The sequence below is a fragment of the Astyanax mexicanus genome, chromosome 10 (assembly GCF_023375975.1).
Source record: "Astyanax mexicanus isolate ESR-SI-001 chromosome 10, AstMex3_surface, whole genome shotgun sequence".
Taxonomy (NCBI): Eukaryota; Metazoa; Chordata; class Actinopteri; order Characiformes; family Acestrorhamphidae; genus Astyanax; species Astyanax mexicanus.
Genome location: NC_064417.1, coordinates 23,109,413 through 23,397,770, shown reverse-complemented (window position 1 = coordinate 23,397,770; position 288,358 = coordinate 23,109,413). Strand labels below are relative to the sequence as shown.

Sequence of the window (288,358 nt, the reverse complement as noted above, 5' to 3'; positions counted from 1 at the left end):
GCGGTATGTGATTCTGGTGAAAATTTTGACCGTTCATGAAACCTTGTTTTTTCCATGACAAATTACTCAAACGAGTGGGAAAATGCATGGGCATGGTAAATTGGGCCAAATTTTGCTCAGAAATGTGAGAAAAAGCACTTTTCAATTTTTGAACGAAATCAGAAAGAAACGTAGACCCGCGGTATGTGATTCTGGTGAAAATTTTGACCATTCATGAAACCTTGTTTTTTCCATGACAAATTACTCAAACAAGTGGGAAAATGCATGGGCATTGTAAATTGGACCAAATTTTGCTCAGAAATGTGACAAAAAGCACTTTTAAATTTTTGACCCAAATCAGAAAAAAACGTAGACCCGCGGTATGTGATTCTGGTGAAAATTTTGACCATTCATGAAACCTTGTTTTTTCCATGACAAATTACTCAAACAAGTGGGAAAATGCATGGGCATGGTAAATTGGGCCAAATTTTGCTCAGAAAAGTGACAAAAAGCACTTTTCAATTTTTGACCCAAATCAGAAAAAAACGTAGACCCGCGGTATGTGATTCTGGTGAAAATTTTGACCATTCATGAAACCTTGTTTTTTCCATGAAAAATTACTCAAACCAATGGGAAAATGCATGGGCATTGTAAATTGGACCAAATTTTGCTCAGAAATGTGACAAAAAGCACTTTTCAATTTTTGACCCAAATCAGAAAAAAACGTAGACCCGCGCGGTATGTGATTCTGGTGAAAATTTTGACCATTCATGAAACCTTGTTTTTTCCATGACAAATTACTCAAACAAGTGGGAAAATGCATGGGCATGGTAAATTGGGCCAAATTTTGCTCAGAAATGTGACAAAAAGCACTTTTCAATTTTTGACCCAAATCAGAAAAAAACGTAGACCCGCGGTATGTGATTCTGGTGAAAATTTTGACCATTCATGAAACCTTGTTTTTTTCCATGAAAAATTACTCAAACAAGTGGGGAAATGCATGAGCATGGTAAATTGGGCCAAATTTTGCTCAGAAATGTGACAAAAAGCACTTTTCAATTTTTGACCCAAATCAGAAAAAAACGTAGACCCGCGGTATGTGATTCTGGTGAAAATTTTGACCATTCATGAAACCTTGTTTTTTCCATGACAAATTACTCAAACAAGTGGGAAAATGCATGGGCATGGTAAATTGGGCCAAATTTTGCTCAGAAATGTGACAAAAAGCACTTTTCAATTTTTGAACGAAATCAGAAAGAAACGTAGACCCGCGGTATGTGATTCTGGTGAAAATTTTGACCATTCATGAAACCTTGTTTTTTCCATGAAAAATTACTCAAACAAGTGGGAAAATGCATGGGCATTGTAAATTGGACCAAATTTTGCTCAGAAATGTGACAAAAAGCACTTTTCAATTTTTGACCCAAATCAGAAAAAAACGTAGACCCGCGGTATGTGATTCTGGTGAAAATTTTGACCATTCATGAAACCTTGTTTTTTCCATGAAAAATTACTCAAACAAGTGGGAAAATGCATGGGCATTGTAAATTGGACCAAATTTTGCTCAGAAATGTGACAAAAAGCACTTTTCAATTTTTGACCCAAATCAGAAAAAAACGTAGACCCGCGGTATGTGATTCTGATGAAAATTTTGAACATTCATGAAACCTTATTTTTTCCATGACAAATTACTCAAACAAGTGGGAAAATGCATGGGCATGGTAAATTGGGCCAAATTTTGCTCAGAAATGTGACAAAAAGCACTTTTCAATTTTTGAACGAAATCAGAAAGAAACGTAGACCCGCGGTATGTGATTCTGGTGAAAATTTTGACCATTCATGAAACCTTGTTTTTTCCATGAAAAATTACTCAAACAAGTGGGAAAATGCATGGGCATTGTAAATTGGACCAAATTTTGCTCAGAAATGTGACAAAAAGCACTTTTCAATTTTTGACCCAAATCAGAAAAAAACGTAGACCTGCGGTATGTGATTCTGGTGAAAATTTTGACCATTCATGAAACCTTGTTTTTTCCATGAAAAATTACTCAAACAAGTGGGAAAATGCATGGGCATTGTAAATTGGACCAAATTTTGCTCAGAAATGTGACAAAAAGCACTTTTCAATTTTTGACCCAAATCAGAAAAAAACGTAGACCCGCGGTATGTGATTCTGATGAAAATTTTGACCATTCATGAAACCTTGTTTTTTCCATGACAAATTACTCAAACAAGTGGGAAAATGCATGGGCATGGTAAATTGGGCCAAATTTTGCTCAGAAATGTGACAAAAAGCACTTTTCAATTTTTGACCCAAATCAGAAAAAAAACGTAGACCCGCGGTATGTGATTCTGGTGAAAATTTTGACCATTCATGAAACCTTGTTTTTTCCATGAAAAATTACTCAAACGAGTGGGAAAATAAATGGGCATGGTAAATTGGGCCAAATTTTGCTCAGAAACGTGACAAAAAGCACTTTTCAATTTTTGACCCAAATCAGAAAAAAACGTAGACCCGCGGTATGTGATTCTGGTGAAAATTTTGACCATTCATGAAACCTTGTTTTTTCCATGAAAAATTACTCAAACAAATGGGAAAATGCATGGGCATGGTAAATTGGGCCAAATTTTGCTCAGAAATGTGACAAAAAGCACTTTTCAATTTTTGACCCAAATCAGAAAAAAACGTAGACCCGCGGTATGTGATTCTGGTGAAAATTTTGACCATTCATGAAACCTTGTTTTTTCCATGAAAAATTACTCAAACAAATGGGAAAATGCATGGGCATGGTAAATTGGGCCAAATTTTGCTCAGAAACGTGACAAAAAGCACTTTTCAATTTTTGACCCAAATCAGAAAAAAACGTAGACCTGCGGTATGTGATTCTGGTGAAAATTTTGACCGTTCATGAAACCTTGTTTTTTCCATGACAAATTACTCAAACGAGTGGGAAAATGCATGGGCATGGTAAATTGGGCCAAATTTTGCTCAGAAATGTGACAAAAAGCACTTTTCAATTTTTGAACGAAATCAGAAAGAAACGTAGACCCGCGGTATGTGATTCTGGTGAAAATTTTGACCATTCATGAAACCTTGTTTTTTCCATGAAAAATTACTCAAACCAATGGGAAAATGCATGGGCATTGTAAATTGGACCAAATTTTGCTCAGAAATGTGACAAAAAGCACTTTTCAATTTTTGACCCAAATCAGAAAAAAACGTAGACCCGCGCGGTATGTGATTCTGGTGAAAATTTTGACCATTCATGAAACCTTGTTTTTTCCATGACAAATTACTCAAACAAGTGGGAAAATGCATGGGCATGGTAAATTGGGCCAAATTTTGCTCAGAAATGTGACAAAAAGCACTTTTCAATTTTTGACCCAAATCAGAAAAAAACGTAGACCCGCGGTATGTGATTCTGGTGAAAATTTTGACCATTCATGAAACCTTGTTTTTTCCATGAAAAATTACTCAAACAAGTGGGGAAATGCATGAGCATGGTAAATTGGGCCAAATTTTGCTCAGAAATGTGACAAAAAGCACTTTTCAATTTTTGACCCAAATCAGAAAAAAACGTAGACCCGCGGTATGTGATTCTGGTGAAAATTTTGACCATTCATGAAACCTTGTTTTTTCCATGACAAATTACTCAAACAAGTGGGAAAATGCATGGGCATGGTAAATTGGGCCAAATTTTGCTCAGAAATGTGACAAAAAGCACTTTTCAATTTTTGAACGAAATCAGAAAGAAACGTAGACCCGCGGTATGTGATTCTGGTGAAAATTTTGACCATTCATGAAACCTTGTTTTTTCCATGAAAAATTACTCAAACAAGTGGGAAAATGCATGGGCATTGTAAATTGGACCAAATTTTGCTCAGAAATGTGACAAAAATCACTTTTCAATTTTTGACCCAAATCAGAAAAAAACGTAGACCCGCGGTATGTGATTCTGATGAAAATTTTGAACATTCATGAAACCTTATTTTTTCCATGACAAATTACTCAAACAAGTGGGAAAATGCATGGGCATGGTAAATTGGGCCAAATTTTGCTCAGAAAAGTGACAAAAAGCACTTTTCAATTTTTGACCCAAATCAGAAAAAAACGTAAACCCGCGGTATGTGATTCTGGTGAAAATTTTGACCATTCATGAAACCTTGTTTTTTCCATGACAAATTACTCAAATGAGTGGGAAAATCCATAGGCATGGTAAATTGGGCCAAATTTTGCTCAGAAACGTGACAAAAAGCACTTTTCAATTTTTGACCCAAATCAGAAAAAAACGTAGACCCGCGGTATGTGATTCTGGTGAAAATTTTGACCATTCATGAAACCTTGTTTTTTCCATGACAAATTACTCAAACTAGTGGGAAAATGCATGGGCATGGTAAATTGGGCCAAATTTTGCTCAGAAACGTGACAAAAAGCACCTTTAAATTTTTGACCCAAATCAGAAAAAAACGTAGACCCGCGGTATGTGATTCTGGTGAAAATTTTGACCATTCATGAAACCTTGTTTTTCCATGAAAAATTACTCAAACAAGTGGGAAAATGCATGGGCATTGTAAATTGGACCAAATTTTGCTCAGAAATGTGACAAAAAGCACTTTTCAATTTTTGACCCAAATCAGAAAAAAACGTAGACCCGCGGTATGTGATTCTGGTGAAAATTTTGACCATTCATGAAACCTTGTTTTTTCCATGAAAAATTACTCAAACAAGTGGGAAAATGCATGGGCATGGTAAATTGGGCCAAATTTTGCTCAGAAATGTGACAAAAAGCAATTTCCAATTTTTGACCCAAATCAGAAAAAAACGTAGACCCGCGGTATGTGATTCTGGTGAAAATTTTGACCATTCATGAAACCTTGTTTTTTCCATGAAAAATTACTCAAACAATTGGGAAAATGCATGGGCATTGTAAATTGGACCAAATTTTGCTCAGAAATGTGACAAAAAGCACTTTTCAATTTTTGACCCAAATCAGAAAAAAACGTAGACCCGCGGTATGTGATTCTGATGAAAATTTTGACCATTCATGAAACCTTGTTTTTTCCATGACAAATTACTCAAACAAGTGGGAAAATGCATGGGCATGGTAAATTGGGCCAAATTTTGCTCAGAAACGTGACAAAAAGCACTTTTCAATATTTGAGCCAAATCAGAAAAAAACGTAGACCCGCGCGGTATGTGATTCTGGTGAAAATTTTGACCATTCATGAAACCTTGTTTTTTCCATGACAAATTACTCAAACAAGTGGGGAAATGCATGAGCATGGTAAATTGGGCCAAATTTTGCTCAGAAATGTGACAAAAAGCACTTTTCAATTTTTGACCCAAATCAGAAAAAAACGTAGACCCGCGGTATGTGATTCTGGTGAAAATTTTGACCATTCATGAAACCTTGTTTTTTCCATGACAAATTACTCAAACAAGTGGGAAAATGCATGGGCATGGTAAATTGGGCCAAATTTTGCTCAGAAATGTGACAAAAAGCACTTTTCAATTTTTGAACGAAATCAGAAAGAAACGTAGACCCGCGGTATGTGATTCTGGTGAAAATTTTGACCATTCATGAAACCTTGTTTTTTCCATGAAAAATTACTCAAACAAGTGGGAAAATGCATGGGCATTGTAAATTGGACCAAATTTTGCTCAGAAATGTGACAAAAAGCACTTTTCAATTTTTGACCCAAATCAGAAAAAAACGTAGACCCGCGGTATGTGATTCTGGTGAAAATTTTGACCATTCATGAAACCTTGTTTTTTCCATGAAAAATTACTCAAACAAGTGGGAAAATGCATGGGCATTGTAAATTGGACCAAATTTTGCTCAGAAATGTGACAAAAAGCACTTTTCAATTTTTGACCCAAATCAGAAAAAAACGTAGACCCGCGGTATGTGATTCTGATGAAAATTTTGAACATTCATGAAACCTTATTTTTTCCATGACAAATTACTCAAACAAGTGGGAAAATGCATGGGCATGGTAAATTGGGCCAAATTTTGCTCAGAAAAGTGACAAAAAGCACTTTTCAATTTTTGACCCAAATCAGAAAAAAACGTAGACCCGCGGTATGTGATTCTGGTGAAAATTTTGACCATTCATGAAACCTTGTTTTTTCCATGAAAAATTACTCAAACAAATGGGAAAATGCATGGGCATTGTAAATTGGACCAAATTTTGCTCAGAAATGTGACAAAAAGCACTTTTCAATTTTTGACCCAAATCAGAAAAAAACGTAGACCCGCGGTATGTGATTCTGGTGAAAATTTTGACCATTCATGAAACCTTGTTTTTTCCATGACAAATTACTCAAACGAGTGGGAAAATCCATAGGCATGTTAAATTGGGCCAAATTTTGCTCAGAAACGTGACAAAAAGCACTTTTCAATTTTTGACCCAAATCAGAAAAAAACGTAGACCCGCGGTATGTGATTCTGGTGAAAATTTTGACCGTTCATGAAACCTTGTTTTTTCCATGACAAATTACTCAAACGAGTGGGAAAATGCATGGGCATGGTAAATTGGGCCAAATTTTGCTCAGAAACGTGACAAAAAGCACTTTTCAATTTTTGACCCAAATCAGAAAAAAACGTAAACCCGCGGTATGTGATTCTGGTGAAAATTTTGACCATTCATGAAACCTTGTTTTTTCCATGACAAATTACTCAAATGAGTGGGAAAATCCATAGGCATGGTAAATTGGGCCAAATTTTGCTCAGAAACGTGACAAAAAGCACTTTTCAATTTTTGACCCAAATCAGAAAAAAACGTAGACCCGCGGTATGTGATTCTGGTGAAAATTTTGACCATTCAAGAAACCTTGTTTTTTCCATGACAAATTACTCAAACTAGTGGGAAAATGCATGGGCATGGTAAATTGGGCCAAATTTTGCTCAGAAACGTGACAAAAAGCACCTTTAAATTTTTAACCCAAATCAGAAAAAAACGTAGACCCGCGGTATGTGATTCTGGTGAAAATTTTGACCATTCATGAAACCTTGTTTTTTCCATGAAAAATTACTCAAACAAGTGGGAAAATGCATGGGCATTGTAAATTGGACCAAATTTTGCTCAGAAATGTGACAAAAAGCACTTTTCAATTTTTGACCCAAATCAGAAAAAAACGTAGACCCGCGGTATGTGATTCTGGTGAAAATTTTGACCATTCATGAAACCTTGTTTTTTCCATGAAAAATTACTCAAACAAGTGGGAAAATGCATGGGCATGGTAAATTGGGCCAAATTTTGCTCAGAAATGTGACAAAAAGCAATTTCCAATTTTTGACCCAAATCAGAAAAAAACGTAGACCCGCGGTATGTGATTCTGGTGAAAATTTTGACCATTCATGAAACCTTGTTTTTTCCATGAAAAATTACTCAAACAATTGGGAAAATGCATGGGCATTGTAAATTGGACCAAATTTTGCTCAGAAATGTGACAAAAAGCACTTTTCAATTTTTGACCCAAATCAGAAAAAAACGTAGACCCGCGGTATGTGATTCTGATGAAAATTTTGACCATTCATGAAACCTTGTTTTTTCCATGACAAATTACTCAAACAAGTGGGAAAATGCATGGGCATGGTAAATTGGGCCAAATTTTGCTCAGAAACGTGACAAAAAGCACTTTTCAATATTTGAGCCAAATCAGAAAAAAACGTAGACCCGCGGTATGTGATTCTGGTGAAAATTTTGACCATTCATGAAACCTTGTTTTTTCCATGAAAAATTACTCAAACCAATGGGAAAATGCATGGGCATTGTAAATTGGACCAAATTTTGCTCAGAAATGTGACAAAAAGCACTTTTCAATTTTTGACCCAAATCAGAAAAAAACGTAGACCCGCGCGGTATGTGATTCTGGTGAAAATTTTGACCATTCATGAAACCTTGTTTTTTCCATGACAAATTACTCAAACAAGTGGGGAAATGCATGAGCATGGTAAATTGGGCCAAATTTTGCTCAGAAATGTGACAAAAAGCACTTTTCAATTTTTGACCCAAATCAGAAAAAAACGTAGACCCGCGGTATGTGATTCTGGTGAAAATTTTGACCATTCATGAAACCTTGTTTTTTCCATGACAAATTACTCAAACAAGTGGGAAAATGCATGGGCATGGTAAATTGGGCCAAATTTTGCTCAGAAATGTGACAAAAAGCACTTTTCAATTTTTGAACGAAATCAGAAAGAAACGTAGACCCGCGGTATGTGATTCTGATGAAAATTTTGAACATTCATGAAACCTTATTTTTTCCATGACAAATTACTCAAACAAGTGGGAAAATGCATGGGCATGGTAAATTGGGCCAAATTTTGCTCAGAAAAGTGACAAAAAGCACTTTTCAATTTTTGACCCAAATCAGAAAAAAACGTAGACCCGCGGTATGTGATTCTGGTGAAAATTTTGACCATTCATGAAACCTTGTTTTTTCCATGAAAAATTACTCAAACAAATGGGAAAATGCATGGGCATTGTAAATTGGACCAAATTTTGCTCAGAAATGTGACAAAAAGCACTTTTCAATTTTTGACCCAAATCAGAAAAAAACGTAGACCCGCGGTATGTGATTCTGGTGAAAATTTTGACCATTCATGAAACCTTGTTTTTTCCATGACAAATTACTCAAACGAGTGGGAAAATCCATAGGCATGTTAAATTGGGCCAAATTTTGCTCAGAAACGTGACAAAAAGCACTTTTCAATTTTTGACCCAAATCAGAAAAAAACGTAGACCCGCGGTATGTGATTCTGGTGAAAATTTTGACCGTTCATGAAACCTTGTTTTTTCCATGAAAAATTACTCAAACTAGTGGGAAAATGCATGGGCATGGTAAATTGGGCCAAATTTTGCTCAGAAACGTGATAAAAAGCACCTTTAAATTTTTAACCCAAATCAGAAAAAAACGTAGACCCGCGGTATGTGATTCTGGTGAAAATTTTGACCATTCATGAAACCTTGTTTTTTCCATGAAAAATTACTCAAACAAGTGGGAAAATGCATGGGCATTGTAAATTGGACCAAATTTTGCTCAGAAATGTGACAAAAAGCACTTTTCAATTTTTGACCCAAATCAGAAAAAAACGTAGACCCGCGGTATGTGATTCTGGTGAAAATTTTGACCATTCATGAAACCTTGTTTTTTCCATGAAAAATTACTCAAACAAGTGGGAAAATGCATGGGCATGGTAAATTGGGCCAAATTTTGCTCAGAAAAGTGACAAAAAGCAATTTCCAATTTTTGACCCAAATCAGAAAAAAACATAGACCCGCGGTATGTGATTCTGGTGAAAATTTTGACCATTCATGAAACCTTGTTTTTTCCATGAAAAATTACTCAAACAATTGGGAAAATGCATGGGCATTGTAAATTGGACCAAATTTTGCTCAGAAATGTGACAAAAAGCACTTTTCAATTTTTGACCCAAATCAGAAAAAAACGTAGACCCGCGGTATGTGATTCTGATGAAAATTTTGACCATTCATGAAACCTTGTTTTTTCCATGACAAATTACTCAAACAAGTGGGAAAATGCATGGGCATGGTAAATTGGGCCAAATTTTGCTCAGAAACGTGACAAAAAGCACTTTTCAATATTTGAGCCAAATCAGAAAAAAACGTAGACCCGCGGTATGTGATTCTGGTGAAAATTTCGACCATTCATGAAACCTTGTTTTTTCCATGACAAATTACTCAAACGAGTGGGAAAATGCATGGGCATGGTAAATTGGGCCAAATTTTGCTCAGAAATGTGACAAAAAGCACTTTTCAATTTTTGACCCAAATCAGAAAAAAAACGTAGACCCGCGGTATGTGCTTCTGGTGAAAATTTTGACCATTCATGAAACCTTGTTTTTTCCATGAAAAATTACTCAAACGAGTGGGAAAATAAATGGGCATGGTAAATTGGGCCAAATTTTGCTCAGAAACGTGACAAAAAGCACTTTTCAATTTTTGACCCAAATCAGAAAAAAACGTAGACCCGTGGTATGTGATTCTGGTGAAAATTTTGACCATTCATGAAACCTTGTTTTTTCCATGAAAAATTACTCAAACAAGTGGGAAAATGCATGAGCATGGTAAATTGGGCCAAATTTTGCTCAGAAACGTGACAAAAAGCACTTTTCAATTTTTGACCCAAATCAGAAAAAAACGTAGACCCGCGGTATGTGATTCTGGTGAAAATTTTGACCATTCATGAAACCTTGTTTTTTCCATGAAAAATTACTCAAACAAGTGGGGAAATGCATGAGCATGGTAAATTGGGCCAAATTTTGTTCAGAAATGTGACAAAAAGCACTTTTCAATTTTTGACCCAAATCAGAAAAAAACGTAGACCCGCGGTATGTGATTCTGGTGAAAATTTTGACCATTCATGAAACCTTGTTTTTTCCATGACAAATTACTCAAACAAATGGGAAAATGCATGGGCATTGTAAATTGGACCAAATTTTGCTCAGAAATGTGACAAAAAGCACTTTTCAATTTTTGAACGAAATCAGAAAGAAACGTAGACCCGCGGTATGTGATTCTGGTGAAAATTTTGACCATTCATGAAACCTTGTTTTTTCCATGACAAATTACTCAAACAAGTGGGAAAATGCATGGGCATGGTAAATTGGGCCAAATTTTGCTCAGAAATGTGACAAAAAGCACTTTTCAATTTTTGACCCAAATCAGAAAAAAACGTAGACCCGTGGTATGTGATTCTGGTGAAAATTTTGACCATTCATGAAACCTTGTTTTTTCCATGAAAAATTACTCAAACAAGTGGGGAAATGCATGAGCATGGTAAATTGGGCCAAATTTTGCTCAGAAATGTGACAAAAAGCACTTTTCAATTTTTGACCCAAATCAGAAAAAAACGTAGACCCGCGGTATGTGATTCTGGTGAAAATTTTGACCATTCATGAAACCTTGTTTTTTCCATGACAAATTACTCAAACAAGTGGGAAAATGCATGGGCATTGTAAATTGGACCAAATTTTGCTCAGAAATGTGACAAAAAGCACTTTTCAATTTTTGAACGAAATCAGAAAGAAACGTAGACCCGCGGTATGTGATTCTGGTGAAAATTTTGACCATTCATGAAACCTTGTTTTTTCCATGAAAAATTACTCAAACAAGTGGGAAAATGCATGGGCATTGTAAATTGGACCAAATTTTGCTCAGAAATGTGACAAAAAGCACTTTTCAATTTTTGACCCAAATCAGAAAAAAACGTAGACCCGCGGTATGTGATTCTGGTGAAAATTTTGACCATTCATGAAACCTTGTTTTTTCCATGAAAAATTACTCAAACGAGTGGGAAAATAAATGGGCATGATAAATTGGGCCAAATTTTGCTCAGAAACGTGACAAAAAGCACTTTTCAATTTTTGACCCAAATCAGAAAAAAACGTAGACCCGCGCGGTATGTGATTCTGGTGAAAATTTTGACCATTCATGAAACCTTGTTTTTTCCATGACAAATTACTCAAACAAATGGGAAAATGCATGGGCATTGTAAATTGGACCAAATTTTGCTCAGAAATGTGACAAAAAGCACTTTTCAATTTTTGAACGAAATCAGAAAGAAACGTAGACCCGCGGTATGTGATTCCGGTGAAAATTTTGACCATTCATGAAACCTTGTTTTTTCCATGAAAAATTACTCAAACAAGTGGGAAAATGCATGGGCATTGTAAATTGGACCAAATTTTGCTCAGAAATGTGACAAAAAGCACTTTTCAATTTTTGAACGAAATCAGAAAGAAACGTAGACCCGCGGTATGTGATTCTGGTGAAAATTTTGACCATTCATGAAACCTTGTTTTTTCCATGAAAAATTACTCAAACAAGTGGGAAAATGCATGGGCATTGTAAATTGGACCAAATTTTGCTCAGAAATGTGACAAAAAGCACTTTTCAATTTTTGACCCAAATCAGAAAAAAACGTAGACCCGCGGTATGTGATTCTGGTGAAAATTTTGACCATTCATGAAACCTTGTTTTTTCCATGAAAAATTACTCAAACGAGTGGGAAAATAAATGGGCATGGTAAATTGGGCCAAATTTTGCTCAGAAACGTGACAAAAAGCACTTTTCAATTTTTGACCCAAATCAGAAAAAAACGTAGACCCGCGCGGTATGTGATTCTGGTGAAAATTTTGACCATTCATGAAACCTTGTTTTTTCCATGAAAAATTACTCAAACAAGTGGGAAAATGCATGGGCATTGTAAATTGGACCAAATTTTGCTCAGAAATGTGACAAAAAGCACTTTTCAATTTTTGACCCAAATCAGAAAAAAACGTAGACCCGCGGTATGTGATTCTGATGAAAATTTTGAACATTCATGAAACCTTATTTTTTCCATGAAAAATTACTCAAACAAGTGGGAAAATGCATGGGCATTGTAAATTGGAACAAATTTTGCTCAGAAATGTGACAAAAAGCACTTTTCAATTTTTGACCCAAATCAGAAAAAAACGTAGACCCGCGGTATGTGATTCTGGTGAAAATTTTGACCATTCATGAAACCTTGTTTTTTCCATGAAAAATTACTCAAACAAGTGGGGAAATGCATGAGCATGGTAAATTGGGCCAAATTTTGCTCAGAAATGTGACAAAAAGCACTTTTCAATTTTTGACCCAAATCAGAAAAAAACGTAGACCCGCGGTATGTGATTCTGGTGAAAATTTTGACCATTCATGAAACCTTGTTTTTTCCATGACAAATTACTCAAACAAGTGGGAAAATGCATGGGCATGGTAAATTGGGCCAAATTTTGCTCAGAAACGTGACAAAAAGCACTTTTCAATTTTTGACCCAAATCAGAAAAAAACGTAGACCCGCGGTATGTGATTCTGGTGAAAATTTTGACCATTCATGAAACCTTGTTTTTTCCATGAAAAATTACTCAAACGAGTGGGAAAATAAATGGGCATGGTAAATTGGGCCAAATTTTGCTCAGAAACGTGACAAAAAGCACTTTTCAATTTTTGACCCAAATCAGAAAAAAATGTAGACCCCTCGGTATGTGATTCTGGTGAAAATTTTGACCATTCATGAAACCTTGTTTTTTCCATGAAAAATTACTCAAACAAGTGGGAAAATTTCATGGGCATTGTAAATTGCACCAAATTTTGCTCAGAAATGTGACAAAAAGCACTTTTCAATTTTTGACCCAAATCAGAAAAAAACGTAGACCCGCGGTATGTGATTCTGATGAAAATTTTGAACATTCATGAAACCTTATTTTTTCCATGACAAATTACTCAAACAAGTGGGAAAATGCATGGGCATGGTAAATTGGGCCAAATTTTGCTCAGAAAAGTGACAAAAAGCACTTTTCAATTTTTGACCCAAATCAGAAAAAAACGTAGACCCGCGGTATGTGATTCTGGTGAAAATTTTGACCATTCATGAAACCTTGTTTTTTCCATGAAAAATTACTCAAACAAATGGGAAAATGCATGGGCATTGTAAATTGGACCAAATTTTGCTCAGAAATGTGACAAAAAGCACTTTTCAATTTTTGACCCAAATCAGAAAAAAACGTAGACCCGCGGTATGTGATTCTGGTGAAAATTTTGACCATTCATGAAACCTTGTTTTTTCCATGACAAATTACTCAAACGAGTGGGAAAATCCATAGGCATGTTAAATTGGGCCAAATTTTGCTCAGAAACGTGACAAAAAGCACTTTTCAATTTTTGACCCAAATCAGAAAAAAACGTAGACCCGCGGTATGTGATTCTGGTGAAAATTTTGACCGTTCATGAAACCTTGTTTTTTCCATGACAAATTACTCAAACGAGTGGGAAAATGCATGGGCATGGTAAATTGGGCCAAATTTTGCTCAGAAACGTGACAAAAAGCACTTTTCAATTTTTGACCCAAATCAGAAAAAAACGTAAACCCGCGGTATGTGATTCTGGTGAAAATTTTGACCATTCATGAAACCTTGTTTTTTCCATGACAAATTACTCAAACGAGTGGGAAAATGCATGGGCATGGTAAATTGGGCCAAATTTTGCTCAGAAACGTGACAAAAAGCACCTTTCAATTTTTGACCCAAATCAGAAAAAAAACGTAGACCCGCGGTATGTGATTCTGGTGAAAATTTTGACCATTCATGAAACCTTGTTTTTTCCATGAAAAATTACTCAAACAAGTGGGAAAATGCATGGGCATTGTAAATTGGAACAAATTTTGCTCAGAAATGTGACAAAAAGCACTTTTCAATTTTTGACCCAAATCAGAAAAAAAACGTAGACCCGCGGTATGTGATTCTGATGAAAATTTTGACCATTCATGAAACCTTGTTTTTTCCATGACAAATTACACAAACAAGTGGGAAAATGCATGGGCATGGTAAATTGGGCCAAATTTTGCTCAGAAACGTGACAAAAAGCACTTTTCAATTTTTGACCCAAATCAGAAAAAAACGTAGACCCGCGGTATGTGATTGTGGTGAAAATTTTGACCATTCATGAAACCTTGTTTTTTCCATGAAAAATTACTCAAACAAATGGGAAAATGCATGGGCATTATAAATTGGGCCAAATTTTGCTCAGAAATGTGACAAAAAGCACTTTTCAATTTTTGACCCAAATCAGAAAAAAACGTAGACCCGCGGTATGTGATTGTGGTGAAAATTTTGACCATTCATGAAACCTTGTTTTTTCCATGAAAAATTACTCAAACAAGTGGGAAAATGCATGGGCATGGTAAATTGGGCCAAATTTTGCTCAGAAATGTGACAAAAAGCACTTTTCAATTTTTGACCCAAATCAGAAAAAAACGTAGACCCGCGGTATGTGATTCTGGTGAAAATTTTGACCATTCATGAAACCTTGTTTTTTCCATGACAAATTACTCAAACGAGTGGGAAAATCCATAGGCATGGTAAATTGGGCCAAATTTTGCTCAGAAACGTGACAAAAAGCACTTTTCAATTTTTGACCCAAATCAGAAAAAAACGTAGACCCGCGGTATGTGATTCTGGTGAAAATTTTGACCATTCATGAAACCTTGTTTTTTCCATGAAAAATTACTCAAACAAGTGGGAAAATGCATGGGCATTGTAAATTGGACCAAATTTTGCTCAGAAATGTGACAAAAAGCACTTTTCAATTTTTGACCCAAATCAGAAAAAAACGTAGACCCGCGGTATGTGATTCTGATGAAAATTTTGACCATTCAAGAAACCTTATTTTTTCCATGACAAATTACACAAACAAGTGGGAAAATGCATGGGCATGGTAAATTGGGCCAAATTTTGCTCAGAAACGTGACAAAAAGCACTTTTCAATTTTTGACCCAAATCAGAAAAAAACGTAGACCCGCGGTATGTGATTGTGGTGAAAATTTTGACCATTCATGAAACCTTGTTTTTTCCATGAAAAATTACTCAAACAAATGGGAAAATGCATGGGCATTATAAATTGGGCCAAATTTTGCTCAGAAATGTGACAAAAAGCACTTTTCAATTTTTGACCCAAATCAGAAAAAAACGTAGACCCGCGGTATGTGATTCTGGTGAAAATTTTGACCATTCATGAAACCTTGTTTTTTCCATGACAAATTACTCAAACGAGTGGGAAAATGCATGGGCATGGTAAATTGGGCCAAATTTTGCTCAGAAATGTGACAAAAAGCAATTTCCAATTTTTGACCCAAATCAGAAAAAAACGTAGACCCGCGGTATGTGATTCTGGTGAAAATTTTGACCATTCATGAAACCTTGTTTTTTCCATGACAAATTACTCAAACAAGTGGGAAAATGCATGGGCATGGTAAATTGGGCCAAATTTTGCTCAGAAATGTGACAAAAAGCACTTTTCAATTTTTGACCCAAATCAGAAAAAAACGTAGACCCGCGGTATGTGATTCTGGTGAAAATTTTGACCGTTCATGAAACCTTGTTTTTTCCATGACAAATTACTCAAACGAGTGGGAAAATCCATGGGCATGGTAAATTGGGCCAAATTTTGCTCAGAAACGTGACAAAAAGCACTTTTCAATTTTTGACCCAAATCAGAAAAAAACGTAGACCCGGTATGTGATTCTGGTGAAAATTTTGACCATTCATGAAACCTTGTTTTTTCCATGAAAAATTACTCAAACAAGTGGGAAAATGCATGGGCATTGTAAATTGGACCAAATTTTGCTCAGAAATGTGACAAAAAGCACTTTTCAATTTTTGACCCAAATCAGAAAAAAACGTAGACCCGCGGTATGTGATTTTGGTGAAAATTTTGACGATTCATGAAACCTTGTTTTTTCCATGACAAATTACTCAAACAAGTGGGAAAATGCATGGGCATGGTAAATTGGGCCAAATTTTGCTCAGAAACGTGACAAAAAGCAATTTTCAATTTTTGACCCAAATCAGAAAAAAACGTAGACCCGCGGTATGTGATTCTGGTGAAAATTTTGACCATTCATGAAACCTTGTTTTTTCCATGACAAATTACTCAAACAAGTGGGAAAATGCATGGGCATGGTAAATTGGGCCAAATTTTGCTCAGAAACGTGACAAAAAGCACTTTTCAATTTTTGACCCAAATCAGAAAAAAACGTTGACCCGCGGTATGTGATTCTGGTGAAAATTTTGACCATTCATGAAACCTTGTTTTTTCCATGAAAAATTACTCAAACAAGTGGGAAAATGCATGGGCATTGTAAATTGGACCAAATTTTGCTCAGAAATGTGACAAAAAGCACTTTTCAATTTTTGACCCAAATCAGAAAAAAACGTAGACCCGCGGTATGTGATTCTGATGAAAATTTTGACCATTCATGAAACCTTATTTTTTCCATGACAAATTACTCAAACAAGTGGGAAAATGCATGGGCATGGTAAATTGGGCCAAATTTTGCTCAGAAACGTGACAAAAAGCACTTTTCAATTTTTGACCCAAATCAGAAAAAAACGTAGACCCGCGGTATGTGATTCTGGTGAAAATTTTGACCATTCATGAAACCTTATTTTTTCCATGACAAATTACACAAACAAGTGGGAAAATGCATGGGCATGGTAAATTGGGCCAAATTTTGCTCAGAAACGTGACAAAAAGCACTTTTCAATTTTTGACCCAAATCAGAAAAAAACGTAGACCCGGTATGTGATTCTGGTGAAAATTTTGACCATTCATGAAACCTTGTTTTTTCCATGAAAAATTACTCAAACAAGTGGGAAAATGCATGGGCATTGTAAATTGGACCAAATTTTGCTCAGAAATGTGACAAAAAGCACTTTTCAATTTTTGACCCAAATCAGAAAAAAACGTAGACCCGCGGTATGTGATTCTGGTGAAAATTTTGACCATTCATGAAACCTTGTTTTTTCCATGACAAATTACTCAAACAAGTGGGAAAATGCATGGGCATGGTAAATTGGGCCAAATTTTGCTCAGAAACGTGACAAAAAGCACTTTTCAATTTTTGACCCAAATCAGAAAAAAACGTTGACCCGCGGTATGTGATTCTGGTGAAAATTTTGACCATTCATGAAACCTTGTTTTTTCCATGAAAAATTACTCAAACAAGTGGGAAAATGCATGGGCATGGTAAATTGGACCAAATTTTGCTCAGAAATGTGACAAAAAGCACTTTTCAATTTTTGACCCAAATCAGAAAAAAACGTAGACCCGCGGTATGTGATTCTGATGAAAATTTTGACCATTCATGAAACCTTATTTTTTCCATGACAAATTACTCAAACAAGTGGGAAAATGCATGGGCATGGTAAATTGGGCCAAATTTTGCTCAGAAATGTGACAAAAAGCACTTTTCAATTTTTGACCCAAATCAGAAAAAAACGTAGACCCGCGGTATGTGATTCTGGTGAAAATTTTGACCATTCATGAAACCTTATTTTTTCCATGACAAATTACACAAACAAGTGGGAAAATGCATGGGCATTGTAAATTGGACCAAATTTTGCTCAGAAATGTGACAAAAAGCACTTTTCAATTTTTGACCCAAATCAGAAAAAAACGTAGACCCGCGGTATGTGATTCTGATGAAAATTTTGACCATTCATGAAACCTTATTTTTTCCATGACAAATTACTCAAACAAGTGGGAAAATGCATGGGCATGGTAAATTGGGCCAAATTTTGCTCAGAAACGTGACAAAAAGCACTTTTCAATTTTTGACCCAAATCAGAAAAAAACGTAGACCCGCGGTATGTGATTGTGGTGAAAATTTTGACCATTCATGAAACCTTGTTTTTTCCATGAAAAATTACTCAAACAAATGGGAAAATGCATGGGCATTATAAATTGGGCCAAATTTTGCTCAGAAATGTGACAAAAAGCACTTTTCAATTTTTGACCCAAATCAGAAAAAAACGTAGACCCGCGGTGTGTGATTCTGGTGAAAATTTTGACCATTCATGAAACCTTGTTTTTTCCATGACAAATTACTCAAACGAGTGGGAAAATGCATGGGCATGGTAAATTGGGCCAAATTTTGCTCAGAAATGTGACAAAAAGCAATTTCCAATTTTTGACCCAAATCAGAAAAAAACGTAGACCCGCGGTATGTGATTCTGGTGAAAATTTTGACCATTCATGAAACCTTGTTTTTTCCATGACAAATTACTCAAACAAGTGGGAAAATGCATGGGCATGGTAAATTGGGCCAAATTTTGCTCAGAAATGTGACAAAAAGCAATTTCCAATTTTTGACCCAAATCAGAAAAAAACGTAGACCCGCGGTATGTGATTCTGGTGAAAATTTTGACCATTCATGAAACCTTGTTTTTTCCATGACAAATTACTCAAACGAGTGGGAAAATCCATAGGCATGGTAAATTGGGCCAAATTTTGCTCAGAAACGTGACAAAAAGCACTTTTCAATTTTTGACCCAAATCAGAAAAAAACGTAGACCCGCGGTATGTGATTCTGGTGAAAATTTTGACCGTTCATGAAACCTTGTTTTTTCCATGACAAATTACTCAAACGAGTGGGAAAATCCATGGGCATGGTAAATTGGGCCAAATTTTGCTCAGAAACGTGACAAAAAGCACTTTTCAATTTTTGACCCAAATCAGAAAAAAACGTAGACCCGGTATGTGATTCTGGTGAAAATTTTGACCATTCATGAAACCTTGTTTTTTCCATGAAAAATTACTCAAACAAGTGGGAAAATGCATGGGCATTGTAAATTGGACCAAATTTTGCTCAGAAATGTGACAAAAAGCACTTTTCAATTTTTGACCCAAATCAGAAAAAAACGTAGACCCGCGGTATGTGATTCTGGTGAAAATTTTGACCATTCATGAAACCTTGTTTTTTCCATGACAAATTACTCAAACAAGTGGGAAAATGCATGGGCATGGTAAATTGGGCCAAATTTTGCTCAGAAACGTGACAAAAAGCACTTTTCAATTTTTGACCCAATTCAGAAAAAAACGTAGACCCGCGGTATGTGATTCTGGTGAAAATTTTGACCATTCATGAAACCTTGTTTTTTCCATGAAAAATTACTCAAACAAGTGGGAAAATGCATGGGCATTGTAAATTGGACCAAATTTTGCTCAGAAATGTGACAAAAAGCACTTTTCAATTTTTGACCCAAATCAGAAAAAAACGTAGACCCGCGGTATGTGATTCTGGTGAAAATTTTGACCATTCATGAAACCTTGTTTTTTCCATGAAAAATTACTCAAACAAATGGGAAAATGCATGGGCATTGTAAATTGGACCAAATTTTGCTCAGAAATGTGACAAAAAGCACTTTTCAATTTTTGACCCAAATAAAAAAAAAACGTAGACCCGCGCGGTATGTGATTCTGGTGAAAATTTTGACCATTCATGAAACCTTGTTTTTTCCATGACAAATTACTCAAACGAGTGGGAAAATGCATGGGCATAGTAAATTGGGCCAAATTTTGCTCAGAAACGTGACAAAAAGCACTTTTCAATTTTTGACCCAAATCAGAAAAAAACGTAGACCCCCGATATGTGATTCTGGTGAAAATTTTGACCATTCATGAAACCTTGTTTTTTCCATGAAAAATTACTCAAACAAGTGGGAAAATGCATGGGCATGGTAAATTGGGCCAAATTTTGCTCAGAAATGTGACAAAAAGCACTTTTCAATTTTTGACCCAAATCAGAAAAAAACGTAGACCCGCGGTATGTGATTCTGGTGAAAATTTTGACCATTCATGAAACCTTGTTTTTTCCATGAAAAATTACTCAAACCAATGGGAAAATGCATGGGCATGGTAAATTGGGCCAAATTTTGCTCAGAAATGTGACAAAAAGCACTTTTCAATTTTTGACCCAAATCAGAAAAAAATGTAGACCCGCGGTATGTGATTCTGGTGAAAATTTTGACCATTCATGAAACCTTGTTTTTTCCATGAAAAATTACTCAAACAAGTGGGAAAATGCATGAGCATTGTAAATTGGGCCAAATTTTGCTCAGAAATGTGACAAAAAGCACTTTTCAATTTTTGACCCAAATCAGAAAAAAACGTAGACCCGCGGTATGTGATTCTGGTGAAAATTTTGACCATTCATGAAACCTTGTTTTTTCCATGACAAATTACTCAAACAAGTGGGAAAATGCATGGGCATGGTAAATTGGGCCAAATTTTGCTCAGAAACGTGACAAAAAGCACTTTTCAATTTTTGACCCAAATCAGAAAAAAACGTAGACCCGCGGTATGTGATTCTGGTGAAAATTTTGACCATTCATGAAACCTTGTTTTTTCCATGAAAAATTACTCAAACGAGTGGGAAAATAAATGGGCATGGTAAATTGGGCCAAATTTTGCTCAGAAACGTGACAAAAAGCACTTTTCAATTTTTTACCCAAATCAGAAAAAAACGTAGACCCGCGGTATGTGATTCTGGTGAAAATTTTGACCATTCATGAAACCTTGTTTTTTCCATGAAAAATACCTCAAACAAGTGGGAAAATGCATGGGCATTGTAAATTGGACCAAATTTTGCTCAGAAAAGTGACAAAAAGCACTTTTCAATTTTTGACCCAAATCAGAAAAAAACGTAGACCCGCGGTATGTGATTCTGGTGAAAATTTTGACCATTCATGAAACCTTGTTTTTTCCATGAAAAATTACTCAAACAAATGGGAAAATGCATGGGCATTGTAAATTGGACCAAATTTTGCTCAGAAATGTGACAAAAAGCACTTTTCAATTTTTGACCCAAATAAAAAAAAAACGTAGACCCGCGCGGTATGTGATTCTGGTGAAAATTATGACCATTCATGAAACCTTGTTTTTTCCATGACAAATTACTCAAACGAGTGGGAAAATGCATGGGCATGGTAAATTGGGCCAAATTTTGCTCAGAAACGTGACAAAAAGCACTTTTCAATTTTTGACCCAAATCAGAAAAAAACGTAAACCCGCGGTATGTGATTCTGGTGAAAATTTTGACCATTCATGAAACCTTGTTTTTTCCATGAAAAATTACTCAAACAAGTGGGAAAATGCATGAGCATGGTAAATTGGGCCAAATTTTGCTCAGAAATGTGACAAAAAGCACTTTTCAATTTTTGACCCAAATCAGATAAAAACGTAGACCTGCGGTATGTGATTCTGATGAAAATTTTGACCATTCATGAAACCTTGTTTTTTCCATGACAAATTACTCAAACGAGTGGGAAAATGCAAGGGCATAGTAAATTGGGCCAAATTTTGCTCAGAAACGTGACAAAAAGCACCTTTCAATTTTTGACCCAAATCAGAAAAAAACGTAGACCCGCGGTATGTGATTCTGGTGAAAATTTTGACCATTCATGAAACCTTGTTTTTTCCATGAAAAATTACTCAAACAAGTGGGAAAATGCATGGGCATGGTAAATTGGGCCAAATTTTGCTCAGAAATGTGACAAAAAGCACTTTTCAATTTTTGACCCAAATCAGAAAAAAACGTAGACCCGCGGTATGTGATTCTGGTGAAAATTTTGACCATTCATGAAACCTTGTTTTTTCCATGAAAAATTACTCAAACGAGTGGGAAAATGCATGGGCATGGTAAATTGGGCCAAATTTTGCTCAGAAACGTGACAAAAAGCACCTTTCAATTTTTGACCCAAATCAGAAAAAAAACGTAGACCCGCGGTATGTGATTCTGGTGAAAATTTTGACCATTCATGAAACCTTGTTTTTTCCATGAAAAATTACTCAAACAAGTGGGAAAATGCATGGGCATTGTAAATTGGAACAAATTTTGCTCAGAAATGTGACAAAAAGCACTTTTCAATTTTTGACCCAAATCAGAAAAAAACGTAGACCCGCGGTATGTGATTGTGGTGAAAATTTTGACCATTCATGAAACCTTATTTTTTCCATGAAAAATTACTCAAACAAGTGGGAAAATGCATGGGCATTGTAAATTGGGCCAAATTTTGCTCAGAAACGTGACAAAAAGCACTTTTCAATTTTTGACCCAAATCAGAAAAAAACGTAGACCCGCGGTATGTGATTCTGGTGAAAATTTTGACCATTCATGAAACCTTGTTTTGTTCCATGACAAATTACTCAAACGAGTGGGAAAATGCATGGGCATGGTAAATTGGGCCAAATTTTGCTCAGAAACGTGACAAAAAGCACCTTTCAATTTTTGACCCAAATCAGAAAAAAAACGTAGACCCGCGGTATGTGATTCTGGTGAAAATTTTGACCATTCATGAAACCTTGTTTTTTCCATGAAAAATTACTCAAACAAGTGGGAAAATGCATGGGCATTGTAAATTGGAACAAATTTTGCTCAGAAATGTGACAAAAAGCACTTTTCAATTTTTGACCCAAATCAGAAAAAAACGTAGACCCGCGGTATGTGATTGTGGTGAAAATTTTGACCATTCATGAAACCTTATTTTTTCCATGAAAAATTACTCAAACAAATGGGAAAATGCATGGGCATTGTAAATTGGGCCAAATTTTGCTCAGAAACGTGACAAAAAGCACTTTTCAATTTTTGACCCAAATCAGAAAAAAACGTAGACCCGCGGTATGTGATTGTGGTGAAAATTTTGACCATTCATGAAACCTTATTTTTTCCATGAAAAATTACTCAAACAAATGGGAAAATGCATGGGCATTGTAAATTGGGCCAAATTTTGCTCAGAAATGTGACAAAAAGCACTTTTCAATTTTTGACCCAAATCAGAAAAAAACGTAGACCCGCGGTATGTGATTCTGGTGAAAATTTTGACCATTCATGAAACCTTGTTTTTTCCATGACAAATTACTCAAACAAATGGGAAAATGCATGGGCATGGTAAATTGGGCCAAATTTTGCTCAGAAATGTGACAAAAAGCAATTTCCAATTTTTGACCCAAATCAGAAAAAAACGTAGACCCGCGGTATGTGATTCTGGTGAAAATTTTGACCATTCATGAAACCTTGTTTTTTCCATGAAAAATTACTCAAACAAGTGGGAAAATGCATGGGCATGGTAAATTGGGCCAAATTTTGCTCAGAAATGTGACAAAAAGCACTTTTCAATTTTTGACCCAAATCAGAAAAAAACGTAGACCCGCGGTATGTGATTCTGGTGAAAATTTTGACCATTCATGAAACCTTGTTTTTTCCATGACAAATTACTCAAACGAGTGGGAAAATCCATAGGCATGGTAAATTGGGCCAAATTTTGCTCAGAAACGTGACAAAAAGCACTTTTCAATTTTTGACCCAAATCAGAAAAAAACGTAGACCCGCGGTATGTGATTCTGGTGAAAATTTTGACCATTCATGAAACCTTGTTTTTTCCATGAAAAATTACTCAAACAAGTGGGAAAATGCATGAGCATGGTAAATTGGGCCAAATTTTGCTCAGAAATGTGACAAAAAGCACTTTTCAATTTTTGACCCAAATCAGAAAAAAACGTAGACCTGCGGTATGTGATTCTGATGAAAATTTTGACCATTCATGAAACCTTGTTTTTTCCATGACAAATTACTCAAACGAGTGGGAAAATGCATGGGCATTGTAAATTGGGCCAAATTTTGCTCAGAAACGTGACAAAAAGCACCTTTAAATTTTTGACCCAAATCAGAAAAAAACGTAGACCCGCGGTATGTGATTCTGGTGAAAATTTTGACCATTCATGAAACCTTGTTTTTTCCATGAAAAATTACTCAAACAAGTGGGAAAATGCATGGGCATGGTAAATTGGACCAAATTTTGCTCAGAAATGTGACAAAAAGCACTTTTCAATTTTTGACCCAAATCAGAAAAAAACGTAGACCCGTGGTATGTGATTCTGATGAAAATTTTGACCATTCATGAAACCTTATTTTTTCCATGACAAATTACTCAAACAAGTGGGAAAATGCATGGGCATGGTAAATTGGGCCAAATTTTGCTCAGAAACGTGACAAAAAGCACTTTTCAATTTTTGACCCAAATCAGAAAAAAACGTAGACCCGCGGTATGTGATTCTGGTGAAAATTTTGACCATTCATGAAACCTTGTTTTTTCCATGACAAATTACTCAAACGAGTGGGAAAATGCATGGGCATGGTAAATTGGGCCAAATTTTGCTCAGAAATGTGACAAAAAGCAATTTCCAATTTTTGACCCAAATCAGAAAAAAACGTAGGCCCGTGGTATGTGATTCTGGTGAAAATTTTGACCATTCATGAAACCTTGTTTTTTCCATGAAAAATTACTCAAACAAGTGGGAAAATGCATGGGCATGGTAAATTGGGCCAAATTTTGCTCAGAAACGTGACAAAAAGCACTTTTCAATTTTTGACCCAAATCAGAAAAAAACGTAGACCCGCGGTATGTGATTCTGGTGAAAATTTTGACCATTCATGAAACCTTGTTTTTTCCATGACAAATTACTCAAACGAGTGGGAAAATGCATGGGCATGGTAAATTGGGCCAAATTTTGCTCAGAAATGTGACAAAAAGCAATTTCCAATTTTTGACCCAAATCAGAAAAAAACGTAGGCCCGTGGTATGTGATTCTGGTGAAAATTTTGACCATTCATGAAACCTTGTTTTTTCCATGAAAAATTACTCAAACAAGTGGGAAAATGCATGGGCATGGTAAATTGGGCCAAATTTTGCTCAGAAATGTGACAAAAAGCACTTTTCAATTTTTGACCCAAATCAGAAAAAAACGTAGACCCGCGGTATGTGATTCTGGTGAAAATTTTGACCGTTCATGAAACCTTGTTTTTTCCATGACAAATTACTCAAACAAGTGGGAAAATGCATGGGCATGGTAAATTGGGCCAAATTTTGCTCAGAAACGTGACAAAAATCACTTTTCAATTTTTGACCCAAATCAGAAAAAAACGTAGACCCGGTATGTGATTCTGGTGAAAATTTTGACCATTCATGAAACCTTGTTTTTTCCATGAAAAATTACTCAAACAAGTGGGAAAATGCATGAGCATGGTAAATTGGGCCAAATTTTGCTCAGAAATGTGACAAAAAGCACTTTTCAATTTTTGACCCAAATCAGAAAAAAACGTAGACCTGCGGTATGTGATTCTGATGAAAATTTTGACCATTCATGAAACCTTGTTTTTTCCATGACAAATTACTCAAACGAGTGGGAAAATGCATGGGCATGGTAAATTGGGCCAAATTTTGCTCAGAAACGTGACAAAAAGCACCTTTAAATTTTTGACCCAAATCAGAAAAAAACGTAGACCCGCGGTATGTGATTCTGGTGAAAATTTTGACCATTCATGAAACCTTGTTTTTTCCATGAAAAATTACTCAAACAAATGGGAAAATGCATGGGCATTGTAAATTGGACCAAATTTTGCTCAGAAATGTGACAAAAAGCACTTTTCAATTTTTGACCCAAATCAGAAAAAAACGTAGACCCGCGCGGTATGTGATTCTGGTGAAAATTTTGACCATTCATGAAACCTTGTTTTTTCCATGACAAATTACTCAAACGAGTGGGAAAATCCATAGGCATGGTAAATTGGGCCAAATTTTGCTCAGAAACGTGACAAAAAGCACTTTTCAATTTTTGACCCAAATCAGAAAAAAACGTAGACCTGCGGTATGTGATTCTGATGAAAATTTTGACCATTCATGAAACCTTGTTTTTTCCATGACAAATTACTCAAACGAGTGGGAAAATGCATGGGCATGGTAAATTGGGCCAAATTTTGCTCAGAAACGTGACAAAAAGCACCTTTAAATTTTTGACCCAAATCAGAAAAAAACGTAGACCCGCGGTATGTGATTCTGGTGAAAATTTTGACCATTCATGAAACCTTGTTTTTTCCATGAAAAATTACTCAAACAAATGGGAAAATGCATGGGCATTGTAAATTGGACCAAATTTTGCTCAGAAATGTGACAAAAAGCACTTTTCAATTTTTGACCCAAATCAGAAAAAAACGTAGACCCGCGGTATGTGATTCTGGTGAAAATTTTGACCATTCATGAAACCTTGTTTTTTCCATTACAAATTACTCAAACAAGTGGGAAAATGCATGGGCATGGTAAATTGGGCCAAATTTTGCTCAGAAACGTGACAAAAAGCACTTTTCAATTTTTGACCCAAATCAGAAAAAAACGTAGACCCGCGGTATGTGATTCTGGTGAAAATTTTGACCATTCATGAAACCTTGTTTTTTCCATGAAAAATTACTCAAACAAATGGGAAAATGCATGGGCATTGTAAATTGGACCAAATTTTGCTCAGAAATGTGACAAAAAGCACTTTTCAATTTTTGACCAAAATAAAAAAAAAACGTAGACCCCGCGGTATGTGATTCTGGTGAAAATTTTGACCATTCATGAAACCTTGTTTTTTCCATGACAAATTACTCAAACGAGTGGGAAAATCCATAGGCATGGTAAATTGGGCCAAATTTTGCTCAGAAACGTGACAAAAAGCACTTTTCAATTTTTGACCCAAATCAGAAAAAAACGTAGACCCGCGGTATGTGATTCTGGTGAAAATTTTGACCATTCATGAAACCTTGTTTTTTCCATGAAAAATTACTCAAACAAGTGGGAAAATGCATGAGCATGGTAAATTGGGCCAAATTTTGCTCAGAAATGTGACAAAAAGCACTTTTCAATTTTTGACCCAAATCAGAAAAAAACGTAGACCTGCGGTATGTGATTCTGATGAAAATTTTGACCATTCATGAAACCTTGTTTTTTCCATGACAAATTACTCAAACGAGTGGGAAAATGCATGGGCATAGTAAATTGGGCCAAATTTTGCTCAGAAACGTGACAAAAAGCACCTTTCAATTTTTGACCCAAATCAGAAAAAAACGTAGACCCGCGGTATGTGATTCTGGTGAAAATTTTGACCTTCATGAAACCTTGTTTTTTCCATGAAAAATTACTCAAACAAGTGGGAAAATGCATGGGCATGGTAAATTGGGCCAAATTTTGCTCAGAAATGTGACAAAAAGCACTTTTCAATTTTTGACCCAAATCAGAAAAAAACGTAGACCCGCGGTATGTGATTCTGGTGAAAATTTTGACCATTCATGAAACCTTGTTTTGTTCCATGACAAATTACTCAAACGAGTGGGAAAATGCATGGGCATGGTAAATTGGGCCAAATTTTGCTCAGAAACGTGACAAAAAGCACCTTTCAATTTTTGACCCAAATCAGAAAAAAAACGTAGACCCGCGGTATGTGATTCTGGTGAAAATTTTGACCATTCATGAAACCTTGTTTTTTCCATGAAAAATTACTCAAACAAGTGGGAAAATGCATGGGCATTGTAAATTGGAACAAATTTTGCTCAGAAATGTGACAAAAAGCACTTTTCAATTTTTGACCCAAATCAGAAAAAAACGTAGACCCGCGGTATGTGATTCTGGTGAAAATTTTGACCATTCATGAAACCTTGTTTTTTCCATGACAAATTACTCAAACGAGTGGGAAAATCCGTAGGCATGGTAAATTGGGCCAAATTTTGCTCAGAAACGTGACAAAAAGCACTTTTCAATTTTTGACCCAAATCAGAAAAAAACGTAGACCCGCGGTATGTGATTCTGATGAAAATTTTGACCATTCATGAAACCTTATTTTTTCCATGACAAATTACTCAAACAAGTGGGAAAATGCATGAGCATGGTAAATTGGGCCAAATTTTGCTCAGAAATGTGACAAAAAGCACTTTTCAATTTTTGACCCAAATCAGAAAAAAACTTAGACCTGCGGTATGTGATTCTGATGAAAATTTTGACCATTCATGAAACCTTGTTTTTTCCATGACAAATTACTCAAACGAGTGGGAAAATGCATGGGCATGGTAAATTGGGCCAAATTTTGCTCAGAAACGTGACAAAAAGCACCTTTAAATTTTTGACCCAAATCAGAAAAAAACGTAGACCCGCGGTATGTGATTCTGGTGAAAATTTTGACCATTCATGAAACCTTGTTTTTTCCAAGAAAAATTACTCAAACAAGTGGGAAAATGCATGGGCATTGTAAATTGGACCAAATTTTGCTCAGAAATGTGACAAAAAGCACTTTTCAATTTTTGACCCAAATCAGAAAAAAACGTAGACCCGCGGTATGTGATTCTGATGAAAATTTTGACCATTCATGAAACCTTATTTTTTCCATGACAAATTACTCAAACAAGTGGGAAAATGCATGGGCATGGTAAATTGGGCCAAATTTTGCTCAGAAACGTGACAAAAAGCACTTTTCAATTTTTGACCCAAATCAGAAAAAAACGTAGACCCGCGGTATGTGATTCTGGTGAAAATTTTGACCATTCATGAAACCTTGTTTTTTCCATGACAAATTACTCAAACGAGTGGGAAAATGCATGGGCATGGTAAATTGGGCCAAATTTTGCTCAGAAATGTGACAAAAAGCAATTTCCAATTTTTGACCCAAATCAGAAAAAAACATAGACCCGCGGTATGTGATTCTGGTGAAAATTTTGACCATTCATGAAACCTTGTTTTTTCCATGAAAAAATACTCAAACAAGTGGGAAAATTCATGGGCATTGTAAATTGGACCAAATTTTGCTCAGAAATGTGACAAAAAGCACTTTTCAATTTTTGACCCAAATCAGAAAAAAACGTAGACCCGCGGTATGTGATTCTGGTGAAAATTTTGACCATTCATGAAACCTTGTTTTTTCCATGACAAATTACTCAAACGAGTGGGAAAATCCATAGGCATGGTAAATTGGGCCAAATTTTGCTCAGAAACGTGACAAAAAGCACTTTTCAATTTTTGACCCAAATCAGAAAAAAACGTAGACCCGCGGTATGTGATTCTGGTGAAAATTTTGACCGTTCATGAAACCTTGTTTTTTCCATGACAAATTACTCAAACGAGTGGGAAAATGCATGGGCATGGTAAATTGGGCCAAATTTTGCTCAGAAACGTGACAAAAAGCACTTTTCAATTTTTGACCCAAATCAGAAAAAAACGTTGACCCGCGGTATGTGATTCTGGTGAAAATTTTGACCATTCATGAAACCTTGTTTTTTCCATGAAAATTTACTCAAACAAGTGGGAAAATGCATGGGCATTGTAAATTGGGCCAAATTTTGCTCAGAAACGTGACAAAAAGCACTTTTCAATTTTTGACCCAAATCAGAAAAAAACGTAGACCCGCGGTATGTGATTCTGATGAAAATTTTGACCATTCATGAAACCTTGTTTTTTCCATGACAAATTACTCAAACCAGTGGGAAAATGCATGGGCATGGTAAATTGGGCCAAATTTTGCTCAGAAACGTGACAAAAAGCACCTTTAAATTTTTGACCCAAATCAGAAAAAAACGTAGACCCGCGGTATGTGATTCTGGTGAAAATTTTGACCATTCATGAAACCTTGTTTTTTCCAAGAAAAATTACTCAAACAAGTGGGAAAATGCATGGGCATTGTAAATTGGACCAAATTTTGCTCAGAAATGTGACAAAAAGCACTTTTCAATTTTTGACCCAAATCAGAAAAAAACGTAGACCCGAGGTATGTGATTCTGGTGAAAATTTTGACCATTCATGAAACCTTGTTTTTTCCATGACAAATTACTCAAACGAGTGGGAAAATGCATGGGCATGGTAAATTGGGCCAAATTTTGCTCAGAAATGTGACAAAAAGCAATTTCCAATTTTTGACCCAAATCAGAAAAAAACATAGACCCGCGGTATGTGATTCTGGTGAAAATTTTGACCATTCATGAAACCTTGTTTTTTCCATGAAAAAATACTCAAACGAGTGGGAAAATTCATGGGCATTGTAAATTGGGCCAAATTTTGCTCAGAAATGTGACAAAAAGCACTTTTCAATTTTTGACCCAAATCAGAAAAAAACGTAGACCCGCGGTATGTGATTCTGGTGAAAATTTTGACCATTCATGAAACCTTGTTTTTTCCATGACAAATTACTCAAACGAGTGGGAAAATCCATAGGCATGGTAAATTGGGCCAAATTTTGCTCAGAAACGTGACAAAAAGCACTTTTCAATTTTTGACCCAAATCAGAAAAAAACGTAGACCCGCGGTATGTGATTCTGGTGAAAATTTTGACCGTTCATGAAACCTTGTTTTTTCCATGACAAATTACTCAAACGAGTGGGAAAATGCATGGGCATGGTAAATTGGGCCAAATTTTGCTCAGAAACGTGACAAAAAGCACTTTTCAATTTTTGACCCAAATCAGAAAAAAACGTTGACCCGCGGTATGTGATTCTGGTGAAAATTTTGACCATTCATGAAACCTTGTTTTTTCCATGAAAATTTACTCAAACAAGTGGGAAAATGCATGGGCATTGTAAATTGGACCAAATTTTGCTCAGAAACGTGACAAAAAGCACTTTTCAATTTTTGACCCAAATCAGAAAAAAACGTAGACCCGAGGTATGTGATTCTGATGAAAATTTTGACCATTCATGAAACCTTGTTTTTTCCATGACAAATTACTCAAACGAGTGGGAAAATGCATGGGCATGGTAAATTGGGCCAAATTTTGCTCAGAAACGTGACAAAAAGCACCTTTAAATTTTTGACCCAAATCAGAAAAAAACGTAGACCCGCGGTATGTGATTCTGGTGAAAATTTTGACCATTCATGAAACCTTGTTTTTTCCAAGAAAAATTACTCAAACAAGTGGGAAAATGCATGGGCATTGTAAATTGGACCAAATTTTGCTCAGAAATGTGACAAAAAGCACTTTTCAATTTTTGACCCAAATCAGAAAAAAACGTAGACCCGCGGTATGTGATTCTGATGAAAATTTTGACCATTCATGAAACCTTATTTTTTCCATGACAAATTACTCAAACAAGTGGGAAAATGCATGGGCATGGTAAATTGGGCCAAATTTTGCTCAGAAACGTGACAAAAAGCACTTTTCAATTTTTGACCCAAATCAGAAAAAAACGTAGACCCGCGGTATGTGATTCTGGTGAAAATTTTGACCATTCATGAAACCTTGTTTTTTCCATGACAAATTACTCAAACGAGTGGGAAAATGCATGGGCATGGTAAATTGGGCCAAATTTTGCTCAGAAATGTGACAAAAAGCAATTTCCAATTTTTGACCCAAATCAGAAAAAAACATAGACCCGCGGTATGTGATTCTGGTGAAAATTTTGACCATTCATGAAACCTTGTTTTTTCCATGAAAAAATACTCAAACAAGTGGGAAAATGCATGGGCATTGTAAATTGGACCAAATTTTGCTCAGAAATGTGACAAAAAGCACTTTTCAATTTTTGACCCAAATCAGAAAAAAACGTAGACCCGCGGTATGTGATTCTGGTGAAAATTTTGACCATTCATGAAACCTTGTTTTTTCCATGAAAAATTACTCAAACAAGTGGGAAAATGCATGGGCATTGTAAATTGGACCAAATTTTGCTCAGAAATGTGACAAAAAGCACTTTTCAATTTTTGACCCAAATCAGAAAAAAACGTAGACCCGTGGTATGTGATTCTGGTGAAAATTTTGACCATTCATGAAACCTTGTTTTTTCCATGACAAATTACTCAAACAAGTGGGAAAATGCATGGGCATTGTAAATTGGGCCAAATTTTGCTCAGAAACGTGACAAAAAGCACTTTTCAATTTTTGACCCAAATCAGAAAAAAACGTAGACCCGCGGTATGTGATTCTGGTGAAAATTTTGACCATTCATGAAACCTTGTTTTTTCCAAGAAAAATTACTCAAACAAGTGGGAAAATGCATGGGCATTGTAAATTGGACCAAATTTTGCTCAGAAATGTGACAAAAAGCACTTTTCAATTTTTGACCCAAATCAGAAAAAAACGTAGACCCGCGGTATGTGATTCTGATGAAAATTTTGACCATTCATGAAACCTTATTTTTTCCATGACAAATTACTCAAACAAGTGGGAAAATGCATGGGCATGGTAAATTGGGCCAAATTTTGCTCAGAAACGTGACAAAAAGCACTTTTCAATTTTTGACCCAAATCAGAAAAAAACGTAATCCCGCGGTATGTGATTCTGGTGAAAATTTTGACCATTCATGAAACCTTGTTTTTTCCATGACAAATTACTCAAACGAGTGGGAAAATGCATGGGCATGGTAAATTGGGCCAAATTTTGCTCAGAAATGTGACAAAAAGCAATTTCCAATTTTTGACCCAAATCAGAAAAAAACATAGACCCGCGGTATGTGATTCTGGTGAAAATTTTGACCATTCATGAAACCTTGTTTTTTCCATGACAAATTACTCAAACAAGTGGGAAAATGCATGGGCATGGTAGATTGGGCCAAATTTTGCTCAGAAATGTGACAAAAAGCAATTTTCAATTTTTGACCCAAATCAGAAAAAAACGTTGACCCGCGGTATGTGATTCTGGTGAAAATTTTGACCATTCATGAAACCTTGTTTTTTCCATGAAAATTTACTCAAACAAGTGGGAAAATGCATGGGCATTGTAAATTGGACCACATTTTGCTCAGAAACGTGACAAAAAGCACTTTTCAATTTTTGACCCAAATCAGAAAAAAACGTAGACCCGCGGTATGTGATTCTGATGAAAATTTTGACCATTCATGAAACCTTGTTTTTTCCATGACAAATTACTCAAACGAGTGGGAAAATGCATGGGCATGGTAAATTGGGCCAAATTTTGCTCAGAAACGTGACAAAAAGCACCTTTAAATTTTTGACCCAAATCAGAAAAAAACGTAGACCCGCGGTATGTGATTCTGGTGAAAATTTTGACCATTCATGAAACCTTGTTTTTTCCAAGAAAAATTACTCAAACAAGTGGGAAAATGCATGGGCATTGTAAATTGGACCAAATTTTGCTCAGAAATGTGACAAAAAGCACTTTTCAATTTTTGACCCAAATCAGAAAAAAACGTAGACCCGCGGTATGTGATTCTGATGAAAATTTTGACCATTCATGAAACCTTATTTTTTCCATGACAAATTACTCAAACAAGTGGGAAAATGCATGGGCATGGTAAATTGGGCCAAATTTTGCTCAGAAACGTGACAAAAAGCACTTTTCAATTTTTGACCCAAATCAGAAAAAAACGTAGACCCGCGGTATGTGATTCTGGTGAAAATTTTGACCATTCATGAAACCTTGTTTTTTCCATGACAAATTACTCAAACGAGTGGGAAAATGCATGGGCATGGTAAATTGGGCCAAATTTTGCTCAGAAATGTGACAAAAAGCAATTTCCAATTTTTGACCCAAATCAGAAAAAAACATAGACCCGCGGTATGTGATTCTGGTGAAAATTTTGACCATTCATGAAACCTTCTTTTTTCCTTGAAAAATTACTCAAACAAGTGGGAAAATGCATGGGCATGGTAAATTGGGCCAAATTTAGCTCAGAAATGTGACAAAAAGCACTTTTCAATTTTTGACCCAAATCAGAAAAAAACGTAGACCCGCGGTATGTGATTCTGGTGAAAATATTGACCATTCATGAAACCTTCTTTTTTCCATTACAAATTACTGAAACGAGTAGGAAAATGCATGGGCATGGTAAATTGGGCCAAATTTTGCTAAGAAATGTGACAAAATGCACTTTTCAATTTTTGACCCAAATCAGAAAAAAACGTAGACCCGCGGTATGTGATTCTGGTGAAAATTTTGACCATTCATGAAACCTTCTTTTTTCCATGAAAAATTACTCAAACAAGTGGGAAAATGCATGGGCATGGTAAATTGGGCCAAATTTTTCTCAGAAACGTGACAAAAAGCACTTTTCAATTTTTGACCCAAATCAGAAAAAAACGTAATCCCGCGGTATGTGATTCTGGTGAAAATTTTGACCATTCATGAAACCTTGTTTTTTCCATGACAAATTACTCAAACAAGTGGGAAAATGCATGGGCATGGTAAATTGGGCCAAATTTTGCTCAGAAATGTGACAAAAAGCAATTTCCAATTTTTGACCCAAATCAGAAAAAAACATAGACCCGCGGTATGTGATTCTGGTGAAAATTTTGACCATTCATGAAACCTTGTTTTTTCCATGACAAATTACTCAAACAAGTGGGAAAATGCATGGGCATGGTAGATTGGGCCAAATTTTGCTCAGAAATGTGACAAAAAGCAATTTTCAATTTTTGACCCAAATCAGAAAAAAACGTTGACCCGCGGTATGTGATTCTGGTGAAAATTTTGACCATTCATGAAACCTTGTTTTTTCCATGAAAATTTACTCAAACAAGTGGGAAAATGCATGGGCATTGTAAATTGGACCACATTTTGCTCAGAAACGTGACAAAAAGCACTTTTCAATTTTTGACCCAAATCAGAAAAAAACGTAGACCCGCGGTATGTGATTCTGATGAAAATTTTGACCATTCATGAAACCTTGTTTTTTCCATGACAAATTACTCAAACGAGTGGGAAAATGCATGGGCATGGTAAATTGGGCCAAATTTTGCTCAGAAACGTGACAAAAAGCACCTTTAAATTTTTGACCCAAATCAGAAAAAAACGTAGACCCGCGGTATGTGATTCTGGTGAAAATTTTGACCATTCATGAAACCTTGTTTTTTCCAAGAAAAATTACTCAAACAAGTGGGAAAATGCATGGGCATTGTAAATTGGACCAAATTTTGCTCAGAAATGTGACAAAAAGCACTTTTCAATTTTTGACCCAAATCAGAAAAAAACGTAGACCCGCGGTATGTGATTCTGATGAAAATTTTGACCATTCATGAAACCTTATTTTTTCCATGACAAATTACTCAAACAAGTGGGAAAATGCATGGGCATGGTAAATTGGGCCAAATTTTGCTCAGAAACGTGACAAAAAGCACTTTTCAATTTTTGACCCAAATCAGAAAAAAACGTAGACCCGCGGTATGTGATTCTGGTGAAAATTTTGACCATTCATGAAACCTTGTTTTTTCCATGACAAATTACTCAAACGAGTGGGAAAATGCATGGGCATGGTAAATTGGGCCAAATTTTGCTCAGAAATGTGACAAAAAGCAATTTCCAATTTTTGACCCAAATCAGAAAAAAACATAGACCCGCGGTATGTGATTCTGGTGAAAATTTTGACCATTCATGAAACCTTCTTTTTTCCTTGAAAAATTACTCAAACAAGTGGGAAAATGCATGGGCATGGTAAATTGGGCCAAATTTAGCTCAGAAATGTGACAAAAAGCACTTTTCAATTTTTGACCCAAATCAGAAAAAAACGTAGACCCGCGGTATGTGATTCTGGTGAAAATATTGACCATTCATGAAACCTTCTTTTTTCCATTACAAATTACTGAAACGAGTAGGAAAATGCATGGGCATGGTAAATTGGGCCAAATTTTGCTAAGAAATGTGACAAAATGCACTTTTCAATTTTTGACCCAAATCAGAAAAAAACGTAGACCCGCGGTATGTGATTCTGGTGAAAATTTTGACCATTCATGAAACCTTCTTTTTTCCATGAAAAATTACTCAAACAAGTGGGAAAATGCATGGGCATGGTAAATTGGGCCAAATTTTTCTCAGAAACGTGACAAAAAGCACTTTTCAATTTTTGACCCAAATCAGAAAAAAACGTAGACCCGCGGTAAGCGATTCTGGTGAAAATTTTGACCATTCATGAAACCTTGTTTTTTCCATGAAAAATTACTCAAACGAGTGGGAAAATGCATGGGCATGGTAAATTGGGCCAAATTTTGCTCAGAAATGTGACAAAAAGCACTTTTCAATTTTTGACCCAAATCAGAAAAAAACGTAGACCCGCGGTATGTGATTCTGGTGAAAATTTTGACCATTCATGAAACCTTGTTTTTTCCATGAAAAATTACTCAAACGAGTGGGAAAATGCATGGGCATGGTAACTTGGGCCAAATTTTGCTCAGAAACGTGACAAAAAGCACTTTTCAATTTTTGACCCAAATCAGAAAAAAACGTAGACCCGAGGTATGTGATTCTGGTGAAAATTTTGACAATTCATGAAACCTTGTTTTTTCCATGAAAAATTACTCAAACGAGTGGGAAAATGCATGGGCATGGTAAATTGGGCCAAATTTAGCTCAGAAATGTGACAAAAAGCACTTTTCAATTTTTGACCCAAATCAGAAAAAAACATAGACCCGCGGTATGTGATTCTGGTGAAAATTTTGACCATTCATGAAACCTTGTTTTTTCCATGACAAATTACTCAAACAAGTGGGAAAATGCATGGGCATGGTAAATTGGGCCAAATTTTGCTCAGAAACGTGACAAAAAGCACTTTTCAATTTTTGACCCTAATCAGAAAAAAACGTAGACCCGCGGTATGTGATTCTGGTGAAGATTTTGACCATTCATGAAACCTTGTTTTTTCCATGAAAAATTACTCAAACAAGTGGGAAAATGCATGGGCATGGTAAATTGGGCCAAATTTTGCTCAGAAACGTGACAAAAAGCACTTTTCAATTTTTGACCCAAATCAGAAAAAAACGTAGAACCGCGGTATGTGATTCTGGTGAAAATTTTGACCATTCATGAAACCTTGTTTTTTCCAAGAAAAATTACTCAAACAAGTGGGAAAATGCATGGGCATTGTAAATTGGACCAAATTTTGCTCAGAAATGTGACAAAAAGCACTTTTCAATTTTTGACCCAAATCAGAAAAAAACGTAGACCCGCGGTATGTGATTCTGATGAAAATTTTGACCATTCATGAAACCTTATTTTTTCCATGACAAATTACTCAAACAAGTGGGAAAATGCATGGGCATGGTAAATTGGGCCAAATTTTGCTCAGAAACGTGACAAAAAGCACTTTTCAATTTTTGACCCAAATCAGAAAAAAACGTAGACCCGCGGTATGTGATTCTGGTGAAAATTTTGACCATTCATGAAACCTTGTTTTTTCCATGACAAATTACTCAAACGAGTGGGAAAATGCATGGGCATGGTAAATTGGGCCAAATTTTGCTCAGAAATGTGACAAAAAGCAATTTCCAATTTTTGACCCAAATCAGAAAAAAACATAGACCCGCGGTATGTGATTCTGGTGAAAATTTTGACCATTCATGAAACCTTCTTTTTTCCTTGAAAAATTACTCAAACAAGTGGGAAAATGCATGGGCATGGTAAATTGGGCCAAATTTAGCTCAGAAATGTGACAAAAAGCACTTTTCAATTTTTGACCCAAATCAGAAAAAAACGTAGACCCGCGGTATGTGATTCTGGTGAAAATATTGACCATTCATGAAACCTTCTTTTTTCCATTACAAATTACTGAAACGAGTAGGAAAATGCATGGGCATGGTAAATTGGGCCAAATTTTGCTAAGAAATGTGACAAAATGCACTTTTCAATTTTTGACCCAAATCAGAAAAAAACGTAGACCCGCGGTATGTGATTCTGGTGAAAATTTTGACCATTCATGAAACCTTCTTTTTTCCATGAAAAATTACTCAAACAAGTGGGAAAATGCATGGGCATGGTAAATTGGGCCAAATTTTTCTCAGAAACGTGACAAAAAGCACTTTTCAATTTTTGACCCAAATCAGAAAAAAACGTAGACCCGCGGTAAGCGATTCTGGTGAAAATTTTGACCATTCATGAAACCTTGTTTTTTCCATGAAAAATTACTCAAACGAGTGGGAAAATGCATGGGCATGGTAAATTGGGCCAAATTTTGCTCAGAAATGTGACAAAAAGCACTTTTCAATTTTTGACCCAAATCAGAAAAAAACGTAGACCCGCGGTATGTGATTCTGGTGAAAATTTTGACCATTCATGAAACCTTGTTTTTTCCATGAAAAATTACTCAAACGAGTGGGAAAATGCATGGGCATGGTAACTTGGGCCAAATTTTGCTCAGAAACGTGACAAAAAGCACTTTTCAATTTTTGACCCAAATCAGAAAAAAACGTAGACCCGAGGTATGTGATTCTGGTGAAAATTTTGACAATTCATGAAACCTTGTTTTTTCCATGAAAAATTACTCAAACGAGTGGGAAAATGCATGGGCATGGTAAATTGGGCCAAATTTAGCTCAGAAATGTGACAAAAAGCACTTTTCAATTTTTGACCCAAATCAGAAAAAAACATAGACCCGCGGTATGTGATTCTGGTGAAAATTTTGACCATTCATGAAACCTTGTTTTTTCCATGACAAATTACTCAAACAAGTGGGAAAATGCATGGGCATGGTAAATTGGGCCAAATTTTGCTCAGAAACGTGACAAAAAGCACTTTTCAATTTTTGACCCTAATCAGAAAAAAACGTAGACCCGCGGTATGTGATTCTGGTGAAGATTTTGACCATTCATGAAACCTTGTTTTTTCCATGAAAAATTACTCAAACAAGTGGGAAAATGCATGGGCATGGTAAATTGGGCCAAATTTTGCTCAGAAACGTGACAAAAAGCACTTTTCAATTTTTGACCCAAATCAGAAAAAAACGTAGAACCGCGGTATGTGATTCTGGTGAAAATTTTGACCATTCATGAAACCTTGTTTTTTCCATGACAAATTACTCAAACGAGTGGGAAAATGCATGGGCATGGTAAATTGGGCCAAATTTTGCTCAGAAATGTGACAAAAAGCACTTTTCAATTTTTGACCCAAATCAGAAAAAAACGTAGACCCGCGGTATGTGATTCTGGTGAAAATTTTGACCATTCATGAAACCTTGTTTTTTCCATGAAAAATTACTCAAACAAGTGGGAAAATGCATGGGCATGGTAAATTGGGCCAAATTTTGCTCAGAAACGTGACAAAAAGCACTTTTCAATTTTTGACCCAAATCAGAAAAAAACGTAGACCCGCGGTATGTGATTCTGGTGAAAATTTTGACCATTCATGAAACCTTCTTTTTTCCATGAAAAATTACTCAAACAAGTGGGAAAATGCATGGGCATGGTAAATTGGGCCAAATTTAGCTCATAAATGTGACAAAAAGCACTTTTCAATTTTTGACCCAAATCAGAAAAAAACGTAGACCCGCGGTATGTGATTCTGGTGAAAATTTTGACCATTCATGAAACCTTGTTTTTTCCATGAAAAATTACTCAAACGAGTGGGAAAATGCATGGGCATGGTAAATTGGGCCAAATTTAGCTCAGAAATGTGACAAAAAGCACTTTTCAATTTTTGACCCAAATCAGAAAAAAACATAGACCCGCGGTATGTGATTCTGGTGAAAATTTTGACCATTCATGAAACCTTGTTTTTTCCATGAAAATTTACTCAAACAAGTGGGAAAATGCATGGGCATGGTAAATTGGGCCAAATTTTGCTCAGAAACGTGACAAAAAGCACCTTTAAATTTTTGACCCAAATCAGAAAAAAACGTAGACCCGCGGTATGTGATTCTGGTGAAAATTTTGACCATTCATGAAACCTTGTTTTTTCCAAGAAAAATTACTCAAACAAGTGGGAAAATGCATGGGCATTGTAAATTGGACCAAATTTTGCTCAGAAATGTGACAAAAAGCACTTTTCAATTTTTGACCCAAATCAGAAAAAAACGTAGACCCGCGGTATGTGATTCTGATGAAAATTTTGACCATTCATGAAACCTTATTTTTTCCATGACAAATTACTCAAACAAGTGGAAAAATGCATGGGCATGGTAAATTGGGCCAAATTTTGCTCAGAAACGTGACAAAAAGCACTTTTCAATTTTTGACCCAAATCAGAAAAAAACGTAGACCCACGGTATGTGATTCTGGTGAAAATTTTGACCATTCATGAAACCTTGTTTTTTCCATGACAAATTACTCAAACGAGTGGGAAAATGCATGGGCATGGTAAATTGGGCCAAATTTTGCTCAGAAATGTGACAAAAAGCAATTTCCAATTTTTGACCCAAATCAGAAAAAAACATAGACCCGCGGTATGTGATTCTGGTGAAAATTTTGACCATTCATGAAACCTTGTTTTTTCCATGAAAAATTACTCAAACAAGTGGGAAAATGCATGGGCATTGTAAATTGGACCAAATTTTGCTCAGAAATGTGACAAAAAGCACTTTTCAATTTTTGACCCAAATCAGAAAAAAACGTAGACCCGCGGTATGTGATTCTGATGAAAATTTTGACCATTCATGAAACCTTATTTTTTCCATGACAAATTACTCAAACAAGTGGGAAAATGCATGGGCATGGTAAATTGGGCCAAATTTTGCTCATAAACGTGACAAAAAGAAATTTTCAATTTTTGACCCAAATCAGAAAAAAACGTAGACCTGCGGTATGTGATTCTGATGAAAATTTTGACCATTCATGAAACCTTGTTTTTTCCATGACAAATTACTCAAACGAGTGGGAAAATGCATGGGCATGGTAAATTGGGCCAAATTTTGCTCAGAAACGTGACAAAAAGCACCTTTAAATTTTTGACCCAAATCAGAAAAAAACGTAGACCCGCGGTATGTGATTCTGGTGAAAATTTTGACCATTCATGAAACCTTGTTTTTTCCATGAAAAATTACTCAAACAAGTGGGAAAATGCATGGGCATTGTAAATTGGACCAAATTTTGCTCAGAAATGTGACAAAAAGCACTTTTCAATTTTTGACCCAAATCAGAAAAAAACGTAGACCCGCGGTATGTGATTCTGGTGAAAATTTTGACCATTCATGAAACCTTGTTTTTTCCATGACAAATTACTCAAACAAGTGGGAAAATGCATGGGCATGGTAAATTGGGCCAAATTTTGCTCAGAAACGTGACAAAAAGCACTTTTCAATTTTTGACCCAAATCAGAAAAAAACGTAGACCCGCGGTATGTGATTCTGATGAAAATTTTGACCATTCATGAAACCTTATTTTTTCCATGACAAATTACTCAAACAAGTGGGAAAATGCATGGGCATGGTAAATTGGGCCAAATTTTGCTCAGAAACGTGACAAAAAGCACTTTTCAATTTTTGACCCAAATCAGAAAAAAACGTAGACCCGCGGTATGTGATTCTGGTGAAAATTTTGACCATTCATGAAACCTTGTTTTTTCCATGACAAATTACTCAAACGAGTGGGAAAATGCATGGGCATGGTAAATTGGGCCAAATTTTGCTCAGAAATGTGACAAAAAGCAATTTCCAATTTTTGACCCAAATCAGAAAAAAACATAGACCCGCGGTATGTGATTCTGGTGAAAATTTTGACCATTCATGAAACCTTGTTTTTTCCATGAAAAATTACTCAAACAAGTGGGAAAATGCATGGGCATTGTAAATTGGACCAAATTTTGCTCAGAAATGTGACAAAAAGCACTTTTCAATTTTTGACCCAAATCAGAAAAAAACGTAGACCCGCGGTATGTGATTCTGGTGAAAATTTTGACCAATCATGAAACCTTGTTTTTTCCATGAAAAATTACTCAAACAAGTGGGAAAATGCATGGGCATGGTAAATTGGGCCAAATTTTGCTCAGAAACGTGACAAAAAGCACTTTTCAATTTTTGACCCAAATCAGAAAAAAACGTAGACCCCGCGGTATGTGATTCTGGTGAAAATTTTGACCATTCATGAAACCTTGTTTTTTCCATGACAAATTACTAAAAACGAGTGGGAAAATGCATGGGCATGGTAAATTGGGCCAAATTTTGCTCAGAAACGTGACAAAAAGCACTTTTCAATTTTTGACCCAAATCAGAAAAAAACGTAGAACCGCGGTATGTGATTCTGGTGAAAATTTTGACCATTCATGAAACCTTGTTTTTTCCATGACAAATTACTCAAACGAGTGGGAAAATGCATGGGCATGGTAAATTGGGCCAAATTTTGCTCAGAAATGTGACAAAAAGCACTTTTCAATTTTTGACCCAAATCAGAAAAAAACGTAGACCCGCGGTATGTGATTCTGGTGAAAATTTTGACCATTCATGAAACCTTGTCTTTTCCATGAAAAATTACTCAAACGAGTGGGAAAATGCATGGGCATGGTAAATTGGGCCAAATTTAGCTCAGAAATGTGACAAAAAGCACTTTTCAATTTTTGACCCAAATCAGAAAAAAACGTAGACCCGCGGTATGTGATTCTGGTGAAAATTTTGACCATTCATGAAACCTTGTTTTTTCCATGAAAAATTACTCAAACAAGTGGGAAAATGCATGGGCATGGTAAATTCGGCCAAATTTTGCTCAGAAACGTGACAAAAAGCAATTTTCAATTTTTGACCCAAATCAGAAAAAAACGTAGACCCGCGGTATGTGATTCTGGTGAAAATTTTGACCATTCATGAAACCTTCTTTTTTCCATGAAAAATTACTCAAACGAGTGGGAAAATGCATGGGCATGGTAAATTGGGCCAAATTTAGCTCATAAATGTGACAAAAAGCACTTTTCAATTTTTGACCCAAATCAGAAAAAAACGTAGACCCGCGGTATGTGATTCTGGTGAAAATATTGACCATTCATGAAACCTTCTTTTTTCCATTACAAATTACTGAAACGAGTAGGAAAATGCATGGGCATGGTAAATTGGGCCAAATTTTGCTAAGAAATGTGACAAAATGCACTTTTCAATTTTTGACCCAAATCAGAAAAAAACGTAGACCCGCGGTATGTGATTCTGGTGAAAATTTTGACCATTCATGAAACCTTCTTTTTTCCATGAAAAATTACTCAAACAAGTGGGAAAATGCATGGGCATGGTAAATTGGGCCAAATTTTTCTCAGAAACGTGACAAAAAGCACTTTTCAATTTTTGACCCAAATCAGAAAAAAACGTAGACCCGCGGTAAGCGATTCTGGTGAAAATTTTGACCATTCATGAAACCTTGTTTTTTCCATGAAAAATTACTCAAACGAGTGGGAAAATGCATGGGCATGGTAAATTGGGCCAAATTTTGCTCAGAAATGTGACAAAAAGCACTTTTCAATTTTTGACCCAAATCAGAAAAAAACGTAGACCCGCGGTATGTGATTCTGGTGAAAATTTTGACCATTCATGAAACCTTGTTTTTTCCATGAAAAATTACTCAAACGAGTGGGAAAATGCATGGGCATGGTAAATTGGGCCAAATTTTGCTCAGAAACGTGACAAAAAGCACTTTTCAATTTTTGACCCTAATCAGAAAAAAACGTAGACCCGCGGTATGTGATTCTGGTGAAAATTTTGACCATTCATGAAACCTTGTTTTTTCCATGAAAAATTACTCAAACAAGTGGGAAAATGCATGGGCATGGTAAATTGGGCCAAATTTTACTCAAAAATGTGACAAAAAGCACTTTTCAATTTTTGACCCAAATCAGAAAAAAACGTAGACCCGCGGTATGTGATTCTGGTGAAAATATTGACCATTCATGAAACCTTCTTTTTTCCATTACAAATTACTGAAACGAGTAGGAAAATGCATGGGCATGGTAAATTGGGCCAAATTTTGCTAAGAAATGTGACAAAATGCACTTTTCAATTTTTGACCCAAATCAGAAAAAAACGTAGACCCGCGGTATGTGATTCTGGTGAAAATTTTGACCATTCATGAAACCTTCTTTTTTCCATGAAAAATTACTCAAACGAGTGGGAAAATGCATGGGCATGGTAAATTGGGCCAAATTTTGCTCAGAAATGTGACAAAAAGCACTTTTCAATTTTTGACCCAAATCAGAAAAAAACGTAGACCCGCGGTATGTGATTCTGGTGAAAATTTTGACCATTCATGAAACCTTGTTTTTTCCATGACAAATTACTCAAACAAGTGGGAAAATGCATGGGCATGGTAAATTGGGCCAAATTTTGCTCAGAAATGTGACAAAAAGCAATTTTCAATTTTTGACCCAAATCAGAAAAAAACGTTGACCCGCGGTATGTGATTCTGGTGAAAATTTTGACCATTCATGAAACCTTGTTTTTTCCATGAAAATTTACTCAAACAAGTGGGAAAATGCATGGGCATTGTAAATTGGACCAAATTTTGCTCAGAAACGTGACAAAAAGCACTTTTCAATTTTTGACCCAAATCAGAAAAAAACGTAGACCCGCGGTATGTGATTCTGGTGAAAATTTTGACCATTCATGAAACCTTGTTTTTTCCATGACAAATTACTCAAACGAGTGGGAAAATCCATAGGCATGTTAAATTGGGCCAAATTTTGCTCAGAAACGTGACAAAAAGCACTTTTCAATTTTTGACCCAAATCAGAAAAAAACGTAGACCCGCGGTATGTGATTCTGGTGAAAATTTTGACCGTTCATGAAACCTTGTTTTTTCCATGACAAATTACTCAAACGAGTGGGAAAATGCATGGGCATGGTAAATTGGGCCAAATTTTGCTCAGAAACGTGACAAAAAGCACTTTTCAATTTTTGACCCAAATCAGAAAAAAACGTAAACCCGCGGTATGTGATTCTGGTGAAAATTTTGACCAATCATGAAACCTTGTTTTTTCCATGAAAAATTACTCAAACAAGTGGGAAAATGCATGGGCATGGTAAATTGGGCCAAATTTTGCTCAGAAACGTGACAAAAAGCACTTTTCAATTTTTGACCCAAATCAGAAAAAAACGTAGACCCGCGGTATGTGATTCTGGTGAAAATTTTGACCATTCATGAAACCTTGTTTTTTCCATGACAAATTACTAAAAACGAGTGGGAAAATGCATGGGCATGGTAAATTGGGCCAAATTTTGCTCAGAAACGTGACAAAAAGCACTTTTCAATTTTTGACCCAAATCAGAAAAAAACGTAGAACCGCGGTATGTGATTCTGGTGAAAATTTTGACCATTCATGAAACCTTGTTTTTTCCATGACAAATTACTCAAACGAGTGGGAAAATGCATGGGCATGGTAAATTGGGCCAAATTTTGCTCAGAAACGTGACAAAAAGCACTTTTCAATTTTTGACCCAAATCAGAAAAAAACGTAAACCCGCGGTATGTGATTCTGGTGAAAATTTTGACCAATCATGAAACCTTGTTTTTTCCATGAAAAATTACTCAAACAAGTGGGAAAATGCATGGGCATGGTAAATTGGGCCAAATTTTGCTCAGAAACGTGACAAAAAGCACTTTTCAATTTTTGACCCAAATCAGAAAAAAACGTAGACCCGCGGTATGTGATTCTGGTGAAAATTTTGACCATTCATGAAACCTTGTTTTTTCCATGACAAATTACTCAAACAAGTGGGAAAATGCATGGGCATGGTAAATTGGGCCAAATTTTGCTCAGAAACGTGACAAAAAGCACTTTTCAATTTTTGACCCTAATCAGAAAAAAACGTAGACCCGCGGTATGTGATTCTGGTGAAAATTTTGACCATTCATGAAACCTTGTTTTTTCCATGAAAAATTACTCAAACAAGTGGGAAAATGCATGGGCATGGTAAATTGGGCCAAATTTTGCTCAGAAACGTGACAAAAAGCACTTTTCAATTTTTGACCCAAATCAGAAAAAAACGTAGACCCGCGGTATGTGATTCTGGTGAAAATTTTGACCATTCATGAAACCTTCTTTTTTCCATGAAAAATTACTCAAACGAGTGGGAAAATGCATGGGCATGGTAAATTGGGCCAAATTTTGCTCAGAAATGTGACAAAAAGCACTTTTCAATTTTTGACCCAAATCAGAAAAAAACGTAGACCCGCGGTATGTGATTCTGGTGAAAATTTTGACCATTCATGAAACCTTGTTTTTTCCATGACAAATTACTCAAACAAGTGGGAAAATGCATGGGCATGGTAAATTGGGCCAAATTTTGCTCAGAAATGTGACAAAAAGCAATTTTCAATTTTTGACCCAAATCAGAAAAAAACGTTGACCCGCGGTATGTGATTCTGGTGAAAATTTTGACCATTCATGAAACCTTGTTTTTTCCATGAAAATTTACTCAAACAAGTGGGAAAATGCATGGGCATTGTAAATTGGACCAAATTTTGCTCAGAAACGTGACAAAAAGCACTTTTCAATTTTTGACCCAAATCAGAAAAAAACGTAGACCCGCGGTATGTGATTCTGGTGAAAATTTTGACCATTCATGAAACCTTGTTTTTTCCATGACAAATTACTCAAACGAGTGGGAAAATCCATAGGCATGTTAAATTGGGCCAAATTTTGCTCAGAAACGTGACAAAAAGCACTTTTCAATTTTTGACCCAAATCAGAAAAAAACGTAGACCCGCGGTATGTGATTCTGGTGAAAATTTTGACCGTTCATGAAACCTTGTTTTTTCCATGACAAATTACTCAAACGAGTGGGAAAATGCATGGGCATGGTAAATTGGGCCAAATTTTGCTCAGAAACGTGACAAAAAGCACTTTTCAATTTTTGACCCAAATCAGAAAAAAACGTAAACCCGCGGTATGTGATTCTGGTGAAAATTTTGACCAATCATGAAACCTTGTTTTTTCCATGAAAAATTACTCAAACAAGTGGGAAAATGCATGGGCATGGTAAATTGGGCCAAATTTTGCTCAGAAACGTGACAAAAAGCACTTTTCAATTTTTGACCCAAATCAGAAAAAAACGTAGACCCGCGGTATGTGATTCTGGTGAAAATTTTGACCATTCATGAAACCTTGTTTTTTCCATGACAAATTACTAAAAACGAGTGGGAAAATGCATGGGCATGGTAAATTGGGCCAAATTTTGCTCAGAAACGTGACAAAAAGCACTTTTCAATTTTTGACCCAAATCAGAAAAAAACGTAGAACCGCGGTATGTGATTCTGGTGAAAATTTTGACCATTCATGAAACCTTGTTTTTTCCATGACAAATTACTCAAACGAGTGGGAAAATGCATGGGCATGGTAAATTGGGCCAAATTTTGCTCAGAAACGTGACAAAAAGCACTTTTCAATTTTTGACCCAAATCAGAAAAAAACGTAAACCCGCGGTATGTGATTCTGGTGAAAATTTTGACCAATCATGAAACCTTGTTTTTTCCATGAAAAATTACTCAAACAAGTGGGAAAATGCATGGGCATGGTAAATTGGGCCAAATTTTGCTCAGAAACGTGACAAAAAGCACTTTTCAATTTTTGACCCAAATCAGAAAAAAACGTAGACCCGCGGTATGTGATTCTGGTGAAAATTTTGACCATTCATGAAACCTTGTTTTTTCCATGACAAATTACTAAAAACGAGTGGGAAAATGCATGGGCATGGTAAATTGGGCCAAATTTTGCTCAGAAACGTGACAAAAAGCACTTTTCAATTTTTGACCCAAATCAGAAAAAAACGTAGAACCGCGGTATGTGATTCTGGTGAAAATTTTGACCATTCATGAAACCTTGTTTTTTCCATGAAAAATTACTCAAACGAGTGGGAAAATGCATGGGCATGGTAAATTGGGCCAAATTTAGCTCATAAATGTGACAAAAAGCACTTTTCAATTTTTGACCCAAATCAGAAAAAAACGTAGACCCGCGGTATGTGATTCTGGTGAAAATATTGACCATTCATGAAACCTTCTTTTTTCCATTACAAATTACTGAAACGAGTAGGAAAATGCATGGGCATGGTAAATTGGGCCAAATTTTGCTAAGAAATGTGACAAAATGCACTTTTCAATTTTTGACCCAAATCAGAAAAAAACGTAGACCCGCGGTATGTGATTCTGGTGAAAATTTTGACCATTCATGAAACCTTCTTTTTTCCATGAAAAATTACTCAAACAAGTGGGAAAATGCATGGGCATGGTAAATTGGGCCAAATTTTGCTCAGAAATGTGACAAAAAGCACTTTTCAATTTTTGACCCAAATCAGAAAAAAACGTAGACCCGCGGTATGTGATTCTGGTGAAAATTTTGACCATTCATGAAACCTTGTTTTTTCCATGAAAAATTACTCAAACGAGTGGGAAAATGCATGGGCATGGTAACTTGGGCCAAATTTTGCTCAGAAACGTGACAAAAAGCACTTTTCAATTTTTGACCCAAATCAGAAAAAAACGTAGACCCGAGGTATGTGATTCTGGTGAAAATTTTGACCATTCATGAAACCTTGTTTTTTCCATGACAAATTACTAAAAACGAGTGGGAAAATGCATGGGCATGGTAAATTGGGCCAAATTTTGCTCAGAAACGTGACAAAAAGCACTTTTCAATTTTTGACCCAAATCAGAAAAAAACGTAGAACCGCGGTATGTGATTCTGGTGAAAATTTTGACCATTCATGAAACCTTGTTTTTTCCATGACAAATTACTCAAACGAGTGGGAAAATGCATGGGCATGGTAAATTGGGCCAAATTTTGCTCAGAAATGTGACAAAAAGCACTTTTCAATTTTTGACCCAAATCAGAAAAAAACGTAGACCCGCGGTATGTGATTCTGGTGAAAATTTTGACCATTCATGAAACCTTGTCTTTTCCATGAAAAATTACTCAAACGAGTGGGAAAATGCATGGGCATGGTAAATTGGGCCAAATTTTGCTCAGAAACGTGACAAAAAGCAATTTTCAATTTTTGACCCAAATCAGAAAAAAACGTAGACCCGCGGTATGTGATTCTGGTGAAAATTTTGACCATTCATGAAACCTTCTTTTTTCCATGAAAAATTACTCAAACGAGTGGGAAAATGCATGGGCATGGTAAATTGGGCCAAATTTAGCTCATAAATGTGACAAAAAGCACTTTTCAATTTTTGACCCAAATCAGAAAAAAACGTAGACCCGCGGTATGTGATTCTGGTGAAAATATTGACCATTCATGAAACCTTCTTTTTTCCATGAAAAATTACTCAAACAAGTGGGAAAATGCATGGGCATGGTAAATTGGGCCAAATTTTTCTCAGAAACGTGACAAAAAGCACTTTTCAATTTTTGACCCAAATCAGAAAAAAACGTAGACCCGCGGTAAGCGATTCTGGTGAAAATTTTGACCATTCATGAAACCTTGTTTTTTCCATGAAAAATTACTCAAACGAGTGGGAAAATGCATGGGCATGGTAAATTGGGCCAAATTTTGCTCAGAAATGTGACAAAAAGCACTTTTCAATTTTTGACCCAAATCAGAAAAAAACGTAGACCCGCGGTATGTGATTCTGGTGAAAATTTTGACCATTCATGAAACCTTGTTTTTTCCATGAAAAATTACTCAAACGAGTGGGAAAATGCATGGGCATGGTAACTTGGGCCAAATTTTGCTCAGAAACGTGACAAAAAGCACTTTTCAATTTTTGACCCAAATCAGAAAAAAACGTAGACCCGAGGTATGTGATTCTGGTGAAAATTTTGACCATTCATGAAACCTTCTTTTTTCCATGAAAAATTACTCAAACAAGTGGGAAAATGCATGGGCATGGTAAATTGGGCCAAATTTTGCTCAGAAATGTGACAAAAAGCACTTTTCAATTTTTGACCCAAATCAGAAAAAAACATAGACCCGCGGTATGTGATTCTGGTGAAAATTTTGACCATTCATGAAACCTTCTTTTTTCCATGAAAAATTACTCAAACAAGTGGGAAAATGCATGGGCATGGTAAATTGGGCCAAATTTTGCTCAGAAATGTGACAAAAAGCACTTTTCAATTTTTGACCCAAATCAGAAAAAAACGTAGACCCGCGGTATGTGATTCTGGTGAAAATTTTGACCATTCATGAAACCTTGTTTTTTCCATGAAAAATTACTCAAACGAGTGGGAAAATGCATGGGCATGGTAACTTGGGCCAAATTTTGCTCAGAAACGTGACAAAAAGCACTTTTCAATTTTTGACCCAAATCAGAAAAAAACGTAGACCCGAGGTATGTGATTCTGGTGAAAATTTTGACCATTCATGAAACCTTGTTTTTTCCATGACAAATTACTAAAAACGAGTGGGAAAATGCATGGGCATGGTAAATTGGGCCAAATTTTGCTCAGAAACGTGACAAAAAGCACTTTTCAATTTTTGACCCAAATCAGAAAAAAACGTAGAACCGCGGTATGTGATTCTGGTGAAAATTTTGACCATTCATGAAACCTTGTTTTTTCCATGACAAATTACTCAAACGAGTGGGAAAATGCATGGGCATGGTAAATTGGGCCAAATTTTGCTCAGAAATGTGACAAAAAGCACTTTTCAATTTTTGACCCAAATCAGAAAAAAACGTAGACCCGCGGTATGTGATTCTGGTGAAAATTTTGACCATTCATGAAACCTTGTCTTTTCCATGAAAAATTACTCAAACGAGTGGGAAAATGCATGGGCATGGTAAATTGGGCCAAATTTTGCTCAGAAACGTGACAAAAAGCAATTTTCAATTTTTGACCCAAATCAGAAAAAAACGTAGACCCGCGGTATGTGATTCTGGTGAAAATTTTGACCATTCATGAAACCTTCTTTTTTCCATGAAAAATTACTCAAACGAGTGGGAAAATGCATGGGCATGGTAAATTGGGCCAAATTTAGCTCATAAATGTGACAAAAAGCACTTTTCAATTTTTGACCCAAATCAGAAAAAAACGTAGACCCGCGGTATGTGATTCTGGTGAAAATATTGACCATTCATGAAACCTTCTTTTTTCCATGAAAAATTACTCAAACAAGTGGGAAAATGCATGGGCATGGTAAATTGGGCCAAATTTTTCTCAGAAACGTGACAAAAAGCACTTTTCAATTTTTGACCCAAATCAGAAAAAAACGTAGACCCGCGGTAAGCGATTCTGGTGAAAATTTTGACCATTCATGAAACCTTGTTTTTTCCATGAAAAATTACTCAAACGAGTGGGAAAATGCATGGGCATGGTAAATTGGGCCAAATTTTGCTCAGAAATGTGACAAAAAGCACTTTTCAATTTTTGACCCAAATCAGAAAAAAACGTAGACCCGCGGTATGTGATTCTGGTGAAAATTTTGACCATTCATGAAACCTTGTTTTTTCCATGAAAAATTACTCAAACGAGTGGGAAAATGCATGGGCATGGTAACTTGGGCCAAATTTTGCTCAGAAACGTGACAAAAAGCACTTTTCAATTTTTGACCCAAATCAGAAAAAAACGTAGACCCGAGGTATGTGATTCTGGTGAAAATTTTGACAATTCATGAAACCTTGTTTTTTCCATGAAAAATTACTCAAACGAGTGGGAAAATGCATGGGCATGGTAAATTGGGCCAAATTTAGCTCAGAAATGTGACAAAAAGCACTTTTCAATTTTTGACCCAAATCAGAAAAAAACATAGACCCGCGGTATGTGATTCTGGTGAAAATTTTGACCATTCATGAAACCTTGTTTTTTCCATGACAAATTACTCAAACAAGTGGGAAAATGCATGGGCATGGTAAATTGGGCCAAATTTTGCTCAGAAACGTGACAAAAAGCACTTTTCAATTTTTGACCCTAATCAGAAAAAAACGTAGACCCGCGGTATGTGATTCTGGTGAAAATTTTGACCATTCATGAAACCTTGTTTTTTCCATGAAAAATTACTCAAACAAGTGGGAAAATGCATGGGCATGGTAAATTGGGCCAAATTTTGCTCAGAAACGTGACAAAAAGCACTTTTCAATTTTTGACCCAAATCAGAAAAAAACGTAGACCCGCGGTATGTGATTCTGGTGAAAATATTGACCATTCATGAAACCTTCTTTTTTCCATTACAAATTACTGAAACGAGTAGGAAAATGCATGGGCATGGTAAATTGGGCCAAATTTTGCTAAGAAATGTGACAAAATGCACTTTTCAATTTTTGACCCAAATCAGAAAAAAACGTAGACCCGCGGTATGTGATTCTGGTGAAAATTTTGACCATTCATGAAACCTTCTTTTTTCCATGAAAAATTACTCAAACGAGTGGGAAAATGCATGGGCATGGTAAATTGGGCCAAATTTTGCTCAGAAATGTGACAAAAAGCACTTTTCAATTTTTGTCCCAAATCACAAAAAAACGTAGACCCGCGGTATGTGATTCTGGTGAAAATTTTGACCATTCATGAAACCTTGTTTTTTCCATGACAAATTACTAAAAACGAGTGGGAAAATGCATGGGCATGGTAAATTGGGCCAAATTTTGCTCAGAAACGTGACAAAAAGCACTTTTCAATTTTTGACCCAAATCAGAAAAAAACGTAGAACCGCGGTATGTGATTCTGGTGAAAATTTTGACCATTCATGAAACCTTGTTTTTTCCATGACAAATTACTCAAACGAGTGGGAAAATGCATGGGCATGGTAAATTGGGCCAAATTTTGCTCAGAAATGTGACAAAAAGCACTTTTCAATTTTTGACCCAAATCAGAAAAAAACGTAGACCCGCGGTATGTGATTCTGGTGAAAATTTTGACCATTCATGAAACCTTGTTTTTTCCATGAAAAATTACTCAAACAAGTGGGAAAATGCATGGGCATGGTAAATTGGGCCAAATTTTGCTCAGAAACGTGACAAAAAGCACTTTTCAATTTTTGACCCAAATCAGAAAAAAACGTAGACCCGAGGTATGTGATTCTGGTGAAAATTTTGACCATTCATGAAACCTTCTTTTTTCCATGAAAAATTACTCAAACAAGTGGGAAAATGCATGGGCATGGTAAATTGGGCCAAATTTTGCTCAGAAATGTGACAAAAAGCACTTTTCAATTTTTGACCCAAATCAGAAAAAAACATAGACCCGCGGTATGTGATTCTGGTGAAAATTTTGACCATTCATGAAACCTTCTTTTTTCCATGAAAAATTACTCAAACAAGTGGGAAAATGCATGGGCATGGTAAATTGGGCCAAATTTTGCTCAGAAATGTGACAAAAAGCACTTTTCAATTTTTGACCCAAATCAGAAAAAAACGTAGACCCGCGGTATGTGATTCTGGTGAAAATTTTGACCATTCATGAAACCTTGTTTTTTCCATGAAAAATTACTCAAACGAGTGGGAAAATGCATGGGCATGGTAACTTGGGCCAAATTTTGCTCAGAAACGTGACAAAAAGCACTTTTCAATTTTTGACCCAAATCAGAAAAAAACGTAGACCCGAGGTATGTGATTCTGGTGAAAATTTTGACCATTCATGAAACCTTGTTTTTTCCATGACAAATTACTAAAAACGAGTGGGAAAATGCATGGGCATGGTAAATTGGGCCAAATTTTGCTCAGAAACGTGACAAAAAGCACTTTTCAATTTTTGACCCAAATCAGAAAAAAACGTAGAACCGCGGTATGTGATTCTGGTGAAAATTTTGACCATTCATGAAACCTTGTTTTTTCCATGACAAATTACTCAAACGAGTGGGAAAATGCATGGGCATGGTAAATTGGGCCAAATTTTGCTCAGAAATGTGACAAAAAGCACTTTTCAATTTTTGACCCAAATCAGAAAAAAACGTAGACCCGCGGTATGTGATTCTGGTGAAAATTTTGACCATTCATGAAACCTTGTCTTTTCCATGAAAAATTACTCAAACGAGTGGGAAAATGCATGGGCATGGTAAATTGGGCCAAATTTTGCTCAGAAACGTGACAAAAAGCAATTTTCAATTTTTGACCCAAATCAGAAAAAAACGTAGACCCGCGGTATGTGATTCTGGTGAAAATTTTGACCATTCATGAAACCTTCTTTTTTCCATGAAAAATTACTCAAACGAGTGGGAAAATGCATGGGCATGGTAAATTGGGCCAAATTTAGCTCATAAATGTGACAAAAAGCACTTTTCAATTTTTGACCCAAATCAGAAAAAAACGTAGACCCGCGGTATGTGATTCTGGTGAAAATTTTGACCATTCATGAAACCTTGTTTTTTCCATGAAAAATTACTCAAACGAGTGGGAAAATGCATGGGCATGGTAAATTGGGCCAAATTTTGCTCAGAAATGTGACAAAAAGCACTTTTCAATTTTTGACCCAAATCAGAAAAAAACGTAGACCCGCGGTATGTGATTCTGGTGAAAATTTTGACCATTCATGAAACCTTGTTTTTTCCATGAAAAATTACTCAAACGAGTGGGAAAATGCATGGGCATGGTAACTTGGGCCAAATTTTGCTCAGAAACGTGACAAAAAGCACTTTTCAATTTTTGACCCAAATCAGAAAAAAACGTAGACCCGAGGTATGTGATTCTGGTGAAAATTTTGACAATTCATGAAACCTTGTTTTTTCCATGAAAAATTACTCAAACGAGTGGGAAAATGCATGGGCATGGTAAATTGGGCCAAATTTAGCTCAGAAATGTGACAAAAAGCACTTTTCAATTTTTGACCCAAATCAGAAAAAAACATAGACCCGCGGTATGTGATTCTGGTGAAAATTTTGACCATTCATGAAACCTTGTTTTTTCCATGACAAATTACTCAAACAAGTGGGAAAATGCATGGGCATGGTAAATTGGGCCAAATTTTGCTCAGAAACGTGACAAAAAGCACTTTTCAATTTTTGACCCTAATCAGAAAAAAACGTAGACCCGCGGTATGTGATTCTGGTGAAAATTTTGACCATTCATGAAACCTTGTTTTTTCCATGAAAAATTACTCAAACAAGTGGGAAAATGCATGGGCATGGTAAATTGGGCCAAATTTTGCTCAGAAACGTGACAAAAAGCACTTTTCAATTTTTGACCCAAATCAGAAAAAAACGTAGACCCGCGGTATGTGATTCTGGTGAAAATATTGACCATTCATGAAACCTTCTTTTTTCCATTACAAATTACTGAAACGAGTAGGAAAATGCATGGGCATGGTAAATTGGGCCAAATTTTGCTAAGAAATGTGACAAAATGCACTTTTCAATTTTTGACCCAAATCAGAAAAAAACGTAGACCCGCGGTATGTGATTCTGGTGAAAATTTTGACCATTCATGAAACCTTCTTTTTTCCATGAAAAATTACTCAAACGAGTGGGAAAATGCATGGGCATGGTAAATTGGGCCAAATTTTGCTCAGAAATGTGACAAAAAGCACTTTTCAATTTTTGTCCCAAATCACAAAAAAACGTAGACCCGCGGTATGTGATTCTGGTGAAAATTTTGACCATTCATGAAACCTTGTTTTTTCCATGACAAATTACTAAAAACGAGTGGGAAAATGCATGGGCATGGTAAATTGGGCCAAATTTTGCTCAGAAACGTGACAAAAAGCACTTTTCAATTTTTGACCCAAATCAGAAAAAAACGTAGAACCGCGGTATGTGATTCTGGTGAAAATTTTGACCATTCATGAAACCTTGTTTTTTCCATGACAAATTACTCAAACGAGTGGGAAAATGCATGGGCATGGTAAATTGGGCCAAATTTTGCTCAGAAATGTGACAAAAAGCACTTTTCAATTTTTGACCCAAATCAGAAAAAAACGTAGACCCGCGGTATGTGATTCTGGTGAAAATTTTGACCATTCATGAAACCTTGTTTTTTCCATGAAAAATTACTCAAACAAGTGGGAAAATGCATGGGCATGGTAAATTGGGCCAAATTTTGCTCAGAAACGTGACAAAAAGCACTTTTCAATTTTTGACCCAAATCAGAAAAAAACGTAGACCCGCGGTATGTGATTCTGGTGAAAATTTTGACCATTCATGAAACCTTCTTTTTTCCATGAAAAATTACTCAAACAAGTGGGAAAATGCATGGGCATGGTAAATTGGGCCAAATTTAGCTCATAAATGTGACAAAAAGCACTTTTCAATTTTTGACCCAAATCAGAAAAAAACGTAGACCCGCGGTATGTGATTCTGGTGAAAATTTTGACCATTCATGAAACCTTGTTTTTTCCATGAAAAATTACTCAAACGAGTGGGAAAATGCATGGGCATGGTAACTTGGGCCAAATTTTGCTCAGAAACGTGACAAAAAGCACTTTTCAATTTTTGACTCAAATCAGAAAAAAACGTAGACCCGCGGTATGTGATTCTGGTGGAAATTTTGACAATTCATGAAACCTTGTTTTTTCCATGAAAAATTACTCAAACGAGTGGGAAAATGCATGGGCATGGTAAATTGGGCCAAATTTAGCTCAGAAATGTGACAAAAAGCACTTTTCAATTTTTGACCCAAATCAGAAAAAAACGTAGACCCGCGGTATGTGATTCTGGTGAAAATTTTGACCAATCATGAAACCTTGTTTTTTCCATGAAAAATTACTCAAACAAGTGGGAAAATGCATGGGCATGGTAAATTGGGCCAAATTTTGCTCAGAAACGTGACAAAAAGCACTTTTCAATTTTTGACCCAAATCAGAAAAAAACGTAGACCCCGCGGTATGTGATTCTGGTGAAAATTTTTACCATTCATGAAACCTTGTTTTTTCCATGACAAATTACTCAAACGAGTGGGAAAATGCATGGGCATGGTAAATTGGGCCAAATTTTGCTCAGAAACGTGACAAAAAGCACTTTTCAATTTTTGACCCAAATCAGAAAAAAACGTAGAACCGCGGTATGTGATTCTGGTGAAAATTTTGACCATTCATGAAACCTTGTTTTTTCCATGACAAATTACTAAAAACGAGTGGGAAAATGCATGGGCATGGTAAATTGGGCCAAATTTAGCTCAGAAATGTGACAAAAAGCACTTTTCAATTTTTGACCCAAATCAGAAAAAAACGTAGACCCGCGGTATGTGATTCTGGTGAAAATATTGACCATTCATGAAACCTTCTTTTTTCCATTACAAATTACTGAAACGAGTAGGAAAATGCATGGGCATGGTAAATTGGGCCAAACTTTGCTAAGAAATGTGACAAAATGCACTTTTCAATTTTTGACCCAAATCAGAAAAAAACGTAGACCCGCGGTATGTGATTCTGGTGAAAATATTGACCATTCATGAAACCTTCTTTTTTCCATCACAAATTACTGAAAAGAGTAGGAAAATGCATGGGCATGGTAAATTGGGCCAAATTTTGCTAAGAAATGTGACAAAATGCACTTTTAAATTTTTGACCCAAATCAGAAAAAAACGTAGACCCGCGGTATGTGATTCTGGTGAAAATTTTGACCATTCATGAAACCTTGTTTTTTCCATGAAAAATTACTCAAACAAGTGGGAAAATGCATGGGCATGGTAAATTGGGCCAAATTTTTCTCAGAAACGTGACAAAAAGCACTTTTCAATTTTTGACCCAAATCAGAAAAAAACGTAGACCCGCGGTATGCGATTCTGGTGAAAATTTTGACCATTCATGAAACCTTGTTTTTTCCATGAAAAATTACTCAAACGAGTGGGAAAATGCATGGGCATGGTAAATTGGGCCAAATTTAGCTCAGAAATGTGACAAAAAGCACTTTTCAATTTTTGACCCAAATCAGAAAAAAACATAGACCCGCGGTATGTGATTCTGGTGAAAATTTTGACCATTCATGAAACCTTGTTTTTTCCATGACAAATTACTCAAACAAGTGGGAAAATGCATGGGCATGGTAAATTGGGCCAAATTTTGCTCAGAAACGTGACAAAAAGCACTTTTCAATTTTTGACCCTAATCAGAAAAAAACATAGACCCGCGGTACGTGATTCTGGTGAAAATTTTGACCAATCATGAAACCTTGTTTTTTCCATGAAAAATTACTCAAACAAGTGGGAAAATGCATGGGCATGGTAAATTGGGCCAAATTTTGCTCAGAAACGTGACAAAAAGCACTTTTCAATTTTTGACCCAAATCAGAAAAAAACGTAGACCCGCGGTATGTGATTCTGGTGAAAATTTTGACCATTCATGAAACCTTGTTTTTTCCATGACAAATTACTAAAAACGAGTGGGAAAATGCATGGGCATGGTAAATTGGGCCAAATTTAGCTCAGAAATGTGACAAAAAGCACTTTTCAATTTTTGACCCAAATCAGAAAAAAACGTAGACCCGCGGTATGTGATTCTGGTGAAAATATTGACCATTCATGAAACCTTCTTTTTTCCATTTCAAATTACTGAAACGAGTAGGAAAATGCATGGGCATGGTAAATTGGGCCAAATTTTGCTAAGAAATGTGACAAAATGCACTTTTCAATTTTTGACCCAAATCAGAAAAAAACGTAGACCCGCGGTATGTGATTCTGGTGAAAATTTTGACCATTCATGAAACCTTCTTTTTTCCATGAAAAATTACTCAAACGAGTGGGAAAATGCATGGGCATGGTAAATTGGGCCAAATTTTGCTCAGAAATGTGACAAAAAGCACTTTTCAATTTTTGTCCCAAATAAAAAAAAACGTAGACCCGAGGTATGTGATTCTGGTGAAAATTTTGACCATTCATGAAACCTTGTTTTTTCCATGACAAATTACTAAAAACGAGTGGGAAAATGCATGGGCATGGTAAATTGGGCCAAATTTAGCTCAGAAATGTGACAAAAAGCACTTTTCAATTTTTGACCCAAATCAGAAAAAAACGTAGACCCGCGGTATGTGATTCTGGTGAAAATATTGACCATTCATGAAACCTTCTTTTTTCCATGAAAAATTACTAAAAACGAGTGGGAAAATGCATGGGCATGGTAAATTGGGCCAAATTTTGCTCATAAATGTGACAAAAAGCGCTTTTCAATTTTTGTCCCAAATAAAAAAAAACGTAGACCCGCGGTATGTGATTCTGGTGAAAATTTTGACCATTCATGAAACCTTGTTTTTTCCATGAAAAATTACTCAAACAAATGGGAAAATGCATGGGCATGGTAAATTGGGCCAAATTTTGCTCAGAAACGTGACAAAAAGCACTTTTCAATTTTTGACCCAAATCAGAAAAAAACGTAGAACCGCGGTGTGTGATTCTGGTGAAATTTTTGACCATTCATGAAACCTTGTTTTTTCCATGACAAATTACTCAAACGAGTGGGAAAATGCTTGGGCATGGTAAATTGGGCCAAATTTTGCTCAGAAATGTGACAAAAAGCACTTTTCAATTTTTGTCCCAAATCAGAAAAAAAACGTAGACCTGCGGTATGTGATTCTGGTGAAAATTTTGACCATTCATGAAACCTTGTCTTTTCCATGAAAAATTACTCAAACGAGTGGGAAAATGCATGGGCATGGTAAATTGGGCCAAATTTTGCTCAGAAATGTGACAAAAAGCACTTTTCAATTTTTGACCCAAATCAGAAAAAAACGTAGACCCGCGGTATGTGATTCTGGTGAAAATTTTGACCATTCATGAAACCTTGTTTTTTCCATGAAAAATTACTCAAACAAGTGGGAAAATGCATGGGCATGGTAAATTGGGCCAAATTTTGCTCAGAAACGTGACAAAAAACACTTTTCAATTTTTGACCCAAATCAGAAAAAAACGTAGACCCGCGGTATGTGATTCTGGTGAAAATTTTGACCATTCATGAAACCTTGTTTTTTCCATGAAAAATTACTCAAACAAGTGGGAAAATGCATGGGCATGGTAAATTGGGCCAAATTTAGCTCATAAATGTGACAAAAAGCACTTTTCAATTTTTGACCCAAATCAGAAAAAAACGTAGACCCGCGGTATGTGATTCTGGTGAAAATATTGACCATTCATGAAACCTTCTTTTTTCCATTACAAATTACTGAAACGAGTAGGAAAATGCATGGGCATGGTAAATTGGGCCAAATTTTGCTAAGAAATGTGACAAAATGCACTTTTCAATTTTTGACCCAAATCAGAAAAAAACGTAGACCCGCGGTATGTGATTCTGGTGAAAATTTTGACCATTCATGAAACCTTCTTTTTTCCATGAAAAATTACTCAAACAAGTGGGAAAATGCATGGGCATGGTAAATTGGGCCAAATTTTTCTCAGAAACGTGACAAAAAGCACTTTTCAATTTTTGTCCCAAATCAGAAAAAAACGTAGACCCGCGGTATGTGATTCTGGTGAAAATTTTGACCATTCATGAAACCTTGTTTTTTCCATGAAAAATTACTCAAATGAGTGGGAAAATGCATGGGCATGGTAAATTGGGCCAAAATTAGCTCAGAAATGTGACAAAAAGCACTTTTCAATTTCTGACCCAAATCAGAAAAAAACGTAGACCCGCGGTATGTGATTCTGGTGAAAATTTTGACCATTCATGAAACCTTGTTTTTTCCATGAAAAATTACTCAAATGAGTGGGAAAATGCATGGGCATGGTAAATTGGGCCAAATTTTGCTCAGAAATGTGACAAAAAGCACTTTCGAACTTATTTTTTTTTATTTTTGGGTCAATTTTTTTTTGGTCCCAAAATTTTTCGAAGTTTTTTTTTGGGTCAAGATTTTTTTGGTCCCAAATTTTTTCGAACTTTTTTTTGGCTCAAAATTTTTTTGATCCCAAAATTTTTCGAACTTTTTTTTGGCTCATAATTTTTTCGAAGTTTTTTTTGGGTTCAATATTTTTCGAACTTTTTTTTGGGTCAAAATTTTTTTGGTCCCAAAATTTTTCGAACTTTATTTTGGGTCAAAATTTTTTTGGCCCCAAAATTTTTCGAAGTTTTTTTTGGTCCAAAATTTTTTTGGTCCCAAAATTTTCAAACTTTTTTTTGGCTCAAAATTTTTTCGAAGTTTTTTTTGGGTTAAATATTTTTCTAACTTTTTTTGGGTCAAAATTTTTTTGGTTCGAAAATTTTTCGAACTTTTTTTTGGGTCAAAATGTTTTTGGTCCCAAAGTTTTTCAAACTTTTTTTGAGGTCAAAATTTTTTCGAAGTTTTATTTGGGTCAAATTTTTTCAAACCTTTTTTTGGGTCAAAATTTTTTTGGTCCCAAAATTTTTCGAACTTTTTTTTTGGGTCAAAATTTTTTGAACTTTTTTTTGGGACAAATTTTTTTTGGTCCCAAAATTTTTCGAATTTTTTTTTGGGTCAACATTTTTTTGGTCCCAAAATTTTTCGAACTTTTTTTTGGCTCATAATTTTTTGGAAGTTTTTTTTGGCTTTAATATTTTTCGAACTTTTTTTTGGGTCAAAATTTTTTTGGTCACAAAATTTTTCGAACTTTTTTTTTGGTCAAAATTTTTTCGAAGTTTATTTTGGGTCAAAATTTTTCAAACTTTTTTTTGGGTAAAAACTTTTTTAGTCCCAAAATTTTTCTAACTTTATTTTGGGTCAAATTTTTTTTGGTCCCAAAATTTTTCGAACTTTTTTTTGGCTCAAAATTTTTTTGGTCCCAAAATTTTTCGAACTTTTTTTTGGCTCAAAATTTTTTTGGGGTCAATATTTTTCAAACTTTTTTTTGGGTCAAAATTTTTTTGGTCCCAAAATTTTTCAAACTTTTTTTTGGTGAAATTTTTTTCGAAGTTTTTTTTGGGTCAAAATTTTTCGAACTTTTTTTTTGGTCAAAATTTTTTTAGTCCCAAAATTTTTCGAACTTTTTTTTGGCTCAAATTTTTTTTGGTACCAAAAATTTTCGAACTTTTTTTTGGGTCAAATTTTTTTTGGGTCAATATTTTTTCGAAGTTTTTTTTGGCTAAAATCAGTGTTGGGAAGGTTACTTTTAAAATGTAATCCCTTACAGATTACTGATTACATCACTCAAAATGTAATTTGTAACGTAATCAGTTACATTACTTCAAGTGAGTAACGTAATCTGATCACTTTGGATTACTTACAATATTGTCGTTTTTTTAAGCCTGAATGAATGTAGCAACCACATATTGCATATTATTCTTTTATTTTTCTTTCCAGTTAACAAATAGATAAACAAATAAAAAAGCCTTTTCAATCACTCTATAAAAATACTTATGAAACCATTTCATCAAACAATTTTATGAAACACTTCTATAAATTGATAATAAAACAATTTAAAACCAAACAATGTAACAACAACTGTAAGCTATCTACTTGCAGGTTTGCCACCAGTGTTAATTTTGACAACAAATTTTGATTTAGTCTTAGTTATAGTCTTGTGACGAAAATAGCATTTAGTTTTAGTCACAATTCAGTAATTTAGTCAACTTAGTTTTAGTCGACTTAATGTCATAAGAATATAGTCTACTAAAATTACAGTAAATTTAGTCGACTAAAATGTAAAGGGTGTAAATGTAAATGCTTTTTCATCAGTTCCCTTGAATTATTAACTATACACTTATATGAAATGAAACGTTTAATAACCACTTGAGTAATATTGTTAATGTTTGAATGTGAAATATATTTATATATGATTTAATGTATATTATTATTATTATAGGTGTGTGACTATATATATTTTACATTTAAAATTTTGCTCTAGAAATCAGGTCATAAAACAACTGAATAGTTAAATTATAGTTTAAACAGAGCTGTAGATGCAAAAACAGCTTTTAAAGGATCTAGTTTTATCTCCAGCAGTAACCCAGCACACCTACTGGAGCTACAGTCTATAAATGAGATCAAAAACACACCTTCACACACTGTCCTGTAGAGATGCTCTCAGGATGTACTGAGAGACTTCATGAGTTAAAGTGAGAAACTTATGAGAAAGTGCTGTAAGGAACTTTACACAGACTTTTGGGTTCACAGATTGACTTATTTTATTGTTTTATTTTGGATATATTATTGAGTTCCTTTCTGACCTGTTCCTGCTTTAACACTAGCTATATCTTTCCCACTGTGAGACTAAACAGATGATCTTAATGAGTTAGGGTTCTGTATCAGTTCTGTGTTTTAGTGCCGAGTTAAACCTAACCTAGCTCATGAAATAACATCAGCATTAAAACGCGGATCTCTGCATGGAGATCTGTGTGACTCTGGTCTGCAGAAGCTGAAAGATTAGTGGTGTTTTTACCGGAGATGGAGTCGCTCCACGCGGTTTACACGTTATCTTGTTTTTCGCGACGTCAAAGGAGAAATATATCGCCTCTCCTCTCTCTCTCTCCCTGCTGAACACTGTCGAGTTAACTTCCAGTCGAGCTCCGTAACGACAGTTTAATTCCCGGGTTTGTAACTGAGCGCGCAGCGCTACTGCAGGAAAAACAGGTACTGATTGGATGAGTACCCCGCTTATCCCGCCTCTCCACCTTCGCTAAAGTAGCAGTGATTGGATCTCTTCCTAACTGGTCCCTACCTTTCACAGAACTAAATCAGTTCTGATTGGATTTCGTCCCTGCCAAACATTTTCGTCTTGTTTTTATTCGTTGACCAAAATGTCAGTTAATTTCGTCTCGTTGTGTGTGCGGAGCCGCTGTCTGCGAGATGGGACGAGGGGCAGACAGTTCCCTTTCATATCAGAGCGATTTCACCGCAAAATGTTATTTGCGTTTTGTCAGTGTTGGAAGAGCAAAAATAGGAAAGTACCGCAATGTAACCCTTTAATTTTAGCAGAGTAACTGTAATCTGATTACCATTTATTGAAGCAGTAACTGTAACGGATTACAGTTATTTATAATTTGTAATCTGATTACGTAACGCCGTTACATGTAATCCGTTACTTCCCAACACTGGCTAAAATATTTTTTGGGTCAATATTTTTTCGAACTTTTTTTTGGGTCAAAATTTTTTTGGTCCCAAAATTTTTCGAAGTTTTTTTTGGGTCAAAATATTTTTGGTCCGAAAATTTTCGAATTTTTTTTTGGCTCAAAATTTTTTTGGGTCAAAATTTTTTTGGTCCCAAAATATTTCAAACTTTTTTTTGGGTCAAAATTTTTTTGGTCCCAAAATTTTTCGAAGTTTTTTTTGGGTCAAAATTTTATTGGTCCCAAAATTTTTCAAACTTTTATTTGACTCAAAATTTTTTTGGTCCCAAAATTTTTCAAACTTTTTTTTGGCTCAAAATTTTTTTGGGTTAAAATTTTTTCGAAGTTTTTTTTGGGTCAAAATTTTTTTGGTCCCAAAATATTTCAAACTTTTTTTGGCTCAAAATTTTTTTGGTCCCAAAATTTTTCGAACTTTTTTTGGCTCAAAAATTTTCAAACTTTTTTTTGGCTCAAAATTTTTTTGGTCCCAAAATTTTTCAAACTTTTTTTTGGCTCAAAATTTTTTCGAAGATATTTTTGGGTTCAATATTTTTCGAAGTTTTTTTGGTTCAAAATTTTTTCGAACTTTTTTTTGGGTCAAAATTTTTTCGAACTTTTTTTTGGTTCAATATTTTTCGAACTTTTTTTTGGGTCAAATTTTTTTTGGTCCCAAAATTTTTCGAATTATTTTTTGGGTCAGAATTCTTTTGGTCCCAAAATTTTTCGAACTTTTTTTTTGGTCAAAATTTTTTTGGTCCCAAAATTTTTCGAACTTTTTTTTGGTTCAAAATTTTTTTCGTCCCAAACTTTTTTGAACTTTTTTTTGGGTCAAAATTTTTTTGGTCCCAAAATTTTTTCGAACTTTTTTTTGGGGTAAAAATTTTTTTCGTCCCAAACTTTTTTGAAGTTTTTTTTGGCTCAAAATTTTTTTGGGTTGAAATTTTTTTGAACTTTTTTTTGGTTCAAAATTTTTTTGGTCCCAAATTTTTTCAAACTTTTTTTTGGCTCAAAATGTTTTTGGCTCAAAATTTTTTTGGGTCAAAATTTTTTCAAACTTTTTTTCGGGTCAAAATTTTTTTGGTCCCAAAATGTTTCGAACTTTTTTTTTGGTTAAAAATGTTTTGGTCCAAAAATTTTTCAAACTTTATTTTGGTTCAACATTTTTTCCAAATATTTTTTGGGTCAAAATTTTTTTGATCCCAAAATTTTTCAAACTTTTTTTTGCCTCAAAATTTTTTTGGTTCAAAAATTTTTCGAACTTTTTTTTGGGATCAAAATTTTTTTCGTCCCAAACTTTTTTGAACTTTTTTTTGGGTCAAAATTTTTTTGGTCCCAAAATTTTTTCGAACTTTTTTTTGGGGTAAAAATTTTTTTCGTCCCAAACTTTTTTGAACTTTTTTTTGGCTCAAAATTTTTTTGGTCCCAAAATTTTTCGAAGTTTTTTTTGGGTCAAAATATTTTTGGTCCGAAAATTTTCGAATTTTTTTTGGCTCAAAATTTTTTTGGGTCAAAATTTTTTTGGTCCCAAAATATTTCAAACTTTTTTTTGGGTCAAAATTTTTTTGGTCCCAAAATTTTTCGAAGTTTTTTTTGGGTCAAAATTTTATTGGTCCCAAAATTTTTCAAACTTTTATTTGACTCAAAATTTTTTTGGTCCCAAAATTTTTCAAACTTTTTTTTGGCTCAAAATTTTTTTGGGTTAAAATTTTTTCGAAGTTTTTTTTTGGGTCAAAATTTTTTTGGTCCCAAAATATTTCAAACTTTTTTTGGCTCAAAATTTTTCAAACTTTTTTTTGGCTCAAAATTTTTTTGGTCCCAAAATTTTTCAAACTTTTTTTTGGCTCAAAATTTTTTCGAAGATATTTTTGGGTTCAATATTTTTCGAACTTTTTTTGGGTCAAAATATTTTGGTCCCAAAATTTTTCGAAGTTTTTTTGGTTCAAAATTTTTTCGAACTTTTTTTTGGGTCAAAATTTTTTCGAACTTTTTTTTGACTCAAAATTTTTTCAAAGTTTTTTTCGGTTCAATATTTTTCGAACTTTTTTTTGGGTCAAATTTTTTTTGGCCCAAAATTTTTCGAATTATTTTTTGGGTCAGAATTCTTTTGGTCCCAAAATTTTTCGAACTTTTTTTTTGGTCAAAATTTTTTTGGTCCCAAAATTTTTCGAACTTTTTTTTGGTTCAAAATTTTTTTCGTCCCAAACTTTTTCGAACTTTTTTTTGGTCCCAAAATTTTCGAACTTTTTTTTGGCTCAAAATTTTTTCTAAGTTTTTTTTTGGTTAAACATTTTTTGGTCCAAAAATTTTTCAAACTTTTTTTTGGTTCAACATTTCTTCGAAATATTTTTTGGGTCAAAATTTTTTTGATCCCAAAATTTTTCAAACTTTTTTTTGCCTCAAAATTTTTTTGGTTCAAAATTTTTTCGAACTTTTTTTTGGTCAAAATTTTTTTGGTCCCAAAATTTTTTCGAACTTTTTTTTCGGCCAAATTTTTTTTGGTCCCAAAATTTTTCGAACTATTTTTTGGGTCAAAATTTTTTTGGTCCCAAAATTTTTCGAACTTTTTTTTTGGTCAAAATTTTTTAGGTCCCAAAATTTTTCGAACTTTTTTTTGGCTTAAAATTTTTTTGGCTCAAAATTTTTTCGAACATTTTTTTTGGGGTCAAAATTTTTTTCGTCCCAAACTTTTTTGAACTTTTTTTTGGGTCAAAATTTTTTTGGTCCCAAAATTTTTTCGAACTTTTTTTTGGGGTAAAAAATTTTTTCGTCCCAAACTTTTTTGAACTTTTTTTTGGCTCAAAATTTTTTTGGGTTGAAATTTTTTTGAACTATTTTTTGGTTCAAAATTTTTTTGGTCCCAAATTTTTTCAAACTTTTTTTTGGCTCAAAATGTTTTTGGCTCAAAATTTTTTTGGGTCAAAATTTTTTCAAACTTTTTTTCGGGTCAAAATTTTTTTGGTCCCAAAATGTTTCGAACTTTTTTTTTGGTCAAAAATGTTTTGGTCCAAAAATTTTTCAAACTTTATTTTGGTTCAACATTTTTTCCAAATATTTTTTGGGTCAAAATTTTTTTGATCCCAAAATTTTTCAAACTTTTTTTTGCCTCAAAATTTTTTTGGTTCAAAAATTTTTCGAACTTTTTTTTTGGTCAAAATTTTTTTCGTCCCAAACTTTTTTGAACTTTTTTTTGGGTCAAAATTTTTTTGGTCCCTAAATTTTCTCGAAGTTTTTTTTTGGCTCAAAATTTATTTGGTCCCAAAATTTTTCTAAATTTTTTTTGGCTCAAAATTTTTTTGGTCCTAAAATTTTTCAAAATTTTTTTTGGCTCAAAATTTTTTTGGGTTGAAATTTTTTCGAACTTTTTTTTGGCTCAAAATGTTTTTGGCTCAAAATTTTTTTGGGTCAAAATTTTTTCAAACTATCTACTATCTAACTATCTAACTATCTAGATTTTATCTAAGCTATTGTGTGTGCGACTTTCGGCAACGTACACGCTATCGTTGATTTTTTATGAATTTTTATTTATATTAAATAATGCTTAAAATTCAATAACTCAAGATAGGCACATACTACCACAACGGTTCTGCCATCGTTTGAAAGAGACTGTCTTAAACTATTATGTGTGCGACTTTCGGCAACGTACACGCTATCGTTGATTTTTTATGAATTTTTATTTATATTAAATAATGCTTAAAATTCAATAACTCAAGATAGGCTCATACTACTACAACGGTTCTGCCATCGTTTGAAAGAGACTGTCTTAAGCTATTATTTGTGCGACTTTCGGCAACGTACACGCTATCGTTGATTTTGTATGAATTTTTATTTATATTAAATAATGCTTAAAATTCAATAACTCAAGATTGAAACATACTACCACAACGGTTCTGACATTGTATGAAAGAGACTGTCTTAAGCTATTATGTGTGCGACTTTCGGCTACGTACACGTTATCGTTGATTTTCTACGAATTTTTATTTATATTAAATAATGCTTAAATTTCAATAACTGAAGATAAGCACATACTACCACAACGGTTCTGCCATCGTTTGAAAGAGACTGTCTTAAGCTATTATGTGTGCGACTTTCGGCAATGTACACGCTATCGTTGATTTTTTTATGAATTTTTATTTATATTAAATAATGCTTAAAATTCAATAACTCAAGATAGGCACATACTACCACAACGGTTCTGCCATCGTTTGAAAGAGACTGTCTTATCCTATGATGTGTGCGACTTTCGGCAACGTACACGTTATCGTTGATTTTCTACGAATTTTTATTTATATTAAATAATGCTTAAAATTCAATAACTCAAGATTGGCACATACTACCACAATGGTTCTGCCATCGTTTGAAAGAGACTGTCTTATCCTATCATGTGTGCGACTTTCGGCTACGTACACGTTATCGTTGATTTTTTACGAATTTTTATTTATATTAAATAATGCTTAAAATTCAATAACTCAAGATTGAAACATACTACACACAACGGTTCTGCCATTGTATGAAAGAGACTGTCTTAACCTATCATGTGTGCGACTTTTGGCAACGTACACATTATCGTTGATATTTTATGAATTTTTATTTATATTAAATAATGCTTAAAAATCAATAACTGAAGATAGGCTCATACTACCACAAGGGTTCTGCCATCGTTTGAAAGAGACTGTCTTAAGCTATTAAGTGTGCGACTTTCGGCAACGTACACGCTATCGTTGATTTTTTATGAATTTTTATTTATATTAAATAATGCTTAAAATTCAATAACTCAAGATAGGCACAAACTACCACAACGATTCTGCAATCGTTTGAAAGAGACTGTCTTAAGCTATTATGTGTGCGACTTTCGGCAATGTACATGCTATCGTTGATTTTTTATGAATTTTTATTTATATTAAATAATGCTTAAAATTCAATAACTCAAGATTGGCACATACTACCACAACGGTTCTGCCATCGTTTGAAAGAGACTGTCTTAAGCTATTATGTGTGCGACTTTTGGCTACATACACGTTATCGTTGATTTTCTACGAATTTTTATTTATATTAAATAATGCTTAAAATTCAATAACTGAAGATAGGCTCATACTACTACAACGGTTCTGCCATCGTTTGAAAGAGACTGTCTTAAGCTATTATGTGTGCGACTTTTGGCTACGTACACGTTATCGTTGATTTTCTACGAATTTTTATTTATATTAAATAATGCTTAAAATTCAATAACTGAAGATAGGCACATACTACCACAACGGTTCTGCCATCTTTTGAACGAAACTGTCTTATCCTATCATGTGTGCGACTTTCGGCTACGTACGCACTATCGTTGATTTTTTATGAATTTTTATTTATATTAAATAATGCTTAAAATTCAATAACTCAAGATAGGCACATACTACCACAACGGTTCTGCCATGGTTTGAAAGAGACTGTCTTAAGCTATTATGTGTGCGACTTTCGGCTACGTACACGTTATCGTTGATTTTCTACGAATTTTTATTTATATTAAATAATGCTTAAAATTCAATAACTGAAGATAGGCACATACTACCACAACGGTTCTGCCATCGTTTGAAAGAGACTGTCTTAAGCTATTATGTGTGCGACGTTCGGCAATGTACACGCTATCGTTGATTTTTTATGAATTTTTATTTATATTAAATAATGCTTAAAATTCAATAACTCAAGATTGGCACATACTACCACAACGGTTCTGCCATCGATTGAAAGAGACTGTCTTTTCCTATCATGTGTACAACTATCGCCTACGTACACGTTATCGTTGATTTTTTATGAATTTTTATTTATATTAAATAATGCTTAAAATTCAATAACTGAAGATAGGCACATACTACCACAACGGTTCTGCCATCGTTTGAAAGAGACTGTCTTAAGCTATTATGTGTGCGACTTTTGGCTACGTACACGTTATCGTTGATTTTTTATGAAATTTTATTTATATTAAATAATGCTTAAAATTCAATAACTCAAGATTGGCACATACTACCACAACGGTTCTGCCATCGTTTGAAAGAGACTGTCTTATCCTATCATGTGTGCGACTTTCGGCAACATACACGTTATCGTTGATTTTTTATGAAATTTTATTTATATTAAATAATGCTTAAAATTCAATAACTCAAGATTGGCACATACTACCACAACGGTTCTGCCATCGTTTGAAAGAGACTGTGTTTTCCTATCATGTGTACGACTTTCGGCAACGTACACTTTATCGTTGATTTTTTACGAATTTTTATTTATATTAAATAATGCTTAAAATTCAATAACTCAAGATAGGCACATACTACCACAACGGTTCTGCCATTGTTTGAAAGAGACTGTCTTAAGCTATTATGTGTGCGACTTTTGGCTACGTACACATTATCATTGATTTTCTACGAATTTTTATTTATATTAAATAATGCTTAAAATTCAATAACTGAAGATAGGCACATACTACCACAACGGTTCTGCCATCGTTTGAAAGAGACTGTCTTATCCTATCATTTGTGCGACTTTCGGCAACATACACGTTATCATTGATTTTTTATGAAATTTTATTTATATTAAATAATGCTTAAAATTCAATAACTCAAGATTGGCACATACTACCACAACGGTTCTGCCATCGTTTGAAAGAGACTGTCTTAAGCTATTATGTGTGCGACTTTCGGCAATGTACACGCTATCGTTGATTTTTTATGAATTTTTATTTATATTAAATAATGCTTAAAATTCAATAACTCAAGATAGGCATATACTACCACAACGGTTCTGCCATCGTTTGAAAGAGACTGTCTTAAGCTATTATGTGTGCGACTTTTGGCTACGTACACGTTATCGTTGATTTTCTACGAATTTTTATTTATATTAAATAATGCTTAAAATTCAATAACTGAAGATAGGCTCATACTACTACAACGGTTCTGCCATCGTTTGAAAGAGACTGTCTTAAGCTATTATGTGTGCGACTTTTGGCTACGTACACGTTATCGTTGATTTTCTACGAATTTTTATTTATATTAAATAATGCTTAAAATTCAATAACTCAAGATAGGCATATACTACCACAACGGTTCTGCCATCGTTTGAAAGAGACTGTCTTAAGCTATTATGTGTGCGACTTTTGGCTACGTACACGTTATCGTTGATTTTCTACGAATTTTTATTTATATTAAATAATGCTTAAAATTCAATAACTGAAGATAGGCACATACTACCACAACGGTTCTGCCATCGTTTGAAAGAGACTGTCTTATCCTATCATGTGTGCGACTTTCGGCAACATACACGTTATCGTTGATTTTTTATGAAATTTTATTTATATTAAATAATGCTTAAAATTCAATAACTCAAGATTGGCACATACTACCACAACGGTTCTGCCATCGTTTGAAAGAGACTGTGTTTTCCTATCATGTGTACGACTTTCGGCAACGTACACTTTATCGTTGATTTTTTACGAATTTTTATTTATATTAAATAATGCTTAAAATTCAATAACTCAAGATAGGCACATACTACCACAACGGTTCTGCCATTGTTTGAAAGAGACTGTCTTAAGCTATTATGTGTGCGACTTTTGGCTACGTACACATTATCGTTGATTTTCTACGAATTTTTATTTATATTAAATAATGCTTAAAATTCAATAACTGAAGATAGGCACATACTACCACAACGGTTCTGCCATCGTTTGAAAGAGACTGTCTTATCCTATCATGTGTGCGACTTTCGGCAACATACACGTTATCATTGATTTTTTATGAAATTTTATTTATATTAAATAATGCTTAAAATTCAATGACTGAAGATAGGCACATACTACCACAACGGTTCTGCCATTGTTTGAAAGAGACTGTCTTAATCTATCATGTGTGCGACTTTCGGCAATGTACACGCTATCGTTGATTTTTTATGAATTTTTATTTATATTAAATAATGCTTAAAATTCAATAACTCAAGATAGGCACATACTACCACAACGGTTCTGCCATCGTTTGAAAGAGACTGTCTTACGCTATTATGTGTGCGACTTTTGGCTACGTACACTTTATCGTTGATTTTTTATGAATTTTTATTTATATTAAATAATGCTTAAAATTCAATAACTGAAGATAGGCACATACTACCACAACGGTTCTGCCATCGTTTGAAAGAGACTGTCTTAATCTATTATGTGTGCGACTTTTGGCTACGTACACTTTATCGTTGATTTTTTACGAATTTTTATTTATATTAAATAATGCTTAAAATTCAATAACTGAAGATAGGCTCATACTACTACAACGTTCTGCCATCGTTTGAAAGAGACTGTCTTAAGCTATTATGTGTGCGACTTTTGGCTACGTACACATTATCGTTGATTTTCTACGAATTTTTATTTATATTAAATAATGCTTAAAATTCAATAACTGAAGATAGGCACATACTACCACAATGGTTCTGCCATCGTTTGAAAGAAACTGTCTTATCCTATCATGTGTGCGACTTTCGGCAACATACACGTTATCGTTGATTTTTTATGAAATTTTATTTATATTAAATAATGCTTAAAATTCAATAACTCAGGATTGGCACATACTACCACAACGGTTCTGCCATCGTTTGAAAGAGACTGTCTTTTCCTATCATGGGTACGACTTTCGGCAACGTACACGTTATCGTAGATTTTTTACGAATTTTTATTTATATTAAATAATGCTTAAAATTCAATAACTCAAGATAGGCACATACTACCACAACGGTTCTGCCATCGTTTGAAAGAGACTGTCTTAAGCTATTATGTGTGCGACTTTTGGCTACGTACACATTATCGTTGATTTTCTACGAATTTTTATTTATATTAAATAATGCTTAAAATTCAATAACTGAAGATAGGCACATACTACCACAATGGTTCTGCCATCGTTTGAAAGAAACTGTCTTATCCTATCATGTGTGCGACTTTCGGCTACGTACACGTTATCGTTGATTTTTTACGAATTTTTATTTATATTAAATAATGCTTAAAATTCAATAACTCAAGATAGGCACATACTACTACAACGTTTCTGCCATCGTTTGAAAGAGACTGTCTTATCCTATCATGTGTGCGACTTTCGGCAACATACACGTTATCGTTGATTTTTTATGAAATTTTATTTATATTAAATAATGCTTAAAATTCAATAACTCAGGATTGGCACATACTACCACAACGGTTCTGCCATCGTTTGAAAGAGACTGTCTTTTCCTATCATGTGTACGACTTTCGGCAACGTACACGTTATCGTAGATTTTTTACGAATTTTTATTTATATTAAATAATGCTTAAAATTCAATAACTCAAGATAGGCACATACTACCACAACGGTTCTGCCATCGTTTGAAAGAGACTGTCTTAAGCTATTATGTGTGCGACTTTCGGCATCGTACACGCTATCGTTGATTTTTTATGAATTTTTATTTATATTAAATAATGCTTAAAATTCAATAACTCAAGATAGGCATATACTACCACAACGGTTCTGCCATCGTTTGAAAGAGACTGTCTTAAGCTATTATGTGTGCGACTTTTGGCTACGTACACGTTATCGTTGATTTTCTACGAATTTTTATTTATATTAAATAATGCTTAAAATTCAATAACTGAAGATAGGCTCATACTACTACAACGGTTCTGCCATCGTTTGAAAGAGACTGTCTTATCCTATCATGTGTGCGACTTTCGGCAACATACACGTTATCGTTGATTTTTTATGAAATTTTATTTATATTAAATAATGCTTAAAATTCAATAACTCAAGATTGGCACATACTACCACAACGGTTCTGCCATCGTTTGAAAGAGACTGTATTATCCTATCATGTGTGCGACTTTCGGCAACATACACGTTATCGTTGATTTTTTATGAAATTTTATTTATATTAAATAATGCTTAAAATTCAATAACTCAAGATTGGCACATACTACCACAACGGTTCTGCCATCGTTTGAAAGAGACTGTGTTTTCCTATCATGTGTACGACTTTCGGCAACGTACACTTTATCGTTGATTTTTTACGAATTTTTATTTATATTAAATAATGGTTAAAATTCAATAACTCAAGATAGGCACATACTACCACAACGGTTCTGCCATTGTTTGAAAGAGACTGTCTTAAGCTATTATGTGTGCGACTTTTGGCTACGTACACATTATCGTTGATTTTCTACGAATTTTTATTTATATTAAATAATGCTTAAAATTCAATAACTGAAGATAGGCACATACTACCACAATGGTTCTGCCATCGTTTGAAAGAGACTGTCTTATCCTATCATGTGTGCGACTTTCGGCAACATACACGTTATCATTGATTTTTTATGAAATTTTATTTATATTAAATAATGCTTAAAATTCAATAACTGAAGATAGGCACATACTACCACAACGGTTCTGCCATCGTTTGAAAGAGACTGTCTTAAGCTATTATGTGTGCGACTTTCGGCAATGTACACGCTATCGTTGATTTTTTATGAATTTTTATTTATATTAAATAATGCTTAAAATTCAATAACTCAAGATAGGCATATACTACCACAACGGTTCTGCCATCGTTTGAAAGAGACTGTCTTAAGCTATCATGTGTGCGACTTTCGGCAACATACACGTTATCGTTGATTTTTTATGAAATTTTATTTATATTAAATAATGCTTAAAATTCAATAACTCAAGATTGGCACATACTACCACAACGGTTCTGCCATCGTTTGAAAGAGACTGTCTTATCCTATCATGTGTGCGACTTTCGGCAACATACACGTTATCATTGATTTTTTATGAAATTTTATTTATATTAAATAATGCTTAAAATTCAATAACTGAAGATAGGCACATACTACCACAACGGTTCTGCCATTGTTTGAAAGAGACTGTCTTAATCTATCATGTGTGCGACTTTCGGCAATGTACACGCTATCGTTGATTTTTTATGAATTTTTATTTATATTAAATAATGCTTAAAATTCAATAACTCAAGATAGGCACATACTACCACAACGGTTCTGCCATCGTTTGAAAGAGACTGTCTTACGCTATTATGTGTGCGACTTTTGGCTACGTACACTTTATCGTTGATTTTTTATGAATTTTTATTTATATTAAATAATGCTTAAAATTCAATAACTGAAGATAGGCACATACTACCACAACGGTTCTGCCATCGTTTGAAAGAGACTGTCTTAATCTATTATGTGTGCGACTTTTGGCTACGTACACTTTATCGTTGATTTTTTACGAATTTTTATTTATATTAAATAATGCTTAAAATTCAATAACTGAAGATAGGCTCATACTACTACAACGTTCTGCCATCGTTTGAAAGAGACTGTCTTAAGCTATTATGTGTGCGACTTTTGGCTACGTACACATTATCGTTGATTTTCTACGAATTTTTATTTATATTAAATAATGCTTAAAATTCAATAACTGAAGATAGGCACATACTACCACAATGGTTCTGCCATCGTTTGAAAGAAACTGTCTTATCCTATCATGTGTGCGACTTTCGGCTACGTACACGTTATCGTTGATTTTTTACGAATTTTTATTTATATTAAATAATGCTTAAAATTCAATAACTCAAGATAGGCACATACTACCACAACGTTTCTGCCATCGTTTGAAAGAGACTGTCTTATCCTATCATGTGTGCGACTTTCGGCAACATACACGTTATCGTTGATTTTTTATGAAATTTTATTTATATTAAATAATGCTTAAAATTCAATAACTCAGGATTGGCACATACTACCACAACGGTTCTGCCATCGTTTGAAAGAGACTGTCTTTTCCTATCATGGGTACGACTTTCGGCAACGTACACGTTATCGTAGATTTTTTACGAATTTTTATTTATATTAAATAATGCTTAAAATTCAATAACTCAAGATAGGCACATACTACCACAACGGTTCTGCCATCGTTTGAAAGAGACTGTCTTAAGCTATTATGTGTGCGACTTTTGGCTACGTACACATTATCGTTGATTTTCTACGAATTTTTATTTATATTAAATAATGCTTAAAATTCAATAACTGAAGATAGGCACATACTACCACAATGGTTCTGCCATCGTTTGAAAGAAACTGTCTTATCCTATCATGTGTGCGACTTTCGGCTACGTACACGTTATCGTTGATTTTTTACGAATTTTTATTTATATTAAATAATGCTTAAAATTCAATAACTCAAGATAGGCACATACTACTACAACGTTTCTGCCATCGTTTGAAAGAGACTGTCTTATCCTATCATGTGTGCGACTTTCGGCAACATACACGTTATCGTTGATTTTTTATGAAATTTTATTTATATTAAATAATGCTTAAAATTCAATAACTCAGGATTGGCACATACTACCACAACGGTTCTGCCATCGTTTGAAAGAGACTGTCTTTTCCTATCATGTGTACGACTTTCGGCAACGTACACGTTATCGTAGATTTTTTACGAATTTTTATTTATATTAAATAATGCTTAAAATTCAATAACTCAAGATAGGCACATACTACCACAACGGTTCTGCCATCGTTTGAAAGAGACTGTCTTAAGCTATTATGTGTGCGACTTTCGGCATCGTACACGCTATCGTTGATTTTTTATGAATTGTTATTTATATTAAATAATGCTTAAAATTCAATAACTCAAGATAGGCATATACTACCACAACGGTTCTGCCATCGTTTGAAAGAGACTGTCTTAAGCTATTATGTGTGCGACTTTTGGCTACGTACACGTTATCGTTGATTTTCTACGAATTTTTATTTATATTAAATAATGCTTAAAATTCAATAACTGAAGATAGGCTCATACTACTACAACGGTTCTGCCATCGTTTGAAAGAGACTGTCTTATCCTATCATGTGTGCGACTTTCGGCAACATACACGTTATCGTTGATTTTTTATGAAATTTTATTTATATTAAATAATGCTTAAAATTCAATAACTCAAGATTGGCACATACTACCACAACGGTTCTGCCATCGTTTGAAAGAGACTGTATTATCCTATCATGTGTGCGACTTTCGGCAACATACACGTTATCGTTGATTTTTTATGAAATTTTATTTATATTAAATAATGCTTAAAATTCAATAACTCAAGATTGGCACATACTACCATAACGGTTCTGCCATCGTTTGAAAGAAACTGTCTTATCCTATTATGTGTGCGACTTTTGGCTACGTACACATTATCGTTGATTTTCTACGAATTTTTATTTATATTAAATAATGCTTAAAATTCAATAACTGAAGATAGGCACATACTACCACAACGGTTCTGCCATCGTTTGAAAGAGACTGTCTTATCCTATCATGTGTGCGACTTTCGGCAACATACACGTTATCATTGATTTTTTATGAAATTTTATTTATATTAAATAATGCTTAAAATTCAATAACTGAAGATAGGCACATACTACCACAATGGTTCTGCCATCGTTTGAAAGAAACTGTCTTATCCTATCATGTGTGCGACTTTCGGCTACGTACACGTTATCGTTGATTTTTTACGAATTTTTATTTATATTAAATAATGCTTAAAATTCAATAACTCAAGATAGGCACATACTACCACAACGTTTCTGCCATCGTTTGAAAGAGACTGTCTTATCCTATCATGTGTGCGACTTTCGGCAACATACACGTTATCGTTGATTTTTTATGAAATTTTATTTATATTAAATAATGCTTAAAATTCAATAACTGAAGATAGGCACATACTACCACAACGGTTCTGCCATCGTTTGAAAGAGACTGTCTTATCCTATCATGTGTGCGACTTTCGGCAACATACACGTTATCGTTGATTTTTTATGAAATTTTATTTATATTAAATAATGCTTAAAATTCAATAACTCAAGATTGGCACATACTACCACAACGGTTCTGCCATCGTTTGAAAGAGACTGTCATTTACTATCATGTGTACGACTTTCGGCTACGTACACGTTATCGTTGATTTTTTACGAATTTTTATTTATATTAAATAATGCTTAAAATTCAATAACTCAAGATAGGCACATACTACCAAAACGGTTCTGCCATCGTTTGAAAGAGACTGTCTTAAGCTATTATGTGTGCGACTTTCGGCAACGTACACGCTATCGTTGATTTTTTATGAATTTTTATTTATATTAAATAATGCTTAAAATTCAATAACTCAAGATAGGCACATACTACCACAACGGTTCTGCCATCGTTTGACAGAGACTGTCTTAAGCTATTAAGTGTGCGACATTCGGCAACGTACACGCTATCGTTGATTTTTTATGAATTTTTATTTATATTAAATAATGCTTAAAATTCAATAACTCAAGATAGGCACATACTACCACAACGGTTCTGCCATCGTTTGAAAGAGACTGTCTTAAGCTATTATGTGTGCGACTTTCGGCAACGTACACGCTATCGTTGATTTTTTATGAATTTTTATTTATATTAAATAATGCTTAAAATTCAATAACTGAAGATAGGCACATACTACCACAACGGTTCTGCCATCGTTTGAAAGAGACTGTCTTAAGCTATTATGTGTGCGACATTCGGCAACGTACACGCTATCGTTGATTTTTTATGAATTTTTATTTATATTAAATAATGCTTAAAATTCAATAACTCAAGATAGGCACATACTACCACAACGGTTCTGCCATCGTTTGACAGAGACTGTCTTAAGCTATTAAGTGTGCGACATTCGGCAACGTACACGCTATCGTTGATTTTTTATGAATTTTTATTTATATTAAATAATGCTTAAAATTCAATAACTCAAGATAGGCACATACTACCACAACGGTTCTGCCATCGTTTGAAAGAGACTGTCTTAAGCTATTATGTGTGCGACTTTTGGCTACGTACACGTTATCGTTGATTTTCTACGAATTTTTATTTATATTAAATAATGCTTAAAATTCAATAACTGAAGATAGGCTCATACTACTACAACGGTTCTGCCATCGTTTGAAAGAGACTGTCTTATCCTATCATGTGTGCGACTTTCGGCAACATACACGTTATCGTTGATTTTTTATGAAATTTTATTTATATTAAATAATGCTTAAAATTCAATAACTCAAGATTGGCACATACTACCACAACGGTTCTGCCATCGTTTGAAAGAGACTGTGTTTTCCTATCATGTGTACGACTTTCGGCAACGTACACTTTATCGTTGATTTTTTACGAATTTTTATTTATATTAAATAATGCTTAAAATTCAATAACTCAAGATAGGCACATACTACCACAACGATTCTGCCATCGTTTGAAAGAGACTGTCTTAAGCTATTATGTGTGCGACTTTCGGCAATGTACACGCTATCGTTGATTTTTTATGAATTTTTATTTATATTAAATAATGCTTAAAATTCAATAACTCAAGATTGGCACATACTACCACAACGGTTCTGCCATCGATTGAAAGAGACTGTCTTTTCCTATCATGTTTACAACTATCGCCTACGTACACGTTATCGTTGATTTTTTATGAATTTTTATTTATATTAAATAATCCTTAAAATTCAATAACTGAAGATAGGCACATACTACCACAACGGTTCTGCCATCGTTTGAAAGAGACTGTCTTAAGCTATTATGTGTGCGACTTTTGGCTACGTACACGTTATCGTTGATTTTCTACGAATTTTTATTTATATTAAATAATGCTTAAAATTCAATAACTGAAGATAGGCTCATACTACTACAACGGTTCTGCCATCGTTTGAAAGAGACTGTCTTATCCTATCATGTGTGCGACTTTCGGCAACATACACGTTATCGTTGATTTTTTATGAAATTTTATTTATATTAAATAATGCTTAAAATTCAATAACTCAAGATTGGCACATACTACCACAACGGTTCTGCCATCGTTTGAAAGAGACTGTCTTATCCTATCATGTGTGCGACTTTCGGCAACATACACGTTATCGTTGATTTTTTATGAAATTTTATTTATATTAAATAATGCTTAAAATTCAATAACTCAAGATTGGCACATACTACCACAACGGTTCTGCCATCGTTTGAAAGAGACTGTGTTTTCCTATCATGTGTACGACTTTCGGCAACGTACACTTTATCGTTGATTTTTTACGAATTTTTATTTATATTAAATAATGCTTAAAATTCAATAACTCAAGATAGGCACATACTACCACAACGGTTCTGCCATTGTTTGAAAGAGACTGTCTTAAGCTATTATGTGTGCGACTTTTGGCTACGTACACATTATCGTTGATTTTCTACGAATTTTTATTTATATTAAATAATGCTTAAAATTCAATAACTGAAGATAGGCACATACTACCACAACGGTTCTGCCATCGTTTGAAAGAGACTGTCTTAAGCTATTATGTGTGCGACTTTCGGCAATGTACACGCTATCGTTGATTTTTTATGAATTTTTATTTATATTAAATAATGCTTAAAATTCAATAACTCAAGATAGGCATATACTACCACAACGGTTCTGCCATCGTTTGAAAGAGACTGTCTTAAGCTATTATGTGTGCGACTTTTGGCTACGTACACGTTATCGTTGATTTTCTACGAATTTTTATTTATATTAAATAATGCTTAAAATTCAATAACTGAAGATAGGCACATACTACCACAACGGTTCTGCCATCGTTTGAAAGAGACTGTCTTATCCTATCATGTGTGCGACTTTCGGCAACATACACGTTATCGTTGATTTTTTATGAAATTTTATTTATATTAAATAATGCTTAAAATTCAATAACTCAAGATTGGCACATACTACCACAACGGTTCTGCCATCGTTTGAAAGAGACTGTGTTTTCCTATCATGTGTACGACTTTCGGCAACGTACACTTTATCCTTGATTTTTTACGAATTTTTATTTATATTAAATAATGCTTAAAATTCAATAACTCAAGATAGGCACATACTACCACAACGGTTCTGCCATCGTTTGAAAGAGACTGTCTTTTACTATCATGTGTACGACTTTCGGCTACGTACACGTTATCGTTGATTTTTTACGAATTTTTATTTATATTAAATAATGCTTAAAATTCAATAACTCAAGATAGGCACATACTACCAAAACGGTTCTGCCATCGTTTGAAAGAGACTGTCTTAAGCTATTATGTGTGCGACTTTCGGCAACGTACACGCTATCGTTGATTTTCTACGAATTTTTATTTATATTAAATCATGCTTAAAATTCAATAACTCAAGATAGGCACATACTACCACAACGGTTCTGCCATCGTTTGAAAGAGACTGTCTTAAGCTATTATGTGTGCGACTTTCGGCAACGTACACGCTATCGTTGATTTTTTATGAATTTTTATTTATATTAAATAATGCTTAAAATTCAATAACTCAAGATAGGCACATACTACCACAACGGTTCTGCCATCGTTTGACAGAGACTGTCTTAAGCTATTAAGTGTGCGACATTCGGCAACGTACACGCTATCGTTGATTTTTTATGAATTTTTATTTATATTAAATAATGCTTAAAATTCAATAACTGAAGATAGGCACATACTACCACAACGGTTCTGCCATCGTTTGAAAGAGACTGTCTTAAACTATTATGTGTGCGACATTCGGCAACGTACACGCTATCGTTGATTTTTTATGAATTTTTATTTATATTAAATAATGCTTAAAATTCAATAACTCAAGATAGGCACATACTACCACAACGGTTCTGCCATCGTTTGACAGAGACTGTCTTAAGCTATTAAGTGTGCGACATTCGGCAACGTACACGCTATCGTTGATTTTTTATGAATTTTTATTTATATTAAATAATGCTTAAAATTCAATAACTCAAGATAGGCACATACTACCACAACGGTTCTGCCATCGTTTGAAAGAGACTGTCTTAAGCTATTATGTGTGCGACTTTTGGCTACGTACACGTTATCGTTGATTTTCTACGAATTTTTATTTATATTAAATAATGCTTAAAATTCAATAACTGAAGATAGGCTCATACTGCTACAACGGTTCTGCCATCGTTTGAAAGAGACTGTCTTATCCTATCATGTGTGCGACTTTCGGCAACATACACGTTATCGTTGATTTTTTATGAAATTTTATTTATATTAAATAATGCTTAAAATTCAATAACTCAAGATTGGCACATACTACCACAACGGTTCTGCCATCGTTTGAAAGAGACTGTCTTAAGCTATTATGTGTGCGACATTCGGCAATGTACACGCTATCGTTGATTTTTTATGAATTTTTATTTATATTAAATAATGCTTAAAATTCAATAACTCAAGATATGCACATACTACCACAACGGTTCTGCCATCGTTTGACAGAGACTGTCTTAAGCTATTAAGTGTGCGACATTCGGCAACGTACACGCTATCGTTGATTTTTTATGAATTTTTATTTATATTAAATAATGCTTAAAATTCAATAACTCAAGATTGGCACATACTACCACAACGGTTCTGCCATCGCTTGAAAGAGACTGTCTTAACCTATCATGTGTGCGACTTTCGGCAACGCACACGCTATCGTTGATTTTTTATGAATTTTTATTTATATTAAATACTGCTTAAAATTCAATAACTCAAGATAAGCACATACTACCACAAGGGTTCTGCCATCGTTTGAAAGAGACTGTCTTAAGCTATTATGTGTGCGACTTTCGGCAACGTACACACTATCGTTGATTTTTTATGAATTTTTATTTATATTAAATAATGCTTAAAATTCAATAACTCAAGATTGGGACATACTACCACAACGGTTCTGCCATCGTTTGAAAGAGACTGTCTTATCCTATCATGTGTGCGACTTTCGGCAACGTACATGTTATCGTTGATTTTTTATGAATTGTTATTTATATTAAATAATGCTTAAAATTCAATAACTCAAGATTGAAACATACTACACACAACGGTTCTGCCATTGTATGAAAGAGACTGTCTTAACCTATTATGTGTGCGACTTTCGGCTACGTACACGTTATCGTTGATTTTTTATGATTTTTTTTATACTAAATAATGCTTAAAATTCAATAACTCAAGATAGGCACATACTACCACAACGGTTCTGCCATCGTTTGAAAGAGACTGTCTTATCCTATCATGTGTGCGACTTTCGGCAACGCACACGCTATCGTTGATTTTTTATGAATTTTTATTTATATGAAATAATGCTTAAAATTCAATAACTCAAGATTGGGACATACTACCACAACGGTTCTGCCATCGTTTGAAAGAGACTGTCTTATCCTATCATGTGTGCGACTTTCGGCTACGTACATGTTATCGTTGATTTTTTATGATTTTTTTTTATACTAAATAATGCTTAAAATTCAATAACTCAAGATAGGCACATACTACCACAACGGTTCTGCCATCGTTTGAAAGAGACTGTCTTATCCTATCATGTGTGCGACTTTCGGCAACGTACACGTTATCGTTGATTTTTTATGAATTTTTATTTATATTAAATAATGCTTAAAATTCAATAACTCAAGATAGGCACATACTACCACAACGGTTCTGCCATCGTTTGAAAGAGACTGTCTTAAGCTATTGTGTGTGCGACTTACGGCAACGTACACGCTATCGTTGATTTTTTATGAATTTTTATTTATATTAAATAATGCTTAAAATTCAATAACTCAAGATATGCACATACTACCACAACGGTTCTGCCATCGTTTGACAGAGACTGTCTTAAGCTATTAAGTGTGCGACATTCGGCAACGTACACGCTATCGTTGATTTTTTATGAATTTTTATTTATATTAAATAATGCTTAAAATTCAATAACTCAAGATTGGCACATACTACCACAACGGTTCTGCCATCGTTTGAAAGAGACTGTCTTAACCTATCATGTGTGCGACTTTCGGCAACGCACACGCTATCGTTGATTTTTTATGAATTTTTATTTATATTAAATACTGCTTAAAATTCAATAACTCAAGATAAGCACATACTACCACAAGGGTTCTGCCATCGTTTGAAAGAGACTGTCTTAAGCTATTATGTGTGCGACTTTCGGCAACGTACACACTATCGTTGATTTTTTATGAATTTTTATTTATATTAAATAATGCTTAAAATTCAATAACTCAAGATTGGCACATACTACCACAACGGTTCTGCCATCGTTTGAAAGAGACTTTCTTAAGCTATTGTGTGTGCGACTTACGGCAACGTACACGCTATCGTTGATTTTTTATGAATTTTTATTTATATTAAATAGTGCTTAAAATTCAATAACTCAAGATAGGCACATACTACCACAACGGTTCTGCCATCGTTTGAAAGAGACTGTCTTAACCTATCATGTGTGCGACTTTCGGCAACGCACACGCTATCGTTGATTTTTTATGAATTTTTATTTATATTAAATACTGCTTAAAATTCAATAACTCAAGATAAGCACATACTACCACAAGGGTTCTGCCATCGTTTGAAAGAGACTGTATTAAGCTATTATGTGTGCGACTTTCGGCAACGTACACACTATCGTTGATTTTTTATGAATTTTTATTTATATTAAATAATGCTTAAAATTCAATAACTCAAGATTGGGACATACTACCACAACGGTTCTGCCATCGTTTGAAAGAGACTGTCTTATCCTATCATGTGTGCGACTTTCGGCAACGTACATGTTATCGTTGATTTTTTATGAATTGTTATTTATATTAAATAATGCTTAAAATTCAATAACTCAAGATAGGCACATACTACCACAACGGTTCTGCCATCGTTTGAAAGAGACTGTCTCATGCTATCATGTGTGCGACTTTCGGCAACGTACACGTTATCGTTGATTTTTTATGAATTTTTATTTATATTAAATAATGCTTGAAATTCAATAACTCAAGATTGGGACATACTACCACAACGGTTCTGCCATCGTTTGAAAGAAACTTTCTTAAGCTATTGTGTGTGCGACTTACGGCAACGTACACGTTATCGTTGATTTTTTATGAATTGTTATTTATATTAAATAATGCTTAAAATTCAATAACTCAAGATTGGCACATACTACCACAACGGTTCCGCCTTCCTTTGAAAGAGACTGTCTTAAGCTATTATGTGTGCGACTTTCGGCTACGTACACGTTATCGTTGATTTTTTATGAATTTTTATTTATATTAAATAATGCTTACAATTCAATAACTCAAGATTGGCACATACTACTACAACGGTTCTGCCATTGTTTGAAAGAGACTGTCTTATCCTATCAAGTGTGCGACTTTCGGCTACGTACACGTTATCGTTGATTTTTTATGAATTTTTATTTATATTAAATAATGCTTAAAATTCAATAACTCAAGATAGGCACATACTACCACAACGGTTCTGCCATCGTTTGAAAGAGACTGTCTTATCCTATCATGTGTGCGACTTTCGGCAACGCACACGCTATCGTTGATTTTTTATGAATTTTTATTTATATTAAATAATGCTTAAAATTCAATAACTCAAGATAGGCACATACTACCACAACGGTTCTGCAATCGTTTGAAAGAGACTGTCTTATCCTATCATGTGTGCGACTTTCGGCTACGTACATGTTATCGTTGATTTTTTATGATTTTTTTTTTATATTAAATAATGCTTACAATTCAATAACTCAAGATTGGCACATACTACCACAACGGTTCTGCCATTGTTTGAAAGAGACTGTCTTATCCTATCATGTGTGCGACTTTCGGCTACGTACACGTTATCGTTGATTTTTTACGAATTTTTATTTATATTAAATAATGCTTAAAATTCAATAACTCAAGATAGGCACATACTACCACAACGGTTCTGCCAGCCTTTGAAAGAGACTGTCTCATGCTATCATGTGTGCGACTTTCGGCAACGTACACGTTATCGTTGATTTTTTATGAATTTTTATTTATATTAAATAATGCTTGAAATTCAATAACTCAAGATTGGGACATACTACCACAACGGTTCTGCCATCGTTTGAAAGAAACTTTCTTAAGCTATTGTGTGTGCGACTTACGGCAACGTACACGTTATCGTTGATTTTTTACGAATTTTTATTTATATTAAATAATGCTTAAAATTCAATAACTCAAGATAGGCACATACTACCACAACGGTTCTGCCATCGTTTGAAAGAGACTGTCTTATACTATCATGTGTGCGACTTTCGGCAACGCACACGCTATCGTTGATTTTTTATGAATTTTTATTTATTTAAATAATGCTTAAAATTCAATAACTCAAGATAGGCACATACTACCACAACGTTTCTGCCATCGTTTGAAAGAGACTGTCTTATCCTATCATGTGTGCGACTTTCGGCAACGCACACGCTATCGTTGATTTTTTATGAATTTTTATTTATATGAAATAATGCTTAAAATTCAATAACTCAAGATTGGGACATACTACCACAACGGTTCTGCCATCGTTTGAAAGAGACTGTCTTATCCTATCATGTGTGCGACTTTCGGCGACGTACACGTTATCGTTGATTTTTTATGAATTTTTATTTATATTAAATAATGCTTAAAATTCAATAACTCAAGATAGGCACATACTACCACAACGGTTCTGCCATCGTTTGAAAGAGACTGTCTTAAGCTATTGTGTGTGCGACTTACGGCAACGTACACGCTATCGTTGATTTTTTATGAATTTTTATTTATATTAAATAATGCTAAAAATTCAATAACTCAAGATAGGCACATACTACCACAACGGTTCTGCCATCGTTTGAAAGAAACTTTCTTATCCTATCATGTGTGCGACTTTCGGCAACGTACACGTTATTGTTGATTTTTTATGAATTTTTATTTATATTAAATAATGCTTAAAATTCAATAACTCAAGATTGGCACATACTACCACAACGGTTCTGCCATCGTTTGAAAGAGACTGTCTTATCCTATCATGTGTGCGACTTTCGGCTACGTACACGTTATCGTTGATTTTTTACGAATTTTTATTTATATTAAATAATGCTTAAAATTCAATAACTCAAGATAGGCACATACTACCACAACGGTTCTGCCATCGTTTGAAAGAGACTGTCTTAACCTATCATGTGTGCGACTTTCGGCAACGTACACGCTATCGTTGATTTTTTATGAATTTTTATTTATATTAAATAATGCTAAAAATTCAATAACTCAAGATAGGCACATACTACCACAACGGTTCTGCCATCGTTTGAAAGAGACTGTCTTAAGCTATTATGTGTGCGACTTTCGGCAACGTACACGCTATCGTTGATTTTTTATGAATTTTTATTTATATTAAATAATGCTAAAAATTCAATAACTCAAGATAGGCACATACTACCACAACGGTTCTGCCATCGTTTGAAAGAGACTGTCTTAACCTATCATGTGTGCGACTTTCGGCAACGCACACGCTATCGTTGATTTTTTATGAATTTTTATTTATATTAAATAATGCTTAAAATTCAATAACTCAAGATAGGCACATACTACCACAACGGTTCTGCCATCGTTTGAAAGAGACTGTCTTAAGCTATTATGTGTGCGACTTTCGGCAACGCACACGCTATCGTTGATTTTTTATGAATTTTTATTTATATTAAATAATGCTTAAAATTCAATAACTCAAGATTGGCACATACTACCACAACGGTTCTGCCATCGTTTGAAAGAGACTTTCTTAAGCTATTGTGTGTGCGACTTACGGCAACGTACACGCTATCGTTGATTTTTTATGAATTTTTATTTATATTAAATAGTGCTTAAAATTCAATAACTCAAGATAGGCACATACTACCACAACGGTTCTGCCATCGTTTGAAAGAGACTGTCTTAACCTATCATGTGTGCGACTTTCGGCAACGCACACGCTATCGTTGATTTTTTATGAATTTTTATTTATATTAAATACTGCTTAAAATTCAATAACTCAAGATAAGCACATACTACCACAAGGGTTCTGCCATCGTTTGAAAGAGACTGTCTTAAGCTATTATGTGTGCGACTTTCGGCAACGTACACACTATCGTTGATTTTTTATGAATTTTTATTTATATTAAATAATGCTTAAAATTCAATAACTCAAGATTGGGACATACTACCACAACGGTTCTGCCATCGTTTGAAAGAGACTGTCTTATCCTATCATGTGTGCGACTTTCGGCAACGTACATGTTATCGTTGATTTTTTATGAATTGTTATTTATATTAAATAATGCTTAAAATTCAATAACTCAAGATTGGCACATACTACCACAACGGTTCTGCCTTCCTTTGAAAGAGACTGTCTTAAGCTATTATGTGTGCGACTTTCGGCAACGTGCACGTTATCGTTGATTTTTTACGAATTTTTATTTATATTAAATAATGCTTAAAATTCAATAACTCAAGATAGGCACATACTACCACAACGGTTCTGCCATCCTTTGAAAGAGACTGTCTCATGCTATCATGTGTGCGACTTTCGGCAACGTACACGTTATCGTTGATTTTTTATGAATTTTTATTTATATTAAATAATGCTTAAAATTCAATAACTCAAGATAGGCACATACTACCACAACGGTTCTGCCATCGTTTGAAAGAGACTGTCTCATGCTATCATGTGTGCGACTTTCGGCAACATACACGTTATCGTTGATTTTTTATGAATTTTTATTTATATTAAATAATGCTTGAAATTCAATAACTCAAGATTGGGACATACTACCACAACGGTTCCGCCTTCCTTTGAAAGAGACTGTCTTAAGCTATTATGTGTGCGACTTTCGGCTACGTACACGTTATCGTTGATTTTTTATGAATTTTTATTTATATTAAATAATGCTTACAATTCAATAACTCAAGATTGGCACATACTACTACAACGGTTCTGCCATTGTTTGAAAGAGACTGTCTTATCCTATCAAGTGTGCGACTTTCGGCTACGTACATGTTATCGTTGATTTTTTATGATTTTTTTTATACTAAATAATGCTTAAAATTTAATAACTCAAGATTGGCACATACTACCACAACGGTTCTGCCATTGTTTGAAAGAGACTGTCTTATCCTATCATGTGTGCGACTTTCGGCTACGTACACGTTATCGTTGATTTTTTACGAATTTTTATTTATATTAAATAATGCTTAAAATTCAATAACTCAAGATAGGCACATACTACCACAACGGTTCTGCCATCCTTTGAAAGAGACTGTCTCATGCTATCATGTGTGCGACTTTCGGCAACGTACACGTTATCGTTGATTTTTTATGAATTTTTATTTATATTAAATAATGCTTGAAATTCAATAACTCAAGATTGGGACATACTACCACAACGGTTCTGCCATCGTTTGAAAGAAACTTTCTTACTCTATTGTGTGTGCGACTTACGGCAACGTACACGTTATCGTTGATTTTTTACGAATTTTTATTTATATTAAATAATGCTTAAAATTCAATAACTCAAGATAGGCACATACTACCACAACGGTTCTGCCATCGTTTGAAAGAGACTGTCTTATACTATCATGTGTGCGACTTTCGGCAACGCACACGCTATCGTTGATTTTTTATGAATTTTTATTTATTTAAATAATGCTTAAAATTCAATAACTCAAGATAGGCACATACTACCACAACGGTTCTGCCATCGTTTGAAAGAGACTGTCTTATCCTATCATGTGTGCGACTTTCGGCAACGCACACGCTATCGTTGATTTTTTATGAATTTTTATTTATATGAAATAATGCTTAAAATTCAATAACTCAAGATTGGGACATACTACCACAACGGTTCTGCCATCGTTTGAAAGAGACTGTCTTATCCTATCATGTGTGCGACTTTCGGCAACGTACACGTTATCATTGATTTTTTATGAATTTTTATTTATATTAAATAATGCTTAAAATTCAATAACTCAAGATAGGCACATACTACCACAACGGTTCTGCCATCGTTTGAAAGAGACTGTCTTAAGCTATTGTGTGTGCGACTTACGGCAACGTACACGCTATCGTTGATTTTTTATGAATTTTTATTTATATTAAATAATGCTAAAAATTCAATAACTCAAGATAGGCACATACTACCACAACGGTTCTGCCATCGTTTGAAAGAAACTTTCTTATCCTATCATGTGTGCGACTTTCGGCAACGTACACGTTATTGTTGATTTTTTATGAATTTTTATTTATATTAAATAATGCTTAAAATTCAATAACTCAAGATTGGCACATACTACCACAACGGTTCTGCCATCGTTTGAAAGAGACTGTCTTATCCTATCATGTGTGCGACTTTCGGCTACGTACACGTTATCGTTGATTTTTTACGAATTTTTATTTATATTAAATAATGCTTAAAATTCAATAACTCAAGATAGGCACATACTACCACAACGGTTCTGCCATCGTTTGAAAGAGACTGTCTTAACCTATCATGTTTGCGACTTTCGGCAACGTACACGCTATCGTTGATTTTTTATGAATTTTTATTTATATTAAATAATGCTAAAAATTCAATAACTCAAGATAGGCACATACTACCACAACGGTTCTGCCATCGTTTGAAAGAGACTGTCTTAAGCTATTATGTGTGCGACTTTCGGCAACGTACACGCTATCGTTGATTTTTTATGAATTTTTATTTATATTAAATAATGCTAAAAATTCAATAACTCAAGATAGGCACATACTACCACAACGGTTCTGCCATCGTTTGAAAGAGACTGTCTTAACCTATCATGTGTGCGACTTTCGGCAACGCACACGCTATCGTTGATTTTTTATGAATTTTTATTTATATTAAATAATGCTTAAAATTCAATAACTCAAGATTGGGACATACTACCACAACGGTTCTGCCATCGTTTGAAAGAGACTGTCTTATCCTATCATGTGTGCGACTTTCGGCAACGTACATGTTATCGTTGATTTTTTATGAATTGTTATTTATATTAAATAATGCTTAAAATTCAATAACTCAAGATTGGCACATACTACCACAACGGTTCTGCCTTCCTTTGAAAGAGACTGTCTTAAGCTATTATGTGTGCGACTTTCGGCAACGTACACGTTATCGTTGATTTTTTATGAATTTTTATTTATATTAAATAATGCTTACAATTCAATAACTCAAGATTGGCACATACTACCACAACGGTTCTGCCATTGTTTGAAAGAGACTGTCTTATCCTATCATGTGTGCGACTTTTGGCTACGTAAACGTTATCGTTGATTTTTTACGAATTTTTATTTATATTAAATAATGCTTAAAATTCAATAACTCAAGATAGGCACATACTACCACAACGGTTCTGCCATCGTTTGAAAGAGACTGTCTCATGCTATCATGTGTGCGACTTTCGGCAACATACACGTTATCGTTGATTTTTTATGAATTTTTATTTATATTAAATAATGCTTGAAATTCAATAACTCAAGATTGGGACATACTACCACAACGGTTCTGCCATCGTTTGAAAGAAACTTTCTTAAGCTATTGTGTGTGCGACTTACGGCAACGTACACGTTATCGTTGATTTTTTACGAATTTTTATTTATATTAAATAATGCTTAAAATTCAATAACTCAAGATAGGCACATACTACCACAACGGTTCTGCCATCGTTTGAAAGAGACTGTCTTATACTATCATGTGTGCGACTTTCGGCAACGCACACGCTATCGTTGATTTTTTATGAATTTTTATTTATTTAAATAATGCTTAAAATTCAATAACTCAAGATAGGCACATACTACCACAACGGTTCTGCCATCGTTTGAAAGAGACTGTCTTATCCTATCATGTGTGCGACTTTCGGCAACGCACACGCTATCGTTGATTTTTTATGAATTTTTATTTATATTAAATAATGCTTAAAATTCAATAACTCAAGATTGGGACATACTACCACAACGGTTCTGCCATCGTTTGAAAGAGACTGTCTTATCCTATCATGTGTGCGACTTACGGCAACGTACACGCTATCGTTGATTTTTTATGAATTTTTATTTATATTAAATAATGCTTAAAATTCAATAACTCAAGATAGGCACATACTACCACAACGGTTCTGCCATCGTTTGAAAGAGACTGTCTCATGCTATCATGTGTGCGACTTTCGGCAACGTACACGTTATCGTTGATTTTTTATGAATTTTTATTTATATTAAATAATGCTTGAAATTCAATAACTCAAGATTGGGACATACTACCACAACGGTTCTGCCATCGTTTGAAAGAGACTGTCTTATACTATCATGTGTGCGACTTTCGGCAACGCACACGCTATCGTTGATTTTTTATGAATTTTTATTTATTTAAATAATGCTTAAAATTCAATAACTCAAGATAGGCACATACTACCACAACGGTTCTGCCATCGTTTGAAAGAGACTGTCTTATCCTATCATGTGTGCGACTTTCGGCAACGCACACGCTATCGTTGATTTTTTATGAATTTTTATTTATATTAAATAATGCTTAAAATTCAATAACTCAAGATTGGGACATACTACCACAACGGTTCTGCCATCGTTTGAAAGAGACTGTCTTATCCTATCATGTGTGCGACTTACGGCAACGTACACGCTATCGTTGATTTTTTATGAATTTTTATTTATATTAAATAATGCTTGAAATTCAATAACTCAAGATTGGGACATACTACCACAACGGTTCTGCCATCGTTTGAAAGAAACTTTCTTAAGCTATTGTGTGTGCGACTTACGGCAACGTACACGTTATCGTTGATTTTTTACGAATTTTTATTTATATTAAATAATGCTTAAAATTCAATAACTCAAGATAGGCACATACTACCACAACGGTTCTGCCATCGTTTGAAAGAGACTGTCTTATACTATCATGTGTGCGACTTTCGGCAACGCACACGCTATCGTTGATTTTTTATGAATTTTTATTTATTTAAATAATGCTTAAAATTCAATAACTCAAGATAGGCACATACTACCACAACGGTTCTGCCATCGTTTGAAAGAGACTGTCTTATCCTATCATGTGTGCGACTTTCGGCAACGCACACGCTATCGTTGATTTTTTATGAATTTATATTTATATTAAATAATGCTTAAAATTCAATAACTCAAGATAGGCACATACTACCACAACGGTTCTGCCATCGTTTGAAAGAGACTGTCTTATCCTATCATGTGTGCGACTTTCGGCAACGTACACGTTATCGTTGATTTTTTATGAATTTTTATTTATATTAAATAATGCTTAAAATTCAATAACTCAAGATTGGGACATACTACCACAACGGTTCTGCCATCGTTTGAAAGAGACTGTCTTATCCTATCATGTGTGCGACTTACGGCAACGTACACGCTATCGTTGATTTTTTATGAATTTTTATTTATATTAAATAATGCTTAAAATTCAATAACTCAAGATAGGCACATACTACCACAACGGTTCTGCCATCGTTTGAAAGAGACTGTCTTATCCTATCATGTGTGCGACTTTCGGCAACGTACACGTTATCGTTGATTTTTTATGAATTTTTATTTATATTAAATAATGCTTAAAATTCAATAACTCAAGATAAGCACATACTACCACAACGGTTCTGCCATCGTTTGAAAGAGACTGTCTTATCCTATCATGTGTGCGACTTTCGGCAACGCACACGCTATCGTTGATTTTTTATGAATTTTTATTTATTTAAATAATGCTTAAAATTCAATAACTCAAGATAGGCACATACTACCACAACGGTTCTGCCATCGTTTGAAAGAGACTGTCTTATCCTATCATGTGTGCGACTTTCGGCAACGCACACGCTATCGTTGATTTTTTATGAATTTTTATTTATATTAAATAATGCTTAAAATTCAATAACTCAAGATTGGGACATACTACCACAACGGTTCTGCCATCGTTTGAAAGAGACTGTCTTATCCTATCATGTGTGCGACTTACGGCAACGTACACGCTATCGTTGATTTTTTATGAATTTTTATTTATATTAAATAATGCTTAAAATTCAATAACTCAAGATAGGCACATACTACCACAACGGTTCTGCCATCGTTTGAAAGAGACTGTCTCATGCTATCATGTGTGCGACTTTCGGCAACGTACACGTTATCGTTGATTTTTTATGAATTTTTATTTATATTAAATAATGCTTGAAATTCAATAACTCAAGATTGGGACATACTACCACAACGGTTCTGCCATCGTTTGAAAGAAACTTTCTTAAGCTATTGTGTGTGCGACTTACGGCAACGTACACGTTATCGTTGATTTTTTACGAATTTTTATTTATATTAAATAATGCTTAAAATTCAATAACTCAAGATAGACACATACTACCACAACGGTTCTGCCATCGTTTGAAAGAGACTGTCTTATACTATCATGTGTGCGACTTTCGGCAACGCACACGCTATCGTTGATTTTTTATGAATTTTTATTTATTTAAATAATGCTTAAAATTCAATAACTCAAGATAGGCACATACTACCACAACGGTTCTGCCATCGTTTGAAAGAGACTGTCTTATCCTATCATGTGTGCGACTTTCGGCAACGCACACGCTATCGTTGATTTTTTATGAATTTTTATTTATATTAAATAATGCTTAAAATTCAATAACTCAAGATTGGGACATACTACCACAACGGTTCTGCCATCGTTTGAAAGAGACTGTCTTATCCTATCATGTGTGCGACTTACGGCAACGTACACGCTATCGTTGATTTTTTATGAATTTTTATTTATATTAAATAATGCTTAAAATTCAATAACTCAAGATAGGCACATACTACCACAACGGTTCTGCCATCGTTTGAAAGAGACTGTCTTATCCTATCATGTGTGCGACTTTCGGCAACGTACACGTTATCGTTGATTTTTTATGAATTTTTATTTATATTAAATAATGCTTAAAATTCAATAACTCAAGATAGGCACATACTACCACAACGGTTCTGCCATCGTTTGAAAGAGACTGTCTTAAGCTATTGTGTGTGCGACTTACAGCAACGTACACGCTATCGTTGATTTTTTATGAATTTTTATTTATATTAAATAATGCTAAAAATTCAATAACTCAAGATAGGCACATACTACCACAACGGTTCTGCCATCGTTTGAAAGAAACTTTCTTATCCTATCATGTGTGCGACTTTCGGCAACGTACACGTTATTGTTGATTTTTTATGAATTTTTATTTATATTAAATAATGCTTAAAATTCAATAACTCAAGATTGGCACATACTACCACAACGGTTCTGCCATCGTTTGAAAGAGACTGTCTTATCCTATCATGTGTGCGACTTTCGGCAACGTACATGTTATCGTTGATTTTTTATGAATTGTTATTTATATTAAATAATGCTTAAAATTCAATAACTCAAGATTGGCACATACTACCACAACGGTTCCGCCTTCCTTTGAAAGAGACTGTCTTAAGCTATTATGTGTGCGACTTTCGGCTACGCACACGCTATCGTTGATTTTTTATGAATTTTTATTTATATTAAATAATGCTTAAAATTCAATAACTCAAGATTGGGACATACTACCACAACGGTTCTGCCATCGTTTGAAAGAGACTGTCTTATCCTATCATGTGTGCGACTTTCGGCTACGTACACGCTATCGTTGATTTTTTATGAATTTTTATTTATATTAAATAATGCTAAAAATTCAATAACTCAAGATAGGCACATACTACCACAACGGTTCTGCCATCGTTTGAAAGAGACTGTCTTAAGCTATTATGTGTGCGACTTTCGGCAACGTACACGCTATCGTTGATTTTTTATGAATTTTTATTTATATTAAATAATGCTAAAAATTCAATAACTCAAGATAGGCACATACTACCACAACGGTTCTGCCATCTTTTGAAAGAGACTGTCTTAACCTATCATGTGTGCGACTTTCGGCAACGCACACGCTATCGTTGATTTTTTATGAATTTTTATTTATATTAAATAATGCTTAAAATTCAATAACTCAAGATTGGGACATACTACCACAACGGTTCTGCCATCGTTTGAAAGATACTGTCTTATCCTATCATGTGTGCGACTTTCGGCAACGTACATGTTATCGTTGATTTTTTATGAATTGTTATTTATATTAAATAATGCTTAAAATTCAATAACTCAAGATTGGCACATACTACCACAACGGTTCTGCCTTCCTTTGAAAGAGACTGTCTTAAGCTATTATGTGTGCGACTTTCGGCAACGTACACGTTATCGTTGATTTTTTATGAATTTTTATTTATATTAAATAATGCTTAAAATTCAATAACTCAAGATAGGCACATACTACCACAACGGTTCTGCCATCGTTTGAAAGAGACTGTCTCATGCTATCATGTGTGCGACTTTCGGCAACGTACACGTTATCGTTGATTTTTTATGAATTTTTATTTATATTAAATAATGCTTGAAATTCAATAACTCAAGATTGGGACATACTACCACAACGGTTCTGCCATCGTTTGAAAGAAACTTTCTTAAGCTATAGTGTGTGCGACTTACGGCAACGTACACGTTATCGTTGATTTTTTACGAATTTTTATTTATATTAAATAATGCTTAAAATTCAATAACTCAAGATAGGCACATACTACCACAACGGTTCTGCCATCGTTTGAAAGAGACTGTCTTATACTATCATGTGTGCGACTTTCGGCAACGCACACGCTATCGTTGATTTTTTATGAATTTTTATTTATTTAAATAATGCTTGAAATTCAATAACTCAAGATAGGCACATACTACCACAACGGTTCTGCCATCGTTTGAAAGAGACTGTCTTATCCTATCATGTGTGCGACTTTCGGCAACGCACACGCTATCGTTGATTTTTTATGAATTTTTATTTATATTAAATAATGCTTAAAATTCAATAACTCAAGATTGGGACATACTACCACAACGGTTCTGCCATCGTTTGAAAGAGACTGTCTTATCCTATCATGTGTGCGACTTTCGGCTACGTACACGCTATCGTTGATTTTTTATGAATTTTTATTTATATTAAATAATGCTAAAAATTCAATAACTCAAGATAGGCACATACTACCACAACGGTTCTGCCATCGTTTGAAAGAAACTTTCTTATCCTATCATGTGTGCGACCTTCGGCAACGTACACGTTATTGTTGATTTTTTATGAATTTTTATTTATATTAAATAATGCTTAAAATTCAATAACTCAAGATTGGCACATACTACCACAACGGTTCTGCCATCGTTTGAAAGAGACTGTCTTATCCTATCATGTGTGCGACTTTCGGCAACGTACATGTTATCGTTGATTTTTTATGAATTGTTATTTATATTAAATAATGCTTAAAATTCAATAACTCAAGATTGGCACATACTACCACAACGGTTCCGCCTTCCTTTGAAAGAGATTGTCTTAAGCTATTATGTGTGCGACTTTCGGCTACGTACACGTTATCGTTGATTTTTTATGAATTTTTATTTATATTAAATAATGCTTACAATTCAATAACTCAAGATTGACACATACTACCACAACGGTTCTGCCATTGTTTGAAAGAGACGGTCTTATCCTATCAAGTGTGCGACTTTCGGCTACGTACACGTTATCGTTGATTTTTTACGAATTTTTATTTATATTAAATAATGCTTAAAATTCAATAACTCAAGATAGGCAAATACTACCACAACGGTTCTGCCATCGTTTGAAAGAGACTGTCTTATCCTATCATGTGTGCGACTTTCGGCTACGTACATGTTATCGTTGATTTTTTATGATTTTTTTTTTATACTAAATAATGCTTAAAATTCAATAACTCAAGATAGGCACATACTACCACAACAGTTCTGCCATCGTTTGAAAGAGACTGTCTTATCCTATCATGTGTGCGACTTTCGGCTACGCACACGCTATCGTTGATTTTTTATGAATTTTTATTTATATTAAATAATGCTTAAAATTCAATAACTCAAGATTGGGACATACTACCACAACGGTTCTGCCATCGTTTGAAAGAGACTTTCTTAAGCTATTGTGTGTGCGACTTACGGCAACGTACACGCTATCGTTGATTTTTTATGAATTTTTATTTATATTAAATAATGCTTAAAATTCAATAACTCAAGATAGGCACATACTACCACAACGGTTCTGCAATCGTTTGAAAGAGACTGTCTTATCCTATCATGTGTGCGACTTTCGGCTACGTACATGTTATCGTTGATTTTTTATGATTTTTTTTTTATACTAAATAATGCTTAAAATTCAATAACTCAAGATAGGCACATACTACCACAACGGTTCTGCCATCGTTTGAAAGAGACTGTCTTATCCTATCATGTGTGCGACTTTCGGCAACGTACACGTTATTGTTGATTTTTTATGAATTTTTATTTATATTAAATAATGCTTAAAATTCAATAACTCAAGATTGGCACATACTACCACAACGGTTCTGCCATCGTTTGAAAGAGACTGTCTTATCCTATCATGTGTGCGACTTTCGGCTACGTACACGTTATCGTTGATTTTTTACGAATTTTTATTTATATTAAATAATGCTTAAAATTCAATAACTCAAGATAGGCAAATACTACCACAACGGTTCTGCCATCGTTTGAAAGAGACTGTCTTTTCCTATCATGATTGCGACTTTCGGCTACGTACACGTTATCGTTGATTTTTTACGAATTTTTATTTATATTAAATAATGCTTAAAATTCAATAACTCAAGATAGGCAAATACTACCACAACGGTTCTGCCATCGTTTGAAAGAGACTGTCTTATCCTATCATGTTTGCGACTTTCGGCTACGTACACGTTATCGTTGATTTTTTATGAATTTTTATTTATATTAAATAATGCTTACAATTCAATAACTCAAGATTGGCACATACTACCACAACGATTCTGCCATTGTTTGAAAGAGACTGTCTTATCCTATCATGTGTGCGACTTTCGGCTACGTACACATTATCGTTGATTTTTTACGAATTTTTATTTATATTAAATAATGCTTAAAATTCAATAACTCAAGATAGGCACATACTACCACAACGCTTCTGCCATCGTTTGAAAGAGACTGTCTTATCCTATCATGTGTGCGACTTTCGGCTACGTACACGTTATCGTTGATTTTTAATGATTTTTTTATACTAAATAATGCTTAAAATTTAATAACTCAAGATTGGCACATACTACCACAACGGTTCTGCCATCGTTTGAAAGAGACTGTCTTAAGCTATTGTGTGTGCGACTTACGGCAACGTACACGCTATCGTTGATTTTTTATGAATTTTTATTTATATTAAATAATGCTAAAAATTCAATAACTCAAGATAGGCACATACTACCACAACGGTTCTGCCATCGTTTGAAAGAAACTTTCTTATCCTATCATGTGTGCGACTTTCGGCAACGTACACGTTATTGTTGATTTTTTATGAATTTTTATTTATATTAAATAATGCTTAAAATTCAATAACTCAAGATTGGCACATACTACCACAACGGTTCTGCCATCGTTTGAAAGAGACTGTCTTATCCTATCATGTGTGCGACTTTCGGCAACGTACATGTTATCGTTGATTTTTTATGAATTGTTATTTATATTAAATAATGCTTAAAATTCAATAACTCAAGATTGGCACATACTACCACAACGGTTCCGCCTTCCTTTGAAAGAGACTGTCTTAAGCTATTATGTGTGCGACTTTCGGCTACGTACACGTTATCGTTGATTTTTTATGAATTTTTATTTATATTAAATAATGCTTACAATTCAATAACTCAAGATTGGCACATACTACCACAACGGTTCTGCCATTGTTTGAAAGAGACGGTCTTATCCTATCAAGTGTGCGACTTTCGGCTACGTACACGTTATCGTTGATTTTTTACGAATTTTTATTTATATTAAATAATGCTTAAAATTCAATAACTCAAGATAGGCAAATACTACCACAACGGTTCTGCCATCGTTTGAAAGAGACTGTCTTATCCTATCATGTTTGCGACTTTCGGCTACGTACACGTTATCGTTGATTTTTTATGATTTTTTTTATACTAAATAATGCTTAAAATTTAATAACTCAAGATTGGCACATACTACCACAACGGTTCTGCCATCGTTTGAAAGAGACTGTCTTATCCTATCATGTGTGCGACTTTCGGCAACGCACACGCTATCGTTGATTTTTTATGAATTTTTATTTATATTAAATAATGCTTAAAATTCAATAACTCAAGATAGGCACATACTACCACAACGGTTCTGCAATCGTTTGAAAGAGACTGTCTTATCCTATCATGTGTGCGACTTTTGGCTACGTACATGTTATCGTTGATTTTTTATGATTTTTTTTTTATACTAAATAATGCTTAAAATTCAATAACTCAAGATAGGCACATACTACCACAACGGTTCTGCCATCGTTTGAAAGAGACTGTCTTATCCTATCATGTGTGCGACTTTCGGCTACGCACACGCTATCGTTGATTTTTTATGAATTTTTATTTATATTAAATAATGCTTAAAATTCAATAACTCAAGATAGGCAAATACTACCACAACGGTTCTGCCATCGTTTGAAAGAGACTGTCTTATCCTATCATGTGTGCGACTTTCGGCAACGTACACGTTATTGTTGATTTTTTATGAATTTTTATTTATATTAAATAATGCTTAAAATTCAATAACTCAAGATTGGCACATACTACCACAACGGTTCTGCCATCGTTTGAAAGAGACTGTCTTATCCTATCATGTGTGCGACTTTCGGCAACGTACATGTTATCGTTGATTTTTTATGAATTGTTATTTATATTAAATAATGCTTAAAATTCAATAACTCAAGATTGGCACATACTACCACAACGGTTCCGCCTTCCTTTGAAAGAGACTGTCTTAAGCTATTATGTGTGCGACTTTCGACTACGTACACGTTATCGTTGATTTTTTATGAATTTTTATTTATATTAAATAATGCTTACAATTCAATAACTCAAGATTGGCACATACTACCACAACGGTTCTGCCATTGTTTGAAAGAGAATGTCTTATCCTATCATGTGTGCGACTTTCGGCTACGTACACGTTATCGTTGATTTTTTACGAATTGTTATTTATATTAAATAATGCTTAAAATTCAATAACTCAAGATAGGCAAATACTACCACAACGGTTCTGCCATCGTTTGAAAGAGACTGTCTTATCCTATCATGTCTGCGACTTTCGGCTACGTACACATTATCGTTGATTTTTTACGAATTTTTATTTATATTAAATAATGCTTAAAATTCAATAACTCAAGATAGGCACATACTACCACAACGGTTCTGCCATCGTTTGAAAGAGACTGTCTTATCCTATCATGTGTGCGACTTTCGGCTACGTACACGTTATCGTTGATTTTTTATGATTTTTTAATACTAAATAATGCTTAAAATTTAATAACTCAAGATTGGCACATACTACCACAACGGTTCTGCCATCGTTTGAAAGAGACTGTCTTATCCTATCATGTGTGCGACTTTCGGCAACGCACACGCTATCGTTGATTTTTTATGAATTTTTATTTATATTAAATAATGCTTAAAATTTAATAACTCAAGATTGGCACATACTACCACAACGGTTCTGCCATCGTTTGAAAGAGACTGTCTTATCCTATCATGTGTGCGACTTTCGGCAACGCACACGCTATCGTTGATTTTTTATGAATTTTTATTTATATTAAATAATGCTTAAAATTCAATAACTCAAGATAGGCACATACTACCACAACGGTTCTGCCATCGTTTGAAAGAGACTGTCTTATCCTATCATGTGTGCGACTTTCGGCTACGTACACGTTATCGTTGATTTTTTATGATTTTTTTTTATACTAAATAATGCTTAAAATTCAATAACTCAAGATAGGCACATACTACCACAACGGTTCTGCCAACGTTTGAAAGAGACTGTCTTATCCTATCATGTGTGCGACTTTCGGCTACGCACACGCTATCGTTGATTTTTTATGAATTTTTATTTATATTAAATAATGCTTAAAATTCAATAACTCAAGATTGGGACGTACTACCACAACGGTTCTGCCATCGTTTGAAAGAGACTTTCTTAAGCTATTGTGTGTGCGACTTACGGCAACGTACACGCTATCGTTGATTTTTTATGAATTTTTATTTATATTAAATAATGCTAAAAATTCAATAACTCAAGATAGGCACATATTACCACAACGGTTCTGCCATCGTTTGAAAGAGACTGTCTTATCCTATCATGTGTGCGACTTTCGGCAACGTACACGTTATTGTTGATTTTTTATGAATTTTTATTTATATTAAATAATGCTTAAAATTCAATAACTCAAGATTGGCACATACTACCACAACGGTTCTGCCATCGTTTGAAAGAGACTGTCTTATCCTATCATGTGTGCGACTTTCGGCAACGTACATGTTATCGTTGATTTTTTATGAATTGTTATTTATATTAAATAATGCTTAAAATTCAATAACTCAAGATTGGCACATACTACCACAACGGTTCCGCCTTCCTTTGAAAGAGACTGTCTTAAGCTATTATGTGTGCGACTTTCGACTACGTACACGTTATCGTTGATTTTTTATGAATTTTTATTTATATTAAATAATGCTTACAATTCAATAACTCAAGATTGGCACATACTACCACAACGGTTCTGCCATTGTTTGAAAGAGACTGTCTTATCCTATCATGTGTGCGACTTTCGGCTACGTACACGTTATCGTTGATTTTTTACGAATTGTTATTTATATTAAATAATGCTTAAAATTCAATAACTCAAGATAGGCAAATACTACCACAACGGTTCTGCCATCGTTTGAAAGAGACTGTCTTATCCTATCATGTGTGCGACTTTCGGCTACGTACACATTATCGTTGATTTTTTACGAATTTTTATTTATATTAAATAATGCTTAAAATTCAATAACTCAAGATAGGCACATACTACCACAACGGTTCTGCCATCGTTTGAAAGAGACTGTCTTATCCTATCATGTGTGCGACTTTCGGCTACGTACACGTTATCGTTGATTTTTTATGATTTTTTAATACTAAATAATGCTTAAAATTTAATAACTCAAGATTGGCACATACTACCACAACGGTTCTGCCATCGTTTGAAAGAGACTGTCTTATCCTATCATGTGTGCGACTTTCGGCAACGCACACGCTATCGTTGATTTTTTATGAATTTTTATTTATATTAAATAATGCTTAAAATTTAATAACTCAAGATTGGCACATACTACCACAACGGTTCTGCCATCGTTTGAAAGAGACTGTCTTATCCTATCATGTGTGCGACTTTCGGCAACGCACACGCTATCGTTGATTTTTTATGAATTTTTATTTATATTAAATAATGCTTAAAATTCAATAACTCAAGATAGGCACATACTACCACAACGGTTCTGCCATCGTTTGAAAGAGACTGTCTTATCCTATCATGTGTGCGACTTTCGGCTACGTACACGTTATCGTTGATTTTTTATGATTTTTTTTTATACTAAATAATGCTTAAAATTCAATAACTCAAGATAGGCACATACTACCACAACGGTTCTGCCAACGTTTGAAAGAGACTGTCTTATCCTATCATGTGTGCGACTTTCGGCTACGCACACGCTATCGTTGATTTTTTATGAATTTTTATTTATATTAAATAATGCTTAAAATTCAATAACTCAAGATTGGGACGTACTACCACAACGGTTCTGCCATCGTTTGAAAGAGACTTTCTTAAGCTATTGTGTGTGCGACTTACGGCAACGTACACGCTATCGTTGATTTTTTATGAATTTTTATTTATATTAAATAATGCTAAAAATTCAATAACTCAAGATAGGCACATATTACCACAACGGTTCTGCCATCGTTTGAAAGAGACTGTCTTATCCTATCATGTGTGCGACTTTCGGCAACGTACACGTTATTGTTGATTTTTTATGAATTTTTATTTATATTAAATAATGCTTAAAATTCAATAACTCAAGATTGGCACATACTACCACAACGGTTCTGCCATCGTTTGAAAGAGACTGTCTTATCCTATCATGTGTGCGACTTTCGGCAACGTACATGTTATCGTTGATTTTTTATGAATTGTTATTTATATTAAATAATGCTTAAAATTCAATAACTCAAGATTGGCACATACTACCACAACGGTTCCGCGTTCCTTTGAAAGAGACTGTCTTAAGCTATTATGTGTGCGACTTTCGGCTACGTACACGTTATCGTTGATTTTTTATGAATTTTTATTTATATTAAATAATGCTTACAATTCAATAACTCAAGATTGGCACATACTACCACAACGGTTCTGCCATTGTTTGAAAGAGACTGTCTTATCCTATCATGTGTGCGACTTTCGGCTACGTACACGTTATCGTTGATTTTTTACGAATTTTTATTTATATTAAATAATGCTTAAAATTCAATAACTCAAGATAGGCAAATACTACCACAACGGTTCTGCCATCGTTTGAAAGAGACTGTCTTATCCTATCATGTTTGCGACTTTCGGCTACGTACACGTTATCGTTGATTTTTTATGAATTTTTATTTATATTAAATAATGCTTACAATTCAATAACTCAAGATTGGCACATACTACCACAACGATTCTGCCATTGTTTGAAAGAGACTGTCTTATCCTATCATGTGTGCGACTTTCGGCTACGTACACATTATCGTTGATTTTTTACGAATTTTTATTTATATTAAATAATGCTTAAAATTCAATAACTCAAGATAGGCACATACTACCACAACGGTTCTGCCATCGTTTGAAAGAGACTGTCTTATCCTATCATGTGTGCGACTTTCGGCTACGTACACGTTATCGTTGATTTTTTATGATTTTTTTATACTAAATAATGCTTAAAATTTAATAACTCAAGATTGGCACATACTACCACAACGGTTCTGCCATCGTTTGAAAGAGACTGTCTTATCCTATCATGTGTGCGACTTTCAGCAACGCACACGCTATCGTTGATTTTTTATGAATTTTTATTTATATTAAATAATGCTTAAAATTCAATAACTCAAGATAGGCACATACTACCACAACGGTTCTGCCATCGTTTGAAAGAGACTGTCTTATCCTATCATGTGTGCGACTTTCGGCAACGTACACGTTATCGTTGATTTGTTATGAATTTTTATTTATATTAAATAATGCTTAAAATTCAATAACTCAAGATTGGCACATACTACCACAACGGTTCTGCCATCGTTTGAAAGAGACTGTCTTATCCTATCATGTTTGCCACTTTCGGCTACGTACACATTATCGTTGATTTTTTACAAATTTTTATTTATATTAAATAATGCTTAAAATTCAATAACTCAAGATTGGCACATACTACCACAACGGTTCTGCCATCGTTTGAAAGAGACTGTCTTATCCTATCATGTGTGCGACTTTCGGCAACGTACATGTTATCGTTGATTTTTTATTAATTTTTATTTATATTAAATAATGCTTAAAATTCAATAACTCAAGATAGGCACATACTACCACAACGGTTCTGCCATCGTTTGAAAGAGACTGTCTTATCCTATCATGTATGCCACTTTCGGCTACGTACACGTTATCGTTGATTTTTTACGAATTATTATTTATATTAAATAATGCTTAAAATTCAATAACTCAAGATTGGCACATACTACCACAACGGTTCTGCCATCGTTTGAAAGAGACTGTCTTAAGCTATTGTGTGTGCGACTTACGGCAATGTACACGCTATCGTTGATTTTTTATGAATTTTTATTTATATTAAATAATGCTAAAAATTCAATAACTCAAGATAGGCACATACTACCACAACGGTTCTGCCATAGTTTGAAAGAGACTGTCTTATCCTATCATGTGTGCGACTTTCGGCAACGTACACGTTATCGTTGATTTTTTATGAATTTTTATTTATATTAAATAATGCTTAAAATTCAATAACTCAAGATTGGCACATACTACTACAACGGTTCTGCCATCGTTTGAAAGAGACTGTCTTATCCTATCATGTATGCCACTTTCGGCTACGTACACGTTATCGTTGATTTTTTACGAATTTTTATTTATATTAAATAATGCTTAAAATTCAATAACTCAAGATTGGCACATACTACCACAACGGTTCTGCCATCGTTTGAAAGAGACTGTCTTAAGCTATTATGTGTGCGACTTTCGGCAACGTACACGCTATCGTTGATTTTTTATGAATTTTTATTTATATTAAATAATGCTTAAAATTCAATAACTCAAGATAGGCACATACTACCACAACGGTTCTGCCATCGTTTGAAAGAGACTGTCTTATCCTATCATGTATGCCACTTTCGGCTACGTACACGTTATCGTTGATTTTTTACGAATTTTTATTTATATTAAATAATGCTTAAAATTCAATAACTCAAGATAAACACATACTACCACAACGGTTCTGCCATCGTTTGAAAGAGACTGTCTTATCCTATCATGTGTGCGACTTTCGGCAACGTACACGTTATCGTTGATTTTTTCTGAATTTTTATTTATATTAAATAATGCTTAAAATTCAATAACTCAAGATTGGCACATACTACCACAACGGTTCTGCCATCGTTTGAAAGAGACTGTTTTATCCTATCATGTGTGCGACTTTCGGCTACGTACACGTTATCGTTGATTTTTTATGATTTTTTTTTTATACTAAATAATGCTTAAAATTTAATAACTCAAGATAGGCACATACTACCACAACGGTTCTGCCATCGTTTGAAAGAGACTGTCTTAAGCTATTGTGTGTCCGACTTACGGCAACGTACACGCTATCGTTGATTTTTTATGAATTTTTATTTATATTAAATAATGCTTAAAATTCAATAACTCAAGATTGGGACATACTACCACAACGGTTCTGCCATCGTTTGAAAGAGACTGTCTTAAGCTATTGTGTGTGCGACTTACGGCAACGTACACGCTATCGTTGATTTTTTATGAATTTTTATTTATATTAAATAATGCTTAAAATTCAATAACTCAAGATAGGCACATACTACCACAACGGTTCTGCCATCGTTTGAAAGAGACTGTCTTAGGGTGTACTCACACTAGGCCCGTTTTGGTTGAATCGTGCCGGAGCACGGTTCGGCCCCCTCCCCACTCCCCCGCAGGCCTGCACTCACACTGCGCTAAACGATCCGTGCCCGAGCACGCTTTCGTCAACAGGTGACTTTTCTTTTCAAGAACAGTATGCGCGCGCAAAACAATGGAGTTCAGGATTGTACTGTTGTTTTTGTTTCTCTGGAGTCGTTTTGGGCGTGCAAATACGCAACTGAACCAGAGATTCATTGATTGTGCAACACAACGATTTACTGCTAATCGTGCTGCACGTGTAAGAAGGTTTTTACACAAGCAGCAGACGTCCAGGGAGAAATTTGCAACTTTACTCGCGGACTACAATTCACGTTTATCAGTAAGGTAAGAGACGTACTTGCTATATACATAAATAGTGACCAAAGGAGCGAAACATAAAACTCAAGTAATAATAAAATGTGTTTGTTGTTTAGGACTTGTAGATAGTAGTCCTAATTTATTATGGGTAACACTAACCATTATGGTGCTCTTTAGAACCCTTTTCAAAAATATTATATGCAGAATTGTGTATAAAACGTCCTCCGTTTACAGTAGCGTCGCATCACTGACGTCATCTTGATCCGTGCCCGGGCACGGTTTGCGCTCACACTGCATCTGTACCGTGCCGGGTCCAAGTGAACCGTGCTCGGGCCCACCTCTCCAAGCGGGCCCGGGCACGGTTCAGCGTACCGTGCCCGGGCACGGTTCGGAGCGATCACACTACCCAAACGAACCGTGCTTTGGGAGGTAACCGTGCCCGGGCACGGTTCGGATTGCCTAGTGTGAGTACACCCTTAACCTATCATGTGTACGACTTTCGGCAACGTACACGTTATCGTTGATTTTTTATGAATTTTTATTTATATTAAATAATGCTTAAAATTCAATAACTCAAGATAGGCACATACTACCACAACGGTTCTGCCATCGTTTGAAAGAGACTGTCTTAAGCTATAATGTGTGCGACTTTCGGCAACGTACACGCTATCGTTGATTTTTTATGAATTTTTATTTATATTAAATAATGCTTAAAATTCAATAACTCAAGACAAACACATACTACCACAACGGTTCTGCCATCGTTTGAAAGAGACTGTCTTATCCTATCATGTGTGCGACTTTCGGCAACGTACACGTTATCGTTGATTTTTTCTGAATTTTTATTTATATTAAATAATGCTTAAAATTCAATAACTCAAGATTGGCACATACTATCACAATGGTTCTGCCATCGTTTGAAATTGACTGTCTTATCCTATCATGTGTGCGACTTTCGGCAACGCACACGCTATCATTGATTTTTTATGAATTTTTATTTATATTAAATAATGCTTAAAATTCAATAACTCAAGATAAACACATACTACCACAACGGTTCTGCCATCGTTTGAAAGAGACTGTCTTATCCTATCATGTGTGCGACTTTCGGCAACGTACACGTTATCGTTGATTTTTTACAAATTTTTATTTATATTAAATAATGCTTAAAATTCAATAACTCAAGATAGGCACATACTACCACAACGGTTCTGCCATCGTTTGAAATTGACTGTCTTATCCTATCATGTGTGCGACTTTCGGCAACGCACACGCTATCGTTGATTTTTTACGAATTTTTATTTATATTAAATAATGCTTAAAATTCAATAACTCAAGATAAACACATACTACCACAACGGTTCTGCCATCGTTTGAAAGAGACTGTCTTATCCTATCATGTGTGCGACTTTCGGCAACGTACACGTTATCGTTGATTTTTTATGAATTTTTATTTATATTAAATAATGCTTAAAATTCAATAACTCAAGATAGGCACATACTACCACAACGGTTCTGCCATCGTTTGAAAGAGACTGTCTTATCCTATCATGTATGCCACTTTCGGCTACGTACACGTTATCGTTGATATTTTACGAATTTTTATTTATATTAAATAATGCTTAAAATTCAATAACTCAAGATAAACACATACTACCACAACGGTTCTGCCATCGTTTGAAAGAGACTGTCTTATCCTATCATGTGTGCGACTTTCGGCAACGTACACGTTATCGTTGATTTTTTATGAATTTTTATTTATATTAAATAATGCTTAAAATTCAATAACTCAAGATTGGCACATACTATCACAACGGTTCTGCCATCCTTTGAAAGAGACTGTCTTAACCTATCATGTGTGCGACTTTCGGCAACGCACACGCTATCGTTGATTTTTTACGAATTTTTATTTATATTAAATAATGCTTAAAATTCAATAACTCAAGATAAACACATACTACCACAACGGTTCTGCCATCGTTTGAAAGAGACTGTCTTATCCTATCATGTGTGCGACTTTCGGCAACGTACACGTTATCGTTGATGTTTTATGAATTTTTATTTATATTAAATAATGCTTAAAATTCAATAACTCAAGATAGGCACATACTACCACAACGGTTCTGCCATCGTTTGAAAGAGACTGTCTTATCCTATCATGTATGCCACTTTCGGCTACGTACACGTTATCGTTGATATTTTACGAATTTTTATTTATATTAAATAATGCTTAAAATTCAATAACTCAAGATAAACACATACTACCACAACGGTTCTGCCATCGTTTGAAAGAGACTGTCTTATCCTATCATGTGTGCGACTTTCGGCAACGTACACGTTATCGTTGATTTTTTATGAATTTTTATTTATATTAAATAATGCTTAAAATTCAATAACTCAAGATAGGCACATACTACCACAACGGTTCTGCCATCGTTTGAAAGAGACTGTCTTATCCTATCATGTATGCCACTTTCGGCTACGTACACGTTATCGTTGATTTTTTACGAATTATTATTTATATTAAATAATGCTTAAAATTCAATAACTCAAGATTGGCACATACTACCACAACGGTTCTGCCATCGTTTGAAAGAGACTGTCTTAAGCTATTGTGTGTGCGACTTACGGCAATGTACACGCTATCGTTGATTTTTTATGAATTTTTATTTATATTAAATAATGCTTAAAATTCAATAACTCAAGATAGGCACATACTACCACAACGGTTCTGCCATCGTTTGAAAGAGACTGTCTTAAGCTATTATGTCTGCGACTTTCGGCAACGTACACGCTATCGTTGATTTTTTATGAATTTTTATTTATATTAAATAATGCTTAAAATTCAATAACTCAAGATAGGCACATACTACCACAACGGTTCTGCCATCGTTTGAAAGAGACTGTCTTATCCTATCATGTATGCCACTTTCGGCTACGTACACGTTATCGTTGATTTTTTACGAATTATTATTTATATTAAATAATGCTTAAAATTCAATAACTCAAGATTGGCACATACTACCACAACGGTTCTGCCATCGTTTGAAAGAGACTGTCTTAAGCTATTGTGTGTGCGACTTACGGCAATGTACACGCTATCGTTGATTTTTTATGAATTTTTATTTATATTAAATAATGCTAAAAATTCAATTACTCAAGATAGGCACATACTACCACAACGGTTCTGCCATAGTTTGAAAGAGACTGTCTTGTCCTATCATGTGTGCGACTTTCGGCAACGTACACGTTATCGTTGATTTTTTATGAATTTTTATTTATATTAAATAATGCTTAAAATTCAATAACTCAAGATTGGCACATACTACCACAACGGTTCTGCCATCGTTTGAAAGAGACTGTCTTAAGCTATTGTGTGTGCGACTTTCGGCAACGTACACGTTATCGTTGATTTTTTATGAATTTTTATTTATATTAAATAATGCTAAAAATTCAATAACTCAAGATAGGCACATACTACCACAACGGTTCTGCCATCGTTTGAAAGAGACTGTCTTATCCTATCATGTGTGCGACTTTCGGCAACGTACACGTTATCGTTGATTTTTTCTGAATTTTTATTTATATTAAATAATGCTTAAAATTCAATAACTCAAGATTGGCACATACTACCACAACGGTTCTGCCATCGTTTGAAAGAGACTGTCTTAAGCTATTGTGTGTGCGACTTTCGGCAACGTACACGTTATCGTTGATTTTTTATGAATTTTTATTTATATTAAATAATGCTAAAAATTCAATAACTCAAGATAGGCACATACTACCACAACGGTTCTGCCATCGTTTGAAAGAGACTGTCTTATCCTATCATGTGTGCGACTTTCGGCAACGTACACGTTATCGTTGATTTTTTATGAATTTTTATTTATATTAAATAATGCTTAAAATTCAATAACTCAAGATAGGCACATACTACCACAACGGTTCTGCCATCGTTTGAAAGAGACTGTCTTAAGCTATTATGTCTGCGACTTTCGGCAACGTACACGCTATCGTTGATTTTTTATGAATTTTTATTTATATTAAATAATGCTTAAAATTCAATAACTCAAGATAGGCACATACTACCACAGCGGTTCTGCCATCGTTTGAAAGAGACTGTCTTATCCTATCATGTGTGCGACTTTCGGCTACGTACACGTTATCGTTGATTTTTTACGAATTTTTATTTATATTAAATAATGCTTAAAATTCAATAACTCAAGATAGGCACATACTACTACAACGGTTCTGCCATCGTTTGAAAGAGACTGTCTTATCCTATCATGTGTGCGACTTTCGGCAACGCACACGCTATCGTTGATTTTTCATGAATTTTTATTTATATTAAATAATGCTTAAAATTCAATAACTCAAGATTGGCACATACTACCACAACGGTTCTGCCATTGTTTGAAAGAGACTGTCTTATGCAATCATGTTTGCGCCTTTTGGCACAGTACACGCTATCGTTGATTTTTTACGAATTTTTATTTATATTAAATAATACTTAAAATTAAAGTACTCAAGATTGACACACACTACCACAACGGTTCTGCCATCGTTTGAAAGAGATGTGTGCGACTTTCGGCAACCTACACTGTATGGTTGATTTTTTATGAATTTTTATTTATATTAAATAATGCTTAAAATTAAATTACTCAAGATTGGGCCACAGTACCACAAAGAGGGGGGGAACCGGAACATACCATTTCACACAGCAGGGGGGGACCGGAATAAACCATTTCACACGGGGGGGTTGTGAAATAACTCAAGATTGGGCCACAGTACCACAAAGTTTCTGGCATCATTTGAAATCTGTCCTTGGCTATCACGTGTGCGAGTTTGGGCAACTTTGACTGTATGGTTGATTTTATATGAATTATTATTTATTGCAAATAATGCGTTAAATTCAATAACTCACGATTGACACACACTGCCACAACGGTTCTGCCATCATTTGAAAGAGACTGTCTTAGGCTATCATGTGTGCGACTTTCGGCAACCTACACAACATTGTTGATTTTTTATGAATTTTTATTTATATTAAATAATGCTTTAAATTAAATTACTCAAGATTGGCATCACATGTGCGACTTTAGGCAACTTTCACTGTATGGTTGATTTTATGCGAATTTTCATTTATTTCAAATAATGCTTTAAATTCAATAACTCAAGATTGAGTCACGGTACCACAACGGTACTAAAAAATCACAGCAAGTAACAAAATATTTAGGTTTGTAGCATGGTATTGTGCATGATATTATATGGCACACCCCCAATTGGAAGCTCACCTGGGTTTCTGCAGTTTACAGTGTAAACTCTTCAGTCCAGCAGAGAGCAGCTCCACTCCTGAATCCTGCAGGTCATTGTTACTGAGGTCCAGCTCTATCAGGGAGGAGTTTTCTGATTTCAGAGCAGAGCATTGAGTTTCACAGTGTTTCACTGTGAGATTACAGTCAGCTAGTCTGCAAAGAAAGAGTAAACACAGTACAGTTAAAACAATGGAGGAAAACTCCACATTAATGATCTAATAAGATTTATGGACAAATTACATTACTTGTTCATATTTTTGCGTTCTGCAGGCTTATCATTACAAATGTTACTTAGTAAATCAACAGATACTGGATAATTTCCACTGCCTTTAATGGATTTAATGTTTTCAGCAACTCCATGATTAATGTTTTCAAAAACAAAAAATATATATTAACCTAGTGTTTCTTTCATTGGTAATATGGTTCATTCACTAATACACCACTAAAAAGAGACTAAATAAATCTGTTCATGCTATCTCTACCATTGACCATTTTAGATATACCAGTCTATAAATTACTAGGTATAAAATAAGCACATTAAAGTCTTTCCACCATAAACTGACAAAGACTAAAAAAAAATATATATATATATATAAAATACACCAAATATTTATTTAAGAACTGATGAAACTTCCACTTTTAATTCACTACATATTTTCCCTGAGTTTAATACTTTTACTGCGATACATTTTAACGTCCTACTTCGTTACTCATTACCAGGGACATCATCAGTCCTTCTTAGGGGCTCAGAAACCACCAAAGATAATCTAAGTTGTCTCCGCTGAGCACACACACGCGCACGCCCACACACACTATATTAAACACCTCTTTATTCTACTGTTGTCTGACGGGATGTCCCACTCCACATACGTCCTGTATGTTTCTGCGTGCGTGTGCCCCTTCATTCACACTGGAAAGCGACAATGCGACAGGCCACCATTCATTTCCTATGGCAGGGTGCGATTTGTCGCTGCGACATGTGAGAGGTGACAAGTGAGAGCCGACAAGCGACAAAGCAGCAAAGCAACAAGAAGTTGAAATTTTCTCAACTTTATGCAAATGATTTATGATGCAGTGAAGCGACATTCTAACCCAATCTTTGGACCAATCACATACAAGGCCACAGTCCAATCACAGTCCAAGGTCCTCAGGCTTCTGCTCTCTGAACTTTTGGTTCCTTTTGCTGTGCATTCTGTTGAATGGGGTGGACATCGATCTGCGGGAATGGCAGGTAAATCACAGAAACAACCAAGAGTCTAGCAAGCTCAAGAGTTATAGCTGTAAAATTAAAGTGGCCAAGGGATTCCTCATGTTTATACCATATGTTTCATGTATACATGTATATTTCTCAAGCGGGAATTAAATTTACTGGATGGTATAGCTTATATATATAACATTTTATAATTATATTTATTATTAATCATTTTAGTAATCTTAATTTAGTTAACAAATACATATTTACTAGAAACATTTATTAAACCTTTTTTTTCGTTCCTTTTTTGTGCCTTTTTTCTTGTCGGAGGCTGGATCATGATACACGTGAACGTTGAGCTTGTCACGCCCACAAGGGACAAAATCGGGGAGACACAAGCGACTCGTCACGAACGCAGGGTGTCTGTGTGCGCATGTGTGTGTATATGGCAAGCCAAATAGGTCAGAATTCGCCTGGGTCTGACGGCGCATAAAGCATGCGTAATGCTGAAAAAACGCCGACCAAAAACGTTGTATAGTGTGTGGCAGCGCTAGGCGCTAACGTAATTCCTCAGGCCTTTCATATGCAAAACGGACAGAATTTACGTATCCCCTCCTTCTCCAAGCAGTTCAGCCTTCTGACTCTGTCAGGGAACTTGCTCTCCAGTTAAAATAAAAGCCCCAAGTGCTCCAAATGTTTGCTTTGTTGTTGTTGATGTGCTAAGTTCCTTTATTTCTGGCTAAACTGGGCTTTACAAAATTTTGTCCCTGACAAAAACATAAAAATACGTAATAAAATGTACTTATTTCAATCAACCGTTAAAACGACACATTATGCCGTAACTATGAAATAAATATCTCGTAATTATGAGAAGTTTTATGTGTGTCTATCACAGCACTACAGCATTTCTCCAACTTAATGTCACAGTTAATTGAATTAATAAAATTCTATTTTACACTTGGCTTAATTCACAAGGAAATCTTAGTGTCACTGAGCGGCATTGATGGCATTTTAATAAGCATTTAAACACTGCGAAGGATTTTGAGTCTTGGCGTTTAAACAGCCGTAAAAAAAAAACAGACCTCTCTGTATAAATCCTAAAGCCAGGCAGACTTTTTGAAGGAGCGCTATCCGTTCAGAAGGATGTTAATTAACATTTGCAACACTAAAGAACCTGCTATAGACCTGTTATTTAATAAAAATGTTTATTAAGAACTGACCTTCCCATCTACTCTAATATAATTAACAATGTCTAAAAATATAAAACATTTTCTGAACAAACAATTTTTTTTAAATATATAGCCTATAGCAAAACACAAAAAAACAACAAATCAGGCTTTGTACTGTACACTCATTAAACCGAAATAGACCAAGAACAATTCCATAATTTACAATGACTGACTACTCTCTAATATAATAAAATGTTTAAGAATATAAAACACTTTTTCAAAAAATGATTTAACTCAGTTCCGATAACTGAACCGATTTAACTCCGATTTAACTTCTTCCTGAAGTACTCCTCCTTCTGTGGATCATTAAACCCCTGAATTTCTGTCACACGGCTGATGTATCAAGAAGGAATCTGATTGGCTGCTGCTGGACGGGAGGTGATCCAGATGTGAGCAAAGGGCAGCAGCTCTCCTTTAAGAAGGTTTGTAATCAACACATCAACTGATGATGTCATGGTTACATCAGACACTTTCTCACACTCCACAAAGTTCAGTGGAATTCTGCTTTCATCCAGTCCATCAAGGATGAACACAACTCTGCATGTATCGTAGATCTTAGGGACCAGATATTTGAGATCAGGGTGGAAAGCACACAGAAGTGTATGAAGACTGTACTGATCTTCTTTAATCAGGTTCAGCTCTCGGAGTGGGAACACAAACATGAAATCTACATCCTGATTGGCTTTTCCTTCAGCCCAGTCCAGAATTAACTTCTGCACAGAGACAGTTTTCCCAATTCCAGCAATTCCTTTAGTCAGAACAGTTCTGATCTTCTTTAGTCTTTCATCTTCTTGTCTTTTGATCTATCTGACACCACTATCCGCCATGTTCTCATTTTCAGGTTCTCCTTTAGGATCTTCTACAGGTTTAAAGATATCTGAGCAGTTGATTGGAGTGTCCTGTAAGTATCTGCTGGATTTTTTCTCCATCTGTAGAACCTCATGTTCTTTATTCACTACTTCACTCTCTCCGTCTATGATGTAGAGCTGAGTGTAAATACTGTTCAGGAGGGTTCTATTCTCTGGTGTTTTGATTCCCTCTTATAAGCTCTTGTATCTGTTCTTCATGCTGGTTTTATGTTTCTGTAAGACACTCTGCAGAACATCATCCACTAGTTGATAGGAATCCTGATTTATAGACTCCTCTATGTCTGGATGTAAAACAGGAAGTGTTCTAGATCTCTTTCTGCAGCAGGGACAAATAAAGACTCCTGACAGAGCAGTTCTATTCCTGAAGCTGTTGATACACCGTCTGCAGAAACTGTGTCCACAGGTGATCGAGACTGGATCTGTCAGAACCTGCTCACACACTCCACACCTGGACTGATCCTGGACAAGACCACTCCTACCACTGTTAAGAAAGATGAAATGTCTAAATATCAAATATATGAAGAAAAGGTTTTCAGAGCGTGTTAATGTTCCAGTCTCACACTCTATAAAGTTTACAAATTAATTAATTTTTATTTTAAATTCATAGAATACATCAATAAAACGTGTCATTCTCATCTGTTACTGGATCATACATTTCCCTGATTTTCTCTTAAACTCCTAAATCGTTCTATTGGTGTAAAAAATGCACGTAAAGTAAATGGTGCAGAAACTAAGAAATTTAAAGTTTAAGAAATATAATCTTAATCAAAAGAAAAAAAGTAGGACTTAGGCCATTAACTATGTTAAGGTTTTGTAAACGCTGATGTATATGTTTATTATCATTATACATTCTCAATTTTACGTTCAATTTGAATTTAATTAACCCCCATATACTTTTTTCTTTTATGTTTTTTGATTGAAATATAATTATTACTATTTTAATAAAAAAATGAATTAATAAAAGTACTATAATACAGGACAAATCCAAAAAGAGGTAATCAAAAAAAGAGAGTCAGGATGAAGGTATGCCTGACAATTTATTCATTCTGACCAGGGCTAAATTAATAATCTTATTTTTATGGTTATCATGTTATGAGTTTTCATGGTAGATCGATTCCTTGGAAGCATGATATGTGTAGGTTGTCATAATAAACTAGGTATAAATTATCACAAGACATGTGTCAAACACTGAGTTGCCACTCTTCCTAAACACAAACCTGGATGCTGGAGGTTCTCCTTTATTACTGAAGGTAAGAGGTTGAATAATTGAGTTGTTACTCTTCATAGACACATAGCTGGGTTCTGGAGGTTCTCCTTTATTACTGAAGGTGAAAGGTTGAATCATTGAGTTGTTACTCTTCATAGACGCATAAGCTTGGTTCTGGAGGTTCGGCTGTGGGTTTCTGCAGTCTGTAAATGAGATCAAATAAAAACATGCTTTGTAAACAGATAAGAAAACTGCAGAGTCATCATAAATAAAGCAGTCTCAAGCAGATAAATATTACGTTACAACATTTTTTATCAATGGCAATAAATTCAGCATGGTCGCACATCTGGTTTGACAGTGATTAGCAAAGTTTATCTCCTTTTTTTTTATTAACATGTCTTCAATAAAACCATGCAAACATGTACATTTTTGTGTGGTATTAGTTTAAGCAGACTGTGTTTGTCTATTGTTGTGACTTAGCTGAAGATCAGAACACATTAAATGCCAATGTATGCAGAAATACAAGTAATCCCAAAGGGTTCACATAATTTTCTTGCAACTGTGTGTATACTCAGTGGGATCATGCACCTACTTTTTTTTACTCACCTGTTAACCTGTACTCATGTGATGTGAAAATAAAGCTGATCTGAATCATGATTAATAATTAAATTACATATATTATAATACTTTCTGCAGCACATGATCTCACAAAGACTCTTCAGATGGTGAAGGAGAATTCTGAATGATCACGAGATCTTCGAGGATCAGAGACTCATTAGTGGAGCTGGTGTTCAGGACTGATGTTCAGTTACTCACTATGGGACAGGGGGTTCTCCTCCAGATGTGGAGAGATGAGACTCCATCGTGGAGGAGCTTCAGCTGAACACCAGAGATGCTGTTCTCTGTGAACAGATTAGATATTATAATATCAACAATGTGATAAATACATTAATTACTAGTGGAACTACTGAAATAGTCATTTACCACAAGGAAATTAGATTATTATGTTTTTATTTATTGAAGATAAAGGAGCAGAGTTAGAAACAATCCTCTAAAGAAGTGTGGAGCCTTATTGAGGGGAGTTTCTGCCCTCTGTTTTTGTAAACATGAGGAATGAATATGCACGTTCTGGCCCGAGCCCGACCCGACGACCCAATTAAAACCCGTTTTTTTTTCAATTAAGTACAGTGTTAAAACTGAGTTTTTTTTTTGGGGGGGGCGTCTGTTTAAATGAGCAAAATCTGTTCAGAATGATGTTGAAGAAGATTGTATTAAGAAAAGATTTCCAAAAGATTAAAACACCAACAATGTGAAATATGATCCACAAAAATTATGTCGGAATGACCTTCCTCTAATCTAATATAATTTAACATGGTTTAAGAATATAAAATACTTTAACAAACAAACATTTAGCAAATAGCCTGTCCAAAAACACAAAAAAATGGCTATGCCCTGCACACTTATTGAACCAAACTAACAATCATTTAAAATTAATAATTAATTTATTTATAATTAATTAATAATTATTATAATTTCTAAAAATATAATTAACGATGTTTAAGAATATAAAATGCTTTCTGAACAAACAATTTTTTTTATTTTAAGCATATAGCCTTATTTTATAGCCTTTATTTTAAGCTTATAGCACTCTGCGCTTAACACACTCTGCAAAGTCAACACACGTGTTGTTTCTATCAACAACTAACTTGAATTAGCTCCATACCTCTGACTGTCCTTCGCATTGGACCAAATTTAGCTCACCTTACGTAATGTTTCTCCTCACTTCAGAGGGCTCCATTTTGTTGGCTATTTAGCTACACACAGTAGTTTACCAGCCGTAACTATAAAATAAAATATACTTGCGCACAGTAACTATTAGTTACTAGCTATATTTTTTCTGACATTTATATGGATTTATATTTATGCTTTCTACACTGACTTACTCCTAGATTAACATAGCAGATGTTTTGCCGTTTGAGAATTAGGCAGATATACCTGATGCTTGTTCTCACTCATTCTCTCTCACATTGTGAAAGTACAATTTAGTGACAGTGCCACAATAATAAGATAAAAAGATGAAAGGACAATTTAAAAAAATAGAACATTTATTTAAAACAATAAACTTAGGTTCCTTACTGTATTAAATCTTTTTGCAACAATAATGAATGGCTAATTTTTAGCATGGTTAACTAATCCTGAATTCATTTCTAAAAGGAAGACAATGTTAAAACTGGAAAACACTCATCAATGTTACACAGCCACAAGCTCAAGTGTGGAACGTTAGATATAATTATGTACAAAAAATTATGCTTCTTAACTGTACCGCGGAGTTCCCCTACTCTCGCGCGGAGCTTTTTAACTGTACTGCGGAGTTCACCTTCTGTCGCGCGGAGCTTTTTAACTGTACCGCGGAGTTCACCTTCTGTCGCGCGGAGCTTTTTAACTGTACCGCGGAGTTCACCTTCTGTCGCGCGGAGCTTTTTAACTGTACCGCGGAGTTCACCTTCTGTCGCGCGGAGCTTTTTAACTGTACCGCGGAGTTCACCTACTCTCGCGCGGAGCTTTTTAACTGTACCGCGGAGTTCACCTACTCTCGCGCGGAGCTTTTTAACTGTACCGTGGAGCTCACCTCCTATCACGCGTCACCTTTTTTTTCTCCTGGCAGTTGTTTCTCCCGGCTGTGGACAGGAACCAGTGGAGCTTGTAGTTCTTTGGGCTAGACATAACTGCTCTAGGGTGATACCCACTTTTACTTCACTTGGTTTTCTTTCAAAGCAAGTCACAGGAGTCCAGGGTGAGTTCCCAAGCACTTCTTTCATTTATTAGCAGTTCTAAGCACTCAAACATAAATGTAGGTAGCATTCAGAGAACAGAGGGGAGAGCCATGGATGTTAACTAGCCTAACACGAGGCGGAAAGAGAAAGAGAGAGTCGCGAATCACGAATCTAACATTGAACGATTCTGAATCGATTCTCATTAAAAATAAATAAAAAAATAAATTTGTGTGAAGCTACTGTCGCAGTGAACTCCGCGATACAGTTAAAAAGCTTTCACCACTAAGCAAACACTGGTAATTTACGCTGCTAGTAAATAAACAAGAGTGTTACTGACCAAAATAAACGCTTTTTAGGAGAGATATAAGTTATGTGTAAATATGTATAAGACAATAACGTTACCTGACAAAATCTGTTTAAATGACTTTAATAAACATCACTGTGACAACGCTAGTCACAGTTTCACTGCAGCAAAGGACGAGGACATGAATCACTTAAATAACCAGCCTGTACTGATTTCTGCCCCCAATAACCCTTTCAATAACCTCCAATAGCCTTTAATAGTCTTCAGTAGCCTTCAACAGTCTTACCTTGCAGCCGTGGTGTGTCCATTGAACTCCGTAGTTATAAACATCATGAGGTTAGCAGCGCGCTAACTGACCTGTTTATAAAGTAATCCGAGCAGTGACTCCGACCGTGACGGCTGCTCTAAACTGCTGCTGTTATCTGGTTGGGCTGAAAGATGAAGTGTAGAGAGCTGTATTATCCAGTTAGTGGGGTTAAAACCTTTATTTTCTACTTTGATTAATTTAAGAAAAGCTGAGCCCTGTAGCCCGTGGCTGGGCTGTAGCTCTGTGACTGGTGTAAAGACAGCGGGACTTGTGCTGCTGCAGCTCCGACTAGTGGTTGGATGATGAACTGCAGCTTCCTGTGAGCGAGCAGTTTCTCCGGCCATCCACACACAGTCTGATAAACTGCTTAACCCTAAACTCCTGAATCGGCTAAAATCAGAGGAATATCTGCCGGTCGTTGATACCGTATTCTGGCTGAAAATCGGCCGATACCGATACACTGCCGATCGATCGTTCCATCTCTAATATATATATATATATATATATATATATATACGTATATATACGTATATATATATATATACGTATATATACGTGTATATATATATATATATATATATATATATATATATATATATATATATATATACGTATATATATATATATACGTATATATATATATATATATATATATATACGTATATATATATATATACGTATATATATATATATATATATATATATACGTATATATATATATATATATATATATATATATATACATATATATATATATATATATATATATATATATATATATAAAAGACAGTGCTGTATACATTTATTACACTCTGCAACTGTAGGGGGAGCCCACGAGCACAAAATCTCAATCCTACTTAGTGGCGCTTTAAAGACTTACAAGTTGTAAATACTAAGTCAATGTTTTAATACATCACCAATACAAAATTAGCACAACAAGAAAGTATACTTTATGGAAGTATACTGAAATACAGATTAAATAGGTAAAAATGTAAGTATACGGCGAAAAAGTATACTTTATTTATTCCACATATAACTTTCAGATGTGGTCCTAAATCAGATACGTATTCGATCCACAGACATGCAACATGAATGTAACAATAGTATAACAAGCAATAGTGTTATAGTAATATATAATAACAATAATAATAATAATAATAATAATAATAATAATAATAATAATAATAGTAACAATAGTGTACTTATTATTACTAACTGTATCCGGACTAATTAAAGTATACTTTTCCTCCTTATATTTTACATTTTTACCTACTTAATCTGTATTTCAGTATACTATAAAAAAGTATACTTCATTTGGCTGTGCTAATTTTGTACTGGTGATGTACTTAAATAAAAATATATACTTAGTATTATTTTATAAAACTGTATACATTTTTTTATAATAAAACTATACTTTTATAAAACAATTAATCAGAGCCTATATTTTTGCAAAAAACAAGAACAACTGTACTTCAATGAAATTTGCTAACAAAACTGTGCTAATTAACATTGTATGTGTTCATACTACATTCATAACTATTTAGATGTTAAAATTATACTTTTAATATGATTTTAATGTCCAGCTGGGCAGCTCACCCAAATATTCTTAAATTCTATTAAACAGTGTCAAAAATAACATATGACTAGTATATTCAGTTTCAATTTAATGCAATTTTATATAATTTTAATTACAAACAAATAGTAATTAAGCACAAAATAGTTGTTCTAAAGTACACAACTTAAGTACAGACTTATTTCAGCAAAATTTAAGTATACTTTTTTTCTACACTGGAATAAAGCAGGATTTTGTTTCTTTTGTAATTGTTCCTTAATTTGACCACAAGGTGGCAGTGTTGGCACGTCTAAAGCCTTCACAGGAAAATTAAAATTAATTTAAAATTAACATTAAAATTAATTTAGAATATTAAAAACTATTTAGAGCATTTGTTACCTGTCCTCCACTCTCTAACTATAAACTTTACCATGAAATATAATTATTAAATTCCTTCAGAGATTTTTTTTTTTGCATTGTTATGTGACTCCCATATATTCTTTAAAAATATTTTTTTTTCATAATAAATCCAGAATATTTAGGTTAAAATACACATTTTAGTTGTGTTCCTGGGCTTTCACTCCAGTACATGTTTTGAATAGTTAAATATATGTGTTACAGATTCAGAGTTGAAAAAAGATTTTAAAAAAAAAAAACAGCTCTGGAAAACAATGAGAGCACTTCAGTTTCTGAATCAGTTTCTCTGATTTTGCTATTTATAGATGTTCGAATAAAATTAACATTGTTGTTTGATTCTATAATTGGTCACATATAAGAGGGCTAGAAATGTAAAAAATAGAGAAGTTAGAGCTCATCTTCCAAAGGAAAAGATATCAAACAGTCTTACAGGAAAAAATCCAGTTGGTAATTTTAAGTGTGGTAATTGTGTGAATTGTCAATATACTAAGAACGAAAAGCATTTTCCTCATCCAATACACAAATGTTTGGCTAATATAAAAGGCTTTATTACATGTAAAACTAAAAATGTTATGTATATGATCCAATGTCCATGTGGAAAAGTATATGTGGGAGAGACGTCTAGACCACTAAAAGATAGATTTACAGAACATAGAAGCTCGATTGTAAGGAATGATTTAACTAACCCTGTAGCAAGTCACTTTAAAGAAAAAGGCCATTCTATTTCTTCTTTTTTCATTTTTGGGTATTGAACAAATACAAACTACACAAAGAGGAGGTAATACAGAGCAAAAAGAAAAAAGATACAGAGCCTTCAGACCTCAAATAATGTTAAGAAAACAAGTCATATTCATAAAGTTTTAAGAGTTCAGAAATCAATATTTGGTGGAATAACCCTGGTTTTTAATCACCGTTTTTTTTTCATGCATCTTGGCATCACATTCTCCTCCACCAGTCTTACATACTGCTTTTGGATAACTTTATGCTGATTTACTCCTGGTGCAAAAATTCAAGCAGTTCAGTTTGAGGGTTTGTTGGCTTGTGATCATTCGTCTTCCTCTTGATTATATTCCAGAGGTTTTCAATTCGGTAAAATCAAAGAAACTCATCATTTTAAGGTGCTCTCTTATTTTTTCCCCAGAGCTGTATGTGAACATTTGAAAGTAGTCAAATAAATATCACCTCAATATATAAACAAATGCCAGCAGATAACTGCCCCTTGTATTCGATTGCAGATAATATGATCCCAATATATAGTTTTTGTTTTGTCTGCTTAGCTTAATTCACAACTTAATGTGTACAACATTTGTATAATGCATACTTAATTTATTTTTTCTGAATTAATCCTTTCTTTTAGTAAACTTTACTTCATTTATTTTTACTGAATCAATCCTTTCTTTTAGTAAACTTTACTTCATTTATTTTTTACTGAATCAATCCTTGCTTTTAGTAAACTTTACTTCATTTATTTTTACTGAATCAATCCTTTCTTTTAGTAAACTTTACTTCATTTATTTTTACTGAATCAATCCTTGCTTTTAGTAAAGTTTACTTCATTTATTTTTACTGAAACAATTCTTTCTTTTAGTAAACTTTACTTAATTAATTTTTTTCTGAATCATTCCTTTCTTTTAGTAAACTTTACTTAATTTCTGCATACAGTTTTACTTAATTACAATTACTTAATTTATACAATATTACTCAAATAATTTATGATACATAATATATTATAATTCCTGATAACTCAAAGATTTAATTTGTAAACAGACCAAGTATCACTGTCTCAACACATGAAATTATAATATATTATGGATGGCATGTTATATGCATTACATGCCATCCATAATATATTATAATTTCAGGAATTATACATTTTTTTATGTATCATAAATTGTTTGAGTAATATTGTATAAATTAGGTAATTGCAATTAGTTAAAGTTTAGGTAAAGTTTACTAAAAGAACGGATTGATTCAGCAAAAATAAATTAAGTAAAGTTTATTAAAAGAAAGGATTGATTCAGTAAAAATAAATGAAGTAAAGTTTACTAAAAGAAAGGATTGATTCAGTAAAAATAAATTAAGTAAAGTTTACTAAAAGAAAGAATTGACTTAAGTTCAGTTCACTTATTTACTCTGTGTAACATTTAAGTCTCAAAACCGAGTTGAAGTTACTTAAATTTATCTAAAATGAAATTTACTTAAAAAAAAAAGCAAATGCAGAAAGTTGCAAAACTTTTTTTAAAGTAAATTTAACTCATAATTTTCTTTTTCCGTGTGGATCATGCTGTGGGGAGAATTTGATTGCTTCCAGTCACATAAAAAGCAGTAAAAGCATCAGGTGTGTTCAGGTACTGATGCTGGATGATTAGATCTGCCTCTTGACTATGTCTCATCCCATTCTCAGAGATTACAGGGCAGGATGACCTCAAGCTAATGGTTTATCAGAGCGTCCCGTTCTACTGGCAGTGCTTCAGTACAGAGACAGTGACTGTGTACAACTGACTGCTGGTGTATCTGCAGGAAAAGACAGAACGAAGGCATAAAGCCGTCCCAAAACACTGAAGTATAAAATGAAATTTATTCATGTTAGTTAGCGAGTTGGAGTGTAAAACGAAAAAAGAAATTCTATACACTAGTATAACAGATATTAGTGTATAAACATCCTCAATAAACACTACTATACACTAAAATAGGAGACATTACCCCAAAAGAGGATAGAGACAGGATGCAATTGCAGGTAGGCTTTATTCCACAAAGAGTTAGCAGGGTCAGGTTACAGGCAAGGGTCGATAGATCAGGCAAACAGGAATATCACAGGCGTAAATCAAATGACGTGGTCAATAGGCAAGCAAAGGTCGATAACAAACTAGACAGATAGATAGATAGATAGAAGTAACGCTCAGAACTTGCTGTGTCGGCAACTAGCCTTCGCAACGGAAGCACTGTGTGAGTCTCTTAAATACAAAGGTAAATAGTACAGAGCAGATCTTACAGACCAACCAAAACAGGTTTATCTTAGTTCTCTTATCAAATACAAATATTACAGATTTTAAAATTAATGTAATGTAAAGGGTTTAAATCAAGAAGAGTAAGAGTACCTGGCATTTCTTTACACGATTAAAATGCCCCAAATTTTCCTTTACAGCCAAAAATGGTAAATAAGGTTTTGATGAATTGGAAGGTTGGGAGGTACACCTCGCACAGCTGTTTGCAAAACCTGTCACAAGGCTTTCCTCACCAAGCGGGACCTGCAACGACATGAACGCACACACACAGGAGCCAAGCCATTCAAATGCAGCGTCATTTACAGCGCTACGAGTTTTACGTTAGACAATTCCAGTGTCTAAACTAACTGTAACTTAACTTTTAATCATATGTTTTAATATCAATATGACTTACCGGATAAGAATGTGTTTAATGTGAAGCTTTTGATTCTTTTTAATAGAGACTTTTGTAAAACCTTGCACTAGACCTTTCAGGGGATTTATGTTTAATATTTATATCTAAAAGTGTGTGTGAGAGATAGAGACAGACAGACAGACAGACAAACGCACACGTCTATATTTATACTCAAGTTGTAAGAGTGTGCGTTTAACTGACAAACTTTATTTAAAATTAAACACTACGTTATGATATATCTGCTAGAAACAAAAAATAAAGACTTTTACTATCCCACACATCCACTGCTCATTACTTTTTTCTGTTTGCTCCTATAAAGTTTTTCATATGGACCCTGATTACAATTATTCAGTTTATGTGGTTTGAGTATCTGGATATAATGGAAAAAGGCTGCTGTTTAGACCACTGTGAATGTTGGTGTCATCAATGGATGAACCGTGAGGTAGTTAAATTCTAGAGACTTCTGGACACATAATATAATAGTATGTTAGATTTGTGTAGAATTGTGTTTGTGTTTATATAATAAACAAGAAAATATTTGAAAATGGCAACATCAGTTTAAAATGAACGGTATATGTTGGAATATTTGGACCAGGTTGGATAATATTTTACTAATGTATGGTAAATACTGCCCTCTAGTGCCTCCAGTTTAGGACATTTTACTATGTAACTGTGTCACTATGACACAAGGCTTTGGAGGTTGTTTTTACTTTTTCAGGAATCAGGAAGGTCAGAGTGTTTTCATCAACAATGAGAGCTGTGAGGAGAACGTGACCCTGAGTGGCAGAGAAGCTTCACTGCTTTTCTGCTGTTCTGGGACCAGTGCATATGAACTAGGAGACAACAAGCTCTCTGAGTGAAGTGATGGGAACCTCTCCTCAGATAGCCAGCGCATGCCTGTTCTACACGGCGTAAAGTCACACACAGGCCAGAAGATCTTTGCATCCACTCTTTTCCTCTGTTTCCTCTTCTCACAGACTTTAGGACACTTAAGGACTGTCTGCTGTGTTCATGAAGGACACAGTGCTGAACAACATCATGATAAGAACCTGTTGCTCAGACAGGCTGGAGCGGATCACGTCATTGGAACTGGACAACAAACTGTTTACTGGACTCTGCTGACGTAATCATATGATAAGTTCTGTCCAATCACATGTCATTTGCAAAATGTATAACTGCTTGGATGAAGTCTGAGGAGTTCTCTCTGTCCCTCGACTGGCTTTAGTTTCTTTCTCTTTCTCTCTCTCTCTTTCTTTCTCTCTCTCTTTCTCTCTCTCTCTCTCTCTGGGTTGTGAATGTGTTGATCTATCGAGATTGTATTCGTTGATGTACTTTTACTCTTTTCTAATATATATATCTATTAATTTTTGTTCCTTTTATATATCTGTAATGCTGAAACTATTTTTCAAGTAAACTTTAATATATTTTAAATTCTAAGCTCTGACTCATTGGTCATCATTTCATGTTCTGAGATTTCTCACATCCGAGTTTTATCTAAGTCATGCTGTGGTAAATTACCCTACAGCTTTTGAAGGAGAAATTCCATCAATATTTTTTAAAAACAATTCTAAATCACTAAAGTGGTTTCAGTTTATTGTTTGGTAATTCCCACACCTAACTTATACACCTGTGTATGCCGTGAGGTGTCACCTTGAGGTTGAGACTGAACACTGGCACATGTGCTCCTGGCAAGATGATATGAATTATCACAGTATGAGGCCTGATGGTTTCCACAACAATTAGTACACAAGTGTTACCACATTTTTTTATTAAATATTTCCTTTCATGTACAATTAAACTTAAAAATAAAACTGTACAAATCTGACACATCTTTCATTACCTTAGAAAAAATACTGCATTAATGTTTTATATATATAAATATATAAATATAAATAAAACAGATTCAGCGGTGATGATCCTCTACGGTGTGACATCAGCGTGACATCATCCGCACAAACTCTAAAGGGGAAAGAAGGAAAAAAAGATAAGAATTGACAATTAAATGAGAAAGTTGTCACTAGTGATGTCCAGTGCCAGTCCACATGTATATTACATTACACACTTCACATCACCTGTCATACCCCTTAAGTCTTTTCTTCACTGTTAAAACTGAGTGAGCTAAAGGCGCTGCCATGTGGGTCAAAAAGATCTCTTCCTGTACCAGTTTTCTCCAGTTTCTAACAGTCTTTATAACTTCTGACACTACCGGTAAAAAGTTTTAGAACAGCCCACCTTTTTCCCTTCTTATGCTGCCTTCAAGTCATGTTGGAAATCGTATTTACAAGATGAGAGCATGTGAACGCCACCACAAACTCTTATTTACCAGTGGGGAAACTCGGATTTTTAGATAAGCCCCGAGTTTCGCATTTGGGGCGTGTCACTAACAAGAGACAGCTCCATATAAACCCATTTATTTTGAACTCACTTTGGAGCGAGTGGTGGAAGAGATTCCTAAGCGGGAATTCTCCAGAATTTATGGTAAACCGACAGATGTAGTTAACTAGTATTTTTATCTTTGTTAAAATTATGATAACTGTTCCATTGTCCTAGTTAAAGGTCGTTCCCACATAGTTATGGCCCTTTTATTTATAACATGCAGTAAAAGCCCTGCTCTCTGCTCTCTGTTATGTTTCTGTAGCTAGCTAAGTTAGCTGCAAGCTAAATGTCCCACTTTGCTTAATTAGTACAAAAGTTACCCAAGGCTGCATTTAAAGGAGAACTCCGGTGTAAAATAGACTTTTGGTGTGGTAAACCATGATAAAAAAAAGTACTTACCTTTGATGAATCACACACCTACGTTCTCCTACAGCATTTTAAAATCCAGAACGCTACGCTATGCGGAGTCTGTGTATATAACTTATATGTCTGTAATTTTCAGTTCAGTAGTTGCAGCGCTCAGAGCTGAAGCTAGCGTTAAAGAAAGGTAAACAGTATTTTTAATAAGCTTCTTGTGCACTGTTAAAGTTATTAACGCCTCGTTTTAAATGTCAGGGCTCTCTGGATTCTACCAAGGAGGTTTGGAGCTAGTTTGGGCTGGATAACGGTGGAAAAAGTGATTTATCGGGGGAAAATTATGCCCAGTGTCACCCAGTCTAAAGGGTGTTTGGACAAACTGTTAAAATTTCTGGATCTTGGAACACTGTGGGAGAACGGAGGTGTGCTTTTCATCAAAGGTAAGTACTTTTTATCATATTTTGCTACACCAAAAGTCCATTTTACACCTGAGTGTAGCTAATTTATCTCCCTATCATAAAGAAATTACAGGTGGATGATAATAAAATATTTACTTTCAGAATTGCAAATATCATAATTTTATTTCTGCTTGACAAACAAAATTCAATTAATGCCATATTGACACGTTTTAACCCTTACATGTTTTTAAGTGTAAAATAGAATTTACCAATTGTGGCTTAAATTTAAACTCAACATTAACATTAATTAATTTAGCATTTATTCTGATTATTATCGTAGTTTAATAGAAATACCACAATGTGTGACTGAGTGGGGAACATGTCACCTTTTTTCTCCTCCAGAATGAAACTTATTTTATTCTGTGCATTCAGAGATGTGATGATCATAAAGAAACACTCTGCTTCAGCAGTAGTGAAACTAAAGGATAAATAGCTCGGTGCCCTACAGAAATTGTTCTGTAAAATTTACACTTTGCAAATAAACTCTATACACATTGTGTATATGAATGATAAATATATATATATATATATATATATATATATATATATATATATATATATATATATATATATATATATATATTTTTTTTTTTTTTTTTTTACAGACCTTCAAAGTCCACTTGGCCATCTCCATTGAGGTCCACATCCCGGATGATTTCGTCAATATCTCTTGGGTTCAGCTGTTCACCCATCAGCTTCTTCATGGCTTCCCTCAGTTCAGTAATACTGATCTGTCCATCACCATTTGAGTCAAACTGCACGTCAACACAACACAGGCAAGGTCACTTTCAGAAGATACATATGTTACAAGTTACAGTACAAGATGTTTACGAACAAGAGTAAGAGTGTGGATCTAAGATTAAAAAAACTGGTACATATTGACTTCCTGAATTATGTGTACAGTAGTGCAATAGTACGATGGCAAAATATTATCTAATAATGTTTTGAATAAAATAAAAAATAAAACACTGATGGGAGAAAATTAACTTTGTAATAATTAAATGGGAAAAATTATATATGTGATATATTGTTTACTTTTTATATAACAGTTACATTAAGAAAAATGCAATTTGCAATTTTATTGTAATTTTCACACATTAAAACATACCAAAGAATATACATTTTTAATTATAGCTAACAGATATTTGGGCTGAAAATAAGCTTAAAAATTAGATCACATTTGTACTACACTCGCATTAGCCATTAAAGTAGCAGTGTCCCACCCCTCTACTGAAACCGACAATAAGAGCAGTACCTCTTTGAAGGCATCTCTTAACTCTTTGACACCAATCATGTCTGCAGTTTCTGCAAGCATTTTAGGCCCCATCAGCTCCACAAAGTCTTCAAAGTCGATTTTACCCCCAGCTGTAAGGCACACACACACACAAACAGAATAACATTTACTTAATACATCACCACTGGATGGGAAGTACTAATATCACCCAGCAAACTCAATGTGAGCCAAAGTTGGCCCACATGTCCAAATATTACTGTGGTGTGATTTGTATCTGTGTGTTTAATAGTGCTGTGTACTGGCAAGAACTTGATGATACAATACTTATCACAATACATGCATTAATATTCAATATGTTGCAATGTATTGTGATACTATTGTCATGGTAAAAAAACATATTGATAAACTTTTAATAAAATAAAAGTAAAACATTTTCAGGCAATCATAACAGTGGGATCTAATGACAGAGTACAACAATGCTAACACAATACAAATGAACCACTGTCTGACACCAACATTTACATGTAAACTAAAAATAAGATCGATACAGGTTTGCAAAACAAAATACATTTCGCAATACAACGATATATTTTTCAAAAATATATTTATATAACATTTTTTTTTTTTCTATGTTCTCCCCAATTTCTGCACAGTCAATTACCCAACCCATTCATTAGGACTCCCCCTATCACCAGTAATGCCCCAACACACCAGGAGGGTAAACATTCACATAAATGTGAAGTCTGTCACTGCTTCTTTTCTAGCTGCTGCTGATGCAGCATTGCCGAGCAGCCAGCGCGCTCGGAGGAAAGCGCAGCGACTCGGTTTTGATACATCAGCTCACAGATGCCGTGCAAGAGCAAGGGAGCAAGGCCAATTGTGCTCCCTCTGAGCGCGGATAGCTTGATGGCAAAGCTGCATGAGCGGGGGTTCCAACGTGTGACCTATTTTCTCCAAACCTTAGTGTTTATGGTTGGTTGTGTGACTCACAGATTTGCTGACTCAGCTCAATGAGCTCCATCTCTGTAGGCATGTATCCCATAGTCCTCATGCACTCGCCCAGGTCCCGACAGTTGATGTAGCCTTTGTTCCTATCAAACTCTTTAAAGGCCTCCCGCAGTTCTGCACACACCAGAAAATGTGTAAAGATTACTGTTTGTTAGCTCTGTTTTAGACATGCTAAATATTATTTTTAATGAAGAGACAACGATTTATTAAATTCACAATCTTTCAGTGCCATGTAGAGAATGGTCACTATTCAACTATACTGTTATTCCATTCTAGAGCATCTTTTACTTGAGAGACCATTTGCTGTACACTATTAAACGTATATGTTCTTTGGGCAACTTTTAGAGGTTCTATAATTTGAAACAGTTGAGGAACCCTTTAACCCTTTAACTCTTGCTTAACCAGTTATTAGAGCATATTTAAATCACTATACCTTATTATAGAAGGTTTTGAACTTAGCCCTGCCTGTTTGTGCCATCTCCACCAATCGACAGATATATGTTTGAATTATAAAATTTGAAAAAACTCACTGTGAAAAAAACAAATTGTTTTTATATTTACCCTAAATTGAAAAAATACAAAAATAAAAATATTCCTTAAAGACCAGAGGCTATGGGCTATGAATGTTCTATTAAACTACATTTATTATTTAGATATTGTATTAATAAGGCTATACTGCCCACATTGTCCACTGTATAATATTTAATAATATAATATTATACTATATAATACAATATAATATTTAGTCCACCTTAATATGACATTGTAAAACCAGCCTAGATTTCATAGCGTTTTTGAGAAGGTTTTTTCAAAAGGAAAATTTTGTTGAAGGATCTTTAGAAGCACCTCAAGGGATAGATTAAACTTAAACAACCTCCAGTGGATCCTTATTGTAATTTTAACAGTAAAATAAATTGTATAGACGTTTTCTGCCAATACCTTCTATCTCCTCGGGCCGGAGCTCTCTGTCCTGTTGCATGTGGGAAAAGTGACAACAAACATCCGTTTAGACACATTTGCTTTCTTTTTCTATTTCTGAATCTCTCCCATCTCATCCCACCCCTCTCACTTTATGTTGAGATTCTTACTATAGATTAAGCTTGTATATATGTAAAAGGTGAACAGGTCAAGGAGGTTAAAACAGCAGAACATCATGAAAATGTGGAAGAGATATGTAGGGCAGGACGTCCTGAATCCTGCCATCATCTACATGCACAACATGCATTAGTACTCCGTTCAACATGGTGACTAGATTACTGGGGAGGGTGTTGAATGGCAGCAGGCACAGATAAGGAGATTTGGTAGGTTTAGCTTGAGGAAGACCCTTCACAACACACACACACACACACACAAACGGAGACAATGTTCACACTGTGACCACAGAGGATGAGGATGTTTGATTGAGTACCGCAAGAGAAAATCCCAGAGCTGATTCTCTTCTTCCATTTAAAGCTTTAGTTATAATACCCAATAGTGTATTTTACATACTGGGTCCACACACATACACACATACATACACTCTCATCCATACTGCCCACTGTGGATTACCGAGGATTGACCCCAGATCGACCAACTACAGATAAATCCTTTCTTTTTCCTTTGGGCACCATTTCATGTTAAAAGGGGTTAAGATCTGATCTGACAAGTAGTGGGTGTGGGTGTGACTAAGAATGACCATATTCAAAGTCATGAGCTTCAGATTCTCCTGCCTCATCAACCTGACATTAGATGACCCAGAATCTAAATGGAAACTGAATGGGTATCATGATGAAGATGGCATGGCATGGCATGGTGTTGCAGAAGACTTCATTATGATTTTCCATAAAAACAATGCAGATGGTTGGAAGTGTGGATGGTCTTCTCTTAAAACATCAAAGTTTGGGATAGACATTGTTTTTCTATATACATACGATCCGTGCCTGGACGAAGCCCTGCCTCAGGAAGACGCACGCAGGCCCGACGATGTTGTGCAGCATAGTGCAGTTTTGGACCAGTGCACTGAAAGGCTGCTTAAACTCAGAGTTTACATCGTCATCTTCATCATCTTCTAGCTGCAGTGACCCTGCCCCATTCCCATCAGCCACACCCTTGGGGTGGGGCCACATATCAATATCAGTATCATTATCAAACTTAGGCAAGACTTCCAACAAATAGTGACTGTGAGAATGTTAGCCACCTGTCTATGTAAAGAGAGAATATAATGACTAAAACTGCTAAAATAAGCAATCTCTGTCTTAAAGGTTACAAAGCCCGCAGGCACTGGACTGTAGCTGAGTTTGAGATAAATTAAGATAAATTAAGCAAAACAAAACTAATCCACTTGCATCAGAATTCAAATCTATCCAGCAATTTTAAAGTAAAGCTGTATAAACATAAAATATCTTAAATTCAACAAGTACATTTACAAGTACTGTTAGACTAGAACATAGGAATATTTAAAAATATTTAAACATATAAATAGTAATACAGCACTGTTTTTGGGACCAATAATTGACATTGTCTTAAATACAGCGATGTTCTAACACACATCATAATCATCGCAGTTTCTAAAACAGATCCTTACCTTCTTCAATTTCTGCTTCATTGCTGGATTGGTGCAGTTCCCCATTACTTTAGATTTGCTGTTTTTTTCTTGAGTCTGTTGATTTTCCTAATTTCTTTCTAGGTACTCAGTTTACAGAATGGGGTGGAAACGTGACCTTGAGCCTCACTAACATCCCTCATATTAATGAAGAAAGTTTTTAAACTCACTCCATTTAGTGTGATCAACAACACCATCATATACCTGAAACCTCAAAACCTCTCATTTTATGTCCTTTCCATCACTGCCCATGTCATCCTTCTTTATCTGCACCCATCTAAGGCTGTCACTGCTGTCATAGATTGCTGGCCCATGCAAATGACTTTTACAAGCGGAGAGTGAGAGAGAGTGGCTGAGAGAGAGAGAGAGAGAGAGTGAAAGAGAGAGGGTGGGGCGAGTGAGTTAGTATTAGATGGAGAAAACGAAGCCTCTTTAATCCCACATTTCAGATTAAAGACAGAGTGATGGAGATGATGATGATGGTGAGGGAGCTGGACAGAGAGTAAGGCGATTGAGAGAAGGAAAAGATGAGAAAGCATGAGACAGGGAAAGAGAGAGAGTGAGAGAGAGAGAGAGAGAGAGAGAGAGAGAGAGAGAAAGTAAAAGAGAAATGGCCAAAAGTAAGTGTTGTAAGAGAGCAAATAATAATAAATAACATAATGGCTGCCAGGTTTGTCACAATAATTCCATTATCATAGTGCAGTATACAGGGGTTGGACAATGAAACTGAAACACCAGGTTTTAGACCCCAGTCATTTATTGTCCCGACGGACAGTTCTGGTGGAAACAGGAGAGTTGAGGTGCACATTGAATTCTGATGTGATTTGGGCACCCGTGGTTTTATGTTTTTTGGAAAACATAGCACCCGAACATCCCTTTCAGACAGCTCCCTCTTGCGTCCACAGTTAATCCTGTTGGATGTGGTTTGTCCTTCTTGGTGGTATGCTGACATTACCCTGGATAAGACTTGCTGTCTTGGTCACAGATGCACCAGCAAGACGTGCACCAACAATTTGTCCTCTTTTGAACTCTGGTATGTCACCCATAATGTTGTGTGCATTGCAATATTTTGAGTAAAACTGTGCTCTTACCCTGCTAATTGAACCTTCACACTCTGCTCTTACTGGAGCAATGTGCAATTAATGAAGATTGGCCACCAGGCTGCTCCTATTTAGCCATGAACCCTCCCACACTAAAATGACAGGTGTTTTAGTTTCATTGTCCAATTAAAAAGGCAAAATTGCTTTACTATGCTTTTACATTCTCATTTTTGTGGAACATAAACATGTCTTAAAACAGTATTATTGTTTATCACAATTACAAAGTATCATCAGTAACAAGTATCATAACAGATGAACATGTAACTTAATACTTAATAATATTGTAATATACTCTAATATATCATTACTGACACAAAAAATACAAAATTACAATTTACAGAAAAGGGAAAAACTTTTTAACTTTGAATGTAAGTCAATCTGGAAAGAATTCAAAGTAATTTGAATTTGTTAATTTTTATTTGTTTTTTATTTGTTAATTTATCATAAAATTCTGACTTATTGTTAAGAAAACATCTAATTATTTATTATCTGTTAATATCTAGTAAAATCTACATTGAAAAAGAAAAAAAATATTGTTTGTATGACAAAATAATATATAAACGTTTTCGTTTGCATGAAAATAATTTCCTGAGGTAAAATTTAATCAGTGTGTGTGTGTGTGTGGTGAACTGTGCTTCTGTGCATGCATTAATCCTAATGTAATCACACGCCACTATGCTGTAATTCGTAGATCAAACCTTGATCTGCAATCTATGCTATGATTTTACTAGAAATCACCTTCTATTACAAGCCGACCTGGGTTATAATCCACAGTAATCCCCCGACACACACATACACATAACACACTCACACACACGTATCTATATTTTGCCTTCAAAAACTCAAAAACAAAGCTACGGATGGGTGTTGTCCTATTTCCATTATATAGAGGTGCAGACTAGAGTTGTCTGTGAATGTTTGGACACTCTTGGAAAAACGATGTAGAAAACAATATTTAATTCATTCCTAATGTACATGTACTCTTTGATAAGATAAAAAATTAAAAATAGCTGTTCCTACTATTCTATGCCAATTCAGGAATTCAAGTAACTTTCTAAGTCTAAAGTTTCATTGATTTAAATTTTTTTATCAGAATTAGGGCTTGTTATACTATAAAAAATGGTGGTCCATGCTTTAATGATTTTAATCACTCTGTCAGTGTTTACGACTGGTGGTGTCTGATTAAAATTGTCAGAAATCCAGCTTCGTTTTTTTACTAGGTGGCTAGTATTCGCATTCGGGGTTTGCTAGTATTTTAGTGGAATCTATTCTTTCTTCCACCCGTGCAATTTTGCTAGTGCTGCTGGCAGCAGCACAAGCCAAAACATGATGCATCCACCCCCATGTTTCACAGTGCCAGTTTCTTATTGCGTTGTCTATGCTCCAGTGTGCACTGGGTCAGTCAGGGTCTGCATGCAGTGTGTGTGTGTGTGTGTGTGTGTGTGTGTGTGTGTGTGTGTGTGTGTTTTCAGTCATGTTCAGATGAGGTCGTCATAGGATTGCATATGACCAGATGGGTGGTGCTGTGCCAGCTGTGTTTAGACAGCTTCACAAGAGCAACTGTGTATGTGTGTCTCTGTGCAGTAGCATCTAAGTGACATTAGGTGGAAGCATGTATCCATTTTTATGACTAGATATATTTTTTCTCTGCTCTCTTACTCTCTTAAAATTCACTGTTCAACACAAGTGCTCAATAGTGAAGGAATCTATCGGAATCTATAGACATGGTAAATAGACATCTTTTTAATTCCATCAGGCAGTTTTCTCTATTAATGCAGGACCAACTATCTGTTTACATGGGGCCAAAAAATACTAAAGGTTAATTTATGTTAAAAATGTCTTACATTTTACATTTACTCTGACAGGGGAACAGCATTTTTCACTGATACTTAAGACACTCCATTTTGAATGACTGGGCAGTTTGACAAGGTTGTAATTTAATGTTCCTAAAATGGCTTTATCTTGTCTAATCTAATTAACTGACCATAATAATACAGCCCACTTTAGAAAAGTGACTCCAGAGGTTGGGTTTCTCTTGTTGCTGCTGATAAAATGTCAATACTGATTGATTACACTGCTCATGTAAGACAATCCTAGCAGGGGAACGCAATACTATGAACCAAAGATGGTGATCTGGCTTAGTGCAAGAGGACAGGCCTGCTTGTGTTGAGACACCTCCTTTAATCTTTGATCTCGTGTCAGTAAGTCACTTCGCCACTTGAATGGGAGGGAACTTAGAAAATTGCCTCTTTAACAGCATAGGGCATGGTAGATGTTGTTTACGCTCAGTATATACAGCCCATATTTAGAAATGAAGGAAAAAGCTTTAAAAATGGATCTTTTGAATTGACCATTTTTGTAATGTCATTATAACATACATTACAGTAGTTATTTATGTAAATAGCCCACAGCAGAAGATGGTGCACTGTTACATGGTGCAGTATTGCTTCCATATACTTCCTACATCTGTATGGAAGAGTCATAAGAAGGTAGCATTAAACTGGATCTTGTCATAAAACAGATCTTTTAAAGTATTGTGGACTGAATAAAGCTACAATTATTAAAGGTACGTGGGGTTTAAAAAATGTTTTTTTGAAAAGAACACCTTGCAGACTGTGAAGCATGGGGGTGTATGTATTATTCTTTGAGGTTCTGTTCCTGCCGGTAGCATCAGCAATATAACACAGGTGAAGGGGAGAATGGAATTCACAAATAACCAGAAAATCCTGGATGTAAATATAACTTATATTTTCAAGTAATTTTATTCAATTCATCCTGACTGTGTGATGCCCTGTGTACACATGGTCACTTCATGTGACTAGTATCTAGATCAGGGGTGTCCAAACTTTTTTTGTTGGGGGCCAGAAGGAGAAATATATTTGAAGTCACGTGCCACACTAAAAAAAAAATGAAATATACCACTTTAAATAATACTTTTTTCCTGATTGTTTCATTTACACACCATTTTACTTGACTTATTTTATCTTTGACAGTGTTGTGTAAACTAAGATTTTTCAAATTGATGACTCTTTTGCCCCGTTTTTCTGCGCCAGAAATGCGCACCCTCTCCGGTTTTAGACTCTTTTCCCCCGTTTTTCTGCGCTAGAAATGCGCAACCTCTCCGCTTTTAGACTCTCTTCCCCCGTTTTTCTGCGCTAGAAATGCGCAACCTCTCCGCTTTTAGACTCTTTTGCCCGTTTCTGACACCTAGCTTTCAAACTTTGAATCTCACATTATAAAAACCTGCTTAACAGCGGCCCAACTTTCATTCTATTTCTAAAATACCTCGGGCCGTAGTTTGGACACCCCTGATCTAGATTGTATACTAATAAGGTTTTAACCACATTCATTTACACTTGTAAATCTCCTGTTAGTCAAACAGAAATCTGACTGCTGTGTGGGGAAGAATATGCAAATACTTTTGTCACATGATAACCAGTTTACTTGCTCAATCTCTTCCTGTGCTGCGCCAAAGATGGTTGTTATACTGAAATTTGCAACTTTACTTAATGCCATCCTTTATGATTATATTCCTCACAGATACTGATCACATGGTAAATGATGTACCCAGAGGAGTTGTTTCAATAACACTGGGACTGAAATATGATGATTGCTGTGTGGGACAAAATATGCAAATTCAGCCATTGCATTGCAACTATTGCTGGTTTATACTCGGAGGTGTTTTGGTGCTGAATGTGTCTTGGACAGGTAGATATGTTCACACAGCTGTAACATGTGGCTAAAATGCATCTCAGACCAACCCCTAAAGTGGTTCGAGTGATCGGATTTTTTTATTCCTTCACCTTCCTTGTGTTGAGGCATCACTAGTGATAAGGGATATAGCTGGCTAGCAGCTAAATGCTCAGGACATAATTGGGGAGAAAAATAAAAAATATATATAAAAATGAAATAGTTTTATGGAGGGTAAAACATTTCTTCAAAGGATTTGAATTGTTAAAATGGTTGAAACAGACATGAGGAATACCAGTACCAGTTAAATGTTTGGACACACCTCTTCTAATTCAATGTGTTTTCTTTCTTTCTATTTTTTTTTTTATTGTAAATTGAATATTGAACACATTAAAGCTAAACAGGAACACATGTGAATTTATATTTTAAACAAAAAGTGTTTTACAAGAATGTGTTTTATACTTTAGACTCTTTTTAGTAGTCACATGTATCTTTGATAGCAGATTTGCACACTTTTGGTATTTTGTCTCAGTATCTCCCTAAGTAAATTTACCTGGAATAGTTTTTTTTAGCGTTTTTAGCGTTGCTGCTTTTCTTTCACGCTGTGAAGCTCCAGCTCATCCCAAATTACCATCTCAGTTGGATTTAAATCAGAGGATTGTGGAGGCCTTTTTTATTATATAATTCTATATGTGTTCCTTAATTGTTTTCATATCTTTAATTTTAATCTGCAATGTAGATTAATACATTAAAGAAAGAAAAATGTCCAAACTTTAGACTGGTACTGTAGTTTAAAAAAAAAACGAATTAGTTTTATCTCCAGCATTAACCCAGCTCACTTACATTCTGTATATAAAATCAGATGAGTGAACACAGATTCACACTGTTCTGTACTGATGCTTTCAGGATGTTCAGTATGTGTCACTGAGGGACTAAATGAATTAAAGTGAATGACAGAGTACTGTAAGAAACTTTCCACATCTTTTAAAGGGCCTGCCACACATATATCACCATGGGCTCTTTTGAGTTACATTTGTTTGTAAATTAGTTTATACTTGCATTTTTTTTTTCTCTTGTGCTCTTCAGATTTTATAGTCTAGTGTAAATCATAATGAGTGCACATTATTATTTCTCAAGGGAGTCAGATTTTGGGACACATCTATTCAGGCCAATTATTGTAATGAATAACGCCTTCATATTCAAAACAAAAGATGGATCATATCCAGTGAGAATCAATAACTGAACCAACAAACAGCATCCGCAGGTCACTTCTCTGCGACTGTCATTTTACTGAGTGTTTCAGCGACTGAAATTAGAGAGCAGGCTGTGGGCGTGCAGGTTACTATTACCTAATCACAATGACGAAACACAACACACAAGGTCACTGACACTGTATATTGAGTAGGTTGACACTGAACATGAGCTCCATAGCTTTTAACCTTGATTGCTTCACTTTAGCATTGTTTATTTGTGCGATTTGTGTGGTTTTATGAACGTTGACTAACATATACAGTAAATTATCAGCCTAAACATCAAGCCTAAGCCCTGATTATACTGTATAACATATAATCATACCTTAATTTACTGTACATGTGTATGTAAATGAAGTCAGATATAAGAGACACGTAGGAGTTAAAGGATCTGAAAGTACACTAAATAATGCAGCACAGCAAGACGTCAGACGCCTGACCACAAGGTCAGTTGGGGGAAAAAAAAGAGCGTGCTCAGGATTTTAGGCCAGATGCATAACACACCTGTGATTCCCATATACCAGTAATTGGAAATGTGGCTTAAACGTAATGTTTATAGCTGTATATTCGTGTTCTGAGTAGTGAGTTATAAAGGAACCTTCACCATCTGCTAAGGGAATTCAAGAAATCTAGTGTCTAAAGGAACTTCACTTTATCTTACCAGTTTGTTTTTGATTTCACCAACAAAATGGTTCTTTATCTTCTTTAGCAGCACTCAAATAACCCATACTAGCACACTAATTGTAAAACCTTTGTTTTCCAACAGCAGGTTAACCCCACCCATTCACAATGAAGTTATAAGAAGTATTACAGCCCAGACTGCTTTATGAATGAGGCACTGTACAAGTCACCCTATCAGAACAGAACTCAGAAAATGTTTATGTAAAAAGTATGATGTTTTCTTGGTTCATTGTTTTTTAATTATGTCAATATACAACTCATGTAAAAGGATCCCAGTACTAAATAAAGGCAATAAATCCTCACATACACTGTAAAATGTTTAAAGTCAAAACTGTAAAATTTAGAATTAATGACTTCCTGTCTTCTTATGAGCAGATAATCAGACAATTGCTCCACTTAATCAAAAAATGCTCTGTAACCAGTTGCATTATAGACTCTAAATAATACAACTAAGTATGTTCTGTAATCAGTTGTTGTATCATTTTGAGATGGCCAAATTGTCATTGTCTATAGTGTAAACAGACATTATGTATTAAAGCAGTTGTTTTTAAACTGCCTCCATGGGAGGGAATGATGATATCCGAATGCATGCACCAAAAGGGTCAGTGTAAAGTTTATTAATTTAATTTTCTGACCGTTTGAGGCTAAATGCAAAAATAGAAAAATGGATGTTAAAACGTAATATTCCAGTTTTAGTTTTTTTTATCTCCACCCCTCACAATTCTGTTTTTTCTTCTTCAGATTTTTGCATTTTTGCATTTTGCAAGTTGGATTATACCATAAGATTTGTGTTACAAGATACAAAAATAGACAAAATTGAAAATCGAGAGAATAATTTTTCTTGAAATTCTGTTTGCGAAAAACTAAAGTAAAAAACTAGATAATTAATTATTTGGATAAATTATTTTTCTTCTTCATTATATTGAATGGAAAAAAAATAATGATTAAGTTTTATACCCAATTTTATATTTTCGAATTTAGCTTGATATGGTCAGAAAATAAGTAACTGCTAAACGTTACACTGACTCGAAAGGACAATACAATTCTATATAATAAACAGTTGTAATCAGTTCCATTCAATTCTAAATTCATAGTGCCTTGTCTTGTTTGTTCGGGTATTTGTATTGTGATCTTACTTGGCCAAAAACTGAGTCCACAATTGGAACTAAATCGATGTCCTCTTTCTCACACTGCTCCTCAGTCTCAGCAGCGCCATCTTCCTCCACCTCCTCCTCCTCATCACCCCGTCTTTCAGGGGGTGCACTCGGCCTCTTCCGTCCTTTAGACGCTCCATTGGTGCTGAAGGCTTCCACCACACCCATCTCAAGCTGTTTCTTCTGTTTCTCCACCTTCTTCTTTATGGCAGCTTGGACCTGCCGGCATCAGAAAGCATGGGTTACTCTGATATCACACTAGAGTGACCACAGACCTATAAGTAGTCAAACATCTGATTAAAAATCAGTTTTAAAAGCAGACGCTATTCCTTTGGTAATGTTACATTATATGGACAAAAGTATAGGGCACCTGCTAATTCACTGTGCTACTTCCTAAATCAAGAGCATTTGTTTTCTGCTTTGTTGGAGTAACTGTCTCTAAATACATTTTGCTAGATTTTAGAGCATTGCTGTGAGAATTTGATTGTATTCATCATTCAAAATTATTAGGTGGAGTACCATCATTCCACATCATCAATAACCGATCTAATTGACATCTGATCAATGTTCATGTTCTTCGAAAGGGGTGTCCACAAACATGTTTGGACATGTTTCACAATTTCTTATGTTGGGGGAGAGCAGAGCAACTGCCAGCCTCAACCTAATAGCGAAATACTAGCTTCCTGCTTTGTCATTTGAGCTGTGTGATTAATTTTACAGCTATGTTACCTGTTCTACATTATTTTAAAGAAAGCAAGTAGCTAATGTAAAAAAAAAACAAGAAAGAAAGCAAGTAGCTGAATGTACGATTTCTACTTAACAAATTGCTAAATAAAATACTAAGCTCCAGTTTGCAATACAGATCATAAAGACGCAGATGCAATCGTAACAAATGCTGTTAAGTGATTTGTATTTTTGAAAATTTTCAGGCATTTTCAGGGTAACAAAACCTAAATTAGACTTTTTTTAAATCAGCTGGCTAGCTGGCTTCCAAACTTAAGTGTTGTTTAGCTAAATAATACACTTTGAGTACATAAAACTGTGACTCAATGCTCCTGTGCTTTAAAACTTTAAATAGTTTTAGTCTTTGCAGTTAGGGAACCATGTGCTAATATGTCAGTCTAACTTTAAACAATGCAGTACCTAATTACCCATCGTTTTTTTAGTTTAACTCCCAGTTTTACTTACAATTTCACAGTTTTCTCTTTTTTGGGTTGACCCACACAAAATCACACACTTGGATTAAAATCACATTATTAAATTCAGCACTTACATCATCCATAACCAACCTGTGACCTATATTTCATCTCCAGGCATAACATCTTTTTTGAAATAACCTGTAGCATCAGAGTAAACTTTACTTAACCTTTCTGATATTTTGAGGAAATCTGATCAGATTAAATTTTCACATTTTTCCACGCAATTGGAAAAGTAAAACTGGAGCAGTTGTTTGTGTCCACACTCATATACACTCACACACACACACACTCTCTAACACACTTGGCTTAAACTCAGGCCGCTACACTTTATACTGCTAACCTGCCTTGGCTTGACTTTATTTATTCATGTTAGCAGCAAAGATACTGAAAAACGAGTGGAGGATCATTTAAATAATTAATAACCCAAATGCAAACAACAATATTCAAAATGTATTTATCGAATATATGTTTTAATATCTAAAACAAATAAATAAATAAAAGTATATATCTGGTAGGTATATTTATAAAAAAAATACTTTCCATTATATGTTATATATTACATTAAATATATTTTTCAACATCGAGATATATGGAATTGGCTTAATGAATTGATTGCTAGTAAATATATTTTAAAATACATTTGTTTTAGTCCTCAGTTTAAAAAAACATCCAAACACATATTTTCTGTACAGAATATCTACCTATGGAACTGGTCTTTCACATTTAACATGACCTTTGCACTATGCTGCATATTTCTGTTTAATATTTCCCAATATATTAAAAAATGTGTTACATTTTAATAGTTGGAATATATAGGCAATATATGCTGGAAAAAAAAAACTTTTTTGTGTGTTACATTTATTTTGGAATGAAATACAATATATTTACATACAAATACATGTTCATATAGTTTATTTCAGCCTTATGTAGAATTAAAAGCTAACTTTCTTAAGAATTAGATATTTTTAAAAGTATTTAGACATTTATGTCTCTACCTATTCCAGTCCCACCACATGGATTACATGCAACTAAAACTACATGCATAACCTCATTAAACCGTTTTTAATATATTTATAATATACTATGAAAGTATGAAAAAAATGTATTACTTAGAAACAACCTGATTTTCTCAGTAAAGTCTGCATAAACAGTAATATTGTATAAAACAGTGTAATAATGAGAGTTAATAGTAAGGATTAAGATGGGCTCTTGCAGTTAAAACAAACATCATATTAGGGAAATTTAGGAAAATTATATTCTTACACACTTAAAATTGATCTTTAAGCCATTTGTAGTTATCTAATAAACTATTCTTAACCATAATATCTTATGAACTTAAAATGTTAATAAAACAGTTCTAAAATTCACCACACTTTTTGAAATAAAGGTGCCATAAAGTGTTATTTTAGCAATACCTTAAAACACTCCAGCAGGTTTTAAAAAGAACCATTATAATTATACAGTATGTAAATAGCCGTTAAATTGATTTGAAAAGACCTTTACATTTAACTTTATACCTTTAAAAAAATTCTTCACACACTTCACTTATTTACAAAAAAGTATTTTTGGAACCAAAACTGGTTATTCTGTATCGTTCCTCAAAAGAAACCTTTGTAGCACTTTTATTTTGAAGAGTGTAGGTAAACTGCCTTTAGTAAAAAGCATGTGCATGTCTTGACATACAAAACCATATTGGGCATACACACACACACACACACACACACACCTGTTTTGCTGTCCTCTCCTGCGGCGCACTCATTCCGGCGGTAGTGCCTCCCCCTGCTGCTGATCCCTCTCGAATGATCATGAACATCCCTGCAGCTATCAGACGCTCTTGCTCGTCCTCTCATACGCTCTCTCTCTCTCTCTCTCTCTCTCTCTTTTCTCTCTCTCTCTCTTTCTCTGAAAGCAAACACCTGTCCTACCCCTCCCTCTGTGCTCCTCTCTGCAGTGTCTTCACTGAAGCTCCTGTTGTCTTCCTTTACATCCACCTGCTGTTCTACATTAATCTGACCTCAAAAGACTTGTCAATGATCAATAATCAGTAATAATCAATGAATGGCAAATTTTTTTGTTTTTAGTTTTTCCTCTCTGTTCTTCCTCTGTAGCTCTTCTGCTCCTCCCTCAAAGATCAAATAAATCAGATCTAATACTCTAACTCTTCCTTAGTCTTTTCTATGTCCAGTCTTGCAGAGAAGTTCCTCATGAAGGTCCGTTTTCCTCTTTTTTCTCTCAGTCTGTTGTCCTCCTCTCGGCCCCTCGTCTCAGCCCCTCTCTCGGGCTCTCTGTGTCTTGCTGTCTCCGTGCAGGGCGCGGCGGGTGTGTGTTTTATGTGGTGGGGCTGAGAGACTGAAGGATACAGTGTCTGTTCCTAAAGCTCTTTACCTCTCTCTGGTGACATGGTATCCATCAGATACCTCCTTCTCACTTTCCTTATCTTTCACTCTCCTTCTCTCAGGCTTGAGCGGGCGGAGGGTTGTCTTTGTGGTGCAGGTGGTGGTCTAATGCATTCCAGGTGACCTTCAGGCCAGGTGAGACAAGGGGTTGCTCCACCAATGAATGGAAAGCAGTGTGACCTGGTACTGTGGGACTGCACACATAAATACACACAAGCTCCTGTGCATATGATACCCGGACCAGCTAGTATAAAGTTTAATGCTGTACTTTAACCACTCTTAATTGATCAATAGGCTTGAATTGCCTCAAGACCTTCTGTTGTGAAACAACCTTTAAACAGTAATAAACTTGCAGTAATACTAATGTTACTATTGTAAAATAGTTTGTCAGATATATGACTGTTCTATGTCAGGCCAATCAATGAGATTTTTGCAAAATGTACATGATATCTGTCATATCTTCAATTATGTTTGTTAAATATAACAATAGAAGTATAATAGAAAGGGTTTATTTAGTAAAACACATAAATTGAACAGTTTGATTGCATAAAAAACCATGCCTGTATGCCAATTGGGAACTACACATTAATACTAGAAGGTATGAACTGTATTATATACTAATGTTACCCCAGAACATTTACATACACTACTAACAAATTTTGTACAAACAAGAAGCAACGAGGTGTTGCTATCCCAACATACAGTTCTGAAAAAAAAAATAAGACTTCAAATAATGCAAAAGCAAGTTTATATTCATAAAGAGTTCAGAAAGCAACATTTGGTGGAACAACCCTGGTTTTTAATCACAGTTTTCATGTATCTTGGCATGTTCTTCTCCACCAGTCTTATACACTGCTTTTGGATAACTTTATGCCACTTCTGGTGCACAGGAGGTTTTCAATTTAGTAAAATTAAAGAAACTCATCATTTGTAAGTGGTATCTGTACATCACTGCAAGTGTTCTTCCTAATATTTGTCCAGTAAGAGTAGCTTTTTTCTTTTCATTTCACATTGCACTCACCTTTATTGTCACTATACAAACACATCGTACAGCAAAACCCTTTAGGCTACGTCTTCAGTGCAATATAGTTACACTACACTACATCCTTTAAACCCAAACTTGTGTTACTATTAGTACACACCCCATGTTTGTAAAATTATCTTTCAAGACTTTTAATTCAAAATGAGCCTTTAATGGGATCTTTTCTATGGAACTAAAAGTAGCTCTTCTGTGATGTGTCTGGAAGAAAAAAGAAGAAGTATAGTCATCCTACTTTATAAATTAAAAATGACTGAATTATATTTGTTCAGTACTATAAAACACTATACACTGAGTGGACAATGTTGAATATGGAGCTAATATAAATGCTTTTAAATAATATAAAAATATTCAGGTCGATTTAATCACATAATCATGCAGTACAGGAATAATGATTGTTTTTTTGTCCCTGATGAGGAACACAGTAAGTGCTGATTAGTACTTATCTCTAACTACTGCTTTTGACCTTGACAGTGGGTCAAGCCTCATTAGGAAAAGCACACGGTCATCTAGGTAAATCGTCTATTCATGGTCTTTATGTCTGCTGTGCTTTATTTATGTACCTCCCTGAATAAATAAAAGAACTTCTTTATTGCTCACAGATTATTATAATACTGTATATAAGCATAATAATAATACATTAATAATTAATACAAATAATACACCTGTTGGTATTCTGCAGGTGTGATATTCATTCCATCTGTTTGTTTAATGATAAATAATGCAGAAGAACTTACTAACAAACACATTAGTGACTTAAGGGAAAATTCAGCTTTTTATCTCATAACAATACACTTGAAAAGTATTGGGACACATGCTCAGTCATTGTTATATCTGAAATTATGAATATTGAAAAAAAAAAATCTGCTTTTATTAGATTATTTGTTTCTACTGTCCAAGGAAGGCCCTCTACTAGATTCCAAACCATTGTTATGGGGATTTGATTGCATTCAGTGACAAGGATATTACACCTCATTCTCAACTCTGCAACTCACCCCAAAAGTACTGGATGAAACTCCTTCCTTCCAGTCCAGAGAACACAGTTCCACTGCTCTACACCGGGGGGTTTATACCTGCTACTAATACTGAACTTTCACACTTCACACCACTCTTCTCTTCAATTAACCTTCACTGTCCTCCCTCTTCAAGACCAGCAGGATCCTTCACACTTTCCCCACCAACTGATTGGTGTTCTGTGCAGCATTAGAAGATAACTGAGTTTGGTTGGGAGATGGTAAAGGAAATCTCTGCAGGACTCAGACCTGACCGCTCTTAATCTTTGATTCACAATGAAAGCAACTGCTGCAAAGTCATCAGTCATCTTCTTCAAAGTCTTCTTTCCTAAACTTCCTGCTTTTAACATTTTTATCCCCTCCTTTCAAAGGTTAACATAATCTGCTGGTCCTCTTGTCTATATTTCTCTCAGAACTCATTCTCCACCAGCTAATATTTTGATTTTCCAAACTTTTTCACAGTTGATTTTCTATTGCTTCTAACATCAAATATTCCAACCCAACTGTCTGATATACCCTATTCCATTCAAATTGTTGAAGAACCTTTAGAAATTGTTCAGGACCCTCTTCTTTTAATCTGTTTCATTCATTTCATTAACATTATTTAATAAAAATAAAAAAAGTGAACTTTAACATAAACCATAAGATTGTCCCAAGCATTATCTGAAAGGTTGTAGCAGAGATGGGGTTCTTTGTAGAAAAAAAATGAGTGCTGTCAACTTTTAATGTGAACTCTTATTTATTTTATTTGGAAACTTGAACTAGTTCATGTCACCAAGTTTGGCCACACCCTAAACCTGCCAATTAAAATGTTTTGATCATGATTAATTGATGAATACTGTTGTAATCATTACAAAACTCCAGATTGGTACACTAAATTTCTTTCTACTCAAATATTTTTTAAAGATTATTTTACTGCTGTCACCTTTCTCTGTTTTGTACTCAGAACCACATTCAGAACCCCAAGCAGTCTGGATTCAACCCAACATTTGCCTGAGAGGCTCCGCATGGCAAGATCAGAAATTCAGATTCTGCCTTCTTATGGTTTCTTGTGCCTTTTATGAACAGCTTCACTGATTTTAATGTGCACATGTTTATTTTGTTCTTGATGCTGGTTCCATTTCTTGTTAGGAAGTTGTTTTACAGGACAAAATAAGAACAGGTGGAATAGGGCCAGCTTATTGAACCGTGCCTGGAGAAGGTTCAGTCGATAAACAGCGGTGGCTGACAGAACATTAAAGACTGAAGAACTGTGTAACTACAGCTTGTTCACTTCACAATGCTATTGAATTACTGCACATTAAGAGAGGGAAAAGGAGAAGGAGAGAGGGAGATAGAGGAAGGTAATTAGAGAAAGGGAGGCTGGGAAGAATGGAGATTGCAGAAAGGCATGAATGCTAAGAGACAGAAATTGGAGCTTGTAATGTAGACAGGGGCTATTGTTAATTAATTGTGTTCATGATTTGATTGAGATGGGTGCGTGCGGCTTAATGTCCGATGTGCACTCAGCTGGGATGGGATTGAAGTAGTTAATGTTAAAGACCTCTTGGCAAATATTGATGTTATATAGTTCCAGGAAAAATTTGAGACCACTTCAAAATGATCAGTTTAACAGATTTTACTGTTTATTTGTACATTTAGTAAATGTAGTTGTGTTATTGTAAAAAATACTAACATTTTTTCCCAAATTCCAAATAGTACTTTAGTATTTTAGAGCATTTATTTGCAGAAAATAAGAAATGGTCAAAATAACAAAAAATATGCAGTGCTTTCAAGCCTCAAATAATGCAACGAAGTTCATATTCATATTCATTGTCATGGCTAGTACAGAATGCAGACACGTGCAGATACTGATAAAAGTTTGTTTATTATAAAATAAACAGATGTAAGACGAAGTCGGTACAGAAAAATGGGTAATCACCAATAACAGGAGCAATGAAGACAAAACCATATCATAAACGAGAGACAGTCCAGAGTTCATACACGAGATATCCAATGTCAGAGGTAATCCAAGAGGCAGTAGTGAAAACACAGTCCAGGTAATACACAGGCAATCCAATATCAGAGGCAAAGGCAATAATCGGCGTCGAGAAAACAAAGGCAAGGTCATACACGAGATAAACTGAGACAAGAGATAAAGTAACGCTTTGTAATGAGGAGAACCTACAATACGCGGCGTGGGTGTTTGTGTGGAGTGCTCTTTTATAGTGCCAGTAATCAGTATTCGGGACTTCCTGGAGGAAGCAGGTGAGGTGTCACGTGATCAGGTGAGTGTGTGATGTCAGCGGGTGGTGCATTCTGGGTAGTGTAGTTGTTGACCTGAGAACCTCCGTTAGAGCTGGGTGTGGAAGGGACAGAGGAGCTAACAGCACCAGACGTGACATTCATTCACAGTTTTAAGTGTTTAGAAATCAATATTTGGTGGAATAACCCTGATTTTTAATGACAGCTTTGGCATGCTCTTTACCAGTCTTTCACACTGCTTTTGGGTGACCTTATGCCACTCCTGCCACAAAAATTCAAGCACTTCAGCTTTGATTGATGGCCATTCACCTTCCTCTCGATTATATACCTGTACAACATACAGAAGTTTTCAAAGAGGATCAGGATTGGAGATTGGGCTGGCCATGACTGGGTCTGGTGGTCCTACTTCCCCTCCTTACTTGACCCAGCTGTGTGAAATGGGGAATTGTCCTGCTGGAAAAAAAATCTTTATAATTAGGGAAGATTGCCAGAGCAGAGGGAAGCAAGTTTTCTTCCAGGAAACCTTGTATATGGCTTGATTCATTTGTCCTTTGCAAAGACAAATCTGCCCAATTCCAGCCTTGCTAAAGTATCACCAGATCTTCACCGATCCTCCAACAAATTAGAGAGTAGGTGCAAGACACTGTGGCTTGTACGACTCTCTGGGTTTTCGGCTAACCATTAGATGACCAGGTGTTGGACAAATCTGAAAACTGGACTTTGGAATTTGGACATCCGAGAAGATGATCTTACCGATCCACTGTGGTCGAATCCTTATGTTTTTTAGAGTTCAGCCTGGCTATTCTTAGCTTCTTATTTATAAAGGCCTTTTTTGTACCTTTACTTGACATAAGCCCTGCCTCCATGAGTTTTTTTTTTTTTCATGCACTTTACATCAGCCTTCATTTACCACAGATGTATTCACCGATGTGTGTTTCAGAACTTTCGAATCGGACAGTTCTTCGCGCCTGACACTCTGGCTGAAACTCCACCCTCTTTGACTAGGGCCGTTTCTCAATCTGCGTTCTTGTCTGTACTTGTGTTCTTGTGGACTCAGGAAACATCATCAGTCGCAGCCCAAGTACTGTTCCATTCAGAAGATCACAGTTAGCCAAGTACACAACTAATACCCGGATGTGTTCTTGTTCCTCCCACTTTATCGAGAATGAATGGAAGGTGACTTGTGGACTTCTTACAGCCCGATAACCCAGAATGCACCTCTCAGCAGTATCAGCGTAATGCAGGATGAGAAGGTACATAATTGTAAGCACCTGTACGTTTTCAAAACAGTACTGCTGTGTGCTAAAACAATGTTTCAAGTTATTTTTAGGCGAGAATGTAGGGGTTTAGGGTTTATTTGTTAAAAAAAGTGACTAGGTGAAAATGTGCTCCTACGTTTTCGGAACAACGCTTTTTGCTCCTCTCAGAGGGTGACGTCATCAAGTACACAGCTGTACCAATTACACAAAAAAACCCGCCGCTTCCTCCCGTTCTCGGGAGTTCGCACTCGCGATCCGAACTTCCCAAGTCTGTATCTGCCAAGTACGGCAGTCCAGACTTATGTACTTGTGTATTGAGAAACGGCCTAGGTCTGCCTAACAACAGAGCGATCTATATTCTGATTGGCTCAACGAGAGTACATTCTAATATTCAGCTGATGGATTGGCAAGCGTGAGGAATACCATGTGTGGCGTGTGAGCGTGTGAACTCTCTGAGGTGCGTGTGTCACACGCTCAAAGCGTGAGACTTTAGAAAACTGGTGAAAGACTGGTGAAGAGCATGTCAAGACACATAAAAGCTGTGGTTAAAAATCAGGGTAATTCCACCAAATATTGATTTCTAAACTCTTAAATCATTGAATGAATATAAATATGAACTTGTTTTCTTTACATTATTTGAGGTCTGAATGGAATCGAAATTTATATAAAAACATTGTTTATTATACTCAAAGTGGTGGCTCTGATGAGCCAGTGTGAGGGATGGGTTAAGTCATTCACAATGCTGGTGGCTTTGCAGCATGTGGTGTAAATGTCTATGATGAAGGGAGGAGAGACTCTGTTCATCTTCTCAACTGTCCTTCCTCTTTGCTGTAGGACAGGAGTCTCAAGCCGTACCTTATATCTGTGCCAGTGTGGTTGCAGGTTTTTAGTTCATTTAAAGGAAAAGCACATGTGATCAGTGTTTGAAGACCAACTAATCAAACAAGTGGACTAAGCTGTGTTCCTGGCTGTTCAGAGCCAAAACTGCAGCCATGCTGGCCCTTTATGACCCGTGCTCTAGGCACTTGAGATCTGAAATGTTGCAATTCACAAACCAAATGATGATATGGCTGCTCAGGATGCTCTCTGTATTCCTTCTGTTGAACATGGAAGTCAGAAGATGTGCTTTCATTAGTTTGTGCAAGATGTAAAGGCACTTAGTTTTCAGTTTGTTTTTTACGTAAAATGTAAAATGAATAAGAAAGGTTGCCCCAGTGGCAAGACTACACACTGCTGGTGAGTAAGATTTAGGGGTGGGGAGCATGTTCATCCTGGGGATCCTGGGAGCATGCCAGGACCCATTAAAAAAAGATGTACTTTTTGTGCAATCTACTAAAATGTCCTAAAAAAAATTATAAACAATAAAAATTAAACTATTGTCTTTATGATCAAGTGATAAACAGTTTTTAACAAAAGTAACACAAGACAAAAACGTAAGACAGCCAGTGTCACGTTTTTACGTTTTCACTAAGCAGCTGACCTCCCAGCATCCATTGGCATTTGCCATTAGTTACTGTAATTAAGAATCTCAAACAGGGGCTCTGAATTAACAGAAATGTTCTGTACTTGACTAAAACTACACTTTACTGTTAGAGTTTCCCTGTGAAATCAAATTATTACAGGAATCAGCAGAGTGAACAACAGTGGACAGAGAGGGGGGCACCGGTGCTCAGTATGCTCAGTATGCTCAGTATGCTGAAATTGTGATTATGATTATGCTGCCGCTGCCATATAGTTGCTGTTCTGAACCAGACTGTATGTATGTGCCCTGTTTATAGAACAAAAAAAAATCTAGAATGCTGATTTTAAGAGATGATATAATCAAAACTGTGTGTGCTTTATTGAAGTAACTGTGTTAAACTGTACCTTAAAGCAGTGGTAAAAATGGATTAAGTGACTGACGGGATTATTTCCTGTGCCAGGTTAAGGGCATCAAGATTATATCGCGACCCAGGCATCCCTGACAGGTGAACTGTCTCGTTTGGATGAATTAAACATCTCATGAAAGCTATCTATCTGCCCTTCTCAAGAGCACTGTGAGACTACCTTGTAGTGGTGTCCAGACAGTAGACAGAGATGTATACATTACGATTAGTTGTTAAGCTCACTTTTTGGTCAAAGTGACTTAGAGGAGACCAGACATGACCTGACACATTAAGTTTTCTCCACCTGGCATGCATACAAAATTTATGTCCATTTTCTTACATTTTTCTGCATCATTCTGATCTAGACATGGTTGTTTAAATTCCTTTTAATTTCACAATTAATGGACTAATGGACTCCAAAATGCCCAAAATCCTTTCAATGAAATCTGTTTAAATTGACTTTCACTGAAAGTGAAAAAGGTTTTTGTGACAGTAATGATTTACAGTTATTTAAATACCTATGTCTCAATGGTGTTTGCTCATTGTGTGAATGCATGTTATGCAAAATGTATATAATGTTAAACAGAAAGCCTATGAAATTGGAAAGCCTAGGAATTGGCTTAAACAGAAACATCAGGTAAGAGTCTACCTGATATTTAAATGTAGTAAATTAGGTAAAGTATTAAATCAATTGAATAAAGTTTATTAGCGTTTTTCATAAATTTGCAAAGTTCACAGAGAAGAAAGACTTACAAACTCAAATAGGTAAAACTAGGCAGTAAAACAAAGACAATCAGACAAAAGTATTATTTTTGTAAATTCAAATTATTTTATTCCAAATTGAATCCCCTTTTTCTCCCAAATTGGCAAGGCCAAGTAGCCCACAAACTCATTAGGACTCTATTACTACAAATATCCCACTAGGATTGATGAAGGGTTTGAATCTTTGAATCACAGATAAAATGCCTTAATCTGCTGGACCACCCTGCATACAGTGGGACTTGTCTGCCAAAAAAACATGTAATGCTTAATAATTTCAGATTTTCTGTGGCCTATCATAATTATACTTTCTACAAGTATATCTATGGGATATGGGAATGTCCTGTTGCTACACTGCTGTAGAAGTGATGTGTAATTGAAGCCTGTAGGAATACTTGCAAGTTAGTACGTTTGGGTTTGTGCCTGTGTGAAACCATAGAAAAGAACTACAGGTGTGAAAACACCCTTAAACACATAACAGTGAGAAAATAAAGGCAAATATTAGGTTTTATTACTCCTGGGGAAACTGTCCCTGAATTTTAATGAAGGTTAATAAAGGTTATTAAAGGTGGCTGTTACCTCATCAGCTGTTTTCAGAGCTAGTCAGTTCATATGTGGGAATTAGTTGATTGGGGTTTGGTTTGGTTTCTTTATTTTTTTTTCAAATTGTTTCACAATCCATGCATGAAGCTTTATTATCAAATATTTCTTTTCCAAATACATTGGAAATTTATTGGAAATGTATTTGTATGAATACAGAAATCTAAAGCAGTTAAAGTTTACTTAGATAAGGGCTGCTCAGTTTGTTGCTGCTCCATTCAAACTCCTGAGTCTTAATTACAATGAGGTCAGAGGCACAGTGGCGTTAGGTCGTCAGCCTGTGACCTCATGAGTGACGGCTAGGTTTCCTGATTGGCCTGGTTCTCTGGTTTCTGGGCTGCTGTCGTTCACAGAACCAGATTATAATCTCTTCTGCTTTTCAGAAGTCAAACCATGACCTGCCCTGTAATCCCACTCTACACACACAGAACACAGATTACAGACAGACCTAACTTCAGAGAGGTTTAGAATTTTCTTCAGCTCTTATGTGTTTTTTTAAATTTCAAAAATATTCCCAATGAATTGGCATTCCCCTTTTAATTAAGCAAATTACGTTTTTAGTGTATATATATATATATATTTATTTGTAATAAAAACTTTGGTATGTAATCAGTGTCCTGGCCATCATAATATTAATCTCAATCAATACTGCTTCTATTTTTTATGCTTAAGAAAATAGAAACAGTAATACTTTGTCATTTAAAATGTGGAATATGTATGTATGTTTGTGACGTTGTAAACAATGTTTTTTTTTAAGTACAAAAAGATTCTAAGATTCGTAGGTTCATTTATATGCTAAATAAAAAAATGTTTAAATAGATTTCCAAATTAGTAAAGTAAAACTCAAAAATAAAACTAAAATGATATACAATTAATGCATCTTAAAAGCAGATTTGACGCTAATAATTTTTTTTATTGCTGCTGTACTTACTATTTTTTTTTTTTCAAATTATTAAGGTGGAGCATGAAATTATTAATGGAGCATGAAATGTGTGAGAAACTTAATTTCTGAATTCTGGGTTAAAAAAAATAATAATTTTCCAGTTTTTATCCGTGACCCAGTGGAAAGCATTTTTAAGACTTTATAATCTCTTCCTAATTCACATTTTTAATAAATTGGTTAAAGGTTGAATCCAGCTCTTTTCAAAGCGTTACTCACATCCTCTGGCAGAATTGTATAGAGAATACAAGCAGTTCTTTTACCTCAATATTTGACTTTATAGAATTTAAACCATTGCACATAATTGTATTGCATACCTGCACTGAGAATTTATGAAGTTAAATGCTTTAGGTGTAGTATTCTCTACGCACACATCCTGCTTTACTGATATTCAGTTTCCAGTAAAACTCAAACCCCCTCCTCTCTCCTGTTTGCTGGGTTTTCACCCCCCCTACTGGAATATGGTCAAACATCGACCTTCCACCTCCCTACAGGTCTAAGAAATTACTGAGACATTTAAGTTGAATTACCCATTAAGGTTCTTACACTATTAGGCTGTGTGGTGTATAAATGTGACAAACAAAATGATAAATATACTAGCAATGAGTTTCTTGGTATTGGAACTGTAGAAGAACCACAATTTGCCTCTTGGCTCATCAGTCTGAATTAAACTGAATTTCAAGTAAAAACACAAATACATCTATCATATTTTCACACTGTACAGTTTTTGAAATATTTTACAATCCTTTAAAATGAATTTTACCAGTCCGGTTATAATGGAGTTTCAGTTTAGCTATCCAGGACTACAGGAGGCTGGAGCAGCATTAGCACTAGCATTAGCGTGCCAACCACGTTAACTGCTAGCTCTTTTGCCATTCAGAGGTGAGTATATGGAACTGTAATCTGCATGTTTACCATGTTAGTGCTGTCGGGCGGCATTTGCTAGCACTTAGCTGCTAATGCTAATGCTGCTGCAGTGCTCCCATCCTTATTGGAAATCGGAGAGAAATTGGTGTAGATTAATAAACAGCGCTCATTTGACTTTAAAAGAAGATGTTTTTTTTTAAGAATTACAGTTTGGTTTATGTAGCTTAGCTTTACTTAATTTCGTTGACCCCTCACCACCACCCAGTGGCGAGACCTGCTGAATTAAAAGGAAAACATGGCGACTCACCTGTTCCTTACCAGTGTCGCGTAATACACCTTATAATCCGGTGCACCTTATAGTGAGAAATATATTTGGTAAGAGATAGGATATATCAAAATATAATATATATCATATATTGTGTAAAAACTTTCCTTTTTTGGAGGGTTTTTCCTTCTGTTTTTTTTTTCAATGCAATTTATATTTTTCCCCTGTAAAATCAAATCTTTTAAAATCATATCAAAATTAAATAAATACAATGTTTATTAAAATGTGATTTTATGACAGAATTCTGTATAAAGAGAATACAGTAATGATCTGTTTGTAACACCTTCTATATTCCAATTTTAATTAACATAAAATACATAAAATAAAATAGAAAATCCAATTCTTTTCATTTGTTTCGTATATTTAAAAAGTTACCCATCCTGGTCAACACTGGGAAACACAATATATAACTGTAATTAATGGATAAATAGAAACAAAAAAAGTTCAGTAATGTTTAGTAATGGTGATAATTAGTGTTAGCAAGATTCCATGCTGTACAGTAACAGAGTCACTCAGTGACTCAAATCTTCTCCTCACCTGGTAAGGATTTTCATTTAGAATGATCTTAATAATCATTACATTACACGGTTGATCTAATGACTTTATAACTGATAACCATCCTGGTCCAGGTCTAGGGTTTTCAGTCATGAGGAAGTAGGAAGAAGGAAAGCATAGTTTGACATCTTGAGACTGCACCTACACACTGCATGTCCTCTGAAGTTCTGTTACATTGACCCCTATAATGAATCAGTCAAATGCTAAACTGTGTTTACAGTATTTATTCCAGGAAGCGTTATATTATAGTAGAGTCTGAACATACATGTCTGGAAAAAATAAGACCACTTAAAAATGATGCATTTCTTTGATTTTACCAAATTGAAAACCTCTGTAATATAATCAAGAGGAAGATGGATGATCACAAGCCATCAAACCAAGCTGAACTAACCAGGAGTGGCATAAAGTTATCCAAAAGCAGTGTGTAAGACTGATGGAGGAGAACATGTCGAGATGCATGAAAACTGTGATTAAAAACCAGGGTTACAAATGTTTCTTTTAGTGAAGCCATAGAATATCGATATGTTTTGTGTCAGTAGAAAAAAGTTTGTAAGTGTAAGATCTTAGTATTAGACCTTGAAGTATTAGACCTTGAAATGGATAAATAATGTAATCTATTATTATTATTATTATTATTATTATTATTATTATTATTCATAGTAGTACTAGTAGTGTTGTAGTAGAAGTAGTAGTATTAACCCTTAGGACAGATTAAAAACAGATATATGATATATGGCTAAAAATGCAATATGCAGTGTTTCCTCTTGCTGTAAGTTGGAATTCATGGTAAAAAAATGAGTAAAAAGTTTTGTTCTGTAACTCTAACAAAAACTGTAACAAATTGGTGATTGAAATTCTCTGTTTAATTTTTGCCAATGCCAGTATTAAACAAATGTACATGGAATACAGTTACACTGTGGTATGGTTGTTCATGTTAACAACTAATAAATAACTAAACCTTTACTGGAAGACATTTTGTAGTGTGTTTATGTTTGGTAATGTACACCAAAGTTCATAGTTTCTGAATTGAGTCTATTGAAAGGAAGACAGTATACTCAATGTGGTTTCTAAGGAACCCAAGGTGTTGAACTGCAATAAGGAACTCCAGGGTGGGAAAATGTGTGCTTATTGGTGTTTTAGTGTTATTTCTGGAAAACCTGGTGTTTAGTTTTATTTCTGGAAAACCAATGTACAGTTAAGTAATATAATAGAAATTTAGTATTGTAAATATTATGCAAAAATTAGTTTTTGACATTAATACACACTGTTTTTGTGAGTGAAATACTGCTTGTTTTTATGGACATTTTTACAACCCACCCAAACAACAAAATAGATTAAGAAGAAACTACAGCTCTGAAAAAAAATAAGAGACCACTTCAAGTTCTAAATTAATTTCTCTGATTTTGCTGTTTATAGGTATATGTTTGAGTAAAATGAACATTGTGGTGTTATTCCATAAGCTACGGACAACATTTATTCCAAATTTCAAATAAAAAAATCGTAATTTAGAGCATTTATTTGCAAAAAAAGAAATATGGCTAAAATAAAAAATAAGATTCAGATCTTTTAGACCTCAGATAATGCAAAGAAAACAAGTTCATATTCATAAAGTTTTAAGAGTTCGGAAATCAGTATTTGGTGAAATAACCCTGGTTTTTAATCACAGTCTTGGCATGTTCTCCTCCACCAGTCTTACACACTGCTTTTGGATAACTTTATGCCACTTCTGGTGCAGAAATTCAGGCAGTTCAGCTTGGTTTGATGGCTTGTGATCATCCATCTTCCTCTTGATTATATTCCATTTCCATATTTCCATTTTCAATTTGGTAAAATTGAGGAAAAACATATTTTTTTCCAGAGCTGTATTTAAAACAGCAACAATATAACCCTGAATAATGAAGATAGAAATATGAAATAAAAAATGGCCTAAAGGTCACAGAAGGAAGTTGTGTTCCAGGAGTTCAGCAGTTCTATTACCTGGACAAGCAGGACAGAAAGTTGCAGAGGTTAAGTGAAGAAATAATGCTTTCCCTGACTGGGGTGCAGTTGAATTATGCACATAGTTGTGGATATGATTGCTGTTCATTACCTGATATGTTTTGGGAGAAAAAAATAGGGGTGAGTCAATGAAGGCGGTGTCTTTGAACAAGGCGCTGCCCATAGTCAGGCCAGACCTGGAAGATCACAAGTTCATGTCCCCCGGAGCAACAGAAAAGGACCCTGAATTAGTTGCCAGATGTGTGTGTGTGGTTCCTGCCCCTAATGTGTTTGTACTACTGTTACCTACTAGGGAGTGAGTGTGTTTACTCTCACAAATTGACTACATACAGAAATTGTATTGTGCTAAATTATTTCAGAATGATTGACCGCAACAGCTTGAGTGAGATTAATTGTTATCACACTCTTTAAATCTTTTCAACATCCAATTTAGTAGCTGTCCGTATGTGTTTTCATTTCCTGCTGATGATCACGTCCCATAGACAACTTATTACTATAAATCATTAACCAAACACGTGCACTGACACCCTGCATTGTTACTGTGTGTTCAGCTACAGCCCTGTGTGTATGTGTGTATAAATACAGAACTGATTCCTGTCTCAATCCAGACACAGTTCGAGAGAAAATCAGAACACCTCAACAGTATTAACCGACTGACCTAAACTGAATTCAACTCAACTCAGCTTAACTCAACTTAACTGGACAGCTGGAAAACTGAACTTCAAACTTCATTCATCTCAAAATTCATCTTTATCTTCATTTCGCCATACTTCATCTTCCTAAAGGTATGTCCATGCAAAACTACAAAACAATAACGCTAAATTATATTCACTGTACACTGATAAATTATTGCAGAAAGCAATGAGTTGCAGATCTGATAGACCCATATTTTATTCACAGTAGAACATAGAACACATTTCAGATGTTTAAAGTAAGACAATTCAAGATTTCATGAAAAAACATTCACTCTTATAGAACTTGGTGGCAGCAACACATCTTAAAATTATTGGGATGGGGAGACAAAAAGCTGGAAAAGTAAGTGGTACTAAAAACAAATGCCTGCAATAAGAGCTTTACCATCTACAATTCACAATTTCATAAAAAACGCAGAGAATCAAAAGAAATCCCTGCGTGCCAGAGTGAAAGTATATGGTAATGGCTGCTGGTAACCTTGAGGTCCTCAGGCAGTACTGCATAAAATTAGCCACAATTATGTACTGAAAATTATTGCATGGGTTCAAGAAGGCCAGAGCTCATTTAAAATTAAAAATACTGATACACACGCACTTTTACGTAAAGTTTGGGGTAAAAGCTGGAGATACAAGGTGTTTCAGGTTTTCATGTTTAATATATATTTGCTACAAACACAATTGTACCATTTAATGCAACTGTTATAGCACAGTATCTGTTTATTTGCTAAACATATTTTAGTAAATAAAACATAACATATAAAATGTTATAATAAATATTCCCATATGAAATGAATGACCTAACCTGGAGAAACTACAATTTGTATGTATCTGATTATGTTCTGATCTGTTAATATGGCATGATATAAATTTCTTTATTTAACAAAACGATGTGTTGGTGTCTAATAGAGAATGCAGTGTGTTGTGGGTCTGATTCAAGAAGCAGTGGGTTGGGGGTAAGGTTGAGGAAGCAGTGTTTTGGGGATCTGTTTGAGGAAGCAGTGTGTTGGGAGTTTGATTGAGGAAGCAGTGTGTTGGGGGTCTGATTGAGGAAGCATTGTGTTGGGAGTCTGATTGAAGAAGCAGTGTGTTGGGGGTCTGATTGAGGAAGCAGTGTGTTGGGGGTCTGATTGAGGAAGCAGTGTGTTGGGGGTCTGATTGAGGAAGCAGTGTGTTGGGGGTCTGATTGAGGAAGCAGTGTGTTGGGGGTCTGATTGAGGAAGCAGTGTGTTGGGGGTCTGATTGAGGAAGCAGTGTTTTGGGAGTCTGATTGAGGAAGCATTGTGTTGGGGGTCTGATTGAGGAAGCAGTGTGTTGGGAGTCTGATTGAGGAAGCAGTGTGTTGGGGGTCTGATTGAGGAAGCAGTGTGTTGGGGGTCTGATTGAGGAAGCAGTGTGTTGGGGGTCTGATTGAGGAAGCAGTGTGTGTGGGGTTACATGCTTACTGTTGACAACAAGGAAGCTCTGACTGTGTGATTTGAAGTAAACCCGTTTACAGGAAACTGTTTAAAGATATCTGGACAGGAAGCAGTATAGTTTGGGAAAGTCATAAAATATTCTTGATTTATAATCAATGGCAGTGAAGTTCCTACAATGAAAGCTTTGCATTATTTAGATCATCGGTCTCTAACCCTCCAGCTGCAAATTTCAGCTTCAAGACAAATCAAGTCCTTAAGCACATCTGAGGTCAGTGAATAGTTGGATCAGGGACAGTGAGAGGTTCATCTCCAGGAGTGCAGATGGTTACCATGACTGTGAGTAGCTGTAGTGTTGTGTTCATTCAGTGCTTCTGTTGTTCTATTTCATGAACAGGACAGATGGAGTATCCCCTGCTCTTCCTCAGTGCTCTGATTGGGTGGTCTCTGGCATTCATGCCATCTCTGCCACCAGATGGTGAGAGCCTGACACACTCTGTAATGACAATGGAGGCACTGCTCGAAGTCGCAAGCACTGCTTGCAGAGAAGAAGCTCAGGCTAATGGACAGACCTACACTAGACCGGTAAGAGTGGATGGAGTGTGGGTATTCCAAGCCATCCAATCAATGTCGGGATGTTGGTCCTTTAACACTGCCACAAACTTGTGGAAGTGTAGATGTGAGATTGAATATCAAAACACTGACATAATTTGTGTTTGTTTGAAAAACTTATTTGTATCTGTTTTGGTACATTTCTTGTAGGACCCCTTGACCCCACAGAATCTGCTGCTTGCCTGCTTAGGTGCTTCAGAGGAAGCAGGCATATCATCATCAAAGTTCACAGAGGTGCTGGATGAAATCATTTCTCAGAACACTAATATTGATGACCTGAATGGCCTGGGTGGAAGTCCTGCCCACCACTTCAATGACGAAGTACTGGAACAAGGACGGGACATCATTACTGAGGGTGTTTCCGTCATCAAAGCCAGCCTAGGACAGGATGACTTTGAAACAGCCAGGCGTGCACTTGGGGCTGTTACCCATACTCTCCAGGTAAGAAAACAATTATTGACATTGTGATTATGATAAATGAAAAAAATTATGACACGACACCCAACGCCCAACACCCAAGGCAGTAGGTAACAAGTAGGTATGTGCCAAGAACACTGTAGAAAATGGACTGGCTAAGGCCTCTATTTGCCTACAGCTCGTTTTTTTTATAGTTTTATTTTATGGTTCTTTTTATAATATTTGTCTTAGGTGTATTTACAGATAAAAGTATCTGCATTCACTTTCTGCATGGGATAATGTCACAAAGAAAAAGTAATCTCAAACTGGTTTCATAACCAGTATGAGAAGTTCAGTGTTCTGTAGTGGGATTCCCATATCTAAATGGCAACAGATCTAAATACAGTAGAACACCTCTGGGATGTGTTAGAACAGGCTATTCACAGCATGAATCACAGCAGTGCTCCTAATAAATTTGCAGGAATAGTGAACTGAAGATATTTTGAGAGGAAACAGGGGCCAAGATCAGCACTGGGTTGCAGTGCTTTAATAGCCGTAGCCGTAGGGGGATAAACTCTATATAAATGTCTATTGTTTTAGAATGAGGTGGAATACAATCACAAATGGATAAGATGTTTGGGTGTCCGCATAATTTTGACCTGGTTATTTTTAATGTTCTTGAATGTTCTCTGGCTACATATTTTCCTCTCTGACTGTCTGCAGGATTTCTACAGTCACAGTAACTGGATTGAGCTGGGAAATAAAGACCCTTACGAAAAGTTGCTGCGCCCTGACCTTCAACTCGACAACCTTGCAGGTGTGTTTGTGTGTGATGTGTTATGTTAGGGATGCATGAAATATTTGGCAACTGAATCAGTGAAAATAACTTATACAGAACAACCCAATGACTTTATTGTAAGTCATGTTTTAGTGTTTCAACCACAAAACAAAAAAATCCTCAACATAGCTTAAAGAAACAAGCTGTACAGGGCTAGGGTAGTAACATTAGCTGCGGTAACTTAGCTTTAGCATTTGTTTGTTTACCAAAAGTCTGGCTACTGTTCTGTGTAAGGTATACTCACATGTAGTAGCACTGAGACTGCATTTATAATTAGAATAGCATTACTTAATAAAATAGCACCTCTGAGATACATGTATTGTGCTATGTTGGTTTGTCTGCCGGGATATGAAAAAGGTTATGTGTTTAATAAATAATTTAAAATTATAGTTTTGTAATTTAATTTCATGTCTATATAATTTGTGAACAGTAGTAAAAAAAGTAATTTATTATTAATTATTAATAATTATTATTTAGGTTTGATTTTGGCCAAAGATTTTTATTTTGGAGCATCTCTACATTTACGTCTTGCTTTTGTGCATTTGTGTATGACAGCATGTATAATATTTAAAGTTTCTCCTGTTATCAGATGCAACCACCCCAACCTGTAATGACTGTCAGGAAAGAGAGTGTCCTAATGTTATCCTACCAGAGATACTGAGCAGAAAAACACTCACTTCAGGATATGTGAGCCCAACACCCCAAGGTACTACCTTCAAAACAGCAATACTCACAGTGTTCACTCAGGGAACTAGTTTGGCTTTATTCTGTCTTTTTTATTTTTCTCTTTGAAGGTAAATGTAATCATGGTGATGACACAAGGGGTGGGATCAATAAGGACATGAGTGGTGGGAAGGTGGGCCCAGATGGCACTGACCCTCATCTAGCTGCTTACTTCACTGCAACTCAGGCCACTAAGGACCTGCTGCAGGACATCCGCACTGCATTTGGAAATGCAAATTTCTTACGGTTTGTACTTTTCAATATAAAACAAATTGAGGAATTTGGCCCTCACATACTTTCTGTAGTATTTAGATATTATGTCTACTTGTTTAATCTAGGCAATTTAAACAGTACAACAACAAAACCCTGTGTTTAGTGTGTTTATGTGCACTTCATAATTTCTGCAGTTATTATTATTAGTAGTAGTAGTAGTAGTATTACTATTATTGTTATTTAAGTTAGACCAGTATCTTAGAAATCTGATTTAGAAATGTAACAAAACAAGCTGGATTTTGACTCAGTAATTTTATGTAACCAGGGTATTCTCTGATTTCCCAATTTGATTCTGAGTACGCCATGTTTAATCTGATTATTGCTTGACTTATGTAAACTCCCATTATCGGATTGCTCAAGTTCATGTAAACATGTGAAGTGGAATACTGAAAAAATATGATAATCATGTGATCATATGGCTTTGTCTTTCTCTCTCTCGCAGTTTGTTGGGTATTACTCGATCATCCGTGGTGTGTTTTGTCATTGATACGACTGGTAGTATGAGAGATGACATTGCACAGGTACGGAAACTGACCGCTGACATAATTAACAACAATGTTGGAACTCCAGATGAGCCTTCCTTGTACATTCTGGTTGAATTTAATGACCCAGGTTAGTGTTGATATATGTGTTTATGTTTCCTTAAAATGTATTTTCTAATGTGTATGTCTAAAATGTTTAGTTTATTCTGTTGTATTGTAACACTCGCATAAAAAAATCTGTTTTTTTGGACCAATAGAAATGTCCCAAATAGGTTGCCATTTTTTGCATTTTTGCTACTATATGAAATTAACTGAATATTTATATAAGTGCCTGTGCATATAGGTGCATATATATATAAGACTGTGCGTGTGTGTAGATGTAAAGGCACCGGTGAGTACCACAGATCCTGAGAAAATGCTACAAATGGTCAACAGCATCATAGTTGGTGGAGGTGGAGACATTCCAGAGTACAGTCTGACAGGAATTAAGGTGTGTGTGTGTGTGTGTGTGTGTGTTTGTGTGTGAATACTGTATTTTAATTTTATGACTGCAGATGCTTACTTTTTTCTAATGATTTGTGTGTACACCCCTTCAGTTTGCCCTCACAGCAGCCCCGCCCTCATCAAAGATCTTTGTGTTCACTGATGCCCCTGCTAAGGACTTTGAACTGAATGGCACTGTGACATCCCTGGCCCAAAGCAAACAGACCCAGGTGAGTCTGTTAGAAATCAACACACTTTATTTTGTGTCTGTAAGGCATCACTGTTGCACTTTTACAGAAGGAAAAAAACATTTTCACCTTCAGTGTAATGCAAAAAAAGAACAACTGTAAAATTCAAATTATGCCAATATTATGTCTAAAGCAACTGTCAGTGTTAGTAAGACATACAGTGGTATGAAAAAGTTTGGACCCTCCTGATTATTTTCATGATTTCCTTGCTTTCATGAAGCCATTGTTTTTGTATCAGCAACTTTAGTTAAAAATCTCTCATGTAGCAGACAAACACAATAATATTTGAGAAGTGAAATTAACTTTATAGGATTTACAGAAAGTGTGCAATAATTCTTTAAAAAAATTAGGCAGGTGCATAAATTTGGGCCCTCCAACATAAAAATTATATCAATATTTAGATCCTTCTTTTCCAGTACCTGCACTGGCCAATCAGCCCCACAACATGATGGAACCACCACCATTTTTACTGTGGGTGGAAAGTGTTTGTCTTGAAATGCTGTGTTCCTTTTCCACCATGCATGCCACCTTCCAAAAAACTAAATTTTAGTTGCATCAGTCCACAGCGACTTATTCCAAAATGACTGGCTTATCCAAATGTGCTTTAGCATACCTCAAGTGACTTTGTTTGTGGCGTGCGCTCAGAAAATACTTATTCTGCATTACTCTCCCATACAGCCTCTCCTTGTGCAAAGTGCTCAATGATGCACAGTGACACCATCTGCAGCAAGATGATGTTCTCACCATCCTTCTCCTCTGCTTATCTGAGATTTTTCTTGTTCTGCCACTTGGGCCTTAACTAGAACTGTACCTGTGGTCTTCCATTTCCTCACTATGTTCCTCATAGTGGAAACTGACAGCTGAAATTTCTGAGATCTGAGTTTTTTGTATTCTTGCTCTAAACCATGATGTTCAATAATTTTTGTTTTCAGGTTTATTTGAGAGTTGTGTTTTCAGGCTCCCATGTTGCCACTCTTCAGAGAAAATGCAAAGAGGAGAAAAACTTGCAGTTGTCTCCTTAACCCTTTCTTATAAATATATTCACCTGTATATGTAGGTTAATGGTCAGTAAGCTTCCAGTAATTAGTGCTAAAGATATTCAAATCAGTAAAACCACAAGGGTGCCCATATGTATGCACCTGCCTAATTTAGTTTAAAGAATTATTGCACACTTTTTTAAATCCTATAAACTTCATTTTACTTCTCAAATATCACTGTGATCATCTGATATATGATATATTTAACTGAAATGGCTGATCCAAACAACCAATGATTTATAAAGGAAAATCATGAAAAGTATGAGGGGTGCCCAAACTTTCCAATACCACTGTAAGTATCCACCATATAAAGAAGACAGTCAAAGTAGATAAGAACATGTGGGTGTTTACAAATATTACTGTAGCCCACATTCAGCCTACATTCGCCCCCCTTAATGTAAAACACAAACCTATCATTAGTCTCTCACAAATATTAGACTATTAAACCCACAAAAGAGCTCTGCACAGTGATGTTTCAGTCTGCTTATGCTTTAGTTATCCTGGAATCTGTCTGTGTTGGACAGATATCATTTTTGCTGACGAATGCCTTAAACGGTGTTAGGAGGAGGAGAAGAAGGAGTGCAGTAACAAACCCATCCAATAGTCTGTACCAGCAGCTGGCTCAAAGCTCAGGTGGAACGGCCATTGAGGTCACTAAAGGCACAATTTCGCAGGCAACTAAGATCATTGAAGACTCTGTTACATCTTCTCAGGTGAGAAGCGTACATAATACACTTACATGGTTACGGTACTCTTTACTTACTCAGGGGTTCCCAACCTTTTATAATTCATGACCTGCTTTAACCAACCCACAGAAAACAATGATGACAATTAAAATCTTAACAAATACAACACAATAATCAGTTCAGGCCACAAAATGCTTGATAACCATGTATTTCCAGTTTTTAACCATTTATCCATGGAGAGACATTTTACTCAGGTTGCATTACATTTGTGTGCTTATTACTAATGTTAACTATTTAGTTTACTTATTGTTGTAATGCTTTGTAAATACTTGCTATATACACAATATATCATATTAATTAACCTGACTAAACAAACATGAACATTCGTTGATTCGTTGGCATCCTTATTCCAGTAATACAAATTTATTTAAAAAGTTACAAAACAGCTGCGTCCAGAAATCCCAGAAGTTACTGCTTTTTCCTGAGTATCCTACACAGGAAGCCTCTTAAAGATTTTGGAGTGACGTGTCTGTGGTCATGCCCACAGAGCACACAAGTTCACAAGCACACATTTTTTATGAATTCATTTTTTATGAATTCATTTATATAAATGTTGTAATGCTTTTTCTAGAATAATACAGCTACACTTACATGACTATAGAACAAATATAATCACTTCTTATGAACAAATAAAATAGAGCTAAAATTAAATAAATACAATAAACAACACAAAAAATCTAATTTCTGTACTAACCTCTGCTAGGGTTGGTCATGTGACTGTACCCGACCATTAAATGAGTTAACCTATGTTTTTTTGTTTAAAAAATAATTCACATTATATGTCACATGTTACATTAAATATGTAAAATAAAATAAATAAACTACAGAAAGATAATTACCGGTACTATTACTAAGCAATACATTTAGCAATTTAGCAATGCTAGCAGTGCAATTATTGCCCACTGTTAAGTCATCTTTTCAGCACTAAGCTATATGTTATGTTATGTTTTTTTCGTTGTTATCTCTAGGTGACTCTGCTCCAGATTGACTCCAATCAGCCTGATATGTTTAACTTCATTGTGGATCCAAGAGTTCAGAGGGTAATCTTATATATCACAGGACTGTCAATTAGCTTCACCCTGCAGAACCCCTCAGGTAAATATTAAGTATTTAAAATGCCTTTATGTCTCTGGAAATCATACATACAAACACTCATTCTAGTGTATCCAGTCTAATCACTGGTTCTGCACTAACTCCATATAAAGCTTTGTTGTTACTTTGAATATTCTTAAAAGGTCAGAGATTAAATACAGTTTATTTTTATTTTCCAAATTTCACATGCAAGTTATATCTTACTTATTTAAAGATAGACTGGTTTAAGACGATACTGTAGGCATGGGGGATTGTATTTAACGAAAACCATAATATTTGTGTTGTTTTCTTTTTGCTATTTTGTTATCGGCAAAGTGGTCTTAAATTTGTATTTGAGTGGTCTTAAAAAGTAATTTAATACATTTAATTTTCCCATAGCTGCAGAAATCTTAAAAATGCAAGCTAATATATAACCGCAGTATGTGCTGTGTTTTAGGAGTTTCTCAGGAGAGTACAGTAGAATCGGGTCCACTGGCTTCAGTATCTGCAGTGGGGAATCTGATCAGAGTATCTCTTAATGAAGGAAATCTGACGGGCAGATGGTTCATCACTATTAGATCTTCCCAGGCTTACTCTCTCCAAGTTACAGGTAATCTGAAGCTATGAGTGCATGAATATCATAATTTAGTATAATATACACTAAATTTACTTAATTGACTCGTATGACTAGAATGGCCATTCACAGTTTTTTCAGAAATCAAGTTTAATGGAGTAGCTGTTTGTATTGTCCTGTTTTTGTAACTCGCAGCCCACTACAGAAAATTCTCCAGCTCATGCAAAAATTTAATTTACTAATTTAAATCCAAAACATACAGCATGACAATCAATGTAGACCATTGTACTAATTAGAATTTTCTCAGGATATTGCACTGATCCTGTTTAAAAGTCTTACTCAGACCTGCACTAAAATGAACATAGTGTTCCATGTGTTCCGGGTTTGTCAGACACTAGAGGGCACTCCCAGTGAGTCCTAATGAATGGGTTCATATGGAGCAATTGATCAAAAATCCTTTAAGTACCTCAGACATATATTGAAAGCTTTTGAACTCCAGTTATGAACATAATTTGGCTGAAAAAGAACTGTCCCTGTCATAACTAAGTATAACTGTAGCCAGCAATATATGAAACTTCAGCAGTCATGAAACATGGTTATGCATAAGGGAGCCATAAAATAACGGAAAGAAAGGAAGTGGAAGAGAAGAAAAAACCAAGGTAACACTTTACTTGGGTGGTCCATTTTATGGCCTTGTTGATGCTCAACTGACATTCAACTAACAGTGATTTGAATGTCCATTGAATTTAACTTAACCCTATGTTGAATGTAAATGATTCAAAATAGAACCTAACCCCACACCTAACCCTAACCTTAACCCTTAATTAACCATAAAATCAAACCCTACACCTAACCCTAACCTTAACCCTTAATCAACCAGAAAATCTAACCCTACACCTAACCCTAACCTTAACCCTTAATCAACCATAAAATCTAACCCTACACCTAACCCTAACCTTAACCCTTAATCAACCATAGAATCGAACCCTACACCTAACCCTAACCTTAACCCTTAATCAACCATAGAATCGAACCCTACACCTAACCCTTACCCTAAACTTAAAATCTAACCCTAAACCCAATTCTAAAATATTAAGATAAGTGTTTGGATTAGAGTTGAATGTAGGGTTATATTCAATAGAGAATCATTTACTTTCACCATTTAGTTCATTTGCAATTAATAGACATGTAGTTGAATATTAGTTGAATGTCAGTTGAGCATCAAAGAGGCCATCAAATGGACCATCCAAGTAAAGTGTTACCAAAACCAAACATTTAAATGATAACTTAAATTACAAATTTTATAATTCAACATCATGTTGGCTAGCAATAAAATGTGAGTAATGTTTATTGTACAGTTAGTGCTAGTAACAAACTAGGACAGTAAGTGCAAAATTGTTTTTTTAATGAGACAGTATAAGGGATATACACTATAATATTTTATATTAACAGGATAAAGAAAACAGATTGGTTTTTGCTTGGACCCCCAAATCTCTTGAAACAGCACTGGTTCCACTGCACTAGATTTTGTAGCATTTCTATGAAGAATTATTGCATTTACTGACAAGTGCATTAGTGAGCTCAGGACGTTGGTGGATCACCATTCCATCTCATCACCAACTTCCCAAATTAAAAATACCTACTTGTGTGGGATTCTGTGTTTCCACTTTTAAAAACCGAGGCCTACTTATTCAGTCAGTGTGGATTTATATACTAAAATACATTATTTTCTGAATTCTTTTCAACTTCTCTTTTCCATTACTTAATCTGAACATATGTAAATTACACCTGTTGTGATTGGCTGTTGGTCTCATTCAAGTTCTGAGGATTGAACATTACATTTTCAAACTTCAAAGAGAACCAAAGGTTGGGGAAAATTAATTTTTCTGTGATATTAGCTTTTAATTGAGTTGAACATTTTGACATGCTCTTACCTAAGTACATATATGTCTGCACATTCCTTTACTCATCATTATTATTAGTACAGTAAACCCTGTCCTGGAATAATGGGTAAATATGTGTTTATCTACAGGACGCAGCTCGCTGGATTTTATGTCCCAGTTTGTGGAGGAGTTTGGTGGACCACATCCAGGTTTTGCTATGATACCAGCCAGGCCTCCTGCAGGTAAGCCCATTTACACTTACCTACACCTGCTGTTTGCAATAAGCTGTAGAGGTTCCTAATGGACTCCTGTGATAATATATCCCTTTGTAGCTTAAATATTTTTTCAGATTGTGGGGTAGGGGTGGAGAGAGTTGCTCGCAGGCCCAAAAGCATCCCACACATTTTTCCCACACATCAGCGATAGGTCTCATTATGTGGCTGGGCATGGCATAGACTCCGCTTTTTTAATCAAGCGCTTGAGATGGCAGAACTATGTGCAGTATGTGGACAAGCATTGTCCTGTTGGAAGAGCACACTGGAGTATGTACTCAGAAAAATAAGAGCAGCTGGTTGCAGGACCATATTAATGTAAAACTGAGCTGATAGAGTGTACATAATTACACCCCACGCCACGACACCACTGTACAGATATACTTTAATTATAACTTTATTCGTGATTTTCTGCAGCTTTTTCAATGATTTTAGGCTTAGATATTTTTCTGTTTAGCATTTCGGATGAATGGATAATGTAATGTCAAGTGTGTGTGTGTGTGTGTGTGTGTTTCAGGTCAGAATGCAATTCTCCGGCTAATAGTAACGGGGGTTGACACGCTGTTTGAGGTGAAGCTGAGTTTGGTGAGTGCAAACGGAGAGCTTCTGAGGAACGCTAGTGTATCGAGATTAAGTGGGAGTACGTATCTTGCCAGAGTGTCTCGTCTGCCGGATGTCCCGTTCATTCTGCTGCTGACAGGGCAGGAGTCAGATGGACAGCCCTTCCAGAGGCAATCGACCACTCAGATTCAGGCATCACAGCTCACTTTGCAGGTTAGAAGTCAAAGCAGAAGCAAGAAAAAAGAATGAGGAAGTTTAAAACACACTATATTATATGTGCCGAGTTATACTTTTCAAGACTTTAACTTATGTATTTCCTTCTTTAATCTTATAGGTGCAGAATTCGGTTGTCATGGTACCAGGTCAGAGCATAATTGTCCCATTTACCGTGGATGCCCGTGGAATTGAGGGTGTCACGGTTATACGTGTCCAGGATGATCAAGGATTTGTAAGAGAATTTGATGCCAGGTAAACACTTTGCATGGATAACACAGGACAGGATTTTACTTACTATAACAAATTGGTATTCCTATTAATAAAGGCCTGCCATCAAAACTATTTTTATTTGGGTGATACATTGTCTAAGAAATAATTGCATACAATAAAAAGAAATAATTTTACAACAATTTTATGACAATGATATCATGACAATATTATATATACATAATATTTTATATACTTAAAAATGCATTTACACCCTTTTCAGGAGCAGTAAAATTGTCATTATTAAGGACATTATGGACGGAAAATGGAATTTAATATTTTTATCTCAAATAAATAAAACACAAATAAAATAAAACCACTGTTCTTAAACAAAGTCGACATACCAACTCATTCATTTTAACGAACCCTAATTCATAAGATAAACACAATAGGCAATATCGAGGTCATCATAAATTAACAAGATTGTGCCGATATACAATAACGTAATTATTGTGACAAGCCTATTAATGTATTTCATTGGGATGCACAATGATATTGAACTATTATCCCGATGTTTAGATTTGACTGAATTTTTTTTTAATAGTTGTGCATGACTAAAACATCATGCTGTGGAGCAGTAGAACTCTGTGGACCACTGTTCTCTGGAATGAAGGAGCTCCATCCAATACTTTTGGGATAAGTTGGGTAGTTGGGAATAAGATGGGATAGTTATCATCCAACATCCTGACCTCACAAAAACTGTTGTTGTTGAATGCAATCAAATCCTAACAGCAACGCTCCAAAATCTATTAGAAAGCTTTCCCTGGACAGTAGAAACAGTTACTCATACAAAAGCAGGTTAAACTCTTTTATATACCCCTGATTTCAAAAGAAACATTGAAAAGGTATCCCAGTATTTAAAAAAAAGTGTAAGTGTCCCTAGTAAATAACATAAGCATGAGTACAACACATGAGCATTTCTCGTGTTTTTCTGAAATAGCATTACTAGTCCATTTGTTGCTGTTGCTTCTCTGACTGTACATTCAGGTTGTATTTATCTGTAATTAACCGTGTCTGTATGTTTGTGTTTGTTCCAGCTTAACCTTAAATGATGTCACAGGCAATGCGACTGGCCAGCTGAGTCTCAGTATACCCACTGGAACCCCGCCAGGCACCTCCTCAGTCGTGACCTTAGAGGCCGAGTCTACCACAGCTCGTCAATCAAACTTTGCTCTCCTCCGTGCATCCGTCATCCGAGAGGTATATAATACAAACACAGAAGTACAAAATATAACATTAGTCCCACTAGTCATTTACAGGTTTAATTTCAATCACATTCCTTCTTTAAAGATGATGTTTCCCCAATGGCCTTCCACTTTTCAATAATGAGTTAAAATAAACAAGATTTCTTTAGTTTCTCGTTAGGCGTTTTCTCTGCTTGATACAGGACAATATTTTGACCCTTCTAAAACTTTTTCACAACCTGATAAAAAGAACTAGCCCACCTCCGTTCTCCCACAGCTTTCCGAGATCCAGTAATTTTATTAATAACTTTATAAGTGCACAAGAAGCTTATTAAAAACCACAGTGTTTTTAATAAGTTTCTTGTGCACTTTTAAAGTTATTAATGCCTCACTTCAAATGTCAGAGCTCTCTGGATTCTACCAAAGAGATGTGGAGCTACTTCGAGCCTGGATAACGGTGTAAAAAGCGATTTATATGCAGGGACAAATTATGCCGCATACCATCCATTCTTAAGCATGTTTGGAGAACGTGCAAAAAATTACTGGATCTCGGAAAACTATGGGAGAAATGAGGTGGGCTATTTAACAAAGGTTAGTACTCTTTATCATGTTTTACTACACCAAATGTCAATTTTACCTCAGAGTTGTCCTTTAACAGTTAGGGTTAAGAAAAAAACTTGTTGCCAGCTATAACATTATCAACCATGCACTGTAGTAGCACTGTAATTTTTTTTTTTTACTAAATAGTAACTTTACATTTGTAACTTTATGTCAAGACAAAGACACTCCATGCAATATTCAATAATATAAAAGTATGTGTGTGTGTGTGTGTGTGTGTGTGAATCCCATAGGTCATTGATTTGACCCCGCCTGTATGCCGTGTGGTTAATGAGAGTCTGGACTGCCCTGCTCTGTGTGGGAATGCTACGTGGCAGGTGACGTTGCTCATGACAGACGGTAACGGCACTGGACTCCAGGACCCTCGCATATCAGTCACCATTCCAGATACACCCTTGAATGAGACGTCCACCTCGATCATCACTGACATCAAAGATGAAAATGGCTTCAATGCCACTTTGCTGACTTTCAGTGCTTCCTGCTGCGTGACTGCTGTGGAGATTTCTGCGGTGGACAAAGAGGCCAATGTGGGCCGGTGCGACTTCAGCATCAGACGGCCCAGCACGTCCACGGAGCCTCCTCAAATCACCCACAACACAACCACAGCCAGACCGAACTCCAGTACCATCAGCACAACACCCACCAACAATCTCAGCACAACCCACTTAAATAGTCCCAGCACAACCCGCTCCAATAGTCCCAGCACAACCGTCTCCTTCATCTTCAGGTCAACACCCTCACACAGCCCCAGATTAACTGTGTCACTCTGGACCAGTTTACTGCTGCTAGCTTTAACAGCTCTACTGCTCTAGTACAGCTATATTCAGTGTTCTACACGTTAGCACTTTATTAACTTGACTTAATACAAAAATAAAATGACTTTATACAAACCAGTGCCTTTACTGAATGCTCATTCAGTGCAACTTATTGTCTGTCTTTGTGTTAATGTCCCACCAAGAAGACCTTTTTTGGTTTTGCTGAACAAAAATAATGCTTGAACTACTGATGTTTTTACAACATGTGTAAATATTTTCAGATTTTATCTTTTTTTTTTTTACAGGATTATTGAATTATTTACATAATAATAAATTGTATACCTTTTGTTACACTCTGTGTTGTCCATTCTTGTTCTTGTCCAGTAAGGAACAGTTATTCAAGGTTGACTTGAAGTCTCATTAAGTCCCATTTGAAACGTATATCACTTATGCCTAGAACTAAGCCATTATTTAATATCAAGTAGTATCAACCATTCCATGGATGGAATAACCTGGTCATTCAGTTAATTCAGGTAGTCAGCTGACCTCATTCTTTTAGCACATACTGTTGCTGAACCTAGACCTGAACAACTGCAGCATCCTCTCATCATTTACTTAGTTAAATCCAGGTGGTGACTTTTTTTTTGGCCAGTCAGTGTAATATCCTGAATATGCAGCAAGTGTCTTAAATCCCTTGGAAATAAAACAGTATAAAAGTTGTGTTGTCACTGATATTAAAGATTACTTCCTTAAGATAATGCTTCCATATTATGTATCTCATATATAATAAAACAAAAACAATTTGTGTCACTTGACCAATTAAAAGATTAACCAGTCATACCATAATATGCTCATTCTGAGTAAATCCTGAAAAGTGTGAGTTAGACAGCGTTTGTATGATATTTGAACTACTATGCTACTTTTTTGGACATACTGGCTGTATGTATTCCCCAGGTATGCGTTTGTAAGTGTTTGCAAGACCTTGCAAGTACGGACGAAGGCAGAGCATCTGAGACTTCCTGAGTGGAGTGGATGAGGCAAACCAGACCTCAAACCTCTAGAGTTAACTTACAAAGTATGTTCTTCAGTATTGACAGACAAAATGTCTGCAGCTGGAATTTCTTGGTTCGCTGTGTCCACACTGAGCTTTCTGCTGGATGTGGGAGCTGTGTTTAAGGTAAGGGTCTCTTTATGTGTGTTGTGGTGTTAGTGTAGTTGGTGTAGGTGGTCTCTGTAATGCTGTTGTTTTTTTTTCTCTTCTGTTGCTAAAATGTGACTGTTATATCCCAGGTGGCTGCTAAGGGTTTGCTAGGTGGTTACTTTAGAGTTCCAAGATGACAGGAGGGTATTTTTATTATAGATATGCTAAACACAGTCCAATATCTGTTGTGGAATTAACACTTCATTGTGTAAAAAAGGCTCAAGCGACCCCACTGTAGCAGCCCAGCACAATAGGTAATTGACTGAACCCAACCAGGCAGGCTAAAATCTATCGCCTGTTAGAGTGAAGGATCAGATAAGGACATTCACAGAGCAAAGCATGCTTTAAAGAAGTTCTGGAATTTGGCTCTGGCCCTCACCCATCCCAAAAAAAACTGAACCAGGCTCTGCCACGGAAAACAACACTGTGAATGCCAAATTAAGTGTTCATGGTGGCTGTGTAAACATAGAGCTGTGTATTGGCAAGAACCTGCTGATTCATTGTTTATTAGGAAATCAAAGGTATAAAAGAGTTTACCATATTTTTAAAGGGGTTAACATTTTACTAGATTTTGAAACATTGCTGTAAGTATTTGATTGCATTCAGAGACAAGTGTTTCACCTCACCTCATCCCCAACTCTCCAACTCATCCCAAAAGGATTTAATGGAGCACCATTACTTCAGAGAACAAAATTCTACTGCTGCACACATTTCATTAGGGCTGGGATGAAATTTCAATAATGCTATATAGCTCTGATAAAAAAGAGACCACCTAAAAATAATGATTTTTTTTATTTGACCAAATTGAAAACCTCTGAAATAAAATCAAGAGAAAGAAGGATATTCGCAAGCCATCAAAACCAAGCTGAACTGCTTGAGTTTTGCACCAGGAGTGACATAAAGTGATCCAAAAGCAGTGTGTAAGACTGGTGGAGGAAAACATGCCAAGATGCAAGAAAACTGTGATTAAAACCAAGCATATTCCACCAAATACTGATTTCTGAACTCCTAAAACTTTATGAATATAAACTTTGGATTATTTGAGGTCTGAAAGCTCTGCATCTTTTTCGTTATTTCAGCCATTTTTTATTTTCTGCAAATAAATGCTCTAAATGACAATATTTTTATTTGGAATTTGGGAGAAATGTTGTGCAGAGTTTATATAATAAAACATGTTCATTTTACTCAAATATATACCTATAAATAGTAGCACTATCAAAGAAACTGATTCAGAAACTGGTTCTTAATTTTTTTTCCAGGGCTGTATATTGTATTGTTTTGGTTTGTGATACATTATTGATACGTGGCATCAAATTTCAATATTTTTATTAAAACAAAGGTGCTCCAAACTTACTAAGACTAGTAGCCTCACAATCTGATGCTGCTTTTAGCAGCATTTAACACATAACTTATGAGAAGGAGTGCAAACACTTTTGGAGCAAAACTGAAACTTTAATCTTCTAGCTGATGTAATTCATGTTGCAGCTTGATGTGTTAAAAAAGACTCAATGAGAGCCAGCATGATGAGTTTGTTGTCTGATTGCAAACAAAAAATAATACTATTGGCTGACTCATGTAATTTGACCTTATCTGGTTACCCAAGTTCATGTAAACGTGTTGATCGGTTTACTGGGAAACACCATTGTTCTAAAATGACTGTCAGCAGTGTTATTTGCAAGTATCGTATTTGCTTGTCTAGACATCACAAATGTATCTGCATGGGTTGCTGTGATATCAAGGTTATTGTCAGTTACTAACTAACCTTTGGTTCTGTTCTTGGACCCCACACTTCCATCACTCTGGATTTGATGACGTTGTTGTTTGTTTTATCCCTGTCCATTAGATACCACAATTTAAAAAAATGTTTTTCTCAGATTGTATAACTTTGATGGTGCACAGGAAATTTGGCAGTGTTAAATCAACACTGTTAGTGTTAAATACTTATTAGTGTTAAACTTTACACTCTCAGTGTTAATTTAACACTAATAGTGTTGATTTAACACTGCCAAATATCCTGTGTGTTTTGTTATATATACTTTATATATTTAAAATATAAAAATTAAAATCACTCAGAGATTTTTTTTGCATTGTTGTGTGACTCCAGATCCCATCTATATTCATTCATAATAAATCCATAATATTAAGTTAAAATACACATTTTAGTTGTGTTCTTGGGTTTACCATAAAACATTATCCCATCTGAAACATATGAAACATTTTGTAAGTCACATCTACAACAGGAAGTTACATCAGATGGTTCTTCTGAAGATCATGGAAAGACCAAAAATAAGTTCCCTTTATTTGCTTTTCTGTATATTTGATCTTATTGTAACTGTGACTGAAGTGGTTAATCTCAACGCTCATTCTTGTTACCAAAATTAATTCTTAGATCTAATTTGTTTATTTTTAAAATACAGACTTAGGGAAAAATCACTAGAATGTGCTCTACCCTTTAGCTATTTTTCAAATGTTTGCTACTTCTATGCTAAAAACTCATTCCTGTTACTTTCAGTCCTGTTACTCAAAATATAAAAGGTAACAGTAGTGAATGCGGGTAACAGAAATGAGTGCCATTAACAGGAAAGAGTGCCAGTAACAAGAGTGAGTGCCAGTAACAGGAGTGAGTAGAGTCCCCTTCTGTGTGGTTTATAATTTATCTATTTGTTTAATACATTACATGACAATAAATTTGATCAATTTGCGTGCATATATAGTGATTTTTTGTGTCATAAATATCAATTCTTTGAACAAGCAGTAAACCATTTCTTTAAAATGGAGACTTTCTTAAAAGAAAATCAAAATAATTAGTGGACTCTAATAGGACTGAGAAAAATGAAAACATCTTAGGCTTAGAAACTTTGTAAAACATTAAGTAGAGCTGCCTTCTTAATTATTCGTGGGGGGGGGGGGGGGGGTTTCTATGAATAATAAATAGAGCTAGGCAATATGATGATATTTTATTATATTGTGAAATTTATGATACATTTTTTATCGTATCGCCAATATGTTTATTACACATATCAAATATTTGATCAGTGCTTAAATAGTGCGGTCCCAACTGTACATTTCATTACAGAAAGTGTAAAGAATATTGTTAATTTGGATGATGTGCAGCAAAAAAATGCTGTACTGTGCATGAAAGTCTAAACCAAATCTAAACCAAAAATATCTATTTTGGTGTTATTTTGGCTGCTCCCAATACAATGTTCCAGTAGGCTTCTGGCTTGTCCATGTTAGCTTTATCAATCAAGCAATGTTCTTTTTTTGGAGATAATGGTGCCATGCTTACCGTTATTGTTGGGTGATCTCCTGATGGTGGACTCCTGAACATTAACATTAGCCAAAGTAAGAGGGGCCTTCAGTTGCTTAGAACTTACCATGGGTTCTTTTGTAAGCATGCAGACTATTACACACCTTGCTCTTATAATAAAGCGTAATATGGGAATGAAAATAATGGTCTTTAATTTCTTCCTTTTTACTTTAAATCTGCCCTACCATGATTTGCCGAAGTACAAACTTTTTAGAGATGTTTTTATAACATTTTGCATTCCTCTGGGAAATCCTCTTTTCTACTTTTATGACTTAAAAAATCTGTTGGTTGACATTCATGCAGAAAAATAGGTACTATTTAATAAACTACAAAAGGTTTTATACATTTTTGTACACTACTGTGTGTTATCACGTTCAAACTTTATGTGGTCTGTAAGTTCCTGCCAGTTTGTACTTGTTCATCACCGGGAGTAAGGGCTGGAGGCTTATTTTGATATTGTGTGATTCCTCTAAAAGCACCAATATTTCATGATTAGTGAATTCACGACTGAAGTAATCCTCAATAATAGTATCCATTTTGCGTATTTGTCTCACCTGCCTCTGTACAGTATACTAAAATATTGAGATAGTATCTCAAAATAATGACTTACTGTCTCAAAATATTGAGATAGTATCTCAAAATAATGACGTATCTCAAAATATTGAGATAGTATCTCAAAATATTGAGATAGCATCTCAAAATAATGACTTACTATCTCAAAATAATGACTTACTATCTCAAAATATTGAGAAAGCAGTTTACTTAATAATAATTTTAAAAATTGCTGGATTATTTTTATTTTTTTAGGTGGCGGGAATGGGCTTCCATATTTAAGCGATAGCCAATCACAATAATTCAAGATTTTTTTCTGCCCACATCTCCCACTTGGAGAGAGCGCCATCTACCCTCCCCTGAGAGCAAAGTACACTGTCTGTCTCCAGCTGTCATAGCAAGCAGCTATCCAGGATTTAAACCAGTGTTCCTCAGATTATGTTTGCAGTGTTGGAATTCCACTTAGTCCCGTCATTCTCTGAGTTTAGCAGTTTGGAGTCACAATGTTGACACACGAGCTTCATGTTTTTGGATTTGTGTGCATAGTTCCACATTTTGTGTGTAAACAGTGTGGAAAAACTGTAAATTTAGTCGTACACTATGGTGCACCTTCCCAGACAGAGGTTAGGCCTGGTCTTGGACTACACATAATTTTGAATGGAGATTTTCCACTGAAAGAAATATATACAGTCTACTACTAGTCTTAATCCCTGTGTTAAAAAAAACTGCCCCTATATTTTCCTTTGAGCGAGAAATCTCATTTTAGGATGCTGTGTAGTCCAAGACTAGGCCTAATCCCAGTCTAAAAAAGCTGAGTTCTATGCATAGAAAATAGTTTTAATCCTTAAAATGTCAATATAAAGACAAATAGCTTTATACTTCAAGATTGCTTAGTCCAGTGCACTCTCCAAAACCTTTACACAGCATGTTCTAAATGTATAATTATTGCATTTTTTGTACCAGTTGTTGTATTCATTCTATTATTAAAAAGCATACATTCATGACACTTTGCATCGGATTTTTTTGTTAATATATTACAAAAAAATCATATTGCTACCAAGTCAAATAAAAATATAGAAAATATCTTAGAAGATACATTATGAAACAGATAATATTTGTCATGTACAGCAAGAGTGAGAAGTTATCTCAGTATACAGATATTAAAATAAAAATATTGTCTGAAATAAAAAAAAAGTTTTCAGACAAATAATGCAAAGAAAACAAATTAATATTCATGAAAGTTGGAACATTTTTAATCACAGTTTTTATGCATCTTGGCATGTTCTCCTTCACCAGTCTTAAACACTGATTTTGGATAACTTTATGCCACTTCTGGTGCAAAAATTCAAGCAATTCAGCTTGGTTTGATGGCTTGTGATTTTCCATCTTCCTCTTGATTATATTCCAGAGGTTTTCAATTTGGTAAAATCAAAGAATCTTTTATTTTTTTTTTCAGAGCTGTATATTAAAATAATACTATGAGATTTTTTTATGTTTAGCCATTATATTTAGCCAGCGATATTGAGTAGTTTTACTGATCAAAAAGCATTCAGAATGTGACAATTTAACCCTCCCTAAGTCTAACAGATTTATATATCCTGAGGTGGAACAGGTGCAACTGTAGATTAAAATAATCAATGTTTAAACTTCTGCTGTGGTATTAATGTTAGGACTGATCAGAGTATGTCGTTTTTATGACAGGTCGTCTCATTAAAAGGTGTTTATTACTATAAGTATATTCTACTATATTCTATAATACAATTATGACCACCTATTTTTTACACTTTGCACGGTAGCAATATGCCTAAATGGTTTAATTTAGAATATATTCCATATGTGTGCAGAAATATGTGAAATATCCATTTTCTTTTAATCAAGCAGTTTTAGTTCAGCTGAAGTATAAAAATGACACAACTTGATTTCAATAAAATGTGATAGAAATGCTTTTAAAGAAATTATTTATTTTATATTCAAAGATGAGGAGTAAAAACAAAAGGAAAAAAAAATCACATGGCCTACAGAAGCACATCTGCTTGTCAGAAAGTAAAAAGTATATGGACACAGTACATTGGATAAAGATATAACAAACTGCTGAGCCTTTATAAATGTATTAACCGTATGACATTTTGTGAATATTTAAAAAATGATTAAGGCCCCGTTTACACCTGGTCATGTCATGTGTCTTGACTATCAGGATTTTATCCTGGATTTTAACGGCTAAAACGCTCAATTCTATTAGCAGCCGTCTGCTGTGTCTGCTTTCCTTGTTTCAAATAAAAACAAATTGTAATTTAATGATGTTTCATAAAACTCAGCAGTGACAGTTTTGCAGGGGTGGGTCACTACTGCAAAATACATGTAGCAGCAACACTGGCTTGTGTTTCAATGTTCAATAAATATTCATACTGTAGTTTTGTGATTATTGTTGAGAAATAAGACAAAAACTCATTCAGCCTATTTATTTTGTGCAAAGGTGAAAGAGTAGAAAAATAAATGACAACCTGTGAAAAAACATGTTTAGTATTTAATCTTTAGTTTTATTTTGTTTGGCTTGGTTTTGGACAAAAATGTATTGTGGTGTAACGCAAGAAGCTTTTAAAACAAAAAGATACTAATCCAATCACTCGAACCGCCTGCGGCCACGTGAGACATTTATATTTTCATCCACAGTCGACACAGTTCTGGTCACTATAACATGCTGCAGGCAAACAAACTGTGCAGTATCATCACTGTGATATCAAAAATCTGTGATTAATTCAGCTAGGAAAACATATAGTATCACTGCTTTTAGACTAAAAGAGAATCAAAATATTAAAAATTGGTCCAGTGTTGTAAGAGATATACAGTATTTTCAGCATCTGTTACTGACTGATGTTCATTACAGGGAGCTTTAAAGCCTTTGGCAGTTATTCATTAATTAATTTGCTCCGCAGCTGAAATTCTATTGAATTGTGAATCTTATAATGCTATTAATTTAGATTAATTAATTCCTAGGGGTGTGACAAGATCTCAGGCCACAAGATTATGCAAGATTAAAACAGAACTAAATTTTTTGTCAGGTTTTAAATGTGTCTTGCAAGATACACAGGTATGCACAACAAATGTTTGATCATTTTGGGCAGCAAACTCTCTGTATCTGCTGACTTTAATAAGTTGCTTCGCATTCTGTTAATGGTGTGACCTGCAGAGCCTTGTGTTCCTGCCCACACATTACTGCCTTCACAGTTTACACTGCAGAGCAAGAGACACCACGCACGGAGGTGATGTACTGAGATTCGGTCATAGGTTGCCAGGTTTGATAGAAGCCTTAAGGGGGATTGCCAGTTGAACACAGAACCCTCACTGGGGGATTCTGACAATAGTTCTAAGGTCTGAAGAGACTCATGTGAGATCATACAGGAGGAGGTTGTTGGATTTATGGTAATATCGTCTGCTGTACTTGCATACTAAGAGTAAAAAATTTACTTTCATAAAAAAAAAAAAAATCACCTACAGTTTGCATTTTATTTTCAATTATTATATATATATATATATATATATATATATATATATATATATATATATATAGTTAAAATCATGTCTCATTCTCATAAATCCAATATTGTGTCTGGTCACACCCCTATTAATCACATGTATCACACATGTAATTAAAAAGATTTTTTTATGTAATATGTAATAATTGTTGTGCAATAAATAAATTTGTTTTAGTGTCCCACACAGCGGTTTAGCGCTGAGAAAATTATCAATATAAATATACAGCTCTGAAAAAAGTGAGACCACTTACGTTTCTGAATCACTTTCTCTGATTTTGCTAATTATATGTATATGTTTGAGAATGAACTACAGACATTTCTCCCAAATTTCAAGTAAAAATATTGTTATTTAGAGCATTTAGAAAAATTTGAAATGGCTGAAACAGCAAAAAAAATGCAGAGCTTTCAGACCTCACATTAGGCAAAGAAAACAAATTCATATTAATATAGTTTTAAGAGTTCAGAAATCAATTTTTTTGATGTAATAACCCTGTCTTTTTAATCACATTTTTCGTGCATACTGGCATGTTCTCCTCCACCAGTCTTACACACTGCTTTTGGATATCTTTTTGCTACTTCTGGTGCAAAACAATCAAGCAGTTCAGCTTGGTTTGATGGCCTGTGATCATTCATGTTCCTCTTGAGTAAATTCCATAGGTTTTTAATTTGGTAAAATCGCAGAAATTCATCTTTTTCAAGTGGTCTCTTAATTTTTTTTTAGAGCTATATAATATATATCATAACAGAAAATCTTTCAATAAATTATATGATATTTCAATATACATTATTTATGGCATCCATCACTGACTGTGCCTTATCACAGGGCACATTACATAAACAGGCAAATATGTTTTTATCTGAAGCTATTGAGCATAGGCACTTGTTCTGAGGAGGTTTGTGGCTTTTTTATTGTTCTTATTAGTATCAGAATTATATCCTACTGACTGGAATTAGAAAACATTTTGTCCATATCATCCAGCCCTAAATACAATCATGATGTGATCAGATGTAAACAGGGTCTATGTAACAACACAAGTAGACACATTTAGGATTTACATTGGAAATGCTTGGGTCACAATTTAGTTTAAAATCTGAATGAAAAAAGAAACAGAATCACAATCCATGCAATTGTACTTGTTTGAAAATTTGCATGATCTTTTGAGAAACACTGTCTAATGAACTGCTGTACATGGATCAACACTTAACCGAGAGGCATGTGTGTATGGGTTCTACAGTACAATGATATGATGATTTAATGGAAGCACTGATGAGGTCCTGGTTCTGTACTCATCGTGTAATGTGTAACATGATTGATAGTATTATGATTTACTTGAAAAAAATGTTTTAGGACATCTGTGTTTAAAGATCGGACAGACCAGGCTGTTGTCAGGACATGTCTGGTTAATTTTACCAGAAGGATGGAAAGTAGAAAGTGCATGCAAGTACACTATATGACCAAAGTCCAAATGTTTGTGGACACCCTGTTTAGTGAGTGTATTCAATGCTGACACAAATGTACAAATGCACACACACAGCTTGTCTAGTCCCTGTAGAGAAGTATTACTGCCAATAGAATAGGACTCTCTATAGCAGATAAACGTTAAACCCATGTATTGGCACCATACCTAATGCCAGGCGTGGCCCAGGGTATGAGTGGAACTGGAACTGGAATAATGGTGCCCCACCAAGAACTTCCAGACATGCTGAATATAAAAAACACTCTAAGCAATGATGTGAACTATAATAAAAAAAAAAACTTTCAACAGCAGCAGGATAAACTCCTCAAAAGAAACAATAAATGAGCATGTGTCCCAATACTTGTGTCCATATAGTGTTTGTGTGCAAAGTATGTAAGCAAGTTCTCAGTTGACGCTAGAGGAAAAAACATAAAAATAAACTACAAAACAACAAATGGCAAAGATCGGCTTAAGACTGCTTTATGGAACACAATGAATAAGAGATGATGTACTGAGCTTATGGAAGATGATGTCTATTGGCAAATCATATACTGTTCTTCATCTATTCATGTAAGATGGTTGAAATCAGATGTTTTACAAAGCATTTAAAATCTCTTAAACTCTAAGAATTCATCAACAAGTCCAAACGTCCATTCTTCATTTGTAACATGACAGTATTTAGACAATTATGAGCAGCCAAGGTCTAAAATAAGTCTAAATCTAGATCACAAGAATTTGCAGAGGTGAATCAAAAGGGTCCAAGACTAGGCTTTCAAACATTTCTGGGAAACAATACATTAGCATACAGTACTTGTCAAATGTGTCGACACACCTTCTCATTTCAATGTTAATTCTTTCTTTCAGACTATCAAGAAACATACAAGGAACCATGTAACTTAAACATGTTAAAAAAAAAAATACTCTGCTGTTAACTTGCAGTTTCTGAGGTTGGTAACTTTATCCTGTACAACAGGGGTAACTCTTGATCTTTCTTTCCTGGAGCAATCCAGATAAGAGCCAGTTCCATCACAACGTGTTTGATGATCTTTGAGTCTGCACTTGAGGATTCTTTCAAAGTTCTTGAAATGTGTCGGACTGACCGACCTTCATTTCTTAAAGCTATTTTTATTATTTACTTAGTTGAGTGGTTCTTGCCATAGTATGGATTAGAACATTACTCAAATAGAATTGTTTACTCTATACTAACTGTACCTCTTCACAACACAACTTCTCCAACACATTAAGAGGGCAAGAAATCAAGTAAATTCCTGGACAGGACACAGCTGTTAACTGTAAGCTGAGATGTGCAAAGCTGTCATCTAGGTAAGATATGTCTACTGCGAAGAATCTAAAATATAAAACACATTATATAATTCCATATGTTTTTCTTCATAGTTTGGATGACTTTAGTATCAATATACAATGCAGAACATTTTCAAATAATGAAACAACACTCAAGTGTCCAAACTTTTGACTGGTACGCTGTTTACCATATAAAATGCTTTATTTAAAATTGTCTGTTGTTTTGTGTGAGCTGTAATTGGTCAGTGCTCATTGGTTACATGTAGCCCTTTATAGCCAATAGCCTTTAACCCTACCTTAGCCCTTTGTTTGTTTACCCATGCCAAATCATAGCCACTAGCGTATAGGAGGCATTGTTTTTATCATTTTTAGCTTCAGCTTTGGTCATGTTCCTTTTTTTTACGTATTTCTGTATTTAGATTTTAAACAAATTAATGACACTACTATAACTTATATTTTTTTATTTCGTATTGTATTGTACTACTGTATTTGTTCTGCATGTAATTCTTTACAATTTATATAGCCAGTGGTATACCACTGATTAACTGCTGTGACAGGCCATTGAGCTGAGCTGGTGGAATGTATATGTAATGGTATAAAGCATGTTTGCCAACTTCAAGATGACAATGCACTATAACCAAACCTTTACTGAACAAAGCTCAGTTTCCCAGAAGCATCTTGATGTTAAGATCATCTGAACTGATGGAGAGAGCGTTTTGTGTTAAGCTTGCATGATCCCTTAAGAACCATCTTTATGCAAAGACACTTTTGGGAATCCCAGCCTAGACAAAGAGAAAGCTTAACCTGAAAATCACTGTCCCTGCATCTACTTCATATTTGGGAATACTGGTGGTAGTAGTAGTGCTACTTCCGATATGCTTACAGAGATTAACTCTGTTCAACACAGTGACACATACAAAGCCAGGACAAGATGTCTAAATAAACTCAACCCACTGTAAGGCTTTGCTTTCAAAGATGCTGCTTTACTTGTATTTTAGGTTTAAATTTTTTACACAAAACGCCAAACATGAGAATTTGCATTGAAATAGGCAAAGGGTCCCTTGAGAGCACCTCCCACTTTTGTTCTGAACCAGCAAGCACATGAAAGGAGAATGCAGCGCATACTGGATACATTTGGTGTGAAAACCAGCTTAAAGCTTATCTTTCAGTAACTGCATGGAACAAATATTATCTTTAAAAGGTTAGGAATGTTTGGACCTGTGGACAAATCCATAGAGTTTAATGGGTTAAAACACTCCAATTAGCAATCGGCCTATGGTCACATGCTGCTCTTGTTGTCAGGCACTGGAGAAGCACTGATGGCGTTTGAGGTGCTCTGTGTCACCGAACGTCTGGCTGCAGTGGCCGCACTGCAGGGTGTTCCTTTCGCCCCTCTCTCCGGTGTGTATCTGCTGGTGCCGTTTCAGGTATTCCACTCGGCTAAACCTCTTTCCACAGGCGCCGCACTCGTACGGCCTCTCGCCCGTGTGGATGCGCTGATGCCGCTCCAAGTTGCCCAAGCGGCTGAAGCTGCGGCCGCACTGCAGGCACCTGTGCGGGCGCTCGCCTGTGTGCACTAGCTGGTGGCGCTCCAGCGAGCGCGCATGTGTAAAGCCCTTTCCACAAAGATCGCAGCGGTGCCGCCGCTCGCCCACCTGCACACACTCGTGGTTCTTCAAGCCCCAGGCTTGACTGAAGGCTTGACCGCAAGAGGAGCACTGGAAGGGCTGCACTTCCGCCAACGGGCACGTGTGTTCCGCCAGGTCACTGGCTGAGTTAAAGCCACCTCCACACTGCGGACAGAAATGAAGAGGGTCGCTGCCCTCTTGGCAAGACTCCTCCTCCTCCTCCTCCTCCTCCTCGTCGCCCTGACTTCCTGTGGCCGAGGGGACTTCATTAGGTTCTGTTTTGTGTGTTGACAGGGGGCCATCTTGTTGAGAGCTGCACAAACCGTCAAGGCCAATAAATTCCACACCTTCTGCTGTGCTCCCGGGGTGGGAGGAGCTGTCCATAGGAGGCCCCGCCCCCTCACGCTCACGTTCTGCCTTTAGAGCAGTCTCGAGTCCACTGAGCTCGTCACTACTAGTCATGGTTTCAGCTGACAGCGAAGGCGGCTCCTCCCATGCTTCAGCTGCAACTGATCCAGAACCAACAGAGGCAGGGTCCAGCTCCACTGAAGGGTCCAACACAAACACATTCAGTATGTTAAATAATATAGTATAGCGAAGAAACGTCTAGCCATGACCATGAATTTTTGAGCACAATTCAGATCAGTACTTTATAAGCCTTATGAAATTTCATACATGATCATGAAAAGGTCTGTATTTACATGTTACTACATTAGGTTATACAGTCACGGCCGAAAGTTTTGGCACCATAAATAACAAATGTTCTTTGTTCTCCACAGATATTTAATGGGATTTAGATCCAAACATATTGCTGGCCACTTCAGTGGCACTCCTCAGTGCTTTGTTTCCATTCATTTCTGAGCGCATTTTAGTGTTTGGGTCATTGTCCTGCTGGGAGACCCCTGAACTATAACTCAAACCAAGCTTTCTGATTAGCCACTACACTGCAACCCAAAAACCTTTGGTAAGCTTCAGATTTCATGATGCCTTGCACACAGTCAAGGCACCCAGGGGCAACAAAACAATCTCAAAACATATTTTAACTTGCACCACATTTGACTGTAGGTATTGTGTTTTTTTTTTGTTTCATTTTCGGTAAACAGTGTATTGATGTGCTTTACCAAAAAGCTCTATCTTGGTCTCATCTGTCCACAAGACATTTTCCCAGAAAAAAATGGGCTTACTGATATTACTGACATTTTGGGCACCTGAACTCTAGCTTTCATATTTCTCTGTGACAGCAGTGGGGTCCTTCTGGGTCTCCAGTCACAGCGTTTCATTTCATTCAAATGTAAACAAATAGTTTGCGCTGACACTGATACCTGAAATTCTTTGGAACTCGATTGGTGCTGCTTATCCACCAATTGGACTATTCTCCATTGCAACTTTTTAGTTTTGGTTCTCAAGTCAGTTCTTTTCTCCTCTCTCTGTCCCCAGTGCTTAGTTTGGTACACACATACGCAATGCAAAGACTGAGTTAACTTCTCTCCTTTTTATTTGTTTTCAGGTGTGATTTTAGCATTGCCCACACCTGTTATTTGCCACATATGAGTTTATATGAGCATCATATGCTTGAAAGCAAGTTACCCACAATGTTGGGGAAATAGACATATAACAAAATGTGTATTTGCAATAATTGTCTGGGAGAAATGCTTTGGGTGCCATCACTTTCGGGCATGACTGTATCTGGTAGGCCTGGGCCTTTTGGCAGTTAACTTCCACAGTAAATACTAATATACTGCTGGTTTAAAAACATATTAAATGCACATCACAAACAGGCTTAAATGTTGAGCTGCACTGGTTGAGCATACAGGTGGACACCACAGGTACAGTGTTTTAAAGCTAAATCTCTATATCTGAAGTATATACATTTGTACCGATGCACCTAAATATACTTATACACTTATACATATGTACACTTACACAATAAAGACTATCAATTTCAAAATTTAAGTTCCTCCACAAAATACACAACAAGAACAAGAACATTACTGACTCTAAAGCAGCCTGTCAGTGTAGGAAAAAAGAACACCCCTCCAGGAGTTCTAGCATCTACATTTCCACTGTTCAGCACAAAGCTGAACGTTTCTCCTTCCCCCACTGCACACAGCGCACTCATACAGTCTCATAACGCCTTGCCTGCCTTTTCTCCCACACACAGCTGCCTCGCGGAGCTCACCGTGGGTAGAGACAGTCTCATTCTGGCTCATCTGGAGCGCCTCCTGCAGCAGCCTCAGAGAATTTGACCTGTAGCCCTCCTCCTGCTCACACAGACCAGCAGAGAGAAAGAAACAGAGTGCGTGACAATACATGAGACAGTCCTTTATAAGGCTTAAGGTTTTATGGATTTTAAAACAAAATTGTATGGCTGATTACAACAATGTTAATAAAACATTAATTGGCCCAATGACTTCTATCGTATTTTTATTAAAGCAGATGACTGGAAATCAATGAGTGCATTTACATACATTTCATACTTCAATTACTGCAGAACATCAGAGTTTGTCAGTTATATGATCAACTAGGTAATCAGATATAGGAAAGACATAATAATCACAAAAAAAGGATGAAAATTCTCTGAAAGAAAGAATATGATTACTGAGCTTAAATCCAGGTCTCTAATCAGATAGAATTAGATTAGATCTAAGAAATCAGATTATGCTGTTTACATAGCTACTTGAATAATCAGATAACTACAGAACCTGTTTATAATTAGATTGTGAAGTGCATGTCCATTTACCACAAAACACAGAATATTTTCTTTCAATGTTGGATTTTTTTACATATCTGTATTACAGGTATGTTTCTATCTAGAACCAAAAAAATGGTTCTTCTATGGTATCACACTTTATTTATTTTTTTTAAAGGTGGGTTTAATATTGGCTCGGATGTTAAACCTAATATACAAGGTTCTGTCTTTCTCCTGCTTGCTTTAAACCTCTCCATCCTTACTCCACCTCCCTCCTTTCTTATTGCCTTGCACTCATGTACACTCTCTCTCTCCTTCTCTCTCTCTCTCCCTCCCTCCTTCTTCTTCTTCTTCTTATCTTTCCACGCAGCTGCTTTCTCTGCTTCTATTGGCTGCTCACCTCCTCTTTAATGCTGGCCACCTCCTTCCTCTCCCTGGAGACACGTCTCCTCTCCTCCTCCTCCTCCTCCTCCTCCTCACCCTCCTCTCCCTGTCTCTGTCTTTCAGTTGGCAGATGGACTCGGAACACATCCCTCTTCTCCTCCCTCACTCCTCCAGCCCCCTCCTCCCACGCAGCAGTAGCAGCAGCAGCAGCAGCGGCTCCACCTCCACCACCACCACTCCTCCACTCCTTCCCCTGTTTGGCTCCTGAGAGAGGGAGAGAAAGGGAGAGAGAGGGAGAGAGAAGGGGAAGGGAGGGGGGGAGAGGGAAAGGAGAGGAAGGAGATCAGGAGGGGGAGGGAGACACAGCAGTGAGAGAGAGGAGAAGAGGGAGGAGAGAGAAGGCAAGAGAAGGGAAAGGAAAAGCTGAGACTTGAAGAGAGGGTCGCCATTATACGGTAGCTACTCCTACTCCATGTTGGTTGTCTGAAAGCAAATAAATACGCAAAATGAAAGAATTCAGAGCTATACGTGAGGTTTCCTTCATGTTTATGAAAAGGGACTTGATATATGATTAATGACTGAAAGATTTGTATATTTTGATGAATAAAAGAAGCATATTGTAAAAATAAACATTATGATTAGATATCACACTGTAAAACAGTATTGTATTAAGTTTGAAAAGGATATATGTGATGCACATGTAGATGTTTTTTTCCAATTATTCTGCTATAGTATCCATACAAATAAAACGTTTGAAAAAAAGTTGTGTGTAGATTTATTGATTGATTGACCAATAATATTGACAGTGAGTTTAGCCTTTATCTAGTTTTAATTTTAGTTGTATTGTTTGGATTTGATTATCATAAAAAAGTTGAAGAATACCACATTGTGGATTGTGGTGGATTATAATTTTAGCTAAACAATACATGAACACTATTATTTTGTCAAACATTAAAAAAGATGTTAAAAACAGTGGATATATGCACTTATTACTATATGGTATCATCTGTATAGATGTCAATTTGGACACAACTGTCTGCATATGCGATGTAGGTACATGTACAAGTTCCCTAATCTTTAATAAATAAGATCTGAACCGTGTGAAAGGCTTGAGTTGGTCTTACTGATGTCCACTCTGCGCTTTTTGGTGCCGGGGTCCTCCGAGGCCAGCAGGCCAGCAGCTCGGCGGTTCGCAGCCCACGCCATGCCGTATTTCCTCTCGTTCCTCAGCTTGTTTTCTGTCAGCCTCAGGCGTAACTTCAGGGCCTCGTTCTCCTTCCTGTTCAGCGAGATCTCCACCAGGTAGTCGTTCACCGTGTCCTGGAAGAGTTTGGTGATCTCGCACACGGACGCGCGGACCAAACTGTCCATTACTGCGGTCAGGTGGGCTTGGAAGGTCTTCACCGAGTCCGCCATGGTTTTACGCACAGTCAGACTTACTAACTCACACCCAGGCTTCAGAGAGGCATTAACGCTGCTGGAATTATTGTACGCGTGTTATGAGTGGATAACCACACACATATAATCAACAACACGAATCCTGAATAAAGTGCTAGACCTAACTAGACTTTAGTTAAAGCTTCCTCTCTCTCTCTCTCACTGTCTATCAATCTCTCAATCCATCATCTGCAGCCTACAGCTATCTATCTATATAGCTTATCTCTCAGCCTGTCTCTCATATTCCTCACACAAGTCAAATTTAGCCCTCCCCTGTAATCCTATCGGCCTCCAGCACCCCATGCGTTCCCTACAACACTGTTAAAACCCGCAGCCACCAGGAATTAACTTACTATCAGCCTAATAAAGTTAAAGCTCTGCTCCCTCCTTTCCACACACTTCACTCACACAGCAGCGCCGGAGAACCAGGCTGCGCACTGCTGCTCCTCCAGCCGCACGAATCTCCACACAAACAGGCAGAATAAACCACCCACGCCCGCCCAGCTTCTATTTACCGCTCTAATAACCCCCTACAAGGATTTAGAAAGAGTAAAACGCACTGTTTCTGCTCTAAAATAGAGAAATCCACTGTGCCACACCGTTCCGTACTGTCTTCACCTTCCCAACTCCAGCGCTTTTCATTTTCGCCTACAATATTGTTCCCGGACGTCGTGCTCTGCGCATGCGCGGGCTTTGTTTATTTATTTACCGTAAATATTAGAAAACGGGGCTGGGTTCACTTTCTGAATCAGTTTCTCTGATTTTACTATTAATAGGTATATGTTTGAGTAAAATGAGCATTGTTATTTTATTCTATAAACTACAGATAACATTTCTCCCTTATTCCAAATAAAAATATTGTCATTTAGAGAATTTATTTGCAGAAAATGAGAAATGGCAGAAATATCAAGATGCAGAGCTTTCAGACCTCAAATAATGCAAAATACATCTTTAAAAAAGACAATACATACAAATACATTTTTTGTTATTTTCAAGAACAAATCATTTTTTTATCTTTTTGTTCCTAACATAAAATGCACTTTGATGGGTCTTCTTTCTGCTACTGAACTGGTGACAAACACTGTTCCTATTACTGGTTTAAAACATGAAAACGAATGAAAATGTATTATTTCTCTTCTCCAGTCATGCTGGACATAGTGAACTCCATAGTGCAACCAATTTTAAATGCAACGAGATTTATATTTTAGTGCATTTTCAGAAGCGTTGTGTAGCATGCTACTGTTACAAAAGGGAAACAATAATGAAATTGCCCACCTACACCCATGATTCAGAATCAGTGGAAAAGCAGATAAGTGGGTATCTGCGTTCAAAGTCCAGCAGAAGGCGCACGCGCCTTTTTAAACAGCATTATTATTATACCACGTGACCTGACGAGTCATCGTTCTAAAGTCTGGACTTAGGAGGAAGAGAGGCTGTAGTGAAGAGCTGTAGAGAGATCAGGGCAGAGCTGTGCAGATTATTAGGAGACTCTTTATTTCTTGCTCTCTTGCTGAACAGGGAAGCTGCCGCCATGCCGATGTTTGTGGTGAACACTAACGTGGGGAAGGACGTGGTTCCTGCAGATCTAATGTCGCAGCTCACAGAGGAGCTCGCCAAGGCGATGGGCAAACCTGCCAATGTGAGTATGGGCCCACATGTGCATTCATACGAGAGAGAGAGAGAGAGAGAGAGAGAGAGAGAGAGAGAGAGAGAGAGAGAGAGAGAGAGAGAGAGAGAGAGAGAGAGAGAGAGAGAGAGAGAGAGAGAGAGAGAGAGAGAGAGAGAGAGAGAGAGAGAGAGAGAGAGAGAGAGAGAGAGAGAGAGAGAGAGAGTAAAATAAACACCAGTGGAAGTTGTCAAGGTTGTGCAAAAACCTGATATCCACAAAAAAAAGTTTAAAGAAAAAAAGGGGAATTTTATTAAAATAATTATGTACATTTGTATTGATTTATTTATCATTAGCGTATGCACAATATAAAGAGGGCATGTCGGATCACAATGGTTTTGTGGGCCAATAAAACAATATTGAGAAATGTCCAAATTAATAATCAGATCAGTTACACAGCTATACGCAGTGTAAACCCAGGTAGAACTACTCATACCTGGAGGACTGAGAAGTGTCCAGGTGATGGAGGTATTTTTTTGTTTGTTTGTGACATATTTCGAAAGTCTCTCACAAATAAACAATGTCATTGTCCTACAACTTGGGCCTACTAGAAGCAATACATGTGCAGAGTTGCAGGACCAGGATTGAGAAACACTGAACAATGCCAAGACAAATACAGCTTTTCATTCTAGGCCAGAGTTGACCTTTATTTTACCAGGGTAAACACAATAAGATAACTTTTTTTTTTTTTTTTTTTTTTTTTAACATATATTTATAGTGATTATAATGATGTTCACTCACATCTAATTACCACTTGATAAAACCTGCAGAAGTGCTGCATTTATAAATAAAACTGCATCCCACACTCCTATCAGTCAGCTTGCACGTGACTGAGGAGAGTGGGTCAATGGTGGCGCTCTCTTGGTGCAGCTCAGCCACCAAACACGACACCCACAAACTCCAGCACATCATCAGGCCTGCAAAGAGGACCATCAGAGTGAAGTTACCCACATTGCCAGTTCAGCCTACCTCCAGTACCAGGAAGCCTGCAAAGAAATGTTCTCTGATCCTTCATACCTTGGTCATCACCTGTTCCAGCAGCTTCTCTCAGGTTGGCATTTTAGCCAACTGAGAATAATAAAGACCACCAGACTGAAGAGAAGCCTCTTCCCACACGCCAATAAAGTCTGAGTCTGGTGTGTTTTAAATAGTATATATAATAATATTGATTTTGATACGTTGTTTCTATGAAACATTAAAAAAATAATAATAATAATTGCTCAGGATGTTAAATATTGTCTTGTATGATTCCAGAGGTTTATATATTTTTTTAAATGTGTGTTTTAGTACATCGCTGTGCATATCATTCCTGATCAGATGATGATGTTTGGGGGCAAATCGGATCCCTGCGCTCTCTGCTCCCTCCACAGCATTGGAAAGATCGGTGGCTCACAGAACAAGCAGTATTCCAAACTGCTGATGGGTATACTCAATAAACATCTTGGCATTTCACCGGACAGGTATGCAATCTGTGTGCTTTAATTTAGAGTTAGATCTTCATTAACTCTTGTCATTTTTAGGAATGATATTGATAAATAGAGCTGCAACTGTTGACCACATTAGTATTTTTTTTTTTTAGCTGTGGGGCAGTGGACTGTGTTCTCTGGAATGTTGCTCATTACAATACATGTGAAATGAGTTTGGGGGTTGGATGATGACTATTCCAACCTTATCCTCAACATTCTGACCTCATTAACGCTCATGTCACTGAAGAAAATCAAATCTTGACTCAATTCTCTAGAATCTAGTAGAAAGTAGAGATAGAGACAACAACTCCAACAAATGCAGGAGGAACGTTTTTATATGCTTGATTTTCGAAGAAACAGTAAATGTGTAGGTGGTCTTATACTTGTAGTTTTCACAAGCTCTTCTCTTCTGTGTTTTTAGGATCTACATAAACTTTTTTGACATGGATGCAGCAAATGTGGCCTGGAACAACTCCACCTTTGGTTAAAGGATCTGGAGAACTTCCCATCTCACCCCTTCAGCTACAGAAACAGTAGTCTGTAGAGCACTAAACAAATAATAGCTCTCATCATACATGGCACTTAATATAGATTTGCGAATTTCGGTTTGTAGTGGCTGCATGCATATTCCCCCTTTTTTTATGAAGGTTAACCTGCTGGCGGTGGATTTCAGTGCTTCACAAGAAGCACAATAACTGTAAAATGTAATTGTCAATCTTTTATCTGTAAAAGAAAAACTGCACAGGTTTTTGCACATAGTATTAAGGTAAATTGACATGCACACCAAATATGAACAGTTATTCCCTGTAATAAAGTCTTAAAGAAAACACTGGACATTTCTTGAGTATGCAGTTAAATTGTGGCATAAGACTCCTAGCAGTAGTTTGTTCTATATACAGTATGTCATATGCAACACACTGTCAGAGCTTTGATAAGGCAATAAAATGTTTTGATCACCCTGTTTTTAAGTGTGTGATTTACTTCAGCATAAGAGTACCAAATTTAACTCATTAGTAACGGTCGAGCCTGTTCTTTCCAAGTGGGGTAAAATTTGATTAGTCATGAAAGGTTTGTGTATTGTATCTTTTTAATGGCATTATTATCTAGGAATAAGCAGGTCTGTTTTATAACAACAGAGACTTTATGGTGCATTACTATGCATATGAGGTAGTGGAGCCTTTTGAGTTTTTAATAAGGATGTAGTTGGGGCACCAGGCACTGAGAGTCTCAACCAAAAAAGAAATCTGACTTAAAGCCAAAGTTTATCAAATAACCAGGTTGGAATGTGTGTGATTTTTATGCACAAAAATCCAAAACATACTATTTATGCTCAAAATTGGTTAAAAATTAACAGGCAAAGTAGCATTTAACTAATTTATTTACACTAGAATATACTAAGCAGTGAAACAATACACACATCAGATTTATTACCCCAGTATTAACTTTTTTATTTACTTATATATATTTTTTTTTCAAGATGACCTCTATATATTAGTTATAAACTCTATTACTTTATAACTATATTACTTTCTATTGCCTCATATTGGTAAGCAATTTTATAAACATGACCTAGACTTTTTTTATTACCAAGGTAAATACATACAGGCCATTCTGCAGCTGTGGAACTGACATGTTGCAGCAGGATAATGCTCACGCACAGGGTTTCACAGTTATGTGTCACAGAATGACATACAGGACCTGTAGATGTCCATACCCAAACAATTCCACACAGCTAAGGTGTGGATGAAGGACCACCAGACCCTCTCATGGCCAGGACAATCTCCAGACCTGAACCCTATTAAAAAACCTATAGAATGTAATCAAGAGGAATATAGATTCTCACAAGCCATTAAAAGCTGATCTGTTTGATTTTTGTAGCCAGGAATGGCATGGTCACCCAGAAGCAGTGTGAAAGACTGGTGGAGAGCATGTGGAGATAGCTGTGATTAAAAATCTGGATTATTCAACCAATTATTGATTCTAAACTTTTCCTTAGGTAAAACTTTTGTACTTTTGTTGTTTCTAAATTTCTTTAATTTGGACTTGTTTTATATATAGCAACAATGAACTTGGTGTGTTATTTTTGTATTTTGTCAAAGAGTATATTAATATTTAATATAAAACACCCAGTGGGGTCTTGGCTGTCGTCTTATAAGTTATTATACTTATACTTATCTTACACTTACATATATATTATATCTTATTGTATATTATGTATATGGTCGTTCCTCCTCCACGTTTGGTGGTGAAGAAAAAGCCAAAGCTGGTTTATAGAGAGCCTACCCACTTCCTATCTCATCCGGTAATCAGAAAAATACTATTCACCGCTAGAGGGAGCCCGCGAGTGATAACAGTGAATGATTGTGAATGGAGCTTAATGGCTAAAAATTACAAACAGTAAATACTCACTTGGCCGTGATGTTCTTTGGATTCTTAAAAATAAAATGTAATACATTACCAAAATAAATTAAGAAAACTACCTACATTTTTGTGAATTTGTCTACAGCAAACGGGTTTACGCAGTAAAGGCGCTATAGCATCCCTGCTACCGTGAGCTGTCTGGCTGGTGAGCAGATGCTAAAGTTACAGCCAGAGCATGTTTAATAGGTTTATAACTGTAGTTTAAACGCTTTTTAAATTATGTCTGCGGTGCTGAAACAATTGTTGAAAAAAAAGAGCAAAATATTAAGTATGAAAATATATATACATATGATGATATATGATATATGGCATACATTCTGCACAATTACTCCGTTTGAACCCATTCATTTTGGGCTCACTCCGTAGCGCCCCCTGGTGGTCACACTAACCCAGAGGAGATGCTGAAGTGAGTATTCTCTCTATAAAAGCTCCCATCGGCTCAGTAAAGGAAAGATTCATTTTGGTGAATCGGATCATTTGTTTTTAGTACATGGTTTAGTGTTATTAGGCTCGATTGACTCGTTTACAGGAGTCGTTTAAGGACAGCAGATTCTTCCACAGTTCGCGCCAAAAACAGTTACAGCGGCGTCCTAAAATGCCTCCTCGCGCTAAAGCAGGTTAGTGATTTATTTTACAGTTAAATAAATGTCAGGGTTTATAACCGTGCAACATAGTAGATATTTATGTGAGTAGCCGAGGAGCTGTAGAGCAGTTGTCTAGTGTTAGTTAGCTTGTGTAACGTAGCTAAAGAGTGAGCAGCACGACCTGCACAGATTCATTAGATAACCTGGATTTTATAAGTCTGGCTGAACACCTTCAGTAATACAGCGGGTAGACAGGTTAGCTAGTTATCCAGCTAACATAGATGTTATGAAGGTGTGCACATTACGTTGGCCATGTTTTAGCCACTCCTGGGTCAGGATACGTGGTTTTCTTACCTTTAAACCTGTTTTAACCTTACAGCGATGCAGTGCTCAGAAGCGTTAGGCGATGTTAACTAACTTAACTAGTTAAACTAGCTAATATACTTAACCCAGCTTATATATGTATACGTATAATACTTCTCCTCTGAAAGCCACAAAGACTTTAGTGAGGTCAGGTTCTAATAGTGGAAGGTGGTAGTATGGTTAACTAGTGTTTTTATACCCACGTGAGAAAATGTTATAAGAGTGTTGATCGCCCCCTATGGTATGAAATGGTATGAAAAAATTTGGCACCCCTGATTTTCATTTATAAATCATTGGTTGTTTGGATCAGCAAATTTATTTGTGTAAAAAGGAATAATCCAGAATACCTTAAACCAGAAGCCAGACTCTCAATGGAAGCTATAGAAAGCTTTAGAGGTTGTTATTTCTGCAAAACGGGAATCTACTATATATTGATGTATTTATTTCTGGTATTTTTTATGCACTTTTCTAATTTGGTTTAATTATTTGGTATAATTATTGTACACTTTCTTCAAATTCTATTAACCTTATTTGATTTATTTTAACCTTATTTTTATTTATATTTTACTGAAACTGCTGGTCTGAACAATCAATGATTTATACAGGAAAATAATTAAAATGATCTGTTCCAGATTCTTTTTTTTTTTTAAGATGTATTTTAAGAGACGAGACAAGCTGTGGGTGCAATCTAAAGGAACTAAATACATTCAGTACTAGGGGTGTCAACAAACATTTGGGACTTATAGTATCCTTACCCACAAAACAAGAAAAACAGCCCCTCAGTACTCAGTAGTTAATTTCTGGTTATCTGTTCAATCCATATTGAACTAAATAGTCTCCAATATGTGTGTGTAGGTCGTGGGGCAAAGCGCAAGGTGGATGCTGTTGTGGAGTCGGAGCCAGAGGCAAAGAAGGATAAAACAACAGATGCCGAACAGGACGAAGGCCAAAGAGTGGTCATCGAACACTGGTCAGAATCAGTCTCTCTCTCTCTCTCTCTCTCTCTCTCTCTCTCTCTCTCTCTTTCAATGATTGTTAACAGGGTTAACCCAGATTTTGGTTGTATTAGTTTGTTACACAGTTGATATTAAATAAAAAAATGCATGTATAATTTTTTATAATTAATTAAATTATATTTAATAATATTTGGGAGGTGTGTAATGTATAGAGCTCTCTCTCAAAAGGCTTGTGTTCACATAATGGCTGCAATGTGTTTTTGCCTCTTAGTAAAAGCTGACGAGTGTATGGTCGGAATGCCGACATGGTCCGTGAGGCTCTCCTGGCTGTACATCCCGAGCTGCGTGTGGTGCTCAACCCCCAGAAGCCTCGTCGAAACAGCTTTGAGGTCACCCTAATGGAAGGAGACAAAGGTTATGGTGCAGCTATGCAGAATATAATGATGTCTAAAGTGCTGGTTTACTTTTATGCAGAGTTTAACTGGTCATGGCTAGGTGAGACCGGGATTCCAAAGGCAGGGTTAACAAACAATGCACTAGAATAGTTACACTGCAAACATGCTAAAACAGACCAAAAATTAAAGTCTCCAGTGCAAACGGCATTCCTTAGTCCCTCACAGTCTTGCCTTTTGGTATTGGATGGAGCCTTATCATTCTAGAGGACACAGTTCCACCGCCCCACAGCTTAGTGCCTGGGGTATTTATACTCCTCTATTGAGCCGCTGACCTTGTGCACTGTGCCAGTAGGTTTGTTTGTGTTTTAGAGAGTAATTTTCTATTCTATTGGCAGTATTTCTTTATAGGGACTATACATTTTTTGTGTGTTTATTTGCACATCTGTGTCAGCAATGAGTGAACTATTTTTTTGTTTGTTGCAGAGGTGGTCCTCTGGACTGGCATCAAGAAGGGTCCTCCCCGTAAACTAAAATTTCCAGATCCTGCTGAGGTTGTGACTGTGCTTGGCGATGCCCTGAAGAGCAACTAGAGATTAGTGAGGAGATGGGTATGTTGGAATATCATAAAAGTTAGCTTTTAGGTTTATTACATGCATGCACTTTCTGAAATGTTTATTTAAAAATGTGGAATATTTTTTAAGGAAGTTTTTTTAAAAAGCTTAGCAAATGTTTAATGTTTGATTTACCCTCATTTTCAGTCAATCATCTTTGGTTCTATGTATGCATAATGATGAGGATGGACCAAATGGACGACTTCCAGTCTGTTCTCTGATGTTTTTTGGCAACTAGACCCTGGATGATTGCAGCCTCCTTGTGATCTCTTGCTTAACCTCTTAACTCCAATTCTTGTTATTTAGATCTTGTGATCTATTCTCTCACTTTTTCTGTTTTTCTGTGTGGTTTTCTGTATGTTATGTCATCTAATAAAGTAGGATTTTTCAATATAGCAGGATACATTGGACCAACACTGGAAATTGTTCAGTGGGAATATACAATCCTTTTTAATGGTTTTGCGGTTTGGCCTCGCGTGCATGGCTAACTGAGTGATTCTGCTTTTGTAAAAAATAAAACCAGTCTGGATCTGTAGAGTTGAGGTTACAGATGTCTTGCCTTCTAACTGAACTGTTTTAGTCTGTTTTCTGTTCTCATTAAAAAAATAATAATAATAAAGCTTCTATATTTGTACTTGGTTTGTCTCCTTTCATGACCCATGTATGTTCCTTACAAGATATAAACATATCTAAAGATAATGTTCTTACATAATTTAATTTGCAGTAAATAATAATGCTGTTTTGTATCATTAAATGTAGTTAGAGATAAAATGTAGTTCCTAAAGCTGTAAATACTTTTGAAGATACAAATATTTTGTGTAACTAAGTATATAAAACAGGCCTGCGATTGTTTAGATGTCTGTACATTTTAATTGTTTATCATTTTTGAGGAATTAATAGAGGAGAGGAGAATACAATTCTCCACTTACTTTTTAACCCGTGTAAACTGAAGGAAAACTGGATTAGAAATGATTGAGAATTTGTTGTTTTATTATTCACACTCCATGGCATAATTAGATTTTATGGGAGTAAATATGTAATTTTTTGAAAGATTGGGAGACCCTATGGGAGTATGAAACTTATTGTTTGAATCAGATATTTTAGAGCAGGCACCCAAAACATGCTGGAGTATTCTATCTGCAAAAACACTTTAAGTAAGTATACACGCGTATAGTAAGAATATAAACGGCCTAAAATATTTCTTTACATATTCTTGCAATTTGCTGCATAAATATGCATACATTCTTGCATATTTATTACATAATTTTGTTTGTGACCCACTTGTAAGCCTTATTGTAGTGGACGTAAATATGCCTTCTTACATTAGAGAAAAAGAAAATAAACACATCGATATGTTAAAAATAAAGTATAATATGGTTAAAAAAACAAAAGTGGTTGTTTTCTGAGGGAAACAGTGTGTTATAGTGGGTGAAGAGTTTGTAAAGGAAAAAAGGGTCCTTTAAATCAGGAGCCTCGTGCGGGTGATGTCTGACGGCATCACCACGCGCCCGAGTTGCCTGGCGCTGGTGGGCTGTTTGAAGACCCCTGGACTTGTTTGGAGATTTTACTGGACAGTAAGGAGGAAATACAGCCTGAACTTTTTATTTTATATTTAAACACTTTTAGACCACATGCTTTTATATTTCAGGGAGGAGTTTAAACTCAGCCGCTGGATAAAGAGGATAAATCAGGCGGGCGGTGTATTGTTAGTTTGCTGCTGGGGCTCGGAGCTAAGCTAGCTAAAGGCTAAGATCGCTAACGAGTGAAACGCCTGTTCTATAAAACATTCATTAAGTTATATCACCTTTACACACAAACCTTAGAGAAGATTAAATCTGCAGTTTAATATTATCTGATCTTCCTCAGACGCAGGTGCTTAATAATATTAGCTAGTTAGCTTTCTAACAAACTTTAATATTACTATTTAACGTACACTTCGAGCTAGGTTAAGTTACCTAGATGCTATGTTTATGCTAGGTGGTTGCTGTGATGGGCCTGAGTGGTTACTAAAGTTTCTAGTAGTTGAAATTGAGATGTTGTTAAGTAAGCAGTCGCTACGATATGTCAGGTGTTTGTGATGGTATCCCTGGTACTTGCTGTGGTATTACAAGAGTGAATTCGTTTGGGATTGCTATGTTTATTCAAAGGGGTTGCTCTAGTCGTGCAGTGTTACCCCAGGGGTTGTTAGGCAGTTGCTAAAGTACCCCAAATGGTTGTTGTGGCACCCCATGTGGTGGGTTGGGTGAAAAAACGCAGTTTGGGACACCAAGCATGTCTTGGCCAAAGACTATATTGAGTAAATTTGCTTTTTTTGGCAAACTACTGCAGTGGTGCTTGAAAGTTTTTAAAAGAATTTTACAATTATACATATGATCTAAAACATCATCATCATCATCATCATCAGATTGTTAGACAAGTGCAACTTGTGTGCTTATTGAGATTCGGTTCATTTAATACTTAATTCCTTACCTGGAATCCTTGTTCATGGTTGTCTTGATAGTGGACGCAGAAACATTAATACTAGCCAATATGAGAGAGGCCTTCAGTTGCTTAGAGGTTACCCTGGGGTCCTTTGTGGCCCCGCTGACTATTACAAGCCTTGCTCTTGAAGTGATCTTTGTTAATTAACCACTCCTGAAGAGGGTAACAATTACTGAATTACCTTCATTTGTACACAATCTGTCAAAACTCTTTTTCTGAGGTCCTCAGAAATCCTTCACACATTCCACAAAAATGTGTTGGGAACACTTTGATAGATCCCTGTTCTTGAAATTGAACTGAGTGCCATTCTGATTGTCATTCTATTGATTAAAAACACTTGACTCTAATTTCCTCCATATTCATGCATTCAGTAAAAAAAATATGTATGGTCGGATAGTGTGCATTTTTGGAAAAAGCCGTGGATGGTTTATTTTCCATCACCTCTTTCCTTGCAGACATGAGTACAGAGGTCTCTGAAAAACCTGGTGAGGAAGGAGGGAGTACTGGAGGAGGCACTGGGATTGTAGGGACACGTTATGACTTAGAGAAGGAGACTGAGCTGCGCTTTGAAGTGGAGTCTGGAGAGCGGGTCCAGCTAGAACTCCTGACTGGCATGGGCGAAGTGTTCGGCTCTGAACTGAACAGAAATAAGAGGTACACGTTCGGCCCAGGCTCTAAGATCGCTGTGTTCACCTGGCAGGGCTGCAGCCTCTCACTCTCAGGAAAAACAGAGGTAAGGATCATGAGTACTGCACACCCGTTACTGACACTGACAACTTTAAATGCCAATTTCAGTTTGACACAGGATTATGACTTTGTGTCAAACTTGTTATCACTGTTGTGATGTTAAATAACCAAAATGCAACATTAGCCAAACATCAAATTTGTCATAGTTTCTGAATATGTGACTTTGATTTTCAAATAAATTAAGTGATTTTACAGTGTTTGGTTTTATGTTACTATCTGTGTGTGCCTACAGAGCTGTATTCTTTCTTGTGGTAAGCCTAGGGACATGTGTGAATCAGAACTGCAGAAGAGGGGGTTGTATACACTCCATAAATTTGACATAGAGTGTATTGGGACTGTTTTTGATCATTTAGGGACTGTAAGTTCTGAAGTTTGTAGAGTATCTTATATGCTTTGTTCCTACATGAATTGTTCATTATGTCAGCTCCACTGACCATTCAGAAAGTGGTGTTATTGTTATGTTTAATCGGTGTAGTGATATCCTTATTACATTTTTATGAATAGTTACCCCACCATACTGAACCTTATAGTAGTCTCATTCTTTTTGAATATCACTGTCCTGTGAAGCAGCAACCCATATTTTACACACCCCATTTTGCAAATTAAGGCAGTAGTTACTTTAAACAGGTGGGGTTATTGTAGTTGGATCCAAAATTGGAATTTGGAAGGTATCTCTCCAAGCAGCAGGGTTGAAGACCACTTACTTAAGCAATAGAGCCATGAAGAGGATAATCAAGCATAGAGAAAGGAAGTTCTCTGGAAATTTGTTTAAAATAAAATTATTAAAATTAGTAATATGTCTTTTTGTCTGTAGGTGGCATATATCTCTAAAGACACACCAATGTTGTTGTATCTGAACACACACGCTGCACTGGAGCAAATGAGACGACAAGCTGAGAGAGACAATGAGCGGGGTCCAAGGGTATGTCACTCCATTCACACATTTACAGCTCCAATCACAAAGCAGGTAGACTGGCCTAAATCTGATCTTTCTAGACAGACAAGACATATTTCTTAAATGTGAGCCAAGATGACTGGCAAACAACACACTGTATCTGGCATTTTCAGTTGCAGTTAAGGCAACTTTTAATATGGTGCATATCCAATACACAGTAATGCAACTCTGAACAGCCAGATAAGAATTTAGCTTGAATTTAATTAAAAATACACGCTGAGCAGAGGACAAAATGGATTGCTAGTAGCCCAGATATTGCATTCAGGTATTCCTATGCAGCAGAATACCTAATTTGTTTAGACTAACGTTGGCTAGACTACATTAAATTTAAAAGATACTGTAAACAGCCAAAAAAATATGAATTGGTGACTATCTGATTTGGGTCACTTTATCAGCTGTGTGAACATAGTCTTTGCAGTCAGTTCCCTTGCCAAGTGGCTTCTTTCGTGCTCTTTTTACTTTGTCAAAACAATCAACACAAAGTAATAATTCTAAAATACACTAGTCAGTCAGAATCAGTTAAGTACCTCTATTTATGAAAACAAAAGTTGCTTAATTAGTTTGTTCTATAATGTTTTTCAGAAAAGCATAATAAAAAGCAGCATACAAATAGTTTTGTTACATAATTTAAAAGATTTTGATATGCTTTTTTCCAGTTTTGTTTTTGCACTGACTTGCTGGTTCTGTACTCTATGTAGGTCATGGTGGTGGGCCCAACTGATGTAGGGAAGTCCACAGTGTGTCGGGTGTTGTTAAACTACGCTGTCAGGCTGGGCAGGAGGCCCACGCTGGTGGAGCTGGATGTCGGCCAGAGTAGCGTAAGACAATATGATTTACAGACTCTGTCCAGACTGTTACAAGCATTTATTTTCACAACTGTCTGCAGTCAGTCAAGAGATGAAAGTCACATTAGCGTGCTTTTAATGATGATTTAATGATAATGTGTTCAGGTGTCTGTTCCTGGGACTATGTCAGCGCTGTGCATTGAGCGCCCAGCAGATGTAGAGGAAGGCTTCTCTGTGCAAGCTCCTCTTGTTTTTCACTTTGGCTCCACTACACCAGGGACCAACATTAAACTCTATAACAAGGTAACAATATACTGTTTAGCACAGCAGAGCTTTAATTTTTACATTGTCACTGTTGGAAAGGATTTACATGAAAACATGCTTTATAATAAGCTTTAAATCAATAAATGGAGCTTCAGTGTAATATGAAGAAGTTAAAATACATTCAATACATTTGTCCAAAAGCAGGGTTAAATTATTTAGAGGAATCAGGATCCATGATAACAAACTACAATTAAAGCATACAATATTTATAACTGAAATATTGTACTTAGGCCTTTTACAATAATTACATTATAAACTTATCATACAATAAATGAACTTAACCTCAATCATTTTAATAATCGTGATATCATCCATTGTGTTTCCACTTACAAAAGGCACATACATATATTGTAACTGTGGGCATGATCTCAAAAAGTACTTTTATTAGGAAAAATGGAAAACTCAACACCCAAAACAAACTTAAAGAAACATAGGAATGGCCCAGTGCGGTTCTAGTCACTTAACTTTAGTATCTCTTAGGTTTGTGTTGCCTCAGCCTTCCACATCACCATCAGCATATCTCTCGAGTGAAGGCTGAGGCAAAGTCTTTATGCTGCTCCAACGTGGGCCAGCTGGGACAGACTGGGGCTGCACATCATGGTGTGGGACGGACCCATGGTTACCCTGCCTCCACACTTAGCAATGTGTGTGTATGTATATATATATATATATATATATATATATATATATATATATATATATATATATATATATATATATATATATATATATATATATACTTTGTTTCAAGCTGGGAATTTTTCGGGTTCCAAAATTAGGTCCGTGGACAGAAATGTAAAGTTTATTGTCTTTAAATGGGTGCAATTCGTTTGTAATGATATTATGTTATTATTATATTAGTGCCATTTAATGGTCTTAAAATGGCAAAAATATTATTTATCGCAATTTTCTGGGACAACATATCGTTTGCTAAACATAGTTATAGTGACCGGCCTAATTGTACTTTATTTGTGTGTAACGTAATTAACCATTAATAATCCCAAAAAATACCATGCAACTAGTGGTCATGCACAATATATGGAACAAGCACAATGGAAAAAATATTATTCTATTTTAAAACCATTTAAAGTAGAGAATAATGTTATATACTCCCTTTTTTAGGTATGTAGATAATGAAATTGGAATATTTAAAAAAAATAATAATAAAAATTAGTTTGAAAAAAATCTGACTCATTCACATTCATGGGCTCTCCTTAATAATTATCACAATTGGTAATACTGAAGCCAGCAAAATATTGAGGTTATGTCTATATTATACAATTGGTTGTTAACTTGATTATGATGACGGGCCTACTGAGATATCTGTACAGTACTGCACCCTCCCTAATACCCTTTTCCCTTCTCTTGGAGCAGCTGACATCATGCCTGGCGGAGGTGTTCTCCCAGCGCTGTGAAGTAAACCGCAGGGCAAGTGTAGGAGGCTGCATCATCAACACCTGTGGCTGGGTGAAAGGTTCTGGATACCTGGCCTTGGTCCACTGTGCTTCAGCCTTCCAGGTGGACGTGGTCCTGGTCTTGGATCAAGAGCGCCTCTACAACGAGCTCAAACGTGACCTCCCACACTTTGTCCGTGTTGTCCTCCTGCCCAAGTCTGGTGGTGTTGTGGAGCGTTCCAAGGATTGTAGACGGGAAACGCGTGACGACAAGATCCGTGAGTACTTCTACGGCTTCCGTGGAACATCCTTTTACCCACATGCTTTTGACGTGCGCTTCTCAGATGTGCGCATTTACAAGATTGGGGCACCCTCCATCCCGGACTCCTGCCTGCCGTTGGGCATGTCACAAGATGACACGCAACTAAAGCTGGTACCTGTGAGCCCTGGCCGAGACCTGACCCACCATGTTCTCAGCGTCAGCTGTGTAGAGGATGAGGTCGATGGTGGCTCAGGACAAAGTAGGGGTATTCTGGAGAGCCCAGTGTGTGGGTTCATCGTGGTTACAGCTGTGGACACTCAGGCTCAGGTGATGACCGTACTTTCACCTGCACCACGGCCACTGCCCCGGCACACTCTGCTCATCATGGACATTCGCTTTATTGACCTCAAATAGAAATGTATGCTCGGGACTGTTTGATCAGAGAACATCACAAAACTGTTAAAAGTTTATTTGAGTTTCTGTTTTGCTTCCAATTGCAGTAGTTTTAAAATAATTTGCATATTTCCACACTCAGACAAAAAAAAATAATATTTTTAAATTTTATCACTTTTTAAAAGAGTGGTTCTGACAGTTGCTTAATGATAAACAACTGACCAATAAAAATGCTCTAAATTATTTTTTTTTTTTTACATTGACTTTCATTGGATATTTTGTATGTTTTTTTTTTTTTTGGGAGAGACCAGCTTTTTGTGTGACTGTAGACAAATTATTCTTTTTTTAATGAAAGACATTTTTGTATGTCTGCAAGAATAAATGCTTCTTTTCATTATGTGTGACTTAATGTATATATTTGTTAAATGTAATTTTTCATACAAAGGTTAACAATTAAACATATCTGGGGCAAAATGTTTTAACATGACACTGGGTCGGTTTCTCAGACAGGGGTTAGGACTTGTCATGGACAAAATTTTCTTTTCTATGGAAAATCTTCATGCAAAATGCTGTGTAGTCAAATACTAGGTTTGATCCCTGTCTGGACAACTTCCTAAGTTGGTTGACCAGCTTAGCTCTTGACCTGGTCTTGATGGGGTATATTTTTGTTTGTTTGAGTTTGATGGTTAGGTAGTCTACAAGTATGGTCAACTTGATAAATCTAGACAACCAATTTGTCCAAGCTGATTGACCAGTATGACCATCAAATCCAATCTTGATACTCATCATCAAGAGCATGCTGGTATTTACTTAGCTGACCAGCTTGTCAGCCACCACGACCATGAGAGAACTTAAAGCTTGTCTCATCTTAAACCAGCTACCTGCATAAGCTGGTCTTGAGCTGGATTCTTTCTACAGCAGATTCTTTCTACAGCAGGGAAGTAACCTAAGTGTTGGTGTTCTTTATGGGGGGCGCCTGAGATATCCATCTGAATACAGTTGGACACACGGGAATCAGGTAAGTGCTGCATTGAATGCTTGTGTGCGTTTGGAACTAGTTATATTTCACAGACTAAAGCAGGGATTTTACTTCTCTTTAACAGTACTTAATCATGACAGAATGCGGACTGAGTGCTGGCTGGCCATAAACAAATTAACATAAATGTGATCTGTGCACCGCAGCATGAGGAAGGGAAGGAAATGAAAGCTAAAGAGGATAAACAATAATTTTAATCAAAACTCCTAAGATGTTATAAATGGAAGTATGTCTATTGACCCTGTATACTACACTGCTACCTATTTTTAGCTTGCGGGAAGAGCCTAAACAAGAGGATATTAATCGCCCGTCCCTCTGTCTCTAAACCCACAGTACTGGCGTTAGCTAGGGGGTCGGCCTAGCTTAGCTTAGCTAGTATAGCCAGCCTTAGCGTCGATCTCTCTGCCTCTTCAGCTCTGAAACACGCTGTAAGTAATTTCTCGAGTCGTTTTAAGCCTTTTTACTCATTCATCCTAAACGTTTTTGAATGTTTAACGTTAGCTAGCTAGCCAGAAGAACCTGGCAGTCAGAATTAACTTTGTGTCAGCTTTGCTTAACGTTCGCTAGCCTCTTTAGCTTCGCTCGCGTTAGCTTCTCTAGCCGAAACTCCAGCCTGGGGCCGTCTCTCTGTTTTTGACGTGTCTTGTCAAACTTCTCTCATTGAGTTTTTCGTGGTCAAATTAGAGTTTCTCCGAGAGTAAAATTGGTCTAGTTAGATTGCAAGGACTTAAAATAGCTAGTTAACTATCTAATTTAGACAATGTGGTTTATAGTTAAAGTGTGGTTAACGTTATTTGCGAGTGAAGATTAGCTAAGCTAACCTAACGCTAGGTTACAGTAGTCCTGAGCTAGCGTTCACCAGGTTAGGTTAACTAACCCTAGCTAACGCTTATAGTTAAATATGGGAGTAAATTCAAGCTTCATACAACGAGCGAAGACTTTTTTTAAAAGGTATGTTTTATGTATAGTATGTTTCTTTAAAAGCCTGGCAAAACGGGTCTTCACGCGTCCCTAAACGGCTCGATTTGTCCTTGTACCACTGTATTTACTGTAGTTAAATAGTTAGCTGGACACCAGCTTAGACCAAAATACACGAGTTTCATGACATGTTTGTTGGTTAGTCAGTCCGTGTTCTGAAGTGTACGAAAGAACATTAAACTAGTAAAATAGTTAATTTAGCTAACTATATAGCTGATTACACTTTGTCAGTATTCTGTAGTATGTAAAATAGCTGTAATCATGTACACAAAATATTGTTTTCTGAAACACTAGGGATGTAAAAACAGTGTATTTAACTAACAGATTATAGCAGACGCTGCTCTCAGTAGACAGTAGTTTTTTAATAGTTACACATTATTACTGTGTACAATAATCTGTTTACTTATAGTACTGCAATACCTTAATTCACCGTGTGTAGCACCGTGTTTACCATTACTGTGTGCAATACCAATACTTACTTACTGTTAACTTATGTGCAGTATCTCTGCTCACTGCTTGCCTTAACACGTACATACAGCTCTGGAAAAAAATAAAAGACCACTTAAACATTGAGTTTCTTTGATTTAACCAAATTAAAAACCTCTGGAATATAATATAAAGAGGAAGATGGATGGCAAGCCCGTAAACCAGACTGAACTGCTTTTTGCACCAGGAGTGGCATAAAGTTATCCAAAAGCATTGTGCAAGAAAACTGTGAATAAAAGTCAGGGTTATTCCACCAAATATTAATTTCTGAAACTTTATGAATATGAACTTGTTTTCTTTGCATTATTTGAGGCCTGAAATGACATAATTTTGGGTGGAATTTGGAAGAAATATGGTGTGTAGTTTTTAGAATAAAACAACAATGTTCATTTTACTACAAATATACCTATAAAAAGCAAAATCAGAGAAAATGATTCAGAAGCTTTTTTTCCAGAGCACGTACGTACTGGGAAACCATGCTTAATCTAATCTTAGTTTTTTTATATTCATTTTTTTTTCATTATGACCGTATTCATAGTATAAGTCATTAATTTAATTGAAACAGTCCCAATATGTTGCCATGCCTACAGTGTCACATTGTATATCAATATTTTACTTTTTACAATGTAAATTAGATATTGAAAATATTTAACCTATACAGGACAACATGAAATTGTTTTGTAAACGAAAAGGGTTATATAAATGTATATATGTTACTGGTAGTGTATTTAAGTAATTCAATTTGCCTTATGTGACATTGAACCTCCTGTGATGTGGCTATTGCTTGTGCACACATTGTAATGACAACACTGTAACTTTATCTAAAAAATACATAATGAAAATATAGGCATTAAAATTTGAGCCTTGAGTAGAGCCATGATGTTCTCACAAAACAGCATTCTGTTTTTGTAAACAGCTTAAAATCCATGAATAATACAAACAAATAAACAAATGGGTATTTTCTTCATTGTTTCATTATGGTTCACAACATTGTCTAGTGAGCTTAATCAGAGAGAGGAGCTTTTGCCACCATAAGTTTGTTTTTCAGTTCCTATTCAGAAGCAGATCACTGAAGTTCACCAAAACTGCAGATAATAGTTCTATTTGACAAATTAAAGGATCATTTTATGAGGTCGAGCCAGCTGGAATTGATGTGTATCATACTTTCATTTTGTCTAGTTTGGCTTTTAGGTGACACTGGTTGTAAGAGTTTGTGTAAGAACATGAACACAAGAACATTTGTTGAAGTTTATGATCATGAACTGCGCAGTAAACATAAAACAACAGTAAAAGTACGAATTAAAAAAACTTTTTGGTTTGAGAAATGGCATTTAGAAAGATAATAGCTCAGGAAAAGTGTAAGATAGGCACACCCTTTTCCTGGTGACTCAAATGTGACACCAGGAAGAAGAAGAATAATCAAGTTTCAACATGTTGTGTACATACAACACACACACCAGAACTTGGAGCTCCCACACACTCATGTTTTGATATGGATGGTCTAAAGTAGTCAAGAGTTCAGTATCCACTGGCTCATATTCAAACAAATTGATTACACTTGTTAATATCAAGTAGTGAAAAATACTGTAATATTAGGACACATAATATTATAGTTTAAATACTGTTGCCATTGTTTTTACATACACAGAGCTGCTCTGGTTTTGCAAGTTCCCACTCTGCTACCACACTGTTGCTGTGTTTGGTGTTAGTTCATTTGTATTAGTGTGTTATTGGGCTAAACACCTTCACAGATGACAGCAGAGAATGTTGTACCCAGTGTGTGTTTAGGGTTTACCAGCCAATCTAAAAACAGCATCTGAGGGGAAAAAAGCCTCTGGTAGTTTTGAGGAGTTTAAGAAGGTTAAGGTTGATTATATGAAACAAAACTAATAAAAACAAGCAACATTTGTTGAGGACTCTATAAGGACCACCATAGGTGTAATGTGTGGGAAGTGTGTTCTTGACACATTTGGCTTGTTAATACTAATCAATCATTGATTGAACTCCCAGCCTATTTCAGTATTGTTGCTGATCATGCGCATCCCTTTATGACCACAGTTAATCTATCTTCTATTGGCAACTTCTAGCATGATGATGCACCGTATCCACGGTTTCATGGACATGACGATAATGTTTTTTTTAGTGGTTCTTCCTGTCAGAGCAAAATTTAGTTCAGCACCTTTTGAGGAATCTGCAGGAATTGTGTGACACAGTCTTGCAGCTTGAGGCATTCATGTTAAGTTAAGTTGTTTTGCAAGGAATGTTAGAGCCTAGTTACTACAGTATACAGTAATATGTTCCTAATGAAATGCTGAGTGAGGATACACAAATTAGCTGCACAAGAGTGAGCATATTAATTTAAAGTTCAAATCAACATTAAACAAAAATGAAATCTGTTTTCTACTTTTAGGTACACCTTCTGGCCTGCCTGTAAGACACCAGATAAAGGGGAACAGTTCTTCATACACTTTTTCTTGCTTCTATCAAGAAGAAGCGGGGAGTGATGGATCACAATACAGACCTAAACAGCTTTTGGACGCTGATGTGTCCCCTGGACTTCATGGTGCGCAAACTCATTGTGGTGGGCACACATGCTGGCAAGAGAGTAGTCTGCTGGCCCATGGCCCTCTAAAGGACTTCACTGAGCACCTCCACTCACATGGATACTTTTATATAGTGTTTACGGCACTGTTACATGAGAGACGATTTGTTTGAGTTGTTATTGTAAGTGCCGAGAGTTTGGATCACTGTCGGACTACAAGATGAGCTTTTATTTAGGCCAGAAGACTGCAGGAGCACCATTTTCTTCATTTCCGTAATTAAGGTCTTTTATTAGACGTCCCACTGGGTTTTGGGACTTGTGTGGACACTGTGGCATAGCTCCATTCCTTTGTTTCATTTTGTATCATTTTTAATTCAGTTCATTGTTTCTCAATGGTACCCCTTCACTGTCTATTCCCTTGTTTTGTTTTGTGACTCCCTCACGTTGATTCATGTGTTCATGTTGAGTCAGTCACTCGGGTATGTTGAAACACATGCCTTGTGACTAAGAAAGAGTACTGTAAGGCACTTAACTGGGCATTCCTGCATCAGTGACTGTGCTTTTTGCTGCTGTTTCTCTTTCTTTTTCTTGCTGAAACATGGGGCTTATTGGCAATTTGCACTGAAAGAGCTTTGCTATCACTTGACTTTTCCTTTCTCTACCAAAATCCTGTCACATTGAAGCCATATAAATTTTATTTTTAATGGAACTATAGGTATTTTTTATATCACAGTTTAGTCATATCATATATTATATAAGTATTTTTTATAAGAGAGACTTACACAAAACAGGCACTTGCACTGTGTTTGGTCAGGTTTATTGGCTTCCACTTTGAGTAGTGTACGCAGGAATTACACAGCTACTGTCCCAATGCAGTTAGCCTGATCATGACAGTATGTTCCTCCTGTAGCTTGGCAGATGGACAGAAGTCCCTGCCCCTCTGACCCTGTTTTTTAGCATTTGGACTTCTCCCTAATGCCTGCGGGTCTCAGCGTGGGCGGGGCTCTCGGAGACCCCTCCTCCTCCCGCCCATTCCGTCCCAGCCGCTATGTGCCTGTCTCGGCGGCAACAGCCTTCCTCGTCGGGGCCACAACTCTCTTCTTCTGCTTCACGTGAGTCTTGTACATTATTTTTTCTTGTTATATTAGCGCTGTCCTGTTTGTGTCATGTGACCTGAAGTCTTTTTGTCTGCAGATGCCCTTGGCTAGCCGAGCGGTTCTCCTCCTCTATTCCTCTCTACAATGGTGTGGTCTTCCTCTTCACGCTGGCCAACTTTTGCATGGCCACATTTATGGACCCAGGTGTCTTCCCCAGAGGTATATCTGTGTTTATGGGGAGAAACAGCAGAAACAGAGGAACTGCGTTCTTTGATGCTACCTTATGTATCTTAACAATACTTCCCTTTATTGTGTGTGCACCCTGTAGCTGAGGAAGATGAAGATAAGGAAGATGATTTCCGGGCTCCGCTCTACAAGACAGTGGAGGTTAGGGGGATTCAGGTTCGCATGAAATGGTGTTCCACCTGCCGCTTCTACAGACCGCCCCGATGCTCACACTGCTCTGTGTGTGACAACTGTGTGGAGGTATGCATTCACACACAAGCACACTTACAAACATATTTACATGTTACTGTTTAAAGCATTTCTATGTCTTGATTTTAGGACTTTGACCATCACTGTCCGTGGGTGAATAACTGCATTGGGCGGCGGAACTACAGGTACTTCTTCCTGTTTCTGCTCTCCCTCACTACTCATATTATGGGAGTGTTTGGATTCAGCCTGCTCTACATCCTCCACCACACTAAGCAGCTGGATGAGGTTCACTCTGGAGTTACGTATCCTTTGAGAAAACGTTGTTAAAAAACTCACTTATCGCTGCATTATCAATCTGTTATAATTTATTTATAATTTATTGTTTTTTTTTTTATGTACAATTCCAATGACGTCAGGGCATTTTCTAAAACATCAACAATCCTTTTCAACCTGTATTAAATAGAATACACTACAAAGACAAGATATTTAATGTTCAAATTAATAAAACTTATTGCTTTTTGCAAATATTCATTTACTTAAAATTTGATGTCTGCAACATGTTCCAAAGAAGTTGGGACAGGGTCATGTTTAACACTGTGTTACATCACCTCTTACATCTTTTCAACAACATTCAATTAAAACCTAAGGACACTAATTGTGGAAGCTTTGTAGGTGAAATTCTTTCCTATTCTTGCTTGATGTACAGCTTCAGTTGCTCAACAGTCCGAGGTCTCTGTTGTCATATTTTGCGCTTCATAATGCACCACACATTTTCAATGGGAGACAAGTCTGAACTGCAGGCAGGACAGTCTAGTACCAGCACTCTCTTACTAAGAAGCCATGCTGCTGTAACACGTTCCAGATTGTCTTGCTGAAAAAGCAGGATGTCCCTGAAAAAGAAGTTGCTTGGATAGCAGCATATGTTGCTTCAGAACATGTATGTGTAATTTTACTGTACATGTAATTTTACTGCACATTGACTGTTAAACATTTATGGCCCTAGAGCAACTGTGCAGTACATTTTTAAAAAGTTTTATATATATTAATATGTTATTACATTATATTGTAGAAATTATTTACACAGATTGTATGCTTTTTTTAGGAGATTCTAGGATACATATTTGTCTACTAATGTAGTGATGTTAATAAAGGAGTTAATAAAATATAAAACCCTGTTTAAACTCACTTTATCAAGCTTTCTGCAGTAGTTTAATCCACCACAGGTAACATAGAAGGCGGTGTTCAAACTGTGCAGCTCACTTGCTCTAGCACACATTAACGAAATTAAATTCTGCGTTGACAATATTCGGTGACAAATTGTTGATTATGTCGACTAATCATTGCAGCCCTAGATGGCAGAGTTTTAACTGTACGCTGACATTGGTTTTCTAAAGTGTTACTGAACCTATGTGGTAATATCCGTTACAGAATAATGTTGGTTTTTAAAGCAGTGTCACCTGAGGAATCGATGGTCATGGGCATTCAGTGTTGGTTTTCTGCCTTGCCACTTCTTTTGATGATATTATGGACTTTAGATGATGAAATACCCAAATTCCCTGCAATTGCACGTTGAGAAACGCTTTGTTAAACTGTTGGACTATATGCAGTTGTTCACAAAGTGGTAAACCTCACCCCATCCTTGTTAGTGAACAACTGAGACTTTCAGGTATGCTCCCTTTATACCCAATCATGACAAACGCCTGTTTCCAATAAACCTGTTCACCTGTGGAATGTTCCAAACAGGTGGTTTTTTTTTTTAGCATTTCTTAACTCCCAGTTTTTTGTTGCATTTGTGGTATTAAAAAAACATTAAATATCTTATCTTTGTAGTGTATTCAATTAAATATAGGATGAAAAATATTTTATTTATGTTTCACATATGTCCCAACTTCATTAGAATTAAGGTTGTACGGAAAGGCCGTTATATGGTTTCTGTCCTTAATATATGTTCTCAGTATGGCAGTGATGTGTATAGCTGGTCTGTTCTTCGTCCCAGTAGCAGGACTTACTGGGTTCCACATTGTACTGGTGGCCAGAGGGAGAACTACCAATGAACAGGTGTGTAAATAAAGAGAGTGGAAGACTATTATACCAAACAAAAGGGTTATGCCTACTGAAACAACTTCAAAGTTTTTTTGCTGTCTAACCACATACAGTATGTTACTGTAGTTTTTCCATTGTATTCTTTCAAAAACTTGTAAATAATGAGTATATGGCTTTAGCTGGGGCAGTTGTCTTTTTACAGAGAGCTAATTAAAATAGTGATAAGCTGTGCATGTATTATCTGCTTTACAGCAGTGGCAATGACTAAGAACCCACGTATTATACCATATATTTAAAACAGGCAAAAATGCTGTAATTGTTACTGAATAGTGTTGCTTTACTTCTGTTGTGTCCAGCACATCACAGTAGTATAGTCTTATTCTTACTATTGTTTACCGTTTAGTCTGGGTATGGGTATTCAAAAGTCTTACTAGTAAAAAAAATGAGGCACTGTTTTAGTCAAGGTTGTTTTTAAGGAATGAATTAAGGAGAGAAGAAATGGTTTATGTTTTTTTTGTCTTTTGCTTTGTTGTGTGCTGAGTTTGGGTTCTCCTTTTTTGAATGAGTTTCATGGTTTGTCAGTTGCATGTGCTGCGCTCTCATTATTCAGCAATGCCAATGAACACGCAGTTTGACATTCTAGGACTTTTAACCAAACCACAGTTACGGTGAATTGATTTGTATTATCACAATATAGTTAGATGCAATTTGAATGTATTCACCTGTTAAATGGGCTAAACTCTCTCTTAATATTTTTTATCTTCAGGTTACAGGAAAGTTTAGAGGTGGAGTTAACCCTTTTACACATGGGTGTTGCAAGAATGTGTCTCATGTGCTCTGTAGCTCTCAAGCCCCCAGGTAAATGCCACTAAATATTTAACATCAAGACAAAGTTGAGATCAGTATTACAGTATTTATTAAAATAAATGTGTGTGTGTGTGTGTGTGCAGGTATGTAGGGCGGTTACGACGGAGTACATCACTTCAGGTCCAGCCTCCTTTTCTGCGACCTCCACTTTCTGAATCGCAGCTTGCTGCTAAAGTCCTGGACAATGGCATCCAACAGGTACACATATGTACATAAATACAGACACACAGGTCTTCAGGTTCGTATCTTAATGCTGGTGGTTAGTAATACAACTCTCTCAGGGCGATTCCAAATCTTAATTGACCTTTCTGCCTGTAATGAATTTCTATATGCATAAAGTTGTGTCTGTCTCTTTTTGTTTTAGTCTAAGAGCAGTCTAGATGGCATGGAAAGTCAGTCTACAGACGCTGATCCCCCTCCACCTCCAAAACCAGAGCACAGATATCAAGGGCTGCCTCACACACACAATGAAGGTGCCCGTTCTATACACATAATAAAATACATATATTACCTGGATTGTATTAAAATCCTGATAGACATGTTCAGTTATTTAACTTTAACTCCACAAATGTCATAATTGTTTCAATATCCTCCAATCAGAGAGCAGCCTGCTGACTGAAGCTCCACCCACACCTTCATTATATAAATACCGGCCAGCATATAGCAGTCCGGGAAAAAAACACACAGCCTTAACACATTCCAGCAAGGTAAGAAAATAAGCTGATGTAAACACAGTACACACACATGCATTTTATGTGAAGCATCGGTAAATCTCTAGAAGACAACCTGTTAAAGTTCTTGTGTTGGTGTGTATTAGGTGTGAATTTATATTTATGTTCATTATTTCTTGATGATTCAGTGGCAAACAGCCAACGAGTAAGTTTTAGCTGTGTGTGTTTGTTTTGTGTCTTTTTGCTGTGTGATTGTATGTGCCTCATTCTGTGCTCATGCCTGTCAACATGCTCTTCGTGGTCTTCAGTGTTGTATTGAGGCCTTCTCACTCTTTCCTTCTCTGCCCTATTCATTACCAACTTTTAAGCTTAAAGGAATTATTTTGGGGAGAAAAATTCAAATGTACACAATTTTTAATTTACCCCAAAAGCACTCAGTCAGCCGAGATCAATCTGTATAGTGTCTGAAATTTGCTTTTGTATTTTTGCAATAAGGCCAAATTGCTAACATACAGTACAAGTTATAGGAACTTAATTTCCCCATCCATTATTTTAGGTGGTGCTGTCCCAATACTTTTGTTCATATAGTGTATAAAGCTCAAAAGAAAAGAGATCACTGGTGATTTTCCATCATATCACACAGATCAGCAGACATTTTGTAGATGCAGGTTAGTACACTTTATGACACAATATTGTTTACAGAACCAAACAGAAATGTATTTTACAGCTAAAAACAATATTGGACATAATCTTGATGCCTGATTTTTGGTAGATAACAGTATACCATGCAATTTAATTTGGGGTACAGTTGTGTACTTTAGAATTTTTTGCTGAACTATTGCTTTAAATGCAGTATGTGTTTAATGGGAGTGGTTTTATTGTCTTTTCATGTCATCTGCAATGTTCCTGGTGTTGCTGTGGCTTGGAACGTTTGGTATACTCTTTCTCTATGTCTCTCTCTGTCTCTTTCTCCCAGATGAGTAGAGGGGACAGTATGACGGAGTCCCCGACCATCCCACTCACCACTGGCCATCCCAGCTACTGCTCTGACCCTAGTCTCTCAGGCCGGGGGGGTGCAGGGTGGCGATCGGGAGGGGGAGGGGAGGGGGGCAGAGCAGGCTCGGGAGGGCTGGGCGGAGCCTCCGTTCTGGGTGGGCGGTCTTATCCCTCTTTTACCGACACTCTCCTGCAGTCGGCAGTGGCCTCTTGCTCCTCCAGCATCCGCTCGGCGCACACAGCGCACAATGCACTCGGGCCGCTGCTCTCGGAGGGCACAACCTCGACTAGTTACAAGAGTCTGGCCAATCAGACACGAAACGGCAGCTTGTCCTATGACAGCCTGCTTACGCCCTCAGAGAGTCCGGAGTTCGAATCAGCAGCTCACGAGCTGTCTCCACCCAGGCCACAAGCCCCGACCTCACTTGGCACCGCCCCCATAATGGGTTACTCCTCCCCTTTCCTGTCCGCTCAGCAGAGGGAGGGCTCTCTCCAGGCCTGCCCTGCCCCTCTAAGACCCTCCCCAAACAGAGCTTTCCTGCGCCCCACAAGCCCACCCCCTTCCCGAGCTCCTCCTCCTCTGTCTCCTCGCGCTCGGTCATTGGGCTCCCCTCCTCCTGGCTCCGCCCCCGGCCACAGTTCTATGGGCAAATCTATGTCCTACACAGGTGGAGCCGACTTACAGCAGCGGGCAACTAACAGTGGTGGAGGGACAACCATGCCAAAGTGAGTAACGCCCCCTCCAAAGCTCCGTTTTTTCATCGGGGGTGGTCATTTTAATTTTTTTTCTGTTTTAATATCGAATGCCTCTTAAGAAATACCTCAAAAAGAGAAATTTTATATTGCTATGAATAAAAAATACTTTAATTTTTTTAAGACATTTAACATTTTTCTACATAAAAAAAGCAAAAAAGATTAACAATTTGGACGGAAGTGTTGTGGCACTGACATGTGTTAGTAAGGTCAAGATGTTGGATGATCATCACCCCAACTCATTACCAACTCCCCAATGATAAAGCACCATCATTCCAGAGAACACAGTTCCACTGTACCACAGCTTAGTGTTGGGGGATTTTTAATGCCCATCTAGCCCACACCTTGGCATAAGGCACGGTACCGGTGCATCCATCACTTGTTTCATATATGATTCTGTGCCATCTGCTTTCCTTACATGTCTGTGATGTACTGATCCTGACATGCTGTCATTTTTTTCAGCACTGTACACACATAATTCCTTCAGAATTTCTAGAAGTCGTTATATCCTCAGATAATGTAAAAACAGCTATAAAACGATTGCATGAGCGTGCCAACCCAGCAGGAGGTGCTAACACAGAAAAATCAAGTGTATTGGCCAAAGCAGACCTAAATATAGGTCAAAGCTGAAGCACATTTTGTTTCCATAAGACCGTCTCATACACAGACTTCAAGTCTTCCCTGAATCTCTAAATCTTCTTTAACATGACTTCTAGACTCCAAGCTGGAAATGCCTGAATAGAACACTGAATTGTGCAAATCAGTACTAAGTTTAAAAAAACACACCATTCTGTTTTTCCCTTAATTTATGCCTAAATTATTTTGCTGACAAAGTGTGAAAAAAAAAACATAAATTATGTACTATAAAGTATGGTAAATTTGAGCGAGCATGTATATTTTTTACATGTGAGCCAATTAAATCCATAGCTGATGCATATATATATAAATATATATAGTCATCATTATCAACCGCTTTATCCATTAAGGGTCGCGGGGGGGTGCTGGAGCCTATCCCAGCCGGCATCGGGCGGAAGGCAGGATACACCCTGGACAGGCCGCCAATCCATCGCAGATAAATATATATATATATATATATTTTTTTTTTATAAGAAAATGAATCTCGACTTTTGTTAGTAAAATAACACTATATTTACTCCCCACATTATCTCTCTCTTCAGAATGATGGTGACGTTTAATGTTCCTGCTGAGGTTCTGTGTTTTGTATTTTGGTTCATTTGAGATGGTCTCACTTATTGCGTTCAGTAACATTATCTCTGTGTCGATCTTCCGACGAATTATTCCCACTCACCTCCTGCAGCCTCCTTCTTTGCCTATATTTCTCGTCCCATCGTCATGTTTCCTGTTCCCACCCTTTCCTCCTTCTGTACTCTTCTGTTTACGTTTATCCGCCTGCTCTCTTTTCCTGACCTTTCCCGCCTTGTGGCCGTTAAGGATGACTCTGTCTCTGTGCTAAGGTTTGTCTCTCTTCGTTTGTCCAGTCTCATTAGGTGTGTGTGAATGAGATTGGATGTGAGTGTGATGTTCACTGATGATGATAATAAGTGAGTGCATGGTATCAGTCTGTCACTCTCTCTGTAGACCACTGTAGGGGTGGGTGATTAGGACTATAGTTATCTGTCACCAATCACAATGCATTCAATGCCTGTATGTCCAAAGATTTCCAGACTCCTAACCTTCAAATGAGTCTTTTAAAATTTAATGGAAATTAATACAATACCAATAAAAAATCATCATCTCAGTTGGGTTTAAATCAGAGGCCTATTTTTTTTTTTGCTTTCTACATTCCTAATTCCATATGTCCATATCTCTTAATTGTTTTGATGTCTTCAGTATTAATCTACAATGTAGATAATAAATTATAATAAAAACATTAAATGAGAAGGTGTGTCCAAATTTTAACTTGGACTGAACATTTGTTCTCTTTTTGCTCTAGTGACATCTACTAATGTTCTACGAAGACTTTACAGTAGGTGTTGTAAAATTGCTGTGAGGATTGAATTGTGAATAACCATAAGAACATTAGCAAGGTCCAGGGCCTGATGTTATATGATTTTAGATGTGGGTGCAAAATGCTTAGTTTTTCACATCTCAATGTTTGAGGCTCTACATTTGACATGGTGAGATGTGCAGAGGTCCCATTCTATCTCTAACACTGAATTTGTATACATATGCTAAACAAGCTGTATATGTGAACTTTTCATAACACCTGACTTATTAATTGGTGCACATTTAAAATAACTTAAAATAGAATTCTGTCTGGGTACAATTGGACATACAGTGTGCATTGCAATGTCTTGATACTGAAGATGTTGGTCCACAGATTAATTCATATCTCAGTATCAGTATTTGTTCTGTGTATTACCCAGCCCAACCTTACCCCAATGTAGGATTCTCATGCTATTCACCTTTTCTGCCACACCCACTTTCAACATTTCTTTCGTCTTTGTGTTAAAATTTCCTGTCATTACATAAACAATATTCTTGGTCGTATCGTATTTGAGGTAAATGCAGCATTGCTAACTACCATATAACCTATATGCAGCACCTTTCAGAGAATAGCACCTACATTTATGGTTGAAAGTGTTTAATTTAATATTATAAACATCCTCCCAAACATCCATACGTCTGCTTTGACCACATAGGGTGCTAATAAGGCTACATGTAAGACATTAGCGTGAGAACTTATCTATGAGCATCACAAGCACCTGATGCATCCTCTTCACCAGAGCTTAATGACAGAGATATCTCTAACAATTTTCTGGTGTTAGTTTCCCTCCACAAAATAGTAGATAGTTAAATTTGGCACCTTCAACCAAACATGCAGCTCCTCTGTTTTAGGGATGTTGGATATAAGTTATATGATGCCCCACAAGCTTCCAGGCTGTGTTGAGTAGCACTGTTGCCCAAGCTAAATTGCTCTCTTCTTCCAATAAGTGTGATTCCCCTTTAACTCAGCATATTTTAATACTCATTTTGTATATTAATTATTATTGCTGTGGTTATTCTCTTATCAGCAGATATGCAGTTTTACAGGAAGTTCTAACACAAAGTAAATAAAGGTGTGAATAGAACATAGAAATTGTAAATACAGAAACATTCTTTTTATAACTTTTTATGTCTTCTTTTTTCTTTCAACCAATCAGCTCTACCAGTAGGCAAAGCCTGGCCAATCACAGCACCCATGCACACAAACCTGCAGGTGGGGTGAAGAAAGTGAGTGGTGTTGGAGGAACAACCTATGAGATCTCGGTATGAATGGCAACAGCAGCACGCTGATGGTGATTCTGAGGATCCAAGTTGCAGAGCTTCAACGGTTTTGCTGCAAGGATGGCCCAAGGATAGTTCAACCAGATAAGCCAAAAAAAAAAAAAGTTTTAATAAAGTAAGACTTCAAGGCAAAATTTTCAAAAAGACTTCAACAGTTCCAACAGATCCATCAGTCGACCAATTAATCGCTGAGGAACATTGCTAAGAATCGTCTGGACCAGAGCAGACCCCTACATGCTGTGTTTTTCTTTTTTTCTGTTTTTTTTTATTTCTGTATGGTACACGAAACTCCACACATTCTGTTACGTATTTAAAGAACTGCTTGTTGTATTACCAGTTTTATACTGTGGAACTTCAGAGGACAGGTCTCTGAATGGCTTGGTTGCGTTCCATTCAGTTAGGAATCGCTGACCTCTCTTAATTCACGAGTTACAGATAGTCAAAAGGCGATGATTGCTATGATGACTCATTGACTTAATGGCTCTAAGTTAAACCAATCAAGTGTTTGAAACACTGTTTGAGGCATGAGTACTTTCTTTACTCAGCATTCCCATAGCCTCCACATATGGACTTTTATTTGAATTATTTCTTTCTTTTGTTTATTTTTTACATTTCTTTACTTCCAAATATAATTTTATACAGGTACAGATATAGTATGTTGTAAGAATTATTGAAATATTGTTTGATAGGAAAAATGCCAGCCAATAACAGTAGCAGGTAGGCACATGAGCAAGTGTGTGTGTGTGAGCAAGCGCTGTAGGGGCGAAGTTTATTTGTTTTGATATAATTGATGGCTGCATCAGCCAATCAGAACCCAAGCTGGAATTATCAGCCAAAGAGATCTGGCCAGGGACCTTCTTGTTTGAACAGACAGACAGCACACTTGGCCAGTAGGAGTGAATGTACCATCTTCAGAGCACAAAACAAGTTTTTTTGTTGACATTTCTGGAAGATACTGTGTGGCAAAGATGTTCCAAACAGTATCTTCTGGTTTGGTTTGCTAGTCCCTGGAAAGTTTAATGGTTGGCCAGAGGGAGGTTCTGGCCCCATTTTGACATATGCTGGATGTCTAGTACACCACTGAGAATGGGGGAGTGATAATGTACTCTTTATTTTATGATTTTATGTTTGTTGGATTTTATTTGGTGTTCGTTTTTATGGGCAGCGGTTAATGTTAAGAGCCGAAGTACAAGTTGCATTACTGCCCTTGATAGCCGTGTTTGTGTGTGTGTGAGAGAGAGAGAGAAAGAGTGAGTGAGAGTGTGAGAATGACACAGCAAGATGACAAGATAACTGATGTCTCAAAAACCTCTACAGGAGCACATTCCAACTTTTCAGAACCCTGTTCAGAGAGTCTTCTAAGGTGCATGTGTGTGTGCGTGCGTGTGCTTGTTTGAGTGTAAGTACAGGGGACGTGATGTTGGAGTATGCAAGCAAGTTTAGTTTGAGGTCTGAGGACCAGCCACTGGTCAGTGCAAGATATAAAGAGCTTATGCAGTGACACACAAAAGTATTTTATTGATAATCTTCTTGTCATTTCCACCATGGCCTTATGAAGCCTTTTTAACTGTAACTTAGGGTCTGAAGAGCTCTAGCTGCACGTCTGTAAAGTGGGGAGAGAGATGTACTGAGTTGTAGGGGTGAAGTGCAGACTTTTTCTACCCTTCTGTATTCCTTTAATGCTGGTGACACTGAGTCACATGAGCCAACACATTTCCAACAGACCAATAAATAATACTGCAACACTGAAGTTAACAGTCTGAGCGTGCTCCTTATTCAAATGGCAAGATGTGTTAGTATGTTTAAGGCTGGGTTCACACTACACGACCTTCATATCATTCAATTGTTGTCTTGTAATCGAGAATTTTTTAGTCATTGTGATTTGCACACTGCACAACTCATCAGTGACACAGGGACGTACATTTTACAATCTTTCACCAGGAGGACCTTTAAGAACTAATGCGAGGCCTATATTAGACCTATGTTTTTCTTCCACAATTGATGTCAGGTAAGGAACAAGCAATACAGTATGTTTATGCACTGATTTGCAACAAAAACACACAAAGTTAAACAAAAAAATATGGATAAGATATTTAATAAAGACAGTGTCACCCTGTGTCTTCCTCTCTCATTGGCTGTAGCAGTTCCCGACAGGTTCAGATATAAAACTTTTCAGATATTTGCCGGAGCTTTCAAAGACAAGTTCTCAAATCACGCCTTTCACACACAGCAATGGAGCGAATGCCAATATGCCTCCAATCTGAGGCTCTAGTTAGGCCTAAAATGGCAAAATGTAACCCAGGTCTAAGCTCAGTCTAAGCACATAACAGAGGCACTAGAACAACTCCACTATCACTCTCCTTTGTAAAGAACAGGCTGATTTTACAGACAATGTTATCAGACTCTCTGGCTCATCTTGTTAGACAAGTCATAAACCACAAGTTATATGTCAACAAGTCATGGCTGAGTCAGGGTATTTGTTATAGATAGTACGCAGTAATGCTGCATTCCATTTACTTCAAAAAGTGGGTTGTCAGAACTGGGAAGGACATTACACACGAGTAATAATACACTTTTCACAAAATTATAAATCATAAATCAGGCACTTACCCATGCAGTCTGCCTTAATGAATATTAGTGAAAGAATTGATGGTTGTAAAAAGCCACAGCAACTCATAAAGTGTCCTACCACATAAAGTTACAGAGCAGGTTGACAGAGTGCTGAGGAGCATAGTGCAGATAAGTCTTCATCATTCTGCTGATCAATAACTGAAGAACTTCACACTTGCTGTTAGAACTTCAAAGGGGGACCAACTCCACACTAATGCCTATGCATTTAGAATGGGATGCCATAATGTGTAGATGCCCCAATACTTTTGTTTATATAACATATCTTGCCTGATTAATTTTGGCAAGTTTAACTGTTGTAATTTCTATTTTTCTACCAACTAGCAATTTTAAATGTTAAAGATCTGATTTTCAAGTACAAAAAAGACATTGTTTAAACCATACCGTACATTGTAAACACAATACTCAGTTTCTTCAGTCTGAACTGTCAGAAGTTCTTTCCTTTTATTTGTCCTTCTTGCTCTCTAACTCCTCCCCCAGATGGTCGTCCTCTTGTGGGATGGACCCCAGCTCCTCGATCTTCTCGCTTCGCCCCTTGCTGAGCTTTTTACACTTTTCAAAAATTTCATTCAGATTGAATTCGCGAATTATGTTTTCCTGCAGAGACATACAAGGGAATATTTCAAAGCAGGGCAGTTGCTTTACTCATTGTTCATTTCCAACTTAACTGTAGCCTGATATTTTTTCTTCCAACTTGACTGTAGTTCAACAAAATTTGGTCCTGACCCAGATGCAATTTAGTCCCAGGCTGACCGTATCTCAAACTAATCAGTGTCAGCACAACTGAAGTTTGACAAAATTTAAATCTGGCCTAAACTCAAATGTAGAACTTTACCATCTACCAAAGACTGAATGAAATTCTACATTCTTAATGATATAGTCAGTGACACTAAAAAAAGCATATTTAATAAAGAAATCAAAAGCTATAATCAAACGATTTATTTAGTTTTGAGATGTTATGAGATAATGATATGTTAATAAAAGGGCTGTCAATTTAACATGTTCATTTTGATTAATTAGTCACAAAAAATTAACACTGATTTATTGCCTTGTTTGGTGTCACTTTATTAGGTGCTACTGTAACGTACAGACATCATGCACATTATTCTGTATTTACTCTGTACAGTAACATCATTCTGATATCAAAGATCTGCATTTAATTCATCTTAAAATACAGTTAGCACTGGGGCTAAAACTCTCCAATCTAGTGACTACAAAGCTTTTTAAAGCATTAACACAGCTGAACCAGCACCGAGGCTGGAGCAGTATTAGCATTAGCCTATTTCGCCATTCAGAGGCGAATATTATCGGCCTGTAGCCAGCAACTAACCCTGGCTAGCACTGCTGGATTAGTATTAGCATTACCCGCTAACTGCGCTAAGTGTTAGCTCTTATGCCATTTAGGAGAGGCCGAGTATATCGGACCGTAGTCTGTTTAATGTCCGTTTAATGACCGTTTAATGTGTTAAAACAAGCTATATATATATATATATATATATATATATATATATATATATATATATATATATATATATATATATTTATTTTATTTTTTTAAGAATTACAGTTTTGTTTAGTTTAGCTTTTAGTTATTTATTTTATGTTAATATACTATTTGAATGTTCTATATTTGTATTAATGTAAAAATGTGTAAGAATGTAGTTACTAATTAAGACGTATTTAAGTATTCTAGAATCTTCTAATAATAACCTCTGGCGTGTGTGAGCGTCTTCATTTTACAGTTTTGTAAGTTATAGGTGCATAAAGGTGCAGCTATAAACATTAGTTCAGTGTTGTAAGAGATACACAGAATTAACAGTTACTGACTGATGTTTATTACAGGGAGCTTTAAAGTCTATGACAAATATTCATTTTTTAATTTGCTCCTCAGCTAATATTTATTTAAACTGTACACAGAGGATGTAATTAATTAGATTTTTTTATTGATAGTTAATGACTAGTTAATAAATATGTTGGGTTCTGATGAAAATACATTAAGCTACTCTAAGTCAAAGAGTATATAGAAAGCTGTGTCTCAGCTCTGTACCTCTGTAAAGCTCCAGCTCACAGCTCTTCCTTTCTTGTCCACTTGAGGGCGCCGCATGTGCTCCCGTCCCGCGTGCAGCATCAGCAGAGAGGGCAGCTGTTTGGAGAGGGGGGAGGGGCTCACCTTATACCTGAAAACAGGAGATTTATTCTATCAGGGTCAGTCATGTTACTCTTATTTATGTGCAGTTATAAATTTGTACTTAAATAAAATAAGACATACTTCTCTGCCACACTCGCGTATCGTCCAATATCAATTTTTCCAAATCTGAGTCCTGGACAGTTATACCTGCAGGACAGAACAACAGTCACAGACCTGGTGGTTTCATACAGCCCTGGTTACACCCTGATATTTACTAATTGGTAACTACATTTAAATCAGTACAGTTCTGGTGAAAATAAGAGACTAAAGTAATATTTAATAATTATTTAAAGAAAAAAGTCTAATATGATGATGTCTAGCCGTTTTTGAAAGTGTTTGTCATTAACATCCGTCAGACATCTAAAACACTAGTGAACCTTCCCAGGAGTGGACGGGCCACCCGAAATTATTTAAAATAGGCATGGACAACTCATTCAGGAGGTCACAAAAGAACCCAGTGCAGCATTTAAAGAACTGCAGATCTCATTTACCTCAGATAAGGTCAGTGTTTATGATTTAATAATAAAAAAGAGACTGGTTGAAAATAGTCTCCATGAGAGAGTTCCAAGGCAAAAAAACACACATGGAAAAAGTATATTTATATAATGCAGTTAAAATACATTTTAGGTAAATAACAGAGTAAAATCTGTAGAACATCAAAAATTAAATATTATACAATCATTCATTTATTTTAATTCAATGATATAATATCTTAAGATAAACTAAGTGTATTGTTTTTGTGGAGTAAATGTAATCAGACATATGCTTCATTATCACTTTCACACAAAATACTTGTATCAATGAAAGTTGATTTTCAGTTACATAAAAATGTTATTTCATGGCATTCTGGATCATTTCTAGTGATCCATTCATTATGAATGATGACACAATGTAAAAAGAACTACTACTGGATTCCCACAAGAAAAATATGGCCAATATAGAGATACAAGACGATTGTATGATTTGGGCAACCCTGTCCTCAACCTAATTGGTTAGTTTGTGTTTTGTGTGCGTATATGTGCTTGTCTTACCTCAGTGAAAGATCTGCAAACACAGGGGCGAAACACTGGCACTCTGGGGACCAGTTGGCATAAAACTCGACGAGCCACGTTACTCTACTGTCCTTCTCCAGTTCCTCCTGAAATTACAGCACAGACTGTACTTAATAATAAATCACAGATATTATATATATATAAATCAACAGTCTGTAGTTGAATGATCCTGCTCAGTGCTGATGTAATACTCACGTCTATGGTTTTGTCGTTGAAGTATTTGATGTACTCTGGGCCCATGTAGATGGGAGGTTTACATGTGATGAGGAAAACTAGTTTCACAAAATGATACAAATAAATCAGTTATGTTTTATAATCATATATATATAATAAATATAGAGTTATATGCAAAACTTGGGCTTCTCTGATCAAATAATATTGTTATTGATTTTATTAAGCTATGCAAGTGCACAAATTTTACAAAAAGTTCTGCATATTTAAAGCAAACTTATAGGTTTTTGCTTACCTTAAAAACAAAATGTATGTATGTTTTTTCGTAAATAAGTGAATAATCTGAAATTGTGCTAAAAGAAAACTTTTACATATGACTACATATGAATATTTGACGTGCAAAAACACAGTAGCACCTTTCTGTTTTGGCAAATGAATCCTTCATATACAGCTGTGTAAAAAAAATATAATCAATATAATCAAGAGGAAGATGGATGATCACAACTCATTAAACAAAGCTGAACTGCTTGAATTTTCGCACCAGTAGTGGTATGAAATTATTCAAAAACAGTGTAAGACTGGTGGAGGAGAACATGCCAAAATGCATAAAAACTGTGTTTAAAAACCAATGGTTTTTCCACCAAATATTGTTTTAAAACATTAAATGTTTTTAAAAATATTAACTTGTTTTCTTTGCATTATTTGAGGTCTGTAAGCTCTGTATCTTTTTTGTTGTTTAAGACATTTCTCATTTTCTGCAACTAAATGCTCTAAATGACAAAAATTCTATTTGCAATTTGGGAAAAATGTTGTCCATAGTTTATAGAATAAAACAACAATGTTTATTTTACTCAAACATATAGCTATAAATAGCAAAATTAGAGAAACTGATTCAAAAACTTAAGTGGTCTCTTCACTTTTTATATCACTTTGTATATCAAATTACATGCCCAAAAATATATTAAGCTTATTAAAAGTTATGGGAAAGTACTATGTAATTTGATCATCAAGTGTTTCCTTGATGTCCTGATATATGTATATATGTATGTGTCCCCCCATATAACTATAGTACAAACCCTTAACATAAGGCATTGTTTATTTACCAACACACAGTGTGACATAGAGGAGGCCAAATCTTAGGTCCACTCTGAAGAACAACACCACGTTAGCCACCTTACTGAAGAGGAATATGTTCCCTATGTGCTGCTCCAGAGTTACTGATCACAGAGGGGCAGAAGAAAGCAATTAGGAAAGCAATAAGGAAAGCGATGTATTTTGGACTAACAAAGGTAAAGTAAAAATACACTATATTGTCGAAGGTTTTCGCTCACCCATCTAAATAATTAAACTCAGGTTCCAATCACCTCCATGACCACATGCAGAGAGCTTCTACAAACATTAGTGATCTCAGTGAATTCCAGCGTGGTACCGTGATAGGATGCCATTTGTGCAACAAGTATAGTCGTGAAATTTCCTCATTAATAAATATTCCACACTGTCCACAACTGTCAATGTTATTATACCAAAGTGATGGCTATGGAAAATGACAGAGCAGGTCAGCGGATGCTCAGGAGCACAGTGTGCAGAGGCATCGTCAACTTTCTGCACAATCAGTCTCTTCAGACCTCTAAATTTTATGTGACCTTTAGATTAGCTGAAAAACCATAAAGGGTAAAGAGCTTCATGGAATGGGTTTCTGTGGCAGAGCAGCTCCATCCGTCCAAGCTTAACCTTACCAAACACAATGCAGTCGAGTGAATACTTTTGGCAATATAGTGTACAAATAATAAAGAACGAAATAGTAGGTTTGTGTGTTACTCACTCGCTCTGCGATTCTTCATCATCACAATAGCACTGAGAAACATGAAGATCTCCAACTCCCTCTGTAAAACATCCCACAATAATAAATATATAATCAAATATATAATATTTTATTTTTAAGTTATTGAGCATATGCTTAGCAATTACAGAGTTTTTAGGCATTTTTAAATGCAGGTTGCTTTAAAACAACCTAAACGTCTCAGCAAGTTACACACCATGCATTTGACCATCAGGCTTTTGTGGAATAAGAAAAATGCATTAAACCGAAAGTAAAAAATACAAATAAAAACAATAAAGATACTATATATATTTAGCATTTTTGTTGTTAGAAATTATGTCAGTATATAACTATACTACAAACCCCTAATATATAGCTCTGGGAAAAAATAAGAGACCACTTAAAAATTATGAGTTTCTTTCATTTTTCAAATAAAAACCTCTGGAATATAATGTCAAGATGCATGAAAACTGTGATTAAAAACAAGGGTTATTCCAGGTCTGAAAGCTCTGCATCGTTTTTGTTATTTTAGCCATTTCTCATTTTCTGCAAATAAATGCACCTAATGACAATATTTTTATTTGGAATTAAGTGGTTATGAATACTTTAGCACTGGGTGACTATGGTAAAAAAAAAACTACTGTATATCAAAATAGCATATGCTTTATGAGTGTTGCTTCTTAAGGAAGTTTTTAGGAATTTTAAAATTCAGATTGTTTTAAAACAATCTGTGAATAGGCTTTTGTGGAATAAATAAAATGCATTAAACAGAAAAACATATTACAAAATAGGGGCGATATGGCCCTAAGATAATTTCTTAATATTTTTGGTATTTTTGCGATTACGATACTCTTGGTGATATGACAAAACATTGAATTAAAAAAAATATTTCAAGAATACACTACTGCAACAAAATTAAAATGTAATTTTATTGTTGCATATAATATGATATGGCACACCCATAACTGAAATATTAAAAAACACAAGAATTTTATGAGATTTGTAACAGAAGTCAATGATCCAGAATGTCCTGATATTAATAATGCACTCCAAATATCTCCATATATCCAGGACTGAAGTAAACTAAATGATACTGGACAGATATAAGTTAATCTGTCTATAGTAGATATATAATGGAAAATGAGAACAGTATGTATTTTTCTTTTGCTAAAAAGGCAAAAAAGTAGGACCCTGATGTGATAATTAGGGGTGGGTGATATGGCACGATATTTTAGGATTTATTATCGTTCACGATATTCAAAAATGTTGCCGATATTATTACATACGATACAATATATCACACTCCTACTACAAATAAAAAACAAACCATAAAAATACTAAATATAACATAAACATAACATGTCACTAAAATTATCACAATAAAGAAATACAGACAAAATATAATTAATCTCTTCCCACAGCCTACAGAACATAATGAAAAGAAACATGAGTATTAAACGTAACTGAGAGTGATCAAAACTAACCCAGTCAAAGTCACAGGAGTTGCCGTCTTCTCTCTGTGAGGGTAAATGCTCACACACTCCCGGGCATTTCCTAACTGCCAGAAAAGCAATGCACAGAAGAAAGGATAGTAAGTAGTACGGTTTCAGGAACCATTTATAAATCTTTGGTAGATTATAAAAGAATGAGAAGAGTCCAGTGATTAGGCCCATGGTCAGAGCAGTGTCAGCAGTGTGGCACAGTGTGCATAAGAGAGAAGGAAACAGGGAGAGGGGGACAGAAATAGGCCGCAGCAGCTGCTGGGTTACACTGAGCAGAGCTGGTTGGCTGAAGCTTTTGACATGTTGACACATGAGTGCATCTTGGGAAACCTACAGCTTAAAGTAATAGTATTTTACCTTAAAACACACTTCTGTTTCTTTCAATCACTTTTAATGTTTTACATAACGTTAGTATTCGTCTAACATTTAATAATGTTGTGATGCAAATAGTTATTATGTCACATGTTTTCAGAACGTTTGTGGAACATTTTTTCTGTAATGTTACAGTTTAACCCTCCTCAAACTTTTTTCAAAACATTGCTGAACATTCTTATAACATTCTCTGTTAGCTGGGAAGTAACACAACTTACAATGTCAAGCCGTATTATTAAATGTAAAATCGATTGAAATAACAATATATATTGTTATATATAGTTATATATTGTTGAAACACAAATATAAATTATGAAAAATATATTTGCTACTAAAAGTAAGGTAATAGAAATAATAATATACTATTTTAATATTACTGCACCTTTTAATATATAAAAAAATCTAGTGTTTACAAAGCTTTACAAAAACAACAACCAACAATTGTGTAGGGCCCCAAGCTGGACTGGGTCCCCAGACAATAACTGGTTATGACTGTGTGAACGGCCCTTTAAATTCTGGTACGGTCAATGCAGGAAAGTACAAAGACACTGTTAAAATCTTAATAGTTACTGTGCACATTTTTAAGTTTATTGGATATGTTATTTGTTATGAATTGGTGATTTTTTTAACATACTATGTATGCAGGTAGTGCAACATATGCAAGCAGTATCTGATGATACATTCTGATCATTTTATGAGTTACTACAGAAAATCTCATCCTTACTCCTCTTTTAAAGCTGAGAAAATGTAAAACTGTATGGGTGAGTGACAAACGCGTTTTTGGAAAGGACGGCCTGAACCAATAGAGGCTCCGTAGTTGAGTGGCAGCTGTTGGCGGGTAAATGTAAATGTAAACAGTGAGCGGAGAGAGATGGAGGAGCAGCAGCGGAGATCAGCGGAAGATTTACCCGGAGTACCGCCGTCTACTCCCGACACCGCCGGGGAACATGCCCCGGTACCGGCCGGTAAACCCGGACCGGCAGAGCCGCGGCGGAGCAGACTGAAGATCTTCAACAAGCTGATGGAGAAGAGCCTCCAGAGACTCGTAGCAGACGCGGGGTAACGTTCACTAATGTTCACTAGTGTTCACTAATGTTTACCTCACATTAATGAAGGATTAACACTTACCGGTAACTTTAATTTAGTGTAAATTATAGGTTAAACTAGGAGCCGTAAATCCCAGCATAAAGTGTTTCTTAACCCCGCCCTATAGAACTCTATAGAGCTAATATGGTTGGACGGTCCTGTAGGGGTTTCATTTCGTATCATACGCAATAATATCGCCGATATATTCTGGAAAAAAAAACATCGTGAAATTTATTGAAAGCAGACTATTTTGCTTGTGTGTCTATACAGCACAAAATGTTTGTTGTTACATTAGCTTTTTGTTGTTGTTTTTATTTATTTATATTATTTTATACAAAATCAGGGTATTATTTCTGTTATGATTTTTTTTTGTTTTTACTGAATTAATGGCTATTTTATATTTATAGTAAAATACGATTTTAGTATTTGTTTTGTTGCAGCAGTGTATTCTTATGGTGGCCGAGAAAGCCCAGCGCAGTGCAAATTGAAAAGCGCTGCAAAAGCACAAAACACATCCATCAAAATTACAACACAGGCGCAGCAAAAAGAAAAACGCACTGCAAATAGAAAAACGCACTGCAAATACAACCACAACACAACGGAAGTGAGTCACAACACAACAGAATTTTCCCGGGGGACCTTAAAAGATGCTGTACCAGCTGTATACAAAGGACAATAAGTGGCAAACAAGCTTCTGAAAAGTAAGTTATGTTTATTACCTGTGATTACCACGGTTGTGTGCATATTATTAAAAGTTCTGCTTCACAAAACGCCTTGTTTGCCACTTATTGTCCTTTGTACACATAGTGAAGTCCGAGACGTTACTGAAGACGCAGCTGGTACAGCATCTTTTAAGGTCCCCCGGGAAAATTCCGTTGTGTTGTGACTCACTTCCGTTGTGTTGTGGTTCTATTTGCAGCGCGTTTTTCTATTTGCTGCGCCTGTGTTGTAATTTTGATGGATGTGTTTTGTGCTTTTGCAGCGCTTTTCAATTTGCACTGTGTTGGGCTTTCTCGGCCACCGTATATTCTTGATTTTTTTCTTACAATATCATTATTGCAAAAATACCCTGAAAAATTATTTTAGGGCCATATTGCACACCTCTACTACATATTTCTTTAGTAATGCATGCCTTGTGTGTCTTGAAACAAACAAAAACATTACGCAGCTTCTTACAGTTAGGTGAACATTTAAGGCCACATATACATCTAAATTAGATTTCGAAGTTGAATTAACTTGTCTGTTACTATTGGCCACTTTTTTGCCATTTGCTTCCGGCCCCATGTATTTGCATACTCAATGTGTTTCCCAGTTTCTGACTCTGACACTTTCAGTGTGAAGTCATTCTGCCAAACTTTGATCATATATTTTGATTAACTTTCTGGCCTCAGTGTTGTAGGCTGTAATAACAAGCATCATTTTCTGAGCAGCTATCTCAAAGTTATACTGTTCAATTTTACTTATTTTACCAAAACACACCAAATGAATTATCTTACAATTTAGACATAATGTTTTAAAGTTTTATGTTTAATTAACTCAAGTAGTTTAATATTGCAAAACATGTGCAACAATACATTCAGTTTTAGCTGGTCTTTGTCAACAGTCAATTTCTCTAAAAACCGTCCCATTAGCGAAAGCTGATTTATTTTGTTTGTTTTTTTTCTCCTCTGTACTCTCAGTTTTAGTCGGTTTTGCCACTCCTTCCATCCTCTATGCAAGCAGAACCCACAGATGGCTGAGGTTATCCACAAACAGTTCATTAGCGACCTGCAGAAGTCTATACAGGTGATGTAAATATTTTTTTAACACATGGAAAGATATTTCACATTTTCTGAATGTGTCCAGCATGTAATAGAAATGTTACAGTTCAATAATGGTAAAGCAGTGTATGCTCTGCACATGTATATTTGTATGTTTTGGTAATGTAAGCATGTGCTACTATTTTAAGGAAAACTGTGACTGAATGTATTGGTTTACTGATTTGGCTATATGCCACACTCTGGTACACTATGTTAGGGGTGTCCCATATTGTATTGTATTGTATAATATCGTCCAAATCTTTAAAATGTTATTAGAGCAAAAATACCCTGAAATATTGTGATATTATTTAAGGACCATATGGGCCACCGGGGTACAACTTTTTTGCTGTGTTGTTATTTCCTGTTAAATAAAGATGATATCTGTCCAGTATTATTTATTTTACTTCAATCCTGAATATAAATATTGTGCATTATTAATAATTACATGTTCGATACATTGACTTCTGTTACAATCTGGAAAAAATCTGTGCCATATCATATATGCCATAATATTCCCAAATAAAAATTTCATCAATTCTATCAATTCTAATGCATGGTAAATAAATGTTAAGCTACTACAGGTGCTGGTCAACGAATTAGAATAATTTGAAATAGTGCAATCATGAAATTCTTTGAATGCATTTTTTGTGCAGAAAGCAAATCAGGTGTTCACCGCACCTGTCCTACTCGTTAGACTAATCACAGAACTCGTTACCTGGAAAAAAATTTGCTCAGCTGAGCTTTCCAAAAGGCCCATTTAGGCCATTTAACTGTGACACTGTTGTTTTATTGAATTAGAATAATGGAGAAACCGTTTCATTGAATTAGAATAATTTTTATTATAATTACAATCATCACTTTCTCAGTATTTTGTGGCTGCCCCCTTGGCTTGTATGACTGCCTGAAGTCTCCGCGGCATCGATTTGACCAGCTTGTCGCAAGTTTCCGCACTCACAGCTTCCCAGGCAGTGGCGATGTTCTGCTTCAGTTGGTCCAGCGTAGTAGGGTTTCTGTCGCGAATTTTCCGCTTGACGATGGCCCAAAGGTTTTCAATGACATTGAGGTCAGGCGAGTTGGCCGGCCATGCCAAAACTTCAAGCTGTTTTTTAGTGAACCAATCTTTGGTCGACTTTGCCGCATGAGCCGGTGCAAGATTCTTTTGAAATATGAAGTCTTCTTCACCGAACTGTTCCTCAACAGTCGGAATCAGGAACGTTTCCAGAACATCTTGATATACGGCAGCATTGACAGTCTTCTTGAGGAAGCAGAGTTTCCCTACACCTCGAGCGGACATGCATCCCCAGACCATAACGCTCTGGGGAAACTTGACAGATCTTTTCACGCACTCGTGGTTGTAGGTTTCGCCACCACGACGCCAGACACGAGGACCTTGGTCACCGAAGGAGATGCAGAAGCGTGATTAGTCACTGAAGACCACTTTCTGCCAGTCTTCAGCAGTCCACTCGCCGTGTTCTTTGGCCCACTTCAGCCGTTTCTCCATTTGTTTCTTGTTCAGCATCGGTTTTACTGCTGGAACGCGAGATTTGAAGCCGAGTTCGCGCAGATGACGGTAAGTGGTTGATCTGGAGACGTCAGCGCCGGTCTGCTTGTTCCACAAGTCGGTGAGCTCGGAAGTGGACTTGAACCGGTTGCTGACTGCGATCTTTCTCAGCTGCTTGTTGTCGCGAGCAGAAGTTTTTCGGACGCCGGAACAGTTGGTGCGCTTGCTGCAGTTTTTCTTGAGAGCTTTGCAGACGGAAGACTGGCTGATGCCGAGCTGCTCAGCAATTTTAGTTTGGGTCAAGCCTTGTTGGCGAAGGGCTTGAATTTGAGCCACTATTCCGGTTGAGAGGTCGCGCTGCTTACCCATGACTGATTTTACAACTTAGAAATTCTACTCAACCCTGACTTTAGACTGCACAGTGAACACTCTTCACAGAAAACAAAAATTCGAGCATTTATTCTAATTCAATGAAACGGTTTCTCCATTATTCTAATTCAATAAAACAACAGTGTCACAGTTAAATGGCCTAAATGGGCCTTTTGGAAAGCTCAGCTGAGCAAATTTTTTTCCAGGTAACGAGTTCTGTGATAAGTCTAACGAGTAGGACAGGTGCGGTGAACACCTGATTTGCTTTCTGCACAAAAAATGCATTCAAAGAATTTCATGATTGCACTATTTCAAATTATTCTAATTCGTTGACCAGCACCTGTAGTCTAATGTTTACATCCACACAGATGATTGGACTACATGTTAGTAGTGCATAACCCAGTGCTAACATGCACGCACACACATTCAGGTCACAAAATCGTAATTGGCATGCCTGACTGCAAAGAATTTATTTTTTGTTTTGTTGTTGTTTTAATGCAACTGCAAGGTAGGGGTGGACAATATTTCAATGTGTTTTTGTAATGTACTTGGAACTATGACATTTTTTTCATATTTAATTATTTCAATGGTTCTTAAAATCAGTGTAATGTGTGCCTAACCTGGAGTGTATGTGTGTGCAGGATGAAATAAGCAACATGATAGAGGAGGGCAACCTGGAGGTAAAGCTGGAGAATTTGGATAAACTGGAAGAGTTGGCTAAAGGAACACCTGAGCCTACTTGGTATGAACAGAAATCAGACCATGCCTTAGACTTACCTTAATTAAAGCTTTATAGCAACTTAGACAGTAAGCGAACACACACAGTGGGGGAAAGTATCAACAGACTTTCCATTCTGATTATTGTGAGTCCATTTTAAAATAAACAATAAGCCTTTAATGGATAGCCCTAATAATTATTGGTGAGCTGGTAATATACCAGAGCCATGTATCATGGATTTGATTTCTACATGTGCTTTGCAGGCGGCCGAGTGGCGTTCCTGAGCAGGATGTGTGTAGTGTGCTGGTATCGTATCATCAGGGGCAGGAGGAGTATGTGCGCAGAGAGCTGAGGAAACTGCAGAAGGAGAATGCGGTCCTGGCTGACCAAGTACTGGCTGGTCGACAGACTATCGCACAAAGTGAACAGCGCATTGCTGCAGCAGTGGAGGAGTGGAAGGTGAGTGAGATCGGTGATTGGGTAACTTCTGTATTGTTAAAAATGTCCCATGTTTATTTCATATAAATTAGAGTTGCAGCCATTGTCAATCAAAACTAAAAAGTATGTGTATAATATAATAATTTCTTTTTTTTTTCTCCACAGGCATCTGTTGCTGACTTGGAATCGTTTGTGTTGTCACTTTGTCCATCTGAAAATTTTGATTCTCTTTAATCTACTGTGGATCAAAATATTTAAGTCTAGGGCTGTCCCAGTCCAGTTTTTTTGCACCCAACCTGAACTAAGTGTTCCACTGTAAAATAGTTTCACTTTAGACTTTAATCTTTTGTGTTATTGTCCAGTAAGTTTGTAAAGAATGTCTTTTAAAGGTCCCTACGATGGCAGATGATTGGAAAGGTGCACAAAAAAAAAAGCACAGCAGTAAAAACAAATATTAGATTTGGATCTGGCTTATAATTGCCAAAATTGATCCTTTGAAACATTCCTTAATTGGATCTACTAGATTGGATTGGGACACTCATACTTTAAACCTCTGTTTTATTATATTTTTTAATCTTTTCTGTCAGTTGTGATGTTGTATTCAATTAAAAATGTTGTGTCACTATACTTTTTCTCCTGTGGTCATTACAGCAATGGGGTGCTGTTTTCATTGTTTGTACTCTATTTTTCCTAACTAATAACTTAAACAAGTCTTAAAGCATTATAGCATGACTAGATGGGGCTAAACTGTTTTGGCGGATGGGTGGTTGAAGATAAATGATTAAAGACAAAAAAAGCGTTAATTTTTGGGACCTTGCAACATCAATAATTGTTGGCCTGTTTTTGCATCTTATTTTTCATATTCCCCAGTAGGTTAAGGTGTGCATATTTTATTGCAACATGGCTTTGTCCAACCTGTGTAAAGGGACGTTACCGCACGTTTTTCAAATCTGCTGCTATAAGACTGTATAAGCAGAATGTATTTTGTTATACAAACACTTCCAGAATAAAGAGTTTAATATTTTAGTAACAATACCATAATTAATGTTTTAATGTAAAAAATTAAAATCAATTATTTGTTTTATTATAATGTTTATAGTTTTATAGTATTAATCCTTTGTTGTGTGCCATGCTCTTACTAAATTTACCCTCTGTGAATCTAATAAATGATGTTAAACTCTCTTTTTTTATGCGAGGAAACGTCATTTTGTGTTATGGGAAATGATGTAGTTCTTTAAAGCAACCTTTATATTTTAAAGCACATAAATGATCAGGATTTGTGCTTTAAATTTAGGCTGGACTGTGTGTGTGGAAGTGGGGAGATTCGGATGCGGCTGTATGAGCTGTATTACGGTAAAGCCTTGTGTTGATAGCGGGTAGAGACCAAGCGAGCGCTCGTTACAGTCAGATGTGCTTCAGAGACTCGAGTTAATATTTATTGTTTAAATGAGTATTTTGTACTTTGTTCTTAATTAAAACCTCATGACGGAAATATTTTCAACACTGTTTGGCCAAAGCGAAGCTCAGGGTCCTCAAGGACCGGGGACTCTGGGCTTTGCTCCGGGAAAACCGCCGCCGCTGCCGCAGACACAAGCTCCGGCGCCGCCTCAGATCCCAGCACAGCCCGGGGATGAGGGGCCTGCAGCTCGGAAGCCGGGAGTCATGAATGAGCCTTTCTATTTATTGCGAGAACTTCCCGGTAAATAACAATATAACTGTTATTTTCAGCTGGATAATGTTTAAATATTGTTTTTCCAGCTTTAATTGTTTATGTATTCAATGTAGTATTGAGTAAGGCTGCACAATATATCGTTTCAGCATCGCAATCTTAATGTTTATAACTGTGTGCATTGTTAGCCTAACCTAAACTAGCTAAAGCCACTTTTAAAATGTTCTTTGGTATTTCATTTCTGGCAAATTTGATACATTTTAAACATGAATGAGCTAATAAATTAATTTAACAGGTTTAAATTTTAGATTTTCTATTAATATTCAGTACTGAGTCAGGGTTAAAGAAAGCTTTTTTTTCAATAGTTTATTTTATGATATTTCTGTTGTATTTTTCCCTGTTGTATTATCGTATTGTTTACATTAGGTCACCCATGTACATCTATATTGTAGTAACATTATTACATAGTTTTATTACAACATCTGTTTCGAAGGAAAAACTGTTTTAATGCAGGTTTTATATGTAATAATTAAGATTGTACATCTTTACAGATGAGAGCTCTGGAGAAAGTTAAGAGACCACTTCGGTTTCTAAATCAGTTTATCTGATTTAGCTATTTATAGTGTTTGAGTAAAATGAACATTGTTGTTTAATTCTATTAACTATGGACAACATTTCTCCCAAATTCCAAATAAAAATATTGTCATTTAGAGCATTTATTTGCAGAAAATTAGAAATGGCTGAAATAACAAAAAAGATTCAGAGCTTTCAGACCTCAAATTATGCAAAAAAAAAAAGTTTTGTGCATCATGGCATGTTCTCCGCCACCAGTCTTACACACTGCTTTTGGATAACTTTATGCCACTCCTGGTGCAAAAATTCAAGCAGTTCAGTTTGAGGGTTTGTTGGCTTGTGATCATCCATCTTCCTCTTGATTATATTCCAGAGGCTTTCAATTTGGTAAAATCAAATCATTTTTAAGTGGTCTCTAATTTTTTCCAGAAATATATATGCATATATAGTTTAAATTAAATGTCAAGAAAACAATATCTAAATAATATCAGGGTAAAACCTATTTGCTTATTAGAACAAAAGAAAAAATCACACTTCTCATTTTCTATGAAATGTTTAGAAGAGATAGATTATATCAGGCAAATGTAATTTATTTTATTCAATTTTGGATATATAAAGTTGCAATATTACTATCATGACATGTTGGATCACTGAAAATTCCTGTATTATTGAATACCGCAATATATATTGCAAAACAAAAAACTGTTGCTATGCATGTGCAGCCCTAGTACTGAGTATGTTGAGCAAGGAAACAGTGACAGCTATGGGTGAATTGTGTTTCCATCAACATTAACTTGCCTTTTGTGTGTTTCATGTTTTGTTTTCCAGCTGGAAACGATTTAACTGGTAACACAAACTTGATAACACACTACAATCTGGAGCATGCATACAATAAGTTTTGTGGAAAGAAGGTGAAGGAGAAGCTGAGTAACTTCCTACCAGAATTACCAGGTAAAAAGTGATGGATGAAGTAGAGATACGTAAGAAAAAAATATTACTCCAGTTAAATTAGAGCCCCCCCTTTCTCCTTTGGCCTCCACTTTAGTAATGTACAATGATTTATTATGTCTCTAATTAGGGCTGAGAGATAAATTAAATTATTATGATTAATTGGAATGATGTTTTAATGTGATTTTTAAAATGGGGCAATTGAGATTGTGTATAAGGTTATAAGGAGGTTGTTTATTCAAAATAGAAAGTTTTAAAGTATAAGTTTAAAGTATATTCTTAATACAGATAAAACAATCTTTGTTTTTTATATTGGTTTCATACATGTTTATTGTGCTTTATTGTGGTTTACAATTTTTTGCACATTTGATGTCTCTAAATGTTTCTTTTTTCTACTATTTTGGCACATCTACAATTAAAAAGTTTATAAAAAAAATTAAAAAAATTTAAAAAATGAATTGCCCCATAAAGCTTAACAAGCAATAACTTGCAGGAGTCTTAAATGTATCACTGTAGAGGAATTGTGGTCTACTTTTCTCATTTGAATTCAGCTATATTGAAGAATGTCCACCATAAAATGTTTGTGTAAGGTTATACATAGCATCTCTGTAATATATTCTGTAATTCTCTTTGTTCAGGTATGATAGACTGCCCAGGTGTTCAGGATGGCAGCTCTCTTCGCTCTTTAATAGAGAAGCCTCCAGTCTGTGGAAACTCCTTCAGTCCGCTGACTGGTGCTTTACTCACTGGTTTTAGACTACACACTGGACCGGTACGCAGTAATGACTTTTTGGCCAACAAATTCTGTATCTAAGTGTATTTGTAAAGAATAATAAGAAACTTACAAATGTGTGTTTTTTAGCTTCCAGAGCAGTACAGACTCATGCATATTCAACCTCCAAAGAAGAAGAGCAAACATAAACACAGACATCATCGACCTCAGGACCCCATACCTCCAGGTAACACATACACTAGGCTATACCCTGTGCATCCAGATAACACACGTTTAATGCAAGGAAATCAAATCTTTTATTGTCACATCAGAGTAACACAAGCATGCAGGTAAGTAAAACAGTAGCAAAAACACAATAAATAAAAATAGAATTAAAAAAAAAAACTAAACCCGTACATTGCACTGAAAACAATAGTAATATAGAAGCATATAGAGAGTATACAGATGCATACATATAGACATTAAACTTATGTGAATCCAATTGTATGTTACAAGGTGTTTAATAGCTTTGGATATTTTATATTATGTTGGTGGCATAAATAATCATAAAATGACAATGATATTGTTTATTGCAATTATTTCTGGGACAGTACATTGTTAAAGAAAAACATGTATAATGTTATTGTGACAGGCCGATGATACACCATTGATTACCATCTGTGTTCCTCGAGATCTGCTGTGCTCCAGACCTCAGCTCCAACCCTTCGTGTAAACATTGCCTTTGTAGTGAAACATGCTTTTTTAACCCACCTTTGTATTCCTAAACATACTTTTAACCGATGCTCCCAACAGGCTTACAATGCTAGCGATAGGTGCTTAGTGTTGCCCATGTAAAGAAATCACTATTTTTACACCATTACCAAGCTCAAAGTAGCTCCACACTTCTTTGGTAGAATTCCGAGGTGTAAAAATAGCCATTTTGTTGCGAGGTCAATGCTATTACCCTATCACTAGCATTGTTAGCCTGGTGGGAGCATTGGCTAAAAGTGCTGTATTTCAGAATGCTGGGCGTGAACGGAGGTGGGCTATTCGACAAAAAATTGCACTCAATCATATTACAGTACAGACTAAGTCCATTTCACACCAGAATTCTTCTTTAACCTCACCCTGTACATGTATTACTCCCTTCAGAAATGCTTGATTACCTGAGTCAAGCTCAGTGTGTTGGATTTGAATTACAGGTAAAGCATACAGGAAAGTGTCTCTCCAGTGTAGAGCAGTGGTCACCACTCCTCCCGATTACTCACTTTCACTCTTTATAACATCATATTGTGACAGTGCTTTGAAGTATGCATGCATACAGACACTGGCTAATTGCTCTGTTAATTTGTAAGCAGAGACACCGTCAGACACTGACCCCAAGAAGAAGAAGAAAAAGAGGGATGATGACCCTGAGCGCAAAAAGAAAAAGAAGGACAAGAAGAAGAAAAAGGTGGGTAAAGTGACCAAACAAAAATTATAGACGGGCTTTTTGAGATTGAGATAAAAATGTGTAGCAGGGTCTGTGGTGTTCTGTCTCACATTGTTACATTGTGCAATTGTACATAATGAATAATGTTATTTTTTATTTTAACAACATACAGTACAAAAACTCCATGTCACATTTAGAACAGATGCAGATAACCATAAATACAGTATAAAGGAACAAACGTTTTATTTTGAAGAAAGTAGTTGAGATTTTGTTAACTAGACTGACTAGACTCAAATCTTGGATCCAGATTTCTCCTGGACATCAGGAAGCGCCACAGTGGATGTGTTCAGTTCCACCGCTAGCTTACCTGATGTAAAACTATTACAAAATCACATACTTAGAACTATAAATAATAATAGACTCCCATGAGGAGACTTTTAGAGATATTTTAATAAACACAGTGATTTTAAACCACTATATATTGAATTTGTATTATTTATATTATCCACTTAAAAACTTGGATGCCTTTAGCAGAGCTATATGAGCTTAAATATAGCAAATATTCATTCAATAATCAAATATTATAATAAATAAACTAAAGCTATAAAAGTAAAACCAAGCTTTTAAAACTATTACCCAGCATATGGATAATATACCCAACCTACTGCAGTAGAGGCCTCCTCTAATATACTCCAAAAATATAACTTGCATAAAGCACATTTATTTCTTAAGTAAAACTGTAAATAAAACTAAGAGTTTTCCTTTATTCAGTAACCTTTTTTTATTTTTTATTTGGCAATACATCTGTAACTATGAAGCTTTTTAAACTCTGGACAGTAGGTGGAGCTGTGCACTCAATTTCAACCCCAAACCCGGCTTACAAGTACAGTCATTGGCTCATGAGTCTGTTGAATGCTTTGTATTTATTTGCGTATTATTGAAGCGTTTTAATGATAGAAAGCATGTGTCATTTACTTTATTTGAATATAAGAGCAAGTAAGGGTGTCATTTGCAAATTATACTTTAATAAGAAATGTTTCCATTTATCAACTGTGCTGAAGTCTCAAAAGCTTTTTTTTGATATCACGCAACAGTGTTCATGATCATGATTTAGGTGTGGAGCCGTTATGTTTAAATACCACTTGTGTTTAATCAAGTATTAATAAATAAGATCAAATATGAATATGTAAACAAAATAACCATATAAAACATATTTGTATTGATTTATTTTCTTTTGAAGTGTGAATTTACCCTTAATGTAGCATACTCAGAAAATGCTGTAGTATATTACACTATTCTGTATATTTTACACTAGATTGTCTATTTTATTTAAAACTGAAAATATCTAAAGTAGTTGATGATCTTTTGAAATTAGAAATGGGAAGATTAAATTGCAAATATATTCATTGATTGAGGTTTCCTGTGTTTTTATTTCTAAGTATTTTAGTTATTGTGTGCTTACATTTAGCAATTGCATGAAATTAAGACTCTAACAGAGTCTTCCTGTCTGTTTTTCCTACAGAATCGGCACAGTCCTGACCACCCTGGTATTACTGGTTCTCAACCCAACAGCAACAGTCTGAGATAGAGAGATGTGTGTGTGTGTGTGCGTGAGCGAGAGAGAGAGAGATGGATGAATGGATGTGGTGTGTGTGGATGTGTGTATGATTTGTGACTGATATTAAGTAAACCTTGTTGTTACAGATAAGCTGTATTTCCACTTCTATTTTCTCTTCATGATTCAGAATGACTCAAATAAATTTTGTTATTCTAATTTGTGACTCTGTCTTAAGAAAAAAGGTCAAACATGAGTAGTGAAAACACCAGTAATGAGTACAGCACAGAGACTGTAAAAAAGATGGATGCTGTGTCGCCGTTCCCATTCATTCAATTAAAATGAAGCCAAAATCTTCTGTCATGTTGGTGATCCTGAAACCCGAGTCTGCGCAGTAGAGACCAGAGGAGGGAGAAAGACTGTGGAGAGACAGCCTACTCATTTAAATAACCCCGCCCCTGAGGACGGTCTCCACAGAGCTCACACAGTCTATGGTCCCACCCATACAGTCATTGGTCCCACCCTGGCTAGGTGTAACCCAGCCCTTTAACAATAACCACACCTTTTTGAATAGAGCTGAATAACGTTTTAAAAAATTTATTCTGTGGGGATATAAAAAATGTACAATATAAGCAAAGTTTACACTAACTGTTAAATTTAAATAATGAAGGTAGAATTACAGTATATTGGGAAAAGATGTGATTGGGTGTATGGGTGGGGTTACACAGCTTTCTGCAACCGAACAGCAGGGGGCGCCCGACCTGTAGTGGCTTCACTTTTGAGAGACGATGCTCTGTTCAGTTATACACAGTCTATAGTACAGCACTTCAAAACTGAACATGGGGCACTAGAGGGCGCTATTGCACAGTTCATTAGGGCTTTCCATGCTTTCCATTGCTTAAATCACATTTTAAACAAAATAATGGATAGACATTCAGTGACTACAATTTATGCAGAATTAAAAGAAATTTGTTAACTTAGTAATTATGTTTTTTTATCACAATATTTGGTTCTATTAAAGATCTGTACTGTATATATATTTGTGCCACTTACTGAAATGTTCTGAAAAGTATACCTACAATTAATATATTTTTAATTCTTCTTTTTTTTTTATTTAATTGGAGTATAAAAAATCACGGCCGCAACAGTTTTATTACATTGGGTATAGTCTCAATATTCTGTGAAAATCTACTGTTGGTATGTTGTTGCTACTTCTGCTATCAGTTTGTTGAGACCAAAACGAGGACATGAAGAAAAACAGCCAAAGAAGTGAGTGTGTAGCTGTGCTAGATTAAAAGCTAGTTTACTGTCTGTTCAGCAAAAAAAAAACATGATTATTGGTGAACAAAACAAAAAAATATACATCCCTGTTACACAAAAAAACTTGTATCTTCAAACATCTCAGCTTTACAGCAGAAGAAAAAAACTGCTGACAATTGTCATGATTTTCCTTTATAAATCATTGCTTGTTCGGATCAGCAATTTTAACTAAAAATATCAAATAGCAGACAAACACTGTGATATTTGAGAAGTGAAATGACATTTATAGGATTTACAGAGTGTGCAACAATTCTTTAAACAAAATTAGGCAGGTGAATACATTTTAGCACCCGAACAGAAAATTACATCAATATTTAGTAGATCCTCCTTTTGCAGAAATATCAGCCTTTAAACTCTTTCTATAGCTTCCAATGAGAGTCTGGTATTTTGGACAATTTTTTGGTAACACTTTACTTGGGTGGTCCATTTTATGGTCTTGTTGATGCTCAACTGACATTCAACTAACACTGAATTGAATGGCCATTAAATTTAACTTAACCCTATGTTGAATGTAAATGATTCAAAATAGAACCTAACCCTAATCTTAACCCTTAATCAACCATAAAATGTAACCCTACAACTAACCCTAACCCTAACCTTAACCTAAGCCTAAAATCTAACCCTAAACCCAATCCTAAAATATTAAGATAAGCGTTTGGATTAGAGTTGAATGTAGGGTTACATTCAATAAAGAATCATTTACTTTCACCTTTTAGTTCATTTGCATTTAATAAACATGTAGTTGAATGTTAGTTGAGCATCAAAGAGGCCATCAAATGGACCATCTAAGTGAAATGTTACCAATTCTTCTTTACAAAACATCTCCAGTTCAGTCAGGTTTGATGGTTTCTGAGCATGAACAGCCCACTTTAAATCACACCACAGATTTTCAATAATATTCAGGTCTATAGGGACTGAGATGATCATTCCAGAAAGTTGTACTTGTTCCTGTACATGAATGAATCTGCTGATATTGACTGAAATCCAGAGTCTCAACTTTAACAAGATTCCCAGTACCTGCACTGAACACACAGCCCCACAGCATGGTGAACCACCACCAAATATTACTTTGGGCAGCAGCAAGTTATTGTCTTGGAATGCTGTATTCTTTTCCGCCATGCACAAATAACCGCCCTCCAAATAACTTAATTTTAGTTTCATCAGTCCACAGCACCTTATTCCAAAATGAAGCTGGCTTATCCAAATGTGCTTTAGCTTAGGCATACCTCAAGCGGCTCTGTTTGTGGCGTGTGCTCAGGAAAGGCTTCTTCTGCTTTACTCTCCAAAACAGCCTCTCCTTGTGTAAAGTGCGCTAAATAGCTGAGCGATGCACAGTGACTCCATCTGCAGCAAGATGATGTTGTAGGTCTTTGGAGCTGATCTGTGGGTTGACTATGACTGTTCCCACCATCCATCTCCTCTGCTTATCTGAGATTTTTCTTGTCCTGCTACTTCAGGCCTTAACTAGAACTGTGCCTGTGGTTCTTCCATTTACTCACCATGTTCCTCACAGTGGAAACTGATTCAAAACGCCTAAATGTAAGTCCCTGTAGGTCACTTCTCAAATATCACATGTTCTTCTGCTATATGTTATATTCAACAGGAATTGCTGATCTGGACAACCAATGATTTAAAAAGTAAAATAATGAAAATTATTAGTGATACCCAATCTCTTTCATACCACTGTATTTCACAATTAGGAACAGAATTTTGCAGTTGGACAAATAGGGTGAAAAAACAGGTTAAAATATACAGTGAAACAGATACAGGACTACAGTCTGTAATTATAGAATTACAAAACCATCCTGAAAAGATGTAGAGAGTGTAGAAACAAGGGGGTGGTTGTAGGAATAATCAAAACAGTTTTTGTGCATGTCTTTATTTGGAAATGTTATCACACTCATGTCTCATTCTCATGTAGCTTTGTGATCTTCACAGAGAGGTTTATAACTTTAACCGCCAATAACCTCTGTTCTCTAGTGATGTGCGTTTAGTGAAACACATACAATTCATACAGATATACTGTAGATTTTTAAGCAAGGCACTGGTTTCACAGCAACAGAATGCAAGCTGAAGTTTGGCTATAAACAACAAAGCTCTCAGAACGGTTAGCGTGTCTTCCTGTGACATGTCACTTCAACCCCTGACCACTGAAAAATTATTTGACCACCAGTGACATCACACACACCTTCAAAGCGAGCTTAAGTAAATAGGATGAGTAAATAGAGCTGACGCATTTTACAGAGCAGCACGAGTTTCAAGCTTAAACATGTTAGAATAACAAAAATAGTACACAGATACAAAACGCAACATGTGGAGGAAAATAATGTATGCAGTGAATAACAGTACAAAAGAAAGAAAAAAGACTAATATTCATTGGTACAGAAGCATTTTTTACAAACATTATCTTGTTTTGGGTATTTTCATATTTTCACAATACTAAAAAAAAAAAAAAATACATTGCATATCTGTTTAATATATTTTATCAGTGTCTTTGGTGTTGCTGAAATGATTGCATTGATATTTTTTCCCATCATATGGACAAAAAGACAAAAAAAAAACACTGAAAATAATGTACAGAACCAAAAAAAAAATAAAATAAAAATACATTGCATATCTGTTTAATATATTTTATCAGTGTCTTTGGTGTTGCTGAAATGATTGCATTGATATTTTTTCAAAAGACAAAAAGACAAAAAAAAAACAAAAAAAAACACTGAAAATAATGTACAGAACCAGTCAAAATTTTGAATACACCTCTTCCCATTCAGTGTTTGGGATGAGTTGGACCACAGAGTAAAAGAAAAGCAGCCAATAAGATCCCTTCATAAGTCTATCCATTGTGTCACAATATTAACAAAGCACTATGCAAGATTGGACCAAAACAAATTAATTTGGATAAATAACCTATTTTATAATTGATAGAAAAATGAGTGAAAAATGAGAACAACGCAAAAAAACTGCTTTATATGACACTGCACGCCCTGTGATAGGACTATTTTGCAACTAAGTACTGAAATGCGTTACAATATTGAAATGATATATTGTGCAGCCGTTGTTGCTATCTGAAAGGAGAGCTTGTAAAATTGACTTTTGGTTTAGTAAAACATGATAAAGAGTACTAACCTTTGTTAAATAGCCCACCTCAGCTCTCCCGCAGCTTTCTGAGATCCAGCAATTCTGTGCTTTTTGCCCAGCACTGTTTACAACAGGCGTTTCGGGGCATCCACTTGCCCCTGCAGATAAACCGCTTTTTACATCGTTATCCAGCTTAAAGTAGCTCCACACCTCATTGGTTGAATCCGGAGAGCTCTGAGATTTAAAACGAGGCATTCAGAACTTTAAAAGTGCAGGAGCAGCTCATTAAACTAACACTGTTTATATCCTGTAGCATAACCTACATCATCCCCAGGCACCGCCAGCACTGTACTGATCAAGACTTTACTTTAGGATGGTGGCACCCAGAACTTAGGTTACGCTACGGGTTGTAAACAGTGCTTTTTAATAAGCTTTTTAAGTGATTTATCTGCAGGGGCAAGTGGTTAAGCCAAAGTGCTGGGCAAAAAAAACACAAATTTACTGGATCTCGGAAAGCTGCGGGAGAGCGGAGCTGGGCTATATAAAGGTTACTACTCTTTATCATGTTTTACTACACCAAAAGTCAATTTCACACCAGAGTTCTCTTTTAAGATTGTAAAGTGTAAAACATATTATGGTCTGTAACACTTTGACTGCATAATTCCATGTGTTCCTTTATAGTCTGAATGTCTTCCATATTAAATCAACAAAGTAGAAAATAATAAAAATGAAGAAAAAACACTGAATGAGAAGAGACGTGTCCAAACTTTTGACAGGTGCTGTTTATAACCTAAACACACTCAGTCACTCACCCTTTTTTTAGTGAGTGAAGACACACACAGGACACAGACAAACTGCCCGACTGGGTCAGCATGAGAGACAATGCCTGACTGGCTGAGGTAGCTTGTCTACAGTCAAGTTAAGTGAAGTTACTTGGTTTGTGTGCTTTAGGACAGCTGTTCTTCACAGTCGTGTGTTTCGTTTGTTTACGTGTTTGCTTAGACTGAGCTCTTTTTTTTTGCGATCTATGATGCTTACAGCATGACCATTAGCTTCTGATGTGGTCATTAGCGCTTAATCATTAGCTACGACTGCAGGGAAAACAAAACTGCTGGTGGACTACAGAACACTGTATCTCGGGGAGGGGAGGGGCATTAGTTTCGGCCAAAACTATTCTTTAAAAAAAACAAAAAAACATTACTAATAAATACAAGGTAAAAAAAAAAGAAGTTGCATGATTGCATAACATAACTATTCATAAAACCACGCTAAAAGCAAAAAGAACAACGCTCAAGTTGTGTAACATCTTAAAAAGTCCAACTATGAAATTTCATGGCTTCAGTGAAAAGTTCTAATCCAGCACCAACATGTGAAGCTACTAATAAGGTGCTTAATGCAACACTGACCGCTCTCTAAAACAATGTGCACAATGTCCTCACTAACAGCCCATTCCCCATGTTGGCAGCTGTTTTGCACTTTTTGTGGAAAATGAAAAATTCTGGAAAAAAAGGAAAATCCTCGTCGTAAGTCCTTTTATTCTCTGGATCTAGGCCTCCTGCGGGACATGGCCGTTGCTGTGGTGGTTAAAGCCGTTAGCTTCTGATTGTTTGAGAGCCTGACCCTCTAGCGCAGTCTGACCCGTCGCCTTGTCTCGGGCTTCCTTCTCCTGCAGCAGGTGTCTGCGGTGATAGAACAGGTAGCCGGGCAACAGGAAGCCAGCCAATGAGAAGATCAGGAGCCCCACATTGATCTGATTGGTGGAAAAGATAAACGTTACTCACTTAGCTTTAAACATAATGCCTTACAGTATGGATGAGAATTAATAGACACTATTGATACCGAATAAAATTTAGACATACAGCTCTGGGAAAAAGTTTAGAGACCACTTAAAATTTTTACCAAATTAAAAACCTCTGGAATATAATCAAGAGGAAGATGGATGATCACAAACCATCCTGAATGAATGACCTGCCTGAATTTTTGCAGCAGGAGTGGCATAAAGTTATCCAAAAGCAGTGTGTAAGACTGGTGGAGGAAAACATAATGAATATGAACTTGTTTTCTTTGCATTATGTGAGGTCTGAAAGCTCTGTATCTCATTTAAAAGCTCTGCCATTTCTCATTTTCTGCAAATAAATGCTCTAAATGACAATATTTTTATGTGGAATTTGGGAGAAATGTCCGTAGTATATAGAATAAAACAACAATGTTCATTTTACTCAAACATAATAGGATAAACTCAAAATAGGATAAACTCATTCAGAAACTGAATTGGTCTCTAATCTTTATTCCAGAGGTGTATCTGTCGGAAAAATCAAACATCTCATTTTCTGCAACTGATTCGAGCTTAAGCTCAACATACACAACACAACTTTCACTCTGACAGTCAGCTCCAGCTGCACCAGAGTCCGCAGACTAGAACCAACTAGCACAGATTAATCACAACTGGACATCAGAATTAAAATTTAGGATAAAAGTCATGTATTGTAACTCCAGCTTAAGTTGAATTTTATCTTGTTTTTACTCAGTGGAAGATGTTTACATTTCAAAAAGATGCAATTGGCACCATACCCAATTCCAGGTATGCACTAGAGGAGAATAAAGCCTCCCAGCATTGAGCTGTGGCGCAGTGGAGCTGTGATCTCTGGAATCTGACAAAATCTCATTCTCATGAAATCTGAGAATCTGCAGTAACACTCTGTAATGTAAGGTTCTTAAAATTGCCTAGTTTTAATACAGCCAATCATCCAAGATGTGTGGATTAATATAATTACTTATCCTAAAGGCACTTTAGTACAAGTGTTTTTTTTTATCATCATTACCAAATGTGTGTGTGTGTTTGTGTATGTGTGTGTGTCTTACCCAGTAGACATTTCCTTTCAGAGGTCCCAACATTAATATGAACAGAGGCTGCTGCAGCAGAGCAAACACAGCACTGATCATAGACTGCAGCCCTGTCAGAGTTCCAAAGTGATTCGAGGGGTAGCTGGAGAAAGAGAGAAGAACGAGGGAGAGAAGATTACGGCTCCAGCTCTATTTATTTATGTTCATTCTAGCTCCAGAGATAGGGGTGATGTATGCCTAGTGCATTTTAGATCTATTGAGCAAAGAGAATGCAATGTGTGTGTGTGTACTTACACAGCAGCATACAGTCCCCCACAGCAGGAGTGGATGAATCCTCGGACCATGGTGTGCAAGATGAATGTCAAAATCTAGAAAGACAGATAAAAATCTTAAAATCACACAGTAAATAATCAAACATGTGCACAAGAGTAAAATCCAGTCATTTTAAAGTTAATTCCAACCCAAATCTATATTTGAAGCACTTCAAACTATCTTCAATATATGTTTTAAGAAAGGCAACTTTGTTAGCCAATGCTGACATTCTTTGGTTTCTTTTTGCTCTCACCCTAAATTCTCATTAGGGTGTAGTTTATCGTTGGAGCCACTTGTACTCAACAGCTCTGGAAAAAAATTAGACCACTTAAAAATGATGAGTTTCTTTGACCTCTGGAATATAATCAAGAGGAAAATTGATGACCACAAGCCATCAAACTAAGCTGAACTGCTTGAATTTTTGCACCAGGAGTGGCATAAAGTTATCCAAAATCAGTGTTTAAGACTGGTGGAGGAGAACATGCCAAGATGTATTAAAACTGATTAAAAAACAGGGTTATTCCAGGGTTATTATTGTTTTCTGAACTCTTAAATCTTTATGAATATAAACGTGTTTTCTTTGCATTATTTGAAGTCTAAAAGCTCTGCATCTTTTTTTTTTGTTATTTTAGCCATTTCTCATTTTCTACAAATTAATGCCCTAAATTGGAATTCGGGAGAAATGGTGTCTGTAGTTTATAGAATAAAACAACACTGTTTTACTCAAACATATACCTATAAATAGCAAAATCAGAGAAACTGAAGTCCCAATTTTTTCCAGAGCTGTAGATTATGTGACAACATGGACAGAGCCTGGTGATGGATTAGCAGTTTTATTTAGTGATACAACACAGCAATGCTTACTGTTGAGTTCAAAAGGTAGATTACCTTTTAGTTATGCTCAAGTTTATAGTTTATGCAGTGTTTCTCTCTCTCTCTACCTTTCTGTTTCACACACTTTCACGGTCATGCATACACACAGCACAATTCCTCTTTTAAATTGTTGAAGGTGGAATATGGAGCTACACTAGTGTTTATTTTCTCCATTAAAATGCTCAGTCAAACTCAGTAACTCAGCACATAATATTATACTTAAAAAAATTAAATATATAAAAACTAGCCTGAGATATTATAATACAGTAAAACTACCCTGAATTTTCAGTATCTAGTCTGCCAGGTGTAAATCACACTACACAATTATTACTGTCCCCTTACCAAAAACACAGTTAAGTACCATTATTAAAAAAAAATCCATTATCCATAATTTAGTCACAGAATATTGTTCTGGTTAACAATTTTCAGGGATTGGCACCAATAATACAAATCTAAAGAGTTTCTAACACTGTTTCATTAGTGTCATTAATCGTGATTATTTATAGAATTCTATTGTAATTACATTTATTTAACAATAATTAAATTATTTAATTAAACTTCAACACATAACTAACACATAACACAAAACTAAATAATATCACAAACCAACTAAGACTGTATACAATTGTATTTGCTCAATTCTCAAAAAGCTTTTTGAAATAACATTTCTAATTTTTACATTGAATTTTATATTGCTAATTAATACTTGAACTTAAATAAGTCATTAATTTGAGATACTCAGTCAAACTTTTGAGAAAATAAAAGTCATTATTTTTAGGTGCTATGTCAATCTAAAATGTAGTAATTTACTTTGAACAGATCTAAAGCTGTGACCAAGTAAAACCCTTGGGGGACATTCTTCATGCCATATTGAGGCTTGTTAAACTTCCAGGAAACATAGTGGACCTGCAGTGAATTCTGCTAAAAGGTCAGGACGTTTTATATGTAATATTTGTGAGACGAGACCTAGCAGCATTTTCTTCATGCTTCAAGTTTGGTGTCCACACCCAATTTAATTCGCTCTTTTACATTTTATTTGAAAGTTGACAGAATGCAAAAAACTGTTAAGGAGCAGTTTACTGGAATCTAGGGCTGGACCCGAATATTCGGGTATTCGGATATTCGTTCGTTGAGTAGGTATTCGGTTTTTAATTTTGGTATTCGGATATTCGTTTTTTTTCTCCTTTCCAGAGTTCCACCTCACTCTAACCACTTCTGTTCTCGCGGGTCCCGTCAGAATATCTTGCGCGCGGGACAGAACTGAACTGTTATTGGCTGGAGCGGGAGTTTAATCCAGACGATGCGGGAGCAAATTAATAAATAGTTAAGAAAACTGTAATAATTGTAAAAAAAAAAAACCTAAAGAAAACTCTCAACGCGCAGGATGGACCGACACACACACGCACACACCGATGGTGTTTGGACTGGGGTAAGGAACGGGACCACACTATTCAGCGCTGCTGTTTTAATAAATATATAAGTAAATTTGAAGCATTAAATGTAGTTTATTTAATTTATATTAGGAACGTGGGGCGGGAGCGGCAGAAATGTGTATGTGGCGGGCGGGCGCGGGATTAAAAGAAGCTATTTTTTTGCGGCGCGGTAACGAGACAGAAACGCGGGAGCGTGGAAGAGTGGGTTTAAAAATCTGTCTCGCGCAGACCTCTATTATACATGATAAAAAAAATGCAGGCTCTTCGAAACTGATTTATATAATAAAACGTAAGGGGTAATGTGGCAACAGTAGGGGCTAAATCGGTTACAAAAGCCTGGCCTACAAAAATGATGTCTGAACAAATTTCCTCTTATCTTATATAATTTAAAATGGTTTAAAAATGTAAAATAATTTCTAAGCAAACGAAATATTTAATATTGAGCTTATAGCCCAAGTGCAAAAATACAAAATCAGTAATACGGCTATGCCCTCCTTAAACCGAAATAGACCAAGTACAATAACGTCATTAACAATGACTTTCCTCTACTCTAATATAATTTAACATGGTTTAAAAATATAAAATAATTTCTAAACAAACAAAATATTTAATATTGAGCTTATAGCCCTAGTGCAAAAATACAAAATCAGTAATACGGCTATGCCCTGCACAATCCTTTAACCGAAATAGACCAAGTACAGTTTACAATGACTGTCCTCTAACATAATTAACAATGTTTAAGAATATACAATACTTCCTGAACAAACGTTTTTTTTGTTTGTTTTTTTAAGCAAATAGCCTAAGTGTGAAAACACAAACAGCAATTTACTGGGCTGGCTTGCGCAGCGGAGAAACCGTGCAGCAGCAGCCTCGATGTGGGGCAGCAGAAATTCCGGGATGAAAACACAAAGAAATCTGGGCTAAAAACACAGAAAAAATATGGGGTGAAAACACAAAAATCCAGGATAAAAACACCAAAAATCCGGGGTGAATATGTCTCGTCGGTCAGAGCAAATTGAACATTTTTCAGTGGATTAAAGGGGCCGTGATTTGCTTTTTTTTTTTTTTTTTTTACCTCTTTTTTTAAAAACGAATATTCGAATATTCGCTTCGAATCAGTGCCGAATATCCGGAGCTCAAAAAACGCTATTCGGGCCAGCCCTACTGGAATCAGACAATGTTTCCAAAATATACACAAAACCAATTCAAAACTAAGTTATTTGTACTATAAAGAGCAAATAATGTCAATAATACAACCCAGGTATAAGTTATTAGTGTGTGATACTGGGCACTGTGGGTCTCTTTACCTGCAGAGGTAGGTTGTCGATGAGCGAGACGATGCCAAACAGGACGAGCAGCATGTTGGTGAAGATGAAGGCTCTCATGGCGTTTGTAATTTTCTGGATCTTTCTGTCACGCTTGGGTTTGGAATCAGAGCTGCGCCTGAAGGGGGCAAACAATTATTCAGAATTGTTTTTTATTGGAAGGTTTAAATTAGATTATCTGTTTAGTTCTGTGGAAAGCCAACCGTATACAGCTCTGCTATTGTATCATATCACAATTTAAAGGTTCCTTATCTCTTTATGTAACCAAAATGTATACCATAAAATATTGTAGCATTGCTGTGAGGATTTGATAGCATTCAGCAATATGAGCATTTGTAAGCTTAGTTGTTGGATGATTAACACCCCACCTTATTCCTAACTCATCCCAAAGGCAGTACAAAATGTTTGTTTGATTGTCCTGTTGGATTGTCAATTCTTTTCTACAGAGACTAGACAATGTGTATTTGCAAAATATCTAAAATCATCATTAGAAGGGGTGTCCTTAAACATATGGACATATAGTGTGTATGTTAGGTGTTTAAGATAAAATGACCAGTGAAATTCACTAATAAACATCCATATATACGTGTGTGTGTGTGTGTATCTTACAGTTGGTCTCCCTTGGCAGGACCAGTTTCCTCCTCACACTCCTTCATTTTCCAGTCCATAATGTAGCCAATCAGAGGGCAGGTGAGCAGGCACAGGAGCTGCAGTGTCCCGAAGATGGACGAGTAGAAGCTCACTGGAGAAACAGGTGCAAATCAGTACATGTAAAAAAAGACAGCGATGGATGCTTTAAATATGTATTTATTTTAAATTTAGAACATGCTAGTGCCCAAATACTTTTAAAGCTAGCTATTGAGTTGGGGAATTGTTTTTGATGGTTTTACTTTTCCCCATAAAAGTGATGTAACTTGCATATGCCTCACCTTTCTTCTCAGCCTCCCCAAGCTCAGAAGAGGCTGCAAAAGAAAAAAAAAAGTACATGACTCAAAGGACCCAAAGCATCAGAACAGAAAACAGATATATTTTTACACAAGCCTTGTACACAGACACAAATGCTGGAGAAATATGGACATATGTTGAGATGTTGTGTGTACACTTAAGGTCAGTTTTGCCATGCGTGACCATGAACTCCAAAATCTTGTTCATGGCTCCCATGAAGAAGATGATACGCAGTTGAGACATCCCCATTGTAATCAGACTCCAGAGGAAGATGGGAGAAAACACTGAGCGTCTAAATGGAACGGAGTCTGTGTGAGAGAGAGGATTGAATGCATGTTAAAATATTAGCAAGCATCAGGCCATCTTCACATATCTGCACTCTGTTAAAAAAAAAAAAACCTTTTTAGCTCCTTTATCTTTAAGGAGTGTATAGGTACACTTTGTAGGTATATGACTTAAACTCATCTGCCATTCATCAGTCCGTATTCTACTTAAAGGACCACTATTGGACTAGATATTAAATGGCTGGTTGACCCTTCCTAGTACTACAGTAATCGGGCTGCACTATATTGGACAGATTTTACACTGCAGTGTTTTTTTTCGTTGATATATATTGCGATACTAAACAATGCAGCCCCACCCCCACATTGTCTCGCGTCAGAGATGCGGACCTATCGAAAACTGAGTCAGCGCTTTACTGTGCACCCACATTGAACGCAAGCGACAAAGCAGCCGGAACTCATTCATTTTCAAAGAGAGCGAGCGACACTGGGCGACAGGCAGCAATGAGACACAGACAGCTTGCAGTTTATTAAATTTGCTCATTAGCTAACTATGGCACATTCACACGGATATGGAAACTGAAAATGTGAATTAATGGGCATTTTACCTGGTAAAGAAATAAAATAAAATAAAATAAGCACTAACGCTTTCATATTAAAATGATTCAGAATGTACTATCCCTAATCTTCAGTGCTTCAAACATCAGGAAAATGTTTGAATGCTAATGTCCGGCCCCCACTGGGAATGTCATTTTATAAAACCATATCAATTTTCAGCTACAGCTGCATGCATGGGGATTTCTGCATTTATCTGACTCTTAAGTGAACGCTGTTGGCCGTTATATGGAAGCCTGAAGGAGCGGAGCTGAAAATGAAAAGTAGCCAATAACGTTTGGAATTCAGACATTATTAAGCCTGGTTTAAGTACCAGGTCTGTCTTTTTTTGTCCCCTGAAGAAATACCTGGTAAAACAGAGACAAGGCCGACACAGTTATGTCATTGTCTCATCCACTGAAGAACTTCATTAGATTAGGTGAACTCAGTGGCCCTCTGACCTACATGGCACTGCTCCCTCTACCCTTGTTCATGTGCTACAGAAATCTAATCTAACTCATCAAACGACAGCCTAACTTCACCTGGGATCCGATCTGGATGCTTGTGTATTAGTCATCCAGATCTGATGATCCTACATGTGGTTGCGCTGTAGTTGAGAATTTTCACACCAGCCGCAATTCTGTTTCTCTATGCTCCTATAAAAATCTACACAGAAAAAAGGTTTCTTCTCTAAAGTGCAAGTAAAGTCTGTTTTGCACTACAACTAGGACATTGTTGTATTTCCAATGTTTTAATGTTCATTATTTACAGTATTTGTTAAATGAACTGATGTTTATTGAATGGTGATGCCATCAGTTCACAGTACTGCGGAGCAGCTATAGCAGAACACAGAATTCTTGTGCAGATTGGCTACATTAGTCCATGATGCATGTATACCTCAGGAAGTGCATTTTATATTGTTCACATTGATACAAAATTATACTGTATCGACCAGAATATTAAGAAATATATTGTAATATTCATACAAAGCCCTAATTACCATGTTGATGACATGCATATAACATATTTTTATCACTATAAGGTGCACTTAAAACCCTCTTCCCAAAAATTGTCATTTCGCCTTTTTTATTTGTGTGCCTTGTATGAATGTATGAATTTTACCAGTCAGGTTGTAAAGAGTAGCATTAGCATTACCCGCCAACCACACTAGCTCTTTCGCCGCTCAGAGGTTTGTATATCAGACTGTAGTGTGCCCATTTATTGTGTTAAAACAAGCTACGTGGTATGAACCGCTAGCTAATACCGCCTTGGCTTACTGGAACACTCGTGCGGTTAGCCGCTGCTGCTAATGCTCCAGCTAACGCTCCAGCCTTAGTGCTGGAGACAATTTGGAACATTAAGATTACTGTTAATATATACAAGTGCTTTACTCATCCAAATAAACAGTTCTCAGGAGAGAAATCTGTGTAGATTAACATCCACAAGCACTCATTTGATTTTAAAAGAAAATGTTTTTATTATTACATTTTTGTTTACTTAGCTAAGCAACCCCCATCACCACCCAGCGGCAAGACCTTCTGAATTAGAAGTTCCTTACTAGTGTCTCTTAAAATGTGCCTTATAATACGGTGTGCCTTATGTATGAAAATAGATCAGAAAATAGAAGTTCGTTGATATCGCGCCTTATTATACGGTGCACCTTACAATGCGGTGCACCTTATAGTGCGAAAAATATGGTAGCCGTGCCATGGGGGTGTGTATGTTGCTGTGGGTAACTCACGTGGTGTGTTCTGGGTAGCATCAGTCAGCTTATCAGTGGAGTAGTTCACCTGACCTTCCATTTTCTCTCTTGAGGCCAGAGTGTGTTTTTGTGACTCATCACCTGCACCCATCTTCTGCCTGAAAGAGAGAAGGATGGATTAAAAAAAAAATAATGCACTGCATAAAAAAATACTCATACTTTTCTGTATTTAAAGAAGGTTCTGAGTACAGTCTGAGTTAACAGAGTGGTTGAATGAAAAAGAAAAAAAAATCCCAATTTCTCATTAACCAAAAAGTATTGGTAATTGAATTATAAAGACAGTAGTTTTGCACTGGAGCCAATAAAAGACTTATATAGTTTGTAAGAAAATAATGGAATTCAAGCACCTACAATATTTTTGCTTCTACAAAGTAACATGAAAGTATGAAATCACAAAAGTTAGGCATGTTGTTTTAGTCAGGTAAAATGTTAATTCTAAGCAACTGCATGAAAAGTCCATTTGGAAGCACTGTTGTCTAGAATAATGAACCCAGTTATGTTCATTTTAAAGAAGTTGTGTAGAATAGAGACTGTAGTAATAGTAAGATTATTATCCAGAATTTCAAAAGTATATGTTGGTAACAGTTTGTAATATTACTGTCTGCACTGTTAAAGTATATAATTATGTATAAAATAAACCATTTCATATAACAAATCTAAAGTTCAATCCCCAAAAATGTTTTCATTTTGTCCAAAGATTTTCTTTTCCTTATTCGAATACAGTAATCAAAATATTACTGGAATTCACGGATATTGTGGTGTCATGAATGATTTCTGGATGTTTAAAACATCAGTCATGTGCATACTAGGAGTGTCACCTGGGCGGCAGTGGTTTAATTACTTCCTGTTTTAAATTAACATTTCACATTAAGAGAAACTACTTAGCATGGCATTTAGTGTGACTCATGATATGATAGATGATATACGGGTTTACACTGACATCTCTTCCATCTCCTCTGGTGTGGGGAAAGACTCCACTGGCCAATTCAGGAAGCAGTTGAGGAAGACCAGAAGAGCCAGGCCTGCCCAGACCCACATGATCACACTGAACGACACACCAGCATCATGAATAAGCTGAAAAAGAAAAGAAAGACAGTTAGAGTGTAAAAATGTTGATAGAAAATACAGCTCTGGAAAAAAATAAGAGACCGCTTAATGATGAGTTTCTTCGGTTTTACCAAATTAAAAACATCTGGAAAATAATCAAGAGGAAGATGGATGATCACAAGCCATCAAACCAAGCTGAACTGATTGAATTTTTGCGCCAGGAGTGGCATAAAGTTATCCAAAATCAGTGTTTAAGACTGGTGGAGGGGAACATGTCAAGATGCATAAAAACTCTGATTAAAAAACAGGGTTATTCCACCAAATATTGATTTCTGAACTCTTAAAGCTTTATTAATATGAACTTGTTTTCTTTGCATTATTTGAGGTCTGAAACCTCTACATCTTTTTTGATATTTCAGCCATTTCTCATTTTCTGCAGATAAATGCAAAAATGAATATATTTTTATTTGGAATTTGGGGAAAATGCTTTCTATAATTTATAGAATAAAACAATGTTCATTTTACTCAAACATATACCAGATCAGAGAAACTGAATCAGAAACTAAGTGATCTTTTAATTTTGTCCAGAGATATATATCTTGTTTTTGTGGCACTCATCCATCCACATATATCCATTTGTTTAACCCTAAGAAGTCTGATTTAAAACCAACAAAAATGATTTGTAATTTTAAATGAATTATTTAAAATTAGCAGAAAACTAGCAGGTACTGTGTGTAATAGGATGATACGACTGCAACAAGTCAGCAGGTAAAATCCACCATCAGCTGAGAGTGCTCATTACTATTATTATTATTATTATTATTATTATTATTAAAGCAGAAGCTTTTAGGAACCACAAAAACTCAGCCACAAAAAGTTACAGTTGGGGTGTCCAAGCGAGTGATAAGGAGCAAAGTGCAAAAAAAAAAAAAAAAAGGTGTACAACGCTCTAGTGATCTGTAACTGCAGAACTCCACACCTGCTGTTAGGAGCTGAAAACTCTACTCTAGATCAACTCTACAGTAACGCCTATGGATTTCTAACTGGATGTATTAAAAAAATATTTTTGTTTATTTTTATCATTGATATTTTGACATTTAAGTCCAGTCATTTGAATGTAGGTGTCCCAATACTACTCATTTAGTGCAAGTAGTATTGGAGAAATATACATTTTGTGTACATTTTATCCTCATGATACACACTAAGCTGTTGTAAACATACTGTGGGTCTCATCAGTGCTTAAAGAACATAATCAGCTCTTTTTAACCGGATGTAAGGCCCATCAAAATGTTTTAATACATGTTGGAATGGTAGTTGATAGTTTTGGCATATTGCCACCCATGCTGGAAAACTGGCAATCAAAAAGACAGTAAACACTTTAATGCTTCTCTATGATTCCTAATATAAACCATGTTAACCTCATTTCTGATGCAATAGTTACGAGACCTTGCAGTTACGAGACAATGCAGTTACGAGACGCTGTTTTCTGGTACTTGTCAGAACACATTCTCGTGCTCACACACATTCCTCCTTAATTATCATGTGGTATCTGTTAGACCAGCTGCCTTTTTTAAGCTAAATTAAGAGAGAACATATTATTGGGCACAGTGGTGTTGTTATTCTACACTGACATGCCAAGTGTCAATGTCCCATGACTAGTGTACCATGTATATATCATGGAAGCTAAAGAACTCCACACGGACCTGTGAGGTATGCATGTGGGGCCTCCTGCATTGAATGTAGATGTGATTTCTGCGTCGGCTGCCTCGTGTTGCTACAGAAAATTTTACCATTCGAGAAATGAACTCCACAGGACCTCTGAAGGTGTCCAGTGGTATCTGCACCAAGACTAACATTAGCAGCAGATCATTTAAGTCTACTGAAATCATCCCACTAGACCTGTCTGATGTTCTAGAGATATTCTGACCCAATCATGTATCTATTACAGCTTGGTTCTTGTCAGAGTGATTCAGATTCTTATGCTTAACCATTTTTGAAGCTTTCAATAGATCAGCGTTAAGAACTGACTGTTTATTTGCTGCCTAACATGTGGCATCCCAACACGTGAAGTGAAAAACATGGATTAAATGCATCCACTGTGGCATATGTCAGTGGTACTAATGTTGTGGCTGATCTGTACATTGGTAAAATATACATTAGCAAGTGAAATATAATATTTCCCATTTTGAGAATATTAATTAATATTATAAGAATTAATCCGGTGAATGAATAATATATTATAATTAAACATACGTACACAGCTCATTAAATTCATACCTTGACTCCAGGGAAGGTAACAGCAGACGATGCATATGATCCAATCATCAGTGACATCACTGTAGAACTAAGACTTCCAAACATGTTGGGCAACTGCAAGAGATAGAACAGAAAAAGCATTTATATTAGAACTGAATTAGGTATACATATTTTTCCACTATAAAAAAGGGACAAAAATTGTCAGTGTGCCTTATAATCCAGTGTGCCCTATAATCCGGTGAGCCTTATGTATGAATTTTACCAGTCAGGTACAGTGTAAGGTGCAGTAAAGCCACAGGAGATATACAGGAGTTTCAGTTTAGTTCTCCAGCACCATGGCTGGAGCAGCATTAGCATTACCGAGCTAAGAGGTGAGTATATCAGAGTGTAGCCTGCTGCTAAGTTCTCCTAGCACTGCTGAAGCAACATTGGCATTAGCCGCTAACTGCCCTAAGCACTAGCACTTTTGCTCTGCAAAGGTAAAAATCTCGGACTGTAGTCTGCACATTTACTGTGTTAAAACAAGTTACGTGGGACAAACAGCTAGCTAATTTCACCATGGCTTACCGGAACACTCAGGGTTCCTCTGTGTAGCCCTGAGATCTGGAAATCTAAGCTTACTGTAAATAAACTGAAGCACTTTACTCACCTAAATAAACATTTTTCGGGGGAGAAAACTGTGTATATTAACATCGAGCGCTTGTTTGACTTCAAAATATTTTTTTTAAGAGATTATAGTTTTGTTTACTTTGCTTTACTTAGTTACCCATCCCACCGAAACCACCACCACCACCACCACGGAAACATGGCAACATTCCATATGTTCATAATATTGTGTCTCAGAACTGCCCTCCAGTTTATGCATTGCCTAAAATCCATGCCAATGTAAAGAATGAATAGAAGTATGAGGACATTAATGGTTACAATGTTTAAAATAGATATATTTGTTTTTGTACAATATTATTGTGTTATTATGCTACAATATTGCATTTATTAATGGTCACTCAAACAACTCTAGTCTAGGAGGGCTAACTTTGATTTGCACAGTTTAAGAAACCTTTTTAAGATTCCACTGGAGTCTACCTGTACCGTGTTAGGTTTGCTCTGCCATCTCTTTTCTGTGGAAATCGCACAAGCATGGAGCTTCAGACCACTGTGTCAAATAACAACAAGGTGATAAACTAGCAGCAAGAGGGTGTGAACAGGTTCCTGCTGGCCTCTGTGTATAAAGCCGCTGACACACAAAGTTCTTGGAAGAGGAATATTCTCACGTTCGTTTTGCGGTTCAAGCAAACATAAACGCGAGTTCAAGAATGTGACACAACTGCACATGGCAGTACTAGCATGTGTACTCTCACACTTCAGTTCATTGTTGCATAACCATGTGACAGTTCCAGCTACTATCCTTAGTGCCAAAAAACAGAAATATCCAACCCTCAGCATCATGTGAGTAACGTTCTGTGTGCTCAGTGTTCTGCAACACTGATGAAGGACTTGAGGATGACCAACACAAACTGTTCAGCAAAATAGATTCAGAGCTTCTGTCTCTGACTTTACTTTATCTACAAGGTGGGCCAACTACTCGGTACAAGTGTGTAATCCGAATTAATTCATTCCGATTCTAGAACCTGGCTGAGGTGTTTATATGTACATTCTCTGTTTATACGCACGCTACAAGTAATCCGATCAAACATGACACGCATGTGTAGTGTCGCTTAGTGTAACCATGACAATGAGACTGACCATCAGGTAATGTCAGCCAGTGTGAGAGGAGCAACAGCAACTGTCTAACTAGCAATGTTTCCAGATTTGCAATTTCTTCTGTGCGCGCACACACAAAACAGCACACCCAAACACACACACACCAGAGGCCACTGAGGGCATTTCCTGTAGTCAGCCCAGAAGCTCAACAAATTCAGCACAATCCAACAGCCTGACTCAGGATCAAGGTTAAGTAGAGCAGTAGACACAACCCACAAGAGGTCTGTGATGCTGTTTGGGGTCAACTGTGGCCTAAAGCTTAGAGAAGCACATTTAAAACCAGAAGGTTGCTGGTTCAAATCTGGGTCATGGCTGGGAAACACTTCAGTAAGGCACACAACCCAAACTGTGCCTTTAACCACTGCTCTGTAAAGGCGTTCACCATCCCATTCCCTATTGTGTGTTTACTGGCCTAAACAAGTCAGGTCAGGTCAGGTTAGTCGAGTTTAACGCCACATCAGCTCGTCAGCTATTTCGTGGCAGGAAAGGTAACGTCTATTCACAAGGTTCTATGATCTCGTCCTCAGAAGAGGACTCGTAGGTCGGTAACAGTACAGACACATTCACTCACACACTCACACCTAAGGGGCAATTTCCAACCAAGTTCCAATTAGCCTGAACGTGCCGTCTTTGGACTGTGGGGGGAAACCGGAGAACCCGGAGGAAACCCACGCAGACACGGGGAGAACGTGCAAACTCCACACAGAAAGACCCGGGTCGCCCCAGCCGGGAATCGAACCCAGGCCGTCTTGCTGTGAGGCGGAAGTGCTACCCACTGCGCCACCGTGCCGCCCGGCCTAAACAAGTCAAATGCAGCGGTTGTGCCATTGTATTGTAATTTAAGGCAGGTCCCAATTTTATCCCGATTCTAATCCAGACATATTATGATATACGGGCATCTCTATTTTAACCTTAATCCATTTCCAGTTCTTTGTTTTTACCACAGTGTCCAAGATGTCATTACTGGACATTTTTCACACCCTCTGAGAATGATCTTCACCGCTGTGGGCTAACAGAACAGTTTATAGTCTGCAGTGTGGAAACAAATTACAAGTGTAGTGGTGAGCGATATGGACCTAAAATAATGTCACAATATTTTAGGGTATTTTTATATTTTTGGTGATAATATTTTTAAAGATATCACAAACATTTTCCATTTGTATTTTTTTGATTATATTCAATAACATACTACTGCGACAAAACATGCATTAGTTTTATTTAGTATGACATTTAGTATATCATACATTCAGTAGAAAAACATAACTTATCAAGACCTTGATTAAGTACAAACTAATAATAGTACAAAGTAAATACAAAAAGTGAATACACTAAGCATTTTATTTCATTTCAATTGTGTACGATACGATATGGCACATCCCGTTACAGTAGAGCATAAAAACCAACTATATATTGGAAACTATATTAAACTATTATGGAAGTACTAATAATTTTACCAGCTGTCCACATAGTTTATCATCTGTTGTATTAATGATTTTACAGTATCTATAAGCAACTCATCTTAGGATTCTTATATTGGACTGTATCAGGGGGCAAAACAACTGGAAGAAAACCATGAGCAAGTATGTGTGACGGGTATGACCTTCTTTCAATAACAAAATAGCACAGTATAAATCTCTCCATGCTGGTACTAACCCATATGACCATCACCGGACCAGAGGGGTCCGTGCACAAGGTGTTCCGTGCACGTGTGTGCCGCATGTTTTTCCAGTGATGAGGCATTTGTGTGAGGCAAGTGTGTGTGCATGCATTCATAAGATGTTAGGGGTGGGTGATATAGACACACACACGTATATTGTAAGTCGTAGTTTTCTTAAATACAAAATGTGCCTTTTGAAAATAAAAAACAGGCCAATTTACAGCCAGTTGTATTGTAGTACACAGTGTGTACAGTGTGGGAACAATAAAGACTGGTGTGTGTCCTTGTCTCTTTTTAGGCAAAGGAGAATGGGTGTGGGTGGGGGTGTGTAAGAACTTCTGCTTGTGATTGGTGGAACCAAATTTCCCTGCTTAGTCATCTCTGCCCATTCTAATACATTCTCCTTGCCGTGACACAAACACACACCTCTCATACCAGTCATTACTGAACTCGTGTTAGTCTGCCAATAAAAACGTCACAACAAAACACTTCAGTATCCCCACTGCCGTCCCTCTCTCCCCTCCAGTTTCCTACCGTGAGAGAAGTGAAGGTCAGACAGATTCCTCCGAACCCATTAAGCGACAAAGAGGGGAAGATGAGGGCAGAGAGGACTGGAAATAAAAAACAGAGAAAGAACAAAGAGGAAATGGTTAAACACAGAGTGCACACAGTTCCATATATTGTTTGGTATATTCAGATAATACTAAAATTAAATTTTTATTTTGGCAAACATTAACCAATCAAAACATGTTATCCTGCCACCAGTATTATCTCAGTATGAACACACCACATTTACACACATTTGTGTGTGTTAGACTGAACATATTTTTTGCGCTGTTTTATAAGGTGTACTATCAAATTACAAGTGTTATCAAATGTTGTTATTAGTAATTATTTATGTACATGTGTATGTTGACTTACCGTTGGGATGATATGCTGACACAGACATCATTGCACAGGAGCAGGCAAAACATGCACTAAACCGAGAAAGAGAGGCATAGGGAAAAAGAGAAAGAGGTATCAGTGATACAAATTGTGATTTCGTCCCTTGTGATTAATTAAACCTCTAATGCACAGCCAAATCTACTACATTATAGTTTCTTTAAATGATGCAACCGACTAGAATGCTCAAAATAACATAAAGAGTAGTCCAATAAAAAGTGAGTTACAATAAAGCACCACTTGAAGGGGACACATTTTGATGGTTTGAGAAAAAGGTCATGTTATTTATTTACTGTTGAAAAAACTAAGGGCTGTTTAATATACGTGTGAGTAATGTTCTATGATAATAAATCTACAGTACATTGGAATGTAATGTTACAATGACTTTAAAACTCTTCACTTGATGAAAATGTATGAACTGTATAACAGAAGACTGGCTTAGTATACACAGTATAGATATGCATAGAACCTTATCAGCCACACACCCACAGACACACCCCTCCAAACTGACCCCATTTGCTCTAGTAACAAACTGGAAAGCAGCAAAGCAATTATTCAACAGGAACTTGAAACTACAAAGACAAATTTCAGTTAAAGGAGGCAGAGATTTCTTGATATAGTGCTTCAGGGCTGTCTGGAGCTCTCTGTGATGTTTTACCTCAGACAGAAACAACCCCCCCCATCCCATCCCCCACTTTAGTCAACCAGTTTGATGGTCGTTTTTGTTCAGCTTTCTTCTCTCTGAGTCACTTTTAAACACTTTCTATATATTTACAAAAAGTCCAAGCATGCATAAATGCACAAAAATAGCGTTTCAGAATTTGCTACTGCAATGTGTGCATGTGCAATAGTCAAACCCTGCACATCATGCTACAACTTGCTTGATATACAAGTAAAATGCTCAGTGTTCTTATTTTCCATGGCATATCAGATTATGTATGTGCAAATAACAGTTATTTACTGTATTGATGGCCGTGCGATATTGTTAAGAAAATAATCTTGATATTCTTCAAATATATGAGCAATTTTTAAATACGATTTAGATTTTCAGTTCTTAATTTTTTTTTTTTTTTACGAATAGTAAGCAGCTTTAACCTTACATGCAGCATTTATATTAAACCTGGTGCAAACATAACCTCTGTGTATTTCAGGCTATTGAGATCCCTCTAAATGTAAAGATGTACAATATTGATTATACCATTTTGAAAATTATATTAAACAGTAATTATATTAATCAAATTAGTTTGATTAACCTCCCAAATATCAAATGTCAGAAAAAAAAAAAAATTCTGACTTCAGGAGAACATTCCTGTATTTTGTATACAGATTATTTATTACTAATGTTTATAAAAATAGTTTTGTTACATTTAAATTATGCTAACAACAAACTTCTTTATCTTGGGGTATTTCTCCACTTTTAAACTGTGTTTTGGCTCATGCGTTTTGGTTTGGTTTGTCTCCTTTTGTTTTTCCTTTAGTTGAGACATTACACAGTGTGTATTACTGTTGTGATAAACTGTTGTTTGTGATTCTTTTTATGTTGAATACTTTCCTCGTGCCGAAATAGCAGAAAAACAACTGAAATTAGGGACTACACCAAAGATATTTGTGATTTTGAAAAGCTTCAAACATGTGGTGACGTTTAACTCAACCTTTTCCCCCATTTGCCCACAGGACAAATGGCTTAGTCTAGGACACAGTAAAGCTGTGCTTTCCTCAAGGTCCTAAAACATCTGGACAATTCTTACTGGCAAGGTGTTGTCAACACAATGCTAGAGATTTTATTGTCCAAGTTTATAAAGGTGTAAGATAATATCAATATATTAAAGAATTAATATATAAGATAACATAATATAAAACCTCATTGATCATTACATTTATGATGTAATGAATCGTAATGTATCATCATCAGTATCGCCAGAATCTTACTACCAATCAATCGCTGTGGACCTCTGACATCAGGGATGAATACATATAACAAATGTGTGTGTGTATACTTCGCTGTTGAGTCAGCTGAAGCATTATTGTAGAAACAAGTTCTGTATGAATCATTTGTAGGTTGTAGTGAAGAATAATAAAGAGCACAAACTTTGTCGAAGAGCGAACCTTCAATCACCCCCTGCATTGCAAAATACAACACCTTTAGCCGATACCGCCAACAAATTAAGCGATAGGAGGATAGCATTACCTATGCAAAGAAATCACTATTTTTACACCATTAACAAGCACAAAATACCTCCACACTTCATTGGAGGGCACTGATATTTGAAAAAAGGCACTGAGAACATTAAAAAGATCAAAGATAGTTCATTAAAAAAAAAAGACTGTTTATATACTTACTACCTTGAAGTAATTCTCTAGGAGCCGCCATATTTAAATTAAGTCATGATATCAAACAAATAGTATAACATGAATATACAAATGAATAGGTAGGATAGGGGAACATATCGCAACATTAATTTAATTGGAAAATGCATGAATTCCAGCTGTTGCTGAAAATATCTCTATACTATTCATGCATTTACCCTACCTCAAGGTACTGTGTGTATAGACAGTGTTTTTAATAAACTATCTGTGCCCTTTCTCAGTTTCAGCACCCTTGGAATTCTACTTTAAGCTTGTTAATGGCGTAAAAAATAGTTTGTTTTTTTTCCAGGGCAATGCTGTGCCCCTAGCATTAACTAACACACTGCTAGCACTGCTGGAGCAGCATTAACATTACCCGCTAACCGTACTCAGCCGTTCAGAGGTGAGTATTATTGGCCTGTAGCCTGCTGCTAACCCCAGCTAACACTGCTGGAGCAGCATTAGCATTACTCACTAACCACGCTTGCTCTTTCGCTGCTTAAAGGCGAGTAGAACAGACTGTAGCCTGCTCGTTTACCGTGTTAAAACAAGCTATGTGGGATGAACCCCTAGCTAATATTGCTCTGGCCTTACAAAGTACTCAGGGTTCCTCAGTGTAGCGCTGTCGGGCGGTTAGCCACTAATGTTCCAGCCTTAGTGCTGGAGAAATTCGGCAATCTAAGCTTACTGTAAATAAATGTAAGCATTTTACTCACCCAAATAAACAATTTTAGCAGAGAAATCTGTTTAGATTAACATCCAGCGCTCGTATTTTTATATTAGAATTTTGTTTACTTAGCTTAGCTTTACTTAGTTAGTTACCCCCCCACCACCACCCAACAGCGCTAACTGCTGAATTAGACACTCCTTATAGTGTCTCTTAAAATGCACTTTAGAATTCAAGATAAAAGGATAAACTAACAGATAAACGTATTGCAATGCAAAATTGAGAAATAACATATTTAAAATAGATTTAAGGGGTGTCGTTTTTGCAGTGAATAATAATTATTATGTTGTGTGTACTGTACTTTTCCCCCTCTATTACTGTTCTCACTATACAGTGGAGTGATTGCTGTTCCAATGACCCTCTGTCCAATTGCTATAGTTTGAATATGTGATTACTACCATGAGCTTCATGCACCATCTAAGCAACCTCCTCGTGTCCATATTAGTTTGTCCACAAGCATATATAGTGTACGTGTGTGTGTGATTCTGCTTGTACCTCCCAGTGAGGCGCAGGGGTCTGGGGCCGAATCGGTCCATTAGGATGCCGAGCGGCAGTGTTGCAGCACTAAGCAAGAAGGAGCCGATTGTAAAGCCAAGGTTCAGCATCTCTTCCTGCTCCACACAGCTTTGCCGACCTTCTGAAACATTGGAGTGCTGACGAGGGTCCACAGTCTTGTTTACTACAACAAAAAAAGAAAAGAAAGTCAGCACTGACAAAAGAAAGAACTGATCAGTTTATAGTTTATTAATGACCTGAGTAGCTCAGGTTTCTCATGGCCCCTGGGTCTAGTTTCAAGGTTTCCACTGAGTTTTGCTCTGACTGGTAGAATGTTTCTGCCAGTGTCTCCATCAACCCCACTATACTAGCACCATCTCTGCATGTTTTAGTGCAACACAACCCAATCTCATGCTTTCTTGTGTTTTTTTTTTCATTATTATTTTGTCTGCAGCATGCCTGGCAACCACCAGGGCTTCAAGTTTCTAGGCTAACATACCTGTGCAGAGGTGTGAGTAGAATCCCTCCATTTTTAGCATGATTAGCAGAGACCCCCAGCCGAGCAGAACTGCAGAAAAGCACAGATTCTCCACCACAGCCGTGCAGGCCATCCACCATCGCCTACGAAATGCTTGAGTGAGTGAAGGAGCCATTTGTCTAACAAAGAAAAGGAGAGAGAAAAAGATTAATGCTGCACAATATATTGTTTCAAGGTGGTCACTGCAATGTATGAACACAAGATGTAAAACACAAAAGAAAACGTTGCACTATTTTCATTGTCCCAGACATATATGTACTAGGGCTGCATGTGTTTGTAAAATAACTCCGATTGCAATATGTTTTTTCATATTTAACTAAAACTGGAATGAAATTGGGGCTCCGAGTGGTCCAATCTCATTCATGCAGCTTGCCATTGCCTACCAATGCCCCAAGAGAGCAAAATTGGCCTTGCTTTCTCTGGGTGGGTAGATGGTGCTCCCTCCCCACCTCACTCCAAAGGGTGATGATGTCTGCAGCACAAGGCGTCTGTGAGCTAATGTATCGGAACCGAGTCGCTGTGCTTTCCTCTGAGTGTGCTGTGATGCTACTCGGCAATGCTGCATCAGCAGAAGTTCGAAAAGAGGTAGTGGCTAACTATACATGTGTTGGAGGAGGCATGTGCTAGTCTTCACTCTCCTGGTGTGTTGGGGCATTACTAGTGATAGGGGGAGTACTAATGAGTGGGTTGGGCAATTGGCCGTGAAAATTGGTGAGAAAATGGGGGAAAAAATTAAGAAAAACAAAGATTAATTAAGATTAATTGTGAATTTATTGTTGTCATGGTAAGTTTTCATTATAAAAACGTTGATAACATTGTGAATAACAGCAACCTAATACTACATTACCAGGGTGCAGCAACAGAGGAAGCTGCAGACATAACGAGACTGGAGGCAGAGCGAGGTAGAGGCCAAGAGTTTCTTAATTTATTTAATTTCCCATTAAAATCAATATATCCAACAGAGGTCTTGCACATTGCATTTTTGTCCTTATTGAACATCTCTACTTCAGAATGTGTCAAAGTGAGTTTTCTGTTTTTGTTGTAACCTATTTACATATTTGTTAAAACTTTTGCTAAAATATACACATACTCTATCACAGCTTAGGAAGCTGGATCATTGACAAGAAAAAAAAAACGAACAAATGGAATAATGAGCTGAGAGGGAGCGAAAAATCTGTCTTTTCACTTGAGTGAAAGCAAGGTCAAGAGGAGAGTGTGTGGGTTACCCGCCCAGTTTGTCCGAGTGTCATTGTGTTTAATGTGATTAGGCGCACCCCACCAGGCTGCTTTGTCCTCAACAGTCTGGCTTATGAGGGGATTTCTATTGAAACTCACACGGCCTATTAGCATACGCCCTGCCCCACACACAGACTCGCACACATCCACATGTCCCTCAGCCCATTTCATTTCCTCTCAATTTCAGATTCTGTGTAAAAAAAAGAAAAAAAAAAAAAGACAGAACATTCCACGTTTAAGTGGATCATAAAGCGTCCAATTGTGTGCGTATGGGCCCGGCTATGGCCGATGGCAATTACGGCTCTGTCGTATGGTTTAGTAGTGTGTGTGGAGTGTGTATGTAAGATTTGGTAGCATTACTCCAGCATTTTCTGTGAGCATGCAGACACACTTAGACATTAAGCCTTTGAATGAGCATACTGAATGGCTGCCCTCAAACAACCTTGGTTACATATTTGTTTCATTGCGGCAACTGAATTGAGTATCACAATTAATACATCACTTAATAGTAGTTATTGAATCCTTTACAGGAGCTACGCAAACATTCATAGAAGTTATTAATTCACATAATGTGAATTAATGTGAATTACTAAATCATTTGTAGACAGTGAATCATTGTCGTAACAATGTTTTAGTTGTTAAATATTTATAGTCATTAAAGACTCATTTATACTATTATTTACTGAACATTTTTAGCAGTTTCCATATCATTTAGAGCAGGGGTGCTCTAAACTGGTCTCAGCCCTGGATTTTTTCATGGTCACCAAGTCACGACCCACTTTTATAGAATACAAACCAAGCTAATTTATTTTTGAAAAATAAATAAATAACCCATTTAAACATAAATAAAGTGAATTTAAGAGCAATTTTTAAACTACATGTATAAAAGATACTTGAAAAAAATTTAAGGCTATAAAATGATATTAGAAAATTAGACATTTACAAATAAGTAAGAAACTCACTCAGTTTCTTGTTTTCACAATGTAAAATACAAGTACAACATCATGATGATGATTGAATAATGATCATTAATTATTTTTTAAGTATTTCTTTTTTTTACAAGAATTCCGTGACCCACTTTTGTGTCCCGACCCACCAGTTGAAAATCGCTCACACTCACATGCCAAAACTCATGGGACAGAAACTAGTAACATGTAATTTTGGCACGGCAGTGTATAGCAGTTACTGAGTTGTTTCTAGGAACTACGGAATGCTTAGTATCAAAAGTCAAGAATAAGCACAGGTTTCAATTGGTTAACACAACACACACAGCTGGGCGTTCTTTTAACATCTGTGAACCGGACTGACTACTTTAAGATTTGTGAATGAATGAACAAGGTGTGAATTCTGATGATCAGGAACTACTTTGAAACATGTGCCTGCATACAGTATAAATTGTCCCTCCAAGGGTTTATAGGCACCTGCTTATCCAGTGTATCGTCAGAAATGTAGTGAATTTTCGGGGAATCTTTCTCCCTTTACATCCTTCTACATTAGCATACTCTGCTATATGATTTACACTAGATCTTTTTGTAGGATTTCACTGTATTTAACCCCTGATCCATGATTATTAGCTCTGGATCACTCACAGATTACTTTAATTCATCTCAGAGTTACTAAATGGAGCTCCATCGCTCCAGAAAATTAGGCTCCACTAAACAGGTCCACATCCATATGCTGGGGCCTTTAAACCCTTCTAGCTGAGGATTGGCATTTGGCATGGTGATCTTAGGAGGCTCATGTAAGGCTGCTCCAGAGTATCCCATGCATCCCACTCAGCAGAGATTGTACAAGCTGTACATATTTGAAAGAGTGTCTATATTATTCTGAACATTTTAGAGACTGTATGTGTGTGTGTTTGAGAAAACAACTGCTGCTAACAATAACTTCTGATCTACCCCCTTCTGATTTCTGTACTCTCTCACCCCATTGTGCTCGACCTCTAATCACCCTTTCTTGCACAGAGAGCCCGGCGGGGGTTGTCAGTCCCCAACTGTGAGGGGTCAGATTAGTTGAGACATGAGAGAGACTCAACAGCAGCCAGTTGCTCCAAACTCAATGGCTCTGACCTTGCAGTCAGCTTTAGCAGTGGGGGATCTTCGGTATTCATACCAGTACAGCAGTGTAGGTATTGCACACCACTACTGAGATTTGAGTCTACTAAGTTCCAGCTATTTTAACTTACATGATGAATGCTAACTTGAAGACGTATTTCAGCTGTTTTTTGCAAAGTTTCTAATTATTTAAATTGTTCAAATGTAGTTATTGTCATTGAGAGAGGTGTGAGGTGAAATGCACCATTCTAAGGAAACGTAAATAATAATAATTCTTCACAGCAGTGGTGAATGGAAACAGATGTCCAAAGACTTTACAAAGCCTTTAAAAGTACCCTATGATTTTCTCAATCCGGCGGACAAATACGGCATTACAGAACCAAGCCTTAAAATGGATTTTAGATAAAAAGACAAAAACAAAACGGGGAAAAAATCAAGAACTTTAAATGGGGGATTTTTTTTATTATGAAAATAAGGTAAAATTTCATAGAGCTCTTGATACTAATGCTGCAATTATGCGGTGTCATTTTATAGTACGTTTCCGCTCTAAACACCACATTGACCCACTTGGAGGTTGGAACCTGAAGTCAGACACACTAAAACATTCAGTTCAAACTGGCCAAGCTGCAATGTATGTGCTACTTTAACAAGGCTTAACAGAAAAATCAATGCTAAGACATCAAATAAAAATGGAGAAATTGTTTGTTAAAGTTTTAAGAGCATTGTTTTAAATCATTATAATCAAAACAAGTGGTATTTTGAATAAAAATGTCTGGAGTTAAACAAAAGATGCAGAGCTTTCAGACCTTTTTAAAAGTTTAGATATCAATACTTGGTGAAATAACCCTGGTTTTTAATCACAGTTTTCATGCATCTTGGCATGTTCTTCTCCTTCACCAGTATTACACACTGCGTTTGGATAACTTTATGACACTCCTGGTGCAAAAATTCAAGCAGTTCAGCTTGATTTGATGGCTGGTGACCATCCATCTTCCTCTTAATTATTACAGAGGTTTTCAATTTGGTAAAATCATAGAAACTCATCATTTTTAAGTGGTCTCTTACTTTTTTCAAAAACTGTATGATGGCAATGCAAAGCAATGTATTAGTTAATGTATCCTACCCAAACAAAAACCAGGGTAGCTACTTTTACAGACTTTGTAGCTTTTTACCATCATTACCAAGACATATAAAACAACTCAGAAATCATTCTGAACTACTTTACTAACATTACAAAATCTTAATTAAGAACTTATTCTACGTAAACACAATCCATTATCCAGATATTGCTAAGTATACGGAAGATATCCTGACAGTAAACTGAATTAATAAAACCCAGGGCTAGCTCGCTAGCTCATACCAGAATGAGCCCAAAAATATACATTTGTCTCCTGAATTATTGAGGAAAACATGTTTAAACGGTTGAGTTAGTACACCACATTCACACACGGGGTTATTTGCACCCTCCAAATCAGAAAATATGCGAATTTAGGAGGAAGAAAACTGCCTTTGTTCCTCAGAAACGGGCAAAGTTGCTCATGTTGGTTGGCACACCCAACAGAACCAGTTTAGGTTAGCTTAGCCCATAGACTGTGTACAGCGGCTTAGCCCATTCAAACAAACGGCGCACAAACAAAAAAACTTAAACAGAAGAGTTAACTACATCCTAGTAAGAAAAAGAACAGAACTATATGCTCTTTTAAAGCTGTGGTTTCTTGTGTGATACAAACGTTATAGTCGTGTAAAGAATCTAATTATTGAAGCTAGTTATATAAACCGAGCTAGCTTTAGCTAGGTTAATGTTGTTAGCGTTAGTTAACTAAATGATCGAGTGATGCTGGAATGTGCCACGTGTGTTGTGCGCGCGGGCTAAAAACAAGGAGATAACTAGTTATCTGATCACTCAGATGTTTAAAAGCGGACACACTCTCTAGTGTAATCATTTAATTGTATTATTAATAATAATTTTAAAAACTTACTTCATTGTCTGTCCTCTCACACAGATGTCAGAGTGCACGTGCTCCTCCTTTAGTTCCTGCTCTCTCTGAGAGTTTCAGCGCTAAAACAAACAAAAGAAGTTGAACAGCTGCTTTCTTTCTCCAGATACTTAAACCGCCTTAGGTCTCTAATACAACCTGTAATTTATTTATTCAGACTTCATTAGATGTTCTGTCTCGTCCGCAGAGGCTGAACACACATCACACACTGCGACTAAACAAGTTTTTAACTCTTTTCTTTCTTCCTTCCTCTGAGTTTTTTTCCCTCAGCCTCCCTGACTTTAACTGGCGGGACTTGGTCGTGGTCTTTTAACGACACTTTAACCCTTTAGACTCCCTCATTCGAGCTACAGTCCAGCAAGAGCTTCTGGTTGAGAGCTGGGGCAGGAGATCAGCAAAACATGAGGAAACTGGGACTGAGATGCTTATTTTACCTCAAGTGACACAATTTTATGAGTAATTGTAATGTAGTATAAATTCTAATTGCAGACTTAATTTTACCACAATACTATAATTATAACTTTCCATTTAAATTAACTGGAATTTGAACTATTTCAGGATATTCACTGGACTTCAAAAGCTGATGTATTTCACATCTGCAATATTTTCTACAAGTAAAAAATATAATTTTACATACCACTTTAATTCTGGTTAGTAAAAGGTTCAGGTCCACAGATTCGAAATGAATTCTAAGTAATTCTATTCTAACAATAACAGATAAATGCTAATCCAAGATATTTACAATTTAATTTTGAATTTAATTAATAAGCCATTTAAAGGTCTCATTCCATAGTTTTTTTTTATTTATTTTAAAGCTCACCTTCCGTCGTTTTTTCTTTCATTTTAAAATGTCTAGTTGTGGTCTCTAGTATGAATGAATGACATGTGAGCCGTTTTTGTAAAAAAAAAAAAAAAGTGCTCAGGTGTCTCTGTATAGCTCTTTTTTAATGGACTGTTTTAGGGGTGTGTCCAAAATGACCGGATTCCAGTTTTGCTCATGAATATTCATACATGCAAACAGCATGCAAATATCTCTCCTCTGATTGGCTAGGAGCACTGCGACGCCCCTCCGCCGCTCTGCCGCTCACTGCCTCCCACCTCCTAACTGATGAGCGGTGATGTTGCGTCGCTTCAGCTCCGCCTCTGGGAGTTTCTCGAGCCAAGGTGGGCTGGTCTGTGAGTTTCTGCCTACGTAGGCAGAAAGATAATTCAAAATTCACCCGTTTTTCGGAGGGGGGGAGGGGGGATTTCTTTGCTTAGCTCCTGCAGACAATGGGGGCTGCAAAACAGTTTAATGTGCAGGTGTACACATTCAACTCGGAGAGACCTACTGTATTCCACAAAAAACAAGAAAAATCGGATTTTCGCGGAAGGTGAGCTTTAAACAGTCTAGCTGTGGTTTAAAAAAAAAAAGTGCTGCGGTGTTTCTGTATAGCCCTGCTTATTTCACTGAACTAGTGGTCTGTAAAGGAAGACAGGATTTGGCTCATGCTCATGAATATTCATACATGCAAACATATTGCCTCTGATTGGCACTTCAGCAGAGAATGCTACCTGTCCCCGAAACAATTTTTTACATTACATTTGGCAGACGCTTTTGTCCAAAGCGACTTACAATAGTCAAGTACAATGTAAAATAAGTTTAAAGGTAAAACATCTTTGGATAGGGATAAAAGGAGGTCAAAGGGGAATAATAGGATAGAGGAGTGAAGGAGGGGAAGAAGGAAATGAGGTTAGAAGTAGTTAGTGTGTTAGAGGTGTTAAGAGAGTAAGTGCTCTTTGAAGAGCTCTGTCTTCAGGAGTTTATTAAAGATAGCGAGAGATTCTCCTGATCTGGTAGTGGAAGGTAGTTTGTTCCACCATTGGGGAACTCTGTATGAGAACAGTCTGGATTGCTTTGTGTGAGTGTTTGGCAAAGCGAGGCGACGTTCATTGGAGGAGCGCAGCGGCCGGGAGGTAGCGTTAGCTTTCAGGAGCAGGTAGGAAGGAGCCTGTTCTGTCATCACCTTGTAGGCGATTGTAAGAGCTTTGAATTTGATGCGAGCATCAACTGGTAGCCAATGGAGCTCAATGAGCAGCTGGGTGACATGTGCCCGTTTTGGCTGGTTGAAGACCAGACGTGCTGCTGCGTTCTGGATCATCTGGAGTGGTTTTACTACACAGGCTGGGAGGCCAGTTAGCAGGGCATTGCAGTAGTCGAGGCGTGAGATGACGACCGCTTGCACCAGGAGTTGGGTGGCCTGTTGCGTCAAGAACGGTCTAATTTTTCGGATGTTATAGAGCGCAAAGCGGCAGGACTGAGCAACTGAGGCCACATGGTGCGTGAAGGAGAGTTGGTCATCAACCAGAACACCCAGGTTCCTAGCAACCTTTGTCGGTAAGAGAGAGAGAGAGTCGATACTTATAGAGAAGTTGTGTTGAAAAGATGGTTTTGCTGGTATAACCAGAAGTTCAGTCTTTGATAGATTTAATTGAAGGTGATGCTCCTTCATCCATGAGGATATGTCAGAGAGACACTGCGATATCCGTGCAGAGATTGAGTGATCTTCAGGTGAGAACGACATGTATAGCTGGGTGTCATCAAAAATTTTACAGCTGTAAAACTCAAAGGACAAAATGTTTTCAGATAGCACTGAGTGTTAGGTAAAGTTAACTCTTAAACTTCGCTTAACGTCAGACTCTCATCGAATCAGAACCTCAGACGAGAAGCCTCGCAGCAGAAAGAAATGTTATCAATGCCACGGGGTAAGCGAGGCTCTTCCACCTCACCCCCCTCCGTGGCCGTGAGGCACGGCTTTCCCCGCGGCATTTCAGCTAAACTAGCGCTACTAAACTCTTACCTCAGACTTGGTAATTCGGTGCTTGGGCAGTTTCACCATGTTAAAGCCCCAGAATTCACTCAGTGTTATAATATCCAATGCAAACAGCGCCCACTTTGAACAGTGTTCTGTAGAGTTGTGCTACCTTGTCAAACTGTGCTTCTCTAGTGTAGATTTAAGGTCTCGGTAAAACGCGGAATCAACTGGACATTCGATTCAAACCTATAGTTACTAACAAAAGATAGGTAACGTTAACGAGCTGGTGTAACCAGAGCTGTAAGCTTTTTAACCGACAGTGTCGGCTCTGCTAGTTGGGCGAGGCCATGAACTCACGTGCTGACATAGACACGGTGCTTTTCTTGATCAACTCAGTTTTTTTAGGCTTTTTATTTTACTAACTACGGCAGACATTAGGGGATGAGGAACAGTTTCATGTGCAGCATGCATACACAACTCAGAGAGACCTATAGTATCTCACAAAGATCAAGAAAAAGGGGATTCTAGCGGAAGGACACCTTTAGGCCTAAAATACAAGCCATTTATATGTGATTGCCATAGTGTTGATAATTGGTTTCTAGATGGTTGTTACTGTGGTGGCAAATGATCAATATGGTATCCTAGGTGGTTACTATGGTATTGTTACATGGCTACCACATGACTGCTATGATGTTTCTAGGTGGTTGTAATGGTTTCCCAAGTGGTTGCTATGGTGTTGCTAGATGATTGCTGTGGACTCCCAGGCAGTTGCTATGATGTTCATACAAACAAAACAAGTCCCCCTCCCCAAATCAATACAAACCCCCCAAATTTTCCTGACACACCCCCAACGACACTTAGGAGGGTGAGGACAAGTGCATGCCTCCTTTGATACATGTTCAGTCAGCCCAGCCTCGTTTCAAACTGCTGCCAAAGCAGCATCATAGGCAGCCAAAGCATGCTCAGAGGATAGCACTGGATTCCCAGCTCTGATACATCAGCTGACTGATGCCTGTACCAGTAGCCAGATTTACACAGGGAGGAATGAGGTTAAAAAGCCCCCCCACCCCTTCTACCCACCCAGAGAGAGCACTGATATTTGTGCTACTTAAGTATCTCCTATGCTGATGCCACTTTTGCCTTTTCTCACTATCTCACTCGTTTAACCTACAACCTACTGCTGCTGCTCTGCTCTGAGGTCTGTCAGAGGACTCCAGAAAGTGACAGTCAGAGTAAATGATTAATAAGTAGTGTTGGAGTGACATCTGCTGGTCAAGCCTGGCACTGCAGCTGGAACATCCACACCCATCTGAGGGTGTTGCTCAATCAGTCACATCTCTCTATTTCATCATTTACATTCCTCTCTCTCTCTCAACATCTTACTGATGATGACAGACTTAACAGATAAGAATGATGTCAGGAATCTCAGGGTAAACAGAGTTTTACAGAGTGTGTGAGTACATGAATTGATCCACACTTTTTGTTTAAATCATATACTTTTTTATTAAAAACAAATATAGAATCTACAGATGTTAAAGAGCCCAGATTTTACATTTATTCAATTTTTCTTATTAAGCTCCGTTTATTAAAAATGATTTTTAAAATATGAGCTCTGTTCTGACTGGCTGCCGTCTTCTGTGTCTTATTTAAAAGGTGCTCAGAACTGAAACATATCTGAGAACTGCAGTACGAATGGGTGCGTGGGTGGCTAAACTGCATTAGAACTGCACTTCAGAACGAGGTTTTTACATCTTTTCCACAACCACAGGATGTGTCTTTTCACATGGTTGTAAAACAAATGAGAAACTGGGCTTAAATAACAGTAATTATCCAATAGCCTCTTATCTATTTGATTAGTTTTTTGGACAGACAGTGTAGATAATTTTTGTCTAATAAAAAACATGTAACTCTAAAACAGTAACTTTATAATAGAGAGCCAAAACCTTCTTAGCTTCCAATGGATGATAATTCTGCAGAACTTCTCTTGGTTTATTCATCAAGTTATCTTGACACTGTGCAATTAACAGTTTGTGTATTCAAATGATGTAATGAACTAAAAATGAAAAAACTTTTCCAAACCTTTGAAAGCACACATCCTATCCTATTTGTATATACACAGTAATAAAAAGAAAGGAGAGAAAACTAAGTTAAACTGTTTTTTAAATGTTAACATTAAAAAAATGAAGACAACATTATATCATCAGAATTAATTATTAAGAGGTAATGAACTCTCAATAAATATAACTACTAAAAGCCTTTTCTTGTAGCATAAGCCAATTTATGGAAATATGTGTTACTTGATTTTAAAACAGGTGATCTGGAGAAATTTTACATACTAAGTTTTCTACAATAGTGCCACGACATTCTGAGCCACTTTGTTTACATTTAAACAAATTATTTAAACAGAATGTAGAATTCAAACAGATATTAATATTAAAACATTTTATTAAACCAAATTCAATTAAAATAAGCTCCATTCAATAAAGAATGTCTGATTTCTAAATAATTCAAACAAATGTTGAAATGTATTATTATTATTTTTATGAATTCATGGATGTTTAAAGTTGTTATAATTCTTTTAATGGATTTAATTTTTATTCAGTGTAGATACTATAAAAAACTAGAGCTGTAAAAATGTTTTACTATTGATATTGTCATTTTGTACATTGTCACTGTCAGGCAAAACTTTGCAACTCTAAACCGGCAGCTTTACAGAAAATGAAAAAAAAAATCTTAAACGTCTATGAAAAAAGTTTAAGGCATTTCTATACATGTAATGATATTGTTTAAAAGTGCTGTTTTATGTGAACTTACAGAGCATTAATGGGATTAACATTTAATTTTTTTCACAATTGTCAGTCAAACCAGCTTACATGGTGTGACTGTCCCGATCACATTTCACAAAGTTAGATTTTGAATAAAAACAAGCAAATCAATTTATTTTTGTTTAATCAATCATATATTGATTATCCAAGTGACTACTTGTGAGTCTGCTTGGCTAAAAGTTTGGGCATAATATTTTATTACCATTACTCAAAACATTTTGTCCCAAAAATGAAAATCATATGGTGTGCCGCCATACTCCTTTTTTTTGTTTGGAGAGTTTTGGTCCTCCTTCTTTTAGGAGGAAGAACAACACCTCAGAAGGATACTGAAAGTTACAGGGTGTGTTATCACTCTTTATTCTTTCAGAAAAATCAAGTATATCTAGCACTCCTGCTTCAGTTCCATTTTGTCATATGGTGTGACACATTTTATACAAAAATGTAAAATTACCTTTCAGTTAATATTACCTTTAAAACTATACTGTCATATTGTAGTTAGCATGGTTTTATGATGCTAGCATAAAGCCACAGTGCTTTAAGTCATGCTAAGTACATGAAACGTCCATTAGATTATTTTGTCACACTATATGATATGTACTGCATTTAAATACATAAATAATGCTCTTAGATACATGTGTTATAGCTAATAGATAAGTAAAAAAAAATACATCTGTTTAACACATTTTGAAATTATTCACAAATGTAATATTTATACAGCAACACTCATTCATTCATGCAGATTCAATCACTTACTCAGACCTACATTTAGACTCAGTTACTCCCGATCGCAAAAGGAAAAGTTCAATCTGACCCAGTGTCAGTCCACTGTAACACACCTGAACATCCAGCTTCAGCACAAAACCAGGAAAGGCATGTATTATAAACACATGGTTCTTCTGTTTGTTTCTTTAAGTAGAAGCCAGATGTGTCACAATGTATATTGGCACACTGTTTTTTACAACAACAGCTTTCTGATCCATCATTGTTTTGCTCATTTTCATTAAAAATGCATTAAATATAAAAAAGTTCAATGATTTACTAAAGCTTATAAGATTAAAATAAAAAGCACAACATCTAGTAAATACAATAAGTGGATTAGTAATGTTTTCTACATTGAGTAGAATTCACTTGTTCTTCAACAATTTTGTGATTCTGCTGTAACTGAAAACCAATTTTTTTTTGTTTGCTGAATTCAGCTTATACAGATTGTTGTGTGGTGTGATTCATCATATGGTGTGACACCATGGCATTTGGTGTGACATTCAGAATAAAAAAAAAGAGGATTTTGGTTATTTATCATAAAGTGTGAGATATTAGGACCAGTGCCAGCAAAGAGTACAAGAATTTTGGTACTTTTATAACAAGGTTTTTCCAAAATAAAAGTAAAACAAAGTATATTGAAGGAATTCGATTAAACGTCTTCCTATGTGTGTAGATAATAAAAAATAAAAGACAACATAATTGCATGTGAGAAATGCTATACTTTTGTATAGTAATGATAAAGAATCAGGATAAATTGACATACATTATCACATTATACCTTTTTTTTGTCACACCATTTGAAGATTTTAGTCACGAAGAACTAAACTAGTGAATGAATGTACATTTCAAGAAAAAATCTACAAAACCATATATATATATATATATATATATATATATATAGAGAGAGAGAGAGAGAGAGAGAGAGAAATATTAGAGTTGGTAGAATATAACCCAGTGATTTCCGTGATTAATTTTAAGATTTTATTTTTTATATTTTTAGCCAAATATGTCTATATTAAATATATAATTTTCTTATAGCCTAGAATTACAAATTGCATTTGAAGTATGATTCACAGATTGCAATTTACTCTGGAATAAGTAAAGATGAACATTTGGCAATAATTATTTGGCAATAAGGCAGCAAATTTCTCCCCTCGGGGTTTTATCAACCCTGTTTCTTCAGACAGTGTTCCTTGAAAAGACCTGGTATATTTACTGCAATTATGCAATCAAGGGGTTTCTCTGTAAATTGGTGATGTTAGATATAGAAATTAAATAATGACCACTCTATTGAAACCAGCGCCCACAGCAGTGATTCACCTGTAAAGATATGTTGGATATGGTTGTCTAGTCTAGAAGGAATGGCAACATTAAAAATTTAGGTTTACATGTATGACTTTGGATCTTGTAAGCATTACGTGATGTCTGTTTGAGTGTTTTTGGGTGGAGACATCACAAATGGCGCTGGGAGTTTTTTTATGATTGCCTCTATTGGTTTTTAATAGAGAACAAGTATATTTACAATCAAAAAACAGAAACCAACCCCTGTGATAATAGCCAAAAGACAGAAGCTGCAGACTCCCAAGATAACTACAGCTCCGAACAAGGACTTCAAAACCCAAAACTCCAGGGCTGAAAGGCAAATGTGCAAACCTTTAAGCCACCATCAGTGCTCCAGACTAACAGTGTCCCACTGTCCTGGGGCTGATAAAGAAACATGCAGTATGAGATTTAAACTCTTTTTGGGTGCTTTAGGGGTGGGGAATTTGAATGTCAGGTGATTGAAATGTGACTGGGAGTTTTCCTGTTGTTTAGCTTATAGTCTGTTCTGCCTTTTAGCATAGAGCCAATTAGCGTGCTGGTAATGCCACAGGAGGAGGAGGGTTAATATGGTGCTAGTGGGGAAACAGGCGTAAAGAAATGAATTGGGTTTGGTGGATCACCATGTCAGTCAACAAGGGAGCTTCAACAGTGGCAACAGTAATGAGGGAAGGCTATGAGGGAACTTGCAGGCTAACGGTGGAATTGAGATTTTAGGTAAAATTTTTAACCTGCCTGCAGGCAAAAAAATGTATGCAACATTTGAAGAAAAAACGTGTACATTTCAAACCTAGAATTTAAAATGTAGAAATTTAAAGTACATTTACAGATTAAATACCATATTGGGTTTAATAAACCTTACTTTTTAGTTTTATGTCTTTCTTATTTTTAAGTATAATTTCACTGGTTAAACATTTATTTTATAATTTAAAAAAGGCATAATTTTAGTATTGTATCGCTGTTATCATTTTTCGTTACTACATAGCAGGGCCGGAGTGGGCCCCTTTTTCAGCCCAGGAGTTTCATGCCCAAATCTGGCCCACTTTTTTCATGGAGGAGGAATTTGAATAAATGAAACAGCAACTAGCTCTTACAATGCCTTTTTATTGCATATAAGTTCAAGTAAATGTTGGTAAGTTAACAGAACACCCTTCACTTCAGATAAAGATTTAAAAGGTACAAAAATGTAATTTTATGAATTAATATTACTTAGAGGCCTTTACAAAATGAACATGTAATGGTCAAATATGGTAAAAAAAAAACATTTTTAGGCTTTTTTTTTTAAGATTTTCTATTTTAATTATTTTACTTTCAGATCCAAAAAATGAAATATTTATATGAATGAAGTGGTTTTGCAGCTCTATATTTTGCTTTCTTTCTCCAAAAGACTGGAAACTTTATAAGAATAAAAACTACTTATTTTCTAACTTATTTTGCAGTAAAGAATGTGTTTTTGTATATTCTACTCCTAAAGAAGAGATATTGTGCACTGTTGTGTTGAGTGTCGGGTAACAAGGCCCCACCTCACGTATCTGCCTGCAGAACTCGCCACCTGATTGGCCGACAGAGTCGGTTGACACATATTTGATCAGACGAGACTTTAAGCTTTCCGGCTATATAAATTATATATGGGTAGCTTAAAGGGAAGTTGTGTTACATCAGATTAAAATAGATATAAATTTTTCATGGCTCAAATTTCTTCAAGCACTGTTAGGATATAAATGAGGATTACTAGAGACTGGTTTGTTGGATCTGCTGGTTTGTGAAGAGATGTTTAAGGCTGTAGTCTAAGGTGAGAGCGGGGTGGGGGCTGGACGTGTGAGAGTGGCTGATCAAAGAGCCTGTTTTTAAAGCTGCAGTAAAAAGTATAGGCACTCTTTCGGCTCTAATTCAGGAACCGTAGGTTCACTGTTCTGTAATCCGGAGGTTTAGGCGATTGGAATGATGTATAACATGTCCGCATTGGATCAAATTTAATACGTACAAAACACGCAATTATGGAAACTATGAATCATAATTCTAATAAACAAGGCATATTTTGCACTAAATGTTTATTTTCTAAAAGGATATACAGCTAAATAGGCTAGATAACTGAAAAGCAGAGATTCTAAGCTTTAAAATGGCATATTAGGTGTCTACAATTATTCATAAACACAGCCAGATATTAATTATGACATATTTCTGGCCCACCAGCGGGCCTACAAAATAAACTACCCTAAATCAACATTGCAAATGTTGCGCAATAGCTGACAATTCAAGATTATTTCCATATCTCTGTTTACCGGCTGAGTCTGTCCTCTAGAAAACAAGTTTGTTAATTTTGCACATTTGGCAACTTCTTCTTCCATCTTCTTTCTTTTTTTTAATCTGGCCTTTTCGGCTCCACCTGGCCTCTTTTTACCCTCCATCACAGTCGAGTGATGCTTCGTGCTACTCTGTTGCTATATTTATATTTATCGCTCCAGAAAAGAACACTCGTGGACGCAACCAACTCAAACATTTGGGAGGGGATAATTCCCTCAGATGGTTAAACCCATCTAATCTACTGTACAGTAGGGGCAAGAATGCAAGAATAAGATTAAATAAGGAACAGATAAGTGTCAAATTTTTTTTTTCTGTCCCACCGGCCCAAACTCGAGATTGACATGAGCCGGCCCATCGGGAATCCTCCCAAATCTCCCGATTAGCCACTAAGGGATGGACGATGTTTTAGTTTGAGACAGCTGACAGAAATCTTTGGGGTGGTTCTGGAATGGTTGGGAAAAAAATTATGCTGCTTTCCATTTGAACTGGAAAGTCAAAATTTCTTAGTTTTGAGTAGTAAATGTAAACTAGAACACTCCTACATGTTAGATTTCTTACTTGCAAAATCAGAAAATCCTCACCTATGCCAAGTCCAGAGTCCAAGATGGCTGCCCTGCAGATGAACATTAGCATAAGCAGCAGTATTATAAAGTTTATCACTTCTATCTGTGTCTCATTAAATCAGTCATATACACAATACTGTTTAACTTCTATCTTTTAACATATTTTCATGAAGGTTAGTTACACAAAATACTGCTTAATGTGTTGTTATCAAGTTATATTGCTAGCAGTGCTAACAAGGGGCAATGCTAACAATGATACCTGCTATCTGAATATTTATATATAACTGAAATTCAGTTAGTTTAGTTGGGACATCATTCCCAGTGCTGACATCCGGTATCCAAATTGACAAAATTTGGATGGAATGCCCTGCAAGTTGCTATTAAAAATATTAATTTGTCATCCAATAGTTTGTCATGGTGTTCATGTAAACTCAGCAGTATAAATCTTTTTTCTGTTGTTATGTTTTTCTTCAGTTTATTAGACAGTTTGCTAATTTTATCATCCCACTGTGTGAACAACATGTAAAGGCAGCTCAAGTACCAGTAGCTATGTTTTTACTTGTTTTATAATTGTCATAGTGATGTTGTGGTGTAACATAACATTAATTAGACTTGGTTTCGGTCATTAGAATTCTGTTATTCTAATAATCATAACTGCTGGGTTTCCCACATGTTAATGTTATTAATAATTCAGATCTAAACATATAGGTAGTGGTCTGAGGTTAACCAAAGAATTTAAGTACTGCAGTGGATGGAATTCCTCCATCAGGAATTTGACGTCTAAATTCATTTGAATTGATGAGGTAGGGCAAGACTTTTCCCTAGAGCAGATTTACAATATTCAAATTTACATCTGCAGCTCGTGTCAGTATTTGCCCTCTCGGTAGTAGTACACCGTGTTCGCAACTGGCTGAAACTGACCTCATGTGAGACACATTCTTGAGGAATTCTGCCAGCGCTCCAGGCTAGGGTGTACATCTGTAATGTGTGTCAGCCAACCAATGAGTTCGACATGCAGAATCATTTATGAAATTGGCACAACACTCGACTGTGATCTCAAAGAT

At 36.0% G+C, this 288,358-nt stretch overlaps 12 protein-coding genes across 20 annotated transcripts; 7 read left to right on the top strand and 5 right to left on the bottom strand.

The window, feature by feature from the left end:
* Nucleotides 1-115,040: 115,040 nt before the first annotated feature.
* On the bottom strand, nucleotides 115,041-120,305 carry LOC111195710 (uncharacterized). The gene is made up of 4 exons (XM_049484508.1): nucleotides 120,203-120,305; nucleotides 117,655-117,740; nucleotides 116,849-117,041; nucleotides 115,041-116,112 (listed from the first exon to the last, which is right to left on the bottom strand). The coding sequence occupies exons 1-4, from the start codon at nucleotides 120,247-120,249 to the stop codon at nucleotides 115,803-115,805; spliced, it is 636 nt and encodes a 211-aa protein (XP_049340465.1). The 5' UTR covers nucleotides 120,250-120,305; the 3' UTR covers nucleotides 115,041-115,802.
* Nucleotides 120,306-127,344: 7,039 nt separating this feature from the next.
* cabp2b (calcium binding protein 2b) lies at nucleotides 127,345-145,043 on the bottom strand. Of its 3 annotated transcripts, none has more exons than XM_022683518.2 (7): nucleotides 144,406-145,043; nucleotides 141,463-141,699; nucleotides 131,964-131,994; nucleotides 131,007-131,138; nucleotides 130,038-130,147; nucleotides 129,390-129,537; nucleotides 127,345-127,550 (listed from the first exon to the last, which is right to left on the bottom strand). In XM_022683518.2, exons 1-7 carry the CDS (start codon nucleotides 144,490-144,492, stop codon nucleotides 127,525-127,527), a joined length of 771 nt encoding a protein of 256 aa, XP_022539239.1. In that variant the 5' UTR covers nucleotides 144,493-145,043; the 3' UTR covers nucleotides 127,345-127,524. The 3 variants fall into 3 exon arrangements, with proteins under 3 accessions (XP_022539239.1, XP_022539240.2, XP_049340427.1); XM_022683519.2 differs by lacking the exons at nucleotides 141,463-141,699; nucleotides 144,406-145,043 and adding exons at nucleotides 132,935-133,111; nucleotides 133,588-133,966; XM_049484470.1 differs by lacking the exons at nucleotides 141,463-141,699; nucleotides 144,406-145,043 and adding an exon at nucleotides 133,588-133,961.
* Nucleotides 145,044-161,023: 15,980 nt separating this feature from the next.
* On the top strand, nucleotides 161,024-174,453 carry LOC111188205 (von Willebrand factor A domain-containing protein 7-like). The gene is made up of 17 exons (XM_049484026.1): nucleotides 161,024-161,228; nucleotides 161,406-161,696; nucleotides 162,375-162,468; nucleotides 163,079-163,195; nucleotides 163,284-163,458; nucleotides 163,928-164,097; nucleotides 164,345-164,457; nucleotides 164,564-164,680; nucleotides 166,260-166,448; nucleotides 167,450-167,576; nucleotides 168,010-168,162; nucleotides 170,159-170,251; nucleotides 170,799-171,055; nucleotides 171,177-171,310; nucleotides 172,363-172,525; nucleotides 173,361-173,716; nucleotides 173,855-174,453. The coding sequence occupies exons 1-17, from the start codon at nucleotides 161,046-161,048 to the stop codon at nucleotides 173,937-173,939; spliced, it is 2,817 nt and encodes a 938-aa protein (XP_049339983.1). The 5' UTR covers nucleotides 161,024-161,045; the 3' UTR covers nucleotides 173,940-174,453.
* A 6,996-nt stretch (nucleotides 174,454-181,449) lies between these two features.
* On the bottom strand, nucleotides 181,450-192,066 carry si:dkeyp-121d2.7 (zinc finger and SCAN domain-containing protein 2). The gene is made up of 4 exons (XM_015601891.3): nucleotides 191,063-192,066; nucleotides 189,955-190,202; nucleotides 189,045-189,126; nucleotides 181,450-187,410 (listed from the first exon to the last, which is right to left on the bottom strand). The coding sequence occupies exons 1-4, from the start codon at nucleotides 191,352-191,354 to the stop codon at nucleotides 186,536-186,538; spliced, it is 1,497 nt and encodes a 498-aa protein (XP_015457377.3). The 5' UTR covers nucleotides 191,355-192,066; the 3' UTR covers nucleotides 181,450-186,535.
* Nucleotides 192,067-192,773: 707 nt separating this feature from the next.
* mif (macrophage migration inhibitory factor) lies at nucleotides 192,774-195,463 on the top strand. Its single transcript, XM_007235298.4, has 3 exons — nucleotides 192,774-193,014; nucleotides 194,329-194,501; nucleotides 194,929-195,463. Exons 1-3 carry the CDS (start codon nucleotides 192,907-192,909, stop codon nucleotides 194,993-194,995), a joined length of 348 nt encoding a protein of 115 aa, XP_007235360.1. The 5' UTR covers nucleotides 192,774-192,906; the 3' UTR covers nucleotides 194,996-195,463.
* A 1,851-nt stretch (nucleotides 195,464-197,314) lies between these two features.
* selenoh (selenoprotein H) lies at nucleotides 197,315-200,471 on the top strand. Its single transcript, XM_015601904.3, has 5 exons — nucleotides 197,315-197,545; nucleotides 198,731-198,845; nucleotides 199,103-199,245; nucleotides 199,710-199,834; nucleotides 199,985-200,471. The coding sequence occupies exons 1-4, from the start codon at nucleotides 197,524-197,526 to the stop codon at nucleotides 199,814-199,816; spliced, it is 387 nt and encodes a 128-aa protein (XP_015457390.3). The 5' UTR covers nucleotides 197,315-197,523; the 3' UTR covers nucleotides 199,817-199,834; nucleotides 199,985-200,471.
* An 834-nt stretch (nucleotides 200,472-201,305) lies between these two features.
* On the top strand, nucleotides 201,306-207,575 carry clp1 (cleavage factor polyribonucleotide kinase subunit 1). 2 transcript variants are annotated; one of them, XM_007235303.4, is made up of 6 exons: nucleotides 201,306-201,411; nucleotides 202,774-203,051; nucleotides 203,880-203,987; nucleotides 204,719-204,838; nucleotides 204,971-205,108; nucleotides 206,504-207,575. In XM_007235303.4, the coding sequence occupies exons 2-6, from the start codon at nucleotides 202,776-202,778 to the stop codon at nucleotides 207,197-207,199; spliced, it is 1,338 nt and encodes a 445-aa protein (XP_007235365.2). In that variant the 5' UTR covers nucleotides 201,306-201,411; nucleotides 202,774-202,775; the 3' UTR covers nucleotides 207,200-207,575. The 2 variants fall into 2 exon arrangements, with proteins under 2 accessions (XP_007235365.2, XP_049339874.1); XM_049483917.1 differs by lacking the exons at nucleotides 201,306-201,411; nucleotides 202,774-203,051 and adding an exon at nucleotides 203,081-203,316.
* A 426-nt stretch (nucleotides 207,576-208,001) lies between these two features.
* zdhhc5b (zinc finger DHHC-type palmitoyltransferase 5b) lies at nucleotides 208,002-224,120 on the top strand. Of its 3 annotated transcripts, XM_022683513.2 has the most exons (13): nucleotides 208,349-208,642; nucleotides 212,089-213,332; nucleotides 213,415-213,536; nucleotides 213,646-213,803; nucleotides 213,882-214,054; nucleotides 215,708-215,810; nucleotides 216,562-216,653; nucleotides 216,746-216,860; nucleotides 217,027-217,135; nucleotides 217,263-217,369; nucleotides 218,310-219,055; nucleotides 220,535-220,557; nucleotides 222,247-222,333. In XM_022683513.2, the coding sequence occupies exons 2-12, from the start codon at nucleotides 213,196-213,198 to the stop codon at nucleotides 220,554-220,556; spliced, it is 1,884 nt and encodes a 627-aa protein (XP_022539234.2). In that variant the 5' UTR covers nucleotides 208,349-208,642; nucleotides 212,089-213,195; the 3' UTR covers nucleotide 220,557; nucleotides 222,247-222,333. The 3 variants fall into 3 exon arrangements, with proteins under 3 accessions (XP_007235366.3, XP_022539234.2, XP_022539232.2); XM_007235304.4 differs by lacking the exons at nucleotides 208,349-208,642; nucleotides 220,535-220,557 and adding an exon at nucleotides 208,002-208,196 and having other exon boundaries at nucleotides 222,247-224,120; XM_022683511.2 differs by lacking the exon at nucleotides 220,535-220,557 and having other exon boundaries at nucleotides 208,352-208,642; nucleotides 222,247-224,120.
* A 329-nt stretch (nucleotides 224,121-224,449) lies between these two features.
* On the bottom strand, nucleotides 224,450-231,966 carry tmx2a (thioredoxin-related transmembrane protein 2a). Its single transcript, XM_022683515.2, has 8 exons — nucleotides 231,713-231,966; nucleotides 230,232-230,292; nucleotides 229,513-229,626; nucleotides 228,434-228,510; nucleotides 228,218-228,324; nucleotides 227,268-227,333; nucleotides 227,046-227,175; nucleotides 224,450-225,595 (listed from the first exon to the last, which is right to left on the bottom strand). The coding sequence occupies exons 1-8, from the start codon at nucleotides 231,899-231,901 to the stop codon at nucleotides 225,443-225,445; spliced, it is 897 nt and encodes a 298-aa protein (XP_022539236.2). The 5' UTR covers nucleotides 231,902-231,966; the 3' UTR covers nucleotides 224,450-225,442.
* A 917-nt stretch (nucleotides 231,967-232,883) lies between these two features.
* On the top strand, nucleotides 232,884-238,640 carry si:dkey-6i22.5 (polyamine-modulated factor 1). Its single transcript, XM_022683510.2, has 5 exons — nucleotides 232,884-233,161; nucleotides 234,868-234,973; nucleotides 237,499-237,599; nucleotides 237,839-238,034; nucleotides 238,179-238,640. Exons 1-5 carry the CDS (start codon nucleotides 232,974-232,976, stop codon nucleotides 238,245-238,247), a joined length of 660 nt encoding a protein of 219 aa, XP_022539231.1. The 5' UTR covers nucleotides 232,884-232,973; the 3' UTR covers nucleotides 238,248-238,640.
* Nucleotides 238,641-239,344: 704 nt separating this feature from the next.
* On the top strand, nucleotides 239,345-245,121 carry med19a (mediator complex subunit 19a). 2 transcript variants are annotated; one of them, XM_007235307.4, is made up of 6 exons: nucleotides 239,345-239,712; nucleotides 241,084-241,206; nucleotides 241,842-241,975; nucleotides 242,066-242,162; nucleotides 243,274-243,368; nucleotides 244,870-245,121. In XM_007235307.4, the coding sequence occupies exons 1-6, from the start codon at nucleotides 239,496-239,498 to the stop codon at nucleotides 244,933-244,935; spliced, it is 732 nt and encodes a 243-aa protein (XP_007235369.1). In that variant the 5' UTR covers nucleotides 239,345-239,495; the 3' UTR covers nucleotides 244,936-245,121. The 2 variants fall into 2 exon arrangements, with proteins under 2 accessions (XP_007235369.1, XP_007235368.1); XM_007235306.4 differs by having other exon boundaries at nucleotides 243,271-243,368.
* Nucleotides 245,122-248,085: 2,964 nt separating this feature from the next.
* On the bottom strand, nucleotides 248,086-277,644 carry slc43a1a (solute carrier family 43 member 1a). 3 transcript variants are annotated; one of them, XM_049484169.1, is made up of 16 exons: nucleotides 277,546-277,644; nucleotides 276,708-276,787; nucleotides 271,400-271,557; nucleotides 270,901-271,084; nucleotides 267,312-267,367; nucleotides 266,925-267,001; nucleotides 262,994-263,086; nucleotides 260,610-260,743; nucleotides 259,649-259,767; nucleotides 257,188-257,340; nucleotides 257,017-257,049; nucleotides 256,697-256,829; nucleotides 256,070-256,205; nucleotides 252,439-252,512; nucleotides 252,163-252,286; nucleotides 248,086-251,050 (listed from the first exon to the last, which is right to left on the bottom strand). In XM_049484169.1, exons 2-16 carry the CDS (start codon nucleotides 276,710-276,712, stop codon nucleotides 250,847-250,849), a joined length of 1,683 nt encoding a protein of 560 aa, XP_049340126.1. In that variant the 5' UTR covers nucleotides 276,713-276,787; nucleotides 277,546-277,644; the 3' UTR covers nucleotides 248,086-250,846. The 3 variants fall into 3 exon arrangements, with proteins under 3 accessions (XP_049340126.1, XP_022539228.2, XP_022539227.2); XM_022683507.2 differs by lacking the exon at nucleotides 277,546-277,644 and adding an exon at nucleotides 276,864-277,028; XM_022683506.2 differs by lacking the exon at nucleotides 277,546-277,644 and having other exon boundaries at nucleotides 276,708-277,028.
* Between the last annotated feature and the right edge of the window lie 10,714 nt (nucleotides 277,645-288,358).

Excerpts from the sequence above, each read along its gene's own strand:
- LOC111195710 (XM_049484508.1), bottom strand. The coding sequence starts at position 120,249 with ATGATGTTTATAACTACGGAGTTCAATGGACACACCACGGCTGCAAG. Across the intron at positions 117,741-120,202 it reads GGACACACCACGGCTGCAAG|AGAACAGCATCTCTGGTGTT; the intron begins GTAAGACTGTTG and ends ATCTGTTCACAG. Across the intron at positions 117,042-117,654 it reads GGAGAACCCCCTGTCCCATA|ACTGCAGAAACCCACAGCCG; the intron begins GTGAGTAACTGA and ends TCTCATTTACAG.
- cabp2b (XM_022683518.2), bottom strand. The coding sequence starts at position 144,492 with ATGTTCATGATCATTCGAGAGGGATCAGCAGCAGGGGGAGGCACTACC. Across the intron at positions 131,995-141,462 it reads TGGACTCAGTTTTTGGCCAA|GACAGAGAGCTCCGGCCCGA; the intron begins GTAAGATCACAA and ends CACATGCAACAG. Across the intron at positions 130,148-131,006 it reads TGAGCTGAGTCAGCAAATCT|CTGGGGGTAAAATCGACTTT; the intron begins GTGAGTCACACA and ends TGTGCCTTACAG.
- LOC111188205 (XM_049484026.1), top strand. The coding sequence starts at position 161,046 with ATGGAGTATCCCCTGCTCTTCCTCAGTGCTCTGATTGGGTGGTCTCTG. Across the intron at positions 163,196-163,283 it reads TGTGAGCCCAACACCCCAAG|GTAAATGTAATCATGGTGAT; the intron begins GTACTACCTTCA and ends TTCTCTTTGAAG. Across the intron at positions 173,717-173,854 it reads ACGGAGCCTCCTCAAATCAC|GTCAACACCCTCACACAGCC; the intron begins CCACAACACAAC and ends CTTCATCTTCAG.
- si:dkeyp-121d2.7 (XM_015601891.3), bottom strand. The coding sequence starts at position 191,354 with ATGGCGGACTCGGTGAAGACCTTCCAAGCCCACCTGACCGCAGTAATG. Across the intron at positions 190,203-191,062 it reads AAAGCGCAGAGTGGACATCA|GAGCCAAACAGGGGAAGGAG; the intron begins GTAAGACCAACT and ends TCCCTCTCTCAG. Across the intron at positions 187,411-189,044 it reads TGAGACTGTCTCTACCCACG|TGGAGCTGGACCCTGCCTCT; the intron begins GTGAGCTCCGCG and ends TGGACCCTTCAG.
- mif (XM_007235298.4), top strand. The coding sequence starts at position 192,907 with ATGCCGATGTTTGTGGTGAACACTAACGTGGGGAAGGACGTGGTTCCT. Across the intron at positions 193,015-194,328 it reads CGATGGGCAAACCTGCCAAT|TACATCGCTGTGCATATCAT; the intron begins GTGAGTATGGGC and ends TGTGTGTTTTAG. Across the intron at positions 194,502-194,928 it reads CTTGGCATTTCACCGGACAG|GATCTACATAAACTTTTTTG; the intron begins GTATGCAATCTG and ends CTGTGTTTTTAG.
- clp1 (XM_007235303.4), top strand. The coding sequence starts at position 202,776 with ATGAGTACAGAGGTCTCTGAAAAACCTGGTGAGGAAGGAGGGAGTACT. Across the intron at positions 203,988-204,718 it reads ACAATGAGCGGGGTCCAAGG|GTCATGGTGGTGGGCCCAAC; the intron begins GTATGTCACTCC and ends TACTCTATGTAG. Across the intron at positions 204,839-204,970 it reads TGGATGTCGGCCAGAGTAGC|GTGTCTGTTCCTGGGACTAT; the intron begins GTAAGACAATAT and ends TAATGTGTTCAG.
- zdhhc5b (XM_007235304.4), top strand. The coding sequence starts at position 213,196 with ATGCCTGCGGGTCTCAGCGTGGGCGGGGCTCTCGGAGACCCCTCCTCC. Across the intron at positions 216,654-216,745 it reads TGTAGCTCTCAAGCCCCCAG|GTATGTAGGGCGGTTACGAC; the intron begins GTAAATGCCACT and ends GTGTGTGTGCAG. Across the intron at positions 217,136-217,262 it reads GCCTCACACACACAATGAAG|AGAGCAGCCTGCTGACTGAA; the intron begins GTGCCCGTTCTA and ends TCCTCCAATCAG.
- tmx2a (XM_022683515.2), bottom strand. The coding sequence starts at position 231,901 with ATGGGCCTAATCACTGGACTCTTCTCATTCTTTTATAATCTACCAAAG. Across the intron at positions 229,627-230,231 it reads GATGAAGAATCGCAGAGCGA|TAACTCTGGAGCAGCACATA; the intron begins GTGAGTAACACA and ends CTCTGTGATCAG. Across the intron at positions 227,176-227,267 it reads TACGCGAGTGTGGCAGAGAA|GTATAAGGTGAGCCCCTCCC; the intron begins GTATGTCTTATT and ends TCCTGTTTTCAG.
- si:dkey-6i22.5 (XM_022683510.2), top strand. The coding sequence starts at position 232,974 with ATGGAGGAGCAGCAGCGGAGATCAGCGGAAGATTTACCCGGAGTACCG. Across the intron at positions 233,162-234,867 it reads AGACTCGTAGCAGACGCGGG|TTTTAGTCGGTTTTGCCACT; the intron begins GTAACGTTCACT and ends CTGTACTCTCAG. Across the intron at positions 234,974-237,498 it reads ACCTGCAGAAGTCTATACAG|GATGAAATAAGCAACATGAT; the intron begins GTGATGTAAATA and ends ATGTGTGTGCAG.
- med19a (XM_007235306.4), top strand. The coding sequence starts at position 239,496 with ATGACGGAAATATTTTCAACACTGTTTGGCCAAAGCGAAGCTCAGGGT. Across the intron at positions 239,713-241,083 it reads TTTATTGCGAGAACTTCCCG|CTGGAAACGATTTAACTGGT; the intron begins GTAAATAACAAT and ends TTTGTTTTCCAG. Across the intron at positions 241,976-242,065 it reads TTAGACTACACACTGGACCG|CTTCCAGAGCAGTACAGACT; the intron begins GTACGCAGTAAT and ends TGTGTTTTTTAG.
- slc43a1a (XM_049484169.1), bottom strand. Across the intron at positions 267,368-270,900 it reads CCCCTGCGCCTCACTGGGAG|TGCATGTTTTGCCTGCTCCT; the intron begins GTACAAGCAGAA and ends TTCTCGGTTTAG. Across the intron at positions 263,087-266,924 it reads TGACCTTCACTTCTCTCACG|TTGCCCAACATGTTTGGAAG; the intron begins GTAGGAAACTGG and ends TATCTCTTGCAG.